This window comes from Callorhinus ursinus, unplaced genomic scaffold, assembly GCF_003265705.2.
Source record: "Callorhinus ursinus isolate GAN/ISIS: 27379988/994484 unplaced genomic scaffold, GSC_fseal_2.0 scaffold48, whole genome shotgun sequence".
Lineage (NCBI taxonomy): Eukaryota > Metazoa > Chordata > Mammalia > Carnivora > Otariidae > Callorhinus > Callorhinus ursinus.
The window spans coordinates 3,605,844-3,846,830 of NW_027397110.1; the positions used below are offsets into that span (position 1 = coordinate 3,605,844).

General features: G+C 45.7%; 1 protein-coding gene and 2 long non-coding RNA genes across 5 annotated transcripts; 1 reads left to right on the plus strand and 2 right to left on the minus strand.

Annotated features, from left to right (window-relative positions):
• Positions 1-33,629: 33,629 nt before the first annotated feature.
• ATXN10 (ataxin 10) lies at positions 33,630-195,256 on the minus strand. Of its 2 annotated transcripts, none has more exons than XM_025881584.2 (12): positions 194,964-195,256; positions 174,129-174,320; positions 169,576-169,658; positions 156,082-156,178; positions 153,297-153,455; positions 140,477-140,557; positions 133,769-133,934; positions 124,814-124,922; positions 122,737-122,906; positions 62,046-62,109; positions 34,404-34,591; positions 33,630-33,952 (listed from the first exon to the last, which is right to left on the minus strand). In XM_025881584.2, the coding sequence occupies exons 1-12, from the start codon at positions 195,077-195,079 to the stop codon at positions 33,950-33,952; spliced, it is 1,428 nt and encodes a 475-aa protein (XP_025737369.1). In that variant the 5' UTR covers positions 195,080-195,256; the 3' UTR covers positions 33,630-33,949. The 2 variants fall into 2 exon arrangements, with proteins under 2 accessions (XP_025737369.1, XP_073738734.1); XM_073882633.1 differs by lacking the exon at positions 194,964-195,256 and adding an exon at positions 175,107-175,144.
• Positions 195,257-195,419: 163 nt separating this feature from the next.
• LOC141370852 (uncharacterized) lies at positions 195,420-213,824 on the plus strand. Of its 2 annotated transcripts, none has more exons than XR_012375296.1 (4): positions 195,420-195,921; positions 208,368-208,584; positions 209,588-209,659; positions 212,565-213,824. It is a non-coding gene; the product is annotated as an uncharacterized lncRNA (long non-coding RNA). The 2 variants fall into 2 exon arrangements; XR_012375295.1 differs by having other exon boundaries at positions 195,420-195,838.
• Positions 213,825-223,474: 9,650 nt separating this feature from the next.
• On the minus strand, positions 223,475-224,634 carry LOC112831569 (uncharacterized). Its single transcript, XR_003210186.2, has 3 exons — positions 224,416-224,634; positions 224,116-224,167; positions 223,475-223,775 (listed from the first exon to the last, which is right to left on the minus strand). It is a non-coding gene; the product is annotated as an uncharacterized lncRNA (long non-coding RNA).
• Between the last annotated feature and the right edge of the window lie 16,353 nt (positions 224,635-240,987).

Genomic DNA, 240,987 nt, shown 5'->3' on the forward strand with positions numbered 1-240,987 from the left:
CCACCTCGGGCAGGCCCCTATCCCCAGCTCCCTGGCTCCATGAGTGTGCAAGGCACACTTGATCTCCCTCTGCACCTGCCATCTCCCTCCCCCTGAGGCTCCCGGGGCGTGGCTCACCCTGCGGACAGTTTTCTCACTGCGTGTCCTGCTGGTCTGCCCTGCACTGTGGGTCGGGAGCAGGGGCGAAGGAGCCATGGCCCAGCTCCCCCATCAGCCCACGTCGAGCTGCCCCTCCCTTCCCTCACTCTATAGAACGGGGCCTGAATTTGGGAGCTGGAAAGCTCGAGGGCCGGGGGCCCCAGTATCGGCTCCAGCACCCACACGAACCAGCCTCCTTCCTCTGAGCTCCGAGCCTTAGCTCCTGGGCCTCCCTTCCAGCATCGTCCCTGGGCATCCTCAGCCCTTCATCCCTCTGCTGCAGGGAGCCTGGCAGGTGTGGGCTGGAGTCTGCTTTTCCCCTTAGAGCCCTGTGACGTTGGGCAAGTTAGCTTCCCCGTCCCCAGGTTCCTCTCGGTCAGTGCTGTCTCCCCTCCAGCCCTGGGGCAGGGGGCACAACTGGCATCACAGGTGCTCAGCGTCGTGCCAACAAACACTGGTCAGATGGACACGGGGTAATGCCTGACCCCCAGGCCAAAGTTGGGGCCCCCGACCCGCCACAGACGCTCCCTGGCTGCCTTGGCCTCCCTGCTTAACAAAGGTACATAGGTAAGGTATGTAGCGAGCAGCCTGCGGGTCACTGGGCTTCGAGCTGCCCCAGCACAGGGACAAAGACGGGGGTGGGGTGGTCACCCCAGGACCGGTGCTTGAGTGGTCCCCTATATCCTCAGCAACCAGAGCAGGGTGACCCTCCCAGGGTCAGGAGGACGGCCTGGGTCAGGAGGGGCACTCGCCAGCTTCCAGTGCACGAGGTCTCCTGACGTTCACGAACCCTCCAGCTGCAGCAGGACCAGGAGGCCATGAGACAGGGAGCGTGGGGGGAGAGCAGACCCCAGGCACTCAGCGTCTGTAGGTCCAACCCTGGGCTCGTCATGGCCCTGAGTCAGTGTGTGGGTACCGTCCACTCGGGTTCACGTTCCCATCCAGCAATTTGACCACAGAAAGTCTTCAGTGGACAGATCCCCCCATAAGGCATAACAAACTCCAGGGAGGTCCGGCGGTGGGCTCTGGGGGTAGGGAATGGGGGACGGGCCCGCTGAGCCCCAGCAACTGGGGGTTCCAGGCCCCCCCCACCCAGGGAGGTGCCTGTGAGGGGCTGGGCACCGGGACACGGAAGACACAGAGATGAGGGGCGGCCAGCACTCAGGGCTGCGGCGGGGCCAGGGAGGGGGCTGTTACTGTCACCCTCGGGCCAACTTCACGCCCACTGCTGTTCGTGGAAGCACACAGAAGCTCGGTGGGCTTCCTGTGAGCCCTCTGGGGCCCGGCCACGGAGGGGTCGCTGGGAGTGCCGGCAGGTCAAGTTTAAGCGGAGGCCTCCTTCGCTTCGCTGGCCCAACCGCAAACAAAACGCAGCACCCACCCCCACAGGGCCTTTGTGTCTGAGGGAACGGTCCACCCCCGGGGACATCTGTGGCCGCCCCAGCAGGGGACGTGAGAGAACAATCTGGCCAGGTTCGGTGGCATCTGCATTCAGCACGGTCCCCCCCCCCCCCCCCCCTCACAGTGCTGCTTCCTTTGGGCCCCCCCCCCCGGGACCCTGGGGGGGCCTCCAGCACTCGGTCCCCGGGGTGGTCCTCGCCCTCCCCATCCCCAGCACCTGCCACTGCCCCCGAAGGATGCCCAGGGGCCGTGGGTATTGTCCCGGAGCCACCTGTCCTGTCCCAGGCAGACCCACGGGGGCAGGAGGGCTCTGCTCATTCACAGGAGCCTGAAAGGCAGCCCTTCCGGGCAACTGCCCTTCTCCTCCTCCTCCTCCTCAGCCAGGACAGCCCTGCGCGGGGGGAGGGGCCGGGCAGAGTCAAACAGTATTTTTTCTGTTCTCTCCTGCACAGATGGAATTCAATTAGGAAAGAAGAAACCCAAGCCCAGCCAAATACTGCTTTAAAAAAAATCTTGCAGAAGAGAAACGTCTTCCCACATCCTTAGCAAATCAATGAGATCAACGGCTTCTGTCCAGCTTCCTCCCCAAACGCATTGGATGCAGCCAGAATGTTCTCCCCCACACCCAAAGCGGGAAAGGCGGGAGGGGTACTGTTGAATACAAGCGGAGCTCGCTCCGACCCCTGACCCCTGTTCCCGCCCCACAAGCTGTGATATGAAGGCAAGACTGTCCCCGAGAGCAGGGGCGGCCAGCAGACCAGGCCAACTCCGCCACCTCCTGTGGCAGACCCTGGGTGGGGTCAAGGCTCATCCCTGGGCTCTGAGGGAAGAAAGCCTCTCCCCATAGTCCAGCCACCTCCTCGGCTCTCCCTCCGGGCAGCTGCCCAGGGCTTCCAGAAGCAGCCTGGGGTCTGGACGCAGGAAGTCGCTGCAGGACGCTGGGTCCATGCGCCCACCTCCCACTGCCATGGCCTCTGTCACCGGGTCCCCTCCAGGCTGTTCCCAACTCCAGAAAGCTCCTAAGCAGTCACCGCAGGGGCAGGTCATGGATGCACCTGTCCCCAGCTCCACGGGGAGCAGCCCCCTCCCGAGGAGATGACCCAGAGCCTTCCCAGAGCTGTCCTGACGGCCCAGCCCAGGCAAGGTCTTCTTTGGAAGAGGACTGAAGGCTCATTGAAATGTCCTGTCTGATCTCTAGATGCTTCATTGGCTCCGGAGACAGACTCTGCCTATAGAGCCAAGTCTTTTCAGAATATCAATATGAAACCAGGGGAGAAACGTATCAGCCTTTAAAATGAAGCAGCCCAGCACCCTCGGGTCCCGGGTACAGGAGGAAGCCATCCGCACGCAGCCTGTGTCGTGGGAAGACCACAGAGTCAGAGCAGGCGTCCGGGCTCCGCTCACGCCCCCTCCCCAAGCCCTGCCCCGGGCTCACTGCAATTCAGGCAGATCTTGCTGCCGAGTTACCCCATCTGGGAAACGGGTGGGTTGCGCCCAGGACCCAGAGCATTTGAGGGAAGAGAAGGAGGTGGGGAGACAGCCCCTTTCTGACCTGTTGATGGCAGAGTGATGGTCGGCATGCCCTCTGCTCTGCGCCTCTCCACCTGCCCATCTCCCCAGCCCTGACCCCAGCTTCTCGCTGTCTCTCTTCCAGAAGTCCTGGGGCCCGTTTTGCTCCAAACCCCTGGCACCCCAACCTCCCCCAGACTGTGAGTTCCCCAAGGCAGCAATCCTCCCTCAGACTGCCCGTGGGCCCCCAGCCCCAGCACAGAACCAGCACGGGGAAGGGGCTCCTGCACTATGTGGAAGAAGCCTTGGCTTCTCCGCTGTGTGGTGAGCACCTGCAGGGAGGACCGCCGGCCTCGCCTGTGCGTGCCCCGGCCATGCCACCCATGGGTGCTCGTGCCGTGCACCCACATGGACGTGGAGCCTCTTGGGAAGAGCAGCGGACAGGACAGTTGGCTGGGGGCCTGGACATAGGAGCGACGCCGCCTTGCGCAACGTCCCAGCAGCTTGTTCTGCGGGTGAGAATGGGCCAAGGTCACGCCGAGGGAAGGGGCAGCAAATCCCCGTGGATTTCAGGGGAGTGCCAGCCCAGGCTCAATTCCTTCCGCCTTCTGAACCAACGGGAGCCATTTCAATTCCTTAGAGGGTGACTTGTCTCACAGATTGCCGAAGCACTAATTAGTGCTAATTAGAATCCGATCAACTCGCCAAGGCAATCTGTCCTGCTGGGGCAGGCGGGATCCCAGAAGCACGTCTGATCTCGAAGGGAGTGGAGCCTTTTATGCAAAAAGGCCCCCTGGGTAGCTTGGGGGGCAGGGCTCGCTGGCTGCCGGCTTTGAGGGCGCCCCTGTTAGAATTGATTCTGTTCAACGTGTTTGACACGTTCCCAGGGGAGAAAAGACAAATGCATGCCTTCGAGAGGTGGGTGAGTAGGGACAGTGGCAGGGCCGGCCAAGTGTCATCTTCAGCGTTTTGTGCAAAGACACCAGTGAGGGCTCACGGGCCAGGACGAGGCCCCAGCAGGGCTGCCATGGGAACGTCCTCCCACTGGAAGGGGAAAGTGGGCACCCTGGATCTTCCCTTTCTCCTTCTGCCTGGGACCTGCTCTGGAACGCGGTGGCCATCGACACCTGCCTGGGCCCCCCAGAGGCCTGGCACAGGACCTGGAGCCACAGAGAGAGGTGACCCGAAGCCTGGTTGTCTGGCAGAGGGCAAACAGCCAGGTGAGGGCTTTGGTTTAAAAAGTCGCTCCGGCCCTTGGAACAGGTGATCCCACCCAACCTTCCCGATGGGTCCTGGAGATCAGCATCTTCATCTCGATTTGACAGATAGGGAAACTGAGCTCCCAAGGGGCTAATGAAATGTGCTCAGAGTCACAGGTGGGCTAGGAAGAGGCGGGGCTTGTGACCAACGAGGGAAAGGGGCTCACACACGTGTCCGGAGCCCTGAGCTGCTTCGGATCCCTGAGGCTGAGCAGAGGGGAATCCCCAAGTCCGGCGAGGACGGGTGGGGAACCGCTCCCGCTCTCAGCCTTCACCACAGAGGCTGGCTCTCTTTAGGGTCTTGGAGTCCAATGCCTGCCTCCATTTGACAGGTGGGGGTCTGAGGGCGAGGAAGGGAAGGGACTTGTCCATGGCTAAAACCCAGATCGAGCAATGCTCTGCCCTCGTGCTGCCTGCCTCTCTGTTGTGGTCGAGCCCAATAATTTAGATTCCGGTATTTTTGTAGAAAACACCCACGTGAACACGTGTCCCGCTTTTCTCCACGGACAGGTGGGTGGGCACCTTGGCCATGGGCACGGAGTCTCAAGACTGCAGGTCCAGTGTGAAGGGGGAGCATCCCCGTCATGGAGCAGAAGCTCAAGGGGCCCCAGGGCGCATCTGTTCATGGGGTCTGTGGGCACGCAGATTGGCAGAAGCGCAGGTCCTGAGACGCTTAGCATGCTCTAGCCTCTCTCCCTGGACCCAGGTGCTCCGTGTGCGTCCGTGGGGTGGGGGTGTGGGGTCCTATCGTGCTGCCCTCGCCAGTCACAGGCAGACCCTCCTGAGGTCTAACTGAGGCCAATTTGCAGGAGGAGGAGAGTAAAATGTCAGAGCCTCTGGATTTCCGATGAGCCCCAGGATGGCCATTCAGATTCTGGGTCAGCTCTCTGTTCTCCAGTACCTCTGTGGTGAGGCTGTGGGCCGGAAGGGGCCTCGCTGCTAGAACATTCCTCTTGCCCTTTTCCAAAAGCAGCTTTATTGAGGTATAATTCTCAATTAACGACATGTTTAAAGGGTGCCATTTGATAAGTTCTGACATACGTATGCATCTGTGTAAGCACCACCAGAAAATCAAGATAATGAACGAGTCCATTATCCCCCAAAGTGCCCCTTTGCAATCAATCCCTCCCTCCTGCCCCTCCTTGCCCTACCTTTTCCCAGACATCCACTGGTCTGCTTTCTGCCACAATAAATTAGTTTGTATTTCCCAGAATTTTAGATGAATGGACTCGTACAGTTTGTTCTCTCCCTGGGTGCTCACCCTCAGTAGAATGGTTCTGAGATTCACCAATGTTGTAGGGCATATCAATAGTGCATTCCTCTTTATTGCTCAGTGTGTAAATCCTGCAACTTTTTTTTTTTTTAATTCTCTTGCTGATAGACATTGAGGTTGTGTCCAATTTGGGGTTACAAATAAAGCTGCTATGAATATTTTTTTACAAAGCTCTGTATGGACATATGTTTTCAGTGTATGTTTAACTTTTCAAGAAATTGCCAAAGTGTTTTCTGAAAGTGCTTGTGACATTTTGTAGACATTCCGCCAGCAGTGGGTGGGTTCTTCCACATCCTTGACAATACTTGGTATTGGCAGCTTTTCTCATTTTAGTCATTCAAATGGATGTAGAGATTATCTTGCTGGGATTGTACTGTGCATTTCCCTAATGAAGAAAGACATTGAGCATCTTTCCATGTGCTTATTTGCTCTGCATTTATCTTCTTTGGCGAGTGTTGTTCAAATCTTTTGTGCATTAAAAAAAGCGGGTTGTTTGTTCTCTTATGTTGGATTTTGAGAATTCTTTGTAGATTCTGGATACAAGTCCCTTATCAGATACATACTTTGAAATTATTTTCCCCAGTCTGTGGCTTGTCTTTTTATTCTCTTGACAATATCTTTCAGAGAGAAAAAAAGCTTTAATTTTTATTTTTTTAAAGATTTTATTTTGTTATTTGTCAGAGAGAGAGAGAGAGAGAGAGAGATAGGGAACACAAGCAAGGGGAGTGGCAGATAGAGGGAGAAGCAGGCTCCCCGCTGAGCAAGGAGCCCGATGCAGGACTTGATCCCAGGACCCTGGGATCATGACCTGAGCCGAAGGCAGTCGCTTAACTGACTGAGCCACCCAGGAATCCCAGCTTTAATTTTTATAAAGTCCAATTATCAATCCGTCCCTTTACGAATCACGCTTTGGGTGTCGTATCTAAGAAATTGGTGTCTAACCCAAGATCGAAAAGTTCTAAAGTTTTTATGGTTTTGGGCTTTCCATTTAGGTCTATGGTCCAATTTTAAGTTAATTTTTGTATATGGGGCCAGATAGGGGTTGAAGTTTGCTCTCCAGGTTTTTTGGTTTTGTTTTTGCGTACACATATTTGAATGTTCTAACACCATTTGTTAAAAGGACTATCATATGATCATTTCTGCCCCAAATCGACTTTGCTCTTTGTCAAAAATAAGTTGCCTGTCTATGCGTGGGTCTCCATCCTGTTCCATGGGTCCATTTATCTTCACAACAATACTACACTCTCTTGATTAGAGTAGCTTCATAATAAGTCTTGAAATGATATCGTGGGCATTTCCACTTTTGTTGTTTTTAAAAGTTGTTCTGGTTTTTCTAGGTTCTATACATTTCCATGTGAGTGCAAGAGTCCGTTTGTCCGTCTGTACAAGAAGCATGCTATAGTCCGAGCGGCATGGCATCAAATCTATACATCGATTTTGGGGGAAAGCGACATTTTCACAATATTGAGTCCGTCTAACCGTGAACACAGTCCACTTCTCCATTTATGAAGATCTGTAATTTCTTTTGGCAATACTTTGTAATTTTCAGGGTAATAGGTCTTTCGTGTCTTTTGTTAGATTTACCCTTAAGTATACCATACTTTTTTGATTCTATTATAAAATGAATCTTTTTATAAGGATTTTATTTATTTCACAGAGAGAGCACAAGCAGGGGGAGCAGCAGAGGGAGAGGGAGAAGCAGGCTCCCCACTGAGTGGGGAGCCCGATGCAGGGCTCAATCCCAGGACCCTGGGATCCTGACCTAAGACGAAGGCAGATGCTTAACTGATTGAGCCACCCAGGTGCCCCTATAAAATGAATTTTAAAGTCTTAATTTCTTTTTTTTTTAAAGATTTTATTTATTTATTTGACAGAGAGAGAGAGACAGCGAGAGAGGGAACACAAGCAGGGGGAGTGGGAGAGGGAGAAGCAGGCTTCCCACCGAGCAGGGAGCCCGATGCGGGACTCGATCCCAGGACCCTGGGATCACAACCTGAGCCAAAGGCAGACGCTTAACGACTGAGCCACCCAGGCGCCCCAAAGTCTTAATTTCTGATTATGTGTTGCTAGTTATAGAAATACAAATGATTTATGGATACTAATCTTATTCCTGCAAACTTGTTAAACTCTTTATTGTAGATTCATTGGATTTTCCACATAGAAGATCATGTCACCTCTGAATACAGATAGCTTTACTTCTTCCTTTCCAATCTAGGTATCTCTTATTTATTTTTCCTGCCTGATTTCCCTGGCAAGAACTTCCAGTTCAGTGCTGAATAAAAGTGACAAAAGCAGACATCCTGTCTTGTTCCTGATCTTAGGGGAAGAAAATTCAGTCTTCCATCATTAATATGATGTTAGTTGTAGGTGTTTTGTAGATGCCTTTTCTCAAATGGAGAAAGTTCCCTTCAATTTCCAGTTTACTGAGTTTTTAATCAGGAATGGATGTAGATTTTGTCCAATGTTTTTTCTGCAACTATTGAGGTGATCATATGTTTTTTTCAAGTTCGTTAATATGGTGAATTACATTGCTTAATTTTCTAATAGTAAACCAATCTTACAATCCTTAGATAAAAGCTCATAGGTCATGCTGTGTTGTCCTTTTTATATGATGTTAATTGGGAAATACAACCCTTTTTTAATATTCTGAGAGTTTGTGTACAATTCCTCAAATGTTTCAGAGAATTCACTAGTGAAGGCATCTGGACCTGCAGTTTTCTTGGTGCAATGTCATTTTATTTAATAGATATAGGGATATTCAGGCTATCTATTTTTTTTTTTTTTGAGTGAGCTTTGGAAATTTGTGTCTTTCCAAGAATTTGACCGTTTTAACTAAGCTGTTAAATTTATAGGCATAACATTGTTCATAATATTCTCCTATTATCCTCTTATTATCTGTAGAGTCTGTAGTGATGCCACTTTTCTCTTTTCTAATTTTAGTAATTAGTATCTTCTCTCTCTTTTTTTTTTTTTTCCTGATTAGTCTGCTTGGAATTTTATCAGTTTTATTGATCTTCCCAAAGAGACAGCCTTTGGTTTCATTTTTCCTTTTATTATTTTTCTCTTTTCTATTACACTGATTTTCACTTTATTCTTCATTATTTCCTTTCTTTTGCTTGCTTTGGGTTGAATTTGCTCTTTTTCTATTTTCTTAAGGTGCAACTCAGGTCACTGATTTGAGATCTTTCTTCTTTTCTAATATAGGCATTTAAGGTGAAGCTAATCTCTGCTTTAGCATCATCTCGCAAATTCTGATATGTTGTGTTTTCATTTTCATTCAGTTTAAAATACTTTCTAATTATACTTTTGATTTCTTCTTTGGCTCATGGAGTATAATATAATTTGTTTAGTTTCCAAATATTTGAGGATTGCCCAAATATCTTTATATTACTGATTTCAATTATGGTAAGAGAACATAATTTGTGTAACTTGAATCCTTTTAAGTTTCATGAGCCGGAATATGATATATCTTGTTAAATGTTCCATGTGCATTTCAGAAGACTGTTTATTCTGCTGTTGTTGAGTACATCATTCTATAAATTATAATTAGGTCAAGTTGGCTAATAATGTGGCTCAAATCCTCTATATCCTTGCTGATTTTCTGTCTCTTGTTCTATCAGTAATTGAGAGAGGAATATTGAAATCTCTCTCCATAATTGTGATTTAGTTCCCCTTTCAGTTTATCAGCTTTTGCTTCATGTATTCTGAAACTCTAAATATTTAAGATTGTTATGTCCTCTAGGGGCACCTGGGTGGCTCAATCGGTTAAACGTCTAATTTCGGCTCAGGTCATGATTTTAGGGTCCTGGCATGGGGCCCTGCGTCAGGCTCCCCCACTCAGTGGGAAGTCTGCTTGTCTCTCTCCCTCTGCCCCTCCCCCCACTCATGCTCTGTCTCTCTCTCAAATAAATAAATATTTTTTTGAAAGATTTTATCATTGAGAGAGAGAGTGAGTGAGAGAGAGAGAGAGTAAGAGAAGGAGCACAAGCAGGGGAAGGGAGAGGGAGAAGCAGACTCCCCACTGTGTAGGGAGCCCCAACGTGGGGCTCCATCCCAGTACCCTGAAACCATGACTTGAGCCAAAGGCAGACGCTTAACCGACTGAGCCACACAGGAGCCCCTAAATAAATAAAATCTTAAAAAAATTGTTATGTCCTCTTGATTAATTGACACTTTTATAATTATGAACTGACTTTATTTATCTCTGGTAATATTCTTTCCTCTGAAATTTAATTTGATGGTATAGCTACTCCAGCATTCTTTGGACTACGATTATAGTGGTAAGTCTTTTTCTATGCTTTTACTTTTAACTTAGTTGTGTCTTTATGTTTAAGGTGCATTTCTTGTATGCAATATTATAACTGGATCTTGATTTTTTTTAAAGTTTATTAAGTAGTCTCTACACCCAATGTGGGGCTTGAACTCATGACCCCGAGATCAAGAATCACATGCTCTTCTGACTGAGCCAATCACATGCCCCAGACCTTATTTTATTCAATCTCGTAATCTCTGACCTTTAGTTAGGGTGTTTAGACAATTTACCATTTTACACGATTATTGATATATTAGGTCTCTTTGTTTTGTTTTGTTTTGTTTTTTGTCCCATCTATTCTTTGTTCTTTTTTTCTCTTTTAATGACTTATTTTGGATTATTTTTTATTATTCCATTTTAGCTCCTTAGTTATGTCTCTTTGTTGTATTATTTTAGTGATTGCTTTAGGGTTTATATTATAATCTTGAACTTATCAGAGTCTACGTTCAAGTGATATTATGCCACTTTACCTAGTATAGTGTAAGAACCTTATAATAGTATTTTTATTTTCCCCTTTATACTTGACCTTTATACTATTGCCATACACTTCACTTATTTTATAAATATATGTGAACAGTCAGTCATCTCTTTAAACATTGAGGTGAAATTCATGTAGCAAAATTAACAATTTTAAGGTGAATAATCCAGTGGCAGTTAGTACATTCACAATGTTGTATAGTCACCACCTCTACTGATGTTCCAAAACATTTCCACCCCTCCAAAATAAAGCCCCACACTCATTAAGAAGTTACACCCCAATCCCCCTGGACCCTTGGCAACCACTCATCCGCATTCTGTTTCCATGGATTTAACTATTCTGGATATGTTGTGTAAATGGAATTGTTTAATAGGTGACGTTTGTGTTTAATTTCTTTCACTTAGCATAATGTTGTCAAGATTCATCCACATTGTAGCAAGTATCAGTGCTTTATTCCTTTTTATGATTGAATAACATTCTATTGTATGGATAAACCACAATTTGTTTATCCACTCATCCACTGATGGACATTTGGATTGTTTCCACCCTTTGGCTACTGTGAATATTGTTGCTATGAGCACGGGTGTGCAAGGATTTAAGTATTTGTTTTCAATTCTTTGGGAGAATTGCTGGTTTCTAGGGTCATTATGTGTTTAACTTTTTGAGGAACAGCCAAACTGTTTTCCACAGCAGCTGAACCATTTTATATTTCCTCTAATGACTAATGATGTTGAGCATCTCTTCATGTGCTTGTTGGCCATGTGTATCTTCTTTGGAGAAGTGTCTATTCAAGTCCTTCGCCCACTTTAAAATTGGGTTGTTTGTTTTTGGTGTTGAGTTGTAAGAGTCTTTTATATCTTCTGGATACTACACCCTTATTAGATATTTGATTTATAAATATTTTCTCCCACTCCGTAGGTTGCCTCTTCACTGTCTTAGTAATGTCTTTTGATGCACAGAAGTTTTTAATTTTGATGAAGTTCAACTTATTTATTTGTTCATCATGGTTTTGGTGTCATGTCTAAGAATCCATTGTTAAATCCAAGGCCATGAAGATTAACTCAGATGTTATCTTTTAAGAGTTTTATAGTAGCTCTGATATTTAGGTTGCTGTTGATCCACTTCAAGTTAATTTTTGTATACGGTGTGAGGTAGGGGTCTAACTTCATTCTTTTGCTTGTGGATATGCAGTTGTCTCAGCACTTATTAAAGAGTGTATTCTTTCTCCCATTGAATGGTCTTGGCAACCTTGCTGAAAGTCAATTGGTCATATACTGCAGGTTTATTTCTGGATTCTCAAATTTAATCCACTGGTCTATAGCTTTATCCTCATGCCAGTACCATACTGTTTCGATTACTGTAGCTTTATAGAATGTTACAAAAGTGAGAAATATGAGTCCTCTAACTTTGTTCTTCCTTTTCAAGATTGTCTTAGCTATTTGGGACCACTTGTAATTTCATATGAAATTCTGTGAAAAAGGCCGTTGGAATTTGGATAGGGATTGTACTGAATCTGTAGATTACTTTGAATAGTATTTCCACCTTAACAACATTAAGACTTCCAATCCATTAATATGGAATATTGTTCCATTTATTTAGTTCTTCTTTTCAGTTGTCTTTTGAAGAGATTTAAAATTTAGAAAATGTTATATATTTACCCATGTAGGTATCATTTACAATGTTCTTAATACCTTTGTGTAGATCCAACTGATATTCTTTTTCTTCTGCATGAAGGACTGTAACATTTCTTTTTTCTTTTTTTTTTAAGATTTATTTATTTATTTGTCAGAGAGAGAGAGCGAGCAGCAGGCAGAGGGAGAAGCAGGCTCCCCCTGAGCAAGGAGCCTGATGCAGGGAGCCCAATGCGGAACTCGATCCCAGAACACTGGGATCATGACCTGAGCCAAAGGCAGACGCTTAACTGACTGTGCCACCCAGGCATCCCTGGACTGTAACATTTCTTGTAGTGCAGGTTTCCTGCTTTTGTGTGTTTGAAAATGTCATTATTCACTTTTCCTTTTCAAAGATAACTGTGCGTATATTTGCTGGAATTATATTTTAAAAGATATTCTTCTTTTAAAGATAGGTATAGATGACAGTTTTTCTTCCAGTACTTTAAATGTGGTTGCTTTACTTGCATCATTTCTGACAAGAAATTTGCTGTCATTCTTATTTTCTTCCTTTATGTAATGTCTTTTTCCATGGCTACTTTTAAAGATGTCCTCTTTCTCACTCTTTTTGAGCAGGTCAGTTATGATGTGCCTTCATGTAATTTTATTCATGCTTCTTGTGTTTGGAGTTTGTTGAGCTCTTGGATCTGTGGGTTTGTAGCTTTCATCATTTTGGAAAGATCTGATCATTACCTGTTCCCTGTCTCCTTGCCTTCAGGGACTCCACCTACACATATATTAGGCTGACAGAATTTGGTCCACAGCTCACTGATGTTCTTTTCTTGGCGGGGAGGATTCTTTCTCCTCTGTGTTTCATTGTGGATAGTTTCTATCGCTGCATCTTCAAGTTCACTAACCTTTTATTTTGTTATGCTAATTTTTTGTTATTCTGTCCACTATGTTTTTCATCTTGTGTGGTGTAGTTTTCGATGAAGTTTGATTTGGCTCTTCTTTATCCTCCATATCTCTACTTTATCACTTGAACTTGTAGAATAGTCAGGATATCTTGCTCTGCTACTTCTTTTGGTTGTTTCCGGCAGGAGTAACACGAGCTGTTATTCATCTTGGTCAGAAGCAGAAAGACTCCCTCTTTTTAATACGAGTATTGGTAACCTCCTCCTCGCTGGCTGTGTGAACCTACACAAAGGTGGACAAAATAAAATGCCAGCCCTCTTCCGACCACAAGTCCTCCCCACGGCCTCCCAAGGGATAACACAGCTGGTGGGAGGTGTGCGTGGTGTAGTTTCAGCAGAAATAGAGATTGAAATGTGACTGGACCCAGGTTGTTGGGTACCCGGGCTGGTCAGGGCAGCATGCATTACCTGGACAGAGGCAAGCCAGCCAGAAACAGCCTCCTGGTAAGCATGCTCAGGGGCTTTGTTCATGCAGATAGAAGAGCCTGGTGTTCATTGTCTTAGTGATGCCAACACAGAGAGGACCTAGGACCCCTTGTTTACAATTCAGGTTGGGGTTCAGAGGGCAATTTCCCCTCAATTGGACAAACAGACTGATGACCCAGCCAGAAAGGTCTGAGGTATGAAAGGCCAGGATGAAGGGCGAGAATCAGTCTACCCAGGCGGGGGCAAAATAAAATAACAGCTGGCTGAGGTGCTCGTTGCAATTCAGGCTGCATCAAAGTGAGCTCCGAATCGTGGTAACGATGACTGCACTCATCACCACCCTGGAGAGCCACGATGGTTGGGGCATCGCCTGTTGGTTATCTTCTTTGGCTCACTCAGTGACTGGTGGGGCCAACTGTATTCATGCCCACTGGGGGTCGGGAATTTTTGAGGCCAGTGTGTGTCCAGGGAGGTAGCACCCTCCCTTACCATGTCCAAGCATGGCATAGTGGGGCGACTCTGCCCTCGGAATAGGGAGCAAAAAGTGACATAAAACCATGTCCTGTCTTTGAGCAGGGTCCCAGCCTGTGAAATAAGCTGCTAAACAAGACGGTCTTTCCAGGAAGACCTGGGCACTGACTTTCTGGGGTCCAGTCTGTGCCAGGGCTGTAATCAATCATTAGCAACCAGTGGTAGTGCCAACAAGCATGTACGTGTGTTCATTATGCCTGTGTGTGTGTGTGAGTGTGTGTGTGTGTGTGTGTGTGTGTGTGTGTGTGGTAGGGAGGACTCCCAGAGGTCTGAGTCCAAGTCTGAGATGGGGGATACTGAATCTCCCTAGCCCACAATGGTCACAAGAATGGGGCAGCCAGGATTAAGCTGGGAGTTAATCTGGCTTTGATGCTGACCCACTGAGCATCCAGGGCACTAGGGTCACGACCACCCACTCTGGCCCTGGGTGAACCACCAAGTATGAATCCAGCCCACTTAACCTGACTCAAAGCCCCTTGGAGGCTGAAGGGAGCGGGCCAGAGCTGCCCTGGAACTGGGGAGAACTTGGCCCTGCACCTTCCTGTTGGGACTCCTCATTCTGAGCAAGGAGCAAAGGGCCGTCTTTGTGCTATTCGCTTGGTGGGTGTTTACTGGGCACCCATCATGGGCCAGGGCTGTTTGGGGCATGGGGGATGCAGCATTGAGCAGAGAAGTCGAAATCCCTGCCCTCGAGAACCAGACAAAACATGAAATAGACACTGGCCTGGCTGGAGACAAGCAAGAAGCAGGGAAGGGAGGACAGGGCAGGGCTGCTGAGAAAGGAGGTGGGAGGCTGCAGGCGCAGTGTCACCGAGGAAGTGATATTTTGGCAAAGACCGGAAGGAGGTGAGGGAATGAGCTGGCAGAGATCTGATGGGAAAGTGTCTAGGCAAAGGGAATGTCATGTGCAAAGGCCCTGGGGCAGAACACAGTCTCACTTGCTTAAGGAGCATCTAGGAGTCTGTGGGGTGAGAGCTGCAGGAAGAGAAGCCCGAGTAGGCGACCCCAACAACTCTGGTAACGCTGGGCGGTGATGTGAGCATGATGAGCCTTTGGAGGGTTTTCGGCAGAGAAATAACCTGAGGAGGCAATTGTAACAACCTCAAAGGGTTCACGGTGGCTTAGACGAGGAGATGGTGGGAGGTGGCCAGATTTGGGACCTACATGGAAGGTAAAACCACAGGATGTGCTGACGAATGTGGGGTTAGGTGTCAGAGGATTACTGGTGTTAAAGCTTTGACGCGGGGTAGATCTCCAAGGATGGGTGTAGACCTGGAGAGACCCCACCAACTATACCCGGGAGCACGACAGCACATGAGAATCAGCCAGGGGCAGAGGTGAGGGAAGGGCAAGGGCAGGTCGCAGGGAGCCACGCCTGGGGAGGTCTGAGCACCGCCCCCCCAGACCGAGGGACCTCGGTGGCCTTTGGTGCAGTGGGAGGGTGAGGAGCATCCGAGAGGCTCACGGGAGAAGAGGGACAATTGGAGACAGCTAGAGGACCCTTTCGAGGGGCTCTGCTTTCGAAAAGAGCAGAGAAATAAATGATTTTCTGCTGGAGGTTGGGTGCGGACACCAGCGGGGTTCTTAGGCCGGGACAAATCGCAGTGCGTGGGCCGCTCAGAGGAGGGGGCTCGGCTCAGGCCGGGCAGCGGTGGGCGGCTGCTTCCTGGTTGCTGTTGCTTCGGGAGCTGGGAGGACGGCCCCGCGCGGAGGCGGCCGGCGTGCAGCCCCAGGGGCCGAGGAGCCAAGGGCACCAGGGGGCCCGGGTGTCGCCTGCATCGCCCAGCGGCGTGGCCAGTGCCTCCTCCAGGCCAGCTGCAGCCACGGAAGGGGCACGAGGTTGGATTTCGCCAGACGCGAAGTCCACGTGGGCCAGGGGCCGGGGGTGCGTGCGGAGCACGAAGGACGACCGCCGAGTCGGGTGTGGACAGAGGGCAGGGAGGCGGGGCGGCCGCGGAAGGTTCCGGGTGGGCTGCCGGGCTGCGGGGCGGTGACGGGAGGCGGTGGGCTTCGGCGCGTTGGCGCGCTGCGCCCACGGGAGGGAAAGGCTGAGCGAGCGTCACCGGAGCCACCTCTGCCTCAGTGTGCTTGTCTGTAGCAATGGAAATAAGAGCACCACCAGCCCCGCGGCACCACTGGGGCTTAAAGTCCTCGCAACGCGGCCGGGTTGGCACAAGCACTGGGGGCGCCTTAGCTCTCGCTGCCCTCCCCTCGCGGCTGCTCCAGGGCTGCCCTCCCCGTCTCTGGGGCCCGGCTCTGAGGGCGGGAAGAGCCCCGAGTGCCCGGGAGCCAGGGGCTGCCGCGCGGAGGGAGGAGGGCAGGCGGGGCGGGGGGGCGGCGGAGGGCCGGGGCCGGGTGCTGCAGGCCGCGGCCTCCTCCTTCCTGCGAGGCCATCCCCCAGAGGGCAGTGCAGGATCACCTCTCGGCCACACGCAGTCTCCCCACAGCTGGGAAGCCGGCCCTTTCTGGAATCCTTGCAAAGGGGCCAACCTGCCGGGATTGGATTTTCCTCTGAATGCTCCTCTGTTTTTCCGCCCTGAACCGAAGGCGGTCAGAGGCCCGGCGCTGCTCTCAGGCGCTCCGTGCGCGCTGTCTCTCCGGGCCTTCCCACAGGTCCCATGCGGTGGTTACTGTGACCTCCATTCTATACAGAAGGAAGCCAAAGACCCGAGAGATCAAGGCGCTTGGCCAAGGCCACACAGCCAGGAAGAGAGGGGCTGAGGTTCAGCTGGAGGAGGACCCAGTGTGGGCTCTGATCCCTTCGCTCAGCTGCAGGGCACACGGGCTGTCCCATGTTGTGGAAAGGGTCCCCCCTCCCACCCACGCGGCTGGTTTCCTGCCCGACCACCCCCCGTCTGGCAGCTTGTAACTTCGTGGTACTGGTCTCTAGAGTGTGCCCCCTGCGCCTGTCCGTCCGCTCCAGCACAGCAGGGACCTGGTCAGTCTGCCCGCTCCAGGCCCGGGCACTACCTCGCACTCAGTGAGCGCCGCTGACCGGGGTCGGGACTCAGACCCAGGACTGGCGGCCTGTCCGTGTTTCCAGGAGGAAAGGCGGGAAGAGGGGAGAGAGGCTCCGTTCGGGGCACATGCAGACGGGCTGTCTCGCCTCCCTGCAGCCACAGGAGGGGTGGGCCGCCCTGCAAGCTGTGTTCCCCACCTTCTCCAGCCAAACCTTGTGTCCCCGGTGCTCAGGGCTTGATGAACGGTGGGAGGGCCCTGGTGGTTGGGGACTGCGCGTGTCCCGGGCCCTGCCTCCCCGATCCCCCCGGGACCGGCCCGTGCCCTGAGCGGTGGCTCAGGCCCTCTACCACCCGACTCCCCGCTGGGCACCACCTGCCGCGGGGAGGCCCGGGGAGGCAGGCAGAGGTAGGGACTTCTCTGCAGACGCAGAAGGAAAGGGAAGGAGAGAGAAGGGGAGGAGCGGGAGGCGGGGGGCAGCCGAGGCAGCGGGAAGGACGGAGGGGGGCAGCAGAGACAGGCCAGGGGGAGCGGGGGGCCTCAGGAGTCGGCTCTCCCCAGCGGATGTATGATTTACAGCCGATATTAATTGCTGGGAACAGATTGCAGCTGGAAGCCTCTAGGTGCCAGCTCAGGGCCTCAAAGAAAACCCTATCTGTTAGGACTCTGGGAACAAAGACTCCACGTAAACATCTCCCGAGGTGTGGAATCTCCGGGTGACTCAAGGACCTCACATCCACACACCGGAGTTGTGAAACCTGAATGCCTGAGCGGGCTAGTTAGCCGTCTCCTGTGCTGATGACAGTGGGAGGCGGACTTACAAGCGTGAGTCATCCGTAGCAGCACCCAGGAAACTACCCAGGTCACCCCAATTACAGCATTATCGATCACTGCCATCGCTCGGGAACCCAACCCAGTGAAACTGGAGAAAACACCAGCCGGGCCGGGCCGGGCCAGGAGGAATCCAGCCCTGGGCGCAGTTGGCCCCCCTGGCGGCAGCCTCCGTGGTCATGCCAAGCCACAGCCCTGTGTGGTCCAAGTGTGCCGAGGTACCGGCCCCCTTTCACAGACGTGGGGACCAAGGCCCACCGGGCCAGGGCCACTCCTGCAGCTCAAAGCCAGGGCAGAGAGCCCAGACCAAGAAAGGCCGCGGGGGCGAGGCAGTGGGCCCGGGGGGCCAAGGGCAGGCAGGGGTGGGGGCGAGGCGAAGGAGAGAGTGTGGAGCAGCCCCTGGAGTGGTTTCCGCCCACGGAGCCTCCGCTGTGCGTGGGCACGTACGTGCCAACCGCCGCACCTGCTTTATCTCGACCTCAACCCAGTAAGTGCCCCTGGCCCCGTTTTCCAGAAGCTGAGGCTCAAAGAGTGCGTCGCTTGCCCAGGGCCACTCAGCTAATAAGCAGCTGCACTGGGTTAAGCCCAGCCCTACCTGACTCCAAGCCCACACTCTTTTCACGGGGACCTCCTGCCTCTCTCTGTCACCCTCGTGTGCAGGTGGACAGACAGGTGAAGGACTCTGCCTCATCTTCATGGAGCTGGGGCAGTGCCGTGCGTGGGCACCTGTGCACGCACACGCGGCCATGTCCACCAGCAAAGACGTGCACGGCAGTGTGTCGCCGTGTGGGGCTTCGTGCTGCCCCCCGCCTGGCCCGGCCTCGGCAGAGCGGGGAGGCCAGCTACTGCCGGCCCACCCACGAGCCGGTAGCGCACCATGCTCTTAATCAGTAAGATATGTTTCTGGAATAAAAACCACATCAGCACTTTTATTTTCAAGTTCAGACAAGGTTTTTTTTTTTTTTTTCTTCCCAATTTTCCCTTCACATGGGTGAGGCTAATCCCCTTGCCTTGACTGACAGGTCTTCAGACTCAGCCGTACATGGAAAGAAGCAAAGAATCAATGACAACAGCACAGGGGAGACTTTTCTTCGCCGAGCTTTTCAGATTTCAGGAAATCCACAGCCCGTAATTACCGAAGCAAAATGTTGAAAAAGTGATACCAGACCGGTGGCTGGGCCGTCCCGGCAAACACGGGGAGTGCGACAGGATGGCTCTTGCCCCCGCCTTGTTCATCATACAGATTCTTCCCTTTCTTCGTGGGGATCTGTCCTGGGAGGTGGGATGGCCCACAGGTAGACACTCTGGCTGCGGGGGGTGGGGGGAGCTCCGAAGTTAGGGGACCGGGAAGAGGAGAACAGACAGGGGCGAGGGCCCAGGTAGGAACCAGAGCTCCCAGAAAAACCACTTAAATCCAGGAAAATGAAGAACAGGCAAAAGCCTTCCTGTCAGGAGTGGGGAGGCTTCTCCATAGCTACGGAGTAAATAGTAGAACTTTTCATGCCCCTTCTTAGTGTTTTCCAGAGTATATTCAGACCCAGCCTCTGCTCCTGGAATTGAACCGACCTTGATTTAATGAAAGGGGTGTGGAGGTGGGGGGCAAATTCAATGCAGTAACTTTGTCGGGTGTGTGTTTGGGAAGGTCTCCAAGAAGTAACATTTAAGCCGAGCCCCAACGGCCGAGTCAGAATTGGCCCAGTGAGGGAGGGGTGAGCGATGGTTGCAGGGAGAGCTGGGAGCAAGGCTCTTCCCAGGTGAGACTCCATGGGGGTCCTTCTGGCATTCTTCACTGTGGGGCCTGGTCCAGGCACTGCTGGACATCGGACACCCCGGCCCCTGCCCACTAAATGTCAGTGATGGGGACAGAGTCGGGGGACTGTGACAACTCACGCTTCCACACATTCCTAAGTGCCCCCTGGTGGGGGCACGGGGTACTGCTGCCAGAGAAGGACAGGGAGAATCAGGTGTGCGGCCACTCCAGCGCGGGGGTTGGGGCGCAGAGTGGAGGACCGGGCTGGAGATGAGGCTGTCAGAGGCGGGTGGCCCCTGGGTCCAGTTGCCTTGAATGTCATACTGGGGAGTCAGCCCTGAAGAAGTTCGGGGAGCGGAAGGACATGACAGATTTGTGCTGTACGAAGGTCACTGGCCACCAGGCGAGGCACGCTTTTGAAGGCTTTAAGATTGAAGGGAGAGGCCTGGGATTTTCTTTGTGGAAAGATTAATCACAAATTAAATTTCCTTAATAGATATAGGGCTATTTGAATTTTCTATTTCTTTTTGTGTCCATTTTGAAAATTCACGTCTTTCACAGAAATAATTCGTTTTTTTAATTTTTTTTGGCATAAAGTTATCATATTTCCCTCCTTTTGCTTTAGTGTCTGTAGGATTTGTAGTGATGTCCCAACCTTCATTCCTGATAATTTGTGGGGCTTTTTTCTCTGGAGCAGTTGTTGATCTTTTCAAAGAACCAGCTTTTGATTTGATTGAATTTCCCTACTATTCGCTGATTTTCTATTTCACTGGCTCCTGCTTTTATCGGTACTGTTTACGTCCTTCTAGTCAGTGGTTCATGTGCTCTTCTTTTTCTAGCTTGTGGTGGAAACTTAGATCATTGATTTTAAATTGCTCTTCTAACAAAGCATTTTAAAGCCCTACATTTCCCTTAAACATTGCTTTATATGCATTTCAAGAATTTGCATATATTGTGTTTTCCTTATTCAGATAAAACTATAAATTCTATAATTTGTTTTTTGACCCACAGGTTGTTTAGAAGTGTGCTTCTTAACTTCCAAATATTCAGATATTTTCCAGATATCTTTTTGTTATAGATTTTAATTCAGTGATGGCCAGTGCTTAATTCCATATATAAGAGCATGCATGTTCTGTATGATTTCAAGCTCTAAAATGCTGCGTTTGGATAGAATTCTGTGGGTGAAAATGAAAGGAAATGCAGAAGAAAAAGTAAGAATAAAATTTCCAAGCATTTTTAAAAACAAGCACATTCATTTTAAGATGGATTATGGTGGGGGCCACATCTTTTGATATTTCAGTTCTACTGAAATCATTGATAGAAGTGATATAGTATTTTAAAGTAGCTTTACTACTTATGGCAAATTGTATTATATCCAACTATAAAGACCTAAGATGGAAAACTTAGGTATCAACTTGAAATGTTGGTATAATTTTTTTTTCAAAGTTCTTTTTGTGAGATGTGAACAAAAAGTTTGAAGACAACTGGGCAAAATAATGAATAAAAAGGAATCTGGAATTGGAGCTTTTCTTTTTCTTTAAATGGGCGAGACTTGAACCCACTGGAAAGGGTGCAGGAGTGAGGAGGCACCTGCGCGCGGGGGCGGGGCCAGTCTGGAAATGCAGGTCAGCATCAGCAGAGCACAGGTGTGTGGAAGGCACATGCGCTGCGGTGGCCATTTCAAGACTGCGGTGCCCTGCTGTTTCCTAAAAGTGTCAGGTTCACCTCCCTCCCCCTGTGCCTATTCTGAGTCAATCTTACTCACGAAACAATCTAGGGCACGGCTGCATAACCCAGGGAATACTGGAAGGTGCAGATTAAGGTGGATCCAAGTCCTTGGAAGACTTCCTGGAGGAGGAGAGCGTTATGGTGGAGCTTGACGGAATGAGAAGGATTTAGGAGAACAGGGAAAGGAACGACTGGCACGGATCCTGTGGGAGGAAGCAGGGCGGGGCTGGAGCCAATCCCGAGCCCAGCCCTGGCTCTGCCTTCTGCTGCCAGAGCACCATTCTCTTTGGGTTCTACTCCCCCGCACTCTATGGGGGCCCTAGCAGAACGGCTGCCATTGCTGAGCATCATCGAAGAGCCCCTTCCCGAAACCAGAGGGCTAATCCTCACCTTAATTCTTGCTTGATGGAGAAGAGGTTAGACCCTGGTGCTCAGAGATGCCCAGCAGCATGCCAAGCTCACGGAGTTGGGAATTGCAACCTGAGTTTGCAACTTTCCACTCTGCCAGGCTGACTTGCCTGGTCTCTCTTTTTGCCTCGTCCAACACATCTGCGGCCTCCAGAGTGAGAATCTACTGCTGGGGGCTCCCCACCGCCTCAGGCCATGGCCCGAACTCCTTAGGTAGTCAGGTGCCCCCTCAGCAGGGCAGGTTCCCCGAGGCGGCTGTTCTCTCTCGGCCCCAGGCTGATGCACACATTGGTTCCTGTGTGGAATGCCCCCCGGCCGTCCCGACCCATGTGAGCTGACGCTGGGAAGCCTGAAACCCTCCAGCTCCCACTGCGGTGGCTACCTCGCTTACATGTCTTCTTCCCCACATGACACTGGGAGCTGAGGGCAATGGCGAGAGCATTGTATTGAGTCCGCCTTCAGCAAGTACTGAGCACTGTGTGCCGGCATTCATTCGCGAGGGCTGCCGCAGACTGGTTTAACAACAGAAATCCATCCTCTCGCCGTTCCAGAGGCCAGAAGACAGAGATCGAAGTGCCGGTGGTTGGTTTCCTCTGAAGCCTCTGGCCTTGTCTTGCAGGTGACCACCCTCTTGCTGATTTTCGTGGGAGTGTCCCTCTGTGCACGCACACTCTTGGTTGGTGTCTCTCTGTGGCCAAATTTTCTTATAGAGACACCAGACTGGATTAGGGGTTACTCTAACAGCCTCATTTTAATCACTTCTTTAAAGACCCCCATCTCCAAATATAGTCACATTCTAAGGTCCTAGGGTTAGCGCTTCAATACATGAATATGGCCAGGGGAACAGGATTCAGCCTCTAACAGCCTGGATACACAAGGGACATCAGACAGACACAGTCCCTGCTCTCACTGGCCCGCCAGCGCAGCGGGGGTGCAGGCGGTCAAAGAAGCTACCAGCTGACAGTCCCCTTCCCTGATGACCCAGCGGCAGCTGCTCCTCTCGTCACCCTCCTCCCGAGTCAGTGCTCTGTCCCCACAAGGCCCTTGCACCCCCTCGGACCCCCAGGACCCTAGAAGGTGTGATGGTTCATTTTATGTGTCCCCTTGGCTGGGCCGAGGGGACCCCGACATTTGTTCAAACGTGACGCTGGGTGTGGCTGGGGGGCGACTCTGGATGAGATTCACATTTGCATCAGCGGTTCTGACTGAAGCAGATGGCTCTCCCCAACTGGCCCCATCCTTTCAGCTGAAGGCCTGAATAGAGCAAAACGGCTGACCTCCCCTGAGAAAGTAGGGGGGGTGGTTTCCTCCTGCCTGACTGCCTGGAGCTGGGACATCTGTTTTCTTCCTGCTTTTGGACTCGGACTGGAAAGACACCATCGGCTCTCCTGGGTTCCCCCCTTGCTGACTGTGGACCTTGGGACTCGTCAGCTTCCAAAATCACATGTGCCAATGCCTGAGAATAAAGCTCTTTCTGTATGTGTATATACATGCTGTAGCTTCTGTTCCTCGGGAGAACCCTACTGCAAAGGTCCTGTGCGGTCCTTACACTTTTACAGACAGGGAAACTGAGGCTCACAGGGACCTACAAACAGGCCTTCCTCTGGAGATGGCGGCTCCTTCACTCCTTTTCTGAGCTGCAGGGGCATTCACCCGCTGCTTCCCTCTGGTCCCCAGGAGGGTGAGCTGCTGTATGGACCGACCAGCTCACGTGCACACTTGACCCAAGGCCTTCCAAAGCTCCCTTTCCTGCCTGCGGAACTATAGCAGGGAGACTCTGTGACCCCAGCTGCCTAGGATCCTGGTCTGAAATACAGAAAGGCAGCCTAGGCCTCCCCTACAAATGATGTGCTCGTGTGACCTCTCCCAGACAGGGAGTGGGATATCACAGGGTCTTTGAGAAGGTGCTCTGGGCTTCACACCCCCCTCTCCCCTCTCGGGCTCTATTCCCTGGCTTCTCTTTCATTCTCTACTTGACGGGGCTCCTGCCTGTAGCCTCCACCTCCTGTTCCCAACACACTCAGCTCCGGAATCTGGCGACAGGTCGGCTGCATTGAGCCTGACCCCTGACACTTTCTCTGGGTAAAATACTGCATGTGTCATCAGGCCTTCTCACCCTTTGGACACTCAAGCCACAAAACACCTGCCCAAACAGCCCTGGGCCTGCACGAGGTGGGGACTGGTAACACTGGAGGGTGACACTAAGTCCCTGCCCTCCCGGCAACCATGCAAGGCTCGATGACCACACCTCTGTGGTGGCAGATCCTGCTAACTGTCCCCACGGCCCGCTCTCCCTCCTTCCTGTGGTCAGGGACCACTTGCACTCTGAGTGGACCACATGGCCACCCAACTAGAGACTACATGGTCCAGTCTCACTTAGGAATACGTGTGGCCCTGGGGCTAAATTCTTGCCCATAGAACGTGAGTAAGAGACGCATGCCAAGTGCAGACCACTTCCTTCAAAGGAAACTCTGTCCTTCTTCCCAAAAGCAGGAAAATAGACCCAATAGGCCACCCAACTTCAACTGCGCACAAGGGTGACACCGTAGGAGTTGGCACGACAGGACAGGGAGGAACCAGGCGCCTGCTGACCCTGAGAGCTCCCAGTACCCAGCCCTGCTTGCCCGTCTACCTCTCCTAACAGCCCGGAGGCTAGTATGCCAAGAGAAGTAAGCTTCATTCTTGGTGGGCCACTATATTCAAGGGTCTTTTGAGATAGCAGCTCAACCTGCACCCAGGTGAGAATCTTTGTTAGGTGTGACAGAGGAAACACATACAGAGAGAGACACAAAACCTAAGCGCACAGCTCAAGGCATTTTCACAAACTGAACACACCCGCGTAACCACCTCCTCCCTCCTCCCCAAAGAGAACCATTATCCTTCCTCCTATAGTTTAACCTGCTTGCGAATGTCATGGAAATAGTCATATGGTCGTCATTTGCGTGTAGCTGCTCCCCGGCGAGTGTGGCCGAGGCTCCCTGCCGTGGGAACCTATGCTCTGCATGTACCACGACTTTAGTCATTGCGCCTGGTGGCTCGGGTCCTTCCCAGGTCCTGGCTTCCACAAATTCAATGCTGCTCTGGACATTGACATCTCATCTGTCTTTGGGTTCACCTATACACATACTTTTGTTATGTATGAACCTTGCAGTGGAAATGCTAGGTCACGCAATATGCTAATCTTCCAAGTTTAGCAGAAAATACCAAATTGTTTCCCAAAGTGGTTATAGGGTTGTGCCAATTTCCACTTCTACCAGCAGTGTTTGAGAGTTCTGTCTGCTTCACATCCTCACCAACAAACACATGGTATTGTTAGCCTTTTTATTTTTAGCTATTCTGGTGGGTAGTGGTGGTATTTCACTGTGGTTTTAATTTGCATTTCCTTGATTACTAATGAGGTTGAGGACCTTTGCGAGTTTGGCGAAATGGGTACCTTCTGTGTGCAGCGCCTGTTGAAGTCTTGGGCCCATTTGTGACAACGTTTTGAGATGTAGTTCTTAATCTATTTGGGATACGAACCCTTTGTGGATTATATGCTTCAAGTATCCTCTCCCATTGCCTCTTCACCAATTATGACTTAATGTTTAATGAAGTCCATTTTAACAGCTTAGACAACATAGTCAGGAAATCAGACCCTATCTGTTGTGAGACTCTGTTTCCTAGAAGTTTTAGCATTTTGTTTTTCATATTCAGACTTGTAATCCACCTGGGAATTGATATTTTTATATGGTACAAGGTAAGGGTCAAGTTTCCTTAACCCTCTACAGATACTCAGTGGCCCGTGCACAATTTATCACCCTCTCCCCATGTTCTGCAATGCCACTTAAGAAAAAAATATATCAAGTGTCCATAGGTGAGAATCTGTTTTTGGGACTCTATTCTGCTGCTCTATTTATCTATCATGTGCCAATACAATCCTGTTGTAACTAATCTTGCTTTTCCTAGTTTTGATAACCATTCTTCTTTCAGGGTCTTGGCTATTCTTGGCTTTTTACATTTCCTTGTAGCCTTTAGAATTTATTTAAAAATTTTATTTTCTAAATCTTTGCTCCTGGCGTGTAGAAATTCAATGAACCTTTGTGTATTAACCTTGTATTCAGTAACACTGCTATACTCATAAATCATTCTAACATTTTAGGCAATAATATCCCAAATTGGTGGGATACTAGATTTATTACTTAGATTTATTAATATCATGATTGGTTGTTGAATTTTTACTGTAACTTACTTTTTCTGCATGAATTTATCGTGATTTTCATCTGCTTATACAATGATGTTTGACATTTAAAAAAATGTTACATCAATCTTGCATCACTAAAATACACACTTTGTTAACACTGTGATTAGGCTCTCTGGATCCATGTTCATGCAGGAGATTGGACTTCACTTTTCCTCTCTTCTGATAAACTTTTCAGGTGTTGATATCAGGGTTATGCTGCCCTCACAAAGTGAATTGTGAGGTGTTCCCTCTTTTTCCTGGAAGAGCCTTGTGTGATTGGCAGTATTTCTTCCTAAAATGTTGGTAGAATTTATTGCTGAAGCTCTCTAAGCCTGGAGTTTTCTCTGTAGAAGTTTTAAGATTAAATATTTAAAATACTGTAAGACATTTTTCACTGTTTTGCTTCTTTAAAAAAGGAATTTGTTCATGTCATCTATAAGCTCAAATTTATTAGCATAAAATATTCACAATATCCTTCTATGGACTTTCAATTTCCATAAGATCTGTTGTGGTAATAATCTCCTGGGTGCTCCTTTTTCTTCATTGACACGATTTTATCAATATAGTGCTTTTTTTTTTTAAGAACCATTTTTTGGCTTTATCTTTCCTGAGTTTATTTTTTTAATTTTTAAAATTATTGTTGTTGTTTCCAGTTTAATTATGTTCTGCTCTTATATTTATTACTCATTTCCCCCCCTTTAATTGTGTGTTTAAGTTATGTTCATACTACTTGAGGACGTTTAGGTGATTGATTTTCTGCCTTCTTTTCTCACATGTGCATTTAAGGTAATAAATCTCCAACTAAGAGTAGCTTCAGCTGCAGTCAGTCTCCAAACTTTGTAGGTACTATTTTTTTTTAAAGGTTTATTTAAGAGGCAGAGAGAGCACGCGTGTGCATGAGCAGGGGAGGGGAGAAGGAAAGGGAGAATCTCAAGCAGATTCTAGGTTGAGCAGAGCCCGACACCATGGCACGATCCCACAACCCTAAGATCATGACCTAAGCCGAAACCAAGAGTTGGATCTTAACTGACTGAGCACCTCTAATATGTTAGTATTTTCATTAATGTTCACTTAAAAATACTTTCTAATTTTCATTTCTTGGTTTTGACCCTTAGGTATTTGAGAAATATATTGTTTAGTTTCTAAAACTGTGGGAATTTTCTAGTTATTTGATATGCGGCTTAACTGTTCTAGGGTCAGAACATACTATGTATGACTTTAATCCTTTGAAATGTTGTTATCTGTCTTATGGCACAGCAAAATGACAAATCTGGTAAGTGGTTCCACATATTCTTTAAAAGCTATGTGCACTCTGCAGCTGTTGGGTGTGATGTTTTGTGGATATCAAATGGGGTCGACCCTACTGAGTGCATTGATTGAAACTTAGTATTCTTATGGATTCTTTTCGTCTGATTATTTTATCATTCACTGAGAGGACAGACCCCCCCACATGCTGACCATGACTCCAACCCCTTCTGCAGACTGGGGCAAGAACATCTGCAAGTGGTTGTCACTAGACACTGGCCGAGAGCAGGTGATGGCCACCGCAAAGGGAGGGGGGAGGAGGGGGGGGAGGAGGGAGAGGAAGGGGGGAGGAAGAGAGACGGATGCAATCACCACTTAGTTGACCGAAGGAAGGAACCGCCTGTCTAAGCAAAGTGGTGTTCACGTTAACTTTCTCTTGCTACCGCCTTCTTAGTGATACGTCATGCCTAACGTTTAGTATTGACTTTTAAGTGTTATTACCAAAAAGTAAAACACCCATCATCTTTCTTCTTAGACTGTAAATATGGACATTAGACCTTGGTCACTGTATCCTGTATGTCTCTTACCCCATCTTCTGTATTTTCCATCATTTTGTCTCTTAGTCGTTCATTTTGGCTATTTTCAACTGGTTGGTCCTCCATTTACAGTTTCTCTCCTTTGTGGCTAAAATCAACTACTGATTCCTCAATTTTGGTTATATTTTCTCCGGTTCATGAATTTTCATGATTCCCTTTCATATTGTGTCCTGTCTTTTGCTGACATGTTTGATATCAATCTTCAATCTTCTGTCTCTTTAAACATACTGAACAAGGTTGTTTTAAATTTGATAACTCTGTTACCTTGAGCCCTTCTGTGTTTTCTATTAGTTATGGTTTCTCTTAATTTTCATATCATGTTGTCTTGTCACCTCATGATTTTTTTGACTGAGTGCCAGAGAACATATATGGAAAATTATGCCAGTAACTTGAGACCTAAGGTGGTATCTTTTTCCAGAGAGGATTTTTGCTGGCAGGTACCTGGGACAGCAGTAATCCGGGATGTCTGAAGGCACAGCATACCAGGTTACTGAAACTCAATTTCTGGGGCTGAAATTATTTGAAACTGAGTGTAGTCCCTGGGTTATTTCTGGTTCATGATCACTCTTCTGATATAGCCCTTCGGTGTCCCAACCTAAAGAAACAGAGCTTTACCAGGCAATACTTCCCATCACCTTGGCCCCTCAAGGCTGTGAGAAACACCACTCAGTCACTTAGCCTCTTTGCTTCTCTGAGATGACAAATACCTCTAGAGGAAAGAGCAGCCCAAACACCAGGCTCATCTCTGAGCCCCTGTCTACTCCTGGGTCCTGGCCCTTAATTTCTCACTGTGTCTCATTAACTCCCTGGTACCTTCAAAGAGTAGTTTACAAATATTTTGGCCTGCTTTTTAGTTATCTTCAGGGAGGTTGGTCAGAACCATCATGGATTTAGAAGTGCTCTCTCTTTTCTAACATAAATAATTCTCCAAGAAAATCTCCTTTAGCCCCCCAACCATATCTTCCTTCCTTGACCTCCCAGAGTAAGCATCCTAAGATGCAAATGAAGCTCTATGCACCAAGATGTTCACAACATTTATAATGATGAAAAACAATACAAAATGTCTAATAACAAGAGAATGGTTAAGTCCCCTACGGAATATTTTGATGATGCAGCCACTGAAACTTTTTATGAGGGGTTTTTAGCATATGGAAATACCTTAAGCTATAATGTTAAGTGTAGGCTTATATGTGGGCTACATGTTGTAGTTGGCCCTCTTCTCTATATACACCCCTGCACTAGACAATCTCATTTATCTCCATGGCTTCAAATGATCATCTACTGGACTCCAAACATGTACTTCCAGCACTGACCTGTCTTCTGAGCTCCAGTCTTGTATACCCAATTGCTTTTCAAAGTCATCTCCATTGGGAGGTCTCAAAAGCATCTCAAACTTTAATTTGCCCCAAAGAGAATCTCGATTCTCTCTGCCCCTTCACATCAAACTTTTCCACTTCGGGGAGAATATAATCATCTACCCAGTTGCTCAACAAAATTTTAAGAGTTATTCTTGTTTACTTCTAGTCCATCCTCAACAATCCATCGGCAAGTCCTATGAATTCCAACACATACATCAAATGTAAACCCGTCTCTCCACAGCCACTGACTTACGCGTGTCTAAATCACCATCATCGGTAGCTCCATAAATTATGTTCTGCTTCTGTTCTTTTCCCCCTGCAATTCATTTTCCACACAGCAGCAAGAGTGGTCACTGAAAAACGTGAAGTGGATCTTCTCATTCCTATGCTGGATGCCATTTAGTACCTTCCCAACACATTTCAGGTGAGATTCAAATTCCCGTGGCTTCGAAAACCTTGCATGATCAGACTCCCGTTTATCCCTCTGACCAAGTCTCCCTCATGCCACCTCTCCCCGGTCACCAGGCACTGGCCTCACTGGCCTGGCCACCCTCCTGGCCGTCAACCATATGAAGCTTGCCATCCTGGGGCTTTCGTGCTTGGCGCCGTCTCATTGTGAATGCTCTGCCCCAGCTCTCCGCACAGGTCAGATGTGACCGTCTCAGAAAGGGCACCCCACTTACCATCCGTATCATCACCTTTTCTTCACGGCATTCACTGCAGTATGTGATGCCCTTGTTCTGATCTGTTTGTTAATTTTCTGTCATTCTCATCAGAACAGAAGCTTCACGAGAGCACAGACTGTGTCTACCTTCTTTACTGCTGGGCCCCCAGCGCCTGCCTGGTACACACTGCTTGAGGAGACGTAGGCCCTGAGCAGTTAAGCAATTTATGTGGAGTTGAGATTTAAACTCGGGTTTTTCTAACTGCAAAGCCCACGTTCTTCCCATGGAGCTCCCCTTGCTCTACGTCCTGAGCCACAGTCTAGGCATTTCTGCTAGATTTACTTTCCATGCTTCTGGGAAAGAAGCCATATTTTCCTCCTCACTCATTCCCTTCTAATTAACTACAGCAATTAATCATTACGCATTACCTGCTGTGTGGCCCTGGGCGTTAACCCCTGCAACTCAACTTCCTCATCCGTGAAATGGGATTAAGCCTAGAACATACCGTATCATTGCTCTGAAGATTAAATGACTAATATTTTCGAAGTGCTGAGAACACTGGTACACAGAAGGCATCACACAAGTATCTGCTGACTAAATAAACTACATTTGGTGAGCACCTCCTGTGTGTCCTGCACTGTGGAGACGGGGGCAGTGGGAGACAAGGTGTAGTTTCCATGTGCTTCTCTCAGAAATACTCACGGTGAAGGTGCGAAGGGCCCGAAGATGCACGTCAAGCAAGAAAGAGTGCTGGGAGGATTGAATGCTCACCACGTAACAGGTACTATCAGCGTGTTCGTTAATTTTTACCCCCAGACACTCCTGTGGGTCGGTCGTTCCATGAGCGCCATTTTACTGCTTGAGCAAGTGGAGACGCAGAGCTTACGGAGTCTGCCCAGAGTTACATGGGCGAGAGACAGGGGCCCATAACCCACGCACACTCACTTCTGTTTATGCCTTTTGACCACCGTGCTTTACACGGCGGCAGCAAAAATTATACACGTGCAAGAAACATCACGGAAGTTCTCACTGAAGCATGTAAAACGAGCAGGACACACTGTGCATAAATGAACGTATTTGATGTTGTTTAAACAAGAAGAAACATTTAATGTGATGTTTCTAATTTAAGGTTCTAACTGGAGCAACAATAAACAATGATCAAAACCTTCAAAAAGTCACTTCCGCTGACAAAACTGGCTGTGATGAGGGAAGTCTGATGAATGAGTTAATACTATCACCACTACATTTACAGAAAAAAACTTACCTTTAAAATTCATGTAGGTTATAAATCGTGAATTAAATTGTAAAATATCCCCTAAACACGATTTGACGTAAAAAAAAATCCAAATAAGTATATAAAAATTTGTAGGGAAAAGAAAAATAGATATTATATCATACAAATGCAAGGGGAAAAATGTGAATTTTGAAAACAAGGTTTTAAATTGATTTTCATATACAGGCCACTGGGGCTAGAATTATCAGGACCGTGGACAGCGCCCAAAGTGCCCTTTCTCCCCCCCCCCACCCCCACCACATTCCAAAGGACTGGGTTTGTATTAGACTTTGAATGTTAGGGTTCTTCCTCAACTTCTCTGCATTTTACAATTCTGTCTCAATTTTACTGACTCTCATGTAAAAACTGGTTCCTATGTGCAGAACTTACTGATGATGGAACATGTATTTTAAAGTCTTCCTCCTGCAGAGATTGGCATTTCTATTACAATGTCTTTGTTTATTCATTCGAGGATGGAAATGAAGGGATAATGATGACATTTAAATAAATTTCAATTCCAGGTGTTGGTAAAAGAAGAGGATATTGATGCCTTCAGTAGGTAATGGGCACAAGATATATTAAGGGGCACAAGGCACATATGTGTATCTTCTGCCCATTTGACTTAAAATGTGCTACTTATAGCCCAAATGACCACAATCACTTCTCTACATTTCATTTTGCAAAATGGGCATTTTTAGTAGTTTCCAAGCTCTGTGGCTAGATTCAGAAGTTACTGAACAAAAATGTATCTCAATGTTAGCTTCTAAAAAAACCTCACAAACAACCCTACGAGGTGTATTCATGTGGACATATACATATATATAAAATGCAGACGCATATTACTAAAATCATGCAAGTAAGTATTTTTGAAACATTAACATCCATTGTTAATGCATTAAATAAAATCACTCTGCAAATACTTGGACTCAGTATCAAGCAGAAAAGCCTTCCCCCACTTTCTTTGATAATGAAACAGGCTAAAAAATTGAACAGCTTTGTTAGTTTGCTCTTGGAAGCGATAATATGGTCACAAAACTTGCTGCGACCATTCTGTCCCTTTACAAATGCTGTAAGGCTGGCCTGCCTGCCTTTCTTCTTCTTCTAAATGCCTGATTGAGATGGTGATTTAATCCTCTGCAGCAAGCATGTAGAACGAGGCTCTCAGAATGGCCAAGTGGTGGAGGGAGGACAGGGAAGCTGTTGGTTGTGCTGGAGGATTAGCCATCCAGGGCGTCCAAGCAGCCACAATGCAGCTGTCAGCCTGTTTTCACTATGCAAGCCCCCCATTTCCTAGTTAGAAAACACACAGCCATTACCCCGTTCTGTGTTCCCACACAAGGCTCCCTTTTGTTTATTTGTGTTTGTTATTATATGGCTTATACCGACATGTTTGTTTGATTCCACTGGTGTGCATACATCCATTGAGAGAAGAAGAAAAAGAAGTGTCTATTGCAAACTTGTTAAAAGGAAAAAGGGACTCCCACTGTTTTTTTTTTTTCCTTTGGCGGGCCCTCTATTTAGAGGACAGGATGTTAACTCTTTGTGTCCCAGAAAAGAATGACTTCTTTGTGCATTTTAAATTTTGCAAAGGCTTCTTTACTGATGGAATGTCATAAATGAGAGAGAAAAAGATGTTATTCACAGATTACTACAATTCTAGAAGCCGAGTTTCTTCGGAGATAGTACGGAGATAGTACACTAGCACGGGGGACAACTTTCATTTCATTCTGAATATGCTTAAGCTGTTTTTACAAAAGCAATTTAAGTATGGCTACCAAAAAAAACTTAGAAGCACTTTACTCTGGAACAATCAGTATTTCTGTAACACTTCTGGCTGAATCTTTGTTGTTTTCATTCTGGAAGATTCAACAGAACTCTGCAAAATCTCTAGATAGCTTTTAGTAACTGGCTGTTCAGGAATGTTCATACATGACCTCCCTTCTAGAGCTTTTGTTGGTTACATCAATGATCTGAAATTTCAGGGCTCGTTTTAATGCTCCAGCTCTAATATGTGTATATATATATATATATATAGAGAGAGAGAGAGAGAGAGAGAGAGAGAGAGAGACAAAGAAAGAGAGAGAGAGACAAAGGGATGGAAATAGAAAGGTACAGGTCAAATTTGCTCTCGCTCCCCAAAGCTACTCTTGCAACTCTGGAAAGTGGAGCCGTGGCCGCAACTGGGGTGGCATGCTTTAGGAGACTGTGCCTTTGAAAGTGAACAAGACACGGACGCTCTTTAATCCTGTGGCCCTGCACACAGAGCCCCATTCACAGAGGCACGAAAGCGGGTCAGAGGCAGGCATCCCCCTGGGAGCACAATGGTCTGGGAGGTCTCTTCCCGGGTGATTTGGAAAGAGAAGAGTTAATGGCCTGCACATCCCCCCCCTCCTCACTCCCTGCGCCGTTCCAAAGGGCCGGGCTCAGTGACAGCACAGCCCAGTCCCTAAAATGAAGATGGAGCTTCTCTATTCTTCAGCATCTCTCGAATTAATTAGCTGGAAATGAGTCTTGTCAATGTTTTGGAAAGGCAGAAAGGGTGAAAAGAGATTGCTAGAATTAATCACAGTGAGAAACTACTTCAACTGCCTGGCAGAGTGCAGAAAACCCAACAAGCAGAGAAGAAAAGGCATCGGGCTGATTTGCCATCTGAAGGAACAAATGGAATCCAATCAAACGCTCCAGTCTTTGCCAAATAAGGGATGCACCCTTGAGGAGAAGAATTTATTATCTGTTGCCACAGTAAGTACAATATATTACTTAAATGCACACTGTATCCATGGGGACAAAGGCAAACCAGACAGTTTCTAAAGCAAAGAAACAACAGAATACTCATGTACTTTCACTTTCGAGCTTATCCACATTAAACTCTATTATCTAAAGGATTCATGTGTTCCTGAATTTGCACTTAATAAATCTTCAAACACTTGCAATTTCACATACTGCAGAAGACGAAAAATCCAGGAAACAGATTCCAAAAATTCAGATATTTCAATGGAGAGTTCATTCACTAAGAAGAAAAAACAAACAAAATGGCAGATATAACAGATCTATTTATAAGAATCATCCAAGGGGGGGTAAAAAACAGAGAATTTGGTCAAGGGCTGAGAGAGAAACCTGAAACAACTCACTCAGTATTATATAGGGAGCTTCCTGTTCTTTTCATAGTAGCCAACATTAGCCATCTCTCCACTAGAAAATCTAGAAACTTCAGACCATGTAAAAATTCTGATATGACTTTTATATTTCTCCCCTAAAATGAGCTTGAACTTTTAAGACAATGGCAGCATAAAGCCTGAACATAAAACCCAAAATTATTGGCAATTAAACTTCGGGCTTTCTTGGCCATTTTAGAAGGCAAAGTGCGCCCAGCCATGTTCTCAGGAAGGAACCCTGTCACAGACCGAGGGAGCAGGGAGGCTGGACCCAGAGGGGGCGGCGGCTTGCTCTGGCACACTCACCAGCGGAGGTGGGTCACTAGTAGGTTTCAGAATCAGCTTGTCACCCCTCTTCTCAACTTCAAAGCCCATCTTTTTAAGGAGGGATGCGTCCGCCAGTCCCTGTTCCTCCATCTTCGCAATCAGATCTTGGTTCTGACTATTGTCTTCAGTAAGGTTGCGGATGGCGTACACCACCCACTGGGTCAGAACTGGAGGCTGAGTGAAGGAATCTGCCAACGTACCTTCCCATTTCCAAACTTCGCATGAGCGTTATTGGAAAGGGAGGGCAGGACACGGCATGAGCGAACGAGTTCTCACCGAGCACGTGCTCTGAGTATGCATCCAAACACGGAAGCAGCGAAAAAGCTGCAACACATGCATTGTACATGTATGTCCCACGTGTGTGTACCTGTGTGATGTCCAGCACACGGAGCTTCTTAATCAAGATTTGATGAACGAATGAGCAGGGAAACATCAGAACTCTGTGATCGCGCACGCGCACGCGCGCGCACGCACGCAGATAACCATGTTGTCGAGCCACCAGAGAAAGAACAAGAGCAGGACGGCGTTAGTCACAAAGTTGCCAAGTGAGAAGCAGACAAGAGACTCATCTTGTTTAAAGCGAGCTCCCTTACAAATAAGAACTGTCTCCTGGGGGTCATCATGGAATTCCCCTCATTCGGCCGCATTTTTAAAGATGGAGCTAGAAAGCCTTTGAAGGATTTGCTGTCCTTAGCTTGCCTACTTGTGCTCTCAAGAAAGCACCTCGTCCTCTGGCCGTGCCCCCACCCCCATCCTGCACGTGCGGCACGGCATCCTTCACAGCAGACAGAAGACAGAATCGCTGTATTATTTACTGAGGTCTTTTATTCCGTGACCAAGAACTGTGTAAATCTCAGGAAAGCATTAAACTGCTGCTGTACGTTGTTCTAGAAAAGGCCGTAGAGAAACTGCCATGGGTACCAAGCCATGGATCCAGGCACGTGTAGGCAACGCCCAGAACAGTGGGCCCAGCACCCTCTGTTGGTCCGGAGGGAATAACAAAACACCTAGCGGGGAGTAAGCGCTTCCTCCAATAAAGCAAGGCCTCCCTGCCCACCACTGGATGGAATTTGGCAAGAAAAACAAGCTCTTTCCCCCAACTGCAGGGTGTTTCCGGTACAGGCATTTCTGATGTCAGAATGGGGGCATCTGTGTCCCCAGAATGTATCAGGCTCTTCAGCCTGAAGGGTCAACGCCTCTGACCCTGTCCTAGCTCCCAACACAGCGGTGAGGCTGGGGCTGAGACCTTTCTAGCTCCCTCAGCTGGACGCAGGAGGCCACAGAGAAAGGCTGCAATGTGCATAAAGCCTGTGGCTCTTTCTTGTAGAGTCTGAGAAAGAATGTGAATCAAACTGCTTCCCTAGTTCAGTAACCTCAGAGCAAGGTAGTGAAAAATGAGCCTGTCCATTGAAGTCAGTCAACTGAGATGCACGGAACATGGCTGTTTTATGTTCAGGACAGATCTTCTGCGGTTTTAAAAGTTGCTCCATCCCAGTCCCTCCGACACACCCATGCTGGTTCACAATCCTGACAAGGCCTTCGAGCTCCTCATGGCCCCAGATCACAGACGGTCCACGCCGGCCCTGCCTCTCCCGGCCCCTCCCAGCTGGGGCCACGGGCCCCAAGAAGAGGATGAGCAGATGTTTGCTGAGTGAATGACCCACTGGTCTCTGGAGGTTTACCATTAAAACCACTTGTGAGTATAAATGACTAACCTGTTCCAGATGGCACAGAATAGGAATGGTTGATGCCCAGCTGATGCTGATTCTATAATTAGTTGTCCCCTTTTGGTGGGAGAATGTCCTTCTGCCATTTACCCGTCATCCTCCGATGATAAAGCCCAGTACCTTTATAAGGGCTGTATTTTATTTCTGGAGATAGAATCCCAACAAATACTCAAATGCACAAAGCCTAATTGTGACTTTCTCCCCCTTTTCCACAATCGCCGAACCCCCACTCTACGCCAGTATAGAGAATAAAAGTGAGGATCCTGGATGACAAACACTTCCAACGTGTTAGGGAATTTCTGAACCATGAATCGTGTGCCGCAAGTGATTTCTCATCCAGAATGACACCACTCTACAAATTCATTTCCTCACTCTGTATGAAAAGGGGGAGGCGGTGTCGGGACATCCGACTGAAGGAGCAAACAACTGAAGGGTAAATTTAGGCAAGAAAAGATAGAAGACTGAAGAATTTTAGCTCACGTGTATTATTCCTGAATGCTAATGACAGGAGCAAAGCACTTCTTTCTAAAGCTTCCTGGTAATTCACTGAAATGTGACTGAAAGCAGGAAACCCGAAACTCCCCTCTATGCCCCATGAGAGCTCCTGGAAACGGGAGGGGGGGGTGCGGCTCGGTAATGGAGGAATCCGGCGTCAGCCTTGATGCTGCCAGACGAAAGGCAGGGTGTCTCTGGAGAGTGAACCACCTTCCAGAGCTGCACCGATCAAACTGTTAGAGGGCAAACAAGACCCCTGGCCCAAGGGCCGCTGTGTACCTCTCCTACCAGGCACCCTTCGCACCTGGGCTCCAGCAACATCGCCACGCCGGGCACGGCCTCCGGACGGTGTCAGTCAGGTGCGCCCAGCGCGTGTTCGCAGAGCACTCGCTAGCAGCCCTCGGCCCAGCCTGCTGCACCATGCTCACCTGTGAGCCCCGTGAGGGCAGGAGCCACCCCGTGCATCCATCTGAGCATCCCCAGCAGCCAGTCTGGCCCCTGACACAAAGTGGGCTGTGGACACTACAGAGCTAGGATGGTGTCTGTGTGTCCGCCCGGACACCCTGCGAACTCCTCCCGAGCAAGTGTGAGGTCTCGTGCACTGCGCCGGGCGAGGTCCACTGGACGTCCGACCCAGGGAGCGCTATCTCCCACTCAGCCCAGGGGTGGGGCCGTGGTGACACCGCAGCGGCCCGCACAAGCTCTGCTTTTCCTGCTTGTTCTCAGGGTGGTTTCCTGACTCAGGGCTTTGCAGGGTGGAGGGATGACATGAAAGTAAACCCATATAAATGCAACCCAGGAAAGAGAGCTCCCTGCACTGTGTCAACAAAGGGCCCATGTCAACAGGCCCCAGGAGAATTCCCACCGTGTGGGCAGATGAGAGGGTAGATCTCAATCACGCTCATCGTGCTGAGGCAACTGACGCATTTTGTGAAAATCCTGCCACAGTAGCTTTGTAGCACTTCACCCTCAACGGACTTGGAAACTAAACACCAACACGCCACCCAGTTTACATCCAGGGAGAGAGGAGGACAGAGGAGAAGGGGAGCAGTGAAGTGAACAATTTAAAGGTTCCCGACAGGTGGCCAGCACCACGCCAGGAACAAAACACAACAGCCGTGAACTTCTCGAGGGACTGATGCCCGGCACAGCCACCAAATGGACAACCTAACAGAAGACACAGTAAAGCCCAAAGAGAAAAGGCATTTTTGTCTTTTTCCAAAACTGGTGTTCACAGGCCAGAGGGAGCGTGCGGAAGGAGTGGAGGGGTTGGGAGAAGCACGGCCACACACTGGAGGCAGCTCCTGTGCACACCTCGAAGATGAGAAATAACTGGAGGGCAAACCCCCCACCCTTTTCGCTTAAATGCATGTTTCACATTCTTATATATAAGGGAAATGGTAGTACTTCCTCTTTAAAAGAGGAGGATTTCGTGGAGTCGGAACACGGCGTTCCGCCACACACTTTTTCTGGGCAAATACAAAAGGCGTGCTCTGCATCTCCACCTCCAGCGAGCTCCCACACTCGGGGCTGTGTTGTCTGGCTATAAATTAAGTGCCACACAGACAAGCTCGACTTTGTCCCTATTTCCAGTGAGAACATTTTTGCACTACCGACTGGGGTCTCTGACTCAATAATAATTAAAAAACCAAATTCAGTGGTTGTTTCTTTCATAAAATTTGGTTTGAAAAGAGACACTGAAACACAGCCCTTACAAACGGGGTCTCACGCACGAGCCTGGCTCATGAATATGCATGGCTGTCCTTGTTAGCGGCTGTGAAAGCCCCGAGCCCCGGGCAGCCCCGCGCCAGCCCCGAGCGTCACTAGGGAGATTAAAGCGAGTCCCAGTTAATATTCACATTGCCCCCTTGTTCCCTCTCTAAAGAGACAGACGGAAAGAAAGAGTGGGGGAGAAAATTAAACATCTTCTAAAGTCTAATCCTACCAACACGTGAAGTGCTTTATTGTGCGCTTAGCTTTAGAGAGACGGCTTCTAAAGTTTCCATAGCTACTACAAACACAAGGCGTGAGCCTGTGGGCTACAACACTACCTTGAAAGTGCCCTGTCATCAGCACTCTGGAGCGAGGATGCCACAGGGCTGGCCCGGCTCCTCAGCAGAGCACTCTGGTGTCTGAAAACAGGCAGAGAGGACAGTGGAGACGGAACAGCTCAGTACTGCTGTGCTTGGGAAGGTGAAGGCCACTCCCGGGCCCGCAGCCTCCGCCCTAGCTTCCAGAAAGACGCAGGCCCAGCACCAAACCCGGTGGCCTGGCACAAGTGAGGCAATGAGGCGTTTGCGGGGCACAAAAATGGGGGCAGGCAGACGACACGATCTAGAAAAAAGTATCTCACAGCAAGGATATTACTAGCTAGCACATTTATGTGTCAAATTCACTTTATAGATCATTTGTTTGAGAGAGCGAGAGAGAGCACAAGCCGGAGGGGGGGAGGGGCAGAGGGAGACGGAGAAGCAGGCTCCCCACTGAGTAGGGAGCCCCACGTGGGGCTCAGTCCCAGGACCCTGGGATCATGACCTGAGCCGAAGGCAGACGCTTAACCGACTGAGCCACCCAGGCTTCCCCCCAAATTCACTTTAAGGTCAGGTTGAGTGCAAACACTAAAGCTGGAACTGTCCGATGAGGAAGACTCCTCTAAGAAAGGCAACACCTTTCAGCTACCGGACCAGTGGCACTTACAAAGTCCTGCGCTGTATGGGAACGCAGGGCCCGGTGGGGACAGGGACTCTGTTCCGGTCACCACTGTAACTCTCTAGCTGGAAGACTGCTGAGAACAGGGGTCGGCAAATCAGGGCCTGTGTTTTTGTGCGGACATGAGTTTAGTTCTTGTATCTTTAAATGCTTGGGAAAAAACAAAATCAAACTACTACTACTGTGTGACACGTGAAAATTATTTGAAACTCAAACTTCAGTATCCATAATACATAAAGCCACTGGCACGCAGCCATGCCCGTTCGTTTATGCACCAACTATGGCTGCTTTCTCGCTCCGACAGCTGAGCCGTGGCTATGGGCAGACAGTATGGCTGGGCAAAGCCAAAAACACTTACAAAATTTAAACCTTTACTGAAAAGGCTGGCCAACCTCTGGCCCAGAACATGGAAAGCATTAGTTAGTATTCGTTGAATTTTATAAACGAGCTTTTAAAAGTCTTGGCATTGAAAAACTTACATTATTTAAAACAATTTAAATATATTAAAAGGTTTTGCTGATGTGTGTGTATACATACTATATACCGTGACTATGTATGATGCTTTGTATCTAGAGATATATGATGTATACATGCGTCTCTAATATAATCTATACTCCGTATATAACCAATAGATGTACTCTATTTTAGTACCTACGTTTAATTTTTGCTTCCAGGATATATTCTTTAAAATTACTTGTAGGCAACAAATCCATTTATGGCAAGGGATTTATGTACTGCCTAACAAAGTATACTATTAAACAGGGCAGAGAGTGTGAAGAAACCTTTTACGAGGCTGGTCTGAGAAGACGTTCAGCGAGGCAAGCCTACTTTAGCAGGCTTTCACAAAAACCAGTAATAATCTTTGCTAAAGATGAGGATGGTTTTAAATAACTTCCATATCTAAACTAGTATCTTCACAGAATTGGTACAATTGCAGAATTTTTCAGAGTGCAAGAAAGGAGTTTAGTTTTAGTTTAAAATGGTTCGGGAAATGCTTCACATTGCTAAAAACCAAAATACTTCTAAATATGCCAAGTCTGTCAGCCAAAGAACGAGCATGGGACGCGGCATCGCAAGGGTGGCTTCTCTTCCTGCTGCAATGGCCTACTTCCGCCTTCCTCCTAGCCACTCAAGTCCGAGAAGCTGCCCCCGTGTCAGGGGTGGCATGTTCAGGGCGGGGGCGGCGTTCCCTGAATCCTAACCAACCTCAGCCCTGCTCTCCAAGTATTTGCTTTCTGAGGGAAACCATGGCACTTCCCAAACTGCTGCCCAGGGACCCCTGGGCTCCCCTGAGCCTTGTGCTGGAGGAGGAGGAGTTGTGCAAACCCTGGAGGACTTCCAAGTGGAGGTGGTAAAGGAGAAAGACCTCAGACGACTCAGGGGCGTTGGGAGAGTAAGGAGGTGCTGGGCTATGGACGCAGGAGGGCTGGCAGCTTAGCTGTGACACCGGGCAGAGGAGGCGGTTGGGCAGGAGAGGTCCTGGTGGAGGGACAGACCTGGAAACCACCACTGCCATTCTTCCCCAAAGCAGCCCTCGCTTCTCCTGCACAGGCTGCCTCCACCTCCAAATGCCGACATACTTCACCTCACTTCCACCTTCGTCTACCATAATTATCTTCTGCCCTTCACTCTCATTATGTCATTCAGCTAACTACATACTCTTCTCCGTCGGAAAATTAAAGTAGGAGTCTTTCTTGTGCGGCTTCTATCTGGGGTCTCCCTGCTGGAAATCGCAGTGTGCCCAATAACCACCACAAACCACCCATCTGGCTCCCTCTTCCTTCTCCAAATTGTTGGTCTATCTGGTTTCTAATTTCCCTCCGCACTTTTGTATTTTAATACGAGGGAACATCTGTGGGTCAAGTGTCTCAGCGTCATGACGATACGTGCTGCCCTGGGCCCTGCGGTGTGTCAGGTCTCAACAGCATTTCCACATGGATGGATGCGTCCTCTCTCATTTGCCCCTTACTGGCGAACTGTGAGTCCTGAGAGTGGTAAAAACAACAAGGCTGACAGAAGAGAGTGGGAGAATCTACAAATCGCCAGATCTGTAGATTACAGGTCCCCAGCTGAAGAACACAACAAAATACTTGGGGTCAGCAGTCCGTCTTCTCGGAGGGAGGTCATCCCAGAAACACCATCTCTGAGAGCAGAGACTGCCTGCTAGCCTCTGCATCCCTAGGGAACTGGGACATCAAAGCAAGTGCCACAAGGCCCAGGAGAACAAAGTGTCCGTGCAAGTGTCAACCAAAGATGTTTTCTCTCTCGGCCTCGCCCAACTCAGCACTCTCCTAGTGGTTCTGAAACAAAGGGCACATTCTCTGTGCTTGGTTCGCACAATTTACTTTCCATCAGTGGAGCAGTTCCGGGGAAGATCCGACGGTGACCCCCTCACGGGCCTCCTCCCAGCCTGGAACGTGTCTCCACCCCACACGGCCCCGTGACCTCAGCAGTAGCTACACGTGCGTGCACACTCTGGGCCCCTGACAAATCCCAGATGTCTTTAAAGCCCAAGCATCCAAGATGAGCCAAGTAGAAGATGTCGCTGTCACCGCGACCAGCCAGGCTGTCCATATGGCAGGGGAGTGACGGGAAGATGATACCCTGCCCTCCGTCACCACACACACTCCCCACTCCAAAAGCTTCTGTGGCCGAGCGAGGGCCGTGCGGCAGGTACCTCACATCCACAGGGTTTTGGTGGTCAAGGATCCTTCGGCCCTGAAACTAATTTCGTACATTACGTATTTTGAACTCGTCTCCCTAGCCACTTGAAAGCATAGTGTGGTACGCAGAGTCAGAATCTGGTGTCCGTGTCACACAACAGGTTTTGGAATCAGAAACAACCAATACCACTTCTAACTTAAACCACACGAAAGGCTTCTGGGGCCATGAAGTAGTTCCATTTGTACTCGGGGCAGCCCTCCAATGTCGCTTCTGAGACGTCAGCTGAGCCCCCGCGTGCCGTGTGCTCGGCCGGGCCGGAACATGGCTGGCATGTCCCAGACGCTCAACAATTCCTCCAGAGCCCCTCGTGTCCCTCCCCTCCGTGACCCTCCCTCTCGGTGCCCCTTCTCAGGCTGCTATCACCGGGTAAATCTGAATCCTTCTACAGAACGTGTGCACCTGCGGGCTGGGACGGCTGTCCTCGTCACTGGACCTCCTGGCACACAGAGGAGACACGCTTTAGCTATTTGCTGGACGAAGGCCCCTTGGTGCCTGCCTTCTCTCTACCTGGAAGTTCTTCCGCAGCATCTGGACCATACGTGAGACGTTACTGAATAAGCGTATGCAGATGCCCAGCACTATTCAAAGTCAGCCTTGGGGCTGCAGGGGCAAGCTGGCCCCGGCCGGCGCTGAGCTGGCTGGGCCTCATTGCGGAGACCACAGCAGGAGAGGGTGTGCTGCCCCTGGAGATCGCGGGGCCCTGAGGACTGACACGGTGTGAGCAGAAGCCAGAGGGAGTGCAGCAGAGACAGCCCAGAAGCTCAAGGCCCCGTCTGCCAGGCAAGAGGATGGTTGTCAAGTACGCTGTGCTCTCTGGGATAAAGGACTCGTCGGGTCACAAGCTGCCTCAAATGAACTTCTCTTCAGGGACTACATTATTGCTGCCTTCAATGTAAGCAAGGCTTTGCCAGAGGATCTCATCCCAGAGTCTCTCACATAAAGAGCATCAGTTTATCTGCATAAAACAGTCTAGAGATAATAGTAACAGAGCGGCGGCAGCCATCCCACGCCCAGGACACGTCGGGGGCCATTCCAGGCACTCAGAGAAAGCATTCGATCCTCTACAAACACGCTATGCAACAGGTGCGTACTACCACCCCCATTTTACTGATGAGAACACAAGATACAGGAGGGGTCCGGGCCTGTCCGCGGTCATACACCGGGAAGCGGCCAAGTCAGGGCGGGGTGTGGGCTCCAGCATGCACCCTCAGAACAACAATGCCACACAGCTTCCAAGCACTTGTCAGTGAGCACACGCGTGAGGAGAGACCTCACCTACGTGAGGGGCGGGTGGTTCTGCCTCCAGCTCAGGCTGACTGCAAGCTTCGGAGCTTTGCCTATGCCGTCAGTTAAAGGAATGCTAGGTTTTATGACACTTGAAATAAGGTCCCTGTCTCTTCAAAGAAATCCCAAAGGATAAAATAAGCTTGGAGATACTAGCGAGAGTGACCACCTCTGCAAAGCAACTTGAGAAGGAGCTAATGAACAGTTCAAAATGAAATTAATATTTGGAGTAGAAAAAGTAAGTAGTCTCATCTAAATGACGCAAGACTAGCGCTGGCCTAGCACTAATGATGTCCTACGTTACTAAAGCGTAGCTCAGGGTCAGAGGTACTTCTAAGCTACCAAGGCTTAAATTAAAAACAGTGTGGGGATTCTGGCAGACTTTAGATGAGACACAGCAGGTACCAAAGAGTCAAGGACGTTTCTCCTGCTGTGTATGCTGGGCGCCGAGCATCTGTCGTCACTGTCCTTGGCCCAGATGTCACCCGTGGATGGTCTGCTCCATGGGTCACCCGTGGCCGTCCTGGCTTGCCTCTCCATCTCTCCCCCTGCTCCTCGCCAAGTCCCAGAAAGTCAGCCATCAAGGTGGGTGGGCCTGCAGATGCTGGGTCGTCCTGCTGCAAAGCAAGGAGGGAAGGGGGTGGCGGTTCCCATTCGTGCTGTGGGCTTCCGTTTCTACCACAGTAACAGGTGAGCTAAGAGCAGAGTGCGGACCCAGAATGCTCGCTGATCCTTGTTACGGGAAGAACTCTGCGTACAACCTCCAGGAGACATTTATAATGTGCAAGTATCTTCCACAGTCACTAGAAATACCTATCACGGACCCTCCAGACGACTTAAAGGCCACAGCTGGTTGTGGTGATGACACTAAGTTCTTAAAGCTCCTCCCGGACACTTGTCTCAAAGCTTCTAGAGTATCGGCTACCTCACTTTGGGGGGAAATCATTCAGTTATAGACACCTGATTTCACAACACGTTCTTCCCCCTCTCCGTGCTTCTTGAACATGACCCTGGTACAAGCATGGGGTGTAGACACCAATAAAGACTTAAGCTGCTGGTCACACACCAGACTGTCCGAAGAACTGAACCACAATCCAGTCACTCACGCAGCTAATGTGAGGACACTGCGCTCGCTGCCGGGGACATCACAGCTCGCAGGATAGTCGTGTCCCTGCCCTCGTGGCACCGATGTTCCAGAGGCCGACTCATGGGACGAGGGTGGTCGGAGGACGCCTCTCTGAGGCACCCCCACGCAAAGACCCACAGGATAAAAAGAAACCGGTCACCCAGTCATCTAGTGAGCCGGGGCAGACGGCTGCGGGCTGCACGTAAGCCACGAAGCACCAAGAAACGTCGAGGGGGCACCTCTGTGGCTGGAGCGGGATGTGGGGAGAGTGGAATGAAGTGAGGCAGAGGTAGGCAGATGCCGCACCTTCTGAGGATTCAGGAGATGGTAAGGAGTCTGTGTTCTGTTCCAGTACAATTAGAAGCCATAACAGAAGTGAAGGAGAAAAATCGACACTCTCTTGGGCAGCTGTGTGGACAGCGGTTTGGAACGAGGCAAGCACGGGAAGGGGGGTCCATGAGGAGTCCACAGTGGCCAGAGGGAGGTCATGGAACAAGACAGACCTGTGCCATTTCATAAGACGTGTGATTTGGGGCAGTTTATGTAAGTGCACCAGGGTAAAGCTGGTCAGGTCACTGAGAGGACGGGATGTCTGCGCTGTGCCTGCCCCACACCGGGTGCCCAGCGCCCCCGAGGGACAGCAGGGGCCCCAGGCGGGCTGTGGAAGCCCTGGCTCCTGTCTGGCCTGGGGCTTCATTACCCTCTGCCTCGGCTTCTTCACCCATTCAGTGAGGGGGACAAAGCCATTCCCCAGCAACTCGGAGGACAGCCCAGGACTGAGACGAAGCTCTTGGGCCCTGGCGTCAGAAAGCACAAGCTCTAAGTGCCGAGCCCGCTGAGCACCAGTGCCGAGCCGTGGCCAGTTACAAAACCCTTTTACCTCAGCCTCCTCTTCTGTAAGAGGGGGATCATGACAGTATCTGTCTCAACAGAGTGGTCATGAGGTTTAAACAAAATTCGGATGCCTGGCATGGAAGAGGCTAGTTCTGTTAGCCACACAGGCCAGTCACTACTGTATCCCCGCAGCGGTCAACAAAGCTGGGCTACAGAAGGAGCTAGATCACCTGTGTCAGGAAAAACCTCTGTCTATTCAACTCTCAGAACCAATTAGTTCTCTGGCCACTGTCCCACCCGCCCCCCAGCACATGTGACCCGTTCAATGCATCCCTGAAACCAGTTTCCCTGCCAGCATCCGATGCCACCATGGGGGTCTCATTAAACACAGCACCATTCCTGGGTTTCTCCATTCTCCCTTTGTCAATTTCTAGCACAAGGACAGAGAGTGAAGGTGATCACCATGGAGGGAGGGGGAGTGGAAACAGTGAGTCTGTGCATACTCGTCTGTGTGCTCAGGAAGCATCAAGTAAGGGTCCGTGATGGGGACAGCCTGATGCCGCAGTGGCCATGACCTTCATGGAACATTCATGAAAAGCAGCACGTAATTCCACATGATTATCAGAGCCACAATGTTACATGACAGCAGAAGATGAAACAATGAAAGGGGGTCTTGCTCGAACGGGGATCATGGAAGACTTCTCTCCAGTATTCTGTCTCGTGTATTTCAAACTGGAAGAACCAGTCGGGGTTGGCCAGTGTACACAGGGGAGAAGCCCAGGCGGAGGAGCAGCATGTGCAAGCCTGGGAGAGGAAAGAGCTGGGGGTACCAGTGGAGGAGGGAGGCCAGTGCGCCAGGAGGGAAACTAGGAAGGGCTGACGGGTGGGGTCAGGCAGGGAGGCGGAAGGTCTAGGAAGATGCGCCCCCTCCCCACCCCTGCTCAAGCCGGCACTTACTACGGAGCACTCTCTTTGTCAGGGACGTCTGCGAAAGAGGTCAATCTGACGCATTTGCCTTCAGGGAGCTCACAAGCAGGTACAGGTGGCAGAGCCAGCGGGGGCGCGTCACAAGCTCCTGGGGGCAGAGAGGACAAGCTCGGCCAGGGCTCCTCCCCTGAGAAGCCGAGCGCCTGTCCCCACCAGACCGCAGGCCCCACGAGAGCACGGAGGGGGTCTCCTCCTTGGCCAGCACCGTATCCCCAGCAGCAAGAACAGTGTCCACCGCGTACCCCAGCAGACAGCAGGAAACACATGCAGAAGCCAGAGATGGAAGCAATGACAAAGACACACACCAGGGCCCTGAATCCAGCAACAGAGGAAAAGGATCGTGTCTGAAAGGCTGTGTCACATTCTGGCTCTACCTGCCATCAGGACGGTCACATACTAGTAATGAAGATCGTATCAGGTAGGGACTGTGGAAGACCAATCCTCTGAAAACAGAACAGAGCCAGAGAAAGAATCACGCCTATGGACAGTGACTTATGACAAGGTGGCCCCGCAGAGCCAGGGGTAAAAGGAAGGTCTTCGCGTAGTGGGGCAACTGCAGAACCACAGGGGGACAATGAAGAAACTGCACGCTGACTGTACGTCCGAGTAAGAACTAGCTTCCGGGAGACTTCAGCTCTGTCAGAAAGGCAAGACTAGAGAGATGCCAGCGAAAACACAGAAAAATTGCTCTTCCAGCCTCAGGGTCTCAGTGAGACACAAAACCCACTAACCCTGGAGGGAAGAAAAAACACCCAAGCACCCCAGAAGTCAGATTAGAGTCAGCTCTGGAAACTGGTGCTGGGTGAGAAGGGGCCCAAAGGAGCCCTCCAGGGGATGGGACCAGTCCGTATCTTCATCTGGGTGACTGCTGCAAGGGTGCGTACATATGCAGAGACACCCACACGTTGCACACTCAATATCTCAATAATAAAGATACCGTAAGAAAAATAAAAACAAGAAAACAAAACAAGCCATGAATAGGAGAGACTCTTTCAATGCACATAAATGAACAAGAATTCACAGCCTGAATACAGGAACATGAGTCAATTTTGGAAAGAGAAAGAAATCGTAAATAGACAAAGAAATATCTGACCACATCTTCGTGACAACAGGAAGTCCCAATGGTCGTTAAGTGTCAAAACGTGCTTATGACTAACTAGAGGGATTCAAACAGCATCACGGCAGCATGCTGTGTTCATCAGAAGGGCAAACATTTTAAAATCTGTATCAAGGGCCAGAGAGGATGCAGGACAGGAGTATACATTGGTACAGCCGATTCTGAAAAGTTCGGTGTCATGGAGAATAGCATTGAAGATACACAAACTACAAGACAGAAATTCCAGAAATGCTCACAGCACCATTCACTATTAACTCTAATAGCCCCCAAGTGGAAATACCTAAATGTCCACCAACAGCTCAATGAAATAATTACGTGTTCTTGGGATGGAACACTCACGATGAACTACTTGCAATGATCTGAAGGACGACTTTGAATGACAGATGACAAAACAATGCAAGCCATGATTCCATGTAAGCGGATTCAGAAATGGCCAACCACAGCCCCCTCTGCAGGAAGGCACGCACAGGAGCCGACTGGGGAAGGGTGGATGCTGCTGCAGGCTCTGCAGAGCTGGGCCATGACCTGTCTGCACCTGAATGCTGGTTACACGTACGCCTGCTTTACCATTTTTTTACAAGCAGCACGTACATACTCTTCCCACTTTTTGGTAGGCACGTTCTGTTTCAAGATAGGAACGGTCTCGAAAACTTAGCATGACAACTGAACTAGGACCGAAGGTGTGCGGGTCTGCCAACTAGTCTGCACCAAGAAATACTGCCCCTAACACACCAAGCTTCCGAATTCTGTGGGTTCTACTGTCTCAGTGGTTGACAGACGTTGTGCAGTGCGTGCAGCGGGCTCCCAGGCCACGGCCTGACCGGGTATGCATCAGCAGCCAGGTGGGAGGAGGCAGATGGGCCCCTTCGCCACCATTTCCTTCTTGAAAACCTGTTAGGATTTCCTGGTGCTTCCTAATCATACACAGAAGAATCGCTTGAATAAGAGCGGTGCTAGCTTCTAAAAGTGCTTTAGAAGAGAAAGACAGAAGTCGTTTTGATTCTGACATAATCTGATTTCTCTCAAAACACGGGGAAAATGTGTTGCCTTTTTCTAGGCTTTTCCTATCCTTACCCAGAAAGTGTAGAGATCTTTATCTGCATCTGACAAAGTCATCATTCTGTGAGCTTCTATAAGAACGAAAAATTAGGCCACAAACCAAACACGAAGACAAGTATCTCTTGTAAAAGTAAGGCTCATCGCGGTCATGTGAAAAATGTCAAGTGCAGGGTTGGGTCCTTGTCAAACTGCAATCCACCTCCTATTTTTGCTTTTGCCTGGCTTCCGTCCACCCATGAGGCTTTTTCCCAGCACGGGGCCTGTTTTCAGTTGTACTCAGTTAACCCTGAAGAAAAGGTCTGTCCACTCCTCAAACAGCCCTTCCTGGCAGCTCGCAGAAACCAGCGGGCCTTGTTGGGCTGGGAGCAGGCGGATTTCTCGGGGTGGCCAGGGCTCACAACCCACAGCGCAACGCCTGCTGCCCTGGGGCCAAAAGCACTTCGCCTCTGCCTCAGAGAGGATGTGCAGCAGACCAGAGGCCGGTAAGAGTGGGAAAGGGGATATCTGAAAGTTAGCTTTTTATGTTTTCCAGATTTGTGCCAGTGTCCAAGTGAAAGGGTGAACGTAGGTCCACAAAACCATAGGACTAAGAAAGCCTGAGCAAAAGGAGGCCTCCCTTTCCCTGTCGCTAGCATGCCTCACTCCTGTGAGGCAGTCGACTCCACGCAGGAAGCAGGTCCTGTATTTCCTCCAGGTGGTTTGCAGGAAGACACAAACAGGCTCGGGATGCAGGGTCCCTGGTGCGCCTCTCTTCCATCCCACCGGCTGGTACCGTATGGAATGTGTCATCTGCACATACATTTCCCATCAGCCTCCAAGCAGGGGCTCAGCACACAGCTTCCTTCACAGAGTCAACAAGGACTAGCTGCTCACTGAGCTCGTTCCTTCAGAGACTCAAACACTCACCCAATAGGCTTTGTTTGGCTTTCGTTTTTTTTTTTTAATCTGATGGTTCTAGAAAAATAGGTGGCACAGAGAACACAACACTTCCTGCTAAGACTGAGGATCTCAAAACAAAAGAGCCAGGGGATTACTATTTAACGGTGCTGGACTGACTGTGGCACACCGATGTTTTGACCAGACCCTCGTCTGTCACTGCTAAATTTGACTGAGGTCATTTTAGGCAAAAATACTGACATTAGTCAGGATTACCTGGAACACGTTTCTCTCTGCCAAACTTCGGCAACCCAATCTCTCCCCAAGTGTTTTACAAAATACACGGTGTAGCAATGTTATTTAAGTCCAACAATTAAACAAAAAATCATTTATTAACATCCTAAACACACCCAAAAGTCATTGCTCTTTTTAATAAAGAAAGGGAATGCAAAACTGAAAATTGCCAGAAAAACTGGCAAATAATTACCTTTGTAAGAAAATACATAAAGCTACATACTACTACTACTTCTTAAGCACAGATCATGCATCAGTAACTACTAGAGACCCTTTTTGTGCCTGTGGTGAGTAGGTTCTTAATTCAGCAGCTCTTCTGAAGGCAGACCCTCATCCTCAGGGACTGCTGCGCCTACCAACTGCCCCCACCAACTGCCCCAGGGCTCTTTGTCACATGCGATCTGCCAGTGACGCCCCTCGGTAATGCCATTTGGGGACAGAGGGGAAGTAGATTACAAAGCACCAAAAGAATCTCTTCATGGGGTGCCTCACTAGCTCAGTTGGTAGAGCATGAGACTCTTAATCTTGAGTCCTAAGTTCGAGTCCCACACTGGGCACAGAGATTACAATCAATCAATGGATCTCTTGGTGACTGGTAAACTTTGCTCTCTGGAATCGGACTGCAGTCCCACAGGAGGCTGCGTTTGAAGGAAACTGTCACACATGTGACGTTTAGGCTGACGGTTCAGACATTTCTTTATGGTCTCATCTATACGGTAGATATAAACGTCCTGAAATGCAAAGAATTACTAAAGCTCTACTATATCCTGTAGAGACACTGGGGACATGTGCAGAATGACCATGGTGCAAAGACACTGTTAGAGAGAGCAACTTTGGAAAACAAGTCTCTGGTCCATCCAGACACTGGAATACTATTCAGCCCTAAAAAACCAACGAGCTGTCAAACTCTGAGAAGTCACGAGGACTCTTACCGGAGCACTAAGTCAAAGAAGCCAATGTGAAAGGCCACATACTGTGTAATTCCGACTTCCACAGGACATTCTGAAAGAGCTACAACTACAAAGATCGGTGTTTGCGGAGAGGGATGAACAGGCAGAGAACTGATGGTTTTGCAGGCAGTGAGAACGCTCTGTATATTACAATGGTAGACACACGTCATACACATTTGTCTAGACTCATAGAATGCATGACCCCAAGAGCGAGTCCTCATGTAAACGGTGGACTGTGGGTGACAGTGATATGTCAGTAGATGGTCACCAACTGTAGCAATGTCCCACCCTGCCGGGGCGTGCTGATGATGAAAAAGGCTGTGCATGTGTGGGGACAGGAACATAGGGGAAATCTCTGTACCATCTTCACAATTTTGTTGCAAACCCAAAACTGTTCTAAGAAAATGTTATCTTAAAAAAAAAAAAACAGGAAAAAACGATATAAAAATTATTTCATGTCGTTTCAAAATTAAAAATACCTTCGTAGGCTAGCAAATTCACAACCACCATGGAAGACTAGTAAGGAGGAATTATTGAGGTGAGAATGTCTACTATGTATACCCAGGGACATTCTTTCCCTAAAGTTACACTCATCGGACGTCACTGTTAAATCAATCAGCCACAAGGTGCAGGATCCCTCAGACTAAGAATTAATAGTAATAAATATCTGCATAAAGTTTTATTTCTGGTTTCAAATGAATTTTATGTGGTGTCACTTAAAACATTAATGGTAACTACTGAGAAGTATAATTGAGAAAACACTGTGTCATCTCAAAGCCAGGTGGCCGATGCAATAGGCCAGGGAAGTGGCTTCCAAGGCCACTGCTTCTGGTGTGGCGGTGGCGGCCCTGCCCGGGTTCTTGCCCAGGGTGACTGCTTGCAAGGGGGAGGGGGCCGCCTGCATGGAACATGGTCCACACTTGGCACCTCACCACAGGGAAAGACGGACTCCCACTTCCTAACTTCAGTGAGGATAAACCTCAAGTCATCTTGCTCTTAGTGCAAGTCAACGAGATACAGCAGACCCTGACGCACCCTGGCCTCAGAGATGGGGGAAGAGTGGAACAAACCAGGCTTAGCAAGACAAAACCCGAGGACAGGCAGGTGGAACCTGCCGCTCCTTGGCCTGCTCGACACAGAATCTGCGTGCTGACGATACTTGTCATTTCTAGCCTCTGGTTTTAGAGATGGAAGGAAACTAGAAGCACATAACTAGAAGCTAAGCAGACATGATCTGAAGGAGTACAATTTGACCTGTTTGAGTCTCATTTTAAAATAGTCTATTTGCCAAGACACCTGAATGAGGAAACAGCCCACTTTTGTGGAAGCCTCATTCATAACAGTGTAGGGACTCCTCCAGTCATCAGCTCCAGGCCCTGGGGAACTGGTTGCTAGGATACCATAGAAGCCGCGTAAACAGGACTTCTTCCCTCTTTCACTTTGAATGGTTCCATTTAGATGCATCCGTGTGTGTGTGTGTGTGTGTGTGTGTGTGTGTGTTATGTGTGTGTGTTGGGGGGTGCTGGTGGCAGCATGTTACACTCTCAGCAGCATGGGAGCGGCACCAGCACATTGTCCAATCCTGGGCCCCGGGCTCGGCTCACTCCCAGGGCCCCAGGGAGGCCTCTGCTAACCTGCAAGCCTGTATGTATGCACTTGTTTGCTTTGCTTGGGGAGAAATATTTGGTTTGCACATCTTCCAACGCACTAGGCGAGGGGTAAGAGAATCAATTAGGCTTTAAAAAACCAAATTAAATCACTGGGGAAAAAGTTTACCTTTTTAAACTAAAGCAGCATGAAGAGTTTTTCTAGAGTTTGTCAGCTCAACAACGGAACAAATAAACACTGAATGTTCATCAGCTATTTAATACTGAGGACTCAGAAAAAAGAGAACATAGTTCTTTCCCTCCAGAGGATGGGAAAGATTTCCTAGCTGCTCACTGCTCTGAACATGGGTGCAGTCAGGGTGCAGAAGCAAGATGACACAGATCCCACCCTGGAGAAGTTTTTCTAGAGGGAAAGAATTCACCTAATTTTCTTAATCCATTCTACTACTGAGGAGTATCTGGGATGTTTCCACCTTGGAGCCATTATAAATCATGCTACTATGAAGGTTCTTGCACACCCTCTGACAGACACTCGTGTGCACTTCTCTTGGGGATGTGCTGGGAGTGGAAAACTGGCTCACAGGGCAGGTGTGTGGGTCTGGTGTCAGCAGACTCTGCCAGAAAGTCTTCCAAAGGGATTATTCCAATTTCCAACCTCATCAGCTTGCTCCACAGCCTCGCCATCACTCCATACTGTTGGCCCTTTATATTAGCCATTCTGGAGGGTTTCTCATGGTGGGTTAAATTCACATTTCCCTGACGACTGGCAATGTCGACCTCTTTCCACAAGTTTATTGGTCATTTGGATTTCATCTTTCCTGAAATGCCATGAGTCCTCTGTCTGCTTTTAAAACCTGAATTACCTTTTATAGAAGCCCTTTATATACTACAGACAGGAGTCCTCTGGGAGATATCGGTAACGCAAATCTCTTTCCAAAGTCTTTCTCTTATAGTACCTGGTCCTGGGTTATAATTTTTATGTCTTGTTTAAGAAATCTTTGTCTACCCCAACCTAATGACCACTTTGCTCTCCTACGATGCCCTCTGGGGACTCCTAGTTTACCTTTCACACGGAGGTCTGATTCATCTTGAGTTAATGCATGTGAACAGCGTGAGGTGGGTAGTTGGTTATTTTTTTCCCCATTATGGACACTGAATTAGTCTAGGTCCATTTATGGAAAAGACCATCCTTTCTGGTGGGGTCTGTTGTGTATGTAGGAACCTGTTTCTGGATTCCCTCCTCTGTTCTATAATAGGACTTTTATTATCATGATTATTTAAATAGAGTCCTACCACTGACTCAAGTGCAATCGTACATGAAAATTCACCTTTCTCATAGGAATTAACAGCTAAAATAGGGTGTTTGTACGAGAACATCTATTTGTTGAAAAACTATACGCTGGGCACTTTACAAACATGATGACCCTGTGGGGGCCAGAACCATTTTATAAGCAAAGAAGCTAAAACTCAACAGAGGGCAAATGAAGTGCTTACAAGGTAACAAGAGGCAGAACCTGGGTGTGTCAGGCCCCAGGGCCACTGCTCCTGTCACATGTCACGCTTCCTCAACAGAGGGTCAGCGGGGAAAACACCGTCTGCTTATCATTCCTGTAAACCACTACATTTCTATAAGCAAGTAAAATTTACAAATGAGATGTCTCCATGCCGAAAATAAAAAAACAAAAAAAAAATAAAAAGGAAAAGAGAGAAAGGAGGGGAAGAAAGAGAGAAAAGAACAGATTAAAAAAAAATCCTGTTTGGACTCTCATTCTGTGCCTGTCCCCTCCCCCTCCAATAAAAACAAAACAAAACAAAAAAACCCACATCAAGGACAAATGATGAAAACACAGATCAAAAAAGAATGAAAGAAAAACATTTCAAATAAAGCTCAGTGGTTTCTATTTGGAAACAACAACACAAATCCCACTTGCCACAATGAACTGACAAATAAGAAATTGACTCTGTGGCAGAAGAGCTGGGATTTTCCGACGGCATCTGCCACCGTGTCATTACCGTGGGTGACCCACAAGCGAGCGGGCGAGTGAACAGCTGGGCCCTAGCTGGGCTTGTGCGCCCGGAGCAGCAGCAGTGAGCAGGGGGCAGTCCTTCCCCGCTAAGCACGCTTTCGACATGTTGTCTTTTTCCTGAACCTGGAAATCCCCGCTGGCCTCCGGAATCGACCTCCAAGAAATGGAGCCTTGCTCCTAGGTTCCTAGCCTGTGGGGGTGGGGGTCAGCCCTAGTTTGCTCTGACAGGACAGCCAGCCTGAAGTTCCTAATCCCCAAGGGTGGCCAAGAAAGTGTAGGTCTCACAGGGTCCCACCCGCAGACGTCCCCTGGGGAACAAGGCCTGTCCCCCACCAGATGTCACACGCCCTCATCCCGACCCCACGGAGGATGCTTACGTAGTACGTGGGCATGACCAGCTGACCCAGAGTGATCGGAGTGTGGGGGGATTTTTATTAACAGATGGTTAACATCAGCATGATTCCTGGTCTAAGCATACTCCAAAAGATATATTGCTTTTTGACACAAAATACTGAAATCAAAGTTCAATTAAAACTTGGCTGGTGTTAATTAGAAGAAGGGGTGAAACCAAACAAATCTGAAATAGTATCACTGCCAAACTGAGCTTACTTAATTCACAAAAGAATCACAGAACCCATGGGAGAGGTTTCTCTTGTGCTCTGAACGACCCCTACCCCCACCACTCTCACGGGCCTGCTATCTGTTCACTGTTTTACTCATTCATCTACCCACCCAGGAAGTATTTATTAGATGTTTACTATGTGCCAGACGGTGGCATATTATACCGAGGTGAAAAACAGAAAAATGGTCCCTGCCCTCACAGAACTTGGCTCAGGGTAACTGAGATGTAAATGCACAAATACTTACCGACAGACTGTGATAAGCTGACAAAACAGGTTCTAGGAGGGGCAACCTGCCCTTGCCGGGCTCCAGGGACACTCGGCTGCGGACAGGACCGAGGGAGCTGGGCAGGCAGCGTGAGGAGGACTGCACCAGGGGAGGGTAGTTCAGGTGAGAGGTCAGTGTGGGTGACTGCCTGAGGTGGCAATTAGGTACATCTGAGAAACAAAAAAGGAAAGCGTGTCTAGGGGATGCTACAGAAGGGAAGGAACAGCTCTGGATAAAAATGGGAGGCAGGCAGGGGCAGGGTCATACGAGGCCTTTCAGGATATGCTGGAGACTCTGGGTTACCCTACGCACAATGGGCAGTCCTGGAGATTCTGTAAACGGGGCACATTTGTAAGAGATGGTGTGGGGGCAGGGAGAGTCAAGAGAGACAGAGAGGAAGGATCCCGTTTTGGTTTTAAAAGATCGCGCTGAATGGATGGGGAATCCTTATCTGCTGAACACCCCAAGGGAAGGAGGGGACTAGGAACTGGGAAGCTACGGCTGACCTAGGTCAGGGTGACGAGAGTGTGCACGGGGTGGTGCGAAGGAGATGGACGAAAGTGGTTGGACCTGGGACATGTTCCAGAGAGAGAACCAGTAAGATGTGGTGACACCTTCGAGGCAGGAGAATAAAAAGAAACAGCATTACGTGTGGCTCCCAGATTTGTGACCTGAGCAACTGGATGGATGGAGATATTCCCCCAAGCACTGAGAAAGAGAGGGGATGGTTTTACAGGAATAGTAACAGTTCAGCTTTGGACATGCTAGGTTTGGAGCGTCAGTAAGACATACAAGCAAATGTTAACACAGGGTGTTAGAAACTTGTCTGAGAAGCAGAAGAGAGCTTTGTCTAGAGACTGCATTTGGGAGCCACAGGAAAAGAGATCTTTAAAGCCATGAGATACCCACAATACAAGTCCATGTTACCATCTCCACGGTAACCAGACTGGTCCAAGCCACTATCACCTCTCGCCTGGACGACTGCAATAGCCTTCTTACAGGATTCCCTGTCATTCCGTGGGCCCACAGAGTACCTGGCACGTAAAAGGTATTCGACAAACACGGAATGAATTCAAGGAATAATTGGGTGGGACTCCTTAGGGAGAAGATGCAGAGTGAGGTGAGCACTCCTGAGCTCCACAGTGTCCAGGAGAGCTCCGACATTTAAGAGCTGTGCAGGAGAGGAGGCAACAAAGGACTCAGAGAAGAAGGATCCAGAAAGACCTGAAGAAAACCCATAGAAGGTACAATCAGGAACGCCAAGAAAGAAGCAGTTATGTTGAGGAGGAAGTGATTAATTCTTTTGAACTGAGTTCTTTTTTTTTTTAAGATTTTTTATTTACTTATTTGACAGAGAGAGAGAGAGCGCAAGTAGGCAGAGAGGCAGGCAGAGGGAGAGGGAGAAGCAGGCTTCCCACGGAGCAGGGAGCCCGACGTGGGGCTCGATCCCAGGACCCTGGGATCATGACCTGAGCCGAAGGCAGACGCTTAAACTGACTGAGCCACCCAGGCGCCCCCTTTTGAATTGAGTTTTAATGCGACGAGAACAACAAAGTACCACTGATTCTGGCAACACGGTGATGACTGGCGACAGTAAGCAAATGATGAAGCTTATGAGCCCCTTCACCTACCTAAATGCCCTTTTGAAGACCTACTGGATTTTTTAAAGACACAAACCTTCAACCACCAAAAAAAATTTCAGACGCTAAAAGGCAGACAAAAAAGAAGTAACAGGGCCATGGCTTACGGTTGTGTAATTTAGCAAACCCAAGAAAGCTGCCCCTAAACTGGCAATGAGAGAAACATTCTGCCCTGCAGAATCCCCCAAAGCTCAGATGTTGGTTCCCACATGTACCTTTTTAATGGCAGGTAAAGGTACCTCTTTAATGGGAGGTAAAAAAAGAAGGCCTGTTTGCAAAGTTAAAATGTAGGTGTATCCCTAGGTCCCCTTTCTTTACCTCAACAGAAGATTGGAAGATTCATTAATCAATGACAGGATAAAACAGAGATACTCTGGCATGGAGGATAACAGATACCACGCTGGAAATAATGGAATGAAGTGAAAGTATACACGTTAAAATGTAGAGATCCTGCAGCTCTCCCAATAAAATGGTGGTAGCAGGCATACATTTTCAAACAAACTCAACTACTTCCTCATCAACAGCCCCACTTTAAAGGAAATTGTAAAGATTTCAAGCAGAAGGAAGATGATCCCAGCTGGACAAACAGAGATACAAGGAGTGAAGGGCAGGGAAAGTAGTAAATATGTGGACAGATCTAAATGAACACTGACATTATGGGGTTTGAAAATAGAATTAAAGTGTGTAACAACAACAGCATGTAAGTTGGGGGCCACTAAATGGTCCTGGGAAGGGGGTAAAGGTTTGAGAAACATCAGACTTTCCTTAGTTAATGATGCATGTTGTAATCTTCCTGGTATTAACAAAATAGAAAAAAGAATAAAGAACATTTAAACTAGAAAAAGATAAAAACTGGATTATACAAAATAATTAATCTAAAAGAAAGCAAGAAAGAGAGGAAAAGAAAATAAAATAGGAAGGACATATAGAGAGGCTTCAATATAAATAGATCAGTAATTATATTAAATATAAATGGGCTAAATGCAACAGCTAAAAGGCAGAGATTATCAAACTAGATTAAAGAAAAAACCCAACTACATGCTGTTTACAAGAAACAACTCTGATACAGAGAAGTTGAAAATAAAAGGATTGAAAATGTTATACCACGTAAATACCAACCAAAAGCTAGTTAGAGGAGCTGTATCAATATCAGGTAACAAATATTTTTAAATATAAAGAGGTTCAATTCATAATGACAGGAACATTTCTCAAGGTCTGTCATACACCTTTATCTAGTAACACTGCCTCAAAATATACAAAGGAAAAATGTATGTAACTAAGAGGGAAACAGACAAATCTATAATCACAGACTGATAGTTTAAAACTCTCTGTAACTGCTAAACCAAAGTGGACAAAAATATCAGTAAAAATACAAAAATTTCACAAACTTGACCTAATGTATGTGGATAAAATGCTGCTCCCCACTACTGGAGAAATGTGCTTTTCAAGCACACATAGAACAGTTGCAAAAAAAGGACCTTATACTGGGTCATAAGGGAAGTCTCAATAAATTGCACAGGACAGAAAAGTATGTGCTCTTTGATCATAACACATTTATGCTAGAAATCAATCTCCAAAAGAATTAGAAAATTTCTATTTGTATAGATATTAAGAAATCTATTTCTACACAATGGGCCTAAAAAGAAACCATAATGGAAATCAGAGAACATTTTAAATATACGGTAACAAAAATAACACACATCCAGATCTATGCAATGGAGCTATAAAATACATAGAAAAGGATAAAAGCTTAAAATTAAGAATCCTAATAAATGGACTGATATACCATATTCATGGACTGGAGAACTGACATCTAAACAGTATTGTTTAGATGTCAATTCTCACCAAATTTATTTTAGTCAATGCAGTTTCAATGAATAACTCAATATGCAAGGATTTAAATCATTTTTGTTGGTTAAACTGTTTTTGTTGGTTGATTTCATGTGTGTACATATACATACGCGCACATGAACACAAGTACAAAATGTGTGGAATTTGACAAGCTGATTCCAAACTTTTATGTGAAAATACAAATGATCAAAAATAGCCATAACATTCTTAAAAAAGAAGAGACAGGTTGGAAGGATTGACTCAACTAATACTGAGGCATGTTACAAAGTGATAATACTTAAAGAATATGATATTGGTGTAGGGACAGACAAAGAGATCAATGGAAAAGAAAACAAGAGTCCAAATACAGACCCACACATATTTGGATTGTCCCAGCCCAGTAACTGGGCTGGGACAATTGTGTATCCATACAAAAAAATATAAAAATAGACCCCTAATTCACACCATACACAAAAATCAACTCTAAGTGAATTACAGACCTAAATACAGAAGGTAAAACTATCAAGTATTCAGAAGATAACACAGATTATCATCATGACCTCATGGTTGGAAAATATTTCTTTAACAAGATACATACCCAAAGAACTAACCAGAAAGGAAAAGTGACAAATTTGACTAAAAGTTAAGAACTTCTGTTAATTAAAATAAACTATAAAGAGAATGACAAGATAAGTCACAGAATGGGAGAAAGAAAACATTAGCAAACATGTAGTTGACTAAGAACTTCTATTTAGAATATACAAAGATCTATTACAAATAAATTATAGAGAGAAAACCCAATGAAAACATGGGCAAAAGGTTTGATCAAGCACGTTTTATGTACACACACACACACAAAACCCAAATGGCAAATAAACATGTTAGAAGATGCTCAGCCTTTTTAGTCATGCAGGCAATAAACGAGATCTGTAGTCTTTCCTATGGTGGCATGAGGGAGGAGTGCAGGTGGTATACAAGAGTAAATCCTCGTGTAATAACAAATAGGATTTATCACAATCTGATATACACACCAAGAAATAGCAAGCAGCAAAGTGTATTGTTGAGACATACAAAAACAACTGCTAGAAAAGCGAGCTCAGAGTGAACTAAAAGTGTAGAGAGTGGAGCCAGAGACCTCATTCCCTCATTCAATACCTTTTGGCATTATAAAAAAAGATGCATTATTTTGATGAACAGAAAATATAAGAAAGGAAAAAACCTAAGAATGGGTGGGGGAGAGTGAATGGGAGGTCAGGAGGAAAAGTCAGGGTAGTCAGAGAATTCTCTGGCAAACTTGCCTGTGGGCGAGAACAGAGGAACAGCATGGAAGGCACCTGGTGCGGTTTTATTCTGTAATCTGAAATCATGTCCCTTTCGCTCTGGCGACTACGAAGCCAGGTTCTAATTTATGGCTCACATCTAAAGACTGATGATGGTATGTTATCTCATATCTTACCATGCCCAAAATTTACAGGCCTTTACAATGTGGTAGGCTTTAATAAATAAAACTCCAAAGAATTAACGAATATGCATAATACTAAACTAGTAATATTTTAACTTTTCTTGATAATTTTAAGAATATCCTGGGGTCTTGCAAGTCTTATTAATTATCACTGTAAAAGCAAGTTATCTATACAGATTATCCATATACATGTTGAATGATTTCTCTACTACATGAACAGGTTACTGTGGTTTCCCTGGACGTGTTCTGTCCCCTCCCTGTGACTCAGGAGGAGGCAGGACAGGAACGCGGCTTAGAACCAGGCACACGCCAAGCGTACATTCTGGGTCTGATCTTAGGATGAGCCACTGAGACTCTCTCGGTGTACATCCTCATCTACAAGATGGGGGTGACGACAACAGTACCTGCGCTTCGGGAAGCTGGCAGGATTAAATAAGGTGATGTGTAGAAACACAGTGAGGATTCAGGGAATGTGTCTGGAAAGCAGGAGGGAAGGAAAAGATCAGTGCCTAGCAACGAGGAGGCCAAAGAGACTGTAAGTGTGAGCCACAGCATGTCTGTAGGGCCACAAAGTGCCGTGTCAGAGCCAAAGACTCGTGATCAAAACCTCTGTTCACCTGGAGGTCAATTACGGGTATATGAAACACTGCGTGAATGAATTTCTTTTTTCATAATAATTCATCTTTTTCATCAGGAAGAGCACCAACTGTAACTGCGCTCGAGCTTTCTTGTACTGCTTTCCTGTGACCCAAAGCTTTACTTTTTTCTTTTCCCTTTCTTTTTTTGGAGTTAAAACAAATTTCAAAGCTCCATAAGGCACAGAGCCTGTCGTGCCTGATTAGAATGTGATGCGGTGAGCCAGCTCTGTTTTACCTCAAAGAAGAGTCTTCTGAGGCTGTTTGTCTTTTCCTGACTGAGCTTATAAACTGTTGTGCTCTTTAAAATCAGAGTTTCTTCTATTGCTAATCAGACAAATGACGGTATCTTTAGCATAGTAATAGCACGTCTCTATCTACGTACTTTAAATACATGATTTTCATCAGCTCCTTTGCTCTTCTTCACAGAAACCACCGGGGGGGTGTTCGTTAAATGCCCCCGCCCCCCATCTTCTCAGTCCTAGGCCGGACTACTCACTGTCTGTCGGGCTTACACTCTCCATGTCCTTATTCATCCCCCTCCCCAAACACGTGCAACTGACACAAGGGCATGCAAAGGCCAGGGCAAGAGACTGGACTGAGTCTGGCTCTCACCGGGAAGTCTTGAACTTACACAAAATACCTCTCAAACCTAAACAGGCTGAGCTCCTCATCACTGTTCTAGATCAGTTTCCTACAGTGCCACTAAGGTGACATGATGGAATAAGTAGGTTCCCAGTATGCCCTCCAAGAAGGGTGCTCACTCAGGCAAAGGCAAGAACCGGAGCCCCCAGCTTCAATGAAGAGGCTCACAGGACAGAACCCGTCCAAAATGGGTACTTGGTGCTACTGAGACGTCTCTCCCCATTCCTGGGGCCTCCGAGTGCCCCTCATGTCTCTCTGTCACTAACCCATGGCTAAGATGCTTCTTCCCAAAGGACCGGATACTTAGACTGTCTAGAGCAGAACAAAAACAAAAACAAAAAAACAAAAGAGCCCCCAAATGCTTCACATTTACCCCAAGGAACACACACGGTTTGGAAAGGTGACATTGGCGCCCTGCCACACACATGGGGACCGTGGAGGAATGTTCTCCCCGCCTCCAGAATTTTAAAGCACTTGTGAGGAGAAGGCTGGTTTAGAATGTCCCCCCAACCTTGGACACTCCAGCTCACTAGCCCACATAGACCACAAGAGTGATATTGCAGCACCCTAACTCTGAGAAAGTGGCTTAGTTCTGAGGAACAAGCACACAAGAAAGCCAGCGGTCCCACGCCCAGTGAACCCCAGGAAAGGGAACTGCGCCGTCCTGACTGCAGACGGACGCTCGTGCCTCCTGTGCAAGGATACAGGGGTTACTGTCGTCGACGCTGCAGCTGTCCAGGATCAAGGGAATGCCGTCCAGCTCGCTGACCTGCAGAGAAAGGAAAAGGCACATTTATACACTGAGAAAAGCTTGGGTCACATTGGAGATATAGAGGATTTGTTTCTTTCTATTTCCTTACTCACTGCTACAATAGAATAGCATTCTGTTGTATTTCAAGCCTGCCCCATCAACCACAGCAGAGTTCTAAATGTGACCTTCGACAGTGAGGCAGGCAGACACAGGAGGTTAGGCATTAGTGACCGGCCTGCCCCAGTGGATTCAGATGATGATGAGATGTCAGTTAACAGGTGACCCTCCTCCTCCCCCTGCTGGAGCCCGGTCTCCTGTACCCCCCACCACCCCAACCTCCGACGACTCAGCCCAACACCCACAGTCACCATCTCCGAGCCTGCCGCTGTGCATGCCGTCCACCTCCTCCCGCTAACTTACACTCTGCTGTTCATACGCTACTTCTACTTTCCACAGGCTGCGTATTTAATGTATCATTCCTGCTTTTACGACACGTTAGTGTTACTTTAGGTTTTATGTGTTATTTGGTAGGGTTTGATAGGTTATTTTTTGGGACTGAAAATGCTCAAAAATTTTTCCATGTAAATTAAGCGTAACTGTTTCTTTGCCTTCTGCCCTCTCAGCTTATGAGGCTTCAGAAGACCGCTCTACTTTTGGTTATCAGGGGAAACCTGTATCTAAAACAGCTACACCAACCCAGAAATATTTAAAAACAGACATATAAACAAAAAGGGATACATTATTTTTCCTTTCACCCTTCCTCAAAAATGCTGGGGCAACTGGATAGCCACATAAAAAAGGATAAAGTGGATCTCTTCCCAATACTGTGCACCAGGATAAACTCCAAATGGAGCTGAGTTTATTATAGTTCAGCAGTACTAGTAAGTAGATCGTTTTTCTATGTTAAGAATAGGAAAAGCTTTTCAAACTATGATTCGCAAACCTGAAGCAATAGGAGAAAGGTTTTAAAAGTTGGACTACATTTTTTTTTAAGATTTTTTTTTAATTTATTTATTTGGGAGAGAGAGAATGAGAGAGAGAGAGCACGAGAGGGAAGAGGGTCAGAGGGAGAAGCGGACTCCCTGCCGAGCAGGGAGCCCGATGCGGGACTCGATCCCAGGACTCCAGGATCATGACCTGAGCTGAAGGCAGTCGCTTAACCTACTGAGCCACCCAGGCACCCTGGACTCCATTTTTTAAAAAGGCAAACAGAAACTGGGAAAATTATTTGTAAGATATCACAGGCAAAAAAGGTTCATATTTTAATATATAAAGAACTTGGAAAAACTGAGAAAAGGCCAGCAATCCAGTAGAAAACAATGGATCCAATACATGAACAGAAATGTCACCGAAACAAAGAAATGCAGATGGACCATGGACATCGGAATACGTTCAACTCTGCAAACTGCTAGCACACGGAGACACCCTTCTCACCCAACAGTGTGGCAAAGGAGTGGGCGGCGGGGAGCCAGGCGTCCTCACACCCTGCTGCAGCGCAGAGACGGCACAGCCCCCGCGGAGGGGCTGCGTGGGGTGAAGCGGACTCTCTGACCCAGTCGTCCCAGTCCCAGGACAGCACCTCAAACAGCACTGTCACACGAAGTTATGTTTGCACACATTATTCACTGCAGCACACTTTCTATTTTTATGTTTGAGATTCAATTCACACACGATCATGCTCACCCTCTTAAAGCATACAATTCAGTGGATTTTAGTTTATTCACACAGTGGTGCGACCATCACTGCTACCTAGTTTTGAGACACATTTATTATACCCAGGAAGAAACTCCATACCCATCAGTCATTCCTCATATCTTCCTCGGCCCACGTCTTGGCAACCACTGATCTGTCTATGGGTTTTCCTATTCTGGACGTTTCGTATAAATGCGACCTTTCGGTATGTGGCCTCTTCTTTCAGTCAGCGTAACACTTTCAGGTCCATCCGCACTCCAGCATGTAACAGCACCTCATTCCTTTTTACGGCTAAATAATATTCCACCGTCTGGACAGACCACATTCTATTTATCCATTCATCCGCTGACAGACATGTGAGTTCTTCCAACTTTCCGGCTATTATGACAATGCTGCTGTATATCTGGAGGGGAAACTGCTTGGTCTTGGTGACTCTTTAACATTTTGGGGAAGCGCCGGAGCGTTTTTCAAAGTGCAGCACCATTTTCTATTCATGCGCGAGGGTTCCAATGGCTCCACATCCTTCTCAATACTTGTTTAACCATCCTCGTGGGTGTGAAGTGCTGTGTCATTGTGGTTTTGACCTGCATTTCTCTGGTAACTAATCACGTTGCGTACAGCACAATTCGTAACCACAAAGATCCCAGAAACGACTCAGATGTTCACCAACACAGGCTGGTCGAATAAACTATGGCACAGACACCAAGGTAGATAGCTGTGAAAGGGAGTGGGGACGACCTAACGCACTACTCTGCAGGCATCGCCAGGACAGAATGGTAAGTGAAAAAGCCAAGTGCAGCACAGGCTTATCTGTGAACCTTTTGTGTCATGCATCAGGAGAGATATACAAATTTGCTTCTATTTCCCAAAAGACACAAGGAAGCGTTAAACAAAAAGCTAATAATGGTTATCCACAGGGGAAGATGAGAGAATGAGGCACGAGAAACAGGAACGGAGGCGAGGCCTCTGTTAATGTACCTGCTTATGTAATTCTGACTTTGGAATCCTGAATATATTTTATATAATTTTCTAAAATTAAATTTATAATGGATGTTTACTAGACTTACAGTGATTATTTCGCAATATGCACAAATATTGAGTCATTATATTTGTACACTGAAGGTAATATGCTATATGTCAATTATGCCCCCCAAAAAGTTAAATTTACAAAGTTATAAAAATAGAAGACAGAAGCAGATTAATCTGATGACATGTAAAACAAAGAAAAACTATTTCACAGAATTGAAACAGTATTTGACTTTAGGTCCCTGATGAGATGTATCCTAAGCTCAGAGAGAAATCTTCAAATGGCATTCAACTTATTTATTCTGAATTTTTATATATTTAAAGCAAAGGGTACCTAATGTTATTAGGAACTAAGATTTTCAGCATAAAAAAGAAGTATCAAATCCAGAAGATAATTTTACACTTATAAATTAGAAATATTAGCAAGATTTCCTGATCTATTTTTCAATTTCTAAAAAAAACTTCCTAGCTGCTTACTGTAAAGGCCTTAGCGAAGACAAGTAGAGGTGAGCATTCCCAGTACTGGATGAATTACAGATCTTCCTCGACTTACAATGGGGTTATGTCCCAATGAACCCATCGTTAACTACACCCAACCTACCGAGCATGGCAGCTTAGCCTGGCTGACCTTAAGCGTGCTTGGAACACTCACATTACTAGCCTACAGTGGGACAAAATCATCTGCCACAAAGCCGATTTGATAATAAAGTGTTAAATATCTCATGTAATTTGCAGTCCAGAGAGTGAGAAACAGAAAGGCTGAAGAGTACAACATGGCTGTCAGCGTATCAGCTGCTGCTGACCCTTGTGATGGTGTGGCTGATGGGAAGCTGTACTGCATGTCGCTAGCCCGAGAAAAGATCCACACTCAAAATTCCAATGCAATTTCTACTGAACGAGTTATCCCTATCACACCATTGTCAGGCTGAAAATTCCTAAGTTGAGCCACCGTAAGTGGGGGACCTGTCCCAGTGGAAGACGGCGGACCTCCCACTGCACGCGATGCACACACCCGCAGCAGGGTCACCGCTACCGACCACCATCAGTTTCACAAAGGCAGACAGGAAGAGAATAAATCTAAAAGAAATGAATTTAATAGACACCTAGTACACACGAGGCAACGACAAACACTTTCATCATGTTTCCTTTCATTCTGACAATGCCAGGGTAAGCATTATTGGCTCCATTTTACTGATAAAGGAAGTGGCTCATGAGTTTAAATACCCTCCCCAGGATCACTTAACTAACGAGTGTTATTCAAAGTGGCCTGGAGACCACCGGAAGTCTGTGAAAACAGACCGGGAGAGGAAAAAGTCAGAAAATGTGCTAACGATTTAACAGGGTTATGCTGTTATGCTGTTATGTCCCCTGAATCTTATAATAACATCTAGGTTTGAGTCTTCCAGGTCTTCTAAAAATTTTTATTTTTCTAGTAATTCATTTGTATTATATTTCATAAACATATTGAGGAATAAAAATATAAATATATACTTACATATAAATATATAAAAATTAATTTATAAATATCTTTGGGGAAAAGAGGAGCAGTTCTTCAGCACCGGTGGTGTGAGGAGCATTGGCACCGAAGGTCAGAATCCTAGAGAAGGCTGCACCTGGAAGGGGTCATGTGTTTGAAAAGAGCAGAAGGAAATTTTTGGGCCAAACTCGGAGTGGTCCCACCTGAGATTATATTCAAAGCTTCCCAATGCAACCCTCATGCCACACGTCTCCTCCAATAACCTGCCACGCATCTACCAGCAGGACTGGGATGCTAACAATGACATCTCCAACGGCTCTGCTCGGGGGTGAAGAGGAGGGATCCAGGCAAGCAGCGAGGGCCTGCTGGATGGCACAGCGATGAAGGAATACCAACCGACCCTCCAGCCCTTTGCAAATGTGTGATCTTAAATCCTTCTGGAACATACCGGAATAGCTGGGTGTCTGACTATACAGCACCGGACTCACAGGGAAGGCCTCCCTGCAGAAGTGACATTTAGCTCGAGATGAGCATAAACATGCACTGAGTGGACAAATCAAGGGGGCCGTGGAGAATGTTTTGCAGGGAGAAGAGTGTGTGCAAAAGCTGGGAGATCTGAAGGAACAGGGACTGTTCCAGGAACTGGCTGGGCAGCACGGCATGGGGATGAAGAGCGAGAACCAGGGAGCCAGCGTGCTGGGGTCGAAGCCTGGTTCTGCAGCAGCACTGCTGAGCCGTGTGACTTTGGGCAAGTCATTTAACCTTGGAGATTGCGTTTTCTCGCCCATAAAATGGGGAGGGTGGGTCTCGCTTCTAAGGGTGGCTGTGAGAAGGGAACTGACTGCTACGGAGGCCAGCCCATGGCCAGTCCTCCATGATGGCAGCAGCTGGTCACACTAACACAGGGAGTTCAGGTGCTTGGAGCAAGAGCGGAGCTCCTGCAAGGATTAAGCAGCAGGAGAACTTCCACAGAGCTAAGTTTACAATCCTACTTTGTACGTAATACAAAAAGCTGGTCTGTCTACAAACCAGTAAGTTTATTTTCAAAAATCTTTTTTTTTTTTTTGGTGAGAAATAAAACTACTCAGAATCTAATATTTGATGCAAAAAAAAGTCTCATTTTCTGGGTGGGGTGGATAAAGTGGAATTCTCAGGGGTGCTAAATGGGTAAGATTTCCTTTGAAGGAATGAAATCACATGCTAAAATTTGAAATTTAGGCGGGTAGTAAGGATGAATGAAAGAGCTCTTGAAGATCATGGTTACATGAGGGTGGTGGCTGGATCGGGGGCATGCTCTCTCAGATAAGTATTTCTCATTCACATTGCTCCATTATGAAATGGTATGAGATAAATTTCTTTTTAAAGATTTTATTTATTTGACAGAGAGAGAGTGCACGAGCAGGAGGAGTGGCAGGCAGAGGGAGAAGCAGACTCCCCACTGAGCAAGGAGCCCAATGCGGGGCTCGATCCCAGGACCCTGAGATCATGACCTGAGCCGAAGGCAGACGTTTAACTGACTGACCCACCCAGGTGCCCCAATACAAGATAAATTTTTATAGAGATTCATTAAACATTTATAACATAAATGCTCTCTAGACAAGGATGACGGTGGCATTATGGCAAATATACAATTATAAACTTAAGAATGGACTCAGGGGGCGCCTGGGTGGCTCAGTCATTAAGCGTCTGCCTTCGGCTCAGGTCATGATCCCAGGGTCCTGGGATCGAGCTTCACATCGGGCTCCCTGCTCCGCAGGAAGCCTGCTTCTCCCTCTCCCACTCCCCCTGCTTGTGTTCCCTCTCTCGCTGTGTCTCTCTCTGTCAAATAAATAAATAAAATCTAAAAAAAAAAAAAAAAAAAAAAGAATGGACTCAGGTTCCATCCCTGGGATAAGAACACGCAGATGCCAGCCCCTCAGGAGGGGTGACTGATAACACAACCGTGTTACAACCAAGCTCGAGTTGACGGCTGCAGCTACATATGTGGAGCTCCCGTCTGGGGCAGGGGAGAACAATTAGGAAATTAACAAGTTTTCTTCTGTTCACACTTCATAAAACAAGGAAGCTGTTTGTTTTCTTACCTAACATGTTGGGAATTGATTCTAGACCTATAATAAATGAGTCACAAGCTGTAGTGCATATCAAGGAGCCAAGCTCAGTCAACACTTTCACGAGGTAACACATCTCAACAAGACACCAAGTCTGGCTTAAACAAACGAACATTTAGCCCCTGGAAATAAAGTGTAAACAGAAAGACGACTAATTGATTTGCTAACTGTTCCCTCCCGCCTTGGCCAATCATCTCGGAGAAGGTACTCTGCCAAGTGTGCAGGCCCACCTCTACCATCTAAGCTCCTTTGGGAAAATATATTAGATGGACAGAAAACAGAGCCTCAACTGTTCTGGCTGCTCTCACATCAAACGGTAAATGCAAAAAATCCCAGAACCCGAAGAAAGGCCAGAGCATGATACCAACGCAGGACCTAATAATCTCCATTAAATATATAGTGAATCGAGCCTGACATTTGGTAAAAATGTGTTCACAACACAGCTCCTCAAAACAAACACATACACAAACAGAAAGATCATGAGAGTCCTCATTCTGAAGTGAATCAATGACCAGCAGGGGTGTGGCAATGCTCCAACAAGGTCTCTGTGGGGAGGAAGCCACCCTCAGACATGCTGACAGCCACTCAAAGGGCCTGGAGCCCAAAGGCGACACTGGATGAAATGGACCATGCGGATGGAAATGTGGATGCACCTGCCCACGGGCCAAGACTCAATGATCACCCCAATCACCTGGAGGGATGGTGGATACTCTGGATGCAGAAAGACCTACACAAGAATTCCAGCTCATCCTTTCAGCTGTGGAACCCTGAGGAGGTTTCTGAACTTCACGAAGTCTAGACTTGGTGAGACAAGGGGGTCACGCCCACCTCACAGAGTTACGGTGAAGATCCGTGAGGAAGCACTCAGCACGGCACCCCGTATGTAACCAGGACATAAGAAATGGCAGCATGTTTAATATTGCTTTCACCTGGTTCAGAGATTCTGACGGTTTCCTTCACGACCCACACTTGCAAAGGGCTGGACACAGGACTCCTTCGCCAAACACAAGCTGGGCTTTAGCAAAGCTCCAAAACATCAAGGTGGACACTTTCATAAGCAGGGAATTTGTAGACATGGTGACTCTAGGTTAGTCCCAGGTTTCTCCTGACTGTCTCATGAGCTGAGTGTGATGCTGGCTGCTAAGCCTCACCCGCAGCCCCTTACCAACCGCTGCCTCACACAGTCAATTCTGAGTCCCACAAATACACGGTATCACTCATCTCCGTGTTGTACTCATTGCCATGCTGTTTTATACAGCTTCACCCTGGGCTTTTCATGACTGAGCTGCAGCCGCCGCCAGACAAACAAGTCATGCTGCTACTACGCAGGAAGCTACAGGATATATGGTAAATTCTGCAGACAACCTTTATCTAGCACGCAGAGCCCCAGGCTAGTGGTTCACAACCTTGGCTCCACATGGGCATTACTGGGAGGTTTCAAACAGTACTAAGTCTGTGGTCCCAACTCCAGAACAAAGAAATCACAATCTCGGAAAGTGAAATCTGGGCATCAGAGTCTCGAACAAAGTCTTCCAGTGATTCCAACGTGCAGCTGAGCTGAGAATTCCTGACCCGTGCCGAGTCCAAGACTACCCACTGAGCCAGCGCGGGGGACCCATTGTAAACCCTGAAAGAAGCCCCTAAAATGGAGCACGATGCCCTTCACGGTTTCCCCTCTGGTGCTTTTTTTTTTTTTTTTTAATTCCTCAACCAAGCTTTGTTGAGCTACGGCTAACATACAGCAGACTGCAGCTGTCCCTGTGCAACCACAGACAAAGGTCAGAACGTCTGCCTCGCCCAAAAAGCTCTCGTCAGCCACGGAGCGGCTTCATGCCACTTACTAACCCTCTCTCCTTTGTTCGTTTTTTTAAATGGTTGCTCTAGGGTTTAGAGGATGCATCTTTGACTTGCTGTGTTCTACCTACAAACAGTATTACACTGTTTCACACACGGTGTCAGTCTCAAACCGGGCACCTCACTTGGCACCGGGGGAACTGCGTGCATACGTTTACTTCTACATACATTATAAACCCCCGAATATGTTGCTACTATGATTGATTCAAAGAGCCAGTGCCTCTTAAGTAAATCTAAGAATGAAGATAAAGGTATTTTGTTTTTAGCCACATATTGAACCATTCCGGGGCTTTCAATTCTTTACAATGTAGTCTCCACCCGGCACCACTTTCCTTTGCTTGATACAACTTCCCTCAACACCCCTCAGGGCACAGCTCCACTAACAGCAATTTCTCTTGTCCATCTGGAAATGTCTTTAGTCTACTTTCATCTGTGAAGGATATCTTAGCTGGATATAGAATTCCAGACTGACAGTTTTCGCATTTTAGAGACGCTACTCCACCGACTCCTGTTTCGCATTGCTGCTCAAGAGAAGCCTGCTAGCATTTGGATCTTTGTTCTTCTTGACCGGCCGGCAAGAGTCAGCGTGGTGGCAAGTACCAGCCCCGCAGAAAGATGAACCAAAGCCAAAGGGGGTTCTTCACAAACACTAATAAAATGAAAAAAATTCCTGGAGGACTGATGAAGGAAGAAAAGAGAGACATCGATTTAAAAGAACAGAAGGAAAAGAGATAAATAGCTACAGAAAACATAGATGAAAATGTTATGAATTTTATGAAAAAAGCTAGAAATCAAGGTATAATGGGTATCTCTGAGGAAAGAAGAAAACATCAGCATTGACACAATAAATAAAAACCTTGAACAGAATAATTTAAATACTTAATTATTTAAAGATACGAAAATGACCAAGACTCACTGACAAAAACATTCAAAGACCCAACGATTCTCCAAGTGAGTGCCACCAAAGTTTTCAGGACCACATAATCTACTATGTATATAAGTTGTTCCAAAATAACAGGACAAGAGAGAAAGCTACCCAACTCATTTTAGAAGGCTACTCTGACTTGGTCCAAAGCCAGCATAAGACAGACCAGGATAGGAAATTACAGGCCTATTTAACTATGAATATATACCCCCTCCCACCCCCACACAAAAAATCCTGCAAATAGTATTAGATGAACTAAATTAAACATGGTACAAAAATTCACCATGATCCTAACGCCGACGAGAAAATCTACAGTGTAATCATCCTCATTAACGTACTGAGAATTACCTCAATATCACTGAAAAAGCATCTGGTAATGGTTAGCACCTATTTGTGATTTTTTTTTTTAATTCTCGGAAAACTGGAGAACCTTTCTAACTTGAAAAAGGCTATGTGCCAGAAACCTGTAGTAAGTATCATACATGCTAAGAGAATTTAGGTAGATCCCCAAACCAGAAAAAAACACAAGAAGACGGTCTTCTTACTCTGATGTAGAAAAATAAACTCAGTAAAATAGTGCAAGTTAAAAAGGTCTTCGTTTGGAGCATCCTGTCTCTAGAAATCAGAGAGAAGCCAGAGTGGTGTGAATGGTGCTCAGTCTTACTGTCAGAATGGAAGCAGCGGAAGAACAAAAACAGAAGAAAGCAATCAGGCTGATTCACGTGAAGAAAGAGTGATTTTTTTTTTTTCCAGGAGTAAGAGCTGAAATCTTAGTAGATCGATTACCCAGATATAAAGTGGAAAATAATTATCTAGAAGGCCAGGATAAAAAGATCTAAAGGGACATGAAAATGCACCCAGTCCTAACCGCTCTCCGACATGTGGTAGATGTTTTAGTTGTTACTGGAACAGAAACTGGGACTGGGGCCCCACAGAACCCAGGACAGGAGGAAAACCACGGGCTTGGCTCACTGGAATTGCTCACAGAAGCAGGATCCAAGAAATGAGTGATGAGAGAACCCCTAAGTGTCACAGGCCACCGACTGTCACAGACTCACGGAAGTCCTGGAGAAACAGAAATGGGGCCTTTCTGCATCAACCCTCTCCCTCGGACACCGCAGACTTTCTGCTGTTTGGCAGCAAAGGCTATTAATTGCTGGTTTCGGGGGATACGCTTTTGCTTGGGACGAACCATGAGCAGACTGGGCACTGGCTTGTCTAACTTTGGTGTGTGGGGGCCAGTGCTATAATAAACCCATGCCCTGCTAACTTTTCTCGATTTTAAAGAAGTGAAGCATGTCAGAGATTTGGTATTGGGGTCTGTGAACCTGCGAGACACCAAGCTGGACTGCAGCAGGTAAAGGAGCCCTGACCCCAGGAAGGCATGGGGAGCCACTCTCCAGGACGGCTTACATGGAGTAAGAAGTCGGAGAGGACACATTTTAACTTCAATCTCTTTGAATTTTAATTCATACGAGCAGAGAATCCGACTTTAATGTCTTGGACTTTAATTTAAAATGGAATGTAATCTTTGGATTTTAATGTCTCCCTGGGAATTTGATAATGAGATAGAATTAATATTCAAATTTAGAGTACCTCTTGTGGGCATTTTATTATTACACTGAATTTAGTCTCTTAATATGCAATGAATTCCCTGCCTTGAGGTCAAAGTGACTTTGGAGTTAATTTAATTCATGGGTTGGTGTGACCCACTTAAGAGTCTTCTGGGAACAAAATCTCTGCTCTCCACCAGTGGTCCAGGAAAAAGAAAGGAGCATGGCTGGCAGAAGAAGCAAGAGTGGCCTCATAATAAAGGTGGGAGCAGAATGGTCCTGACAATGAAGTTTTCTCCGAAGAAGGGACACACCCTTGGCCCAATACTTAGCAGAACAACAACAAAACCCAGAAAGAATGCTGAGAGGGGTAGACATCTGCTCTCTTTACGTTGTAGGGAGAGCTGTATTAACGTAATATCCGATGGCCTCTCCAGGTCCTTCACCTGCTCCTTCCCAGGGCAGTGACAATCAGACCAGCGAGTCTGGTTCTATGAAGTCCACGGCATGCATATTTATTATTTGTTTGTCTGACTCTTTCATTAGGCTCTGGGGTCTTCAGCTACATGAAGCATGCTTCCTGCATTCCTGCATCCTGTGCCTTGCCCTCAGTAACTAGTTGCTGAAAACATATGTGAATATGAAGGAGGTAAAACAGCTCAGATGACTGACCCCAAGCACACACCCACAAGTATATAGGGAACCAAGTCCTGGTGCTTGTGTAACTTAGCACGGGGGCGGGGGGGGGGGGCGTGGATCCAGGAGAGCGCACAAGCAAGAAATAAGTAAACAAAAACAGCACAGATCATGATAATTCCTATAAAGGGAATAAAGAGGATGATCAGCTAGAGAGGGACAGGCTCTCTTTTAGACAGGGTGGCCAGGTAATACTTTTCTATAAAATGGTGACATCTGAACTAAGACCCAAGCATGCAAATGGGGCAAGCACTCAACAATCTAGAAGGAACCCAAATCACCTGAGGGAAAGGGAGCTAGAAGTATGGACTTACCAGTGAAAAGAACTGGGCACATTTGGGGTATGGACAGGAAATCAGCATGGTTCTGTGCAGGGAGCACGGGTGAAATGGTAGGGGCGAGGCAGTTAAGGAAGGAGCCAGAACCCGTGGAACGGCGGTTCTCAGAGCTGAGTCCCTGCAGCAGCAGCCTAAGCATCACCTGGGGACTTGTTCTTCAGAAATGCCGATCCTGAGCCAACCCCAAACCTACCGAATCAGAAACTCCAGGGCTCGGCCCAGCAGAGAGCTGTTGAACGAGCCTTCAGATGATTAGGATGCATGCTGAATTTTAAAAATCGTTGCCACATAGCGGCGGTTCTCAATCCTTCCTATGAATCCGAATCACTTGGGGAGCTTTTTGATTCCACCACACATCAACTTAATCTGAATCTTGGGGGCGATGGTCCAGGCATTATACAAATGCACATGTATTTCAAAAGTCCCCTAGGTGATTCAGCTTCCTAGAATATAGTCTTGAAGTTCAGGAAAATAATTTGGATCTTTTTTTTCCCCTAAGTGTAAAAGGAGCGATCGAAGATTTTATACAGGTGAATGAAATAATCCAACGTGGATTTTCAAAAAGAGGACCTGTGGCTGCCATATAAAGATGTGGGTGAGGAAGAGCAAGAGCGCTCTGGGAAGGCCTGTCAGGAAGCAGTCACTGCAGCAGGTGAGTGGAAAGCGGACAGGCGCACTGGGGATAAAAGCTGCAGCGGATGGGAGACAGATCCGACAGAAATTGCTTTCTAGAGGGGTGGTTGGGGAAGAGAAAGCAGGACCGGTTTCATTTACTGAGACACAAAAGAGCTCAGAGACATCTGAGTGAACTCCAGCAGTTACGTCTTATGTGTTTCCTTTATGGAGAGTGTGAACTGCCGTGTATCCCATTGTGGAGCCCAGGGGACATGTCTGGGCTCGAGAGGCACACGGGGTCACCTGCACACAAACAAATGGTCTTTAAGGCCCGGGACTAGGGGCCTCCCAGAGGAGGTGGCTGCAGACAGTGAAGGGCTCAGGACCAAGTCCTAAAGCATTCACACATTTAGGGGTCTCAGAAGAGAGATTTTTGTGCTCCTTCTATAGCCTTGGGATCATCACCAAATACGGTTTCATCAAAAGGTTTGAATAATCCAACACTAGATACTACAGGCAAATGTAAGCACTTTCTCATGGATTAATTTGTAAGAAATATGAATTTTTTTTCCTGGAAGGAGATAATCAATAACTGAAAATCCACAGGGTAAGATTTTCTTTAAAAGCCACAGTGACCACCAGATTATTTGTCCACTGATCATTTTTCAGGGTAACTTTTCAGAAGCTGATTTCTAAGCCAAATTATGTGGGCTGCAATCGCTTCCCTTATTAAGATTATAGGAGTAACATATATGCACATACATACCTCACTAAAATGAATAAAAAATATTTTAATTCCAACCGACTCCTGCTGTGCCAGTCAGTCCTCGAGAAGAATAGAAGCGACCTCGATGGGAAATTCAACTTCAAGACGACTGATTCCCTAAGTCTACTGCATGCCCAAGGTAAAAAAAAAAAAAAAAAGCCAGTCTTGCAAGTGGGGGCTGGAAGGTGGGAGTGAAAATAACCAGTGGGCTCCCCAGTCCCTGAGCCCCTCTGTCCCTCTCCGCTTAAGGGCAAACAAAGGGGGGAAGCAGGAGGGCAGGAAAAAAAAGGTCAGTTTCAGTGCCAGTGAGGACTAGAATTCATTTCAGCTCGTGATCACCACCACCCTGAAATCTCACCCCAACCCAGGCTGACATTCGAGAATCTGATCCCTTATCTCAGGGGTCAGGCTCCAGGACTGAGGTAGGGACAGACCCCATCCATGAACATGTTCATGTATAGCCAGGCTTTTTTGTTCAACTCATATATATTATACACATATACGTTTAAAAACGAAGATCATCTTCATATAGACTCTATCCTGTATCTTTCCACGTAATAAAAATTGTTTGAAAATGTGATTTTTAAAGTGGTGCATACCATTCCATTACTACCATCTACCATAATTTATTTCACCTTCCCTGTTCAAAACACTTGAATAATTTCTATGTTTTTACCAACAATATAATGAACATCCATATATCAATATTTTTATGACATCACCGATTATCTCCTTTGGAGAAATTCCCCAAGGAAAAACTACTAGATGAAAAATACAATCATCTTTAAATCTCTTTGATACACCTTGCCAAACTGTGCCCCAAAAGGGTCTTTCCACTTCATATCATCCTTACCCTTTACATCACTTTATCCTTACTGACAGTGAGCAATTTTTTCCAAAGTTGCTTTTCTTAAAGAGACAAAAATTTTTACTTTCTAGCTTCACTCTTTTTATTATTATTATTATTGTTGTTGTTGTTGTTGTTGTTGTTGTCATTAGAAAGGCTGAACATTTTCCACCTACGTTTTGGGATGGTTTTGGAAAGCAAAGGTTTTAGGAGGTAAAGCCTGTAATGGTAAAGTTTTGCGGACCAGCTAAAACACGCAGAGTGGGTTCTGCAACCTGAGTTGGGAAGAACCTATGAGTCTTGCAACGGGTGAGCAAATGTACACACAAGAAGGACAGTCACCATGAGACAAGCCTTGGCCCAGTGTCCCACAGGGGACCGGGCCACCGCAGAGCCTCAGCGCAAACACCGGCGAAGGGGGGACAGTACCAACAGCAAAGCCGTGGCAGGAGCCAGGAGTGACTGAGACTTTCAGAGACTGCACCCCACAGGCGAGCCTGGCCAAGACACCGCAAGGCTGAACATTTTGGGAAAGAAGAGCACGTGGAAAGGACGCCGGGGACCCGCTATGGGGCCAGGCCCACTCAGAAAGAAGAGCAGACGGTACTCCAAATCCACGGCAAAACCCAATAGGGCAACACAGCAATGTTCTGACAGAGCTCATGGAAAAACAAAGAAGCGTTTCAAGAAAAGCAACACTGAGACTCTTAAAGTACTCCCAAGTACAAAGGACAATGTGATTAATAAAAATATTTTTTACGTTCAACTACCAAATTCCAGAAGATTAACAACTAACTTTTCTTTAGCCAACATCTGCATCCAAAGCTAGTGCGATTTTCTCATGAATTCTTCACCCAGTAGACAAAATCTTTGTTTATAAAGAATGAATGAAACAAGCTGTGTTTAAAGCCGCTTACTGCATTTTGCTTACAAGGCTGAAAGAAACAGTAGTCTTCTTAAGTGTGAAGGGAATGGATTACACATGGTACAAACTCAACGAGCATCCCACGAATGAATGTGAGACCAGCAGGTGCTTCCACGATGGCCAAGTACAGAACCACCAGAAACCTCAGGGCAGGATGTCAGAGAGGTATTTTCAACTGCTTTGGAATGCAAAACATCTTCAGGTGTTTGGTCCAGGAGAACAGGGTCCAGAGGCTGCCAAGCAGACCCCTTCTAGAGGAAGGTGCCAGCCCTTGGCACAGCACTGTTCCTGACTTGAGGTTCCACTTCTTCAGGCTTCTAAGTAACAAGGGGCGAGCGACAGACACTCAGCTGAGTCACCTTCGGCTCCTCTGAAAACCAGGCAGAAAGCTCGACTGCCAAAGCAGAGGGTTCACTTACCTGGGGGGTGAGAAAAGCGAATGTCTTGCACAATACCTGCCTTCCAGAAAGTGTTCACTAAAATGGCAGACAGTAATACAATCTTCTTTATTTGTCCTTCTACTTAGGGCATTTTTGTTGCACTCTTTGCAAAGAACTTTAAACTAGCAGAATTATAAGGGAAGAAGCTTAGACACAGGGTTATCTTGCCACTATAACCATTTCTTGAAGATGGTTTCATCAACAAAACATCAAAAGCTGACCAGCGAAGTAGTTGGGAGAGCTAGATGAAAGACCTCTGTTTTCAAGCAGAAACGGGGAAAATGAATCAAGATGTGAACTGATCTCAAATGTACTTGAGTGCACATGACTTAAAGCTCTACTCCACTTAGCGGCCTCCTTATAAAGTGCCATGAGATATGACTTGAGAAAGCAGTAAGACCAGAAAGGGGTCAGTAAACCGTGTCAGTGGCAGAGAAAACAAAGCAGCTCGGGAAAGCTGTGCTGGGACATCTGCGCGATCACGCACAGCTATGGTTAGAACAAAAATAACCCATATAGCAAGTTTTTAAAAATATGCATTCCACCCCTGCTTCTTCGGGTGTGATTCCCACCCCTACCACATCATCTACGGTGTCACACTTCAGTGCCTGAACAAACAGAAATCTGTCCGGAACACACTCAGTCTTTAATTTTTAACCCATGGACGGAATCTCAAGTGCTCGCTCTAATACAGTGAGCTCCCTGCCACTAATAAATACAGACTTGGAAACGATTTATCAACTTCCCCGTGGTGTTAAAAAAAAAAAAAAAGAAAAAAAGAAGGACCTGCTGAGAGCTCACGTCTCTAGCCAAAACCCGGAATCTTGGCACACGTTGGCCCTTGGGAGGAGTATCTTGATCTGGGCCCTGCGAGGAGCCCTATGTCCTGCGGGCAGAGGGAGGGAGGAAGCCAGCAGGGGAGCCCGAGGAAACCAACATGCTGTCCTTCTCTCCATGGCCGGCCGCCTATGAATCTTGACTGACATGCCGACAGCCTATTGTGGTCTCTCAAGAAAGCCCCACTGTCACCTTGCAGGTGCAGATTACAGTGAGGGGAATATGTCTATGAATAGAGGTGACATGTTTCAGAAAACTCATCCGTCGGCACCAGCAAGAAGCTTGGTGCTCCTAACAGCTCTGCAAGGTAGGAATCGGTGTTCTCTGAGAGATCAAGAAAATGTGATCTGTAGCTTGTTACCAGTCACGGAGAGGAGTGAGCAGCAAAGCCCGGGTCTGTTAAAACTTCAAGGTTTTATTTGACTGCACCATACAAACCGCAGGAGGGGATTTCTAGTCCCAAGACAACAGTAAATGTGCTGGGAAATCTCAACGTGTAGAGCCAAGAGTACTCGGGATGGAGAAGGGGAGAAGGGCCAGCGAGGCACAGCCATGGCCCTGGGAATGGCCACAAGCATGGGGACAGTGTGTCGCAGGCCCCGCAGACCAGGAAGGGCCTGTGGTGACAAATGCAGCAGCCCCCCAAGCAGGAAAGACCTGGCCGGTGTGCAGTGCCCTCAGGAACCTCACCACCAGCATGATATGAACACCAGAGCACCATCTTCGGGTCCTTTCCCTAGGCTGATTCTCTGTTTGCGGACACCCTACAATGATCTACTCATCTGACAAAACTTGAAAATAGAGCTACTCTGTGACAGACCCTACAGTGGTGGCCAGTGGGTGAATCAGGCTCATTTACTGCTCTCACCACAGTCAGGGTGGGGTGGGGATAAGGGAGCAAGGAAGGCCCCAGAGACGAGAGAACACATCCTTCATTTCCAGAACCGGTGGGAACACAATGCGCCATGGGGACACAGAGAGGCCTTGGAGGCCAAGCTTGTGAGTTTCACTTTGATCCTGAAGGCAACAGAAAAGACTTCATGTAGAGATCTGTGTTTCAAAACACATATTTTATTTTAAAATTTAATTTCCTACAGTACAGTGTACAAATCTTAAGTGTAGTGTGTAGGCGTTTTATATATGTACACGAATGTGCAACTATCACTCAGATCAAGACAAAGAACATTCCAGCACCCAGAGGCTCTCTGTGTCCCCTACTAGTAACCAATACTCTACCCTCTTAGATTATTTCTGCCTGTTCTGGAATCTGGGTAAATGGAGCCATACAGTTTGCACTCTCTTGTGTGGGTTTTCGCTGCTAACATATTGCTACCGATCACAGGAGCTTGTCCTTCCTCATTGCTGTGTATTATTCCACTGTACGAACATACCAGGCTGTTCTTTCATCCATTCTATCAGCGATGGACATTCGGAGTTTCTCCAGCGTGAGGCTCTTACGAGTAAGGCTGCTATGAACATTCAGGCACATGATTCCTGGTGGACATAAGCATTCATTTCTAGGGCATATACCCAGGTAATTGCTGGTTTAGGAAAACAAATTATTTCACACAAAGACTATCTTGTTATGCTTTTGTTGAACATGCTGGTTGACGTAACCTAGACTAAGATAATGTAAGCAGGTCTTACTCATTAAGAATAAAAGACTGAAAACAAGATCTCTTCTTATTTTAATAGGACAGATGGGTTGATGAAATCGTAAACGTTTCCAGAGAGGTGGGTCACTCACTATCCACAAGCTAATCCAAGGAAACACAACCCAGTCTCGACCCTCCTGAATCTGTGTAGGCTTTTTGTCAAAACTGGATAATTGTTCCTTTGACCCTCTTCCTTTCTCTCCTTCTGGGACTCTGATGACAGAATCTTAGACCATATATTAGAACCTTACATGTCCCTGAAGCTCCGACAATTTTTCCCCCGTCTATTTTCTTTCTGTTGTTCAGACTGGATAATTTTTATTTTATCCTCAAGTTCACGAATTTTCTCCTCCGTCGTCCCCACTGTGCTCCAAGCCCACCCATTGGGTTTTTACATTTTATTTTGGGTTACTGTATTTCTCATTCCTAAAATTTCTATTTGGCTTTTCTTTACATCTCCTGCTTCTTGGCGGAGATGTCCTATTTCCTCCTTTGCTTCAAGTTCCTAACTGCTCACTGAAGCACTTTCATGAATGCTGCTTTAAAATCCTTGTCAGATAATTCCAGCATCTGTGTCATCTAGGTGTGGCATCTCTTGATTGCCTCTGCTCATTCAGGTTGAGATTTGCCTGGCTCTTGGCATTACGCGTGATTTTTACTTGTACTGCAAACATTTTGGGTGCAATGTTATGAGACTGTGAATCTTGAGCAGATGTCCCCGTTTTAGCGGCCTCCTCTAACACCATGACAGCAAGGGAGTGGGGGTGAGGGGCAGCATCTGCCACTACCAGGCGGGGGTCTCTCCTGACAGTGGAGGTGTGGTGGGGCGTCGGGGGCTTGCCGCCTTACTGCTCTATGCCTCTGATTCCGGAACAGGGGGGAGTTCTGGTGCCCCACATAGCCTCTACCAACAGCACAGCTGGGCAGGGGAGGGAGGATGCCTGTTACTGTTGAGCAGGAATCAAAGCCCCGGCTCCCCATCCACTCTTCTCCAACTCCACCAGCGGGGGGATGGGCACCTCATTCCATCCAGGTGAAGGTAGAAGTCTAGGCTCCCCACCTGCCCTTTGCTGATGAGGGTGGTATCTGTCTGAAGTAGGGCAGTTATCGTTTGAGGTTTGCCTTGCTAAAGTGCCCCTTTCTTGGTCCTTTGGCAAGAAAGAGCAAGCTTCTCTCGGGGGGTTTTTGTCTGCAGCCACTGGTGTTTCTGGACTGACCCCTTCTCTAACACCCAGTCTGAGACACCCAGGGAACATATCCTTGGGCTCTTCCTGGAGTCCTGAGGCTCCTAGGCAGCCTGCCTTCTTCTCTCCATCCTTCAGAAGATTCCTTTGTTTACGTATGACGTCCAGGGATTCTAGCTGTGCTTATTAGCAGGAGGAACGTAAGAGAAGGGCACCTATGCCACCATGATCCAGGACCGGAGGTCTGATTCCCAGTATAGGCGTCTCTTCAAGGTGCAAAGGACTTACATTAGGAGATAAAAAAAGAAGTCTGATCGAGGTTTGGATCCGAGAAGACTGGGGTGCACGTGTGCACACAGAATTAAGCCTGGCTGCAATTCACTAAGGCTCCGTCCAGCACTGCTCCTGTTATGTGGTCCATCCTGATCCTCCCAAGAAGCCTCTGAGGCAGGACTTCCTGCTGTCCCATTTCCTGAGGGGGAACGAGGCTCACACAGGGTCACTGCCAGTCCACAGCTGGGCTAGGGTTTGGACCTCGAGCTATCTCCCTCTAGAACTAGAGCCCCTAACCACCACACTACACAAAGCCTTTCGCCACGAGCCGCACTCCAAAATAGGCAGTAAGGAGGCACTGATTCACCCTCTGCTGTCTTCGAACCATACACTGTGAACACAGCCAATAATCAGGAGCTTAAAATTATACACTCTTCCCTTTTACCTTTATAATTCCTCTTTTTTAAACTATAACAGCCCAAACTTTGATAGTGCTCTACAATTTAGAGTTCACAGCTATGATCTCATGAACCCTCCTAGCAATCCTATGAGGTGGGTATCTTCTTTTTTTGTTCCATTAAGTTTCTTATTTTAATTCCAGTATAGTTAACGTACAGTTTAATAATAGCTTCAGGTAAACAGTATAGCGATTCGACAATTCTAAACATTACTCGGCACTCACCGTGGTAAGTCTATCGTTAATCCCCATCCCCTATTTCCCCCACCCCCTACCCACCTGCCCTCTGACAGCCATCAGTTTGTTCTCTATACTTCAGTCTGTTTCTTGGTTTGTCGCTCTTTTTTCCTTTGTTCATTTGTTTTGTTTCTTAAATTCCACATATGAGTAAAATCACATGGTATCTGTCTTTCTCTAACTTATGTCACTTAGCATAATACTCTATAGCTCCATCCATGTTGTTGCAAATGGCAAGATTTCTTTCTTTTTTATGGCTGAACAATATTCTGTTGTATATCTACACCACATCTTCTTTATCCATCCATCTATCAGTGGACACTTGGGCTGCTTCCATAATTGTGGATAATGCTGCAATGAACATCGGGGTGCATGTAACCCTTTGAATTAGTATTTTTGTATTCTTTGGATACATACTGCCCAGTAGTGTGATTGCTGGATCAACAGGGTACGTTCTATTTTTAACTTTCTGAGGAACCTCCTCACTGTTTTCCACAGTGGCTGCACCAGTTTGCATTCCCACCAACAGTGCACGAGGGTTTCCCTTTTTCCACATCCTCGCCAACACCTGTTGTTTCTTGTGCTTTTGATTTTAAGCCATTCTGACAGGTGTGAGGTCATATCTCACTGTGATTTGCATTTCCTTGATGATGAATGATGTGGAGCATCTTTTCACGTGCCTTTTGGCCATCTAAATGCCTTCTCTGGAGAAATGTCTGTTCATATCTTCCGCCCATTTTTTAATTAGATTATCTGTTTTTTGGGTGTTGAGTTGTATTAGTTCTTTACATATTTTAGATACTAACCCTTTAACAGATATGTCATCTGCAATATTTCCCCCCTCCCCTCCATTTCATAGGTTGTCTTTTAGTTTTACGTGTTGCTTCCTTTGCCATACAGGAGCTTTTTATTTTGAAGTAGTCCCAGTTGTTTATTTTTTGCTTTTATTTCCCTTGCCTCAGGAGACATATCTAGAAAAATGTGGCCACGGCTGACGTCAGAGACATTACTACCTTTTCTCTATTCCAGGATTTTTATGGTTTCAGGTCTCACATTTACGTCTTTAATCCATTTTGAGTTTATTTTTGTGTATGGCGCAAGGAAGTGGTCCAGTCTCATTCTTTTGCATGCTGTTGTCCAGTTTTCCCAACACTATTTGTTGAAAAGACTGATTTTTTCCCGTTGCATATTCTTGCCTCCTTTGTCAGAGATTAATTGACCATATAATTGTGGATTTCTAGGTTTTCTATTCTGTTCCACTGATCTATGTATCCATTTTTGTGCCACTACCATACTGTTTTGATTATTACAGCTTTGTGATAAAACTTGAAGTCTGGAATTGTGACGCCTCCAGCTTTACTTTCTTTTTCATGATTGCTTTGGCTATTAGGGGTCTTTTGTGGTTCCATTCAAATTTTAGGATTGTTTGTCCTACTTCTGTGACAAATGCTGTTGGTATTTTGATAAGGATTGCATTAAATCTGTAGACTGCTTTGGGTAGTATAGACATTTTAACAATATCTGTTCTTCCAATCCATGAGCACGGGATGTCTTTCCATTTCTTTGTGTCATCTTCAATTTCTTTCATCAGTGTTTTATAATCTTCAGAGTACAGGTCCTTCACCTCTTTGGTTAGGTTTATTCCTAGGTATTTAATTATTTTTGGTGCAATTGTAAATGGGGCTGTCTTCTTAATTTCTCTTTCTGCTGCTTAATTATTAGCATATAGAAATGCAATGGATTTCTGTATACTGATTTTGTATCCTGTGACCTTACTGAAATCATTTAACAGTTCTAGTAGTTTTTTGGTGGTCTTCAGGGTTTTCTATATATAGTACCATGTCATCTGCAAACAGTGAAAGTTTAGTTCTTCCTTACCAATTTGGATGCCTTTCATTTCTTCTTCTCTGACTGCTGTGGCTAGGATTTCCAGCACTCTGTTGAATACAAGTGGTGAGGGTGGACATCCTTCTCTCGTTCCTGACCTTAGAGGGAAAACTCTCAGTTTTTCTCCATTGAGTAAGATGTTAGCTGTGGGTTTTTCATGTATGGCCTTGATTATGTCAGGGTATGTTCCCTCTACACCTACTTTGTTGAGGGTTTTTATCATGAATGGATGTTTTACTTCTGTGTCTACTGAAATGATCATATGGTTTTTATCCTTTCTCCTATTGATGTAATATGTCACATTGATTTTATAATTCTTCAGGATTTCATGAATTTGGAATATGGTAGATATTAAGTCATAGATAATATTAACCTATGTTTTTAAGGGTAATGACTCCCGGTAAAATCATTTGAGTGTATTTTTCCACTTTACTTCTTTATCAACCAGTGATTTTTTTTTTAGAATATATTACTAATTACTAAATATCCTAAAAATGAAAGTTCCAGAAGAATGACATATTTTCAAATAAAGTAAAAATGTTTTTTTCTTTGTATTTTCAAAAAGCATATATGAATTTTATTTAATCTCTGCCAGAAGACAACCCATGAACTGTAGATTTAATTTTCACCTCTGTAATTATACAACACCATCCTGAATTGATTATTTCACATCATATACATTTTTAGGTATTAACATTTCCTACAGAGTAATTTGCCAAAGGGAGAGTGCTATAGGAAAAAGGATAGAGCATAACAGAAAAATGGCAGAGCTGCCCAGTGAGCACCTGAAATCACTGCTAGCGGTCACAGCCACTTGCTGCAGTGGCAAGTCTAGTCTTTGAAAGCTCCCAGCCATGCAGGTTTTCCACCTTTCCACCTTAAACAGACAAAACAACACAACACAACACAGCCCTCTTCCTTCTCATCCATCTTTAGTCTTGTGAATGATATTCTGGAATCTCAGAACGTCAGAACTGGAAAGTTCTGACAGGTAAATACATGGTGCTTCACGACGACACCCCCACCTACAGGTGAGGGCCATGAGAGGCATTATCCTGATTAGGCAGATGAGGAAACTGATAACATCTCAGAAAGAGTAGGGCCCTGTCCCTCTAATACCATGCATTCTTTACTTAGAACCATGAAGACCAAAGGTGTCATGTCATTACGTGAAGGAAAAATGGCAGATCTAGCAGGAGAGAAAAAACAATACAAAGCCTTCTATTTTGGGGACTCTGGTCAAAGAGAAAATTCACAAATTACATAATCAGAGCTGAAAAGGACCTGGAAAAATGTGGTCCAATCTCCTCACTTTAGAACTGAAAAAATTAGCAAAATGAAGTTATTTTCCCCAAGTCATACAATCAGGGGCCTCTAGCTCCTTTGATGCTATGTATTCATTCCACTCACCAATTAACTCTACCTTACTCCCTATACCTGTCCAAGTACCAACATGTAAAATACTCAGGTCCTAGGACCTTGTGCACTAACACCAACTTAATTAGAGTATCAATATTTAATGTATATAAAGAAACTAGTATCAATCTTATATTTTCAAATATTAATCTTCCGTCTTAAAACATAATCACCACTGCAACGAATATGAGCCTTTCAGCTTATCCTTACATTCCTCAGTACTCTTTCTCCCTACTCTTAATTGGATTCGAAGAACCTCAGAAGTCCAAGGAATCTGATGTCTAATAAGAATTTTAAAATATGGAATGAGCATAAAATGCTAGAGTTAGCTCCAAGTTCCACAGGTGAATATGGAAGGGGTCGGTGGTATCAGATTTTCTACTTTTCCTGCTCTCATCTTCTGCAACTGAGCAGCCCACTGTACCAAGAGCAATCTGTGAATTCACACTGCTCTGAGCTGGAACTACACAGTGACACTATTTTACTTACACACAGTTTCCTATGAGCCATTCCCTCTCTTGATGAAGCTAACTGCCCCTTGTTACTTCTAGTTATTCATTCTTTCAGTAAAAACCTCATGGACAGTAAACATGGAATTGTAAGGGTTGCAACCTTGAATTGAGTTTCTACTTTGTTTTACACATTAACAACCCTATACTCAGCATAATAATAATAGCTAACATCATAGGGCACGTATTCTATTTATGATCACCTATGCCCAGGAATGTTCTAAGTGTGCTTTTATAAGTATTAATTTATTAAACCCTCCCTGTGCAGTATGCACTATTATTATTCTCGCCAAACACATTTCACTGGAATGTAAGCCCCGCGAGAGCAGGTATGGTGTTTTTTTCTTCACTGCTACACTTCCTCAGCCTACAACAGTCCTCGGCACATGGCAAGCACATAACATTCATTGAATGAATAAATAAATGACATTCGTAGAGGAAGAATTAAGGTACGAAGAGGTCACAGAACATGATCGAGGTCACACAGTTACTGAGTGGCACGGCTGAGACTCAAACCACTGTTTTTTGATTGCATTACATCAGGAAGCAGCAAACTTTTTCTGTAAAGAGCCAGAAAATAAGTAGTTTAGGCTCTGCAAACCATTCGGGATTCTGTCACACCTACCTGACGATGTTGGTGTAACATGTTAACAGCCAGAGACAATACTAAAGGAATGGACATGGCTGTGTCTCAATAAAACTTTATTTATAAGAAGAGGCCAATAGGCTATAGTTCGCCAACCTCTGCATTAAGTCCTCACAACAATCAAGCAAAGTAGATGAATGGGAGCCAGAGAGTCAGCTATTAAAGGGCTTTGTCCCAGGTCACACTGTGGACCTGAAAGTTCACACCCTTTCCATTAAACCTCACGGTCTCTATGAAAGGGAGACCTGCAGATCTACAGTGCACTCAAAATTGGATTTTACACTTTTATGCTACAAACCAGAGCCCCGACTCTCTCTTCCATTTTGAAATGAGAACACTGACCTCAGCGGGCTGTCGGAGCGTAAGTGCACAGGCAGGTGTGGAGGGGCGTGGGCAAGGGCACAGATATAGTTAATCCAAAATCTGTTTTCACAAGAAAATCTGACCTTACATTAAGCACCGTGATTTGGAAACAATGAAAAGACTCCATCTGGAAGACAGGTAGGGCACAGGATTGGCCATTTCTGTTCTCATAAGGAAAACAGCCTAACCAAAACTAAACACTAACCTGGTTAAACGTGAGGCTGAACATAGCTGAATGCATTAATCATCAGACAGGATAATAAAGGAAAATATGCAAGCTCTCCCCCAACTGTTTACCACTTGTATTTTTCTTGGAACAGAAATGTATTTTATATATTATATGAACCTGTAAAAAACACATACCTGTAAAATATTTGAACACATACTCTGTATGAAGAGTACTAAAACATGAAATATTCTATCATTATAAAAGAATTTTGAGTTCACAAAGGTTTAAACACTCACCCGACTCCAGCTATGGTAACAACTACATAACGAAACTTCATGCTAACATAACTGCACTTTATGCTAACTGGATAATCTTGATAATTATAGACTATTCAGTATGTAGCAAAGTATGACATACTTCTCCTTCATGCTGGCCAATGTGAGGAACTATGTGGTTACCACTTAGGAGAAACACCGTAAAATTTAAATAGAAAAGTCCTAATAAATTATTTTCAAAATTAAAAGTAGCTTTTTGATTAAGATTAGTGCTCATATATTTATAAAATCATTCAAGCCCAGTGCTATCCACTCTCCGACTGACATAAATATATTACTTGGCTCAGGAAGTTCAACTCAATACATTCATTTACTGAGAAATCATGTGCAAACTGATATGTGAAAATAAAAAGCTGAGAAAGGCATAGTCCTCCCATCAAGAAATTTTACAAACTCACGTTTATCTCAGGCTCACTGGCACAAAGATGAATTTCATTAGAATATAAATGCTTTAAGAACAGTGGCGGCAGCAGTTTTTATTTTGGGATGACGTCATCTACCAAGAATCACTGGATGGACTTACGTAAATGCAACCCTGCGAGATATAACGCAGGCATTCTTTTTGTCTGTGGAGAAAGCTGGGTTTCAGTTGTTCTTACCCCAAGTCACACAGCTAGCAAGCACCTGCTGCCTTCAAGTCCAAACGCTCCTTCCACCCCACACTTGAATTCCCTCAAATTCCCAGGGGTCTAGCTCTGAGGTCCAAAAATAGGTCTCAAGGAGTCTGTGGCCCCTGCCAAGTGTATAAAAAGTGTACGGCTCTGGTGTGTAAACTTTTCTGAAAGGGTTAACTTAAAAGAGAAAAAAATGAAGGATGGTCCAATGAAAGATACATCTCACGTAGCATACCTGGCAAGTACAGTCACAGTCTTGCAGAGCCCTTTCAAAAACCTACTGCTCCCAGCTGCTGATACACTTCTGAACAGAGAGCGATGTACCTTTCCTCTCTGACCGTGAGAACGGAAGTGCTCTGACAGAACCCAGCCCCACAGACGCAACTCTCCCACCAGAATGGCAGGACCCGTCTGCTCTCTTTCACCTTGAGAAACACACCACACCCACGCACGAGTTACAAGGCCCAAGACAAACACCACCGCAAAATGTTCGGCTCACCGGAGACCATTTTTGCTCTTCTAGAAATAGGAAGATTCATTCTACAATTCTCTGGAGAGTTTATCTGGAGGGGCCGCCGCCGTGCACCACTCCAATTTCTTCCCACACCCCGTGACTCGAGAGAGTGTTTTCAGCAAAGATGATGCTTTTGCAAACCTTCAGTGATGTGCACATCACACTGCCTCGTAAAGCGCGAAGTGTGGTAAAAAGATGAGTTATTATTAACAAATTGGTGGGCGGATTAAGGTTGAGGGACGCGCTGCCCATGGTGGAGCCCCTGTGCTGTGGTGTTTTCCTCAGGCCCAGGGTTACAGAGTGTATCACCGTCCTGATCTTAAGGACATGAAAGGATGTGAAAACCAGAGTTCAGAGATCACGTGACATGCTCAAGGGCGATGACACGCAGCCGTGGGCTCTCCGGAGGGCCGACCTCGAGCTCGAGCTGAGGGACGGATGGACGGACGGATGGACAAGTGGGCGGGCGGGCACAGGCTGGGATGGAGCTAGGGGGCTGAGGAGGGGCCACATGGCAGCTCCCCTTCCTCTCCTGAGCTCCAGGTTTCTGTTCAACAACGAAGGGGGGCTCATCTCACTTCAGGCTGCTGTGAGGGCCTGAATGAGGTGACAGAAGCTTCCACGGTTGGTGTCATCGTGTGAGAGGGCGTGAAGACCTGCTTCACGACCTAAGGCTGGGCAGGAAAGGTGTCGGTGCACACGCTAAAACGGCCCAAAGCCTCACTCTAGCCACATTTTCCAATATTCACTGTATTTTAATAAAATCGAAACACTACCAAGTAGTTACTTCTGAATCTCATTCAGCAGGCAAATAAGCCAATGTTTGAACAGAATAAAGCCGGCTTCACGTGGACTAAACGGGAACTTGCAGCAAGTGGAGCTCCCCTTCTACAAACCCTCACAGTGCTTGTGCTCTCCAACTTCAGTCTTAATTTCCTATAAAATATGAATGAAGCTGCCTAATAGACGGAGTGCTTAAGCCAGCAGTCCTCACGCTGAGCTCCGTCTCCGAGCCAGGGAGCTACTGGTGTTGCTGCCAATTCAACACAAAGAGGCATCTTGATGTGTGTGTCACAGACGCCCACACTCTTTTGTGGGCGCACATCGATCTTCTTTCCCCTGCCCACTCCGCCCCTCCTTTTCTAAGGATGGTTAAGGACTGAGGGGCAGTGTTTCTCAGAGACGATCCCAGGGCGGAATACAACCGCTGGAAACAGTGGGGTCCTGATCTGCATGGTCAGTAAGTGCCTCTGGTGATCGGACACTAGTGTTTTAGGGTTATGGGGCGGGTGGGGGGGAATGGAGGGGAAGAAAACAAAGCAGGAAACTAATGTTTCCCACCCCCGAGACCCCATGTCCACTTTGTAAAAAACCATTTAAAATTCGTTTTCCCTCTTCAAGAACCTGGTGCTGATGATTTCCTGGAACTGGACCCTCTGCTGTCTAGCACTGGTCAGGGCCTGGGAGGCAGCGGGTGTCAGGACGGCACTTGGGAGTCTCACAGTACGCATCTCTTTCAACGAAGCAGTGTTCTCCCCCTCCAAGGCAGCTCTGGTTTTCCCAGGGAAGGGGCTGGAGACCCTGAGAGTTCACCCACTGAGCTGCCTGCTCTCACGCTCTCCCTAGACTGTCTTAACTGTAAAACTGGAAGAGAGACAGGGTCCACTGGGGACAGGCACAGCATCTGCTCACTCTCTCCACTAGGCAAACGATATGCGGCCAAAGACGCCCCTGGGGAAACTGTCAAGAGAAGGTGGTGGTGTACCGCGTAGCAGGTGCAGGCCCACACCATGCAGCAGCAGACTGTCACAGGGGCTTCCTGTGAACGCAGGCGCGGGCACACGCGCACACACACACACACACACACACACACACACACACACACACAGGGATGGGGGGGAGCTAGAGCACATGGTATAGAATGCCCCTTTCTGTCCAAAAGCCCAGAAGATGCTTGGTTGCCATGGTTTCGCATTTCTTTACAATTCAGTCCTACTAGCCATTCTCTGTACCCAGAAGGACTGGAATAAGTGAGAACTCTCCACAGTTAATTCCAGAATAGGAAATCTTGACATACAAATAGGCCTGAGCATAAATATAACTACTTTTCTCTTGTTCTTCCAACAGTTGGGTTTTTTTTTAACATCATGCCATTTTCTTTCTTTCTTTTGACTTTTTCTTGTGATTATTTTTTAGTTTTCTCTTCAATTTTAATAATTCTCCATTCAGTAAAAAGTGATTTCTGTTCCCATTCAGCACTGTCGGAGGGAAGAGACAGACACTGCGGCGTAATCAGCAAAGGCTTAGCAGTGCAAGATGACAAGAAACGGCAATCAAAGGCACACAGATTGAAAAGGAGGAAACAAGCTCACCCTCATTCACAGAGGATATGCTTGTCTACGTACAAAATGCCAGGGAATCTATTTTTTAAAACCCGTAGAGTAAGTGAGCTTAGCAAGGCCACAGGATCCAAGGCCAACACAGAAAAATCAATCGTATTTCATGTATAAGCAATGAACAACCAGAAACAATCTTTTTTTTAATGCCATTTATAATAGCTCCTCAAAAAGGGAAATATTTAGATATAAATCTAACAAGGCATATACAGGATCTGAATGCTGGAAATGACAAACCATTGATGAAAGAAATCAAAGAAGATCTACACAAATAGGAAAACATTCCTTGCTCATAGGTTGGAAGACTCAGTGCAACAAATATCAATTCTCCCCCAAACCAAGCAGATTTAACTCGACTCCAATCACAATCACAGCAGGTTCTGTAGTTACAGACAAACTATACTCTAGAACCTACATGGATAGGCAAACAAGGCAGAAGAGCTAAAAACGAAGTTGAGAGAATCCCACTACCCAATTTTAAGACTTTATACAAACCTATAGTACTCAAGCCAGTGTGGTACTGGTGAAGAGACATGAAGACCAGTGGTACAGAATAAAGTGTCCAGAGACAGGTCCACACAAATAAGAGCCATCTGATTTCTGACAAAGGTGCACAGGCAATTCAACGGACAAAGGACAGTCTTTCTGACAAATGGTGCTGAAATAATCAGTCGTCTGTATGCAAAAAAAGGCAACTTGACCTAAACTTCACATCTGACACAAAGACTAACTCAAATGGAACATAGATCTAAACATAAAACATAAAGCCATAAAGCTCTTAGGAGAAAACACACGAGAGAGCCTTTGTAATCCTGGACGAGGCAGAGTTCTTAGAAGGGCACTAAAGGCATGACCCATAATAGAAAAAACAGACAAACGAAACTTCATCAAAACTATAAAGCTCTTGCTCTGTCAAAAACAGTCACGGAATTGAGAAGACAAACTACAGACTTGAGAGAAAATACTGTGGCTCACATATCCAACAAAGAAACTGTACCCAGAATATATAAAGAACTCTCAAAACTAACTCAGTTTAAAAATGGGCAAAGGGCTGCACAGACACTTCACCAAAGAAAATACACAGACAGCAAATAAAGCCCGTGAAAAAATGTCCACCATCATTAGCCATTAGGGAAACACAAACAAAAAGAACAAGATCCCACTACACATCTATTAAAAAGGTTAAAATAGGGGCACCTGGGTGGCTCAGTTGGTTAACTGTCTGCCTTTGGCTCAGGTCACGATCTCAGGGTCCTAGGATCGAGCCCCGCGTGCTCAGCGGGGAGGCTGCTTCTCCCTCTACCTCTTCCCCTCCCCCCGCTTGTGCTCATTCCCGTAAATAAATAAATAAAATCTTAAAAAAAAAAAGAATAGTTAAAATAAAAACTAGTGATGATGCCAAGTGCTAACAAGGGCGCGGAGTAACTGGAATTCCACTATACTGCTGGTGGAAATGCAAAATGGTATAGTTACTCTGGAAAATGGTTCGGCGGCTTCTTGTAAAACTAAACAGAGATGATCACAAGATCCAGCAGGCTCACTCCTGGGTATTGGCCCTAGAGAAATAAAAACTTAAGCCTAAATCCAAATGCTCACAGCAGCTTTACTTGTGATGGCTAAAAGCTGGAAACCACCCAAATGTTCAACGGGTGAACAGATGAGGGAATGGAGGTGCACCCACATGATGTCATACTAGTTGGCAGTACCAAGGAATTCACTTTTGATCACTTGGATGACACTATGATGGGAGAAGTCAGTCCCAAAATGTTATATACATCCTATGATTCCCTTTACATGAAACCTTCAAAGAGATAAAGCAAGTGGCAGAGGGCGCCTGGGTGGCTCAGTCGGTTGGGCATCTGCCTTCGGCTCAGGTCACGATTCCAGGGTCCTGGGATTGAGTCCCGCATCAGACTCCCTGCTCAGCGGGGGAGGGGCAGAGGGAGTTTCTAAACAAAACAAACAAAAAAACTAGTGGCAGAAAAGAGAACCCTGGCTGCAGGGGTTATGGTTGGGGAAGGACGTGACACGAGGGGGATTTCTGGGTTGATGGAGCTGTTCTGTATCCTGATTGTGGCAGTGGTGGTTACATGAATCTACATACACATGCAAGAAATTCAAAAAGCTGCATATTCCCCCAAAAAAGTCAATTTTACTGTATGATGATTAACAACAGAAGAAAGAAGCTCAAAAGATACCGAGCTCTAAAGAGATGGAGGAAGGTAGCTTCTGCACTTTCCTCAGTCTCCTGGTTCCCAGGAGGTGTGCTGCATACTCTGGGGTGGTCAGACTGGAGAAGTCTATCTGCAGGAGGAAGTCACGACCAGCTCTTCTGGAATCTTCCCCGAGTGAGTGCTCGCCCTCCAGCAGAGCCTCCGTACTCTCCTGTCAATCACGCAGAAAAGGCTGACCATCCAGCATACCTACGTGCTCTAGAAACTTCTTTAATTCTGGTGTGAAGAAAGAGAGGGAAAAAGAAAGACGCCCCAGGGAAGACTCTGGAAAAGACAGAGATCGTTTGTGGTGCATTTGCCTGGGATGCCCTTGTTGGGAGAGCTGCCAGAGTGGCTGGAATGGCCCACGGAGCCCTTTGGGGATCCAGAATCCCAGCAGAATCCCATTCCTGATGGGATGCAGCCATGAGTGCCCTGGGGAGAACAGGGCCTAAGAGACTGTGGTCCCCCAAAGGTGGTCAGACTCTGCGCCAACAACTGAATGGGAAGACGCAGCCCTGGGAAGCCCACACAGCTGACCTAGCGCTTTCCCAGGCTGGCTGGAAGCTCTTCTGTATGGGAAGGTTGCTATCTTCTTTTTCCAAGTGAACAGTTTCTGAAAGGCCACACAGGGAGCAGCGAGGGAAGCCGGGGTCATTCCCAGGCCATGTGATCAAAGCAGACAGCTCACTGGCTGATGAGTCAAGGCAAAGGGCTAGAAAGTGTGAGGCTGCTGGATCCTGGCCCTTAGCTCTCCTCATGTCAAGAAGCCCTCTCTGACCCTGGGCTGGGCCTGGCAGCAGCGTGCGCTGATGCGCCCACATCTGCCACTGCACAGTGGGCCATGCTTCATCAGGTGCCTCCCTCCCACACTCGGACATCTGCTCTGTGGGGAACCCTCTACCCGATCCGTCCAAGGGCACTTCAGAGCCCCGTCCGGCTACGCTCCAGCTCATTCACACAGCCCTCAGCAATGGTAATTATATATTTTTTGAGCTTGCCCCACAGTCAGAAATACATCTTATATCAACTTCATACACACACACAAGCTCAAACTCCTACAGAAACATACAGGTGTGGGGACATCCAGTCGCTCGTGAATTCACCACATACCATCCCCGATCTTTCTCATGTCATCTGTCCCACCTGCCCCAGTAGTGTTCACATGTGTCGTTCTTGTTAAATAACTCGTGTGAAAAATGAAGCATTTTCTACTCCATCTTATCCTATCTCATTTAAAAAAATTCTGCTTAAAATGGAATTCAAACAGATCTACGTTTCGATCCCACTTTGCTGTAACTGGTTTGTGCAAATTCCTCCTGTGACTTTGGTTCCTCATTTGGACGGGGTAACATGTCCTGTAGGCACAGACTAGCATAAAGCTCAGGGCCCAGCATACAGCAAGCTCTCAGCTTTATTAGACCACAAACACTAAACTCTGCCTTGGGGGCTCTTAGCCTTACCATGTGGGACACAGTCTACTCCAAGGAACTGCATCTGGTATCCTTATTAGAAATCTATGTATAGAGTGGCAAAACACTTGTGGCAAAGTTTACTTTTTATTCAACCAACATACCTAAACCTTGTGTTCCATCAGAAAATTGTATTTTTTTTTTTTTTTTTTTATTTGAGAGAGCGAGAATGGGAGAGAGAGTACATGAGAGAGGAGAGGGTCAGAGGGAGAAGCAGGCTCCTCGCCGAGCAGGGAGCCCGATGCGGGACTCGATCCCGGGACTCCAGGATCATGACCTGAGCCGAAGGCAGTCGCTTAACCAACTGAGCCACCCAGGCGCCCAGAAAATTGTATTTTTTAAACTTCCTGACACCCTTACAAGTTTCTACTCAGATCAGGCTCCCTTACTGTGCACAGAGTCATCATTCAGCAAACATTTTGTGAGTACCTAGCAGGCACTATACCAGGCCACTCAGGCAGACAAAATACGGGAGACATGGCTCCTGGCCAGCAGGTACTCCAAACTAGGTCCGTGGGCCTGTGAATGGGCCTTGGTCCACTTTCCTTGACCAAGTCTATTCAAGACTTTGGCTTTGGCTTCGGCCAAATTGGGACTCACTCTTTTCTTCCTCTGTACCTGTGCCCAGTCCAGGCGATCTCTTCTTTCCCCCACTGGGGTGTTTGTGGCCTTCTGTCCTAATCATGCGGCAAGACTGTGACCATTTCATCCTTAATTCCCCTACCAACCTGTTAGCACAGTGCCCTGCACGAAACAGAGTGTGTGGAAATATTTGTTGTCTATGAATCTAACAATTAAAACATTTATTTGGGAGGGGGCATCCGTCTGCATGACACATGCGACTCTCTTGATCAAGTTTTCAGATTCCATGGTGAATCCCCTTACCCACCAAGAGCTTTCAATCTAAGGTCAACAAAGAAATAACTTTAACATTTCTTAACCTTTTTTTGAAATAGAAATTTCCAAACACACCACAAACTAGAGAGAGAAGTATAATAAATACCCCTATACCCAACACCCAGCTTCCAAAATTACCAACACATTAGCAATCCTTTTTCAAATATGCTCTTCCCACGCATTAATTCTATTTAAAGTAAGCCTTAGACATCAAACCATTTCACTGGCTAATACTTCAGTATATCTAACAGATACCACCTTAACATACGGCATTGCTTTGCTTTGTAAGATTAACTATGATTCCAGGGGCGCCTGGGTGGCTCTGTCAGTTGGGTGTCTACCTTTGGCTCAGGTCATGATCCCAGGATCCTGGGATCGAGTCCCGCATCAGCTCCTTGCTCAGTGAGGAGTCTGCTTCTCCCTCTGCCTGCCGATCCCCCTGCTTGTATTCACTTGCTCTCTCTTACTCTTGCTCGCTCTGACAAATAGATAAAATCTTTTTTTAAAAAAAGATTAACTATGATTCCTCACTATTCTCTAACAGCTAGTCCACGTTCAAATATCCATGGACACCTCCAAAGTGTCCTTCTCCAACAGTGTGTTCAAAGCTGCCCTCAAGCAGAGTCCACACACCACCTTTGGTCAACAGGCTTCCTATATGTCTTTTCAAATTCTCCCCTCTGTTTTCAGGTTGCCCCTGATTGAAGCCACCAGCTGTTTATCTTGTACATTTCCTCTTCTGCATTCAGATGTTGTGTTTACCTTGCTTCTCTACCATCTACATTTTCTCTAAGCTGGCAGTTAGATCGAGAGGTTTGATTTGATCCCAAATATTTCAGCAAGGAAAGTCCACAGGGCCCACTGTACTTCCTACTGCATACCGTCAGGAAGTATGACGTCTGGTTCCCCCCACCCCCCCCACGCCTGTCAGTGATTTCTATCAGTGGGTCCTGGTGCTGGGGCCCGACGTAGCCATTATACAGTTCCACCCCAATTGTTCCACCCTAATGGCTCTCAGCAGGTGCTGATGAAGGATACCTAAATCCTATCGTTCTTTAAGGACTGCAAAAGTAAAACAGTGATTTTTCTTATAACACGGTTCCTTCTTCACTTGTTAGCTGGAATTCTTCTATGAAGAAGTGTCTCTCATCAATTCTTTGATTGCCCTGAAGTACAGTTCAAACTTCCAGAATAATGAATTGGCACCTTAGTCATCTTCAAAAGTGATGGATGAGAATTCTTGCATCTTTAGCATTACACCTTACATCGTGCATTACGAGCATATGGCTTTTTATGTATTTGATATGTTTCAATCCACTACTCGATTTTCCTTTTCATCCTCTGGCCAGCGGATAACCCTTCAAGTAGGTGTTTGTGTTCCTGTGACACCGCCCCCAGAAGTCTGACCCCTTCCAAGGGACATCTTCCCAGCTGTCTGCCCCACCTAGAGCCTACCATTCCTCCAAGACGCCTTGGTTCCTTTTAGAGAAAGGGGATTCAGAAAACACAAAGTGGATGCTACAGGGGCTCATTGCTTTTAGTATTTTTCAGTGAAGAAAGCTAGGAAATATATATTTTCTGGAAGGAAAATTACCAACCATGAATGGATACTGCTTGTCCCGACTCAAACTTCAAACCAAGGGGTTCTAAATGTCTTTGGCTTCTATATTTGTATCTGTTTTATGCTGCAAATCTTGCTTCCTAACAGCACAAACACGACTGCTTGTTTTCTTTATCCTAAATGCAAAGTATGAGACATGCACATAAGTGTGTAAACATGTGTGTGTCTAAGTACATATTTCAGAATAACACTACTGACACTGCTCCTGACAACAGAATGTGCTCTACAATCTCTCTGCGGCGTTTCTGTCCCCAGGATGTATCCCGCTAGTGTGATACAGTTAAAATGCTTTATTCCTTCTTCCCCTCCCACCCCCACTGCTTCTCGCTTTCGTTTGAAGGAATGCCTTTGTATTTGTTAAAATTTGTTAAATTAAGTAAAACACACAGGATTTTGAAGGAAATACTGTAAAACAGGGACATGCAGAGAATTCTCATTTCCATCTCTCTCTATACCACCCCGTCCTCTTAAAGTTTTAAAAAAATTAGTCTTTATTTTCTCACGGTTTCTCTCTGAACATACACGGGAAGGAAAGTGGGCGCGCAAGCGTGTGCATATACAGAGGCACTCACGTTTCTCCCGTGTTCACGGAAGATAGCAGAGTCTGACAGTCTTCGGTGACTGCTGTTCTCATACAACAACAGATCGCTCCACAGAACACAGTGAGGGGGACTTCATCTATTTTTGTAGTGTGTTGTATCTCACCGTATGGATACAAGACTCCTTACTGAGGGACATCTGGGGTGTCTCCAACTTCTGAGAATTATAAATAACATACAGTTAATGGTCCTGAGCTTGTCTCTGGGACAGACTGAGGAGTCCAAGGAGAAACAGGTACTAGCCTAGCCCTGGGGACTGCGGCCGAGGCCCCGGGTGAGACCCAGCATCTCAGCGTGTGGTTTCACGCGAACTTGACTTTTCATGGGCAGGATAGAGCACTACTGTTTCATGGATCCGAGGGCCCTCCATATTTATTTTCATGTTAATTTTCCATTCACATCTTCTACCCATTTTTCTACAGGGCCACTGGTCTTTCTCTTCCTCATTTTAAGAAACGATATCTTACGGGGGCGCCTGGGTGGCTCAGTCGTTAAGAAAAGATATCTTACGGATGTCAGCTCTCTCTGTTTGTGATTAAGTCGCAAATATTTCCCATTTTGTTATTTACTGTTTTACTCCACCTATTTCTTTTGTGCCTTCTAGAGGGTTTTGCTTTCTTCCTGTTTTAAGTACACTTAAATTTACCAAGATTATCTCTTACTGCTTTCAGACTGAGCGATATGAGAAAGTCTTCCCAGCTCTTAGGGTACGAAGGAATTCAGTCATGTTTTCTTCGAACACTTGCAGGTTCAGGTGTTTTAACATGTAGATTTCTGTCATTTGGCACTCCGCCAAACCAGTGCGTGGTCTACAGGATGGATCCAATTTTATCAAAAAGATACTGGGTATCCAGTTCTCCTTAACACCATTTATAAAACCATCCTTCTCTTCCCCCAGTGACCGGAGACACCATCTTTAGCATACATGCAAATCCCCAAAACACTTGTATCTATTTCTGGATTTCTCTATTCTGTCCCATTAGCCTGTTTCTTCATGAGCTAAGACCGTATTATTTTAGTTGTGGAAGGTTTACGTTTTAACATCTGGTAGAATTATCCATCGTTTTTCTTTTTCAGGGACTTTCCTGGCTATTATTGTTCATTTATTCATCTATACAAACCTTATAATCAACTTACCCAGCTCTAGGAAAAAACCCAAGAGTATTACTGAGATCATATTAAATTTAGAAGTTAACGTCAGGAGAAATGCCACCTGCATGAAATTAAGTCTTCCTGCCCCAAGCACACGGTGTCAACAAGGGCCGTTTTCAGGCAGGACACTTCCCTTCTAGTCCCGCCTTGATGAGAAGAACCAATATTTTGAACAGCAAGATTAAGGAATTTGCTAGGAAATAATTTATGTTGGAGGAGTGATTTATGACACAAGGGTTTTAAAACATCTGCACTGAAGGTATGAGTAACCCAAGAGGGGCGAACTTGGCAGTGCTGGGGAGCACGTGGGGGTAGGGGACAGAAGAGCAGCCTCAGACCATGAACCCCGGCAGCAGCCTCTAGAGCAACTTCATGCAATTTTAAAAACTGGGTTTACAGGAGTTAAAATGTGCTCAAAATCCTCGAAGATAAACTCCTGCACAGCTGAATCACCCTCTCTCCGTAACTACTGACAAAGTACGGCTTTCCTGGGACACCTGGGGGCTCAGTTGGTTAAGCGTCTGCCTTCGGCTCAGGTCATGATCCCGGGGGTCCTGGGATGGAGCCCCGCATCAGGCTCCCTGCTCAGCGGGAAGCCTGCTTCTCCCTCTCCCTCTCCCCCTGCTCGTGTTCACTCGGTCTCTCTGACAAATAAATAAAATTAAAAAAAAAAAAAAAAAGGTGGCTTTTCTGAAAGCCTGCTGTGCTCCCCCTGCTCTCTGGTTCCCTCCCGTTGGCTCCTAGACCTGTCTGACTCCTCTACATATTCCTCTGCCGGTCGGCTGCAATCTGCTGCTTTTTATCATTCCTGCACTAAAGGCAAATATTTCTTTCACTGCTTCAGCGTTCCAGGACCGACCCAGGGTTGGGAGGTGATCTCCTCTGAACCACGCCTTCCCCCGCCCCCCAGTCTTTCTACTCTCGGCTTCCCTATCAGCATGACTCTTCAAAATTCCTGAGAGGGTTTTTATCATTTACAAAATAGAAAATTTATCTTATGATCATTTACATTGTAAAAAACAGGATTACTGGAAACAATGGCCAATTAACTGACTGATAATTGAACAGCAGAAACTAAGGATGTCAGGCTCTTCGCAATCAAAGCCCGATAAAGCTTAATAGGACAAGCATTTCTACAGTTGCTGATACACCAGAAGAAGGGGCAGACATTCTAGTTGTTGGACTTTGAGACAGAATGTGTCGAGGAGCAGAAGTATCTGTGAGTTTCACTAACTACTGGCTTACTACATACATGTGTGGTTCTGGAATTTTCTTGTTTGTTCCATCCAGGGAGTCGCATTTTCACACAGTTTTGGATAACCTGCTCTGTTACTTAAGAGCCTATTTAGCGCCTCTTCACTAAAGCATACAAGGATTTGATACCAAAAAAGAGAAAACCCTATCTTAGCTTGAATCTGGCCACAAAAGCCGAGGGGGGAAAAGTCAACAGAACCGCCACTGGTGGAAGACAAAGGATAACAAACAGTGAGTCAGACAGTGAAGTCTGGACGGACAGGCACAACAAACTGGGGTAGCCAAATGCAGAGCTGAGGCCTCCTGGGAGTTCAAGCCCGAAGGTGAAGGACGCACGGAGGAGGGGAGAGCGGCTGTGAGCCCTGCTGATGGGAGAAGCCCTTCCGCCAACTCCCAGCACACACCCTGACCTTGTGCTGATGGGCGACGAGGGGGTGATCAGGAATCTAGCAGCACAGGCCAAAGGTGCTGGCGGGGACGGGGTGGGGGTGCCGACTCAGCCCCCTCTCACGCAGAAGGGGAAAGGGAAAGACGACTCACTGCAGACAACTCGGATCTAGAAACACAGCAAGCTTCTGAAGTTAGGGTCACATACTTCAGTCCCGCACAAGGGGAGAGAGCTCTGGGTCAACTGAGGTCTGGAGGACAAGGTTCCAAGTGCCCGGGATGAAAGACAAGTGGAAAAGCCGCTGGAAAGGCCCAGGGAAGCTGGGTCGGCCCCATTCTGGAGCGGAACTCATTACACAGGTATTACGGTTGTCCCCAGTAACATGGAGTGGCCTGAGAAAAGCAGCAGAGGGAGCCTGGAAAACACTGCAGGAGGACAAAGTGGTGAACGACCCAACACAGTGGCCATCTCACACCCTGCGAGGCTCCTTGCAAATACTTCCCCATTTGATCAGTCTGCACGGAGAGCCTACTTACAACTGGTGCTGTTCTAGGCACCGGAACAGCAAAGAGACATCTGGTCCCTGCCCGCCCTGCCCGCCCTCCCCACACCTCCATCCTGGGACCCAGGGTCCCTGCCCGCCCTCCCTGCACTTACAATCTAGGAATGGGAGTGGGGGTAGGAAGCAGACAAATACAAAACATATCCTGTAAACACACAGAAGGACAGATGGCAGGAAATGTGCCAGAGGAAAGGCAAGTGAGTGCCAAAGGAACAGGAGAGGGGAGGGAATGCGGGGGGGGGGGGCGGTTACAGTTTTAAGGGAGGAGGGGTAGGAGGGCCTCTGATAAGATGAGCAAAAACCCGAGGGAAATGAAGGAGCGAGAATCTGGCAGAGAGAGAAGTACCCAAGGCTGCTGTGGGTGGGAGCGAAGAGCAGAACTGCCGGTGTCAGAGAGAAGTGGGCAAGAGGGATAAAGTCCAAATTCCTCGGCTCGATACTCAAAGGCCTTCCATAATCTTGACCAAACCTTTATTCACCGCCTTATCTCTTAGGAGCCCTCCAAAAGAAAATCTCCTTTCCAGCCGGTTACCTCTTGTTCTCCTGGGAACACATCAGGCCCATGCCCCTACCCTATGCTAGGGACCTGTCAGGCTTGCACTTCCCCCAACCGTCCTGCCCTCCCCGCCCCCCCCATACTCTGCCCAGGGGCAAGCTTCCCCCGCTGAGCGTTAGTTACCAGGGCAGGGAGCGCAGGAAGGCATGGCCACAGGCAGCGTTGTTTTCTACGCTTCCTCCTAGACTAGGGTCACAATAGTCACAACCTCTACTCCAGGAAACAGTCCCTTGCTGTTCTTTGTGCAGGAGTGTCCGTAGCCTCCACAAGCACTTCTGAAATTTACTGCACATTCCACCACCTGGGCATCCCGTTCAAGCGCGGGTTCTGATTCAGTGGGTGTGAGGTGGAGATTCTGCATTTCAGACAAGGCCCCAGGGGATGCCTCCGTGTTTGGTCCAGGGTCCACACTCTGAGGAGTCGGGGACCCACAACCAGGATGGAAACTGACCCAAGAGAGGCCATGCCATTATTCTCACTTAGGATCTGGAACCAAGACACAGAGGGACCAGATGTGTCAGCCGTAGGCTCCAGCCCAGTGAGGTAAGGATGCATGAAGAGTCAGGCCAAATGCGGAGTTGGGTGGCCTTGGAGGGAGAATGGGGCAGCTCTGGCTTCTAGTGGTTCCAGAGTTCCCTTAGGTTCTGGAGGCCCTTCAGTCCCTGCTCTAGGATTCCACGTCCTCACTGTGTCCTTAATATACACCCTCTGGTTCAGCTTTCCCCGAGTCGGCTTGAGAGCAATTAGAAGGAAGAGCCTTGACCAGACCAAGTGAGGGGGGACAGTGGGTCATCCAGGAAGGCCCAACAGGTTCAAGGGCACACACTGGATTACAGTTGAGCCAATCCGGGTGAGAATACTATTTTATTAAAGAACACAGGGTAGAGATACATGCAAAGATGTCACCGTGTGTGTGTGTGTGTGTGTGTGTGTGTGTGTGTAATCAGCAATATTAAGCGAAGAAGATATATTCAGAAGGATCCTGCATCTGACTGAAATAATCTACTTTACCTGTCACAAAGAGAAGTAAGAAACAGTTACCCCTTCTGGCTGGCGGGGGGAAAATAGCCACAAATGTGTGAGTACCTATCTGGGCCAAGTCCTTGGTCAGGCAACACAAAGAGAAAAGCCAGCTAAGGTAACTGCCCTCCAGAAAGAAATACAGCCAGTCGAGGGAGACCTACAAGGGGGAAAGCATTACAAGAGCGGTTTCAGAAATGCCATGACCGAAGCCAGCAGGGACACAGGGAATTGATTTACTTTTCCACCATTAACCTCAAGCTTCTCGCTATTTCTGTAACTGTTATGAGCATATTATCATTTTGCATGATTAATTTTTGTTGTTTAGCTCATGTAAACCATAAAGTGAAGTAAAAACATAGGTTTAAGTAAGAAATCCTTTAAAAATCAGAAAAACCTGGGAGTCAGAAGGCACAGGCTTACCTGGTCCATTCACCTGCTAAAAATCAGGACCATACCTACAACATCCCAGACAGACGTAGTTTAAAAAAAAAAAAAAATTATACTTCAATCCACTTAAGTACAAACAGTTGCAACCCCACTGCTCTTAACCCAGCCTCTTCTGTTTTAGCCAACATTTGAAAAATATCTCCACGACGACCTGATTTTTTTTCAACTTTAATTAGAGACCATTTAGACAAGCAACCAACTTCTGCCATTCCCTGGGGTGTAGCTTAAAACAGATTTTTGTATAATTACTAATAATGACTAGGCAAAAGCAGGGAAGAGTATATGATAAAAGAATAAAGAGCAAAGGCTTGTATAAAATGTCCTATTCACTGGATTTGGAAGTTTCAAAAAAGGAAAGATAGATATTTTCTAGCACAAAACATTTAATTTTCTCTTTTAAAAGGAGTTTATACCTATTATGCTACAATTTTGTCAATTATTGTTTTTGCTCCTCATCTTCCTAGAAAGGTTAGAGGGAAGTAAAAAAGGAGGAAATGTGGCATTAAACAAGGGCTCAGAGAAGCTGAACAGGAAAAGAATAATCATATTTGAGAACATTCACTTGTCCACCCCGGGGAAGGTGCTGGGCAAGGCGCCTGCCGATGCTCAGGAGAGTGATGAGCGGCAAGGATGCGCTTTACAGCCTCACGGCCACATTCTACACGGTCTCTTCACCTCGGCTCAAAGTCCCGAGGTGGTCCTTGCAACTGGAAGGCTGCCACGAGAAGCTCACGTCTCCCCACGGCTGGCCCACTGAGAGCCATGTCCCCTGCAGCCTTGCCTTTCCCGGCTTTTCCTCTCCAGTCTTCCATTCGTTTCCCGTCTTATCTCCACGCCCCACGGTGGCCTCCCTCCACTCCAGATGCCCGTGGCCAACTTCCAACTGCTTCCCCTCCCCCAGGTGGGAGGAGAGGGGGGCAGAGGGGGGCTCCTCTCCAATCCCTTCCATACTGACATTCTTACCAGCTGGGATAGGCTAGTTTATGCTGCGGTGACAAACAGCCCCCCAAAACCCAAGCAGCCTAAAATAACAAAGTTTATTTCTTGCTCATGTCACTTAAGAGCAGTGTGGTCTTGGGCACATTACTCAACTTCTCTGGCCCTCAGTGTCTTCAACTGCGAAATGGGAAAAGTAACATCAAGAAGAGTAAAGGAGTGAAGTACTCAGAACTGTGCCTAGCACTTAGTAAGCACTCTGTATGTAAGTGGTAACTCCTGTTATTCCCGGGAAGCTCTGCTGATTCCCCAAGTCCTGATGAGGTGCATTAGTGCTGACTACCCGCTTCTATAGGGTAACTCTCCATTTAACCATCTGTGTCCCATAAGCTACTCGAGATTAAGAATTGCATCGGACTCGGTTTTTGGACCCCAGAGTTTAACAGGGGCTGACACAAGGCAGATACACCGTCAATGCTTGCCGAGCTAAAGGGACAAATGTGGAGTAATAATCCCTGATGCTTGAACAAACCCCACCCGTGCTGGGTATACACATAGAGGTCGATGTTAAGGAAGACCCACTCTCAGAGGCACCTGGCCTGCATGAAATCTGGCTAAAAGCACATGCTGAGGGTCAGGAACATCAACCGTAGATGGCAAAGACGTACTGCTTTGGGGGCCCTGAACCGGGCCACAGCATCTGCCAGCACCGCCAGGACGTGGGCCACTGCTCCCAGGGGAGTCTAAGCAAAGGAATGTGGATGGATTAGCACAAGTCTGTCTCCACCATAGGAAAAGAATGCAATCCAAGATTCCGCCCTGTTCCTCATTCCTTACTTAGGGCCATTATTCCTCTGCACAATGCTGTTCTGGCACATAAAGCCAGCCTCGACATGGTAGAACCTTCGGAGGTGATGAAAATGTTCTGTATATCTTGATTGGGGTGATAGTTACACAGGTGTATACATTTGTCGACACTCATTAAACCATTCATGAAATAGCTGTGCATTTTGTTGTCTGTAAATCAGAGAGAGAAGCCAGCCACCACAAACTGCCCTACCTACCCTCCTGGTTTCCTTAGCTCCCGTGAAGGAAAGGAGAGAGGGACGGAGGGAGAAATTTATGAACAGTTAGGAGAACCTGGCCCCTGCTGACAACATTATTAAATACTACTTATCCTGAAAGTTTGTGCCACATCCAACGCCCTCGGGAAGCCTTTCTTCCTTCCTTCAAGCTTCGGAGCCCCATGAAGAATGGGGGATTCTCTGCCCTGCCCTGCTCTGTGCCCCACCACACAGCACCGCCTTCTCACTTCTATCGTAGAAACACTTTTCCTTTCTAGCATCATCCTCTAGGTGCTGAGTTACTCCCGGGCTAGGACCACCTCTCTCACATCCCTCTCCCCAGCACTCAGCATCATGCTTGGCACACAGTATGCTCTTCCTCGGTATTTGTTTCTCAGGTGATGTGTTTTTAAAGTTCCCTTCAAAGATATGAAATATACTGCCTTTAGATAAGAATGTTACTTCTAAGCAAGAGTAATGTCTAAATTACATTAAATCTTGATAACTCTGTAAAAATTTAATCCCCTTGTTTTTGGATATGCATGAATCCTACTGTCATGATTTATAAGTCCATAAAAGCCATATATTTACTGGGCAGAATAGACAGTAAGCCTGGAATGCATAACACAGCACTAGAATTCTTGCTATAAAGATTACCGATGCCTCGGGCTTTTAAAAAAAACGAGATGTCACATGAAGCTGTGTATCAAGAGCTTGCCTGAGTATAAAACATTACATGCTGCTCTGTCAATTTCACTTCAAATTACTGCTCCTGGCACTCTGCTGCGAGTGTGTAGGCATGCGTGCACGCGCAAGCACACAGGCCAGTTTGTGTGTTAAATTAACACCTGGCAACCTAAAACAACATCTCTAGATCATTGTCAGCACATGAAAGACGGCGCTAACGAAGAATTCTCAGAGTTGTGACCTGACACACAGCAGAAGCAGTCTGGGAATCAGGTGTGATCGTCTATAGGGCAGTTCAGTTCTTCAAAACCAATCATTTGAATCTACAGTTTTGAACCAGAAATAGTGACGTCCAAGACTAAACTGGGTAGATCTCAAGCCACAAATACGTCATTTCATTTGCTGAGCCTTCACACAGATCTAAAATGGCCAGAAGGTCTGTGGTGCCCCGTGGAGACACTGGCGGTCCGCGCCCGCCTGCTCCTGCACGTGGGGCCTCAGGGAACTCTCGTGATGACACTCCCGGGGAGGTCACAGACCTACTTCGCAGGGGAGGGCGGTGAGCGGGGTGGACAATTCGGAGCCAAAGGTCAGGCAGGAGCCCGGGAAGTGCAGGGTGACCGGGGCTGACCCGGATTGTGGCGGCAGCGTCGGGGGCCCCCAACCACTGCACGGGGGCCTTCCTATGGCACTGTTCCAGTGACAAAGGGCCACGTCATTCCCTGCCGTACAAATGCTGAAGTATTAACTTTAGTTTGAATGTGTGCATCTCCCCACAAAACTGAACTTTGTGTTTTCTCTTTTACAAATTTAAGATCAATAAACAGTGCACACAGAAAAGTCTAAGAGATGCCAATTTAATCATTATAGCCCAAGTGACTAAGGCTGCTTGGAGAAAAGTGCATCAGGGCTTAATTTTCTAGTAAAGCCAAGCTGCACTGATTATAAAAACTACTCAAAAAGGAGAGTAGCACTTCAAAGAGAATAAAATACCAATTAATTTGAGAATTTTAATCATAATTTTGATTAACACCTAAAATTCCAAAACAATGGGACTTACAAGGTTAGTATACTCCAAACTCCCTGAATCCTACACACACGTGGAAAAAAACGTTTTTACCCTCTCCGTATTTACTGATGCTGTACTAAGGTTTCTTCTAAAACTGCTAGAAATGATTTCTCAAGATTAGAAACAATTCTGTCCTACAGAGAATACAGAAAGGACCGGTTCCTTTCTCCCTTCAAAGCGCTGAATGAAATGTCCACTCCTCCCCCTTTGGACCACACTCCTCAGGGACCCCAGGGCCGATGACACTCCGGGTGGGGCCCCAGCCTGGGCCAGGGTGCACTTCAGAAGCCGGGGCATTCCTGGGCTGCGATCCTGGGCCTCTCTGAGGGCTCCAGCCGGGGCTGGGGCCCGAACCCGAGGAACCAGAGGGTGCGCCTCCGCGTGGCCACATTTTACTGAGCAGCTGGCACTGCCCCTCTTTGCACTGAAACACGGAGGTATTTTTTTATTGTGGTGTGTTGTGTTTTTGGTTGGGGGAGGGCGGAGGATGTAGCCAAAAGTTGCCAGGGCTGAAATTCCAGCAGGCAGGGGACACACCCTCCCCTCCTGCTCCCAGAGGCCTGCCGGTCGGATTTTTCCTGTCAACACCCCCGCCACCCACCTCCCTGCTCAGACTTCCCCAGCCCTCCTCCTCCACGCCCCCAGCCCCCAGGCTGTCCGTTCTGGAGCTGCAGGTGCAGACCCAAAGTCACTCCTTGCCACGGAAAGGAGGAGGGCGTGATTTGCTTCAGAAAACATCTGAAACTGTATCTCTCATCTTAGTTATGTTCCTCACACCTGCTCCCTCCTCCGCCACGTTCACACATCGACCCCATGGGATTCAACAGACAAAGAAAAGTCAACGGCCCTCGTGCCCCCAACTCTGCCATGGAAAGGGCTTACTCTCCAAGTTTCCCGTTGGATTTTTCCAGTGGGGTAAATTTAACACTGTCACTAAGTCATACCCAGAAATTAGTCTCACGCTAAAGCAATTATTCAAATGTCCAAGAGTAACATGAGCTGAGAGCAGCTTGGGGAAGGATTTGTAACATAAGATGTACAATAATACAAATAATACAAATAGTTCAACCTGAAAAGGACAATCACCTCCCCACCACATACAAGGAAGCTTCGGATTGGCCCCTCGGCTTGCGAAGGGAGCAACGAACGACTGGCCTGCCTAAGGGCCTCCTCAGAAAACGTCACACAAAAACTGGACCCTTTAAAAAGTTCACCGTGGCTATTTAGCGACTTTCTTTTAATGCTCATACTTGATTTTTCTTTAAATGATTAAACAACATATATTCTCTTTGCTTATGTATATGTGTCTATGTGTGTGTGTGCATCATATATTAGCAGATAAAATTTTCTTTAATAAAGACATCTTTTTGGAAATAGTCTTTCAAAACTTAAAAATTGTCTGTATAAGCAAAGAGAACCCTATTAAAACTTAATTTACAAAAAACTTACTCTTCCACCTGAAAGACTGATACTGAGTATTCTGTACGCATTCACTGAAATCAAGGCTCTGACCATATAGAGAAAACGGGAAGAATCCTGTTTTAGGCTCACAATGTCCCCAACGGACAGCTATCAGAGAGACCTGGTCAACACCGAGTCTAGGCCAAATGTGGAGAGGAGAGCAGGCGGCTGGGAGGCGGCGTGGCCTGGTCCGGAGCGTGGGTCTGGAGCCAGGTTGCCTGGATTCTTAACACGGCCCCACCGCTGACTGGTTGTGCATGATCTTGAACAAGGTACTCAAGCCTGATGGGCCTCTGTTCACAAATTTATAGGGCGGGGGTAATAAAATGGCCTACCCTAGGAAATGTCATGAGGCTAGATGTACTAGATGAGGGTGAGAGGGTGGCTGCCACAAGTAGGCACCACACAATGCTTGCTTCTAATACTGTGACGGTTGCTATTATTCATTTTACAAGTAATTTATTTTCCAGGCTCTTGAATAAAGCTTAAAATTCTCTTTTCCCAATTGAAGTAAGTGGCCGAGGTAACTGATGCCTTTTCTCCAAAAGAAAATGTAGGTGTCCAAGTTACTACTATTAGTTTGTGAAGAGTGTAAGCAAAGAACAGACCACAGGGACTGACCACAGAAGTGAAGCGTGGGCTCTCCTAACCACCTTAGTGGGTTTGCACTCAGGAAAAGAGGGTAACACATCACACAAATATGTACAAGACCGGTAAGAATTTCAAGTGTTTCCCCTCTGGGGCGCCTGGGTGGCTCAGTCGGTTAAGGGTCGGACTCTTGATCTCAGCTCAGGTCTGGATCTCAGGATTATGAGTTCAAGCCCCACAGTGGGTGTGGAGCCTACTTAAAAAAAAAAAAAAAAAGTGTTTCCCCTCCAAGGTGCATGTACACTTTATCGTAAATCTGAACTAAAAGACACAAAAGGTTCAGCATGATGGAAACACAAGGGGAAGACGGAGGATCACAGGGAACCAGGGCCCTTCTTCACTCAGGGGAAGGGCAGCTCTGCACAGATGTTTTCTGCACAACGCAGGCCCGAGACTTCCTGAAGCCAACCTAGGAGGCTATCCACTCTGAGGGTGAAACTGACCAGCAAGGGACCACATAGGGTTCTCCTTCCTGGGGCCCCGCACCCAGCACTCCTGAGCTCGAGAATGCTGCCTGGCCAAAGAGAGCCAGCCAGTCCTTGGGCAGAAGGAAGGCAGAGACCATCTGCATACAGCTCACGGGTGGAAAAGGACCCTAGCCTTCTCCCTCTCTTGGCTCCCATTCGTGGGTGCTGCCTGCTCAAGATCCTGTCTGAGAGAGGCCGAGGCCCTGCTCCAAGAGCTCAAGAAAGAGCATCAACATGGAGAGGGACTACCGGGCCGTGAGCCGGGCCTTCCCTCCACGCTGACCCTAGAGAGGCAGAACGACACACTGCAACATGGGCTGTGAGGTTGGATGGGACGAAACGAAAGAGATCTGTAGAATGCCCCACTCCAGGACACACAGGAGACATGCATAAAAGACAGTTATCAATGTTATCACCATCAATAATAATTCAAACCTCACAACGAGTGAGGCAGGTAATATCTCATTTTACAGATGAAGAAACAGACTCTGAGAAGTTAAGTGACATGTACAAGGTTACCTTGCTAGGAAGTCAAAAAACAAATTTCAACTTTCTTTTCCCCCAAATCAAAATGTTCTCATGCTGAAGGGAAGAGTATGCAGATGCTGGAAGCAGACAATCAGGGGAAGGCTCACACAGTAAACCCTAGAGCCCACCTGCTCCCAGGGACCCAGAAGTTCTCTACCTGGCTGACAGGACTCATTTCTGTGCCTAACTGTCCATGGCTCGGGGGTCCTGGGCATCATCCCATCACTGGACAGACTTTGCATCCCCCGAGATGCCAGAAATGAAAAGCCAGAGAGGTAGACAGAAGTGAAGGTGTCCAGCAGCCAACCAGGACAAAGTCCCTAGAGGCTGGGTTTTCAGAACCATGGTGCGGTTGCAGACAAGTGGCCTTCAGCCTACAAAGCGCAGTGACAAGGAATGAAAACCCCCAGTGTAGAATGAGGTCCCCCACCAGAGGCTGCCACTTCATGAGAACTCTGTCCACTAGTTTAATGAGGCTTGTGGTTTGTCCAGAGATTGGGGTCGGGGCAGGGGGGGTTGGGCCACTATAATATGCAGGTGCTGGGTCCACACTCACACTGCCAGTGTGCTACCAGAACCCTGAGTCAAGAAATAACATTAATATGTAAACTGGTAAGAGGTAGGATCCTCTAGAGCCCTACGAGATGGAAGCAAAGGCAAACTGTTCCGTGAGAACAAGTCTACAACCCAGGGACCAGGAAAACCGCTGGGAGTGAACCACAGGGAGGGAGGGAGGGAGAGTGAAGGAGAGAGGGAGAGACAAAGACAGAGAGATGGAGGGAGGAAAGGAGGGAGGGAGGGAGAGAGACAGAAAGAGACAGAGAGACAGACAGACGGAGGAAGGGAGGGAGAGCGGGGGAAGAGGAATTGGGGTGGGGGGGTGACAAATGAGAAAATCATACCTCAAGGGCTAGAAATAATACAACAGTCTGAAAGAGAACAGAAGCATGGCAAAAGACAAAATACACGGAGAGAGCACAAGAAAGGAACCTGTGGCTATGAAAGAACCAAGATTATCCTCAGAGATGAAAGACACTTTAATGAATTTACTAGGACAGTGGAGTTCAGAGCCCATCGGCCAGGCACACAAAGCCCCATCGCCTGTCCTGCCCCCCTCTGCACCCTGCCTCCTACCCTCAGGTCCAGTCAAGGCCAGCATGCAGCAGGGGGATCCACACACCCGCTCATAAGGCCAATCTGTCCCTCCACCCGCCGCCCTGCTCCTTGAGGCTCTTCTGGAAGCTCCAAGGTGAGCCATTTCCACCAAGCATTTACGACACTTCTACTACCACTCTGAATTACACACACCACTCTGTTGGAACGATCCGTTTTTACACCTGTCTCCCCCTTTACACTGTGCATTCCCCGGGAGGAAGCACGAGGCCAAATCCGTTTCTGCATTCCCCATGTCTAGAGTCCTGGCTGATACACAGCATATGGCAGATACATATTTGTTGAGCTGAACTAAAAGCTCTTGCCACTATGCCAAATAGCATATTCCTTCATACTTGGACTCAAAATTATTCCTGACTTTACTCTTCAGTGCAACAAAGCAGCAGATCTAAATTCAAACTAAAATCCACAGCTTGAGACTAAATATCATTCTTGGTCCATTAGAATGTAATGGGTATGAAATTAAATTCTATCAGAACAAGATAAGCAATAGGCTTTTAAGAGGCTGGGGGAGGCAGTCCAACTGTGCCTTCAAGCCCTGATGAAAACAAGCCCATTATAGGGACATGGCTTTGATCCTTTTAATTCTCAGTTGCTGCCAGGGGGAAAAAAAAAGAAAGGAAAAAGAAAAAAAACGAAATATGCTAAAGATCAAAACTGTTTCAGAGGTGTGACAGACAGCGCCACTTTATTCCCTTAAAAAATGAGAGAACTCTCCACTATTTGAAATAAGAGCACTTTTCTCATTTAACCAAAGAAATAAAGCCTGGGGAGATATAGAGAAATTTCACAACATCAAGAGCACTCAAGAGTTTCCCTAGGTTGGGATATGTAATAGAAAGCATAGACACTCGGCAGAGGCTCATGTACCTCATGAACCACAACACCTGACAACACAGGGTAAATTCAAATTCCCATTCCTTTGATGAGGGGAAAAAATGTGCAGCACATTGGAAGAGTATTTTCTTCTTTGTACTTTCTTCTCTCCCTCCCTCTCGCTCACACACCACCTACCAACTCCAGCCAGGCTGTTAATTATTTGTTAGCAATATTATCCAGATCTTATGCCAACATTTTACCTATTAAAATCTTTCAATTAAAAATGTAACTGAAACTGTACTGTTAAAACCCTGGGACCTTGGCCAAGGAGGGGCTGAGAAGTTGTCCCACCAGGCATGTGGAAGAAAGAAAAACATCAGTTACTAATGAAGATCAGAGATTCTTGTCTTATCAGGACCTCTGGCCGTGCACCCCTTTCCTTTTTTAACAGCGCTTTCTTGCTATTATTAAAGTAATTCCCATTCGCTGTCAAGACTACAAAAAGTATACAGGAAACAGAAACCCGTCATTAATTTACCAGCCAGAGAGAGGAGCTACTAATGTAGTATATTCGTTCAGGGTCACTCTGGCGCATACGTGCGCATTTGTGCGCCTTAAATCCACATACAACGTAGACGCACATGAAAGTGGGGCTCGTTACACAGGCTCGTGTTGTTCTGTTCTTTAGTCCTGCTGGCCACATCATCCTGAGCGCTACCAAGAGAACAGATGCTCTCTGAAGACATGATTTTTATCGGATGTGTATCATATTACTATAATTTACTTACACATTTCCAATTGATGGAAAAGTAGGTTGTTCCTATTATAATACAATAATGCTGAAATAAGCATAAGTATAAACAGAGCTGACCGTGACTAAAAGCTTAGCATGTGTCTCAAGTGGATCATCTAATTTACCCCTCACAACCTCCCCTTTGCCTTGAGTCCTATGAGGACTCCATTGGTGGTTGAGTAAACTGAGTCACAGAGAGGATACATAATTAGCTCGAGGTCAGCCTCCTACTGTCTAGCAGAACCCAGGCACAAGCTGGTTCAAGGCTGAGTTCCACACTTAGGTATAGTCAAATCTGTGATAATCTTCATTACCAATCTTCATTACCTCTACTCCATAAAATATCCTTGGTTATTGTGAAAAACCGATGAACCACTATTCCAGATTCCCACGATTCTAGCTGCAGCATTTTATTCCTTCGTCGACACCACCTGATTTTGGTGGGAGCTCAATTTCTTTCACAGTTAACCAATTACTCCCGGTTCACTGATAAAACAAGCTCTACCTCCTCTCTGGTTGGTGGGCTCCCCTTGTCACAGGCCAACTTCTCACTTCTCAGGGGTCTGCTTCCAAAGCACATGTTCTCCTCCACTAAATATATACACTCCATACACTGTTGACTATTTTAGCTGTAAAGTAGATTTTAATATTGCTAAGACAATCCCCCAATTAGTTTCATGTTTTTTTGTCAAAATTTTGGATTTTTTTCCCTTCAGTGGGCTTTTATTGGTCTAGCAATAAACAGATAAATGAGTTTAAAGACATCAGCTTTATAATATCCCACTTTTCCATCAAGGAACCAGAGACTTCTCTCAGTTTATGTGGTTGGTTTTCCTTCACCTAAAGTCTCAGATATTTCTTGTTATGGATACTGTGAAATAATTGTTTTTACTATTAAACACAAATCCGTTTAAAATCCCTGTTGTCTAGAAACTGATAACAGGGCACAGTAAAGAAAACGGAGCGGCAGTTGAGAAAACTGGATTCCAGGCTTTTTTTTTAGATTTTTTTTTTTTTTTATTTGAGAGAAAGAATGAGAGAGAGAGAGAGAGCACATGAGAGGGGGGAGGGTCCGAGGGAGAAGCAGACTCCCTGCCGAGGAGGGAGCCCGATGTGGGACTCGATCCCGGGACTCCAGGATCATGACCTGAGCCGAAGGCAGTCGGCCAACCAACTGAGCCACCCAGGCGCCCGGATTCCAGGCTTTTATAAAGTGCTGAGTCACCACGGACTCACGGAAGATATTGCCCAATATCTTCCCTTTTGGTATGGAGGCTATGGGTAAACGGTGCTCTCAGAATACACACATCCCAGAAACGTAGTTCTCTACACTAACCTCCAGGGAGCACTTCAGAGGTCAAAGTTCACAAGAACCAAGGAACGTGAGCACTGTCCCGAAGGACTCGGCCATGAGCGCCTCCCTGCGCTGCTCGACAAAAGGTGCCAACTCTAAGGATTCACACAGAGCTGGTCAAAGATCCCAAATGACAGACCTCAAGAGATCAAGAGATGTCCCCTCTGCTGAGTGCAGAAACACTGGCGTCCCAGTCTTAAGAGTTTGGTCCTGGACTGGGAATTCAGGTTGCTATCACTCCAAGCAAGGAACTTCGCTCCTCCAGGCTTTGATTAGCCAGTAAAACGGGGCACTTGTCCCTGAAGCTGCACACCAGGGAGCATGGGGAGCGTGGGAGCTCAGTTTCTTTCACAGTTAACCAATTACTCCCGGTTCACTGATAAAACAAGCTCTACCTCCTCTCTGGTTGGTGGGCTCCCCTTGTCACAGGCCAACTTCTCACTTCTCAGGGGTCTACTTCCAAAGCACATGTTCTCTTCCACTAAATATATACACTCCATACACTGTTGACTATTTTAGCTGTAAAGTAGATTTTAATATTGCTAAGACAATTCCCCAATTAGTTTCATGTTTTTTGTCAAAATTTTGGATTTTAACCCAGGGGTTACACTGGGTATGTGCTGCCTTCAAAGAGCTCACAGCCCAGTGAGGAAGTGAGTGGTGGCAGCGGCATCACCCGCATGGGCCTGGGGCCTAGTTTGTGTGCAAGAGTCAAATAACAGAGAACAGCAGATCATTACCTTTTATTTACATATTTAGTATGGTTCTTCCTTTTAAATAATTTACCTCTTTTCTGCAAAAGAACAAGCTGATCACTATATGATGAGACACAAAAAGGGGTTTTGGGTCTTTAAAAAGAAAAAATTTACAGCTGCACCAAGCTAAGCCATGCTATGTGTCCTCGAGATAGGAATGTTAATTTCACCTACTGTAACAGGAACTATAGGTTCAGGGAACTAATGGTGACAGCTTGATTTATGAATTTTGACATATTTCTTGAACTGGGATTACATTACAAAGAAGAGGAATTCTAAGCAAGCCAGATCTTGCCTATACATTCAATCTTCAAATCAATAAACTGGGATTCTGTGCAACTTGTTTCTAACAGAGGAAAACACACAGGCTCACGGAGACAGGCCACAGGCCCGTCACTTGAAATGTCCTTAACACGCTCTCAGAAGTGAGCTAGAAGAGATTCCGGGATCCACATAGAAAACACTTGGGCTCTTTACAAGACAGTAACAAAAGACAAATTCAACGCAGAGAGCATGTGTGGTCAAACTGACAAGGAAAGAAAGGATTCTGGTCCCGAAGAAAGTTCTCATATTTGCTTCACTTTACTTCCTCCAAAAAGTCCCGCCTATTAAGAAAAGTGATGAACACAGAGTATGGAATGTGAGGATTACTTTGTAATTTGTAAATACCTGCGAAATGCTGTCTACAAACTTCTACTTCAATACACGCACTGGGAAACACTGGCATGAACCAGAGCCGCTCAGAACGGAGGCTGAGGCCGCACACACGCCATCAGACACGTCACACACGTGATCACACTTCCTCCTGCCAGCCCCACCTGCAGGTGTCAGAGTCTCCATTTTACACACGCAGGAGCTGAGACTTGGAGAGGTGAAATCATCTGCCCAAGCTCACACAGCTGAGCCGGTAAACTCACGAGGCAGACCTGGGGTATCTAACCATGAGGTCCCGTCTGGGTTCCTTGTACTATTCGAAGCTTCCTGTATGCGCATCACCCATATTTGTGGAGCTGAATGTGACAAAAAGCACAAAGACCGAGGAGCCCCTGACGGGCGAGCCCACTGCCGGGATGTTTTCAGCAGCCTGCCTGGAGTTCCCCAAGTAGTCAGGTATTGCGGTACACTACGGAAGGTTCCAGTAAAAGGGGAAAAATATGTCCCTGGCAGAGAGTGCAGATTACGCCATTATCAACCAGGAAGAGCAGACTCATGAAAGACTATAATCATCAAGGGAAAAGACAGGAACCCCTGGTCGGGGGGGGGGGTTTGGCTGGAGTGGGGGGAGGAGGACTATGAACTGGGCTGGCTAAGGTGAAGCAAGTGATGCCCAAATCAAACAGCGTGATTTGCCAGGGGTCACTTTATATGTGTGTATTACACTGGAGCTGTAACAACACACATATCCGGAAACACACTGGAACGCACAGCCAGTACTGTATTTATAAGTCAAGGATAAAGCAGGAATTAAGAGTAGTGGATACAGGCTAGAGAAGAGAGTGTGGGTGGAAAGCCTTTCTGCAGTGATCTGAGAAGGTTCTGCAGAGTAGGCACCTTTTGACCTTGAGTACCAAAGGCCAAGCTAAGGTCACTTGGGTAAAGAACACGAGCAGGCTGGGAAGTGCACACAGCACCAGCTCACACGGGCCAAGCGTGCAGACGCTGGTCTTGGGTGAGAACAGAAAGCCTAGGGCCCACTTTACAGCAGTGCAAAGGAAATCCCACCTTGGCCACGCACTCATTTCTCTGCACAACCATCAATTACCTGGGGAGCTGACGAGTCGGGCAGTACGGGCGCAGTACAAACAAGTATGAACCCTCACTCAGAGCAACAACCTAAATAAAATGATGAGGAAACAGCAATCGATCATTTAAGCTTCATGATTTTATGGGCAGATACGCTGCTTGAGAACACGTCAAACAGAATCATAAAAAAAAAAGGGTTGAATAGTTTGCCCGCTCTTGACCCCTCACATCTAGATGTGAAAACCTGAGGGTACCCATCCCCCTCCCAAAAAAAAGAGCTGAAAAATGATCATGTTATGAATACTTAACAATTGTAAATTTAGTTGAAACTTTATTTACGATTAATGAAAAGATATACTCAGATCTACAAAGCCTATTTGGGATTAAAAACATACCGTCTAACTCCTTGCAAGTTTTACACTAGGTAGACGTTCTTATGGTCTAAAATATAGGTATGGGTAAATCAAATAAAAATGAGGCAAATTACAGTAAGTTAGAGTATATTCAAATATACGTAAACATAAAAAAGACTTTCAAAAATAATTACAAAACCCAAAATTTAGAGGAACATTGCTTTTCATTTGGAAAGTTATTTTCTTTTTACTGCATGTCTCTGTTTGCAAATATAGTAAGGAAATTTTATTTTTTATTTTTTTTCAAGATTTTATTTATTTATTTGACAGAGAGACACAGTGAGAAAGGGAACATAAGCAGGGGGAGTGGGAGAGGGAGAAGCAGGCTTCCCGCTGAGCGGGGCTCGATCCCAGGACCCTGAGATCACAACCTCAAAGGCAGCTGCTTAACAACTGAGCCACCCAGGTGCCCCAGTAAGGAAATTTTATAGTAAAATATACACTCCTTGCAGACGAGGATCATGTCTTACTTGCTCTGTATTTCCAGAACCTAAAACTGTGCTCAGTATGTAGTGGACACTGGACAAATATTTTAAAAATAAATTCTCACACAAGAAAAATTTACCAAATGCCTACGACGTGGGAGGCACAATTTAGATGTCGGGGATAATGGGCAAAACATTTTAATGAAAAATATATCAGAGATTTTTCATGTATATAAATGAAACCTACCTTCATAATAGGTCATTTTGAGCTGGAATTCAGAATTGGCCAGTTTCCGGTCTTCTCATGCTGAACTTTTCTGTACACTATAGACTTATTTTTAAAATGAAGTCACGGCTATAATGAAAGCTTGCTACATGCATATGTTTGAACACATGGGAGCAAATGTATGTGTGAACGCTGGGAATCTTTTCTATTAGGGAGGAGGAGAAGGAAAAGAAGAAACTGAGCAGCATTTCCACAAAACTTTTGGCAGAATGGACTGAATAATCCAAACTGTGGATGGCCCAACTTATTAGTCAATACAATTTCTTGGGGGGCGGGGGGATGAGGGTAGACAAACTAGTTCATTTGCCTATTCACTTTGAAAAAAAATGCAATCAGCTTTTATGGAAAAAAACAGCAACCATGTTTGGGTTTTCTTCTCATCAAGAATTCACTTAAAGCATTTCTGACAATAGCGAAGGAAAGAAGAACAGGGAAGAAAAAAAGCACACCATGCATTCCTTATGCTAACAAAGAGAAAGCCAAAGAATGCTTTCTTCGTGTTTACAGCATTAATACCCATGTGCTTCTTACAATAGAAACCAAAACAGAATCTCCATTTCAGGTCCACAAAGGTTTAAAAGTAAACTAATCAGTACAGATGTAGCAAGGAAATACTATGTTTTGTCGAGCACAAAAAACAAGGTTAGAATAGAAGTCACCAAATGTTTGGGAACAGCTCCCTACTATGACCTGGGAAAAGGAAGTCCAGCGACTCCTTTACAATCCAGGAAACACTATGACTCATCACGTGTGCAGACTTAAGAGTTCAAGATCCACGGGAGGACTGGGGAAATAATTTCCCGAGGCAGATTTTTCATCTGAGGCCAGACACATCTGACTCCCTTAAATACAGCCCAAAGACACAAACGCAAAAGGGGGGTTATCGCCCTTCCTATCACGATGGTGCAGTCCAGCCCCTGTCCTTGCTTAGAGGGGGCTGCTGCTGGCACAGCCTGCCCAGAGGACCACACCTGCTCCTCTCTGACGGGCCTACTACGGTGACTCTGTCTCCCCCAGGCAGGCAGCTCAGTGGTTCCCACTGAATAAACGCTAACGGAACTAAATCATAGTCTCTCTGAGCGTTGGTCTCCTCATCTAGAAAATGATGGCTTTTCAGCCTTTTCCACAGAGATGTCCTAAGGCTCCAACAAACTAATGCGGATGAGAAGACCTTTGTAACAGGGAAAGGGACACCCAACTGTAAGGGGCGCCATCCAGTAAGTGGGCACCACGTTCGATGCAATGACTGAAGGGACGCAGACAAGCACAGAGACCCAGCTGGGCGGAAATGGCTTCTGATCAAACCTCACAGCAACTGGTAGTGCACAAAGATCTAGGACAATCAGTCAATCGTCTTGGAATCCTAGTTCAAAGAAGCAAGGATAGTCCCTCGGTGCTCCTAGAGTGAAAGCTTCACAGGAAGAGATACCAGTCTGTCTTCTCCACCAAAAGACCCCCAGAGCTGGGAACATGCACATCTGATGAATGGATGAGTCAGAGACAGAGATGTGAGTACCCAGGAGTGCCAGACTCGAACCCAGAGCAGGCAGAAGGGGCCTGGCTAGCCTCAAGCCTCACAGACACAGATACACAAGCCTCTAGCATCTTCAGTGGGAAGTCCATCAGGAAGTCTATTGACTTCCTCTTACTTCCAAAGCCCCGGAAAGCTCCTAAATGAGGCACCATGGTCCAGGGAAGAGAGCACAGGCCCAGGAGCTCAGTCAGACAAATCTAAATTCTACTCTGGACAACACAACTCACCCACCTGACGGCCTCTCCTCAATGTGGTTAGCAGAACCTGCTTCCCAGGGCTGATAGAAAGATCCAAGTTGGTAATACATGCTAAGTCACTATGTACAACCCCGGGACATAGTAAACACGAAACAGGTCATCAGACCCTCCTTCTGGGTGAAGGAGGAACTAAATCCCGTTAGAGGATACAAAATCCCCCTAACTCAAATCTTTAGTCTTAGAGCAGAGAGAGAGCCAAATTTCCCTTTGGGCCCAAATTTGGGTAGAAGTGGGATAGTCATCTGGACAACACAATGAGAATTAATAGCCTGGTGAAAAAGACCTGCTACATTACCATCCATTTCTCTAAAACTGTAACTAAAGTCATCTTTAGAGCATATGACCTCTATTCTTTGAGGCAACAATGGGCCAGGTCAAGGTCTGTCACACCCAGCTAGAATCAGGATTTGGTGACAAGAATTCAGAAATATGCAGAGTAAGACTGTGACGTTGTGGCAGATTCTTTGGAAGGAGAAACAAATCCCAGAAGTCATGCTTTCAGGGAAGGCATTTTGTTGGCACAGGTAAGAAAGTAGGAGAAACAGAGGCATTCTTATACTGAAAGAATGAACTTCTTCATACCTTCGAGAATGTTTGCTCAGAAATCAGCAGTGCTATTAGCAATTGCACACGTGAAAAAACACAGCCCGACTTCCTGTGAGCCCCAATGACCTCTCCACAGCAGCACTTGGGCACACTCCATATTTACTTATGGTGCAATCTGATCCTGACTTCGGTGAGTTATTTCATAAGCCTTTTAAGGGTTACTACATTTTGTTCCTATAAGAGGCCAATCCAAATTAGCAACAAAAGAATAGTTAAACACAAGGAAAACCACCTCTTTTGTGCTCCTCAAGAAAGGCAGTGTTGGTCATTAAAAAGGCAAAGCGTGTTTTATTCTCTATCAACTTTCTCTTACAAAAATCGGTCCAGTAATTTTCCAGGGTGGGGAGGGGATTAGTAGTCCTCCACTCATACCTGTTTGAAAATGAGGAGTCGAAAGGGTATACGCATAAGAGCAAGTTATCTGGCATTTGGTTCTGGGCCATGTCCTGTAGAAAGCATTCCAACTATCAAATGCTGCACAACATACTATTCCTCCAAAACTTAGCATCTAAAGATGACCATTTTATTTTCCATCTTTTCTCTGCTCTTCTGACTGGATGATTCCTACTGTCCCATCTCCAAGCTCACCGACTCTTTACTCTGTCATCTCTACTAAGTCGTCAAACTCATTCAGTAAAACCTAAATTTTATTTTGGATACTCTATTTTTCAATTCTAGATTTTCCATTTGGTTGTCCTTTTGGTGTCTATGTCTCTGCTGACTATCTTTTCATTCATTAGAAGCATATTTTCCTTTACATCCTTGGGCATAGTTAGAGTTGCTTTCAAATCTGTCTGCTAAACCCAACATCTGTGTCACTGTAGTCTCTGCTGATTATCTTTTTTCTTCTCTTGGAGAATGGGTCATATTTTCTTGTGCTTAAAGTAAGCTCGAATTGTATCCTGGACATTGTGAATACTATGCTATGGAAACTCTGGATTCTATTATATCCTTCTAAAGAATGCTGACATTTTTATTTTCGCAGGCAATTATCTTGATTGGAGTTACACTGTCAAATCTGGTGCGGCAGCTCAAAACTCAGTACAATTCTTTTATCCTTAGCTTAGCTGCTTGAATCCTGCCCTACATGTGTGATTCAGGCATCCGCATGGATTCAGACAGCTGATACACAGAATTTGGGGCCTGTTTTCTCCTTCCCAGGAGTCCCTCCTTCACTTTCCAATGGCTGTGCTTCCTCCAAACTGTCCATTTAATCTTTAAGATGAAAGGAGTGCAGATTTTCTTTTAGAGTTTTAAGTGTCCTACAGACCACACGCTGCACCGCTCTTTCCTTCCAAGGGGCAATTCAATTCCAAAATCGCCTGTTTGTGTCAAATTTGATTATTTTCACATGGCTGTCTTTTGTCCAGAGTTTGTAATTATTATTTGCAGGAGGTTCAGTCCAACAGCAGCTTACAGGACCATTAACAGAAGCAGAACCCACACTACTTATTTTTTCCCCAATTTTGGATTATTCCTCATAATCTTGTGGGTCACAAATTCAGAAAGGGCTCTGTCAGGCAGGCTGTCCCTGATTCACATGACATCAGCTGTGCAATTAGGAAACTGAGCTTGGAACTAAGGAAGCGCGTTAACTACCTAGAAAACTTCCAAGATGGTCTCCTGCTCACATGTCCACTGCCTTGGTATTCCCTGACCCATCTCTCTCTCTCTCTCTCTTCATTACATCTCACCCTCCAGGGCTTCTCTCCATGTAGACTGAGCAAATCACGGCACAGTGATCTCAGGGGATCTGCACATCGGACATGGTTAACCAGCTTTGACGAGGCTAAAAATGGAATCTGCCAGACCAGTCAAGGGCTCTATCAAAAATGATACAAGATCACTCCCACCACATGTGATTATTCACAGCAGTCACAGAGTTTTTTCGTCATCCGGACTGAAGAAAATGGAGAAACAAATGCTAATCCTTGATGGGAGAATGGCAAAGTCCTATTGCAGGTGTGTTTCTGCAGCCATCTTGGAAAAATAGAATCTGCCACATATATATTTATGAAGCAAAACAAATGCCACCCAAAGAAAAGCTCTAGGAAAATACAGGCAGGCTAGTTCAATGTTAAGCATGTGGTCCAATTCTGCCATCTTTTTTATCACCTTCTCATGTTATCAATAGAGTGACCTCTAACCTATTCAGCACAAAAGAGGTTTCCAATGGCAGTCTATTGAGTTTCTAAAGATTTAATACTTAAATACTGTATCAATTTCAAAACAGAAGAAATGCTTATGATGCTATCATCCATAAGTGTAGGTCAAGATTAAAGTTTTGTTTGTTTTTTATTAAGATAATGGTCCATAATAACTATTTATTAAATGTCTATCATGTGCTTGAAAATTTCTAGGCACTTCAAATACCTGTTTTTATTGACTGCTCTCTACATGATATAAGATATGCACTGGCTTAGACAAGCATTGACAATTTATGAGAAAGGAGACTGGCTCAAACACACTAAGGACAAATACAATGCAAAATCACAAAAATACAAATCCTGATATAAACAAACGTGACCTAGGACGCGTATCTGTGGGAATATGCGCACACACGTATTATTTCAAGCTACCTTCTAAACACTCAAACTATCATTCCAGCAACTGTATATATTCTAAATTCTAAATATCACATTCTAAATGAAGCCCTATATATATGAAACATGTCGAGAAATAATCTTACCTTGTCTTGGTTGTCTTTATTCTTGTAACACAGATTTCCGATCAGACGGATGAGATGAGACTTAAAGCCCTCAGCCATATTTGAGATGTCACCCTCTGCTCTTACGCAGCCACCGCTACTGAAGATGTTTGCGGTGTCATTGCCAGCTACATGAATCAGTCGTAAAAGGTCTACAACGAAAACAGTTTTATTTTCCATAAAAAATTTTCAGTATTTTGTACTGACCTTCCATATACAAATCTAATTTACATTAATGGACTAAAATAAAATAAAGGTAGAGTACCTTTAATGATTAGAAAACTCTTCTTTTGCTTGAAATTTTTTCATGACTCTGGTTTTGGGGAGATAAGCCATAATGATTATCCCAACCTGGACTTTCTATTTATCCACAAAGAAAAGTTAGCTAAAAATTTTCTGCCATCTTTCTTTCTTTTTTTTTTTTTTAAAGATTTATTTATTTATTTGAGAGATAGAGTATGTGTATGCACATGCATGTGTGTGAACGAGGGGAGGGGCAGAGAGGAGGCAGACTTTCCACTGAGCCACGGAGCCTGACACGGGCTCGATGCCCCAGCCAGGAGATCATGACCTGAGCCAAAACCAAGAGCCGGACACCTAAGCAACTGAGCCACTCAGGTGCCTTCTGCAATCTTTCTTATAAAGAGGTTTCCGATCCCAAATTCTTTATGAAGGAACTCATGTGACAACTACAGTCAGCTACGTCTAAAATACAATCCACACTCATTCTGTAATGAGCCGTATGACAAAAACCAAGAAGTAGGTTGATTTTTTTTTTTCTCACTGTCCAGATAATCGGAAGGCAACATGTACTCTCCATAAATCTAGTCTGGCTATATTCAAAAGAGGAAAAATTATTATGCTCTATGAAATGCCTCCAGTCAGCATATGAAAATAGATCATCTTCCAGAAGCTATACTTAAGTGTTTCCACGTTATCCCATTTAACACTCTTAACAAACCTATTAAAGGCAAGTACCGGGATGCCTGTGTGGCTCAAGTTGGTTAAGCGTCTGCCTTTGGCTCAGGTCATGATCCCAGGGTCCTGGGATCAAGTCCTACATCGGGCTCCTTGTTCAGTGGGGAGTCTGCTTCTCCCTCTGCCTGCCACTCCCCCTGCTTGCGTGCTCTCTGACAAATAAAATCTTAAAAAAAAAAAAAAAAAAGCAAGTATCACTTTCTCAATTTTATAATGAAGAAATCAAGCTCAGAGAAGTCAGTAATTTGGCAGAGTTGGGATGACCAACCCATGTCTGCCCTGGATCCAAACACACACGTTTTTCTAAAAAGATTCTGTTTCCTAGGTTTGTGGTGTTTTATTTTAATTACCACTAAAAGCACTGCACTCAAAATAAAACACTCACATGAGATTCTAAACACCTTCTATAGCTCACTGCTGACTCATCTACCCACCTCGATACAAATTCATCTTTCTTAGCATATGCATCTCCACAGTAAGTATAATCCTTTTTTAAAAGAAAAAAATAGCAAACAGTGAATAACAACACCATAAGTATGGCTAACCACAAGGAACAGGTTCTACTTGAATTATTTTGCAAATGACTTTTTAGCAAGGATGGTATTCCAACCAATGGTTAAGAATCAAAGACATAATCACTATGTGTAAGGCACTATTCTTTGTGCCCTATAAAAGTAATTGGGAAAAATATACTTAACAAATTTGGAAAACGAATATAAAAATCACCATCAACACTGCTGAAACTACCCCCATCACCAAACTGCCACCATCATCACAAACCTCCTACCACATAGCCACAACACTACTAAGGAAACATCCATGATGTACACCCTGAGTAACAGGCATTAGTATTCTCATCTACAGGTCAGGCATCCTGAGTGAAACAACAGGTCAGTGTCAGAAGCCAGAGCTGGTACAAAAACACAGTGATTCTTCCCAAGAAAAAAAAATATTAAAAAAAAAATCTCAAAAATAGAGCAATACAACGAAAATTAAGGATCTGTGTTTGGACTTACATTTCAGCATGACAAGCCAAAGATTCCTTAATTACAAACAATAGCATGTGGGATAATTCACTCACCAATCACTCTTTCCAGCAAGCCAGGAAAAACCTGCAGATAGGTGAGCAGATCAGTATTAGCGGTCATTTCACACAAGACATCAAGAAGCCGAATTGTGGCCAATGCCTCCTAAAAAAAAAAAAACATGACTTTAAGTCAAGCTAAATAATTTGCAACTGTTATAAATAATGGTAAGAGAATGGAATACTATGAAAACTATTAAAGAGTTGGTGCTGGTAAAGTCAGCATCTAAAGAGAGAAAACAAAATGACCAAGAACAAAACAGAAGTATTAAATCTGTACGTGAACAATCATTTTCACTCACAGCAACATCTGCCATCAAGAACGCGAGATTATGTGTCATTATGTGTCTTCTTGGAGCGAAGAGTCAGAAAAGTTCTTATTCAAGCAAAAATACCTTCCAACAGTGGAATAAATGTTCAAAATTACTAGCTACGTACATAACATTTATGCAAATACTTTCTTTTTAAAGCATTCCCAGCAAGCAAGTTCTACTTTAAAGATACAACTATCCCATGAAATACATAAATTTCTTGTCCACAGGAATCCTGTAAAATACTGTGGCTGAAAGAACTCTGACTGCAAGAATGTGCATTATTTCTGGGTAAATATAAACCTTTATGCAGTATCTTGCAAGGTTGGAAAAGATAACATTATTTGGAAATGTTAGTTCACATAACTACTCAATAACTGATTATCAAATGGACCAAATGAACAAAAAACTACCAGCTACCAACTATATGGTATTAGGTAATCTGAATAAAATGGTAAAATCCAATTTTGTACAGATTTTGGCCCTAATTTTTAAAGTGCACATTATTTAGCAAAATGCGGTAGACGCTATAAATTTAGGTCATAAAGAGAACATTCTTCAAAAGAAAAATAAACTATTTCTTTTTGTTAATTCTAAACATGTACTTACTGTTCTTCAGTTAGGAGATTTAAAGGTAATATTCTAATCTACCATTCTGAAATCTCAAAAGAAACCACAAGAAACATTTATTTTTTTTAAAAATTGTTATTTATTCATTCATTCATTCGTTTGTTTATTTATTTAGAAGGAGAGAGAGAGAGAAGTCCAAGCAAACTCTGCACTGAGTGCAGAGCCCAACACAGGGCTTGATCCCATGACCCAGAAGTCATGACTTGAGCCGAAATCAAGAGTTGGACGCTCAAATGACTGCACCACTCAGGTGCCCCACAACACACATTTTTAATGCCTTGTATCTTTAATTTTACTCTAGCTTTCACTTGCTCGATAACAAGTTAGGGGAGATATCTAGATGAGAAGGTTGGGAAATCAGAGCCACATTCAAAAGACTCTTGAGCAAACCCGTGGACGTCATGCAGCATCAGCACCCTCTTCTGTGAATGGGCAGTTGCCCAGACTGTCATCTGCAGATGCCATTCCCCCTTCAAGAAGTGGCTGACTGGTTGTAGATCTGGGGCAGAACACGTGTCACATGATCCTGAACACAGAAAACAAGCTGTGAGAGACGATCGGGATCATGTCAGAAGGAATCAGAAGCAACCTGAGAAGGCTCTCACTGGCCAGCAATGGCACATTAGAAAACTAGGGAGAGGGGCACCTGGGTGGCTCAGATGGTTAAGCGTCTGCCTTCGGCTCAGGTCATGATCCCAGGGTCCTGGGATCGAGCCCCACATCGGGCTCCTGGCTCAGCGGGGAGCCTGCTTCTCCTCTCTCCCTCTGCCTCTCTCCCTGCTCATGCTCTCTCTCTCTCTCTCTTTCTCTCTCTCTCTCTGTGTCTCAAATGAATAAATAAAATCTTAAAAAAAAAAAGAAAACTAGGGAGAATGACAGCTAAAATGGATTAAAAATAAATCAGGTATTAGGGAGCGCCTGGGTGGCTAGGTCAGTTAAGCGTCCGACTCTTGGTTTTGGCTCAGGTCATGATCTCAGGGTCCTGGGATCAAGCCCCTCGTCAGGCTCCATGGTCAGCAGAGAGTCTGCTTCCTCTCTCTCTCTCTCTTGCTCCTGCTCCTTCTCTAAAATAAATAAATAAATCTTTAAAAAAAAGGAGAGAGAAAGAAATCAGGTGGTTTTAAAACTATGACATCACAAGTGATGAAATCAAAACGAAACAACTCACTGAGGATGCCACAAAACCAATTCATAACTTTGAATACTGGTAACCAAAATGTACCTTGTATAACCTAACAGTTGATTAGGAGAAGTTTCTAAATGATAAGAGTCAAAATACCACCATTTTGAGACCCCCAAAGAATGAATGGACCCAGGTAACAATCATTTACAACAGCTAACATCACAAAAGAGACAACCAGACATTATGTGCCTCTTGATCAAAGCACATATCATCAACAATAAAATATTACTGGGAAAAAAAGACATAAAAACTTAACCCAAATCTGAATAGCTCTCTGGAATTAATTATCAGTCACAGGAAGGCAAGGACAAGACGAATATGCTAGACACCACCATGAAGATAAAATCATAGTCCAAACTGTAGACAACTCCACAGGTAAAACAACCCAGTTTCCTCAGTAAAGAACTAGCAAAAGAAAAAAAGGCGGAAAAAAAGAAGAGAAGGGGGGCAAGAAAGGGAAACATATACATTAATGGATATTTGAGGTACAACAACAGATTGCAATGTATGGCCTTTGTTTGTATCCTGATTTGAAGAAATAAACTTGAACAAAATTATTAGATAATGGGGAAAAAAATCTGAGTATTGTTTACTTGATATTATAATTATACTGCTAATTTTTTTTAAAGATTTATTTATTTATTTATTTATTTGAGAGAGAGAATGAGAGAGACAGAGAGCACGAGAGGGCAGAGGGTCAGAGGGAGAAGCAGACTCCCTGCCGAGCAGGGAGCCCGATGTGGGACTCGATCCCGGGACTCCAGGATCATGACCTGAGCCGAAGGCAGTCGCTTAACCAACTGAGCCACCCAGGCGTCCTATACTGCTAATTTTTTAGGTGTGCTAACTGTAGTTGACTTGGGTGTGACTCGTCTTTTAAAGATACGTATAAAATAATGACCTGATGAGACATGTCGGAATTTTGCTTCAATCCAGGGCTGCTGCCGCAAGATCAAGTCGGGATCATGGATGAAACAAGAGCAGTAATGAACAGAGTGCTGCTGATGTGGGTGATGGGGCTCAGGATGCTTTTGTCGCTTAGTCTGTTTGAAATTTTCCATGATAAGAAGATAAGAATAAAATTAGAGGGTTGGAAGAAATCGTGTAGATGTTTCTTTCCAGCTCCTAAATTCTATGATGTCAACTGAAATAAACCCAAAAAGAAAACTAATCTAGCTCCACCTAACACATTCCCAATTTTAATCATTAGAATCCTTTTATTAATAATGTGTTTCCAAGGAGCATCTGGAAAGCAATAATGAAAAAAAAAAAGCCAGGAAAATGATTCTCTTAAAAACTAAGAGGAATACTTGAGATGCCCTTCTAGTATCTGTAAGTATTATACAACTACAGTCATGAAATTGGGCACTGGGGAAAACAAGACACAGGCACATCAAAGGAATAAGCCTCTGCAGTGGGCAGAAGGCGGGGTCGGGGGGGGGGGATTAGTCTCCTGTGTAGATCATCTGTCTGGGTTAACTTTACCCTTTAGTGTCTTTCAACTATTTTACAATATTCTAAGTTGTAGAAAAGTGATAATAGTGCAAATGACTCTTGTCCACAGAAACCTAGATTACTTGGGTCTGGCTGGAATGCAATTAAATTACTGCCTTGTGCATAGACCACTGTTTGCATCTATGGGTCAGATCACTCCAGCATTCCTTCATCGTGTATAAACACGTGGCTCTCTGAATTCTTTGACAGCTGTTAGTATCTCACTGGTTCTCTCTGTAAAATGTCAGAAACACAGAAATGGATCCAAAAATATACAAGAATGTAATATATGACAAAGGTAGCATTAAAAATAGTGGAAAGGATGAGATCATTCACTAAACAGTATTGACACAACAATTAACAGCTAACATTTAGGGAGCACTAACTATGTACTGATCAGTGTAGTAAATGCTTACGTCAAAATACTATTCATTTTCCAGGCAGAGAAACTGGGGGAGAGAAAATAAGTAAGTTTTCCAAGAGCACACACCAGTAATAGAGGAAATCAGGATTCAAACCCAAGTGGTCTTTTACCAAAGATTACAGAATCTTGGATCATCAAAAGACATAATCTGGATCTGTACTTCCCTCCTTGCTCAAAAAACAAATTCAGTTAAAAATGTGGACCAAATACTGAAAGAACTAGAACACACAGGTGCATATTTCCACAATCTAAGTGGAGATGGTTTTACTAAATATGTAAGAAACTTCAGAAACCATAAGGATAAAACTGGCAAGCCTAACTAGATTAAAAACAAAAATACAAACCTCTAAAAGGCTGAGAATACCATAAATAAATTCAAACAAAAAATTAACTATGGGGGGGGAAGTTTCCTGTATATAAGACAGAAACACTAATCTTCTGAAAATGCTCATTAATAACTGTATTTTAAAAGGTAACCTAATATGAAAAACAAATTAACATGCTGGACACTGAAAACAGTTACAGAGAAATGGGCATTAAATCAGATTAGTGAAAGGCTGTAAACCCATTTACTCCCATGTTCTTTTCGTGCGGCATTTAGAAGTATTTCTAAACATTTTAAATAAACAGACTCTCTGACTCAGCGATTCAACGTCCGGAAATTCACAATTCCAGATGTACCTGTCCAAAACTGCAAAGATATCCACGCTACAGCATTATCTGTAAAGGTTTGAGGAAAACCCTGGAAGCAACTGAAGTGTACGTCGACAGAGAACAAATGAGGAAATTCCATCTCCTCCGTCTAGTGGAATTCTGCTCAACTGTGAGGAAGAAGCAGATGAAGGCACATAATGTGTTAAATGGAAAGATGTATAAGACACTTCAGGCTAAGTGAAAAAAGAAGTTGAAGAATAAAAGAAGTAGTATTGTTTAAAAAAAAAGAAGAAGAAGAAACAAACAAAAAACAGGTGTATACTTACAAAAATCTCTGAGAAGAGAAGAAAAAAGTATATGACGATATGTCCAGAGAAAACAGACAGGGGCTGGGCGGGACTTCTGTTTCACTGTTTCACTGACTTCAGTGTGAATTTTATTTTTTATTTAATAAGCAAATATTATTTGCACAATACAAATATTTAATCCCTTATCAATCTGTGGAATGAAAGATTACCATTTCTTATTCCACAAATATTTATTAAATACCTACTATATTAACAGATATTATAACGTAAGTTGGGGAACGCAAGGAATAAAACAACGAAAAACCCACCAGCTGAGGATAATTCTCATAACAGATGAATACGAGAATATACAAAACCAAAAAGAATTTATTTAACTTCCAGAGGAAAGGCCAGGCTCCCTACAAGCAACAAGACTAAGGCTCGAGATAAAGCTGAACTGAACTCTAAGTCCTACGGGATAAATTGCACATTAGCACCGACGAAAAGGTTCTCAGAAACTGGAGACACGTATACAAAAAATACCGAAGACAGAAACACGTATGTTAATGTGAGATCCTCAGACTGTTTCTATTAAGGAAGACATGAAAAAAAAAAGCCTCAGGACTTTAAAGCCCAACAATTACACAAATACACAATAGATGACCCCAAGACGACAATTTTCACTCCAATATTTTGGTCACAACATTATGAGACCCTCACTGGCTATCTTGTCCTAAGAATATCACAACTGGGTAAACGCAGAGGTTTGCTGGCCTGCTAGCTGTGGGGAGATGCAAAAGGAGGGAGGAGCAGAGAGCCCTGATCTGCGGCCTTTGCTGATTTCCATGGTAGAAATACTTCCACCATGGCCGATTTCAAGCTACCAAGAATTCAACAGTCAGCTCATGGATATCTGAATATTTTAACAAGTGACTCTCAGAAGTCGTATTGCCTGGCTGCAGTATACCACTGGGTATATGGTATATTAAATATTGGGGTTAGAGGTCTTCTTAAAAACTACTGTAGCTTTTTAAAAAAAATGTCTAACTTAAAGGAGAACACATATACACCAATATGCACAAGTCACGACTTTATAGATCAATTTTTTTAAAGACTTTTTTATTCATTTGAGAGAGAGTGAGAGAGCGAGCAAGAGCGAGAGCACGAGCAGGGGGGAGGCTCAGAGGGAGAGAGAGAGAAGCAGACTCTAGACCAAGCAGGGAGTCTGACATGGGGTCTGATCCCAGGACCCCGGGACCATGACCCGAGCCCAAGGCAGACGCCTAACCAACTGAGCCACCCAAGCACCTGATCAATTTTTTTAAAAAGTGAACAATGAATCAAGGAACACTACATCAAAAACTAATGATGCAATGAATGGTGACTAGCATAACATAATAAAATAAAATTTAAAAAAACAGTGAATGATTTGGGCTTTTCAAAAGAAAACTGTCTACAAATTTCTATTTATTAATATATAGTAATTATTCCCCTTTTAGAGAAAAAAAATGCTTGAAAGAAAAATATAAATTTTCCTCAATATAAAAAGTTCCATCAGGTAATTTCTTATTATAACACTGAAGTCATCTATACTATAAATGCCAGTGCCTTGAAAAAGCTTAAAGCTGTGGTTTAACAAGTACTAAGTTTTACCTCCTTTTCTGTCTCCTAGAGAATTAATTTTTACTTTTCTGAAGCACAGCTCACTGCTCCTCCTGCTGGAAACAGAGGCAAATCTATCTCCAGAAAAGAAAGGTATCACGGAGTCAAGACTTGGCCTCTCCTACCACAGAAATGAGAACTAAACTATCAGCTCTGTCATCGAGACCCAACATGGTCTGTAGGACACAGCACAGAACATCCTTAGCAAAGTAACCTGGAAAAAAGGTGTAGTCACAGAGAAGGAAATCTACTGTCACGGTGGAAGAGTCATAACCACGGCCTGCATTTACAGAGGGAGTTAACAGGTTCATGGCATCACACACACAAGATGCAGGAAATGTGAATGGACCCGCAGAGAGTGGATGGTCCCGGGGAAGGGCAGCCCCTCCCAGCTATTCCCACCTCTCTGCCCACAGGAGTCGCTCTCCACCCATCACTCCCATCAGCACAGAAATGTTCCTATCAGTGTTACTGCGCTACAGCTGACATGCAATAAAATACATCCACCTTGAGTGTACCGTACAGAGTTCTGTCAAGGTATGCAGCCATGTACCGCATTTCTTTTACCCAAAATGTACCCTCATATCCTTCACAATCAAATCCACCCCTTCCCCTCCAGCCCCAGGTGACATCTGATCTGCTTTGTTTGTATCAGTAAGTTTCACCTTCTACAGAATTTCAAAGATGGAATCATAAGATACATTCTCTAGTCTGGCTACTTTCAGGCGTATGTTTGGGATTCGTCTCCGCTGTTTTATCATGAACCCATTCCTTTCTACTGCTGAGCAGTATTCCAGAGAAAGAACCATTCTAACTTTAAGACAGAAGGGAAGGAAGATGGGACAGACAAAAATAAAGAGAAGTTCTCAAGTGTGAAGGATGTATCAATGCTTCCATCCCCTTAGTAAAGACTGGAATAATCCAGGGAGGCCTCAAGGAAAGTAAAACGAAAAAATTACTTGAAGAAGCTAGCCAGGATGGTGTATGATCGGGAATGTCTTATGATGACAGAAGAAACGAACGTTCTGGAAGGCAATTTAGAAATATAAGCTTTAAAACTGGATACACCCCGGGGCTCCTGGGTGGCTCAGTCAGTTAAGCGTCCGACTCTAGATTCTGGCTCAGGTCATGACCTCAGGGTCCTGAGATCAAGCCCAGCATCAGGCTCCGTGTTCAGCGGGGAGTCTGCTCGAGATTCTGTCTCTTCCTCTCCATCTGCTCCTCCCTCATCTCAAGTGTGTGCACTCTCTCTGTCTCTCAAATAAATAAATCTTAAAAAAGAAAAAAAAAAAAACAAACAAACCACAAAACTGGATGTACCCTAACACCCAGCAATTCCACTCCTGGGTTAACAGCAGGGAAAGGTACAAAGACGGAATTGCAAGGACATGTGCCACAGCACTAACTACAGAAAACAGGTAAGAACAACCAGAATGTCCAACTAACAGCTGGACAAATACATTATGGCAAATTCGTCACTTCTAATGCTACACTGACTTTTTAAAAGACACTGACAATGTACTGTTTATTCATTCTGCAAATACTAAGGGCCTACTGTGTGCACAGTACTATGAACATAACAGTCAAAACTTCTACCCTCATAAAACTTACATTCAGGAGAAAAAAAAAAGAGAAACTTACAAACAGCACAGCATGATCTCATTTTTAAAATATATATGTTTGTGTGTGTGTGTGTGTGCATGGATGCACGCATATATTTGATGTTATCTGCCTAGAAAAATATGTTAACTAGAATCTGTTTTCAAGTCATTAACTCTGGATGGTAGGAATGAGGGCACTGTTTTCCCTTGTTTTCCTTAACTGCCCTCATCCATCTGGGTCGCTGTAACAGAATACCACAGACTGGGTGGCTTGGAAACAACCAGACACTGATGTCTCATAGTTGTGGAGGCTGGAAGTCCATGATCAGGACGGCTGGGTTCTGATGAAGGCCCTCTTCCAGGCTGCAGATGGCCGACCTCTCGCTGTGTCCTCATGCGGTAGACAGGGCAAGGGATCCCTGCAGGGTCTCTTTGTTAGAGCACTAATCCCAATACTGGGGGCTCTACCCTCAAGACCTGCTCACCTCCCACAGGCCCAGCCTCCTAGGACCATCACCTTGGCCATCAGGTTTGCAACATATGGATTTGGAGGGAAGGGGACACAAACATTCAGTCCACAGCAGTCCACTCATTACTTATGCAGTATTTTTTAAAGTTTTAAAAAAGAATTCTCAGAGAGGGCCTAGCTGGCTTAGAAAATCTCCCTGTTCTCTCCCATCCAAGATTCTGAAATCTGTCCTCTTACCTCATCGTCTGCATGCTGCTCGGAGGTCAATTTGAGCACCATCTTGCACTGATCCACAAAAGTGCTTGCAATCAGCTCAGCATGGCTCAAAAACACAGGGATGTCATCCTTGGTCAGTGGCTCATCCCCCACTAATTTTGCAATTATGAGGTCTAGCAATGTAACTCTGTAAAATGTACAAGAGTTTTACATGAATATGTAATACTGAAATTGTACAATGCTAAAAATAATGAGAGCATTTTAAGAGAACATTTTTATTTTTAAATTTCTTACTTTGTTCATAATGTCTAGCTAGGGAAATATTTTGTGTGAATAGTATGACTCTTCATCAATTACCTATTTTTTAAAATCTTGATTTCTTTGATGTGACCTGACTACAGAAACCAGCACCCTTTCTATATGCATTCCTGTAAGCCCTTAATTCAATATTTCAGAAATGCTGTCGGATTAGGTTTTCTAACACATGCACAATGACAACAAATGTGAGGTTCAGTGGGCTAATAACATTTATTCACAGCCCACTACTGAGCTAACGAACCTTCTACACGCACGATCTCCGAGAGACAGCTACTGTCACTGGCCTGGGCTACGCTCGGCAAATACGGCTCAGTGAGGCTGACTCACCTGACTCACGTCACTCAGACGTGCCATGTCGGGATCCATGCACAGGATTCCACCTCTCACTCCTGGGCCACAGGCCTCAGCTCCTCACTTTACTGTCCTTCTTGTAAAGGCTGGCTTTGCTTGTTTCGTTATTTTAGTTCATAAAAACATAAATCTGAAGACCAAACCCATGCCATTTTACATCAACACTTAAACGATCCCATAAGTATTTCTATTCAACAAGCTCTTTCCTTCTCTGACCAAAAAAATGAATCCTATACAGGGTAGTCTATCCAGCATAAACCAAGCAGGATGTTTCCCAAAATCACACTGTGACATGGGACTAAATGCATAACTCTCATTTATTTCCAAACCAGAAAGGACACGGATGCTAGCTAAGCAAATGGGGAAAATACATGTACAGTAGGCACGGAACATTTCTTACCAAACAAACAAACGAAGAATTTGTTTACTGCTACAAGTTTCAAGTACGAAATAAAACTATACCAAACTCTTCCCGTAGTTTTGCAAAATGATGAAAAAGATCATCAGTCTGGAAAAATCACACACAGACTTTACTGGTTTTCAAAATTCCTAAAAGCCTCCAATTTCTTAGAGCAATCATTAACCCAAAATAAAACAAATATTTGTCTCAACTGAGCACAAAAGAACAACAAATAGTTCAGCATTAGGATGTTTTTGTTTTCCCTTATTCACACAGAAACTTTAAAAATGAATGGGGTCCTCTCAGGCCATAAAGCCAGGCAGGACAACCTTCCGGGAATGCTAGGGAGGAGGCCACCTAAGGAACCCAAATGTCTGCTTTAAAAATACTCCTTTTAAATTGGAATAGTGTGGCAATGATTGCTGGGTATGAGAAGTCATGAGCTCTGGTTTTAGGGAATTCAGCACCTTGTGGACTATTACTCAACAGGGCGAAGAGAAAGAAGAGATCGTGAAGGAGTTGCGTGAGGTCCAAGACAGAAAAGGTAGGCCCAGCATGGTACCCAAGCTTGTCTAGCAGCAGCGGGAAGGCCCTGGAGTCCCAGGGGACACTCTGAGGGAGACCTGGAAGCTGGAGCTGATAGACATGGTCAGCACAGACGCAGCCTTCCTTACAAGCTCACCACAGGCCATCCACCCCTCAGACTTCTCCCTGCTCAGGAGCCTCACCTCTCCACTCTACTGTGTGATTGTAACACGGGACGGCTGAGCAGAGAAGGAGTAAGTCAACTTAAGGAAAAAATAAAAAATGAATGTTCAAAATCTAAAAATACAAATCAAGTTTAAATATCACCTGAGAATAAACTAGACCTCATTAAGTGCTCCTACTTCTATTGTGTTCTCTGTCCATAAAAACGTTTGGGGGCTCCCATTATTAGGGAGTGGGTCCAACAATCTGGGGCTGTCCCAACCCGAGTCCCCATCGAACTCTCCAACTCCCTCTACTTAGAGCCACCATCAAAAACCATCCTTCTGGTCAAATACAGGAGTCAGGTGCGGGACACACCACTCCAGTAGGAATCTGTTTTCAGATTCATTTATTTTAATGGCGCATTACATTGGCCGCCTCCCTTTCCAAGCCAGAAACCGTATGTGTGTTGAAACTTGAAATGTCCTGCAGAATCCAGGAAAATGGGACATGATGTGGAATGTCTTACTTCTTGCAGCTGTGTGGGAACCGCACTAAATCCTTCCTTGAAAAGGTAACAGAATACAAGTGCTATTCACTCACCTATTTATTCACTCAGAAGTGAAGGATGAAAAAGCAAGAGACCTAGTTGAAGAGGTCAGGGACTAGCTGTCTACAGTCACACATTGGTGTAAAAGTCCTGCATCCTTCAACCCCGGAATCCTCAGGTCTGCCTTAGGCTACCAGACACAACCCTCAATTCAGATTCGAGCTTCTAGGATTCTCTCCCTCAACCACCGGCTGTCATTCACAATCTTTCTGATCCACTTCTGATTAAATAGTTACACAGTCTGCCCTCAAAATGAGGATTCCTGTTTCATAAAGAAAAAAAAAAGGCAATATATATACATGTGAAGAATTTTAAGGGAAAATTCTATAGCAAAATTTTTATTTGAAAGTTATGCTTAAATTAATGATGCAGGCTACAATTTTAATAGCCACGCCTGTGCCGTCCTGAAATGGGAAGTTTGTTATGAGAGGACGGGAGTGAGGGGCGCAGGAGGATGGGGGACACGTGAGTGAGCGACTTTTATGAGCGGGGTATGAAATAATACTCTCTAATTCTAGAAATAAAATGTCATTCAAATTTCAGGACTGAGAGCTCCAACAAACCATGAATTTACATTTGGACTCCTCCACATATACAATTTGTTGAATGATGTGCCCACAAAGGCCAAACCTTTCATTAACCTGAACAAGCTAACCGAGATACAGGCACAAAGCTATGGCTGAATTAATCTCACCAGTCCTTTAGTAAGTCACAGAGATAAGAAATTCTTGTGTTGCGGGGAAGAAGATAACTGATTTTGGCATCCGACAGACTGAGTTCAAACACGCCCCCAGCTACCTCTGTAACCCGGGGCAAACACCCGCACCTACAAAACCGCAGGTCCCAGTAGGGCAGATGGCAAGAATAACACCCACTTCCCAGGGTCTCTGGAGGATGAAATGAAACGGCTATAAGATGCCACCTGGAGGAAGAGACAAGGTGGCAGAGCGGCAGGACTAACAGCAGCGGTGGTGATGGAGGGGCGGAGGACCAGCAGCAGAAGCACAGAGGCAGAACTAGCAACTCATTCACTGAGTGATAATCCCGTGCCAGGCACAGCCTCCTCATAAATTTCAATCAGTTACGGCAATTTCATGGGGCGGCTACTGTTCTTATCCTTGTTCTACAGATGGACCAGAGTTCCCCAAGTACAGGTAACTTACCCAAAGCCATGAGCCACAGAACCACCTCTGCTGTTCACTACTCTGCTGTACGGATTATAAGCCTGAGAACCACCCAAGCGTTTTCCAAGAGCAGCTAGGTTTAATCTAGTAATACTGCAATTCATTGGGAAGGAGGACCAGAAAATCCTATAAATGCAGACTCTCATTTCTCTGAGTCAACCATGTGAACTGATTTTGACTTATAATCCTAAACTTCTCACCGAGTAGTCTGGAGTCGATGAGTGGTGACATTCCAAGCACTTTCCCTCCGGAGCCACCCACACTGTCCCTGTGATGCCCCGGGGACTGCCACTACCTGTTTTACTGACTGACCCTCAAATGTGTAAACCTGGCAGCCCCTAACCCAACTGGACATTCTAACTCAGCAGGTGGGGCCACAGCCTGGGCATTCCTCAGGCGATTCTGATGTGTGTTCCCAAAAGCACCACAGTGTGTCCACAGGGGTCTCTAGTGAAGTTCCTCATCTGAACCACAGTGAACACAGAGAATGTTCTCAGTTCTCAAAAACAAGGCACGCAGCACCATTCCACGTGCATAGAAAAGAAGTTAATTCATTACACATCCCTGTTGAGAAAAACTCTAATCTTTTCAATCCTATTAATCTGCAAACTCACAACTGTGAACACAGAATTACCCATAACTGCCTGAAAAGGAGTCAACAGGGAACCCAAGAGCTCTACTTGACCGCAGACTGAGTACTCCTGCCAAGACCCCTTTTCCTTCCTCCCTGGGTCCTCCCCCCGCCACACACCATCAGCACTGAACTCGTCAGGCCCCCCAGCCAATTGTTTGAGTCCGTCACCACAAAAACCTCACACAAGCTCTGACAAGGGCCTAAAAGCATGAGCGTACAGCTGACCCCTGAACACCAAAGGGTCAGTCAAAAATCCATGTTATCACTTTTGGCTCCCCAAAAACGTAACTACTAATAGCCGACTGTTGACCGGAAGCCTTACGGTAACGTCAGTTGATTAACATGTATTTTGTATGTTGTATGTATTATATACTGTGTTTTTACAATAAAGTAAACTAGAGAGAAGAAAATGTCATTAAGAAAATCATAAGAAAAAAGGGTGCCTGGGTGGCTCAGTCAGTTAAACGTCTGACTCTTGGTTTCACCTCAGGTCATGATCTCAGGGATATGAGATCGAGCCCTGCGCTGGGCTCCGTGCTCAGTGCGGAGTCTGCTTGAGGTTCTCTCTCCCTCTCCCTCTCCCCCACCCCTGCTCACACACACACGGGCGCTCTCTCTAAAATAAAATAAATAAATAAATAAAATCTTTAAAAAAAGAAAATCAGAAGGAAGAGAAAATATATTTACAGGACTGTACTTATTTTAAAAATCTGCATATAAGTGGACCTGCGCAGTTCACACCCGTGTTGCTCAAGGGTCAGCTGTACATTCACCAGAAGGAGAGGCAGTGAGTGGCCAGGACGCTCCAAGCAGAGAAAATGACATCTGCAAAAGCATGAAATTACAGGCAAGGCCTCGAGAACTGACAGAAGTTCTGTGTCGCCATAATGTGGTAACCGAGAACGGGGGAAAGGGGCTGGAGATGAAGCTGCATGGTAAAGGCCTTGCATGCCACACCACTGAGGACACACGAGGCAGCGCCCACAGGAAGGCGCTGCCTGTGACTCAGCCAGCAGAAGGGGACCTGAGGGCTCTGAGGTTTCCACCTCAGTAGATGGCATTCCAGGAGTCAGTGTACTAACTGGACAGACCTTTTCACGAGTAAGAAAATTCATTTACTTCCTCGTGTTTTCATCTAAACAACTTTTTCTGGCACCCTGACGTGCCAAGCACCATCTGGGAACATGGCCACCCCGGAAGAAAAAGATGGAGCCCGTGCCCTCGCAGGGCCAACAGCCCAACGGCAGGGTCACACAGCACCATGCAGGTGTGCAACACAATACGATGCGTGACAAATGACGTGAAGAAACAAAAACACTTCTCAGGAAGAAAAGTCAAGAGGGGCCGTGGCACGTGAACAGACACTGCATGAAGGGGAGCAGTGGCTACAACGTCTTTATAAGTAAAAATAGAAAATGTTTAGTCTGGCATCTTCATTTGGTTACATGACAGAGCAGTTCAAAAACAGATCCTTTGACAGCAATATGGAAAATGTAAAACTGAGTATTAAAAATACAACTCAACCGTGTATCATTCTCCTTGCGTTCGGGTATTCCTTACTGCAAAGCAGCTTCCCAAGTGATAGCACTGCTCTACACCTCACTTATTTTAGGTCAAAAAGCTACAAATAATTCTTTTTCTGCAACAGAAGTATGCATATGGGGAGGGCCCACTGGCTTTATAAACATGGCATTTAAACTGACTTTAAAAGCACGAACTTTCCTTTTCGTTAAAGCTCTCAAAGAAGAAATCCCACTTAACGAGACTACAAAGGAGTGTAAAAGCTTAATTTGGAAATCACATAGATAGTAAGAATTTCAAAACCACAGCAATTATAAAAATTGTGACTACAATCAAAAGATTAACATTTTTTAAAGTTTTTGATCATTAGAGCCGTGATTCGAAGTTTTATTTTTCCTAAGGCAACATTCCCAATAAGGCTAGGGAACACATGAGCTATGGGAGTCATCCAGGGCGCTGTGAATCATGTCATTCCATCTTCTAATCTTACAGGCCGAGAAACTGAATCCAAACACAGTAAAAGGCCTGGCTACGGTCACAGAAAGAATTACCATCACAAGGAGGCAGGGAGCCATGGTCTCCATGCTCCGAGGGCACTGCTCTTCCCACTACAATAGCAGGGAGATCACGGACGGGTACCCAGTCTTTGTCTGAAATACCTATGGGAAAACTACACGTGAGTGGAGTATGTCCCAAATCATTACACCAGTGATGTGAACACAGAAGCACATTTCAAATACACAACTGCAATCAAAGGACAGGCATAACATTTTGTTCTTAACGTTTCTGAGTTTGCCTTTACTGAATAATGGCGCCAACCTGGATCGCGCAGCCCCACGTAAATCATCGCCTGTTGTGGCTAAGCTGTAATGTTAACCAACCAATTTAAAACCATTACTGACACAGAAACATGTATTTAGAAATTTTGTGCCAACTAAGAAACCACACAGTTTCTCAGTCATGTGTACAGGATACTCTGTATGGAATGCTAAATACTCAAAACCACACTGGTTTTTGGGGTTACCTTTCTTGATTGCTCATTTTGGCATACATCGCTTTCACCAATTCCGGGCTCTTCAGAAAGTGGTCTGTAATAATCAAGAACCTAAGAAAAAAAGGAGGAGAAAGTGTGGTTACTAGAAACGTAGTAAAATGGACATGGCCTTATATACTTTATGGGCATTGTACACAGAAAAGTACTTCTTTTTATTGAACTTTTGATGTGCTGTAATCTTAAAATGTTTTAAGAGGTTCACATACTATTTTTCCATTAGTGGCTAAAAGAAAATAAAAACCCTCAAAATAGGTTTCTCCAATTTTACTTTGGAAATATTTACTGAAATGATTCAAATGTATTCAACTATAGGTCTTATCTAAGTTCCATTTTAACTATAAAATGAAATTTAGCTACAAGTTCAGGTATAAACAGAAACCGTATTAAAGTGTCTTACTCAGAAGGTTAAGTGCTAAAATTAACTGGAGAAATGGACGACATGTCACACATTTTATTTAAACGTATGCCAACAACCTGGTAATGCACACTGGCTTGATTACCTTGTCTGTAAGAGCTCTCAAGTTACCAAGAAAACATCCTCATTGTCAAGCAATGCACTCATCTAAACTCAAAGATCAACTTATGGAAACCCTGAGGCAAAGATTATAAGCGTATTTCTTTAAAGTACCACTGTGACAACTAAAAAGACTGAACAGTATTATTAATTAATTCTGAATCATATTGGCCAGAGGGCATCTGCAGGCTTAAGAACTAAAGAATATACCGTTTATAACCAAGGTTATAGCATAAGAGTGACTGTAAAGCATTAAATATATTTATGAACACAGTTTATTTAACCACTTAACAAAAAATATAATGAAAGTGTTTCAGTTTGATAACCAAATGAACCATATTAACTACCACAACACACTGTCACTCATATAAAAACAAAAACTAAACGTGTTCTATTTCTTCCACAGCCCTCAAAATAACTGATCAGCACTTTTTTTTTTTTTTAAGATTTTATTTATTCATCTGACAGAGACAGCGAGAGAGGGAACACAAGCAGGGGGAGTGGGAGAGGGAGAAGCAGGCCTCCCGCCGAGCAGGGAGCCCGATGTGGGGCCCAATCCCAGGACCCTGGGATCATGACCTGAGTCGAAAGGCAGATGCCCAACGACTGAGCCACCCAGGCGCCTCAGCACTTTGATATAAGATATTTCTAGTAATAATGTATACATAGAAAATTCTCAAACAGTTCTCATGCCAGTTTAGGTAGGTCATTAAACTGCAACAACAGAAATTAACACATTTTAAGCCAGGTACATAAAAGTGATCCTAAAGCTCATTCATGATTTAGCTTTCTGGAGCTCAAAACATTTTCCCAGAAGAACATTCATTCAAAAACGCAATGTTCCAAGGTGGCTCAGTTGGTTGAGCATCAGACTCTTTCCGCTCAGGTCATGATCTCAGGGTGGTGAGATGGAGCCCTGCATCAGGCTCCGCACTGGGCGTGGAGCCTGCTTAAGATTCTCTCTCTCTGCCCCTCCCCGCCGTGCTCGCTTGATCACCCAAAAAACAAACAAATAATAATAATAATAAATAAAAAGTATTTTTTAAAAAACCCACAATATTCCAAAACTGTGCTAGGAGCTAGATCACAATCCATATTCCAAAATGCTAACAGTGGAGAAAAGCCCACACACAGAGAATTAGACAAAAATGTCTCAGGGGCAACACACATAAACTTTATGGAGTAGAGAAATAATGAAGTTGATCTAACCAGAGGGCCAAGGCAGGACGCTCAGAAGGCCAAAGGAGGTGTTCTGTGAGTCCCTCATTGAAGGGGGACATGGAAAAACAGGCTATCAGCACACTCAGGGAACTAGACCCAGGCAAACGCGAGGAGGGTTTAAAGAGGGATTCAGGACCAAAAGCTTCCATCCTGGACTGCAACTGGCCCCCAGCTGTGGGCCCTCCCGTCCCTCAGCCAAGGCTCCAGGACGACCATGCCCTCCTTCATGACACCAGCCAGTGTCCTCTTTCTTTTTGATCAATTTTTGTTGATCTTCTTAAAGAACCAATCTAGCCTTGGTTAATTTTTTCTATTAATTTCTGTTTCGTGGGTCACTGTTTTCAGCCCTGATCTCATCTCAATTGCTTCTTTCTGCTTACTTAGGTTGTTCTGTGCTGTTGTCTACCTTCACAAAGTAGAACCTTCATGGAGGTCACTGCTTTTAGATCTTTCTTCTTTTCTGGTAGAAACTTTTAAAGCTATACATTTCCCTCCAAGCACTGCTTTAACTTTATCCCACAAATTCTGTATTTTCATTATCCTTCAGTTCAAAAGACTGTCTAATTTGCTCTATGATTTCTTCTTTGACAAACTGATTCTTTAGATGAGCTAATTTCCAAAAACTTGGAATTTTTCTCAGTATCATCTGATTATGGTTCTCTAATGCAAGGTCATTGTAGTCAGAGACCACACACTCTGTAGGTTCTCAATCCTTTTTGTATATTTACTGAGACTTTTTATAGCCCAGATTATGGTCAATCTTGGTAAACATTACACATGCAGCTGAAAAGAAAGTGGATTCTGCAAGTGCAGAGATAATGCTCCTACAACATCACTCAGTAAAGATGGTTCTGAGATCATCTACCTCTACACTGACATTCAATGGCTGAAAAGTGAGTGTGAAAACCTCCCAACTATCACTTCCAATTCCAGGCATAATGGACTAACAACTTACCCTCCTACCTCAAACAGCTATGAAAGCAGGCAAAATATATGAAACAACAGTTTTCAGACAACAAACAGGCCCAAATGAATCAGGTTGTGGAAATAAAAGGCACTTTGGCGAATTTCCTCTTAAACAAACAAAATATTCTAATGCGTGTGTGATAAATGTGACTTGATCAGTACGTTTATAAAATCCTTAAGGCCTAATAGCAGACGGAGACACACTCAGAAGGAAGCAAGAGGTGGAACCTGAGTTGAAAAGGTTTCCAGGTACGTGGGGTGGCAAGGGTGAAAGCGATGGGGAAGGGCAGAGGAGAGACGGGTCCCAGCCACTCTGGTGCTCAGCCGCTGTGACCATCAGCAGCATCTAGAGCAGAAAGGAAAGTGGATCCACACTCCGACCTTTATACCAAGAGAAAAGCGCAAGCAGATCAAACACCTAAAGCTCAAAAATGAAATGATACAATACTGGACAAAAACCTTAGTAGAACAAAGATCTTTATAGCTATTCCCAAAAATCTACAGGACATAAAAAAGACTGACAATTTCATCTGCGAAAACATCAAAAATTTTTATATACAAAAAAAAGCCACGTGCAAAGTCCAAAGACAAAGAAGTGAGAAAAAATATTTGCATTTTATTTCACACAAAGGACTACTGGCCCCAATTTAGAAAATATTCCTACATATTGATAAGACTGACATCCAAATGGAAAAATGGGTTAAGAAAATGAGAATGTACATAAAAATAAAAATAAAAATCCGACACTCTGACAGCACACTCTATTAGCAATAACAGAGGAAACCAGGTCCTCTGCAATGGCCAAGAAGACTATATATTGACACAAAAGCTATGAAGGACTACTCAGCAGTATTTGTTAGAATATAAAAAAGCATGTTCCCTTTGACCTAGTGATTGCACTTACGAGTTACCGGACAATCATACCTGCCCACGTGCAATATGACATACGTATGAACAAGGCTATTCCCTGCCACATTCCGTAGTTATGGAACACGGGGAACCTAAATGTTCACCAATAAGGAACTGATTAAATAAATCACAGTATATTCACACAGCAGAAGATAAAGAGAAAGTTCTTTATATACTTATATGGAAAGATCTCGAACATACACTATTTGGTTAAAAAAGCAAGAGGCTCAGGGGCATGTGGGTGACTCAGTCAGTTGAGCCTCCGACTCTTGGTTTTGGCTCAGGTCATGGTCTCAGGGTCCTGGGATCGAAACCCACACTAGGCTCAATGCTCGTCGTGGAGTCTGCTTGAGATTCTCTTTCCTTCTCCCTCTACCCCTCCCCCTGCTCACACACTCACTCTAAATAAATAAATAAATAAATAAAATCTTTTAAATACATATATACATACACATATAAATTTTTTTAAAAAGCAAGAGGCTCAACAGTATGTTGAGAAGCAAGCAAGCAGCTCAACCTGCTTAGGGGACAGGGCTGGAGGAACTAGGGGGTGGCTGGGAAGGAAACTAAGCTTTGTGATACTTGAACCATATGAATGTATTATCTATCAAAGAATTAAATATGTCTTCTAAGCATATCCTCGAAAATTCCTCTCAAGTTTATTTCTGCTTCAGAGACATCCTGCTAAGGAGTGAAAGTATGACCATCTCTGGGTGGGACATCATCTGGTGGCCCTGGCAACTCAGTGGAGAACTCGGATATGTTTCATCTTACCGAAAGCTATTTCTGGGCAGACATATTTAAATTACTACTAATAAAATAACAAATACTGTATCCTGTTTACTGTGAGCCAAGCACCATCTAAGGAACAGCTTAGTACATAAAACATGGTGTGTGTTTTTCTTCAAAGCATTCATCTGGCACATTATACATTGGGGGGGGTGGTTCATGATCTGTCTCTCACCAAAACGTAATGTCTGAATTTTCAATCTCCAGTGCCACGAACAGTACCTGGCACACTTCAAACACTCAATCCGTGATCAGTGACTTAATTAGTTTATGGTTAAAGTGAGCATTTGTAAGTTTTCTGAGTTTCCTACAAGCCTGTGCAGAGTAGGAGTGGTTTCTACCTTAGGAGTTCTCCAAGATAAAAGGGCATCGGATCCTCAGGAAAAGGGCAATTTTTTCCTTGCACGGAGCCCAAAGTCCCTCCTCCTGTGCCACACGGGACAGCCCTCTCCACAGTGTCCTCGTGGCAGACCCGAAATAAGTCACAACAAAGCTGCTTCGGCACTGCTCCTCAGTGTGAGCCAGGCCCCGAACCAGGGAGATACACATGGGAACTCGGATCAGCAGATCAACCCAGGAAAAACTTTGATGTGTGCCTACAGAGAGGCACAGATGGACTGTTCATTTTTCAGAGTTTTTGAGTTACTCAGGTAAGTACTGGGTGGCAATGACATAAAGCTCATATGTCACTGGGTTACCAGTCAAATGCAAAACCATATGCTTTAAAAGTCACCAGAACTGAATACGGGCTCATTCGCCTTAACCAAAATTAAAAACACAAAACCATCAGAGCCAAGAGCAAAAATGACATCTTCCCATGATGCTACGTAGAAGTACCACCATTCAAGGCTCAGAGCGACAGCAAGACAGACAGCGTTGTTAGCCAACACTCCTCGTGCCAAACCAACCACTCCAGTGAGCTTCGGTACGCCTTTAAACACATGGGACGTGAAGTTCAAAAGCCTGGAAACGTCTAAGCTAAATCAGTCCCTTCATTTGAGAAATAAGGACATACAGAGAGGCCCACAGAGGTTGAGTGTCGTCCCCCCATTACCTAAAAGTCAAGATGAGTGCTCCATCTCTGACTTCCATGGTTCCATGGTTCCTCTCAGAATGCTCCTCTTTTATAGAGCTTGCCCTTTTCTCAAGCAGCCCTTCTGGAAAGAAGTTTCAGGGGAACTTAGGGTCTGGTTCTTCATGTCACCTTCCGTTCAAAATGAGCAAGGATAAAATTCTTCCACTCTTTTTTTTCTTTAAAAGAGTTTATCTTTAAGTAACCTCCATACCCAACGTGGGGCTCAAACCTACGACCCCGAGATCAAGAGTTGCACACTCTACCAACTGAGCCAGCCAGCGGCCCCCTCCATTCTTTTTTTCATTCAACAAAGAAGAAACGTCCACTAGTGAGTGAAGGTAAGTACATTTTTACTTTAACTATCTGGAGGACAAGAGTAACTGTCACTCACATTCAATTTACACAAAAGGCAGAAGAAAGCGTTCTGTGTGGACATCCATCCGGACAACTGGAATTCTTTGCTACACCACCTTAAAGGGTAACATTCAGTGGAGAATACCAACGGTAAATACACATACAAAGCAATGAGCACGAGATGCCGACCGGAGGGAGATTTTTTTCTTGCAACTGTAGAGTGGTAACTGCATGGCTGTCAATTATGTGTAAGTTTGTGTTAGCTGCTGAGATGTTTTTCTAAATATAATATATTCTCCATCCCAGCATGCTGCCTAAAGATACAAGTAAAATTCTCAACTTTCACTCAGAATTCACTGCATTTACTTTCTTACCAAACATCTGCTCAAGGGAAACCAAAGACGAAGAGACCCAATCACGTTCAATGTTTTCTAAGTTACAGACTTTAAATCTGTGATTAAATTCTTCTGCAGAACAACTATGTCTGTAAATTCAGAAATTCTGTGGTAGTCCTGTGTGAGGGAGGTGGGGTCCCATTAATCTGAAACCTAAAATGCCACAAGGATATCTAGAGACCGTAAGACTCAAATAACACTCCAAATTCTATGGAAAATAGAACAAATGGTCTTGGGGGAGGGTCACAAATATACTCTAGCAAAGGCAGAAGGGGCATCAGAGAAACAGATTTCTTTTACAAAAAGAAAAAACTAGAAACGTGATCCGTTTGCTAAGTCCTGAATTACACATACACACACATGCGTGCGCGCATGGGTGTATGCTGAATTCTCTCCCTCTGTGTGCATGAAGGTCACAGGCTTGCTTGCTTCATCTACTACTTTCTGTTTCTGGTGCCAAAATAGACTCATGCAGGCAGTCAGAGGCAAAACTCCCAAGTCCAATCTTGAAATTCATCATTTAAATGTGATTACAGAAAAGCGCACATTCACAAATCAAGCTGTTGATGCCAAAGCACTGACTACATTTTTACGTCATTTTCCATATTGACTACAACCCAAAATGCACAAAGGTCTTTCCATGTCCTTCTTTCTCTCGGTCTCCCTCATTTATCACTGGTGTTAAAGCACGTGAACAGTTACAGACAGGTTAATTATCATCTGCAATGCAGTGTTTCTATGCCATGTAGAAGGTGCTAAAAGCCATCTCTAAGCTTCAAGGAGCATACGTTAAAAAAAAAATACAAAGATCAGTATATCGTTGGTAAACGGAGGTATTCCTGAAGTCAAGGTTTTAGGGAAATCTTTTTCAAATGAGAGCCATTTATTTCCGTTTCCATATAGGCATACAATGTCAAAGCTACACTTACGAATAAAATAGATTGCAGTGACTGTGAAAACCTAGAAAACTCTTTTACACTTCACTAATTAAATGAAGAATCTGATTTAAACACTCTAGAAAATGAATGCCGCTCTCCTATTCTGATTTCTGGGAAATCCAACCCAAAGCTGCTTCCTACCGCAATCTGGACAAAGCTCACAGAGCTGTTATAAAAAGTAACGGTCTCCTGTTTGACAGGTAAATAACCTCTTCAGGAGGTCAAATGTGAGTAACATAAGGCAGAAAATTCTACTAGAACACAAATGAGTTATAATCTCTGAAAAAGATATCACAGGAGCCAGGATCTCCCAGGCACCTTTACTGGGCTGTGGGATTGAGATGAATTCAGACACCCAAACCCAACCCTTGGATTCATCCCGGGTTATCTAAGAGCACGAAAACATCGTTCACACCTACAAACAAAGGAGCAAGCATTTTTAGAAGGACATTATCCTAATAACTCAAGTGCGCCCACACCTTCCTGTGTCTCTGGTGTACCTAAACAAAAAAACCCAGTTACTGAAACCTTACATTTGTCCCTTTCCAAGAAAAGACACCACACCCGTGAATTCGAACGCCATCCAGTTTTGTGCTCTTTACCTGCTATCCCATAATGTTAGCAGGTAGGAGGGCCAAGAGTGTGTGCTCCCTAAATTTTCAGAGGTGGGTTCGTATTTAATGGCAAAAAGTAACAATTTTTTTGGAAGCCTCTGGATGCTGGTTTAACTCATGTTACTGCACCTCACTGCACTATGCTTCGCAGAGAATGCCTTCTTTACAAACTGAAAGTCTGTGGCAAGCCTGCGTCTTCAAGTCTCTTGGCACCAGTTTTCCAACATTTGCTCACCTCGTGTCTCTGGTCACATTCTGGTAATTCTCACAACATTTCAAACTTTTTTATTATTATATTTGTTATGATGATCTGTGATCAATGATTATCATTCACTGAAAGCTCAGCTGATGGGTTAGCATTTTGTAGCAATAAAGTATTTTTTTTTAAAGATTTTATTTATTTATTTGACAGAGAGAGACACAGTGAGAGAGGGAACACAAGCAGGGGGAGTGGGAGAGGGAGAAGCAGGCCTCCCTACTGAGCAGGAAGCCCGATGCAGGGCTCGATCCCAGGACCCTGGGATCATGACCTGAGCTGAAGGCAGACAGTTAACGACTGAGCCACCCAGGCACCCCAGCTATAAAGTATTTTTAAATCAAGGTACGTACACTGTTTTTGTAAGAGAAAATGCTATTGCACACTTACTAAATTACACTATAGTGTGAATGTAGCTTTTATGTGCACTGAGAAACCAAAAATTTCATTTGACTCTCTTTACTCCAGTGTTTGCTTTACTGCAGTGGTCTGGGACTGAGCCTGCAACATCTCTGAAGTATGCCTGTATTTCAGGATCCCATTTTTGTTTAGCAAATGCAGAGTTCCTCTCACACAAATCGAAGCATCACTGTTGTGCGGCAGAAGACATCAGCTACTACCACTAATTCCCATCCTTTTTCCTGCCTACCTCCACCGCTGACCTCTGAGAACTCTAACGTGAGCTCTTATGAAGTGGATTTCATCTTTTGCCCTTTACTCCACTGCTGCCAGAAAATCGCCTGTGATCTAAGATACTTAAATGAAACAGAATTCGGCTACAGAAAATTTTTCTAAGTAAGCAGATGCTAATGATTCATCCATCGTGTTTACAAAACATCAGCATCTGGAGGGAGGTAATCTAAGTGAAGCACGATATCATACTATTTTCATGCACCAACTTGTGTTTGCGTGCACATGGTAATTCAAATACAAATAAATGTTTGGAAAAATAAACAATTTAAAAATTAGGTATAATTTCAACAGAACAATAAAGTTTAGGCTGAAAGAGACCCAATTGAGAAAGCTGATCCCTCGCCCTGGAAATGCAGGTGGTACTACTAGCAGTTCAAAGCTCCCTGCGTGGACACGACCTGTGCCCCAAACACACTGACAGCTCCGTGAAAGCATGCATAAAAATAGATCCTCAGGAAAACTGGGCAACAAAACGAAGAACAACTTCATCTCTGGTGATTTACAATGATGCAAGGGCCAATTCCTCAAGATGTAACAATTACAAACATAAAAGTGTACCTGACCACAGAGCCTGAAAATAAGAGATGCAAAACCCAACAGATCTGACTGGAGAAAACAGAAAACGGTCCACTTCCAGGATTGAGCAGAACAGGTGGACGGAAGACCACAAGAAACAGAACGCCCAACAGGCGTCTACACAGCACCAAAACCTGAATCCACAATACTCTCAATGCACATGGAACAGTCTCCATGACAGACCAGGTGCTTGGCCATAAAACATGCCTCAATATATTTAAAAATTAAAAACGGAATTTTATAAAATGTGTTCTCCGATCACAATGGAATGAACTAAAACTCAATAGCAAAAGGAAATTCAGGAAATACACAAACATGGGAAAGTGAACAAGCTCCTAAATAACCAACAGGTCAAAGAAAAAAGTCTTAAGAGAAATTAGATATAATTTGAGACGGACTAAGATAAAAATATATGAGATACAGCTCTTACCAAGAAATTTATAGATGTAAATACCTCCATAAAAAAACCCTTTCATCAATAACCAAAACTTCTAGTTTCTTAAGAACTAGAAAAAAGAGCAAACTAAACACAAATTGATAAGGAAGGATAAATAAGGATCACAGCAGAAATATATGAAATAGAGAACAGAAAAGGAACAGGGAAAGAAAAAAAAAAAAAATCAATGAAACCAAAAGCTGGTTCTCTGAGATCAAAACTCTGACAAATCTTAAGCTGCAGCAACCAAAATACGGACTAAAATTACTAAAATCAGGAACAAAGAGGAAACATTCCTACCAACCTCATATAAATAAAAAGGGATTCTAAGGGAGTACTATGAATAACTATGAATAACTATGTGCCAACATATCAGGTTGCCTGGGCCAAGTGGACAAATTCCCGGAAAGACACAAACTAGTGAAACTGACCCAAGAAGAAGTAAACCACCCAAACAGTCCTGTAACAAGCAGAGATTGGATGAGTCATCAAAAAACTTCCCACAATGAAAAAAAAGCCCAGGACCAGATGGCTTCACTGGTGAATTCTACCAAATATTTAAAGAAAAATTAACACAAGTCCTTTGCAAACTTTTCCCCAAAATAACAAAAAACAGAAACATAAGAGAACACCTCTCAACTCATTCTGTGAGACAAGTGTTAACCTGATACCAAAACCAGGCAAAGGCATCACAAGAAAAAGAAAACTAAAGCCCAATATGCCTTATCAACACAGAAACAGAAGTCCCTAACAAAACACGAGCAAGCCAAATCCACAACATATAAAGATTATATACAGTAAGCAGGTGGGATTTACCCCAGGAATGACAAGCTGGTTTAAAATAAAACAAAATTAGGGGCACGTGGGTGGCTCAGTCGGTTAAGCGTCTGACTCTTGATTTCAGCTCAGGTCATGATCTCAAGGTTGTGAGGTTAAGTCCCCACTGGGCTCCATACTGAGCTTGGAGTCTGCTTGAGATTCTGTCTCCCTCTCCCTCTTCCTCTGCCCCTCCCCTCCCCACATGCACGCACTCCATCTCAGAAACAAATAAAAAATAAAACAAAATTAATCACCATAGTATACTGTAGTAATAGGATAAAGAGCAAAACCCTCAACAGATGCAGACAAAGCACTTGATAAAATCTAACAGCTTTCATGATAAAAAACAGTCAACAAACTAGAAGTAAGTACAGGAAAACTACTCATCCTGGAGAAGGGTCACTATGGAGAACCGAACTTCACACTCAGTGGTGAAAGACTGACAGCCTTCCACCTGATATCAGGAGTGAGACGCAGAGGTCTGCTCTTCACGTCTACTCAGCATTGTACTAGTCAGAGCAACTGCATAAGAAAAAGAAAGAAAGGCAACCTGATTGGACAGAAAAAAGTTAAACTATCTATTTGCAGATGACATGATCCTGTATAAACAAAGTCCTTAAAAAAAAAAAAAATCGCAAAAAACCATCAGAACTAACAAATGAGTTCAGCTCAGGCTGCAGGATATAAAATGAACATACAAAAATCAACCGTTTTTCTATATACTTGCCATTTACAATCCATGAATGAAATTAAGAAAACAATTCCTCTTAAAGAGCATCAAAAATAAGTACTTAGAATTAACTGAACTGAAGCTATGTAATACTTGTACACGAACACACTACAGAACTTCATTAAAGAAGTGAATAAGGCCTAAATAAATGGAAAGATACCCCTACACATGGATTGGAAAACTTAATCTAGTTAAAATGGTAATATTCCTCAAATTCATCTACAGATCCATGTACTGTCTTCCAAAACTCTAGCTGCTCCTCTGAACAAACTGAAAAGCTGATCCTAAAATTAATAAATAACACAAGGGACGCACAACAGCCCAAAAAACTCCTGAAAAAGAAGAACGAAGTTGGAAGACTCACAGTTTCTGATTTAAGACTTACACAAAGCTCTAGTCATCGAGATAGTGAGGTACTGGTATAAAAGAGAAAACAGAATGCAAACAACAAAATTAAAAGACACAAAAAATCAAAACCCTGAACAGAGCCTCAGGGAACTGTGAGGCAACAACAAAAGGCGAAGGTTTGTGTCATCAGAGTACAGGGGCTGCTCCGAGGGCCCTGTGGCCTCCCACACGTGCACACAGGCCATGTGGACAAAAGCACAACAGACCGTGATCCTCCCAGAACCCAAGGATGGGGGGCCCGAGGTTTCTGAGGCGCCTCCTTCCTGCCCCACGGGAGGCTGCCAGGGACAGTCAGATGAGACGTCTTTCTGATGAGCTACGGAGCTGCCTGCCCACCCCCTCAGAATGTAAAACTGCTTCCAGAAATGGGGCATCTCCCTACGGTCATCCCCGTCCTCCGGCCCCTTGTCTGTGTGACGAGGACCAAGGCTTCTCCTTTTCCCCATCCACTTAAGTAACAAGCTGTCTAAATCTAACAGTGACTTGTTGTGTCTTTACCGACTACAGTCAGCCTCAGCCTTGGCCTTCTATGGCCTGACATGGAGGCCCTGAAGGAGAGGCTGAAAAAGTATTCAAACAAACAATGGCTGGAAACTCCCCAAATTTGGCAACATAAACCTTCAGATTCAAGAAGTCTAGAGAGTTCAGAGAGGATATACCCAAAGAAATCCACGCCAAGACTTCATAATTAAACTTCTGCAAAGACAAAGAAAAATCTTAAAAATAGGCAGAGAAATGAAGCATTATGCACGGAGGTGGGGGACAGACATAACAATCTGAATGACAGTGAATATCTCTACTGAACAGAAGCCCACGAGACACAGATCAACGTCGAATCCGTAATGGGCTACCTGGTACAGCCACAGCAGTCTGACCTGGATGTCCCAGAGGGGCTGGGTGTTCTCAGGCTGTGTCCCAGGCCTTGCCAACTCACAAAAATTCTGACTAGCACCTCACTTTCCTTTTCCCAAGCCTCCAGGTGCTGCCGAGAAACTTTTCTTGTATCGTTCAATTATTAGAATTCAAACTCTTACTCTACAAGGAAAGTGATCTGTTAGAATGTTCTTAAGCAATCAAATTTCTAACAAGATACTTACGGCCATTCTGATTCAGGCTGCTTTTGGTGAGCTTCGATGACATCTATGGCAATGTTCAAATTTTCTTCCAGTTCTTTCATTCTTTCAGAATTCAGGGATGTGAACAAAATCATTGACGAGTAGGCAACAATTTTTTTGTCTGGATGATTTAAGCAAGACCTTCCAAATAAAGAAATGGGAGTGTGAGCCCCATTCAGCAATACAATAAAATATGATTATGATGCATACATAATAATCATCCCATTAACAAACTCAGTGCCTACTGGTGTTTTTAAGGATTTAATGAAGTACAACACCTTGAAACAAGTACACTATTTACTGTAAAAATAGCAATATAAATTGAGTCACAACACAAAGCATCTAATATTAAAGATGCAGCTGACTTACAACTCAAAAGCAAATGCCATCTGATTAAAGAAAAAGATAAAATGATTACATTTATAAAACATTAAAATGTTAACTCCTGTTAGAAAAAAAAAACAAACAAAGGCAAAACATGCTACCTCATTAACAACAGGCATTTCTAGACTAGTTATGAGGGACAGAATGTGTAGAGGAAAGATGTTACCCTGGCAAGAGAGAGAGAGGATGGGGAAGCAAGAGCCCCAGTCGGAGTCCCGCTTCACCACCCATCAGCTGTGTGATCTCAGGAAGGGCACTGATTTATCAACTCTCAGTAATACTATGGGTCACGCACTATGGCAGGATTTGTTTTTTCAGTTAAACTTCATAATACTCTTCTGGAGGAAATATTATCCTTATATTACAGACAAAGACTGTGTTTACTTGCCCGAGGGCACAAGGCCAGTGCCTCCCAAAGCTGGAATTCAAATTTGGTTCTATTTGTCTCACAGATACATGCAGAGTGAAGTCAAATAACCTCTTTCTGTGTGTTTTCTGATATAAAAATGGAATGCAACGACCTCCTTGGCCTATCTCACGGGGCTTCAGTGAGGATCGGATCTGACGCCATCAGTAAAACCACCATGTAAACTGTCACAACTTCTCTGACCACCCTGCTGAAGGGCCTCTCCTCTGTGTTTCTGTGATGTCTGGACTGACCCTCACTGTGTCCGTTCTCACGCTACGGTGTGCTCACCTATTCCTTTATTTCCCCCACTGAAGCATGGGCTTTGGGGAAGTAATAAACATATCTAAATTACCCGTATTCCACTTACCTAGCTCAGAACCTCACAGATATTAGGTATTCAAAATGTTTTAAAGGAATGAATTCTGAAGAATAAGTAATTTCTATTCCTGTAGCTTGAATTCCACAATTCTTTCCTCCCACCTAAGCTTAATTATCCTTAATCATAAGATTTTATGGGGCGCCTGGGTGGCTCAGATGGTTAAGCGTCTGCCTTGGGCTCAGGTCATGATCCCAGAGTCCTGGGATCGAGTCCCGCATCGGGCTCCCTGCTCCTTGGGAGCCTGCTTCTCCCTCTGCCTCTCTCTCGCTCTCTCTCTCTCTGTGTCTCTCATGAATAAATAAATAAAATCTTTAAAAAAAAAAATCATAAGATTTTATGCTTGCAACTCTATAATTATTTGCAGGAATTTCAGAGCCACCTGTAGACTCAGTGAACCGTATCTGCTTAGATCGAGTTTATCTGATCCGAACATCACCCTTTACGCACAGCCCAGAACACTCTACCACCAGGGAAGACAGCAGAGACTTTCAGCAGCTGCTATCTGAGCAGGTGCAGCCTTTGGATCCAGAGAGCAGCTACACCATTTACCAGCAACATCAGTTCCCCTGCCTGTCCCCAAGGGGACAGCACCACCCGCCCTGTAGGGCTGCTGACTAGGACAGGGATACCGCACAGAGAACGCCCAGCCCAGGGCACAGGAACAACAACTCCTACTCTACTGCTTACATGGTTGCCACAACCAAAGACACCCCACTCGCTGGCAACAGAGCCTGGACGAGAGGCCAGGCCTCCCACTCTCAGTGACTCTCCCATTACCTATCCCTCTTCTGCTACCTGCTCACCTTTTATCTCCATGCTCAACTTCTTACGGACCGGCAACGCTAGCCAAAACAAAATAGTAAATCACCAGGGAAAGCACCATGAACCAATCTAGACAGACTGGTTATCCAGATCTTACAGCTCTCCAGATCTACCAAAACATACAGCCTTGTGCCAGGCATGTAAGAAGCGCTCAACAGGGACGCCTGGGTGACTCCTGATTTCAGCTGAGGTCGTGATCTCAGGGTCACGAGTTCAAGCTCCACGTTGAGCTCCAAGCTGGGCGTGGAGGCTGCGTGAGATTCTCTCTCTCCCTCCCCACTTACCCTCCACCCCATTTTTCCTCCCCCTTCCCTCACCCCTCCCCCCAATAAAGTAAAGAAGTGCTCAGTAAATGAATGACTAGTTCACTGCCCATACTTCAGTGGTTTATGGCTTTTTTATTATAAATTTGTTTTCTTATCATATATTATAGTAAACTTAGTATTTCTTAATCAAAACTTTTATTTTCTTAAAATACAATTGACATACAATAAAGGGCGTAAAACTTAAGTGTACAGCCCAATAAATTATTAGATACGGATACACCTCCGTAACTACTGGCCAGATCAAGACACAGAACATTCCTAGAACCCCAGGAGATTCCTTCATGACCTCTCCCAGCTTGTACTCAACCCACCACCACCCACCACCACCCACCACTATCCTGAATTCTATCATCAAATGTTAGTTTTTCCTGTTTTTGAACTTCATGTAAATGGAATGATATAACCAGTCTTTTCAGAAGTCAGAAACCGTTTTATCAATATACTCACAAAAAGAGTTCTGGGAAAGCATGCACCCAAACAATAGACTGGGAATCTTCATTCCGTGAGGCAATGTTGCCTAGAAACTGCAGGCCACAGCGAAAAGCTGAGGATTTATAAAAAGTAAAAAAGATATAATTTAAAAATTTTTGACATACTGAATGAACATATCTTAATAAAAAAAATATTCGACATCATTAAACAGGAAGTTTCTGTTAGCTTCTTTACCTATATAAGTCTCTCACTGCAATGAAACTTTGGACATGACAATATTAAAATGCCTTACTAAAACAATGTACTATAGACAAAATTAATTAACTTCTTTAAAAGACCGTAAATGGACACACAAATATACCTCTAATATACATTAAATATCACTGGATTATGTGTTCCAATCAAGAGAGCTACTCTTGGACTGGATTTTATAAAATCTAACTTACTGCTATTGAAAACAAACATCTAAAGCATAAAACTATAGAAATATTTAAAGTTAAAGAATAGCAAAAAGATATATTAGGCAAATAGCAGCCTATAAAGGAAGTCATACACCACTTAAAATGAGACATCATAAACATTAAGGCAAAAAGCATTATTGGAGATTATTATTAAAAGTCATTTCAGGGGCGCCTGGCCAGTTCAATCAGTGGATCATGTGACTCTTGATTTCAAGGTTTTGAGTTCAAGCCCCATATTGGGTACAGAGATTACTAAAGAAAATAAACTTAAAAAAAGAAAGGCCATTTCAGAATGACTTAATTGACCAGGAAGATATAACAATTTTAAATTACAATCACCTAATAATATGGCCTTATACACACACACACACACACAGACACACACACACACACAAAAGAAAAACTGACAAAGCACAGAAGAGAAAAATCCACAATTAAATTTGGCAGTAAGTTATACATCTTTCTGGGTAACATAAATAAGCAGACAAAAAATTAGTATATTTAAAAGATTTTAATAGCATTTAATAACAATCTAGTTGACAGATTTAGACTATTTCACCAAATAAAACTGCAGAATATTGGACAAAACCCAGAATGCTGACAACACCCAGTGCTGGCACAGACGGGGAGCAACAGGAACGCTCATCCACAGCTGGTGGGGACGCAGAAGGGCGCAGCCACTTTGGAGGACAGTTTAGTTCAGTGGTATCTTACAAAACTAAACATACTCTTAATGTATAATCCAGTAATCACAATCCTTGGTATTTACCCAAAGTAACTGAAACCTTATGTCCACAAAAAACCCTACACGTTAATGTTTACAGCAGCTTTATTTATAATTGCCAAGTGAAAGCAACTAAGATATCCTTCCGTAGGTGAATAGATAAACACACTGTAGTCACAGCAGACAATGAAATATTATTCAGCACTAAAAAGAAATGAGTTAACAAACTATGAACAGACATGGAAGAAACTTACACGCACATTAGCAAGTGAAAGAAGTCAATGAAAAGCCCACATGCTGTATGATTCCAACTATGCTGCTCTGGAGAAGGCAAAACTATGGAGACACTACAAGATCCATGGTTGTCTGGGGTGAGGGCAGGGACAGTGAACAAGCAGAGCACAGAGACTGAAAACACTGAAACTACTCTGTGTGATACTATGATGGTGAATACGTGTCACTGCACATAGTTTTGTCCAAACCCATAAAATGTAAAACACCAAGAATGAACTATAATGTAAACTATGGGCTTTGGGTAATAACAATGTAACAAATATGTTACAGGTGACCTCTGAACATGTGAGGGTTAGGGGTACTGATCCCCACACAGTCAAAAATCCACATGTGACTTCTGACTCTCCCAAAACTTAACTACAAATAGCCTACTGTTGATCAGAAGATTTACTGATAGTCTAAATGGTTAACACGTATTTTGTATATTATATATATTATACACTGTATTCTTACAATAAGGCAAGCTAGAGAAAAGAAAATCCTAAGAAGGAGAAAACACATTTACAGTCCTGCTCTGTAACAAATCTGCATATACGTGGAGCTGAGCAGTTCAAACCTATTGTTCAGGGTCAGCTGTCCCTTTGGTGCCAGATGTTGACAGTGGGGAGAAGCTGTGCAGGGGTGGGGGCAGCACGAGAAGTCTCCACACCTTCTCATTTTTGCAGCGAACCTAAAACTGCTCTGAAAAATAGTCTATTTAAAGGAAAGAGAGTAACAGCACAACAGAACTGTTTGGTGACCAGAAAAAGAGACCTACGTGCAAGTCCTACCTTAATGTGAGCCTGTGTGAGTTATCTGACCTTTGTGAGATCCAAGTTCTTCACCATAACATGTGACAGTACCTGTTTTGTAGAGCTATCGTAAGGATGACATGGGAACCCACTAACACTGCTGAGGGTGCAGCAGGGAACACAGAAAAGGCTCAGACAGCCACCCCTCTTCACTAGCACATAATATGTACTTGACAAATGCTGGTTTAAAAAGTCCAGTTTCCAAATGTTACATGAAAACTCATGTTTGTTCCTGTTACATGAAAACTCGTGTTTGTTCCTCTAAACAGACACCCTGAGTGCTTACTGTATAAATCCTTATTGAGAATCCTACTATTGAGACAGGTACTTTCATCCTCATTAGAGAGCACAGGAGACCAAGACCCACAGAGGTTGTAAGGAAGCTGACCGAAGTCACACAGTCATTAAGTATCACAATTCTGGATTTATTTCTGTAATTGTATCAACCCAATGTAGTATTCTGATGCTTAGCAGAATACCCACTGGGTTATACATGAAGTCGATTAGTAAAAAAGGAAAAATTTTTTTCAACTGCAGAATATGCAGTCTTTCCAAGGACATAAGGCATATCATAAAACAGTACTTCACCGTATAATGAAGCAAAAGACAACTCTCAACATGTTTTTATTTATTTATTTATTTATTTATTTTTTAAGATTTCATTTATTTGTCAGAGAAAGAGAGAGAGCACAAGGCGGGGAGTGGCAGGCAGAGGGAGAAGCAGGCTTCCCACTGAGCAAGGAGCCCGATGTGGAACTTGATCCCAGCACGCTGGGATCATGACCTGAGCCAAAGGCAGATGCTTAACTGACTGAGCCACCCAGGCATCCCTCAACACATTTTTAAAAACTGATATACAGATAATGCTCACTTACTACATTGCACTTATGTTTATATACAATTACTTGGAGGAAATAAGCCCCAAAAATGATTAGAAAATCCCCACGTGTTTAAAATTAGAAGACAGATCCTAAATAACCTATGGGGACAGAAAAAAAATCACAATGGAAATACAATATTTGAAACCAAATGTCAACAAAGATACCAGAAACCAAAGCTTCTAGATGCAGCTAACACTGTACACAGAGGAATATTCATACTTTAAAACACATACTTTGGGAAAGAAGAATAAAGAAAATAAATGAGCTAAAAATTTGCTTCAAGAAATTACAAAAATAATAAAACAACCCAAAACAGTGAAGGAAGAAAAAAAGATTAAAAGCAAGAAGTTATTAAAATTGAAAGTAGTCATAAAAAGAGAATACTGAGATCCGAAATGTGACTTCAAAAAGCTCAGTACTGACTAACCTTTGGGAAAACTGATCAAAAAGGAGAAAAGGCACGAAGAACAAAGACATTAAATTTTCAGAAATGACAAAGAGGACATGGCCATGGATCTTGCAGACATCAAAAAAGAAAGTCAGAAAATACTGCAAATACCTTTAGGCCACACTGTTTGAAAATTTAAATGAAATGAACAAAACCCTAGAACACGGCTAACAAAAATCGCCTCCGTAAAAAATTCAGGGAATGCCTGCAGAGTCATACCATTAAGGTCATCGAACCAGCAGTCAAAAATTTTCCCACAAAAAAAAAAAAAAAAAAAGATCCTAGACCCAGGCAGCTTTATTGCCCATTCACATTCAAGGAAGAAATCATTTGATTTTACACAAGTCTTCCAAAGAACAGAAGAAGAGAGAGTAGACCCTAAAACCGACTTGGTGAGGCTCACGTAACTGTGATACCTGAGTCAGAACAAGCACAGCAGGAACAAGGAAGCGAACAGAATGTAAAAAATACTAAAAATGTATTTCAAACTGAATCCAGTCACATTCAGCATGATGAAGCTGAGAGTACCCCTGCACTGCAAAGCTACCTTAATGTTACAGTTAGAATCTGTAACTGATCACATTAACCTACAGAGGGCAGAGCCCTATGATCATCTAGAGTACAGCAGGGAATGTATGTGATGAACCTCAACACCCACTCACAGTTTCAAACAACAAACAAAACAAAACAACTCCCAGCCACCAAAGACTACAAGAGAGCTTCTGTATCTAACAAAAAATCTACAGCACATATTATAATGAATAGTCAACTGGAGAGAGCGTTCCTTCTGAAAGGGAAGGAGACAGAAATATCTGCTATCACCATTTCCAGTCAACTTTCTACTGAAAATCCAGGCCAGTAAGACAAAGGACGGCCAAACATTGGAAGACACTAAAGTTTTTTTCTCCACAGTTGAAGTGTCATTTCTAATGTATGTGGAAAGTATTTTCAAGTGTAAAAGTTGTTTGTCTGAATTAATAAGAGTCACAAAAATTGCTGGATACAAAGTCAATATTTAAAAAGTCAACGGGGCACCTGGGTGGCTCAGTCAAGCGTCTGACTTTGGCTCAGGTCATGATCTCAGGATCCTGGGATCAAGCCCTATGCTGGTTCCCCATTCAGCAGGGAGTCTACTTCTCCCTCTCCCTCTGCTTCTCCCCCTACTCGTGCACACACGCTCTCTCTCTCTCTCAAATAAATTCTTTTAAAAAATAAAACAAAAAAATTTTAAAAATTAAAAAATCAGTAATATTTCCATATATATAGGGAACAAGCAAAAAAGAAAAAAATCAAGAAAGGAGGCCATATATGAAAGCATCAAAAATGTAGCTAAAAGTGACATACAGTGCCACTAAGAAAAAAAATTCTAACACTTGACTGAGTGAAGAATTACACCATGTTCACAGATTAGAGGAATCCATTTTTCTCTAGAGATTAAATGCAATCTGAGTTTGAATCCCAACAGTGTGTGTGTGTAGGTGTGTGTGTATGTGTATGTGTGCATGTATGTGTATGTGTATAATTTTACACATCAGAGGATGTGTGTATGTTTGTGCGGATTTCTGTGAAACTTGACACGATGATTCTATAATTTGTCACTATACAATAGCCAAGATGCTGTTGAAAATCACTAGATAAGAGGATTTGTCTTCACAAAACAGTAAGCAATTGTAGGTTAACAGTATGGTACTAGGGCAGGAATAGATAAATAGACCAACAGAAGAGAAAAGAACAAGAAACAGACTCAAACTTAAATTGGCGTGATTAATGACAGAGATGCGACAATGGATTATTGAGTACAAAATGGTCTTTTCAAAATATAACACAGGTAGAGAAATGGAAATTGGACTCCTTCCTCCGCAACACAGAAAATTCAATTCTAAGTACTAACCTAAATGTAAAAAAGTAAAAATAGAAAGCTTTTAGAAAACAACACTGCAGAATAAGAAAGATATTTTAAACAAGACATGCAAAATAATACCAGAGAAAACCATTAACAAACTAGACTACGTTAAAACTAAGAACACTTTTTTTCTCAAAAGACACCATAAAGAGTGTTTTAAAAACACTATGCACAGAACAGGAAGAGATATGAACACGTAATAGGAACACATAAGTGCCACAGGATTTATACAAAGAGCTTTTATAAATCAGTTAAAAAGACAGACAAATCCAATAGAAAAATGAGGGGGGGGATTTGAAACACTTAATAAAGATATCTTAAAGGCAAAAATAGAAAGTGCTCAACCCCATGGGAAAACCGCAAGATTCTACTACACTCCCCCCCGGACTGGCAAAAATCAGTCAGAAAGTAACCAAGCGTTTGTGAGAATGGGGAGCAACACAACCAAAGCGTCTCTCAAGTTCGGCGCACCCCCGAGATCCCGTGAGTTCTTGCACAGGCTGGGTTTACGATGTTTCTGAGTGGACAGCAGTCACCAGTCGCGCCTCTCAGCTCCATGTAAACCCTCCACTGCCTGCTCTGTGAAAGTGAAGGCGGGCCCTTCCAATTTGTCTCCTTCGTCCGCTGGCGAGCAGCAAGTTCAGCCTCGTCTGTCCGCAGAGCCCTCGCGGGAGGAACCCAGGTACTTGGTTCTGGGCGACTCCTCTGGCCGGGCTTCCGCAGCATGCTGCTTCTCCAGCACCCAGCTCCTGCAGTGAAGTTTCCCTGGGGATGAGCTCCTGCACAGCGTGAAACCGGATGTGTCCGGCAGCCAAAAACTTCCTGAGGATGCTTCAAAGCAACCTCCCCGTGAACAACTTCCCCTGCACCCCAGAGGGTGGATTTCCAGCAAGTTCCACCAACACCGCCTCTCAGCAACTTCTCCATGCGAGAAGTGAGCCATAACCAGGCCATCTCGAAGGAGTGCTGGATCTCAGACCTGGGGAGGGGGAGTCTCTCCCTTGGACATCCATCTCAGCCCTAGCGGTACTGGCTGTCTGACATGTCTACAAATCCTATATTCTCCAGCATTGTCTGTACTTCTTAGTAGTCAATCCCTGGTTATTTCAAGCCCTTGTTAGAGTCAGTGATTCTTTACGTTAAATTTTCCCTGTTCAAGTTATGGCGTGGTTCCCATCTCCTGGACATGCCCTGGCTGGCAGAGTAGACGGAGTGAAGGAAGAGGAGGAGGGAGAAGCAGGGAAGAGGGAGGAAGGGGAAGGGGCCCCACTGGGAGCAAGACAGGAGGGCACCAAGCACGGACCTTAGAACACGATGAGCACTAAATCAGCCCGGACCAAGTCAGGCGGACAAGAGACTACTTATTTCAACAAAGAAAAATTAATATATAAAGAATTAAACCACAAAGGCAACACTGAGGTAACACAGAGATTATGGCTACAGGAAATGGCTACCACCCTTGGAACTGAAGGCATGGAGGGAAGCAGGTAAGGTTCTGAGAAGCCAGAGCTGGCAGGGGCTCTGCAGGGCTGGAACCCAGGCCTCAGGGGTAAGGGGATGCCCAGCTACTGTGGGGGCCCTCAGAAGCATGGAGGACACCTCCAAGAGTGGGACTCGGGAAGGGCCCCGGACAGCTGATGATGGTACCCCGTGGTGAGCACAAGGAGGCTGGAAGGGGGCAGCAGCTGCGGCTTTCCAAGGGAGACACGAATGGGGGGCAAGTCCCACCCTCCCTCCTCCTGCCTGCCAGCCACCCACCAGCATCCTTTATTAGCTGACCCTAACAGAAAGCAAAGGACAGGTGTGTTTGTGGCCTCCCAGCCCTGGCAACACAATACGAAAACAGAGACAGAGGGGTGAGCTTGAGTTGAATAATGACTGCCTAAGAACCAGAACAATATCTAGCATTAAGCAATCACTAATGTGATATGCACGTGTGATTTATGTGGATTCTTATTTTATCTTCACAATAAGGCACACCGCATTATCTACATTTCATAGATGAAGAAATGGAGGCACAGAGTGATTAAATAAATCAGCCAAGGTCGACAGCTAGCGAGGGGCCCAGCCAAAACCCGGAGTGGGCTGTATGCCTTCAACACCGGCTCTTAACCAGGACAGGTGCGCTGAAAGTAGCCAGCTAACATTCGTACGGTTCCCATGGGTAGAGCAAGGCTCATTGGTGAAATATTTAAAATACTTCTGTGCTTTGTGGTAACCAGACACGACCATGAATCCCTGCAGGCCCACCCCTGTCCCAGCCCCTTCCTCAGGACACACCCCATACCTAAAAGGCCACTGCCTGACTGAGCCTCAGCCTCCCAGGGCCATGCCCCACCTATGCCTGGCATGCATGCTGAGGTGTCCACACCCGCACCCTACTGTTTGCTCACTGATTTTGAAGTGGTTCACATCGGGGCCAGGGCAGCCCATGAGGCGCAATGGCATGTGATGAGATCCCGAGTGGAAAGAGACCAAGACACTTCTGGGGAACCAAATACCCACATGAGTACAGCATCAAGAAGCGAGCGATGAGGCAAAGACGCAGGAGTAATAAAAGTACCTAACACTTGCTGAGAATTTACTAGGTGCTAGACAATGTGTTCTAACCGTGTTACCTCATCTAACCCCCACGACAACCTTAGGAGCTAGGCATTAATATGCCAGCCCTTTTACACAAAGCTCCAGGGATCACCTCACTTGCCTTGGGGCAAAAGCAGCAGGGCTGGCAAAAACCAGAGGTGGCTCTTCCCCCTGGCAGGAATCCAGGCCGATCAAGGAAGGTAAAAAGTTACAGGAGAAGGAGTTGAAATGGAAGATTCTGCTCCATGAAAGGATCTCCATGGGGCAGCAACCACAAGGCAATTTTAAGAGCAGGACACTTCTGAAGTTTTTAAACTTGCTAGACCTCTGCTTTGCTGGAAGAGGGGTGGGCCTTCTGGTGCAGCCCCAGAGCTCCAGCCCTCCATCCTCAAAACTCTCCTGGGATCTGGCCTTCCCTTCCAGGCCTATCGCCTAACCCCTGCTAACCCCTGGCCGAGCACAGAACGGGCTGCACCCCTGATACCTCAGAGGCAGAGGAGTTGTAAAGATTAAGAAGGAAGAGATAGGTGATGTGCTTGTGCGCATCACTTGCTCACAGTAACTCAGCAATCACAGGCTCAGAGTGTTCTGGAATTGTGGCCAAATACGGAAACACTGAGATAAGAATACTAAGAAATACAAAGACAAGAAAATGATGAACCAAGAACTTCAAAACTGAATTACCATTACAATTTAAAAGAAGCAAGATACAAAACTGCAGGCACACACTCATTCCCATGCACACAAATACTGACAAAGGACTAAAATAGGCAAGTGTTTGTCTAAAGCAGCCTGCATATACGTGATGACTATTTTTCTTTCCCCTTTTCTGAGTTTTTAAAAATTATAATGAAATTATAGAAATTGTTTATAGTGAAAAGTTATATTCCCATTTTTAATCTTAAGTCACAATTTAAAATGACAATTTATATTTTTACTGAACAGTTTAGAATATTAACACTCAAATCCTTGTAGAATTTAATTTAACACACACACACACACACACACACACACACACACACACACACAAGCCAACAATGTAAGTTGGTCTGAAAGCCAAGTGACCTAACAATGATTCGGGCAACTAAAAATTAGCACTCTGAATCAGAATGCAATTCCAGGAAGGAAAAAGTTTAAAGATGTCCCAGCAGCAAGAAAAGAAAACTCCAAACAAGTACTAATGACAGTTTACTTTTACCAAACAGCTTATCAAGTGATCTGTGTAAATACTGCAAATGTTACAAAGCCCCTCAAAAGTCTCAACATTATTTTTAGATTAAAAACGAATAAAGGCCAAAAACAACACCAATAATTCAATTAAAATAACTCATGCTTGTGTTTACATAAAATTTGATGAGCATAATATATCTGTCACACCACTGCAATTATTCTCTGAAAATAATACTCTAAATATTATTTTGACAATGTAATTACAGTTTTTACCTGAAGAGTGGTAACAAAACGTTGGCACAGATACGCTGCTAAAAATCCCCCAAGAATAAGGTTCTCACAGAGAAATAGTCACAACACAGCACGGGCACTTTATTAAGAACCAGAATACTTTTAGAAGGCTTGTATTAGGCTTGAACGAACATACTATAAAATTTTTTTAAGTTTTATTGTAGAATCCAAATTTCACTGTGGAATTCCAAACAAATTCAGGAACATTGTGGACCGCCCTTTTCAAGAAAAAAGTGAAAAACACTATTTAACTTCCATCTGCCTCCTTGCCTCAGTAATATCCACCCAACTCTGCCTACAAACACACGTCATCTATGTAAAGCTGACACAAGTGGAAAGTAAAGACCTACATCAGGGGAGAGATGGCCCATGTTCATGGACTGGAAGACTCTGTATCATTAAGAAGGCAAGTCTCCCCAAGTGGATCTATAGATTCCACCTAAATGCTAGTATACACAATATAGAAATAACTCTTAAAACTCAACAACAGGGGCGCCTGGGTGGCCCAGTCAGTGAAACATCTGCTTCCAGCTCAGGTCATGATCTCAGCATCCTGGGATGGAGCCCAGAGTCCAGCTCAGCAGGGAGTCTGCTTCCCCTCTTCCTTTGCCCCTCCCCCTGCTTGCACACACTCATTCTCTCCAAAATAAATAAATAATTCTTAAAAAAAAAAACAAAACTCAACCACAAAAAGGCAAACAGCCCAATTAAAAACTGGGCAAAGAACTTGACGAGACATTTCCCCAAAGAAGATTTACAAATGGCCAAAACAAGCACATAAGATGTTCAGTATCATTAATCATGAGGAAAACACAAATCAAAACCACAATGAGACACTACTCCACAACCATCAGGATGACTATAAACCCCAAAAAAGGAAAATAAACACCGGCAAGGATGTGGAGAAACTGGAATACTATACGTTGTTGGTAAAAATGTAAAGTAGTTCAGATGCTAAGAAAAGTCTGGCAGTTCCTTAACAATTTAAATAGGAAATTGACCCGGCAATTCTACTGCTAGGTATATACCCAAAAGAACAGAAAACTGGGGCTCCAATAAATACGTATACAGGCATGTTCAGAGCAGCACTGTTCTAAATGGCCAAACAGGGGCACCACAGCCAAATGGCGGAAACAACCCAAATGGTGGAAACAACCTAAATGGCCACCAATGAGTGAACGGATACACAAAATGTGGTACGTGCACACAACAGAGTATTATTCAGTCATCTAAACAAACGAAGTATTGATACCTGCTACAACATATGTACACTCGGAAACACATTCTACTTCCTTAAAGAAGCCAGACAAACAGGTCCCATAATCCTCTGATGCCACTTACATGAGAAATCCACAATTGGTAAATCCATAGAGACAGAATGCAGGGGAGGGAAAATGGAAAGCAGCTGCTCAGTGGGTAGAGGGTTTCCTCTCGGAACCATGGAAATATTTGCAATTAGATGTGGTGGTTGCACAACATTGTGAACACTCTCAAGGCCACTCGGTTGTTCACTTTAAAGTAGTTACTTGTACGCTGCGTGAATGTCATGTCAGTAAGAAATATATTCCTTAGTTAAATACAACCGCAGCTGCCAAAACTGTAAACCACTCTGACACACCAACACAACACAACACAACACAACACAACACAGGTGTGTGAATACATGCCCTCTAGTTGGTGAAAAGCCGGGCCACCAACCACACAACCAATTTCTCCATCAGTGACAAACTGGGTCGTAAAAAGTGTCAGAAATCGGCTCCTTTAGGTTTTTTGTTAGATCACGGACTTGCTTCAGTGAAGAGAACATCGATCCCGTGAAACAGTGTTTTATCACATAAACACCACACTCTAAGTCTTTTGTGGCTGATCCGGGATGGAGCAGAGCAGCCCAGGGAGTCCAGGGAAGGCAGGAGGGCACATAATGTGCTGACGGAAGGACAGGAAGCAGAGGGAGGGGTAATTTCAGGAGACGCGGTGCTCAGTGGGTGTGCGGGGATGAGGTTCACCGCGCCAAGGAAGGGCTGGCTCGCTCTGATGGCTCTTTAATCACAGTACCCCATGCGGTGCTTCCTCTCGGGTGTCTTATTTAGGAATACATCATCACCAGGGAAACCCTCTTCTGCCCACCATGGCGCTTTGGCGCTGCCAGTAACACACTATCCACTACATCAGTATTTTTCAGTAATTATAAAATGCAGTACGTTCTGAACTCTTTCTGAATTACCATACCACACACAGACTTCAAAAATAGCGGCTTTTCCATGTGACAGAGGGAAATCTGGATTTTACTGCTGATTTTTCATCCCCCAATTTGAGCACAGAGACTTCTGCTATATCATAAAATGGAGCTACAAGAAGATCTTTAAATGTGTAACATCTTAAAAACACTCTCCCACTAAACCCTACACCCTATCAATTTCTTGACAATACCTGAGAAATTACCGCTGTCCAAAAAAAGGCAGAGCAAACACTTTGTGTGCAGAGTCGAAGATGATGTAATTAATTGAAGAGACAATTACAGTTTTCCAACGGAAGAACTCTAAATCAAGCAGAAAGATGCAAGAATTTTAACAAAGGAGTTTTACATGAGAACACGAAGGAATCACAGAATAGAAGGAGACTAAACCAAGCAAGCAGCACCTCTGACAGCTAATGTAGCCACCGTACTCTGTGCCTCTGTTTCTCCACCTGTGAAGAGGCTGCCACCTCGAGTTCCCTAACCTGCCTTCCAACAGCAGGAGGTATATCAACGTGAGGGAAGCAGGCCTCACTGTTTAGAGTCAGTGAAGGCACTGAGAGCTACACGGAAATCAGTTTGTAAATCAGATCAGATTTTACAAACAGCTGCAGATTTCTCCTTTAGAGGAAGCATTTGTTGGATTATTATTAAAAAGAATTCTTCTAACCGACCATCTAGTACATTGTCTTATAAAATGGGACATTTACATTAAGAAATTTTCTTATTTAAAAAATAAATAAACAAATAAATAAAAAGATTTAATTATTAAATGATTTGGGTTTGCCCATAAGTGTTTCAAGTCCTTGGATAAAGAGGTCGTATGTTAAAGTGCTGACTCTTATGATATCACGAAAATAACCCCTGTCCAAAGGACAAGTATGGATGCTAATAGTTTAAGAACCAAAAACATTCACCAAAAAGTCTAGAACAGCTTCCTGGTCTTCAAATTAAGAGGCCTGATTTTTCTCTTAATCCCTTATCAACAGCTATGAACAATCAGAGCTTCCTTCCCTCTTGGTCACGCCATATACTTCACTTATATTTAGTGCGGACTCTTCTCACTGCATTGTAAACACACAGAGGCAAAGACTCTTCTGTCTGCTCTTGCTCACCGTTGGGATCACACCCAGCACCGAGAACAGGCATGCCACATCCACACGAGTAATACAGAGACGCTGTATTACTTTCCAAGGGCTGCCCTAACAAAGCACCACAGACTGCTCGGCTTAAACAATGGGAATTTATTTTCTCAGACTTGGAGGGTAGAAGTCCAAGATCAAGTGGTGGGCAGGGCTGGCTCCTTCTGAGCCCCTCTCCTGGGCTCGCAGACGGTGGTCCTCTCGCTGTGTCCTCGTCTGGCTGTCCCTCTGTGTCTGTCTGTGTCTTCTTCTTATAAGGGCACCAGCCATAATGGACTAGGGCCCACCTGTAGGACTCCATTTTACCTTACTGATCTCTTGAATGGCCCGGTCTCCAAATCCAGTCACATTTTGAAGTAGTAGGAGCTGGGGCTCCACCATATGGATTTAGGGGAGAGTCGGGGGGCGTAACTCAGCCCACAACAGAGCGAGGAAAGGAAGTTGTGGCAACTTTCTCTTATGCTAATTCGCTAACATCACTAAATAAGTTTCTCTGTATCATGAAATACAAAACATTTGCTTTAACTCAAAGTTGTGGTTTTTAAATCCTTTTCAAAGGTACAAATAACCCATGAATCACAGTACCTGTCAACAGGGATTCCTGTTCAACCCGCAGTTCACGAAAAAGAAGAATCAGATCAACAGCGACGCCAATTGTATCCAAGTTCCTATAAAAGATTTTTTTAAAAAGACAAAGTCAGACCCATTAATTTTCTTGAGGCTGCATTTCAAACGATGATCCAGGGAATGGAGCTGCAACTACTGGCTCACGGCGTCTGTGGTAAACAGAATCGTGGCCCCTCGAGCTGTCCGCATCATAATCTCAAAACCTGCGAATGTGTTACCTCCCAAGGCAAAGCGGACCTCAGGGTTGTGAGTAGATTCAGGATCTTGAGATGGAAAGATCACCCTGGATTAGCCAGTGGGCCCAATGGGGTCACAAGGGTCCTTAAAGGAGGAATACAAGAGGGTGTCATAGTCGGGGAAGGGGCCATGAGCCCAGGAGTGCAAGAGGCTTCCAGAAGCTTCTAAAAAGGCCAGGAAATGGATTTTCCCCGAAAGCCTCCGCAGGGAACTCAGCCACGGTGACCCATTCTAGCCTTCTGAATTCCTGAACCAAAAGATAACAGATCTGTGTTGTTTTAAGCCACGGAGCATTTGGTAATTCGTCACAGCAGCAGGAGGAAAGTAATCCAGATTTGGGGTAGCAGAAGTAGCAATGCTGCTGCAGATAAACATCTGAACATGTGGGAGCGGCTCGGGAAGCTGGCGGTGGGCAGGGGCCAGAAGAACAGTGAGCAGCATCGGAAATGCTCAGACGCCTTCACGGGCTGCTGGTGGGCACATGGACGCCAAAGGCAAGGCCAGTGAGGGCTCAGAAGGAAGTGAGGAACCTATCCCTAGAAACTGGGGAAAGGGGGCCCTTTACCCACAGGGGCAGAAGCTCAGCAAAATGATGAACTTGGATATTGAGCTGAGCACATTTCCAAGCCCCATGCTGAAGGTGTCAGCTGACTGCTTCCTGTTGCATCTAATAAAAGGCCAAGGGGAGAGACAGAGGAGATGAAGAGAGAACCAGGTCTTGCTTCGGGAAATTCTCAGTCTAGCCAGATGGCTAAAGATGCTAAACCTGGGATAGTCACTGGCAAGAAAGCGTGCTCTGCAGAGAAAGTCAAGGGGCCAGGAGGACAACCTTTCGCTCACGCCTAGGAAGGATCAAAAGGTCAGAGTGTTCAGTCCCAGGGCAGGAGGGGCTCTTTGAACAGATGACGGTGGGACTCATTCCCCTCTGTCATCTCGGCAGAACCCAGGAATGGAGATAGGGTTATCCAGGAAAGCTCTGTGCAGGACCCTTTTGTCTAATCGTGGGAATCCCCATGACATACATGTGAGAGCCACAGCGTTGTTGAAAATGTTTTACCAGGAGAAACTCTGCCAACTTGGACAAAATGCACAGAGAAAGGATGAAATTTAAAAAAAGAAAAAAAAAGTGTCAGACTCCCAAAATTCTATAGGCAGGAAGTAGACTGATGGAATGACTCAGGTGCAAACACATGCTCCCTTCGGGAAAAAAGAAGGGTGACTCTGAGGGCAGGGCCAAGGGCACAGCCTCAAGCCCCAGACGATTGTTCCCAGACCTTGAAACCTAGCTGACATTGCTTTGCTTGGGATCAGTGATTCCTCTTTTGCTTCTATCTTCTCCTCTTTCAAAGGATAATGTCCAAAATGGTTATCCTAGGCCTGCCCCCAAACTGCATTTGGGGAGCAGGTAACTGGTCCGGTTTCACAGGCGCACCGATAAAGTGGAATTCTACCCCAGGATGCAGACATCCAGAGTCTGACCCATAAGTAATTTACATGACTGCATAATGAGATTTGGGACTTTTAGCTGATGAGATTCTGGACTCGAGTTGATGCTGTCAGGGTAAAAAATGTGGGGCCTCAGGAAGGCATGAATGCATTCTGCACACGGAATCTTTAGGGGCCACGGGGGTGGACTGTGGTGGGGAGAACAATGGCATCACCGAGGCAGAAATGTAGCTTGGGCAACTGGTTCGCATCTGAAGTGGGGCCGTCTTACGGGACCGAGTCCTTTAAGTTATGGGATCTGATGCCACTGACCCCAGGCAGGTGGTGTCAGAACGGAACTGAATTGCTGGACACCCAGCTGCTGCTGAAGAATCAAAACTGGTCAGAAATATCAGAAGAGACTTTTTAGATATGATTAAATTAATGGTTTTGCAATGGGGAGATTATCCTAGACTATCAGGGTGGGCATCATGTAATCCTAAGAGTCCTTAGCAGGGGGATGCAGGAGGGTGGGAGACACAAAGAGTCACTGGAAGACACTCTGGTGTTGCTTTGAAGATGGAGCCGTGAACAAGGGATACAGGCAGCCTCTAGAAGGTAGAAAAACAAGGGAATGGATTCTCTGCTAGAGAGAGAATCTCTACTACCAGCCCTACTGGGTCTCTCACTTGAGGTCAGTGAAGCTGATTCTGGACTTCTGACTCAGAACAGTAAGATAATAAACCTGTTGTTTGAGCAAGCCATTATGTCTGCAGCAATTTGTTATAGCAGCAACCGAAACAGCTCCCTACCTTCACTTCTCCACTCGAATCAGAATTAAGCCAAGACATTCACTCCTTAAAGAACAGCAAGGTCAGGGGTGGTGCGGACACGGGTAGGCCCTCTCAGCCTTCCCCAAGGCCAGACGGTCAGAGAGAGCCACTGCTCCTTTGTTCTTTACTTGTAAGACTGGTAGGAACAGTGGCTCAGTGCCTGCCCCCCAGAAGATGGCCCTGCCAGAAGACAGCTGATATTTCATCTGCCACAGTATTTTTCTTGTAATGTTTGAATTTTTATAGTTTGCATATCACTTGTACACTCAGAAATAGAAAATAAAGATTAATTGCTAAGAAAGTTGTATTATCATACACTTTTATTGCACTAGCGTTCCCGAGGGGCAGAAACACAGTTACTGAGCAGACCATGGGCACGGCACAGGAGGCAATGTGCATAAGTAATCTCATTTAAAACGCCCAACAGCCCTGGGTGGGAGATACTGCTTGCCCTGACTTCCAGAGGCGAAGACCAACCAGTACTCAGGAAGGTCGAGGCCCCAGTTCAGGGTCCCGTGGCCGTTCAAGGGATGGAGCAGTCACCCACAATAGGGTCAGCAGGTGTGTCAGGGCAGTTATGACAAGAGATTCTGAGCTGAGCTTGGGAGTCACCAAGAGCATTCCCTGGCTAGTCTACCGTTCATAGAGTGAGGGACTGTCAGACAAGTTCCTTAGCCCGAGTCACACTTTCTTCTTTTGTGAAAGTGGAAAAACAGTAGCATGCTATTTCTTGGGTTTGTTCTAGAAATAAAACAAGACACTGCAGTTAAGCCCTGGGAACAAAGCCTCGTGTGGAGGGCAGGCCCACCGAACGCTCGCTTCCTTCTCTGCGAGGCTGGCAAGGCACAAGGGCACGTTTGCCAGCCCGCAGTCAAGAGTTTCTGTTCTAAGGCTCTCCTCTCCCTCCCCCATCACACCGGAGGGGATCCCCTGTCGGGAAAGGGACAAAAAAAACTAGCCTCCGCCCCTGGCTTCGTTTCGAGCACATAACTAGTTATGTTTTAAAATGCTAACTATGATTAACAACATTATTAATGTTTCTCTGCATTTACCTGCAAATGGACAGCAGGGTCTGCTTAGTATTGAAATTAAACAACCCTGGCATTTATCCCCACTCTCCTTTGATCTTAAAAATCTCATTCATCACATCAAAGCCTCAGGTATAAGACCGTCTAGGCAGCAAAGGGGGTCCCTCCAGTGGCTTCTGGACCAGCCCAGCTTCACCCACCACAGCAGTGACAGAGAGGCCTGGAGGCTCCATCTACATTCAAGTCCAAGAAAGAAAGGGGAGCGTGCTCTTTGTGGCTTCTGACTTCATCTCGAGTAAAAATTTGTAATAAAAAGCAGATTCCATTAAATCAAAGAAGAAAGGTGCTCAGTTCTGGGAGGAGAGAGTAACAGGCAAAAGAACAAAAACGGCACCTAATAATTCTCTCGTTTATCTTCTTTCCTCCTTTCAGAAACATGAGCCTTATAAAACAGGTAGAAGGAGAGCTTGCAACTGCACGATCTAAGGAAGTTTTAAAACAGGTCGTCTTAGAGAGCTGTAAGACGCGTTCCTTGTTCAAAGTGTTTAAACACAAGGCTAACTAATTAAAACACTAAAACTAATTAAAACATTTACAACTAAGAAAAGTGAGGTCCAGAACTGTGTATGCCTTTAGAAAGGCAGAATCTAGGATCGGGTAATCAAAATTAAGTTAAAATCACCATGCTATATGTCTATAACCAAATACCTCAAAACATATTAGAAAGAGAAGAAACCAAAATAACCCTTAATGTTAAAAACACTCTATTATATGTCATATCATTTATATGCTCGCCTACAAGTGTCCAGTGGCAAGACTGCAGAGCATTTGTCCGCTGGAGATGTAATCCTAGCCTTGTGGTTACCGCTGGGTAATAATACTATGATGCCAAAACTATTTCTCACCGATAAACCTATACAGCAGACCAGCATGCACATACGCAAGGAAATACAATCAAAGGTACGTATGTCACCGCAAAGAACACTACCTGATGGAATTCTGGTTCACGGAACACTCGATACAAGCATTTCGAAGACACCTGAAGCATTCTGTTATTAGCTGCAGGCTGGAGGCCAGATGCTCCACCTGGGATGGATCTCTGCAGGCCAGCTCAACAGCATGGGAAGATTTCTTCAAGATGTCCAGGACTCTTTGGAAGATAGTCCTGGGTGCGGTTTCTCTGGGAAAAAAAAAAGGATAAAACTGTTACAAACCAGAGGGAAAAAATCTAATTTCCAAATGTCCTATTCAGAATACTGCTTACACTTATTTCTGTGGGGAGGTGGGCAAGACCTGTCTGTTCTCACTCCTTAACTTACAACACAAAATCGAAGAGCTACATACCCGGAGCGCTTAGCCAGGCACCGTTCTTACCAACCTTTTCATGTGTTATTTAAAGACAAGTGAAATCGAGGGGAATTTAAGTAACTTGCCCATATCACTGGGTTAATAACGGGCAGAGGCCCATTTCCAATAGAAGCAGTCTGACTTGGTATTCCCACCCCCTGTGACAACCCAAATACCAGTCTCAGGGGAGGGTCTATGCTTATGGATCTGTCCTTAATCAAAACAGATTATGTACAGTCTCTGTTCTAGAAAGAGAATATGACTGTGTCTGCTGCCGCCCACCATGTACTAAAGTACAACTACGAGAAACACTATTCATGAAACTGTCTGGGAGGCCAACCCGCCGTCCGTTCTCTAGATGCAGAGAATCCAGCAACACATGCACGGAGCTTGTGTATATATTCCACTGCACAGATGAGAAGGAGAGAGAGAGAAAGAGGGACGGAGGGAGGGAGACAGGGAGGAAAGGGAGGAAGGAGGGAGATAAACAGGGAGAAACACACACAGAGAAACAGAGACAGTGATGGGGGGGGAGCAGGGGACAGGGCAAGCAAGCAGTGAGCGAGCGAGCGAGGGCACCCTCCCACCTAGGGGGCGTGCCCAGGGGAGAAATATGAACCTGTGGCTGGTCCCTCTGGGCATCTCAGTCCCCCCACGCCTCGCATCCCGGAAGCACGGTCCACACTGACTACCGTTACAGAGCTATGAAGGTAAGAATTTTTTGTGCAACATGGCTCCAAAATGCAAGCCAACTTCCTCATTCCATGAATCTCCTGAAGAAACAGCCATCTGTTTTAAGGTCAGAAGAAAAACTGCTGCGCTGGACAACTGGAGAGATTCTCGAAGATTCGCACCGACCGTATGAATGGCCGTGGCCCAATCCCAGCACCCCTCCCCTTCCTCCCACTGCGCCAGGTCACCGGGGGGCTGCTAGTTCCTACAGAACCCTGGCACCGGACCACCCAAGTCACTGTGCCCGCTCAGGTGCTGCCGGAGCCCCTCCACACATCTCTCCCTGCGCAGGGCCCAGGGACATGCCCCTCCTTGAGCTTCAGGACCCTGAGTCCTTGTACTGCAACTGGCACGTTTTCAGCTCACGGAGAGAGGACGTAAATCACATTATTTATCAGTGACTGAGTAACCAAATGAAACCGTGGAAGCCCAAGGGTACAGTACTTACCCTGTCTCAGTGACTGTAGGAAACAATTACACACATAAGCCCTTTTCAGTGACAATTTGCCATAAAGAAAATTCACGCACGCTCTCGAGACATCTTTAAGGAGTACTAAATATAGCGCAGATGTTAACACGCTAAGAAAACACCCAAGAGTTTAAAACATGTGGATGGATGCCAAGCGTGATCAGGATTTCTACAACAATAAACGAACCTCATTATCTGCCCCCAATGCACAAAGTTTTGACGGCATCTATTATTTAATGTTATGGTCAAATAAAAGGAGTGGCGACCCCTTGAATCATCTGCAATAATGCCTCTTTCTCCTCCTGAGATAGCATCATCTCACTTGTGATGAAGAAGCCGACATGACCTCTGCCCACCAGGCCTTTGCAAGCTACCCTCATGCGGGCACCACCTTGCTACCATGAATGGTCTTCCCAGAAGCCGCTCTTTGAAACCTTAACATCTGTTGTACTCAATACTGGTATCGAAAACATCAAAAGCTTTGGACTCAAAACTGTGGTAGACGATAAAGCAAGATGGGAAAAAAAAGCACTGTTCTTGGGTAAATTGGAGAACTGATAGTCCAAGCATGGAACAATTAGTAAGTTCCTGAACTATCCTATGAATAATTCCCAATGCTGCATAACTAATTTGTCACGTACGCACAAAGCCTTTCTCCTTTGTTACACTTTTAATCAAAAGAAAAATGTTTAACTGAGCTAAGGCCAATCATCATCTTCCTAAAGTCAAAATAACTATTAATAGCTGCCAGAGAATCATCATGGTAGCCCTTATTCAGCACACGGCAACTCACGTTTGCGGTGTGAAGAGAAAACAATTCGGGACGGTGATCACTGTCATTTGCTCTCCCCAGGCTGCACACCCATGGATTCCTGAAAACACCAGACACTTGCAAACCTCTCTGCTTAAACATACACCCTCCCCCCAGAATGCACCTTCCACACAACCCCCACCCAATTCTCTGCCTGCAAAATCCTGCATCTCTTTATTGAGGCCTTTTGAAAACTCCCAGCCCTGGAGAAACTCCCCCGCTACTCCAGGCAGACCAGCTCCCACCTCGACGTCCCACTGAACTCCATCCATAAGACTGGACTAACACCTACCCACATTAGATTAGACTCACTTCTCCAGCCCAGCTCCCCCACTGGCCCATAAATCATGGGAAAACAGCCCATCCTATTTTTTTCTGTATCTCTAGGGCCCAGATCTGGCATTCACTAATTGTATTTATTCAAACTGGTAACAGTGATGAGACATTTCGCACGCTCGGTGGCATCTGCCTGCCTCACAGGTGCAAACTGAGCGGGTACCCTGAGCCGGGCACCAGCCGAGGTGAGCAGGGGAATTAGTGCATGGGGTGGCAGCAGCTGGAGATAGAGAACAATCGGGGTATCCCTTTGCCTCTTCCACACCCGTCAGGGAATCCATACATCCTGGGCTGCACATCTCCTTTATCCTCGAAAGAAGGTCATGTTTTCAGTAAAATGTAGGTATCTTATGACTGATACTTAACAAACATCTAATCTCTCCTTCTCCACAGGTGACACAATGGATGAGCTTAAAGGGGGGAATGTAACCCGACCGACCATATTTTAAATTTCCCAATAGCGAAGACTATTTGTTAGATGTCTGGCTCCCCTAGAAAGCGTAGAAAAAACCCCTTCCTTGAGAGTGATACAATAAATGCTTATAGACTTGACTCACCATCTTTGTGTATAATACATGAACAACTTTCACCAGATGCAGAAAGAGCTTTCACTCGCTACCAGTAAGAACTAGGAAAGCATCGGGGCGCCTGGGTGGCTCAGCTGGTTAAGCCACTGCCTTCGGCTCAGGTCATGATCCCGGAGCCCCGGGACCGAGTCCCGCATCGGGCTCCCTGCTCAGCAGGGAGTCTGCTTCTCCCTCTGACACTCCCCCCATCTCATGTGCTTTCTCTCTCTCTCTTTCTCTCTCTCTCAAATAAAAATCTTAAAAAAAAAAAAAAGAACTAGGAAAGCATCTAACAGTCTTGTATATACTTCTGTGTTCCCCAACAGCCTTGAAAGAAAGCTATTTGGTATAACAGATCCAAATAGCCCTAATGTACTCTGTCTTCAAGTTCTAAGTTCCCAGTCAAGACAATGCGGCTAAATACGTGAAATGATTAACGACAGTGGAACAGTAAAGACCAATGGTTCCATATTACAAATGTTACTATTAATAATCATAATTGCTGTCACTTCTGCTTTAACCAAACTAACATAAAATATTCACAGACTTTAAAAAGCTTAGCTACTTTATTCATAGAAGGCAGAAAGTACTTAGGAGGACAATTAAAATTCAACTGTTAGACATTCCTATTAGATAGGAATGCATACCCCGAAGACAACGTACAAATGAAATGTTACATTACAGAACAAAAAAAAAAAGCCTTTGAATTCTACAAAAGGTAGAATTTCATTTCCTTCAAGTTTGAACAGATCTGTAGGTTTAATCTTGGCAAGTCCAGTCTGAATAAAATTAAAGAAAACTCCCCATGACCGTATGTCAGAGATTAGATAGGCCCGCGGCCCGATGTGCACACACATTTTTCCAGTCAGTCATCCGTCAGGCTGGACCTCCTGCTGAAAAGGAAACCAAAGGCTCATCACTGCCCTGCCCTGCTGAGACTTCCCTGCTTGAGAAAAGATGGATTCTAATACCTTGCACCCAAGTTCCAAGATTAAAATAAGAATCACTGGTTGTTTTGTTGATATTTTTTACCTTAATCTTGGTTTTCAAAAAATTACAGAATGTGTATAAATGAATAAGGACAAATAATTTGGCTGTGTTTTAGACAGCATTAGAATATATTGTTCAGGGCGCCTGAGTGGCTCAGTTGGTTAAGCGACTGCCTTCGGCTCAGGTCATGATCCTGAAGTCCCGGGATCGAGTCCCGCATCGGGCTCCCTGCTCAGTGGGGACTCTGCTTCTCCCTCTGACCCTCTCTCCTCTCATGCTCTCTCTCTCACTCTCTCTCTCTCAAATAAATAAAATATTAAAAAAAAGAGTATATTGTTCAGCACAGTAAAACATATTTGAAATCTGATGAACCAGAAATGTGGTTTCAACTGAGTATTTTGTGAATTTTTCTTAAAAGATCAAATTTGTAGACTAAACATAATAATGAAATCTTGCAGCAGAAAAAAAAAAAAAGAATCACTGGTTGTTATTTAAAACCACAACCCCCCCCTTCCCCCACCACCCTGCTTACTGATCTGACCAGGCTGGACTGCACAAAATAAAACAGAAAATAAAAACATTTGCTTCTCCTGCCAGAAACTGCCTGGGGCAGAATTCTGAGATTCATCTTTGTAGACCTCAAGCTCTCCTTTCCCTCTTCTGTTCCATCTGGAACTCTCAAGCTGTCGCTGATAGCACAGACCAATCGTTTATCTAGAAAAGGCCAGGGAGTAAACGCTTGGGACTAGAGAGCCTGCCCACGTCTGTCACTGCTCCGTGACAGACAAGGCAGCCACAGACAACACCTGAGCGAACAAACATGGCTGAGGGCTGATAAAGCTCCACTGAGGGGCACTGACATTTAAAGTTCATGCAGTTTTCATGTGCCACAAAGTTTATTTTTCCCAACCACTTAAAAATGTAAAACCTACTCACAGGGCATTTAAGAAAAAAAAGACACAGACACTCATAAGGTGGGCCTGACCTGGCCCCCAGATCAGTCTAGCACCCCTGCTTTAAAGAGTCCACACACATCGGTCCTCTCCCCACTCCCCCCAAAAATGACACGGTTCCCTCTTTCCCACTGTCCTCACTACAGTCAAAATTCACCTCTTGTCAGAATCGAGTCACAAATGCACGATGCCAAGTGAAAGAAGCCAAGAAAAAGTGAAACTGGCACACAAGGTGGAAAATTAAACCATTGGCTGGACTGTCCAGGAACAGCACCGCAGTCAAGGCAACCTGACGAGTGACAGCAGGGCCACGGGATCTGTGGGGGGCTGGGCCACTCTGGTGCCGCAGCAACCACGAGGCCATTATGGGGAAAATAGAGCTGAACCCTCACCTATATAACCAGACAGAGAAAGGAACTCCAGATGCATCTAGGAATACATGCTAGCCAACACTATAAAGCTCTGGAAGAAAATGTACGGAGAATGTCTTTATATTCTCAGGCGGAGAAAGATTTTGTACATAAGGCCTCATTAAGAACCTTATTCAGAAAAGTGGTCTTTGAGCACAGAACCAGAGACAGTAAGGAAACGCCAGGCCCTTTCCCGAGAGATGTGGATGGAAGGCGAAGGCGTATCTGGTGCATCACAGGGAAGACGGAGGGCTCGCGGAGAGGCAGCCCGACGAGGGAATGGAAAGGTAACCTGAGTCAGAGGCAAGATGGAACCACACCGCACGGGCCGGAAGGATTTCGGCTTGTATCCCGACAGGAAGCCACGGAGGGCTCTAGTGCCCTTGATTCTGAGGGACCCCTCTGGCTGCTCTGTGATGAACGGGCCACAGGGGAGGAAGACCAGTTAGGACCCTGTTCTGGGAAAAGAATGGCAGCAGCAGAGTAAGCAGAGATCAGACTCTGGATATCTTCTCAAGATAGAGCCGACGAGATCTGATGACAAAATTGTCATGAGGGCCATCTGAGAAAGGGGATCCAGGGAGGACTCCAGAACTGTGGCCTGAGCAACATCACAAAAGATGTCCGTGCAGCTCGCTGAAAGGGAGAAGGCTGCCTGGAGGTATCCAGGGGGTGGGGGGCTCTGCAGGCTGGACCGGTGAGGCTGGAGGTGCTTTTCAGAAACGATGAACCATGCAGGAGGCAAGGGGAATCCACAAGTCTGGAGTTCAGAAGGAAAGCTCAGCCTGGGCAAAATGTTGCAGCCACCAGCAGATGGAAAGTACTGAAGCACGAGACTGGATGAGGTCACTCGGGAGTGAAGTAAGCACAGGGAGGAAAAAAAGGTCTGAGGACCAAGCCAGGGAGGAGCAGCCAACAAGGGAGGCGATTCAGAAGAGGGTGGTGGCGTGCAGGGCGGGCAAAAGGGTTTCAAGGATAAAGATGTGAGCAACTCCATCAAATACAGCTGGTAGGTTAGGGGAGCGAAGAACTGAAGAGGAACACCGCTGGTTAGCAACATGGATGGGGTTCAAGAGAAATGAGAAACTGAGGTAGGTAAATATAAATCACTCTTTGCAGGAGTTCCATTATAAAGGGGAGCAGAAAAATGGGATCACAGCTCAAGGAAAGAGAATTTTCTCACAGTGGGAAAAATTACAGATGTATAATCGGATGAAAATAATCCAACAGAAAGAGTAAAACTGATGATTTAAGAAGGGGGCGTAGAATTATTGGACCAATGCATGCAAAAGGGAGTGAAGTAGAGTGTGCAGGTCTGAGGGTGGTGGCATTCAGAGCAGGGTCGTTCATCCACAGCCCCAGAAGGGAAGGCAGGTGATGGGCAGGATACTGGTGGCTGGGGAGAGAGGGTGATGGGGAGTCCTGGAAATTACCTTCTGGTTGCTTCCTTCTTCTCAGTGAAATAGGAAGCCAGGAGTAAGGATGAGGGAGAGACAACGGAAAGTTAAGGAAAGCGAAAGGTGTGACCTGGTTGACCAGGACAGCAGGAGACCGAATGGACTAGGGAGAGACAGGAGGACTGCCAGGCAGCACTAAGGCAGACTCGTGACCAATCTAAACACAGACCCATCAGCACCATTCCACAGGGATCGTCAACTTCCTGCGAGACCAGTGAGCATGGCTGTAGGCTTTTCTCCAGCCTTGCTCAGTTACCTGGGTGCAGGCACAGAGGACATAGCAAGCTGGCTTTAACCAGAGCTGCAGTTGTCCCAGGGAAGCCTGAGGCAAAGTTAAGAGAAGAGACAAGGTAACCAAGGATGGATAAACAAGCCAATGCTTTTATTACCGATCCGTCAATCTAACGTGGGTCAAGAAAGAAAATGTGAACCTGAGGAACAGAAGGAACAGGAAATAGAAGTAGTAGAACAGGGGCACCTGGCTGGCTCGGTCGGTAGAGCACGGGACTCTTAATCTCAAGGTTGTACAACAACCTTGTACAACAGACTGTAGGCCCTGGTCGGACTGAAGACCCTTGGAGGAGGTGACCTAGAGAAGATCAAACAGGTGGCCAGAGTGGGACCCCTGAACTGAGATTGTGGCAGGAAGGCAGCTCTAGTTAATGATAAGGCCTGGGTGGTGCTGGCAGTCTGTGGTTTGGCAGGGTGGTGCTCAAGCTCATTGACAGAAAGTCAAGGAACAAAAAGGCCAGAGTAACAGAACGGTGATCTATGTGAATACTGAAATTACCAAGATTTAAGACAGGACAAGCAGTGCAGAGTTAACAGTGACCTAGGGTTCACTCTTCAAGGAACGAGGTGAAGTGACCCAGGGAATTCTAGTGGCGAAAGTGGCCACACATGGGGTACACACTGACAGCGTGAGATGGAAAGCTGCAAGGGTTCCAGAGGAGAAGATCTGAAAGCAGCCAGGACCATCAAGGAGAATGCCTAGCACACCTTCAAGCCCAGGGTACGCTAGAGAGAGAAAACAGCCTCCCACTTGGAAGACCTTCTGGAAAGGCATCCCCCTCAGAGGCAAGCCGTATTTCACTTTGATCAAGAAGATCAATGTTCAGAGAAGAAAATGAGGACGCACAGAATTTTGTGGAGGGCAAACATGAAGGGCTTTCAGAGCTGAGGAGTCAGAAAAGGGTTCATACAAAGCCTTAAGGGAATCGGGGAGTAAGAGAAAACCTTGTTCACCATATAAATGAGAAAATCAGCTTGTGAATTTCCACCAACACGCCTGTCGAGATTTTATTTTCAGGGGCACTGAAACCACAAGTCACTCTGGGGAGAATGGATGTCTTTGCGCTACTGAGGTTTTCCATCATGTAATGGTATATCTTACCATTTGTCTTCTTTAATGTCCTTTGATAAAGCTGTAAATACTCAAGGACGATGACAACCACGAACACTTAAATCATGCTTATTGTGAGCCAGGCACTTCCCTGAGCCCGACACACGCCAACAGCTCGGGGCCTGCAACAAGAGCCTCACCGGCTCACACACGGGCTCCTGAGCTCGGACATGACTTGTCCAGGCCTGTGGCGGGCAGAGAGGCTGACTCAGCGCAGGTGGGCCCAGGGTTCCTGGGCCTCTGCGTGAGTCTCCTTGCCCAAGGTCCAGGGACCACTACAAAAGACTGGAAGAATGAGGAGCTGAGAAATCCTACTCTGAGGGCACTGGTGGTCACAGCCCCGGCCTTATTTACTTTGACTTGCTGGCTCCAACGTTTTCCTGTCTGTTTTGTCCATTTAAGATAATTGAATGTGAGGGTGGCTCCCCCTGACCACATCTGTATTTTGAAGTTGAGTCAGAACACCTTACCAAATCGTTCCATGTGGTCCTCCAGCTCATGGCCTCGGTAAAAATAAAGGAAACTGTCATCCTACTCTGCAAAGTGCTTTTTACAGCGTCACTTAATTGATGTTCTCTCTCAACAAAGCTGATCTGAATCATGGTTGAGTCAAGATGCCATATGGTGACCTTAGCGAAGCTGACGACTCGTGTGGGTTTTTTTGGGTTTTTCGTTTTGTTTCATTTTTTTGTTTTCGGTGCAGCCAAAGATTCTTGCTGGCCAGAGGCTCAGTAATGTTTGGGGAAAACCTATGTGAGTATGTGTATATACAGGCGGATAGGTTGTTTTTGCGTTCTATAGTATGATGACCTCTAACGTGCTCATTCTATTCCCTTTGTGAAAGTTTGTCAACGTAGTTATACAAACAATTAGGAATACCGAGGCATTTTTTTTTAACCTTTGAAATCATAGTCCTCTGTCATATTTGGCATTTTTTCTATGCCTTCCTTGCTAGAGTCTTTTGTCTACACTCTTTATATCTAATGACTCAAGAAAATTAAATATTCAAGAAATAATAAAAACCCCATCAAGTGCTCTTTCTGTGCTAGCGCTTCAAGCAGGTACTGAGAATACAGAGGTAAATAAGGAGATGCCTGTCCTCAGGCTGCTCTCATCCCATTGGGGCCGGCAGGTGACTGATTACAACATTCTGAGAAGCTCTTTCAAACAGGGAAGCACAGACTGCCACAGGGAAAACAGGGCAGGAGGCAGGCGTTCAGTAGGAGGTGAAATGGTAATTAAATCTTGAAGGGAAAATTAGGTGTGTGTATGTGCAGAGGAATGAAGGCATAAGACATTCATACTTACAGACTCAGTATTCTAGCATCTGAGCTCTTGCTATGTTAAGTGCTGACTACAGCTCTTTACGCTGATCAGCTACCACCGCAGTTCTAAACGCTGGCACATGTGAAGTGATCAAATAAAAGTAAACCAAACTAAAAGCTTTGAAGTAACCAGAGTAATCATTACTGACTGGCTCTCGGACAGTGCTCAGAAGGGGTGTTCTCATCACAGCCACTGGGTCCGCACCGCGCTATGCAGTTCGACATGTACTGAGCACCCAAAATGGACCAGGAGCTGCGTCAGAGATGCCTGTCACACCTGATACATCTCCCCTCCATTCCAAACAATGTAATCACCGTTCTTTATAAAATATATAAATACAAAGCCCAGCTTTAAAACAAGACATGTATGTCCATACTCAAAAACTGAATGGAAACGCTCGGCTACAAACAGGTCTAAAACCAAGGAGTGAAGCATGCTCAGGACAGGCAGAAGCCCCCTACACCGTGTGGCAATCAGGGCCAACATGCGAAAGTCAGCGCTAAGACGGGCCTCCCCTGCTTTTGGAGAAAGAAGAGTGCAGTAGGAATTACCAAAACTCCCAAAGCCATCCAAATATCCGTCAGTAAGTAAAAGGGTAAATTACAATGTATTCCTGTGCTGGTATACTTTACAACGGCTGCAGTTAACGATCTAGCTCTCCATGCGTGAAAACTGGCAGCATTCAAAAACATAATGTAAATATGACACGCAAACTGTAGTGTATCACTTACGAAGTCATGGGACTGGACAGTGAAACAAAGAGTCCTCCCACCACAGTGCCCCCCCTCCCAGTGATCATGCCCTGATGTGTGATCCCTCTCGTGACCATGACAATATGCAGTAAAAAGGGTAGGTCATTTCCAAGATTATAGAGACGCTCCAGCGTCCATCTTGAGCACACTCTCTTGGATCGCTGGCGTGAGCAGCCCTAGGGAAGGGTCCATGTCGCAAGGACTGAAGCCTCTGCCCAAAACCTGGCGAGAGCCTGGGATCGGGGCTCCCAGCCAGTCAGGCCTTCAGAGGCTGGGTGATTGGGTGGACAGCCTGACCGCGACCTCAGGAAACACACTAAGCCAGGTCCACCCAGCCAAGCAATTCCTGACCCTCACAAACTGTGTGAAAAAATGTGTGGTTTCAAGCTGTTACCTTGTGGGGTAATTTGTTCTCATCTGGAGGACATTAAGAGTATCAGTAACATTTTGGACTTTGAGAGAACAAGACAAAACTTTAACGTTTGTTGATTTTGCAAGTGAAATGCATGGGTACTTGTTAGATCATCTGTTCTATCATCTTCCATAAAGGCATGGACATCATTACGTATTTGTGGTTTTGATTTGTCAAAAGTTTAAACCAACAAAACGCTAGGATGAAAATAATGAAAAGCTTCAATTTCCTTCTCCAAAGAGTACACAAGTATGGTTGTTCTAAATGTCAGTTCCTAAAGCAGTCACTCCATGCAAACTCATCTAAATTTCCTCTGCCTAAGTCACAACACTGTTACTTTCAAGTACTTGCTTTTTCTACTGGAAGTTCTTATAGCTTCTTAAAATTATTTAATATTGCTACAATACCTTTCTACCAAGGAATTACCGTTGTGGCATGAACTTACTGCCCACATCTTGGATCTGAAAAACCATTATTCTTCCATTGAGTTTCTTGTTCTTAGACCTATTTCTTATTCCAAAGTTTCAGAGGCAGTTCCAAAAGCCTATTAAAACAAGAATCTGACCATGGAAATGAGATGAAATTAAAGACTCTACAAGCATGACTTTAAAATACACAAAATTCTAAAGAGCTACCACACATTTCTTTTCACTTTGCACTCTGACTAGAGCCTGCAATGTCCGAGTCTGCTGGGCACTGGCTTCGTACCAGGCACCGTTCTGGACTCTCTACACACAGCACACTCTTAATATCTACATCAATCAACCCTACAAGGCAGGCATTATAATACCCATTTTCTTTTGAGGACTGGTGAGAAGGGTCATAACTTACAGGCAGAAAATTTGAGATACAATTTTACATACAGTGAAATACACAAATCACGTTAGTTTAATGAGTTGTGACAAATGCATGCCCCCAGGCAACCAATACCCCCACCTACATAAAGCACATTTCCTTTGCTCCAGAAAATTCCCTCGTGTTCCTTTCCAGTCAATCCCCATCCTCTTTTGACAATCATTGTTCAGATCTGTATAACTTCATAAACATAAAATTACATACTGCCTATGTGTCTGGCTTCTTTCACTCAGTACGTCCCTGAGATCCATCCATACTGTTTGTTGGTGGTTCATTCATTTAAATTACCAAGTAGTTTTAGCCATTCCCCACTGATGGACATCTGAGGTGTTTCCAGTGTTTGGCTATTATCAATACAGCTACTACAAGGATTTTTTTTTTTTATGTCTTTTGTGGATATATGTTCTTGTTTCTCTTAGGTAAATACCTAGAGTCATAGGCAGGTATATGATAAACTTTACAAAGAACTCCCAAAATGTTTCCCAAGGCAGGTGTACCATTTACACTCCCACCAGCAATTTATGAGAGTTCCAGTTGTTCCACATCCTCGCCAAAATTTGGTTCTGTCAGTCATTTTAATTTTAGCCATTCCAATGGGTATGCAAAGGTATCTCATTATGGTTTTGTTTATAAAAGCTTTACTGAGGGGCGCCTGGGGGCACAGCTGGTTAAGCATCTGACACTTGGATTTCAGCTCAGGTCATGATCTCAAGGTTATGGGATTGAGCCCCACTGTCTCCCCCTACCCCCTCTCAAAAATTAATTTTAAAATTAAAAAAGTAAAAGCTTGAGATATAATTTACATAGTATACAATTCACCCATTTCAAACGTGTAATTTGATGGATTTTTGTATACTGTATTATTTTTTTTTTATTGTGGTAAAACATAATACGGTAGCCCCCGTGCCCTTACCCACAACTTCACCTTCCACAGTTTCAGTTATCCCGCAGTCAACCACAGTCCAGAAGCAGATGCCCGCTTTCTGACGTACCATCAGGTCAACAGCAGCCTAACGCTACGCCACAATGCCTGCGTCATTCACCTCACTTCACGCTGCCAGGTAGGTGCTGTATCTCGTCATCACAAGAAGGGTGAATACAGCACAGAGAGATATTCTGAGAGACCACATTCACAAAACTTTTATTACAGTATGCTATTATTGTTCTATTTTATTATGTTATTGCTGTTAATCTCTTACTGTGCCTAATTTATAAATTAAATGTCATCACAGACAGTATGGATAGAAAAAAACATAGTATATATAGGATTCAGTACTATCTACGGTTTCAGGTACCCACTGAGTAGTCTTGGAACATGTCCCCCAAGAATAAGGTGGGGGGAAACTGTGCATCTAACATAAATTTTGCCATTTTGACCATTTTTAAGGGTAAAATTCAGTGGATTGAATTACGTTCACATTGTTGTGCAACCACCACCAGGATCTAATGCCAAAACTTTTTGAATATCCCAAACAGAAACTCCATAGCCATTAAGCATTAACTCCTCCCCAACCCCAAGCACTGGTAACCTCTAATGTGCTATCTCCAATTTGCCTAACTCTAGGTACTTTATAAAAGTGGGATCATATATTTGTCCTTTTATGTCTAGCTTCCTCCACTGAGCATGCTTTCAAGGTTCATCCATATCGTAGCACGGATCAACACTTCATTCCTTTTTATTGCTCAATAATATTTCAATGTATGGATAGACCACATTTTGTGTATCCATTCATCTGCTGATGGACACTTGGGTTGTTTCCATCTTTTGGCCACTGTGAGTTATGCACACCAAAACGCGGGCACACAACTATCTGTTGGAACCTCCGCTCTCAGTTGTGTCTGGGATACATGCCTACGAGTGGGACTGCTGAGTCACATTAGCCTTTTGAGGAGCCACCAAACTCTTTTCCAGAGTAGCTACACCATTTACCTTTCCCACTAAGAATGTCCAAGCGTTCCAATTTCTCCACATCCTCACCAACACTTAATTTCCTTTTTTTGCTGTTACAGCTATCCTAAAGAATGTAAAGTGGTATCTCATTTTAATTTCCATTTCCTTAATGACTAATAACACTGAGCACTTTGTGTTTGTTGGACACTTATGTACTGTATCTTCATAGAATTTTTTCACCCAATTTTTTAATTAGCTTCGTCTTTTTACTATTGCGTTGTACGAGCACTTTGTATATTCTAAAACATGTCCTTTGTCAAGTATATGAATTGCAAGTATTTTCTGTTTATGGCCTGCCTTTTCATTTTCTTAATGGTGTCTAGAGATGAGTATAAGTTTTTAATTCTGACAAAGTCTAATTTGATAAAGTCAATTTCTTCTTGCATGGTGTTATCTGTGTGCTGGATAAGGAATGTTTACCTACACTCCAGGTCACAAAGATATTCTCTCATGTTTTCTTCCCAACACTTTATAGTTTTAGCTTTTATGTTGAGGTGTTTTTCGTGGATGGTGCAGTATGTGGGCCAAAGGTCATTTTATTCCTATTAGATATCAAGTTGTTCCACCATCACTATTAGAAGAAATAGTTTTTAGATTGATTCTGGTTTTGAGTTTGCAGATATTCATCAAAGGGAAGATATCTAGAAATGGCCTCAATTTTTCATATACAACATTCAGTGTTCAATAAAAGAGACAGGACCAAATCACTGAATACAAGAAAAACTGACAATAGAAAGCTATCAGGCACATTTTTTTTGGTTGCTTTTAAGCAGGCCCCACACGGGGGGTGTGGAGTGTGGAGCCCAACGTGGGGCTTGAACTAGCAATGAGATCAAGATCTGACCTGAAACCAAGATGCTTAACCGACTGAGCCACCCAGGCGCCCCCTCGGGCACATTCTTTCAAATAACTATAAATAATCAACTATAATTAATATGTTCAAGAAGTGGGCGCCTGGGTGGCTCAGTTGGTTAAGCAACTGCCTTCGGCTCAGGTCATGATCCTGGAGTCCTGGGATCGAGTCCCGCATCGGGCTCCCTGCTCAGCGGGGAGCCTGCTTCTCCCTCTGACCCTTCCCCCTCTCATGTGCGCTCTCTCTCATTCTCACTCTCTCAAAATAAATGGATAAATCTTTAAAAAAAAATATGTTCAAGAAGTAATGAATCTTTTTTCTGCAATATGACAACTCAAAAACACAGTATCTGAAACTAAGAACACAGCAGATAACAGTAGACTAAACACAGCAGAAGAGAGGATCAGAAAACTAGAGGGCAGATTAGTAGCAAATTTTCAAACAGAAACTCTGAGAAGGGACAATAGAGAAAGGAGCCTGGGATACATATAAATTATAGTGATGAGGCCCCAGGGTGGCTCGGTCAGTTAAGCATCCAACTCTTGGTTTCAGCTCAGGTCACGATCTCGGGTTGTGAGATCGAGCCCCGAGACAGGCTCTGTGCTCAGCAGGGAGTCTACTTGAAGATTCTCTCCCTCTGTCCCTCTCCGTGTGCAAACATGCTCTCTCTCGCTCTCACGAATAAATAAATCTTTTATATATATATATAGTGAAAGGTATAACATGTGTAAGTGGAGTCCTAGAAGGAAAGGCAAGAATGGGGAAGAAGCAACATTTGAAGAAATACCAGCTGACACACAGATGAAAAAATTCAAATTCAAGAAGCATTATCCAACAGAATAATTCAAACAAAAGCCAAACATCTCTACCCTCCTGGGCCTCCTATTCTGGAAGGAGGCAGAGAATCAGTAAAAATCACTACGAAATAATACAAAGTATGTTACAATAAGTGCTCTCTTTAAAACAAAGGAAACAGTTTATATGGCAAAGGGGTTCAGAAGGATGGAGGGAAACAGCTGTACTATCCGATGGGATGTACAAAACCTGGAAGTAAACAGAAAAACAATTTTATTTTATTTTTTTTTAAGATTTTATTTATTTGAGAGAGAGAGACAGACAGAGATAGAGACAGAGCACAAGCAGGGAGGAGAGGGAGAAGCAGGCTCCCCGCCAGGCAGGGAGCCCGATGCGGGACTTGATCCCAGGACCCCGGGACCACGACCTGAGCCAAGGCAGACGCCCAACCAACCGAGCCACCCAGGCACCCCCAGAAAAACAATTTTAACTTAACACAGATTAAAGAGGAAAAATAAGCCATCCTAACAAAAGCTAAAAAAATATATATGTACACATACATACATACATACACATATGCCTCTACAGACATATATATTTTACATGAGGTTGGAAGAAAAGACCAAGCATGCACAATGAGTAATAAGCAATACACAAATACCAGCAATTCCACAAAAATTTGTCAAGCACCTCTAATTATCAGACTCCATGCTAGATGCTAGAGATACAGTGAATGTGATATGCTCACTTCATTCAAGAAGCTTATCAAATGGGGGCACCTGGGTGGCTCAGTCAGTTAAAATCTGTCTTCAGCTCAGGTCATGATCTAAGGGTCCTGGGATCGAGTCCCAAATCAGGCTCCCTGCTCAGCGGGGAGTCTGCTTCTCCCTCTGCCTCTCCTCCCCGCTTGTGCTCCCCCTCTCAGATAAATAAATAAAATCTTAAAAAAAAAAAAAAGCTTTATCAAATGGAAGAACAATGACGTATCAGTTTAAGTTTGAGAATTTAGAGTAAGTAGTATCCAAATGTTACATTACTTCAGAAATGCTCAAGAACCAGAACATAATCTTCTCCACAGAAAAAAAGAGCGAGCAGCACTACCCATAGAACTTTCTACAAAGATGAAAACATTCCACATCTGCAGTGATCAAAAGGGCAGCCACTAACCACATGTGGTTACCAAGTACTTGAAATGTGGCTAGTGCAAGTAAGGAACACAATTATTCATTTTACTTATTTCTAATTAATTTAAATTGCCACATACAGCTAATGGCTACTTAATGGACAGTGGAGGTATAGAGTAAGACAACAAATTTCATTCAACTCTACATGTTAACCTGGGGATCTGCCTACATCACAGAGAGAGATGATGTAGAGATACACCAGGAAGGTAACTAAAGGGTTGGAAAACCTCCAGCAAAAAACCCAAAATAGAATTTTTAATGTACTTATATCTTATTTTGTTTCAGAAAGAATTTATTTTATTTATTTATTTATTTTTTATTTTTTTAAAGATTTTATTCACTCGACAGAGAGAGACAGCGAGAGCAGGAACACAAGCAGGGGGAGTGGGAGAGGGAGAAGCAGGCCCCCCGCAGAGCAGGGAGCCCGATGCGGGGCTCGATCCCAGGACCCTGGGACCAGGACCTGAGCCGAAGGCAGACGCTTAACGACTGAGCCGTGACTTGCAAAGACTCCCAGCACAGCAAGAAAAATCACTTGTTAAATGTTAAAAATGCAGGTATGTACATTAAACAAAAGGTATGAAACAAATGTAGTAAGTAAGAAACAGAATTACCTTCCACAGAGAATAGTTGAGTATTACCCTTTTCTTTAAAAGATTTATTTATTTCAGAGAGAGTGGACACGAGCACCAGCAGGAGGGGCAGAGAGGGAGAGGGAGAATCTCAAGCAGACCCCTCGGCTGAGCACAGAGTCCAACACAGGGCTCAGTCTCACAATGAGATCATGAAGAGCTGAAACCAAGAGTCAGAGGCTTAACTGGCGGCACCACCCAGTATCTTAATACTGGTATTTTATGACTCTAAGCAATTTTTTATGGATTTTTGTGATTAAGATACTATTCAAAAAGTGGGTTATGGAATCCAGAGCATGAAGAATTTAGATTAGTATATCAATGATCTATTGCAATATAACAAATTACCCCAAAACATAGCTGTTTAAAACGATAACACTTATGGTCTCGCGCAGGTCTGAGGGTCAGGAATCTGGGAGTGGCTGCTTGGGGTGGTTCTGGCTTAGGGTCTCGTGAGGTTGCACAGAGGGGTGAAAGTTTCCCCTGGACAAAGAGCATCCACTTCCAAGATGGTTCATCACATTCCTCACCACACAGGTCTCTCTGCACAGATACTTGAGTGTCCTCATGACATGGCAGCTGACTCTGTCAGTGATTCAAGAGGGAGCAAAGCGGGAGCGGCACTGCCGTTTATGACCTAGTCTCAGAAGTCACACACTGTCAACTCCCGCCGTAATTATTATAATAAAAGCAAGTTACTAAATTCAGCCCACAAAGGAGAGAGGAATTAACCTCCTCCTCTTGAAGGATGGAGTATCAAAGAATTTGTGGAACATCAAAAACCATTATAATGGGATATGAGTATCTGTTCACTTTGGGGTGCTAGAAATTGTAATGAGAGCCTGGGATCCCTTTCCCTGGAAACCTAAAAATTAGAATAAATTATAACTTTTGAAACAGCTGCAACTGCTTTCTAAAAAGCAAGAGATTAAACACAATTGGGTTCTCGGTCACTTACAACCCAACCACTTTTTAACTGCTGGTATTAAATAAATGGCATGAAACACCATGCTCTACATATGATGTTACAGATCCTCAAGATAATTCTGCAAAGTGAGCAGTTTCATCCCCATTTTCAAGATGAGAAGTCAGTCCAGAGAGATAAGCCACAAGTCCTGTCCAGGTCTACATGGTTCCCAAGTTTTTGTTCTTCCACCTCAGGATGCTTCTCTTACTCCAGCTACCACAGAAGCTAGTGTTTGTAATATCAAACATATGGGAAGTACCACAAAATATATTACTTCAGCCACGATTTTCATCTTTTGTTCCATCAATTACTTTGCTCAGTCTGTTTTTGTTCTGTCTGGTGTTTTCTACATGCCGCTCCGAGGCCTCATTTTGCTTCACTTTGCGTCCCATCCAGCACCTGGCACCTTGGCCCATCCTCCCTCTGGGTCCACCTGCATTGGAGAAGCAACTAGGAACTTGCTCTAAGACGTACAGAGAGGCAGTGACAGAACCAGAACCAACAGCCTGTCCTTACAAACCCTCATGGAGGGCTCTCTGCACCACCACACAATCCTGCCTCCCCATCCCAAGACCTGCACGCCAGTTCACCTCTCCCTGGTCTCCAAACTCTGCCTGGAACAAGGACACTGACCCAGAAAAGCTCAAGCCAAATGTGGAAAGCTTCATTTGCTCATTCTCCCCCAACAATCCAATTGGACCCTGATGCCTGTCCACCCAACCTTGTAAATATTTTTCAGTATTTACCCTATCCATCCCCATTAAAAATGTCCTAGTTCAGGCAATTTTCTCTTTCGCTTGGGCTTCTGCGTCAGCTTAAGTCTCCTGCCTCTAGCCTCACCCTCCCTAATTTACCCCCCATATGGCAGTCAGAGAGTTCTTTCTAACGCCCAGAACTTGTCTTGCCACCCCCTAGAAAGAATCTTCAATGGCTCCCCTTCCACTCCCCTCACGACAGTCAAGAAGGGCCTTGTAAAATGGCTCAGGGTCTTGGGATTTTTATCTCAAAGGTTATAAAGAAGGATCTGATGTTTGAGTGTCTCCTCTGTACCAGACACCTTACCTATGTTATTTCGTTTAATCCTCTCAAGAGCCCTGCAAAATCTGCATATGATCCTTTTGCATACACTGTTCTAATCAGCCCTCTCATCTGTAAGCTGTACAGCCAAAATAATCTAAAGCCTTTCCTTGCCCACCGTCTACCTAACAGATCCACAAATTCCCTCTGTGCCACCACCTTCTTGTCTCGACCATTATAATTTGTTTACACAGCGATTCCCCTACCCTGCTTGAAAAAAGGGACCAATCATGCCACATTCACCTTTATACCCTCAGCCCCTAGCAAAGAACCTGTTTCAGAGTAGGTGCTCAGTAAATGGCTGAAGGCTGATAAGCAACTAAAAGGGAGGTCCACCAAGGTATAGATGTGCTGAAGCATTAACTCAGTCGACAAATCTCCCAGGAGCATCTTACCAATTAACTATCTCCCCAAAAGCCCACATAGTACCCTGGGCTTTTACCACGCCTTCAAAAGCTCAATGCTTCTATTGTGATCTAAAGGAGCAGAAGTGCTCAGACCAAGCTGTCCCATTTAAAGATTAGAGGGCCTCTAGGGGCTGATCATCTGGACCAACCCGCGTCTAGCTGTCCCAGCTTTCTGTGCTTTGTACACACCCCCCACGATAAAATTATCTGCCAGCTCCCCCCAGAACAGGACTTCCCAGCAAAGGACTTCATTTTTCAACTTCATCAGGCAGCACAAAGCCTGGAACATGGGGGACCGTCAAGGCATGTATCAAACGGTAAGAATGCCAGCGAACATTTACTCAGTGCTACGCACTAAGGATCTGATACGCATTATCTCATTTAATCCCTACGGCAATCCTCCCAGGGAAACGCTGTGCGACGTTATTCCCACGGAAACAGATGAGGACACTGGGGCCCAGAGAGACCGAAACACAGTAAAACAAGCACTGACTGAGAGCGCCACATACTTCGTATTTTCACATGCTTTATTTATTTCATTCATCCCTCTGTACAATCCCGCCATGAAGGTATAGATTACATTCCCATTTTAGACAAAAAGCAAAAAACAAAAGGCTTGGAGACGTCGCCCAGTAACACACAGGCTGTAAGGCCAGGAACCAAGCAGGTCCGCCAGGGGCCGGGGCCCCCCTGCACTTGCCTATCTTGCCCCCACGCCGAAGGCGGTCAGAATTGAAGCGGCCCGCGCCCTCCGGCCCGGGGAGCCCCCGCTGCCCCCGGCCCCGGAAGGCCGTCCCCACCGCGCAGCGACGGCGGTCCACGGCGGCCGCCCCCCGGCTCCTCTGCGACGCGCCCGTCCCCGCCACGACACGCCGCTGCGCGACTGCGGGCCACGCCGGGGCTGCGGGCCGGGGCCCACCGCGCGCGCTCGGCCAGCAAGCCGGGCGGCAGGCGGCACCGGGCTCGTCTGGAACGGTCCCCTCCCGGCGCCCGGCTCCGCACCTGTGCCGGCGGGTGGGGGGCAGAGGCCAGCCCCCTCCCTCCCAGGGCCCCGCGGGCCCACCGCGGAGGCCTCCGCCGCCCGCCGCCCGGGAGGAGGGGCGCCCGCTCCCCGCTCGCCCGCGCCGCCCGGCCGTTACCGGTTCCGCTGCTCTTTGAAGAGCGCCGTCAGCGCGCGGAGGGCCTCCAGGTCCTGGATGGGCGCGGGCACCATGACGCCGGACAGCCGGGCGGGCGGCGGCCTGGGCGCCGCCATCTTGCCGCTCGCGGCTCACCGAGCCGGGCGAAGACGAGGAGCAGGAGGAGCGGGGGCAGCGCAGGCGGGGGAGGGGCGCGCCCCGCAGCCTCTGGACAGCGCCGCCGCCGCGCCGCTGCAGCCCAGACCCGGAGGGAGAGCGCGAGGACGGGCCTCCAGCCTTCCCCCGGGCCGCGACAGCGACGACGCCGAGCGGGGAGGGGGCGCGAGCGGAAGTCCCGCCTGAGGGGAGGGGGCGCGAGCGGAAGTTCGGGGGGAGGGAGGGGGAGGGGCGACAGGAGGGCGTCGGGTCTGAGAGGAGGAGCCGGGGACCCGGGCTCACCCTGGGGGGGAGAGGCGGGTGGGGGAGGAGGAGCCCGGCCGGCAGGGGGACAGGGACAGGGACACCCTGAGGAGGAGATGCGGGCGTGGGGGGCCCGGGCAAGAGGGCTGCAGGGACACGTGCCCCCTGAGGGGGGATGGGGCGGGGGAGGGGCCTGAGCAAGAAGGGGTACAGGGACAGGTGCGCTCTGAGGGAGACGTGGGGGTGGAGGAGCCTGTGGGAGGGGGTGGGGGGGTCGGAGAGTCTTCAGAGGCTCGTTGTAAGGATAAGGTTGAAGACCTCATCCTGCTGTGGAATTGGGTTGATGGGGACCCCTACGTGGACCAGCTGGAAAGTGGAGCAGTCTGTCGGCACAGCGCAAGTCTCGGACCCTGAGAGCTCGGTTCCCAGTACTTCGTGATCATTGGCGACACCAGATCATTTACCGGGCACCTTAGGTAGGGTGACAATACGTTGCTCCAGCTCATCCAGGGCTTAAAATAGAATTAGAAGTCAAGTAGCTGAATTCTGCAGCAGTAGGGTAAGAATTGTTTTTTTTTTTTTCCTAAGGGAAATGAATATATTTTTTCAAGAATCAGACAAGGTTCTGTGGCTGGTTGTTGGTAATTCCTGCATTTTCTTTCCACTACCCTTTATCGTATTATGTATACTTTCGATATTGTCACCAAGCCCTGCGCTAGGTGGAGGGACACCCCAGCCTTGAAGGAACTCAAGACAAAAGAGGCAAATGATAACTGCTATGACAGAGAACTGTACAAATTGCTATGGGACATTTCGATTTGAAGAGTAGGAGTGTGTTTATAATGTGGCACTTTTGATGTTCTTTGCTAAGGAAAATTTAAAGACACAGTAAACACCACCAGAGTATGCAAGAGAAGTATGTCACGGATGTGCAAGTTACATGATAACGTAATTCAGCATTACCAGTTCAGCTGACTGCATATTCATTTCAGAAACATTTCTGTGTGCCAATTATGTACCAGGCATTAGATCACCTGGAAGTGCAAAAGGCAATTCAAAATGTTTAACAATCTTGAGACTAGCAGGGCAAAATCACTCAATATTTCCTTGAGGAGCAGGGACTGGTAAAATGTATTGTCATGCATCAAGATCTTGCCCCTTAGTTTTCTATCCTCAATTGTAACTACTCTGATTCTTCAGAAAACATTCCCCATAATATTCAAATTTATTGCCTGGAATGTTGCGATATCCTGATTGGTTTCTTGGCTTCTTCTCTTGCCTCCCTATATTCTAGATCTTTTTAAAAGTATAAGTCCACATTTCACTTCGCTCAAAACCCTCTAAAGGATTTCCATTTTACTCAAAGCAAAAGCCAAAATTCTTCCAATGGAAAGTCCGTAAATAGTCTGTGTCCCACCTCCTGCTCACCCCTGATCACTTCTGTCTCTTCCCCGCAGGCTGGTCTCCTTGTAGTCCTCCATCAGGGGAAGTACGCTCCTCCCTCAGGACTTCGCACATGCTATTCCTTTTTTGTGGAACTTTCCACACTCTCCCAGCTGATAACTTGCTTCCTTCAACTATCTGCTGAAGTGATCTCTTAATGAGCTTCCCTGGTTGATTTTTAAAATTGTAGACATACCACCCGAATTCCTGATTCTAAGAAGTTGTTCTCCGTGGCACTTAACACTTTCTATATCATAGTTTACTTATCTATTTTGTTTACTGCCATAATGTATTCCAGCACCTAGGAAAGGACCTGCCACATGGTAATTTCTCAACAAATATTAGTTGAATTTATGAACAAAGAATTTTTTTAGAGATATTTTTCAGAAAGGGGAAAGAAAATAACATGCCTCCAGAAAAAAGGGACATCAATCCAAAACGTACAAGAAAGAGGAAGGATGGAAGAGAGGAAGAAAAAAATTATAAGAAGATTAAAAGAGAGAGGTGCATTACAGACTAGTGGTATGGGCGAGTATGAGAAACAGGAGATTAAATTGGTCAAACAGTGGATGTTATTGACTGCCCAGAATCGACTAGGGGATACCAACCTTGACTGAATTGACAGAAGTTAGTTAATATTTCACTTGTGTGAAATGACATTTTTTCCTTCCCTTTTTTTTTTTTTGAACTTCAATCCAGGTATGCTTTTTTCCCTTTCTCTTTCTTTTTCATTAATTGTTTTTATTTTAATTCCAATATAGTTAACATACAGTGTAATATTAGTTTCAGGTGTACAATATAGTGATTCAACAATTCTATACATTTTTCAGTGCTCATATGATAAATGTACTCTTTAATCTCCATCACCTATTTCCCTAGCTCCATCCATGTTGCTGCAAATGGCAAGATTTCATTCTTTTTATCGCTAAACAATGTTCCATCCTATATCTATACCTCATCTTCTTTATCTGTTTATCTATCAGTGGACACTTGGGCTGTTTCCATAATTTGGCTATTTTAAGTAATGCTGCAATAAACATTGGGGTGCATGTGTCCCTTTGAATTAGTGTTTTTGTATTTTGGGGGTAAATACCCAGTAGTGCAATTGCTGGATCGTAGGGTAGTTCTATTTTTAGTTTTTTGAGGAACCTCCACACCCAGTATGGAGTATGTGGCTCCACAGTGGCTGCACCAGTTTACATTCCCACCAACATGCACAAGGGTTCCTTTTTCTCCACATCCTCGCCAACACTTCTTGTTTCTTGTGTTTTTTATTTTAGCCACTGGGACAGGTGTGAGGTGATAGCTCATTATAGTTTTTTTTTAAGATTTATTTATTTATTTATTATTATTTATTTATTTGAGAGAGAGAGTACACGAGAGGGGGGAGGGTCAGAGGGAGAAGCAGACTCGCCGCTGAGCAGGGAGCCCGATGCGGGACGTGATCCTGAGACTCCAGGATTATGACCTGAGCCGACAGCAGTCGCTTAAGCAACTGAGCCACCCAGGCACCTGAGGTGATAGCTCATCATAGTTTTGATTTGCATTTTCCTGATGATGACTGATGTGGAGCATCTTTTCATGTGTCTGTTGGCCATCTGTGTGTCTTCTTTGGGGAAATGTTTGTTCATATCTTCTGCCCACTTTTAAACTGGATTACTTGTTTTGGGGGTGTTGAGTTGTATAAGTTCTTTATATATTTTGGATACTAAGCCTTTATTGGCTATGTCATCTGCAAATATCTGCTGCCATTCAGCAGGTTGCCTTTTTGTTCTGTTGTTGGTTTCCTTCACTGTGCAAAAGCTTTTTATTTTGAAGTAGTCCCAATAGTTTATTTTTGCTTTTATTTCCCTTGCCTCAGGAGACATAGCTAGAAAAATGTTGAAATGGCCGATATCAGAGACATTACCGCCTGTGCTCTCTTCTAGGATTTTTTTTTTTTTTATGGTTTCAGGTCTCACATTTAAGTCTTTAATCCATTTTGAGTTTATTTTTGTGCATGGTGTGAGAAAGTAGTCCGGTTCCATTCTTTTGCATGTAGCTGTCCGCCACCATGTGTTGGAGAGACAGTCTTTTTCCCATTGCATGTTCTTGACTCCTTTGTCGAAGATTGACCATATAATTACAGGTTTGTCTCTGGGTTTTCTATCCTGTTCCATTGATCTGTGTGTCTATTTTTTGTGCCAGTACCATACTGTTTTGATTACGACAGCTTTGTAATATAACTTGAAGTCTGGAATGGTGATGCCTCCTTTATCAAGGTGGCTGTGGCTATTCGGGGTCTTTTGTGGTTCCATACAAATTTTAGGATCGTTTGTTGTGGTTCTGTGGAAAATGCTGCTGGTATTTTGATAGAGATTGCATTAAATCTAAATGGCATTTTTTAATGTTACATCAATGTTGTTTGCCTTAATGTGTCAACTATATTGATGTACATGAATTAAACTTCAAATGAAGTTTGTGATGTAAACATGGGCCTTGAACCCAGTGCAGAACGGGATCAGTAATCAAGAAGTAAAAATAAATAATTTTTAAAAGGAAAGGGGGGGGAAGAAAAGCAAGGGAGAGAGTAGGTGTGGTACAAGACAAAAAGATTTGGACCAAAGTGCATATGTTTATTGCAAGGAAAAGAGAGAGGAAGTAAATGAATAGTGGTAAAGGGTAGAAAGGATGAGTGACAAATGGATAGAAATATTCTTGCCTGTGCTGCTGCTCTGTCTGCAACTTTCTCCTTGCCATCTCTGCCTGTGATTCTTACTGGAAAGCTTATGCCATTGCCACCTACTGCGCCAAAACACCATGTGTCCGTTCAAGAAAAGCTCCAGTCAGTCTATACCCCTCTTTTGGCACTGAGTAGTCAGCTTGGTGCTATAGATGTGTTTGTGTCCCATCTTTGGCATCTGAAGTCCCTCAAGGCAGGGCTTTGTCTTCCTCATCCCTTCCAGGACCGAGCTCAGTGCCTTGTGCTTAGAAACAATGCTATAAATATTTTTTAAACTGAAAACTTTGGAGATTAAAGGGGAAAAAAATAACAGAATAGTGTAATTGTTGAGAGCCGGGATCAGCAAACTACAGTCTGCGAGCCAAATCTTTCCCACTGTTTTTGTAAATTTTATTGGAAACTGTCACATTCATTTACATATTGTCTGTGGCTTCTTTGATGCTACAGTGGCAGAGTTGAGTAGTTGTGACAGAAACTGTATGTCCTACAAAACCTAAAATGGTAACCATTTGGTACTTTATGAAAAAGGTTTGCCAGTCTCTGGGAAAGACCATGAGCTCTAGAATCAGACAGACCTGCATGGTATCAATCCTGCTTTCATCGAGTAGCACCTGACCTTGGACAAGTAACCATCTCTTTAAGCCTATTTTTTTTTCATCTGTCAAAATGGAATAGTAATAACACCTACTAAATTGGGTGGTTGGGAGGATTCGATGAGATACTCTAGGTCAATCCAGTGTTATATATTTAGGTTAGCTCAATAAATGTTGACATTGAACTATGTATGGAATAAAATTGAGTAAACAGGAGGGATAAAGTGGGCAAGGAGGGAGAAAGATGTTTGGTAGTTGAGCTAGTTAGGAACACAGGGAGTAGGCAGGAAATTGTAGGTAGGCTCAAGGTATGATTGAGAGTAAGTGGTTGACAATAGGCTACTGGTGTTTGAGGCCATAATTCTGATGTTATTAGTGATAGTTGCATTGTAGGGAAGAATGATTTGTGTACAGTTTGAAAAGTTAGTAACCTAACTTTAGAAAGAGGAAAATGGAACACATTCTCAAGAGGAAAAAAAATTAAGTGAATCCATCCATATGATGAGCTAGATGTTAGAATGGACAAAAAGAGATTTCAAGGCAAATATTCTAACTAAACTCAATGAATTAAAACAAAATATGACTTCAATGAATAAAAACCTCAAGAGAGAAAGAATAAATCTCAGCAGAGAAAAACAATAAAAAAGGGCCAAGTGGAAATTGTAGACCTGAAAAAAACATGACAGGAGAAAGAATTAGTGAAATTGAATCGAGACAAATAGATGATAGATAGATAGATATTCAGAGAACATGTCCAAGAATAGAAAGAGAAAGAGAAAACATTGAAAAAAGCAATGAACAGAATCTCAAGAACCTGTTAGAAATGTCAGGTGTTCAAATACTAGTCTAATTCTAATACCAGAAGGATAAGAGAGAACACAACACACACAAAAAAGCATTTGAAAAATCATGGCCAAAATTCTCCAAATTTGATGAAAGATAGAAATTTGCAGATATAAATGTTAAACCAACACCAAGCAAAATAGACACGTGGAAGCCTATGCCAAGACACATCATACCATTGAAAGCCAAAGAAAAAGAGCAAACATTGATAGCATCAAGAAAGAAAGGACATATATACAGAAAAACAATTATCTGAATAGTGGCTGACTTACTAGAAACCATTGAGTCTAGGAGACAGTGGAACAACATCTTTAAACTGCTGAAGGAAAAATCTATAAATCAGGAATTCTATATATAGAAAAAACATCATTCAAGAATGAAAAGAAAATACAGGCATTTTAATATAAAGTATAAATAAGGGGATTCCTCACCGACAGAGTTGCACCATGAGGAACATTTAAGAAATTTCTTTGGGCTGAGTAAAATGATGTCGGATAGAAACTCAAATCCTCAGAAAAACTGAAGAGTATTAGAAAAGATAAATATCTGTAAAATCAAATGACCATTTTTTTCTATCTTCCTTTTCCCTTCTAATTGTTTTATAAACCATATAATGGGTCATAGCAAAAATTACAACATCTTCTTGTGAGGTTTATAACATAAGTAGATGTGGGCGCCTGGGTGGCTCAGTTGGTTAAGCGACTGCCTTCGGCTCAGGTCATGATCCTGGAGTCCCGGGACCGAGTCCCACATCGGGCTCCCTGCTGAGCAGGGAGTCTGCTTCTCCCTCTGACCCTCCCCCCTCTCATGCTCTCTCTCTCTCTCTCATTCTCTCTCTCAAATAAATAAATAAATAAATCTTTAATAACATAAGTAGATGTATTAAATATAACAACAGAAGAGGCGGATGAGATATTGACCCATAAGTTCATTGTATATTGTATTCCTTAGGGCAACCACCAAAAAAAATAAAAAATAAAAAAAAATGCAAAGAAATTATAACTAAGATATCAACAGGAAAATTGAAACAAAATCCTGACAAATATTCTAAAGAAAAATTAAAAGGAACGAGAAAGAAGAAAAAATACAGAGGAGACCAACAAAACAAAAATAAAATGATAGACCCAACCCAATCATATCAATAATTACAGTAAACAGTAATGGAAGAAGCACTCTAATTAAAGGTTAGACATCATCAGAATGGGTTTTTTTTTTTAAGCCAACTATATAAAGACAGGCTGAAGGTTAATGGATGGGAAATAGATAAACCATGTGAATGATAAGCACAGGAAAGTCAGTGGGGCTATATTAACATTGGATAAAATAGATTTCAAAACAATGTTTTACCAGGGAAAAAGAGGGACACTTCATGGGGTGCCTGGGTGGCTCAGTTGGTTAAGCGTCTGACTCTTGATTTCAGCTCAGGGTTGTGAGATCAAGCCCTATGTAAGGCTTTCTGCTGAGCATGGAGACTGCTTAAGATTCTCTCCCTCTCCCTTTGCCACTCCCCACCCTGCTCACAGGCATACATGCACTCTCTCTCTCTTTAAAAAAAAAAAAAATACGGACACTTCATAATGGTGAAAGAGCAAATTCATCATGAAGACATAGTCATCATAAGTATGTATTTGCCCAATAAGTTTTCAAATACATAAAGCAAAAATCAACAGATTCAAAGGAAAACAGACAATTCCACAATAATTAGAAATTTTAACACTCATCTTTACAATGGTGAGAAGAACTAGACGAAAATTAGCAATGATGTAGATTTCTGAACAATTCTCTCAACCTCTTTTAATATTTGTATGACCTAACACCCAACAATGACAGAAGGCACATTGTTTTCAAGTGCACAGGGGTAGACCATATTCTGTGCCATAAGTCTTAATACATTTATAAAGATTGAAATCCTACAGAATGTGTTCTCTGACTACAGTAAATTTATGTTAGAAATCAGTAATAACAAAATAACATAGAACACTTTCAAATATTTGCAAAACTTAAAAACAAACTTTAAATTATTGGATCAAAAAAGATATCACAGAAGAGATTAGAAAATGTTTTGGACTCAGTGATAATGAAAATGTCATATCAAAATATGTAGGATTACAAAGAAATGAGAAAAAAATTCTCTGCTCATGGATTGGAAGAACATTGTTAAAATGCCTATACTATCCAAAGCAATCTACACCTTTAATGCAATCCCTAGCAAAATACCACCAGCATTTCTCACAGAGCTAGAACAAACCATCCCAAAACATAATAATATCAATCCTACACAAACTCAGAATATAAAAGAGGTAACATTTCTCAATTTATTCTGTAAGGCTAGTATTAACCTGATTCCAAAACCAAGCAAAGACCTCACAAGAAAAAAGAAATACAGGCTAATATCCCTCATAACCACAGACACAAAATATTAGCAAATCAAACCATATATAAAAATGATTACACATTATGTATTATTTTATGTATGTATCATAAATGATGATAATACATCAGTAGCAAGTGGGGCATATTCTGAGAATGTAAAAATTGGTTTAACATCCAAAACTCAATATGATTCACCATATTAATAGAATAAAAGAGAAAAGTTCATTTCAGAAGATGCACAGAAAAACATCTGATAAAATTCAATATGCTTTCTTGGCAAAAAAACTAGGAAGCTAAAAATAGAAGGAAACTTTTAAAACCTGATTAAGGATATCTACAAACAACAACAACAAAAACAAACAAACTTACACCCAACATCATATTCAATAATGAAAGACTTAATGAGAACAGGAATAAGGCAAGGATATCGGCTCTTATTGTGTCTATGTTACTGAAAGTCCTAGCCAAGGCTAGAAAAATAAATGAAAGACATACAAATTAGGAAAGAAATGAAAATGTCTTTTATTGCAGACTATTCAATCATGTATATAGGAAGCCCTACTTAATCTATAAAAACACTGCTAGACTTAATCAGTGAATGTAGCAAGGTTGCAAGATAGAAGGTTAATATATGAAAGTCAGTTGTATTTCTACCTACTAGCAATGAATAATTACACATTCAGTTCAATGAACAACTTCACTTGAAGAATACTTAGGAATAAATTTAATGAAAGATGTACAAAACCTGTACGATGAAAACTACAAAATATTACAAGGAGATTGAAAAAGACCTAAATAAATGAAAAGATAGAAAGTCTGGAAGACTTAATATTGTTAATATGTCTGTCCTCCTCAAATTGATCTATAGATTCAATGCCATTCCAATTAAAATTTTAACATACATTGACGAGCTGGTTTACAAACTTATATGAAAAGACAAAAGACAAAGAATATCCAAGACAATTTTGAAAAATAAGAACAAAGTTGATGGACTTAAACTATTTGATTTTAAGATTTATTATAAAGCTACAAGGATCAAGGCAATGTGCATTTGGCACATAATCAATGGAATAGAATAGAGTCCAGAAATAAACCCACCCTCATATGGTCCATTAGGTTTTGGCAAAGGCACCAAAGTAATTCAAAGGGGAAATCAATGAGAAACCAGTGGGCAACCATTAAAAAGACTAAAGTTTTAAAAGACAGAAAGACAGATAATAGGAGCTCCTGGCAGACAGAGTTGAAAGAACATGCAACTCTTGATCTCAGGGTTGTGCGTTCAAGCCCCATGTTGGGTGTAGAGATTACTTAAAATCTTTAAAAAAGAAAAAAGACAGACAATAGTGTCCTTGCTGATGCAGAGCAACTAGAACTCTTATACATTGCTGGTGGGAGGACAAAATGGTACGGCTCTTTGCAAAACAGTTGGGTGATATCTTTAAAAGTTAAACATACACTTACATGTCTCAGCATTTCCACGTACACAAAGATTATATGTCTTTCCATACAAAGACGTAGCATAGTAACATTATTCATTATAATAGCCCCAAACTGGAAGCAACCCACGTGTCCATCCACTGGTGAACAGAGAAATTGTGGTCTATCCACCCAATGGTATATATACCACTCAGCAATAAAAAGGAACAAAACATTAGCACACATAATAATGTGGGCAATCTCAAACATATCATGCTAAATGGAAGACCTCAAACACAAACGGATGGAGGATGAGGGGGCACGAGGAAATGTTCTAGGGAAGGCAACCGTTTCCCATCATGATCGTGGTGATGGTCACCAATTGTATACAATTACCAAAGTTGTTTAAACTGCACACTAAAAAGGTGAATTTGATTGAATATAATAATAGCAAGTGAAAAAACATCACAAGAAAAGTGTGGATGTCCACAAAGGATAACTAATGGCAGACTTGCCCTCTTGTTATAAACAACAAGAAACTGGACAAAATATATGGGGGGGAAACCCACATTTTTTTTTTAAGATTTATTTATTTGTTACAGAGAGAGCACATTAGCTGGTGGGGGTGGGAGGTCAAGGCAGAGGGAAAGGGAGAGAGAGAATCTCAAGCAGACTCCCTGGGGAGCTCGGAGCCTGACTTGGGCTTGATCCCACGGCCCCGAGATGATGACCTGAGCTGAAATCGAGTCAGACGCTTAACTGACTGAGCCACCCAGGTGCCCCAAACCCCACATTTTTAAGACACTGAATAATAGGCCACATCGCACTGAGATCCCCGAGAGAACAAAAATGGGTGATTGTTTGGCCTCTCTGCCTGGACGAGCTTTCCACATCATAGTGCAGAAAGCAGGGGCCCAGGGTAGCAAGAAAATGTCACCGGGCTAAGGAGACAGAGACGGCAGATTACAAACCGAAGTGGCTGGAATTTGCGGAGGTGGGAACTCCGCAGAGAACAAACTCCAGAAACCAGATAGGAATCTGCCTGAATCTCTGACTAACCATGAAGCTGTGCATGCACAAGGTGAGAGTCCACGAAGCAAGACAAGGAACAGCTATCAAAGAGCTGTGACCTTGACCATCCCCAGAGCTCACACAGGGTGAGGAGATGTTTGAGCTCAGGCCAGCCAGATGGGAGAGATACGTGCCACAGATGAAAACAACATTAGGGTAAGCAAAAGAAGTCAGACCAAAAGAAAAAAGACTGCGTATCGTGTGATTACATTTATAGGAGATTTCTAAAAAAGGTGAAAACTATAGGGACAGAAAGTAGATCTGTATTTGTCCAGGGTTGGTGGGGAGGGATGGGAATAGACTGCAAATGGACACCAGGGAAATTTGGGGGAATAAAATGGTTGTATTCCGAAGCAGGAATGTTGTGATGATTACACAACTGGGTAAGTCTACCAAACTCACCAAACTGTTAAAGGGAAAAAACTCCTGGCACGCTACCGGGCCCCGGCCGACATGGAGCACATGCCCATAACGGCAAGTGTCTGTGTGGCCAGGAGTGCCCGTCAGGACCTGAATTCTATCCTCCAAGGGAGCAACTGCAGTTCCCCATAAGGTGGAAGTAGTATGTCTGGGCTCGAGGACTAGCAAGGCCAGAGGGCAAAGGTAGCACCAGCAAGTTGCCCAAACTCATGCCGCTTACCACTCACTGGTGCTCTGGTACCTGTCCCTAAGCTCTCACCATCTCTAGCCACAGGGATGGGAGGCCCTTATGATGGAATGGAGAAGGAAAATAACCAGCTTGGTTCACAGGTGGGATTGCTCGATGTAATATTCATTTCTGGTGGGCGCAGTCATGAATCATCACAAACTCAGTGGCTTGAAACAACACAAACTTAGTATCTTATGGGTCTGGAGCTGGGAATTCTGAAATGGGTCTCCCTGGGCTAACATTGAGGTGTTGATGGGGACAGGCCTGCATTCCTTCTGGAGACTGGATGGCGGGGGTGGGGGGGGAATCTGTTTCCTCGCCTTTTCCTGGTTTAGAGGCCACCCGTGTTCCATAGCATGTGGCTCCTTCCTCCTGCAGAGCCAGCAGCACGGGGCTGGAGGGTTGAGGCCTTTGTGCACTGACCTCCTTCTGCTTCTCTGCGACCTTCATCCCATCTCCCTTTCTGTTGCTCACACGGACTCTCACAAGATCCTTGCGAGGCCACTGGGCCCACTCAGGTAATTCAGGATCATCCCGCATCTCAAGACTAACTGGTCAGCAACCCTAATGTCATCTGCAACCAAAAAGTTGCCTCTTTGCCAATTAAAATATGCAATTTAACACATTCACGGGTTCCAGGGATTAGGACATGGCGGTCTTTGGGGGGCCACCCACTGCCTTTGGTATGTGCGTGCAAGCCAAAAGTGGGATGTGGCCATAAGGCATCCCCGTCCAGGGGTGGCCTTGAAAGCGCTGAGTCAACATCTGCAGGGACAGAGCTTCGGGCGGTGAGCCTGGTATGCATTTCATGTGGAAAGAGAAATGGCCCAAAGTTAGACTATATGGAGACTGATGAGCCGGGGTGCAGGGCTTGGCAGCTTGGTCAGGGGTCTGAAAGAAGAAAACGGGACAAGAAGATCTAGGCAAGAAGATGTGAATGAACCTAAGACAATGAGCACCAAGAAGAAAGATGTTTGTGTCCCATCTGAATGCCCTCCAGAAAGCATCCAATACATCCCCAACAGCCAAGCAGACAGACTTTGACCACCAGCCCTTGTCGTCAGCTACCCTGGAACTGACACCATAGTCTCATGAGCTGATGGGCCGCAGAGGCAGGGATGGAGGCTAGGCTCGGGCCCAGCTGCATGGGGCAGGGGTGGGGCGGGGGGCGGGGAATGCACTAAGGCTGACCCACCTACTTCCTCCACCAGTGTCCAACCTTCTCCCTCCCCGGTCCTGCTTCCTCCCACTCCCCAAAGGCGGTGATCCCGAGAACACTTCCTAATAAACCGCACCCAGATCTCTGTCCCCCACTCCCTAGGGAACCCAACCTGGGTCAAGATGCTCAACAACTATTTGTTGGATGGAACTGAACTCACCTGCTTCCATTGTAATCGGGGTCCTCCTTCTATCCTCTGTGGACAAATGCAGCTGTGGCACCTGCCCAAGGCTAAGGATCCAAGTCTCCAAGGATGCATTTCTTTCCTAGAAGATTGACCCCAGAAATACCCCCACTACCTTCCCACCTTGGGGCCTCAGTAACTCAGCCCACAAGGCTCATCATCTACACAGGAGACACCTGCTCCCAGCGCGGGTGACACCATCTTGCCAATGATGGTACCCCAGAGCACAGGGCAGGCACCACCATTGAACCGGACGAGTAGGTAGTGAGTAAGGACGGGAGGCCGTTAGAGCACCTTCCCTTCAGGGGTCTCCGCTGACTGCCCCATCCAAGCATTCCCAGCCGCGAGCTCCGCGTCTTCCTTTGCTGGCCCTTAACGCAGTCTATTCTTATTTTATGTGTCATTTATTTACTTACGTATTGTCTGTCCTTCTAAAGCATAAGCTTCATAAGGGTAGGACCCTATCTATCTTGTTTGTTATTACATCCTCAGCGTCTAGCACAGCACCTGGCCCTGTGGATTAAGAGCACACATTTGAAGACACGCAACCTCTTTTGACCGCCTGCAGGCTGTGGAACCTCAGGGTCATCGGTGAGCCTCCGGGTCCTCATCTGCAAAATGAGCATACGGGGGGCTGTTGTGAAGATAATGGGGTAACCCAGGAACAAAGCACTGAGTGTGGTGCACACGGAGAAACACGCATGTGCAGGTAAGGGCAGCACAGAGCCCCTGCATGAACCAGAGGCAGAGGATCTGCTGGGGGAAGATGCTGGAGGTTTGGAACAGATGCCGAGAAGAGGAGGAGGTGGAGCTGTGGGGAGCGAGCAGCTGACTCTGGGCACCATGGCTCTGTGGGCACCAGACATCCTTGCTGTGGGATTTCCTCCACTGGAGCGCAGAAGCTGGTGTAGGGCGGAGAAGACAGGTGCCTTGCAAATCCCTGGCTCAAGTTGGGCCGGATGAGCAGGGCGGAAGGACAAAGGGGCAAAGCAGCTGAGGGTACTGGCAAGAGAATGCCTGTGAGGATGTCCTGTGTGGTCTGGAGGTCTGGAGATGGGGAGCTGGGAGGCACTGGTCCACGTGGGAAAGTCTAGGGAGTGGAGCTTGGGGTGAGGTCAGCGGGGGGTGTGGTGGGACGGAGGCGGGAGAGGACTGGCAGCTTCGGAAGCTGTGGTCAGGGAGTGGGATCCCGGAGTGCAGTTGGAGCCGGCGGGGTGATGACAAGGCCCAGGGTGTGGGCGGCCGGAGGGGAGCAGAGGTGAAGGTCACGGGTGGGGAGGAGGTGTGGGGAGGGACCCACAGTGCTGGCAGCCCCCTCCTGTCTCCTCCACTCGCTTACTTCCCTTCCTCTCTGGGGCCCCGCTGCCTGGTTTCTGGAGTTCTGTCCAACCTCCAGATGACTCACAGATGTGCCTCGCTGGCCCTCACCTCTTAGCCTCAGTTCCGGCTGTTCTGTTTTGCCCTCCACCTAACATGGGAGCAAGCTCTCACCGCCTCTGGCGACCGAACATTTCTCAAATGGAGCTTGTTTTCTTTCTACCAAATCCTTCCCTTCCTTAACCACCCTATCATTGTCTTCCCAGTCCCCCAATCTTTATGTCACTCATTTCCTCTTCTTTGCTGGTTTTGCTCCCGTCGCCCTCTCTTACAGAGCCTCGTGAATTATTCTGTCCATAACTGTTTTAAGCTAAGCCCCTTCTTTCAATTTTCAGAGCTAAAATCTGACCCAGGAATTGGCAGCACAGACCTGAAAAGTGAGGGTTGAGAGATGGGCTGAATCCATGGTGAGCGGGAGAAACGCGGCGGGGGGAGGGGGGGAAGAAGTCCTCCGATGGGGTAGAAACAGCAGACAGCTGTGTAGTCGGGCAGATGTGAGTCCTCAGCCTGGCTCAGCCAGCTCCATGGGGGGCTGCACACAAGTCCCTTCACTCGGCCTAGCAGATATTGTCAATACTAGTTGAAGTTAGCTCTTAGCATGCCTGACCCGTAGTAGGTACCTGCCCTATGCTGGCTCCTTTCCGGGAGAACTGGTCCAGCTCTAGCCTTACCCGCAGTGCGCCGCATGGCATGATAAGCTCTGGGCCAGAGTTAGGCCCGGCTGCAACCCGGACGAGCCGTGCACCCGGCTTCTGAGGCTCCGTGATCTCCTCTGTCAAATGGGGTTAGTAATATCTGCTTTGTCCCCGGCACAAGGCTGTTGGGAGAATCAAATATGGTGATGCACGTGAAGGACCTTTGCAAATGAGGATGTTTGAGTCTCAAGCGAGCTAGCCAATGATCATCCTGATTTACTAATAGATGCCTACTGCCAACACGTACCCCTTCAGTCCGGGTCCAAGGAGAACCCTCTCCCTTAAATGCTATTTTGTTCCTATCATTCAGAACCTTCTCAGCGGAGGCTTGTCACTGTAGACGGTGGCTGAGGCAGGAGTTCTGGAGCAAAGCTGCTCAGGCCCTAACCCCTGTCTCTAGAGCCACCAGCTGTGTGCCCTGGACATGTGACCATGACGTGACCCAGTTTCCATAGCTGAAGGGTGGGGATGGACAGTGGTGATAGGACCATCTCACTGGGGAACTGTGAGCATTTAGGAGTGGGCCTGGGGGCTCTGAGACAGAGTCCGGCACACACAGCGAGTGCTCAATGTTAGCTACTATCCTTATAATCAGACTTTTCACGAGTTCACCCCACTACCCGAAGATTGTCCACACGTTCCCCCAAATGCGTGGAGATCTCTGTCATCCGCTCTCTTGAGATGGTCACACAACCAGATGTCCCAGGTTGAGTGTCCCATGGCTGGACCCCCATCCACAGTGACCCTTCCCCTTCCTCAGTGCTTCCCAACTTTGTTTTCTCTTATTTTTTATGCTACATACAAACCCCACCACCACAGGCAAAACTACCCAGAAAAAAATGTTAAAAGTAATTGATGGTTTGGTCATTTGTCACCTCGGCCTCCGGGAGAGGAGACCTTTGTGCGAGACGTGTGACAGGAAGGGAGGCCCCGGGGTGGGAGAGGGGTTGGAGCGGCTCTCAGAACCTACAGGGGGCCCCAGCGACCCCTCTGTCGCCTAAAGTCTCTGTTTGCTCTGGGCAGACATCGCTCGCCTCTGCCTCCAAGCCGTAGCACACACCTTTCCTTGCAGCTGGGGCGCTCGCCAGCCCCCCTGCGCCCCGCCAAGGCCCCCTTTACAATGCAGGTGGACACTGGCACTCCCACTGGAGCCCCCCAAGCCAGCCCCGTGCCAGACCAAACGATCCTCTCTGTGGACACGCACCTCCCAGCGGTTCTCGCTTTTACTACTCGAATTGTTCCTGGCTTTGAAAGTGTGCCCTGCCTCTGCTGTCCGCGCTTACAATGTTTCTTTCCTTTGTTTCTTTCCCTCGGTGACACCCACGCCGAACACTGTACCTCCTACCGCACGCTTTGTTATGTGGCGTGGGGCATAGAATGGTGGGAGATTTTCGGGGTTTGCAGTAGAGAAGGTGAGACAGACGGGAGAGGCAGGCGTTCCCAGGCAACTGTGAGAAAGAAGATGTTCGGGGGCGGGGAGGGCAGAAACATGCCTGGGGGCGCAGGGCCGGCCACAGTCACTCCCGAAAGGGCACCCCAGGCCCCAGGAGGCTCCGCGGGCCAGGCTGGCCTCTTGCTCTCAGGCACTTTAAACAGGGGAGCTGCCCTACGAAAGGAGGGGGGGAGTTCATCCTGGAAGCAGGGGCAGGGAGCAAAGAGGGAAGGCCATTTAGCCGAAAAGCAAAAATATCTGTCATGGGGAATTTTGGAATGTTTGTGCCAGAGGCAGAGAGGAGGAAAGCGGTAAGTCTGAAAAAAGCTGCCTCCGTCCGGGGCAGCGGCGAACCCCGTCATTCGAGACCACCGAGTGCCACCTAGTGGATACCTGGGGAAATGCTCCCGGCCGGGGGAGGGGGAGGGGAGGTGCAGGCTCAGGCAGGTGGCTTCTTAGAGCTCAGGATGCTGAGAGCAAGGGTTAGGATTCGGGTTAGGGCTAACTCTGGGCCAGGTGCTTACCTCCCTGAGCTCGCCTTACTCCGTGCTTGGAGGACTCTGGATTCCAGTCCTGCCTCAGACACCAGCTGGGAGACTCTGGATCAGAAACTGTCCCCTGGGAAGCAGGGGAGGGTCCTTCCTTCTGCTCCCATGTTCTGGGATTCCCATTCGCTGCCCGCCCCTGCCCTGGCTGTCCTGCCCGCCCTCCCTGTGGAACTGGGGTGAGTGTGGAGGAAAGGCAGACTCCCCAGGGCATGAGGTCCATCTTTAAGCTTTCTATTTTGCCACCAGCCGAAGACTAGCTCCGTTCATGGGTGCCAGGCTATCGGCACGGAGCTTTGCTGGTGTTAAGTGCTCCAACAAAGATCTGTTGGAGGAAAGAGCCCTGGATCTTGAGTCGGGACTCTAGCCTAGTCTAAACATAAGCACCTTGGGGATGAGAGGAGAGCAGTTCTTCTAGAAGGTTCTCCCTGTTCCTTAGATAAAATTGGGCTCTCTACAATTCTACCCCATTTGTCTTTGTTTGGCCGTCTGAAGCAATTCAGAATAACTTTTTTGTTGTTGTTCCGTACCTGCAAAGAGTTTTCACCTTCCCTGTAAATATTGTCATTTTGGGCTAAATGTGCCCAACTTCCTTCTTTCTTTAGACCAGTGATTCTCAACCAATGATTTTGCCCCTCAGGGAACATTTGTCTGGAGACCATTTGGGTGTCACACCTGGAAGAGCGAGGCTGCTAGTGACATCTAGTGGGCAGAGACCAAGATGCCGCTCACCTCCTGCAGGGCTCCGACGGCCCCACCCCCCAGCACACACACAAAGACTGATGCAGCCCCAAACGCATTAGTGCTGAGTTTACAGAACCTTACCTGGGAGTTCCGAGACTTCTCGGCATCCCAGTCCCTCAGGCAGACGTTTTCCATTTGTCGTGGATATTTCTACCATCCTATGTAGTACATAGTACAGAACCCCAGGCCAGCCTAGGCATCTTGGGGGTCTACCTGCTGGACATCTCTCAGTGGAGCCAAAAGACTACATCAGCCTCCTTAGCAATCCTTTGCTCATACAGTTGGTACATTTTTGAACAAAGCACTTATCAACTCAATCATGCATACAATTAAATTCAAGACACATACTACCTAGAAAAGCTAGTATTATATTTTCACACACACACACACACACACACACACACACACACACACAGATATTGGGTAAAATGAACATTCCTATCAGATGGATTCAGTTTTAAATAATTACTATTCTATAACTATGTTTTTCTTAACCATTCCCCTCCACAAAGAAATGGCGAAGCCCGGCTGGAGCTCTCTAGAGCAGACAGAACAAAGAGAAAAAAAAGGATGCTTGTCAAGTAAAATATGAAAGGCGTGCTCCAAGCTCCCCTAATTACATCTTGGAAGGGAAGCTTTGTCCTATTGACATTCAGGATCATTTTTCATAAGCTCAGGTTACCCCCTTGAAGATTTTTAGGAAGTTTCATGATATGGAGACGTTGTTGAAAAATTGGCTGCTTGACGTCTGCTAAGCAATGAGATTCAGAGATCAAATCCATTCCTGCCCACTTCGCTTTGAGCAGCGCCAGTTATCTTGGGCAAAATGAGTTGGCAACTTTAACTTGGACTTTTAAGAAGGCAGATGGTTTACCCTGCTCTTTTGTGTGTGGTTTTTTTTACAAAGGATCTCTGAGGAATCTTGGCTGAAGGTGTGGATCAACTCTTATATCTGACATATTCTGTGTTCATAAACATCAGAGTATTTAGGGGACAACAGATACAGTTTTCATCTTCATAAACTAGAGGCGGAGGAAATAAAATCGCTTTCACCAGACCCTTAGGTCTTTCCTTTAGAATATAAAAATTCTAAAGTAAATTGTGGGTTCCTCTTGCCCTGCCCTGAATTTTAAGTGTTTGACTGCTTAAACTATCATTAAAACTTAATGAAATTAAACTCGCTTGGCTCTGTTGAATCTTGATTTATGCACATCTGTTTATCTGCTCATGGAGACTCTGGAGGAGGGTGTTTTTATATGGGGTCAAGATATTAAGACCTCCTGTTTCTGCGCTAGGCCTTCATTCCTGGGAACAGGAGTGTCTAGCAAATAGGAATATATTATAAATCACATTTTTAGTGAGAATGACAAAGCTTAGTAACCCTCGCCTTAGGGAACCTGTCCAATTTGTCAGTTAAAATTTAGCCTTCTGATATAAAACGAGCCCATTCATGTTGTGTGAGGGCTGATTCCCCGCGGAAAGAATCTGTTTGGGAGCTGCCAACAATGCAGAGTGCTAGTAACATAGGGCGGAGTATGTGGACCTCTGCAGAAAGCTTTGCAGCGTTTCCTCAGTTTACCACAGGGCCCCTCCATCACTCATCCCCCGCCCGGTCTCACAGCGGCAGGCGGACGAGCCTCTGAAAACACAGGGTTCACACCCAGGGGAATTTCTGGGCTGCAAAATGAGGACACGTTTTGGAATCTGTTACTTTCGTGAACCGGACAGTGGAAATGTCAAATCTACAAACAATGACCAAAGTGAAAAGCAGTTCATTGAAAGGAGAGGGTGAAGACAGACGCACTTCCGTCCACGTTTGGGTCTAGACTAGACAGGCCCTTCTGGGATGGGAAGAGGAGTGGGGGTTGATCCTGAACCCTATCATTTGGTGGTTCGGAGAGTGTGCCGTGGACACGTCCACCCAGGGTCTGTAGGCAGCCATGCAAGGGAACTTTGTGCTTAATAACACCACCACTTTGGGGAGGGAAGAGGATGTGGTCTCTAGGCCCACGGCTCCAAATACTTTGTTCCCTCAGTGCCCCAGACGTGTGGTCTCCACACCCAAACCCAGGGGGAGCCCAGCCCCGTTGCCTCTGGGCTCCCGGGGCGAGCAGCCCTCGCCAGCCCAGCCGCCACCAGGGACGGCACCAGCCCTGCACCCAGGCCACCTGTCGCAAGCTCTGACGCCCACAGGGCGGCTGAAATCACATTTCCTGCGACCCCCGCCCCAAGCCTTCTGAGTCAGGACCCCCGTGTCTCGGTGATTGGCCGCTCCCCCAATCAGGAACCACAGAGCAAGCCTCAGTGGCTTTGTCCAGTCGGACATCCAACATGGGCGTCCTCGCATGGTGGGGCTCCCCTACGACCTCAGTGAACAGCTAGAACACAGGTTGGAATCTACGGAAACGTCCAATCTGAAATAGCCCCTCTGCTCAGGTCCCTTCCAGCCCCCGACACGTCCCCGCAGAGCCTCACGGACCCGCCCTCTCCCCGCTCAGTCTCCACCTCTGACTGCTGAGTGGCCCTTCGGACGTTGGCCTGTTTCGGCCCCAGGCCGGCAGCACCACTGCACGGACAGGGCCCAGAGGCTCGAGCCCTCAGGTCTCACCCGACACGTTCTGTGTCGACAGAATGTGAGAACTCCACTAGGCCCAGACTGGCCTGCGGCTCGGCAGGGGAAGACAGCAGGACCGTCCGTGAGCTGAGCTAGCAGGAGCGAGAAGCACACAGGGCACCGGAGGCCCTTGACTGTGGGCCCACCGAGCTTCTTCCTGGTTGTATTGCTTTGGGTATTTTGGTTAACCGCTCCGAGACTCAAGTGCTCCATCTGCAGAGCAGGGAAAGGGAACATGTCTCTGCCTCTTCTCAGGGGTGAAAATGCTCTCACCATGCCCAGGCCACAGGCAGGGGAAGTGGGGGGGCTGGTCCTGAGCCTCTCTCCTCTTCTCCCCCTCCCCTCCCCTCCCAATCTGAGCAAGGGGAGAGTGTAGACAATATTCTACATGGGGAGAGGATAGACAGTATTCTAGTTTTGTTCCTAAGGTCTTGGCAGACGTGAAGGCCTGGGTGCCCCCAAGCTGAGTGTGGCTGCCCCAAATCGCCACAGACACAGGGCACCCAGCTGCCCCCACGAGCCACCTGCAGTCCCCCACACTGGAACGAACCCCCCAGCCTGCAAGCCCTATCCCTTCAAAGGGGCAGCTCCATGCACGGGTCTCAAAGCAGGAGCCAGCATGGCCAGGAGGGAAATTCAGGCACAACTTTCAACCAGCACCTCCATAGCCCCCTTCCTCTGGACAGAGGGACTCTTCCCCAAGCCCTCCCTGCCCACACCCCAGCCGCCAGGACCGGCCCTGATGATGCTTGGGCTGCCAGCTTGGGACAGGCCGCCCCCTGGCCTGACCAGGGACCAGAGGGTCCAAAAGTCTGTATTATTGACTGTCCCCATCGACCCTGAGGAGAGAAAAACCCACAGGTCTTCCTAGACCCTGCCCCGGCCCCTGGCTTTAAGGAGGCTTAGGATGGTTGTACCCTCAGAGACCTTAGGACCTGACAATGAGGTTTCCCCCTCGCTTGCCTACGGAGATCTCCAAGGACCAAGAGTATTGATGGGGGGGAAGAGGTAGGGAAAAGAGAGACTCCCTCTCTCCCTCCTGCTGCACCCCCAGTGCCCCGCTATCCAAGGACAGCCACCACCCTGCACTCCCCCACCTCCAAGGCTTCACTCCCTCAGCATCTCTTCATTCTTCAAGACCCACCTCAAAAGCCACCTCCTCCAGGAAGCTCTCCCTGGTCCCACCCTTTAACTCCCTGAGCCTTTCTGCTCCCACCCGGTGTTCCAGGCACCTCTCACTCGCACGTGACCTTGGCCGTGGCTTTCCTATCTCCCTTCACACAGCATGTCCCTACGAGGACCGTGTTTATTTAACTTAGAGACGTTTCTGACGCTCCTCTCCTGGCTGGCATTTCACGAAATTGCTCTCACCTTGGAGGTGCAAGCTGGGCCTCGGAGCAGAGGACCTGTGCCGTGAGACTTCTCTCCAAACCTGCTGGGTGATGGGAGACGAGCGCTTTCTCCCCTGGGGCCTAAAGAGAAGGGGTGGCCGGGACGAGGCCTGTGGCCAACCAGGCTGCAGTCCTGCAGTCCTCTGCCTCCCTGGCCTCTCTAACAGCCGCAAGGTGCGCCAGTCCACCTGGGGGGCGGGGGAGGGGGTTGCTCTCAACAGCCCTGCCGGGCAGGTTCTGGGACTGACCCCGGCTGCTGGAGGAGGAAGTTGAGGTACAGAGAGGTTAAGCCCCGGGCTCGGGTCACACAGCGTGGAGGGTGAATGGTGGGAGTCTCCTGCTGTTGGCCAGGCTTGCGGTAGAGGGCCTGTTGGCTGTGCGGTAGAGGGCCTGTCTCCAGCCTCGCTCTCGCTGGGTGGCGATGGTCATCACCGACACTATTCAGATCAGGTACTTGCAGTCCTGAGGGAAGGAGGCAGTGGTGGAGAGGGTTTCTGTGAAGGTGGTCTGGATCTACGAGGAGGGCCAGAGGCAAGACCCAGCTGGGACAGTTCACCTCTCGCTAACCTTGGCGGGGACCCCCCCCCCCCCCCGGCCTGGTGGGCGCAGGAGGAGAAAACGCTGACTCACTAGGGCGCCTGGAATAATAGGAAGCTGAGACACTCCCTTCAGGCGCGACCACAGCCTCTGGCCCCAGGCCAGGCCCACGTCCCTCCCAGGGTTGCATCAACGTGGAGACCTTTCCCACCTCTGCACCCCACAGCACCCTGGAATTGGTGACTCACACCTCCTCCCAGCCCTGTCCGTGTGCCACGAAATCTGGACATCATCCTGGGTCCAGTAGTGAGGCTTTACCTCTACTCCAATCTGTTTGTCAAACGGAAAGGTTGCTTTGTGTTTAAGTCAAACTATCCTTAATGCATTTTCCATTCTCTACAGAAACCGCAGCCGCTAATTTAACAAACACACACACACACACAAACCACGAAGCGCACGTCTCTTGCCTGGTTGACCATTTTCTTTGATCCATTAAAATCTGAGAGCCGGTGGTCCTCCTTCGTCTCTAGAATGAGGCAGAGAGGGAATAATTATCCATAAAGTGGCCATCCAAGTGTTTGCTTTGTGATGAAAGAAAACTTTTGAGAACTTGGAATAAAGAAGGAATATGTAAGCCTCTCCAGATCCCATCAATAATAATATAATGAATTAATGATTTACTCAAGTTTTATATGTCTATTTGCTTTGCTATTCATAAGCATACAGCGTTTCCTTAGTAACCTTGACATCGGACCAAACTTCATTTCTCTGGGAACTGAAGGGCACCTCTCAAGGAAAGGCTCACGGCTTCTCTGGCTTTTTTCAGTGTTTGCAAAAGAGAAAATGATGAATGGGTATTTTCTGAAGGAGGCATTTCTCGTCTTTCCTTTCCTTCCCATTATCACTGAGATCTGACATTTGAAACACCTACTGTATCAACATCTAATTCTACCGCCTCCCTCGCAAACGAAGCCTTCGGTCTTAACCAAATAGCATCCCTTTCGCCGGTGGGTGTCATTCATTTATAGGTGTGTAGGCATGCGCACACCCACATGCATATATAAGCCATCAACGTCTTACGGACACAAATGTTGATTTGTTTTCTTAGTCGACTTAAAAAACGTCAGCGCTCTTCATGCCTTGTACGGGACTGTGCCTAGACTGAGTAAGTGCTTACACAGGGTAGGTCGAGGAGGATGGAAGTTTCTGGATGTGCCGACTAGAAGGCCATTTATCCACAATAGCTCAAGTGGCAGCAAGTCAAATTTCCTTGGCGCGAATGCTTGCAGAGGAATCTGGTCAGACAGACGAGGGTGGGTGGCTAAGAATAGAATGAATATAGATTGAGACACATGCCCAGCTGGGGAACATTTTCTTTGATCTGTCACTGCTGCCGAGAATCTTCTTGTGGGGAGGATTTTGTCATTTTCCTTTTGAGGGACAGGTTACAAAAGAAAGGGAACAGAGTGGGGGAAGGGCAATCTGCTTGCTGAGGAAAAACTAAAATGGGGGAGCCTGTGTTTTCTAGCAAGCAGGAGCCCAGGCGCTGAGAACTGTTGCCCCATATCAAGGAACGCCTTTCAATGTTATAGGCTTTTCCTTCTCTGCGGTCGCTGCCCTATCTCAGGTCTGAGAAGCACCCATCTCAGTCCCGTGAGGCTTTGTGGTAAGAGTGGCTCAAGGCAGGAGCCCTCTGTTTGCACCCAAAGAAAGCATCCTCGGGGGCAAGACGCAGCCCTAGGCCTTGGAAAGCCCCTGGCCTGGCCAGCTAGATACCCGGACAGCAATAAAACGGGGTGCTGTGATAGGGAAGCACACAGGGGTGAGGGCTCACTTGGCCTGAAGGGTTTTGGAAAGGTGTTACCTGGACACGGAGGTTGAAGAAGGCGTTGGCAGGTGTGCAAGTCAGGGGACTTTATGGCAAATATTGGAGTCCCAAGCTATCATGTCCTTTCCCGGGTCAGCAAAATACCCCCACAAGCAAACAACTCAGTGGGGTTTACCGCTCTGCTCCATCACCCCCATGGAATCCTCTCCTGGTCATTGTAAAAGCCGGTGAGGATTTCGCTTCTCAAATACACATCAGTCAGCTAGTCCTGAGGATGTGGAATATTAATGTGGGGTGAGTGGTCCCAGCTCTCACTGCGTGGGCCAGAGAGGTTGGACGACTGAGCAGGGAAGGAGAGCTAACCGGAATGGCCCAATTTTGCTGATCCCTGATGTCCTGTTTGTCTGAAACTCACTGGGGATCTGAAGTTTAAGGCGGGAAATGTTAGGACGTCCTGAGTGGAATCGAGTTGGCCCAGAGCTCAAACCATGAGAAATCACCCAAAATTTCCCCTGTTTTTGTTTTGTTCTCTTTTTTGTTCATTTGTTTGTTTGTTTTTACCAAACTTGGGCCTCCCTTGTCTACAGTCTGACCCAGGTTTTGAGGGAGAGAGCCCAGCTTGCTTGAAGGCTTGTAAGGGAACCCGAGACCAACCTGTCCGGCCTCCCACCCACTCAAGTTTTCCAGTAAAAATGTGACCAACACTCTTTATAAACTGTTCCCATGACAGGGCAGCCGACCCGCAGCCAGGTGCCCGGCAGATGAACAGGGAATCAGAGCTGGCTAGCGGCAGGGAGGGGCTGGAATAGCACTGTCCACCCTTACCAAACGTCACCTCCCTCTCCCCACCTGACCTACAGCCACCAAGCTGAGAAGTGAGGCATTGGAAGGCTCTAGAAACTCCCTGAGCCACGTCTCCGCGCCATCTCAGAAATGAAAAGAAATGGCTGGCTTCACTTGATTGTGTTCTGAAGGGCTTGCAAAGAAGAGTCAAAATCAGCTGCTTTAAATCACTCTGAGAATGGAATATTCCTTGTCGTACTGCTGTTCCTCTGGTTGGATTAAAGTCAGGCAAAGAGGGGATCTGAAACATTTCTGTACATATCGTGAGGCACACGCGAGGGGGTCCCCGGTCCTCTTCAGCGGGTGGAGGCTGCTTACAGCTTGTTTGCCTTGTCATCAAGCAGGCGCCTTTTGGGGGGCCCCCGCCACAGGGCTTTCCTGGGAGCACGGTGGGGGTCTGGCTTGCAGATCTCTGCCCAGCCCCCGCCACCCAGCAGGAGAGCCAGTCATTTACCTCGGGTTTTCCCTGGGACCCCTCTCTCTCTATTTTCTAAAGACCCCGTCAGGTGAACTTCAACTGGACATTTTAAAAAGAAAGATCCACTGTAATCAAAGCAGGTGGTTTTAGAATACAGTGTCTTGATTAACCCCCATCGGAGAACATACGTTTTTCAAAGTATCAAGAGGCTCTAGAGTGTCAGGGTGAGGGGCAGAGAACCCGGCCCTGCCCGGTCTACCCGCCAGCAAATGCTGGTGCTGATGCCACGGACCGCTCCGTGCCTCGGTCCCCTTCAGCCATCTGTGTTGGAGAGTTCTGGCCTTCTGCCCAGCTCTCCCCGTCCTTGTGCCCGTGGCCCTGGTGTCCACAGGTCGGGCCGGGCTGGTCTTACCGTCAGCACTTCTGGGAGTCAGAGTCACCACTCCCAGGAAGCAGCGATGAGCTAGCTGGCTCCTTCTCGGGTCTGAGGCATCTATCCCAGCCCAGGCCCTCCCTGAGTCTTCATTTCCATGACTAATATTTTCCAGGGTTGACCCTGAACTACACACTAGGGTCGCTTCTCAAGACAAAACAATAGCAACACACTCCGGCTTGGGTGGCTGGAAGTTAGGTCACCATCCGGGGCTATCTGTGGGTTGGGAAGACAAACACTGGTGCCCCCGCCCATCCACCCCTGCCCCCATGAAGGGATTACAGTCTGCAAACCTGAACACAATGCCATTCTGTATCCATCGCCTGCTCTGGGGGACAAAGAATCACTTTCAAGATGGGGTCAGCCAAAGGAAAACTAGACAACTTGCCCCTTGACCCACGGGGCAAAGGGCAGGTCGGGCGCTTCTCCAGTGGGGGGTAGGATGGTAAGCAGCCAAGGCAGGACTCGGTCTGGTCTGCTGGGTGGAGGACGCCAGGCCAGGGATGCACAGGCCCCTACAGGCAGCGCCCACAAGGCCTGACTCCTGCGTCCCCCTCTGCTTGGAAGGCCCTTCTCCCCTCATCTCTCTCCTCCTCTTCCTCCTTAGGACAGAGCCTGAAGTCAGAGTCAGAGTCTCCCACTCTCTAGCAGTACACAGATTCCTTTATTTCTTGCTCTGCTGATCTCCACAGAAAGATTCTCTCTCTTGTTCCGGAACATTCCTTTTCAGCATATTCTGTTCTTGTTTTATAAATGTAGTATCTCCACCCATCTCACTAAGGGTCTTCATCAGCAGTCTCTGGGATTCCTGTTGTTTTATCTCTTGCCTTTTCCCTTAATTCTCTGTCACTCAGGGATTCTCCTCTGTTTGCTTTGGTCCTGATGCTCTGGAGCGGACCAGGCCCTATGGCGGGGGAAGGCCTGAGTGGTGGGTTTCAGGCGGGAGCCACCAGTGGACAGCGGCTCCCAGGTGTCAGAATATGGAAAGCTGGTCTTTAGGGAAGAATTCTGGGGGGACAGTGGGGGACAGAGGCCGAACCACTTGGGATTCTCAGTGAGTGTAGGGTTGGCTGTTCTGAAAACCGGATTTGAATTTATCTTGGGGAGACCCGTGCTCAAATCTGCTTCTACCAGGTACAGCTTGGGCAAGTCTCTAAAGCTTCTGATGCCTCTATGTTCTGGTTTGAAGGAGATAATTCTGGTTACTTTTTTACGGACCCTGCTCCCTCCAGTCTGTGTAACAACCACCTTACCCAGGCCCTGCAGCTGTGATGTGTACTGCTCATCTGATCACTGCCAAGTTAAGGGGCGTTCCGCCAGGTCTGCAGGACCAAGGGCCCGGGGCATCCAGGCCCGTGTGCCGCTCATGGACAATGCCATGTTCTTCCTTCCTCCATCCTTTGTCTGCTGCACAAATCCCCCCAGCGCTTCCTCAAGGACAGACCATGTGTGGTTCCTCCTAATTGCAATTTACCTCATTTGCATGTGGCTTTTTCATTATAATTCCCTGAACCCAAGCAGCCATGTTGCTAGGGCAACAGAGAGCACACTTTCCAGCCTGCTCACTGCTGTCTGGGGGACCCCTGACACAGCATGGTCCGGCTCCAGCTGTGCCCCCCGCTCCCCCTTCCCCCCCGCCCCGCCCCGAGAAGGCACGGTCTGCAGAAGCCTCCTGCCTGTTTTGTCTGTCTCTCCACAGGGGCTCCATGACCTTTATGCGTGCCCAGACTCTCGCGTCCCCTCCCCAGCCTGGAGCCTGCATCCCTCCCCCACACAGCGAGCCCCATTCCCATCGGTGCCAGCTGGGCTCGCCTCGGGGGGTCTCGTGATGCCCAATGAGATGATGTGCGTGAAGCACAGAGCCTGTGGAATCCTGGGGACTCGTGATGACAGTTACCTGCTCCAGCGGGTCTCAGTGCCACACCGGGAACTCAACCCACGTGTGTTGTCTCACCAAGCTCTGTGCCCCCCCCTTCCTGCATGGGCCCCCCAGCCCCTCCATCTCCTCTCGCTCCAGCTACCAGGCACCTGCCTCTGTGCCCGGATGGCAAATGCTTCCTCCCCTTAAAACAGCGTTTAAATTAGAACTCAGGTGAATCTAATTGAACTACGGCTTAATTACAGCCCTTGGTTCCCAGCACGCTCTGCCGAGGGAACCAGTGAATGCATGAATGAGTGAGCCTCCACTCTGTTCCCACCCCTACAATCTACTTCAGAGATGTGAATTTTGGGGCCACTTCACAGTTTAATTGGGATAATTGGTGACGAAGGGCGAGGGCCAGATGCAGTGAACCAGCCCATAGAGAACCTCGAGCCACTTTGAGCCATGACTTCCACACTTTTCCCTACAGCTATTAAGCGGACCAAAAGGCCGAACTTGCCCCGCAGAGCCCCCCCGAGGAAGTATAACTGTGCTGTGAGATTCACGGAGGGAGGACAAGGTGGGCGGGGGAGTCCTCTATGAGGGAGTAGTGTGAGGTCAGGTGCCTAAACTAGCTAACTCTTACCCAGCTAGACTAGTTAGCGGTGGCCCGCCTGACCAGGGCATGTGGCCGGCCCCAGGATCGTCCTCATTTCTGACAGAGGAGCGATGGGAGGGGCGACCGGGCGAGAAAAGCCCAACAACAACTCTCCACATGACAGACTGAGTATAAAAGGTCGCATTTCTAGAAGCTGAGCTCATTAACACTTTTATGGGGGCTGGGGGCGGGGGAGGGCGTGTTAAGTGACAAAGAAAGGAAAAAAAGAGAGAAATTCTGCCTTTTAATTCCAGCTCAGCATCTGACCAGCTTTGTGACCTTGGCCAAGTCATTCATGTGCCCTACGATGTCATTTTCTCACCCTTGCCCAGGATCTGGTAGGTTCTCTGTAGAAATTGTGGCCGAGGGGCGCCTGGGTGGCTCAGTCGTTAGGCGTCTGCCTTCGGCTCGGGTCATGATCCCGGGGTCCTGGGATCGAGCCCCCACCGGGCTCCCCGCTCGGTGGGAAGCCTGCTTCTCCCTCTCCCACTCCCCCTGCTTGTGTTTCCTCTCTGGCTGGGTCTCTGTCAAATAAATGGATAAAACCTTTAAAAAAAAGAAAGAAAGAAATTGTGGCCGAGACCCACACCCATTGTTCGGGTGGGGAGAGCGTATGACAAATTACAGGGGCCGTGACTGCTCGTGAGGGCGGCCAGCTCGCAGGTAGGACTTGGCGCAGGACTAGGTACTGCTCACCGAGCAACCACAGCGCGGGGCGTGCGTGAGTGCTCCCACGTCCGCCACCAGGAAATAGGGAGCTGAGAGGACGTGTCCAGACCCAACTGCTGTCAGGTAAGAGGCTGCAAGTCTCTGGGTTTTTCCAGTGGTAGGTTGCTTGCTTGGAGCCATTTTCAAAGGCCATACCCGTATCTCCCTGAAGAGATGTGATGTTTTCTGCTGGATATGCCTCTAACAGCTATAGTAGCATCGCCAAAAAGAGAGAAAGAGAGAGAGAGAGAAGAAAGGATTCTTTTTAAGGGTGCAGGGTGTGCTGGTGGGGGCCCCAGAGAGGCTCTTCTGCCGGAGTGAGGGCCGCCACAAGTCATGCTATTTTTATTTGTTTTTGTTTTTGTGTTTCTACTAAGTGTATTCCTCCTGCCAGAAAGCATGATCGCTGAGCTTGAAGCAGCCACAAATCTGTCTTGCCGAAGTGAGTTAGTTTACCTTTAAGTCTGTCCAGAGCGGTTCCCAGTGATTTCCAGGTTGACTCCAGCGAGGAGACAGGCGCGGAGAGCCATCCCCACCGGGGCCCCGCCCCAGTCACTCGGATCACAAGCATCCTGGGTTTCTAGAAACCTTTTACAGACGTGAACATGCCTTACCGCGGCGTTTCCATTGATTTGTTGTGTCCCGTTTCGTTAGAGGTTTGGGAGTTTGTTTTGCTTCACACAGTCCCCGAAAAGGAATCCAGGGCGAGACCTACCCAGCAGATAAGCGTCGCCGCGGAGGCCGCTCCCTTGCCACGAAATGTGTGTGGCCCGGGCCCTTGCAGATAAGCCAGCCGTGCCAGGGGAGCTCGGGCTGGAAACACACAGCGCAGACCTGGCCTCGCCCCCGTCCTGCCGGCGAGCCCCGGGGCTCTGCAAGAAGGGCGCAGACTTTGCAAATGTTACATCTCAATATCGTCAGTAATTGCTTTCAGTGCCATCAGAGGCTGTTTGCTGTTTTGTTTCTTTCGCCCCTGTTTATGCCTCCGCTCTAGATCCAGGGGCGTGGGCTGCGCTCAGAACAGTAACCGCGCCGATGCTTCTTGAAAAAGAAACCCACTTCACATTTGGCACACGAGCTCCTCAACCCTGGTACTCTCCAGGCTTCTTTCCCTGGCGTCCACGCCCGCCTCCCTCGACTGACTTTCAAGAGGGGTGGGCGTGCCACACAAGAGCTATTTCTCGCACACATGTTCCATCCTGGAGCCTGGCAGGCTTTGCCAAAGATGACTCAGGTAAACATGTTATCAAGCCGAGCTGCCAGGAGCCCTGCGATGATCCGGCCAGTACGATCACGCCGGGCAGCCCCCTCTACGCACCTGCGCAGCTCCCAGAAATTCCCTGGCCTGTCTGCACTAGAATTGGGAGGTGGGAGAGAAGAGCAGCTGTTGGTTTCCCCCCCCCCCGACCCCCCACACCCACAGCCCGGGAGGAGGACGAGGAGAGTGTGAACGGAACACAGAGGGAGAGGAGGAGAGCCGCTGAGCATGAGGAAAGACTGGGGGTGCCAAGTTCTCGGCCGGGGGCTGGGAGGACGGCCAGGAACAACACAGATGTGCCCACGCCTTTGAGGAGCTCGTGGTCTAAAAGAGGCAACACAGATACATTACAAGATGACATAAATAACAAGAAGACTCATGATGCCATCGCAATGTACGGCAAGTTCTAGAAAGAAAAAAAGAAGGAAACGAGAGGAGATGATGAAAGGCTATAAAGGGGAACTGATGTGCATTGGGAGAGGGGTCAAAATGGACAGTTTGCAAAGGAATGTTTGAAAGGGAGTCCTGGGGGAGTGGAGCGAGCCAGGCGACGAGGGCCCGGACGAGCATGCTGACTGAGGGAACAGCGCAAAGGACTCCACTGTGGGAAGGAGTTTGGGCCGTCTGAGGAGCGGAAAGGAGGCTGATGGACCCAGAGTACCGAGAACATATATACTAACGTTGGAATGACACACATGGAACGTGGCAAGGGTGACCTGCAGATCTGTGAAGCATTTTGCATTTTTGTAATCCAGGAGACAATAGAATAACATCTTTAAATTGCTGAAAGGGGAAAAAAAACACCCTGCCAATCTTTTTGTAGAAGATATTTTTTTCAGAAATGAAGGCCAAAGCAAAAATGTCTTCAAAAGCTAAGAGAATTAGTTACCAGGAAGTCAATACACAAGAAATCCCATGAAGTCCTTCATGCTGAAGGAAAGTGACCCCAGATGGAAGCACCAACCTACAGAAAGGAATGAAGAATAGGGTCAATATAGAGTAATATTAACTATCTAGAGCAATAATAAGTGACCAAATGCTAAAATGCATGATATCTATGGCACCAGGAAAGGGATAAATGGAATCATGGAATATGTACCAAAATAGACCATATGCTGGGCCCTAGAGCAAGTCTCAACAGATTTCAAAGGGCTGAAATCACACATTTCATTCTCTGTGCATTCTCTGACCACAGTGCAATTAAACAAGAAATTAATAACAGAAAGATAATTGTTGAATCCCCAAGTGTTTGGAAATTAAGCAACACACTTCTGAATAACTCACAGGCCAGAGGAAACATCACAATGGAAGTTAGCAAATACTTTGAACTGAATGATAATGAAAATAAACGTATTGAAACTTGTGAGAAGCCACTGAGGAAGTGCCCAAGTGAGAATTTTTAGTTTTAAATGCATGAGCTAGAAAATAAGGGGGTTGAAAGTCAGTGATCTAAGCTTCTGTCTCAGGGAAGTAGAAAAACCCAGTAAATTAAATCTAAAGAAAATGGAAGGACAGTAGTAATCAAGAGAAGAGTTGACATCAGTGAACTAGGTAGGAGAAGTACAACAGGAAAAACAGCAAAACCAAACTAGGTGTTTGAAAAGATTAACAAAATTGATAGTCCCGTCAAGACTGATCACGGAGAAAAACCAGAAAACATAGCCCCAGATTTTTTTCACATCGATATTGGAAATAATAGAAGGCCATCAGTACAGAGCCTGATACATTTTAAATGGGATAACAGGATATTATGAAGAACTTTATGCTGATAAAAAGGACACCCTCAAAGAAATGGACACATTCTCTAAAAACCACAATTTAGCAAAACTAATACAAGAAGAAATGGAAAATCCTAAGCATCCTATACTTACAGTTTAAAATAACCAAATCTGAAATGAAAAACCTTCTCACAAAGGAAACTCCAGACTCAGATGGCTCCATGAGTCATTTTCCAAACACTTAAGGAAAAAATAATACCAGTCTTACACAAAGTCTTGCAGAGAAAAAGAAAAAAGAACACCTCCCAACTAATTTTCTAAGGCTGGCAAAACCCTGGTATTAAAAATTGACAAGGACATTACAATAAAAGAAATTTACAGCCTTATAGCTCTCATGAATATAGACGAAAACCCTACATAAAACATTAGTAAATCAAATCTAGAGATACATTAAAAGGATAATACTTCTTGACCAAATAGTTTATTCGAGAAGTGCAAGGTTGGTTTAACACTTGAAAATCAATCAGTGTAATTTGTAATAGTAACAGAATAAAGGATAAAAAAGTATGATCATGCCCATTGATGCAGGAGAACATCTGATGTATGTATTCATGATATAAACTGTCCATCAATTAATAATAAAAAGAAATGTCCTTGTTCTGATAAAGAGCATTTTTAAAAACTCTATGGTTAATGTAAATGAAACTACTAAGCACTTTCCTCTTGCCCACTATCACCATTTCTGTTCAACACGGTACTGGAAGTCCTAGCCAGTCCAAAAAGGCAAGAAAAGGAAAGAGATATAAAGATTAGGAAGGAAGAAAGTAAAACTGTTTTTATTTTCAGAAGGTATAATTACATACTAGAAAATCCAAAAGAATCTGTAAACTACTAGAATCAATAAATGAATTTAGCGGCATCACTGGATAAAATGTCAATATATGAAATTTAGCTTATTTCTACATACTAGCCAATGACTAGACAATGAAATTAAAAACAACTTACAGTAGCATAAAAATATAGAATGCTTAGGAATGAATCTTTTGAAAGATGTGCAAAATTCACGCTGAAAACTACAAAACATTTCTAAAGAGAGATTAAGGAAGGACCTAAATGAATGGTGAGATATACCACATTCATGGACTGAGAAGTACAGTATTGTTATGATGTCCAGTCTCCCAAAGTGATCTACAGATTCAATGTAATTTCAATCAAAATCCCAGCCGTGTTTTTGTAATGGATATTGACAAACTGATTTATATGGAATTGCACAAAACCTAGAATAATTGGGACAACGTTGAAGAGGAAGAACAAAGTTGGAAGACTTACCCTAGTAGAGATCAAGATCTACTAGAAAGTAACCAAAATTAAGTGGTGGCAATTAAACAGTGGGATTTTGCTGTTAGAATAGACATAGACCCATGGGATCAGATTCAGAGTTTAGAAACAGACTCACACATTTACGTCCACTTACTTTACAATAAAGGTACTTAAGCAAGACAACGGAGGAAAGGTTGTTCTTATCAATAAATGATGCTGAACTGGATATGCATGCAGAAAAGAGCAGATCCTGACCCCTACCTTGTAGCATGCACATTAATTACCTTGTAGCATGAACATTAATTCAAGATGAACTATATTCCTAATGAGAAGGGTAAAACAATAAAGCTCCCAGAAGGAAACATAGGAGAATATCAACATGGCTTTCAGATAAGCACAGATCTCTTGAATGACATAAAAGCCATTAATCATAAAACAGCTGGTTTATAAATGGGGCCTCATGGAAATTAACAATTTCAAGTTAACAAATTAGCAATTAACAAATTCATTAAGAGAAAGCAGTAAGTGAGTGAGAACACAACCTGTAGGCTGGGAGATATATTCAGAGGATTCATAACCAGGATATATAAGGAAATTTTACGAATCAATAAGAAAAAGACCAGCAACTTGATCAAAGCTGGACAGAAGACTTGAGGAGCTCTCTCACTCAGAATTTTCAAAGGACCAGAAAGCATAATTGACGGGGCTCAGCCTCATTAGCCATCACACACACAAAAATTCAAGTTAAAACCACAATGAGATATGAATTGGTTAAGAAAGTACTTGAAGTCATATGGCCAACCAGAAAGGCTAAAATGAAAGTGTCAGCAATTCTAGTGTTGGCGAGGCTATGGAATGAGTGAGCCTCCCATGAGATAATGTAAATTTTACACCCATCAGAAATGGGTGCCTGCAATCCACTAAAAGACACAGACGAGGTAGTACATGGCAACTTTGTGATAAATAAATCGTAGTTCATTCACACAGTGGAATACTACACAGTGATCAAGAAGAATGTCTGAGGGGCGCCTGGGTGGCTCAGATGGTTAAGCGTCTGCCTTCAGCTCAGGTCATGGTCCCAGGGTCCTGGGATCGAGTCCCGCATCAGGCTCCCTGCTGCTTGGGAGCCTGCTTCTCCCTCTGCCTCTCTCTCTCTCTCTCTCTCTCTCTCTCTCTGCCTCTCATGAATAAATAAATAAAATCTTTAAAAAAAAAGAAGAATGTCTGAGACATAATATTGAACCAAAAAAGCCAGATACAGAAGAGTACATCCTACATAATTCCATTTACATCAAGTCCAAGGCTAAGCAGAATTATGGCAGGAGTTAGGATAGTGTTCACCGCTGGGTGCTGGGCCATGGGAGCTTTCTGGATCCTGGAAATGTTCTATATTTGCCGGGGGGGGGGTGTTTACATGGGTGTATACACATATAAACATTTTTTTTGAAGATTTTATTTATTTATTTATTTATTTATTTATTTATTTATTTATTTGAGACGGTGAGTGAGAGAGAGCGAGTAGGCGGAGGGTCGGAGGGAGAGGGAGAAGCCCACTGAGTGGGGAGCCTGATGTGGGGCTCAGGCTTGATCCCAGGACTCTGGGATCATGATTTGAGCTGAAGGCAGACGCTTAACTGACTGAACCACCCAGGGTCCCCCATTCTTTTCTTTTTTTAAGACAGAGAGAGAGAGAGAGTGCGTGGGCACATGCTAGCGGGGGGTGGATGGGGGAAGGGCAGAGGGAGAGAATCCCAAGCAGGCTCCACGCTCAGCATGGAGTCCAACGTGGGGCTCAATCTCACAACCCTGAGATCATGACCTGAGCCAAAATCAAGAGTCAGATGCTCAACCGACTAAGCCACCCAAGCGCCCCAAATATAAACATTCTTTAAGTCGTGTGCTTAAGATTTATACAATTCACTCCATTTACATTAAACCTCACTTCAAAACAACAAACTAAGACCCAAGTGTAGAAATTGCCTTTTTACGAAATTATTGTAGCTGAACCAAAACTTCTATGAGCCTGATCAAATATTTTATTAGCAATGTTGCACATATTCTTGTGGGGCAACAGCTCCGTTCGGGCTCCTGCCTGTACCCACACATGGGTCACATGGGCAAAGCGTGAAACACAGCTGGTCCAAGTCCTGGTCTTGTGGTCCCCCTGGACCACAGGAGCACAGGAGGCTTGGGGGGAGCTGCCACCACACCCTTTGTCACTCTCTTCCCTGTCCACCAAGGACGCTGTCATGAAACAGTTAGGGAAGTAATGCGATATCCAGTTTCTCACGCGCTCCTGAGTTCTGATGAGGTAGGAGACTTCGTGCCTTGACCCCCCCCAGGGTATAGCTGCAGGATATGAAACCACTTTGGGCAGTCTAGGGTCAGCTCCCTGCACCAGGGCATCCGGCCGTTGGGATTGTCACCTGGCCCTTTGTCTTGCTCTTGCTGGCACCGGTGGCTTCTCTCCCTTTCGCTGTCTACGTAAGTAACAAACCGTGCGAATCCAGTAAGGCTCATTGTTCTTCACTGCTGGTTCCATCAGGCCTTGGCCTCGCCTTGCCTTGTGATTGCCAATTCTTACATATGGAAAGTGGATCGTTCGTATTCTAGGGGCTATAAAGGGAGCTGGTATTTACCGCAAGCTGTGTGTCGAACACCGCACTAGGCATTGCGGCTGTAACTGAATTTCCTCCTTACAGATTTGCCTTCCGCTCTTTTGGACCACGATCACGCTCTCTGTTTACCTAATGCTTTGTTGGCATCGCGATCATTTCTGCCTGTTTTGTGGGTTTGCATCCCGCAGAGACTAGGTGGGCAGAACATCCAAGTCAAGCCCTTAGGAATTAGCCCTGCTGATCTGCAAGACACCAGCCAGAGGAGTTCTGAGAAGGGGACGGTGATCATTGTCCCTTAGAGGCTGCCCTCCACAGATGGAGGGCAGTTCAGAGACAGGCTGAGCATGCAGGAGGGTATCTGGAGTGACCTAAACTGACAGGACTGTATTTTTCACCGTATGCTGATGGGGAAGGTTGGGGGCAGGGGGCTGTGTGTCAGGTGCCATGCTAGGAGCTTTCGCTAGTGGAATCGGGGTCCCCGTATGAATCGCAGAGAGGTTTAACCACGTGCCCACACCACAGAGCCCACGGCAGTGGAGCCAGGACTCAAACCCAGGCCATCTGCTTCTGCGGCTGGGGTTGAGAGACCAGCTCTGCTGGTCTCAGGAGCTGGTGCTCCTGTCCCACGCCGGCCGCCGAGCTCTGCCCCGCCGCTCAGCCAAATGCAGGGCTGCTCCGGGGACAGGGCCCATCTGACTCATCTCACTGAGCAGGATTGTGTCAGCCACGCCCCGCGGTGGTGGTGGCAAGTCAGCGTTTGTGCTACTTTGGTGCCTCCTTGGAGAGCCCTAGAACACATCAACTTTGGTAGGAGGGCGCGTGTGGCCAAAGGAGGAGGCTACTACATTATCCCTCCACCAAGAAAAAAACAGCAGAGACTGGCGTAGGGCATTTCCTAGAAGACAAACATTTCAGTGTTCATTTTCAGGTGATTTCTTTTTCTTTCTTTCTTTTTTTTTTAATTGTGATAACATCTACATACTTTAAAATTTACCACTCTAACCATTTTTAAGTGTGCGACTCAGGGGTGTTAAGGACATTCACACTGTACAACCATCACCACCAACCACCTCCAGAACGTTTTCCGCTTTCCAAACTGACACTGCTCCCGTTAAGCCCTTCCTCATTCCCTGGCACCCACTACTCTACTTCCTGTCTCTATGAACTTGACTTCTCCAGGTACTTCGGGTGAGTGAAATCACACAGTACTGTTCTCTTGTGGCTGGCTCATTTCACTGAGCAAAATGTCTTCAAGCTCCATCCACGTTGTAGCAGGTGTCAGGATCTCCTTCCTTTTTAGACTGAACAATATTCCATTGTGCGGATGGACCCTATGTTGTTTATCCATTCAGCCACCGAAGGACATTTAGGTTGCTTCCATCTTTTTGGCTCTTGTGTCAGGTGATTTCTATTGTCATATTCTCTTCACCTTTTACAAAATAATAATCTATGCCTCATTAAAAAAAAAAGATATGAGGGGTGCCAGGTGGCTCGGTCGGTTAAGCGTCTGACTTTTGGTTTCAGCTCAGGTCATGATCTGAGGGTCCTGGGATTGAGCCCCCCACTGGGCTCAGCGCTGATTGGGGAGTCTGCTTGAGATTCTCTCTCTCTCCCTCTGCCCCTCCCCCTGCTCATGCTCACGAGCTCTCTCTCTCTCTCTCTCTCTCAAATAAATAAATAAATCTTAAAAAATAAGCAAAAAAGGATATGAGATGACTTCCTCTAAAAAACATGCTTTATTTAGAACAGTATAGAGTAAGATAATGGAGATCAGAAACAAGGCAGGAGGTAAAATTAAATTTTAAATGTCAGCTAGGGTATTACTCAATTGGACATTAAATTTAGACTTGAGCTTCCTAATGGCCAAAGTGAAAAGGACTATATTGAGTCTCAGGATTCTGAAAGCATACGGTGGTGCCTTTATTAGTAAAGTCAGTGGAGTTAAATTATGACCGATTCATTGGAGGTTTCTTTGAGAATTTATTTCTCTAAATATTTGTGAAATTGAAATGAGTTCTGTCTTAAATATCCTGGCGCATAGAGGAAAAACTGACAAAAGAGATGAAAACAAAACTTAGTCCGGTAAGTGGCAAGAGACAAGTAAAGAAACTGGCTTCTTCTGGGCCTAAAAGACGGCTACACTATTACCCTGCGGGCCACTGTGCCTCATTCACTGTGCCTCCAGGCCTGGCTCTGGACCTGTGTTATTGAAGATGCACAATCAAGATTTGCTTAAAATTAAAAAAAATAATAATAATCGTGCATGAAGTGACATTTACTGAGAGCCCACGAAAGAACCAGAACAGGTATTCTCTGAGCTCCTCTGCCCAGCCAGACACTGGGCACCGTAGTTTACATTCACCATCTTACTTCCTTTTTCCCAAAGCCCCATGAAGCAGCAATGAGTGGACCCATTGTTCAGATGAGAACACTGACACAAAGAAAAGTCTGAGGAGGATCTTGACATGAGCTGGAGAAAAGTGCTAGGCATTGGGTGTGGCCCCATAGGGACGGGAGGAAAGGACCCCTTTCCAGGCATTCAGGGCCAGAGCCGCGACTTCTGGAAGGTTTTGTGCCCGTGCCACAGAGGAGACTGTCCTGGGGCCTGCGTCCATGCCTACTGGTTTGGTTATTGTTGTGCTGTTGTTTTTATCCTAGGGATTTACACACAATAAAATTCGAGTGATTTTTATCCAACGGAACTGAATGTAGTTGGTAAGGAGGAAAGACTGGCTACACAGAGCTCATCAGAGCTTAGGCGGAAGGTGGTCTCTCCTGTGTGTCTGTCTGTGGTGGAAAGAGCCTAGGAGGGCCCCAGAGGAGGAATTGCTAGGCTGGGGGAGTCCCTGAACTTCTGAGGCTCAGGTAGGTCCTCTGCCAGGTGGTATTAGTGGTAAGGACCTCCCAGTGCTGCCTGGAAGTGGTGTATGGTCTTTCTCTAAAGAAACCCATCCTCGTCCAGTCGGAAGTGTCTTTTCTCTTCCAATGTCTGTTAGAAACAGACTTTGGGAGCAGCAGGTGGCTTCCATCCCAGAGCTCCGCAAGCCCGCCTCCTGCGGCCGGTGCCCTGCCTCTCCCCTCCCGCCCCCCAACGACCAGCCGAGGGAGCCCGGGGCGCAAACCTGCCATGCCAGGCCTCACCTCCAGCTTCATCTGTCTTCCTGTCGCATAATAAACAGAAAGCTTGGCAGGAAAGCCGCAGACCGACCCCATAAACTATCTCACGTTACCCCAGGTTAGTGTCCTCCACCAAAATTTGGTGGAACAAAAAGAAAAAAAAAAGTCATTTTTCCCTCCCGTGGACCGGAGGAAGTCTGGAATGTGGACAGTGGCCCCTAGACCGCCGTTGGGTTAATTGTGCTGGGAATGGATTTCTTCCTGTTCACCCACAACACTAATGTTCTCAACACAGACCAGAGGGGGTTCTCTCTTGACGTCAGTGCCATTAGCACATGGCCTGGGGATGCCGGGCACTTTCTGGGCTGTGATTTTTGGTTTTGGGAGGGCGACGTGCTCAGGTTTCCAGGGTGACACTGCTGGGGGCGCTCCGGCAGTTCCTGACAGTAAAGGCTCATCGAGGGAGACAATGCAGAAATCATTTCTTTGTACAAACGCAAACTCTTCGCGCTGGGGCAGGCAGGCTCTGCTCTCTACGGCAAGAATTAAGCACCTGCAGCGTGCATAGCAGTGTACTAGTCGGAGAGTAAAGGATGTCCAGGAGAGTTTCTTCTGGGATCTATCTGCCCTTGCCCACAAGGAATGCAGAGTAGGATTTCACCTCTTAGGAATCACCCCCGATCACTGGCTTCTCGACAGACAGACTGGAATAATTCACCCATAAAGGTGCAGGATCCGGGGCAGGGTGGCCAGGGCGTGGGACTCAGTGCTGAGAGGGAGGGTTTCATGCAATAATACAATGTCAGGGTCATAGTTGTTGGCCGATGTCACCATTATAGTTAGCTCTGGTACCTGCTTGGATTTCCCGTTTAGGACCTTGGCCCTTGGCCACTACTCTGAGAGGTCTGTTAGCGGGCTGTTAGCGGGCTGTTAGATGGCCACGTTTGCTCTGTGACATTTCAATGGCTTCTGGGTCTCACCATCCAGGTAACCCCTTCTTCCTTAGCCCTATTCAATGCCCAGAGCTCTGCATGCCTGTCTCCTGCCTCCATCACCTCCCACCCCTGCTTGTCCTTCTTCGTAATAGTCTTGCCCAAAGCCAGGGCTCCTGGGAAGACTCTAGGTTCCTGTAGGGGTGTGGGGGGAGAGAGAGGTGCTGGAGGGGGGCTTCAGGCTTCCCTACAGCATGGGCTTCTGTGATATACTCTAAGGTTATCCCGGGCTCACAGGCAAGTGATTAAGGTGACCGTACACAGACACCATGTACTTTGTCCCCGAATTCCCTGCAAAGGGAGGGAGGTGGACATCTGCAGGGTAACGGCACAAGGGAATTATTCCACCAGCCCCTCTGCAACAGCCCCGGGCCGTGCCCCCGACTCCTGGCGCTCCAGCACCAGTGGCTGCATCGGCCCAGTTGGCGGAACGGCAAAGTAGGGAGAGGCCCTTAGAAATGTGTGCCTGCCAGATGCGGCGCCAGAGGCCAGGAATCGTGGTGATGGTGGTGGAGATGGGGTTCATTTAAAGGTCTGGTTTGGGGACTGGTTCCCTGCCTCCAGCAGCCAAAATATTTGATCCAGCGGTACCAGGGCCCCTCTGAGGACATACCTGCTCCAGATGACAGCTCTCTGAGCAATGGCCAGGCTCCCTGAAGACCGGGGGAGGGGGACCGGAGGGTGGGGCTGCATCTGTTCCTCAGCATCGTGACTATGGCCAGGACTCAGGGAACCAGCCCAGCCACAGGTGCGTCAGACCCTGAGCTATGTGCTCCATGGGAGGGGGGGAGGGTACAAGGGGGGGGGGAAGGAAGTAGAAGCTGGCTTTCTAGAAGAATCTCAGGAAACCCAAAGGGAGAATGGCCAAAGCCCCAAGGGAAGCTTTTAACTCTTTTCAGGTCCCCTGCAACTACCCTGGCAGGGCCTTGGTTCCAAGGAACACTCTCAGACTTGACCCAACAGAACGAACAGGCAGTGGCAAGGGCCACCAGACTCCCAGGTCCAGCCGTCCTGGGATCAGTGCGTGTGGGGAAGACCCCGCTCGCCGGCGGGCAGCTCCTTCACACTGGAGACCTGGTGCAGAGGCGAGCCTGGCGGCTCTCCAGGGGAGTGGGTGTCGGGCTCCCTGCTCCTAATAACCACCTTCTCTGGGTGAGTTACCTGCACACAATTAATTATGCAATTATCTAGGCTGGGTTGAGAAGAGCAACCATCAAGTTGTCAAGATAGGCCGTGGGATAAGAGTGTTTCCACTCTGCAGAGTGGAAAACATTCCTTTCTAATTTCTAAACCCCATATGGCTGGCCGCAGTTAAAGCAACATCTAGTGCTTTGGGGTTATAGCCCCACTTAGGCATGTATGTATCATTTTTAAAACCTAAACCGTAGTTACGGAGGTATCTAGCGCTTTTTATCACTGTGACTACTTCTCACCCTGAAAGCTGGCAGTGTTAACACAATATGGCAAATATAGAATTTGAAGGGGAGAAGGCGGTCCTCGGTGCAGACCGGAGGCTGGGGGGCGAGGCAGGGGGAGGAAGCTGATGCAGCTCCTGGTCTTTGCCAACCCCGACCTGCAGACACAGGCTTCACTTCGGAGAGGACACTCTCGGTAGAGGGCACACAGGCTCCTGGGGGCGAGACCAAGGCCTCAGGCCTGGTTTGGGGCAGATGTGAGGTTGGGTCTTGCACCCGTGGGTGTTGGACCTTTTCAACGAACGACCTCTTTTCCGGTGAGGCTGAAGTTACAGTATGGGGGAAAAGAGGAAGGTGAGAAGGGGCGGATTTAGGTTGGATCGCAGAAAGAAGTCCCACCATTAGACCCTAGACTATCTCGATTCTTGAGAGACCAGGAAGCCCCCGCCACCCCGCCCGAGACTGCCCCTTCTTTAACTCCCGCTGCCAGCAGCGCCCACCGACCACGGCGCTGTCACGGGTCGCCAGGTGGCTTGATGGGCCTGTGTGTCTGTGGTGTGTCATGTTGTGGTTGCTATACCAGATACCGCAGACGGAGGCTTTCCCTTCATTCATCCTTTGCAGTTCTGGAGGCTGCGATCCAAGATCAAGGTGCCAGGAAACTTGGCTCCCGGGGAGTCTCTCTTCTGGCTTCCTTCTCATTGTGTCCATATGATGTCCATATGAGATCTCTGGGGTCTTTTCTTCTTCCTACAAGGACGCTGACCCTATCAGTTCCGGGCCCCTCCCTGATTACCCTGAATCACTCCCATAAAGGCCCCATCCTCCAAGAGTCACACCGGAAAGTGAGGTTTTAACATATGAATTTGGAGGGGGGGCCAATTCAGTCCACAGTACGGTGCTTTTAAATTTCCCATCCAATAAACATGTACCGAGAGCCTATTCTGTGCCTGACACTGTGACAGGGGAAAATCCTGAACAAGGATGAGTCCCTGCCCTCCGGGCGCTGGCCCTCCGGCAGGCGGCAGGCCCTCGAATGGGCGTCTAAAGTACTGTTCAGCAAGCAGGTCCCACTGGAGGATGGATTCCAAATGCACAGAGGAGGGAAGAACTGATCACACCTGGGAAATTAAGGGAGGCATCTCAGAGTAATTGGCATTTCACTTTTAGAGTTAAAAAAAAAAAAAATGAGGGCCGCCTGGCTGACTCAGTCGGTAGAGCTTGCAACTCTTGATCTCGGGGTTGTGAGTTCGAGCCCCACGCTGGGGAGAGAGAGTGCTTAAAAAAATCTTTTAAAAATTATGGTAAAATACACATAGCCTGGCAGTTATCATTTTCGTCATTCTTAAGTGTGCAAGTCAGCGATACCAAAGACATTCACAATGGCGTTGTCCCTATGCCTTCTATACCTCAATGTTTTGCAACCCCCCCATGGAACACTGGCTCCCTAAAACATCCCCTTGGCCCCTGGAAACCTCTGCTCTACCTTCCGTTTCTATGTAGTTTTCCTCTTCTAGGTACCTACCTCTTAGAAGTAGAACCATATAATAGTTGTCCTTCTGTGTCTGGCTTATTTCCTTCTTTCTTATGGATGAGTCATATTCCATTGTATGGATAGACCATGCTTGTTTGTGCAGGCGTCCGTTGACGGGCTCTCGGGTTGTCTCCATCTTTTGGTTGTTGTGAACAATGCTGCTCTGAACATGTATGTACAAATATCTGTTCTAGTCCCTGCTTTCAGTACTTCTGGATGTGCACCTACAACGGTTGGCATTCTGTGCTCGGTCTTGTAGGGTCAGGAGAAGTTCACCAGGCAGAGAAGGTGGGAAAGGGTGTTATTCGAAGTGGAGGGGTCTGTGTGTGCGAGGAAGTTCCATGTGTCTGGACCCTGCGTAGAGTGGGTGGGGGAGTGGTGGGGAGTAAGTGGAGGGCCAGTGTGAAGGGTCCTGTAGCCACACCACGAGGTTGGTGTGGGAGCCCCTGAAGGATCCGGGACCAGCGGGAGCTCCATCCGATCTGCGTTTTGGAAGAATAGCCTGGCAGCTGTGGGATGACTCAGGTGGAATGAGTCACCAGTGGGTGGGGGCGAAGTGAGGCAACTGACTGACCGACCGAATGAATGAATGAACGAATGAACTAAAGAGAGTAGATGAAGGAACGCGACCAGGCGGGGCTGGGCTCCAGGGTTCTCTGCTCTAAAGGAGCAAGTTACCGGGGAGCAGCGGGACCTGGAGTTCTGAGAGTGTCTAGGATGGCCCATGGACTGGCTCCAGGTGGAAGGGACCTGTGCTTATCTCACGGGGCGCCAAATACACCATCTGCAAGACTGCTCATAGGGCGATAGCACTAGACTCCGAGTCCCTGCAGAAAGTCAACAGGAACAAGCCAGGGTGACATTTATCGGCAGGGAGACCAAGTCCAGGAGGTTTTAATGATTCGAAGTAACCACTTCACTTTGACTCGTACTGTGGACCCTTTCTCATACATAATTTTATGCGTGATTAAAGTACCATGGCCTACATGACACCTAGTCATGCAGGAGATGACACAGATACGAATAAACCAGCTGTGTTAAAAATGGATCCCTCGTCATCACGTGCCAAAACCTTCTAATGCCCCCTAATGTTGAATAATTAAATCGTGGCACCTTGAACTTGCGGTGGCCACGGGGAGTCACCGCTGAATTCTCCAAATGGAAGGCGGCTGCACTTTGTCTGCCACTTGCTGTCACTCAGGATGCTTGTTTTCACCGGAGCAGTCATGTTGAGGTGGGTGATTCCCTGTGCTCTGTGTCCCCCCCAACCCCCCCACCCCCAGCAGCAATTCCCAGGGAAACAGGTGCCTCCGATGGAGCTGCTCTCCTCAAGACTGAGACCAAAGGGACATGCAAGGCACATGCACCCACACTCAGGTGTGCCTCATTTTTGCAAAACATGAGGAAATAACGTATTAATTCCCTATCTATGATGTCCAAGAAGTATATAAGCCAAAAGATGTATTATGGAGCAGGAATTTTAAAAATATACGTGCACATGTATGTACACACACACACCACGCTATCATTTTCCCACGGCTGCGGCAACAAATTATTTGCAAACCGAGGAGTAGGTTAACACAGCAGATATGTATGCTCTCCCACAGCCAGAAATCGAGGTGTCAGCAGCGTTAGCTCCTTCTGGAGGCTCTGAGGGAGCATTCTTCCCGGGACTCTCCCAGCTTCTGGAGGTTGCTGGCCATCTTTGGCTTGTGGGTGCGTCACTGACCTCTGTGTCCCTTTCCACGTGGCCATACCCTTTGGGTCTGCATGTTGAGTCTCTCTCTCTCTTTTCTTCTATAATCCCACCTGTCATTGGATTTAAGACCCACCATAAATCCGGGATGGGCTCACCCAGAGATCCCCCACTTGATCACATCTGCAAAGACCCTATTTCCAAGTAAGGTCGCACTCATAGGTGCTTGGGATCAGGACTTAAAGCTATCTTTTGGGGGGAGACTATTTAACTGCCTACACATAGATAGTTAGTACCTTCTAATTTTGAACTTTATTTCACTTATCAGAGGCTGAGGGGATGTCGCTCTAGCCCCCTCGGCTCAGCTCAGGCCCCCTGGCCTCCTCCAACCAGACGTGGGAGCAGGTGCACAGGGGCTCCCGCTCACACCCTTCCCCTTCCCTTGCCTCCCCAGCCTCTAGTTCCCGGCTCTGATCACTTGGCCTCTCAGTGGCCAGAGCCCTGCCTGGAAGCAGGTGACCACGCCTGGGACTCCAGGTCAGACAGTCCCGGGATTATGCAGGATACACGCTGCAAACATGTGTCGTATGAAGGGAAGTCTGTGCCCTGAATGGTGGGGATCCAGGAGAAGCCTCAACTCCGGGAGACATATTTGGGCTTGAGGTTTGGAGAATAGAGTGGAGAATAAAGCAAGTCCATTTGTTGTAAGCCGTGAACACAAGGTGGAGGCTGGTTTTGTAGAACAGTCCCAAGGTGAATCCTTTGGTAAATGAAAAGTTCCTTTTGTCAAGGAAATAATTGCCTTGTCTTTTGCTCCCCATCCCCCATCCCAGGGATCGGGTGTTTTTTATCTTTGGACCCTCGCCACCCTTCCGCCCACCCCGCCCCCCCCCCACCCAGCAGGGTCCTTCAACCCATCTTGCTAAGTGCTTGTTGAGTTGAATTAGAAATACCATAAGTCACTTATTAGAAATAACCAAGGAATCATCGTTACTATGGTTTGGTGTAACAGGTATGGTGGTCACGCTTTTAAAAGCCCTCACCATTAGAAACGTATATGAAAAAAGCGTTTAAAGTATTGAAACATGAAATAACTTGATGTCTGGGATTTGCTTTAAATTATTCCTGCACTCTGCCCTCAAGATGGTGGAGAGGAAGTCCTCATCCCCGAATAAGTCCCCGGCTGTGCATAGTGCCTTCCTCCCAAAGAGGACAGAATGGACACAGGGTGAGAGTGACTTCACGTGGAGAAAAGCCTGACCGACGCGCCTCACCCAGGTGATGAAGGTCAACACTGACCATGACCAGCCCTGTGGACGGCAGATGCCCGGACAGGAGCGGCTGGGAAGGGCACTTCCCT

Excerpts from the sequence above, each read along its gene's own strand:
- ATXN10 (XM_025881584.2), bottom strand. The coding sequence starts at position 195,079 with ATGGCGGCGCCCAGGCCGCCGCCCGCCCGGCTGTCCGGCGTCATGGTG. Across the intron at positions 133,935-140,476 it reads AAAATGAGCAATCAAGAAAG|AGTTACATTGCTAGACCTCA; the intron begins GTAACCCCAAAA and ends TACATTTTACAG. Across the intron at positions 124,923-133,768 it reads AGCAGCATGCAGACGATGAG|GAGGCATTGGCCACAATTCG; the intron begins GTAAGAGGACAG and ends TTTTTTTTTTAG.